We start from the raw sequence: 288,358 nt of genomic DNA, 5'->3' as shown, positions 1-288,358 counted from the left end.
AGCTCATGAGGTACAATCCGAAGCATTGTATTGCCGCAAAAAAAGAGATCCTTTTTGTGTGCCTGAACTGTGCAATTTTCAAAGCTTTGGATTCTATCAAAATCGGTCAGCTCAAGGATCATTTGGAAACATTCCTTTCCGTTCAACCATGTACATTACAGATAGTCGACAGCGATTGTCATTTTGGTTGATACTGTTAACTCCTTTCATTTCCTCTCATTTCAGGCAGCATAATTATGTATGGTGCACTTCTGCTTTTTGAGTCTGAATTTGTCCACATTGTGGCAATTTCCTTCACATCCTTGATACTCACTGAACTGCTGATGGTGGCACTGACCATCCAGACGTGGCATTGGCTCATGATAGTGGCAGAATTACTCAGTCTGTCGTGCTACATTGCCTCACTGGTCTTCTTACATGAATTTATCGGTAACTATCTTTTGTGTTGTCTTTCTTCAAACTTTCTCAATTATTTGCAAAATGGAAAGAACTCCAATATTCTACTAAATAATGAAGCTGGAAATTGATGATCATTTATCTGTTACATTTTTATTGAAATTATAAAGTATAGGCAGGTAAAGGTAAAGGTTTCCCTTGCACATATGTGCTAGTCATTCCCAACTCTAGAGGGCAGTGCTCATCTCCGTTTCAAAGCCAAAGAGCCAGCGCTGTCCAAAGACATCTCCGTGGTCATGTGGCCGGTATGATTAAACACCGAAGGTACACGGAACGCTGTTACCTTCCCATCAAAGGTGGTTCCTATTTTTCTACTTGCATTTTTTAGAACTGTTATGTTGGCAGAAGCTGGGACAAATAACAGGAGCTCACTCCATTACGTAGCGCTACGGATTCAAACCGCCGAATTGCTGGCCTGTCTGATCAACAAGCTCAGCCTCTTAGCCACCGAGCCACTGCGTCCCTAAGGCACTTAGGTATGAGTTATTTTGCAAGGTACACAAACTGAAATGGTTTTTGATCAAGCTTTATATAAATATCAGGAAAGATTATCTCTCATGAATTCAAGATTAACAGTAAGAAGCAGATCTTGGTTTCAAACCACCGTGTGTCTAGGCTGCTTGCTTAGGGACTAGAAATTGGAGGGGGGGGGTTATAAAAGCTGGATTGAGAAGCCTTCTAGAAAATAAAAGCTTCACAGCTGTATTGAAATTACAGAGTTGGAAAATCACTCAACTATCCCCCACAGTTTCCCTAATTGATACTCTTTTTGGCAAGTAATATGTGTTTATTAGGAGCTTATTTTCCATCTGTTGTTAGTCGGGTCATGTAGTGAAAATGGAACAAATCAGATAATTGAAGGGTTTGATAATAGAGAAAAACATTTAGAAAATTACAGCTCCTTTGCAAAGCAGTCTTGAACTTAGAGCGAGACAATATGGCGTCCTTGATTGACAGTTGGAATGGTCCCAAATCTGAAACTGTCAATGCCGAATTTTAAGTTAAATTTCCCAAAATTTCTATTTTTATCCTCCACATCTGTGCAGCTTGATAAGCAGGCTTATTAAAAAATATTCCGCAGCCTAAAACATTCCACTGGATGCCAACTTTCATGTGCAAGTTTGTACTTCAAAGTATAACTCTTTTATTTTAAAGTCAGAGATTTATTTTACAGTTATAATTTAAAATCAGTCTCACCTGTTCTACCTTTTAAAATGTCCAGAAATTGTTTACCAAGATAGTATTTTATGGACTAACCCTGTGCAAAAAGAAAAAAAAAGATTTGGGAAATGGTTAAGTCATCTTTCAATCATCACACCTTCCCCTAGAATTGCCACTTGGGGAGGAAGGAAAAGGGGAATGGGGAGGGGAGAAAGAGCAGTGACTCAGCAGTTAAAGATGCTGAGCTTCTCAATTGGAGAGCTGACAGCCCAGGTTCGAGACCCGAGTGCCATGTGATGGGGTGAGTTCCCGTTACCATCTCCTGCCCACCTAGCAGTTTGAAAGCAGGCAAATGTGAGTAGGTAAATAGGTACCACTTTAGTGGGAATGTGTTCCGTTGTGCCTTGGTGTATATTGACCACATGACCATGGAAAAGTCTTCAGACAATGCTGATTCCCTCAGCTAAGAAACAGAGATGAGCACAGGCCCCTAGAGTTGGACATGACTGGACGGTAGAAACCTTTACCTTTTAATGTAAAAAAAAAAAAAAACCCACCCACTGCCCCTGAAAGTTTGCTGGCAGATTTCTAATAACATTGATACAGGGCTATCAGAACAGTGCTATAAAAATCCAGGAAGCTGCTACAATGCAACAAAGAGAAAATGCTTTGCTTTGCTTTGCTTTGCTTTGCTTATTTTGCTTACTTTACTTATTTTACTTTTACTTTAACTTAAACTTTACATTTAATTTAACTTTACTTTATCCTTTACTTTACTTTTTCTGTTCTTTTCTTTTCGCCATCTAATCATAATCTGGATTTTTGTAGCTCAGAACTGGTAGCCTTCATTGAGGATTAATACGAGGCCTGTTGGAAATATGTGAACTGCTATGCTTAATTTTTTTCCCCTCTGCACTCAGCAGGCAGGGAGTAGGAAAACAAATCGGCCCCAAAGGTAAAATTAAAACTCATTGCTATGAGATTGCCACGAACCAGCAGGAGTTTTGCTAAGCAACAAACTGGGGTATCATTAACAGTTTCCTGTTAACATTTCTGATTCTGAGTTCATAATTCTATTATAGTTGCTACTGAAATAGAGGAACTGCAATTGGATTCTTAATCTGTATTTTTATTGAAAACGAACAAAATTAGCCGTGAAAACATGTCCTTTTATTTACAGTCAGTGACAGAGAAATGTCTTTTTTCTTGCAGATGTTTACTTCATAGCAACTTTATCGTTCTTATGGAAGGTGACTGTGATCACCTTAGTCAGCTGTCTTCCTCTCTATGTCCTAAAGTACCTGAGACGAAGGTTTTCTCCCCCAAGTTATTCAAAACTCACCTCGTAGGGGCGAGGACTCGCTTTTCTTCTTTGCACAGTGCTTACAGACTCAATAAATGTGTATTCATCATCGAACGATGTCCGACAGTTGGATAAACAATCTGCAGTGGCTGGGGAACATTGCTGGAAGACTGAATAATTCAGTTAAAACAAAACAAAAAAACCCTCACAGTCAAACGAAGCAGAGAAAACTTATATCCGCGATTCAGTTTTGTCACTTTATATTTATCAAACTGAAAACAAATGCATGTAACTGGGAAGGAAAAAAAAAAGTCTGCCTGGGATGGGTCTACTTACCTGGAAAGTGCTGAGTCAGCTGTTGAGATGACAAATGTTTTCAAATGTCTTTTCCTTTTTCTGGGGGGGGGGTCGACTTATTTAATTTCCTGATTTTTATTGCTACTTATCTTTTGAGTTCAGGTCCTCATTGTGAACATTTTCTGTGCCTTGGGAAACGCTTTCAACTGAGCAACGCAACAGTGTAGTTTAACAGGCCACTATAACATACCTCATGCCGGGCTGACCTCTTTGATGTGGTCCAATGCAAATCACAATTTCTGATTTTTGGCTATGATTTTCTTGAATTTTCTGCAAAAAAAAGGAATTCAGAGATGAGTCTTTCCAGCTAAAACATCTTGCGGTGGTTTTCTAAAGGAAATGTGTCTTTTTTCCTAAAGAGAAAATTATTGAACAGTTTTTTGCGGGCGGAGAAGAAAATTGTAACCCCATATCCTGGTTCTGCAAGGACAAACTGCCCATTTATTAACACGAAGGTAAGAGTGGATGATCATTTCCGGGAAAAGGAGAACAGTTAGAAGCTTAGGTTTCACCCTACAAGTTACCAACTATGTTCCCCTCTGCAACCTCCAGCTCTCTTTTCTGAGGTTTTCTGCAAAACAGCTAAAAACAAGCTTGGCTGCCAGAACCAAAGAGAATAAAGGGAATGAGATAACTGACAGGTAAGAAAAAGGATCAGAAGTTAGGGATAGGCAAGGCCTATCCTTGGGAGTTATTGAAGAAACGTTTGTGCAAACCGCAACTCTGAAGCTACTTCACAAAAGCAACAGACCTTTAGTCACGTTGTCATTTTGGAAAACACTGTACACTACAAGGATGCAGTATCGTTTTCTGGCCAATGAAAACTCCTAGATATGGACTGATGCACAAAACTTGAGGGAGGTGTTACCTGTATGGCTTGATCTGTTCTGTCTAGGCATAAATCCCCCTATCCCTGCCTTTTGGGATATTTATTAAGAATAAATTCTTAATGCTAATTCTCCCATGCACATTCCCCAATTCACATGACATTATTTTCTCCCAGAATGCAGGTTTTATTAGACTTTTCCCCAGGCATTTTGTGATGGTTATAAATGTGCAGTTGTGTCCTCACTCTGGAGAAGAAAAAGTGATAAAAACACTCCCACCAACATTGACATGGCAAGCGAATAAAAATGAGAGCAAACTCTACTCCTTACTAGCACTGATGATGTTACCTAGTTTGGATAATGAAACGTCTGCAAGAAAACAATCTAGCTCAGGGAGCACCAAGGACCCCTCATCTTTCTTTCCATTTTCTTCACTTTCCTGTAACAAAGGGAAAAAATCATGCTGTAGAGCACATGGCACTAAGACTTGAACATTGAAGCATTCAGAGTTTAGATTTAAGGTGGAAAGAAATGTGATCTAGAATATTACATTCAGCTAAAATGTTGTACTCGGTTGAGTTGAGCAAAACTTTTGCACTCTAGTGCTTCCTATTAGACAGAGTATTTCTAGTGGGGTACAGTCAGGTAAAATAGAATGGAAAAGATACTATCATGATCTGGACTCTATATTCAGGTTAATGTGCCCCAAGATAAGATTTGCCTTTGTAGCAGCTGCATCACACAGTTGTCTCATGTTTAATTTCTGATCAATAAGGGCATACACATTCACTGCTGTCTAGCCAGGTCTTCCCCATCCTGTATACGCACCTTTCACTTAATTTTTCCAAATGCAGAATTTAAATCTGTGTTAAATCCATCCTCTTCACATCAGTTCATTGCTTAAAACCTGATTAGATATTTTGAAGCTTATTTCGTTCCTGAAGAGTACTAGCTGATAAAAATATTGAACAGCACAGGGCGTTGTGATAGCACACCATTTGAAACTTTCCTTCAAGCTGAAATGAGCCCGTATTGAGCATGGTCATTGACCCAATTTTGAGTCCAATAGCAATATTTTGTGCCGGATGGCAGGCACAAAATAGAAATTAAGAATTTCTGCTTTCTCATCATCAACAACAGTTTCTCACTTTCTTGCGGTACTCTGCTCTTTTTCACTTCTGAATCTTCAGTGTATTCCCAGATAGAGTTGAAATTCTGGGTACACTTGGGAGTAACTCTTTTTAAACTTGTGTGTAAAAATACTGTATGCATTAGAGTGGGCTGTGAAGGACACTTTATATGACTGAAGGATCCAAGAGTAGAATGCTATTATCCTAATGCTGTATAATGAAAGAGACTGCAAACGGATGGTTAATTGATTGATACAAGTGAGATAGCTTCTCTTTCTTTTATTTTTTCACCTACTAGAGATGGGTATAGACATGGATATATTTGGGGAAAGGGTACAAAACTTGCGTTTCTTTTACCTTCTGTAACCACTTCCTTACAGTAACGTTTATTTTTTATATGTATAAGACTTTGGTACTTGTGTACAACAATTTCCTATAATTAAGCTATCTTTCATTTCGGTAGGAAATCTAATCAGCTTGGAATAGCTAGAGTTGAAATTTGGCATCTCTGGAGAAAACAGAATTGGGGAAAGTTGGTGTAATGAATGATGGTGTTAATTCTGAGTTATAACAGCGATTATCCATTGGATGGTTAGATAGCCCCACTGCACAAAGGACCTCCAAGAATAGAAATTAAGATAACAAGGAAGCAAGACTTCTACTATAACTGTTTAAACACTTGGACATTTTGATAACTTCATACATTCTATAATGGTGTTGATTTCACATTGGGAATAAAGATTATGTGGCTGTTATGTTGATCCAGAACAATTGGGGATAAACCTATGATGGAATGCATCATGTTGAGTTAACTGTTCTCCCTTCAGACATGATTGAATTATAGTTTTCAGTAGTCCCAGATGCCATGGCCATTCTATAGGTTGCCCTAGTGGTGCAGTGGTTAGAATGCCGTATTGCAGGCTAACTCTGCCCACAGTCCGGAGTTCAATCCTGATGGGGTCAAGGTTGACTCAGCCTTCCATCCTCTGAGGACCCAGATTGTTGGGGGCAATATGCTCTTCTGTAAACCGCTTGAGACTGTTGTAAAGCATTATGGAGTGGCATATAAATCTAAAAGCTATTGCTATTGCCAATCATAATCATTTGTTCATGACTTGAGGATCCATAGCTTCCCCCTCTGGATTATATCAGCCCTCAGCTTTCAGATCATGTTTTTTTCAGGCTGGGCCTGGTTAGAAGACTATTGGATGATATGAAGACAGAAGCATTCTCTGGGCACTCAAGGTATGGAAGGCTTTTTGTTTGTAGGTCATTCTTTCATTTGGGCCTTTGTGGGGACTGCTTTTTTCCACTTGCTTTGTCCTTGTGACAAATGATGCCATGATCTCCAGTGCCAAATGTCCTTTGGACTCAGATACATAAATGTGGTGGCTCAGTGGCTAAGACGCTGAGCTTGTCGATCAGAAAGTTTGGCAGTTTGAGTCCCTAGCCCCGCATAATGGAGTGAGCTCCCATTACTTGTCCCAGCTTCTGCCAACCTAGCAGTTCAAAAGCATGTGAAAATGCAAGTAGAAAAACAGGGACCACCTTTGGTGGGAAGGTAACAGAGTTCCGTGCGCCTTCGGCATTTAGTCATGCTGGTCACATTACCACGGAGATGTCTTTGGACAGCACTGGCTCTTCAGCTTTGAAACAGACATGAGTACCGCCCCCTAGAGTCAGGAACGACTAGCACATACAGTATGTGCAAGGGGAACCTTTACCTTCCCTTTTTTATATAACCTCTGCCTGAGAGCCACACAGTGCTTTATGCAATGTGTCAAGGGCTGTGCTCCCAAATATGAAAATAAAATCCATTTAAACACTTCCCTACTCCAAAAAGTAAATAAAATACCAAAAATCCTGGGTTGGGCTCTGCGTCCACAGATGGGAATGCCACATACAGTCTCCCAGTCAATTTTTATACTTCTGCTTTGCAATGTGCATATCATGCATGAGTAATACAATAAGGAAATATCCTGGAGGTAGATGCTTACACAGGTGGTCCTCCTTTAGTGACCATTCGCAGTTACAACAATGATGAAAAAGTAACTTTACAAGCAATCCTCACATTTAAGATTTTCACAGGTCTGTAAAGCATAAGGAAAGATCTTATACTGAAGTAATTATGATCTTATATGCACAGTAGCAGTTACACTTAGTAACTGCTTCACTTAACAACTGAGTTCCCATGTGTAGTTACTAAATGAGGACCACCTATATATTAGATACTAAAGCAAATAATGACTTACTAATGTAAATCCAAGGGGAGAAAATTGTCTGCCCAATAATTCCATTTCTGGGGCAGATTAGGAAGGGTATTAAATAAGCCTCCAAAGACTATATCAGATCAGAATACAGCAAGAGTAACACATCCGGCATAGCCTAATTAGGTACAGAAAACTAAGACTGAGGATTAGAGTTTGATTAAAACTCATGCCTCAGCATTTAAAATGGAACAGTCCAAGGAGGATTGTGCTTCATTTTCCTTGGAACATTTAAACTTGTGTTTGAGAGTATTCCAAAACTTTCTGTTAATTGTGATCAGGTTGGTTGCCATCACCTAATTAAATATGTATTTCTAAGCTTTTCAAATGTAGAGCAGAAAACCCTTCCCCTCTTTCCTGTGTTGGAGGTATGAATCCCCATGTCAAATTATTTGTGATGCTAATGTTTTGTACTTGTCCTCTTGTCAATTGAGATGTGCATATTCTTGATCAAAGAGAAATATACATGCAAATTGAGTAATTGTCATGTGCAGTTCCATGTTGCAGATGTGTAAGAACTTTTAAAAAGGGAATGGTTGAAAACAAGTTAACAATAAATTTTATGGAACTTCATACCTATCTGGCAGTGTGAATTTGATATTGTCTTGGTCAAATGTTGAAACTTCTTTACCTCTGTCTCTGTTGCTGCATTCAGAAGTGAACATGAATTTAGTACAGCCATCATACTAGTGGATCATAAGAAGAATGTCCTCCTAAAAGATTTACAATCAGTATTAGATAAGTTACACATGTAGAATGGATAAAATAACAATAGGCAGGTAATAGTAAGGCTGGAAGAGGCTCAAAGCTTTAATCAGGCAGAAACAAGTGTAGTTAGGTGAAATTCACTTAGGGAAATGTGTCCTAAGAGAAGAGTTGAATGAAGCTAGGAAATTGGAAAATGATCCAATTCTTCCACTCTGTAGTCCTCTAGGCACAGCCATGTTTAATCGGGAATTTTCAACCTATTTTAAAATTTGTATGAAATCATTTTTAAATTTATTCCATATAGTTGCTTTAGAAAAGCATTTTAAAAGAATGTAAAAATATCAACCTGTATAGTAGGGGGGAAATCCCATTCAATTATATCCCATTCTCAAGACTGCCTGATCAAATTCATGCAGTTTTCTTGGTAAGGTTTTTCAGAAGGGGTTTGCCATTGTTTCCTTCCTAGGGTTGAGAGAAAGTGGCTGGCTTTGTGCCTAAAGTGGGACTAGAGCTCACAATCTCCTGGTTTCTATCCCATTGCCTTAACCACTACAGCAAACTGGCTCTCACTAGAAAACTACTGGTAACTCAGGTGTAGCTAATCAAGCCAATGACTGAATTTGAAAAAAAAACTAAGCAAGATCAGATCTAGTTAATACCTGGATGAGGGACAACCAGGAATTACCAGGGATGTAAATAAGACTGGGATATAACTTGTTCCCAGCAAAACAACATGAAATCATCAGTTTGATGTGAAAAAGACTTGACTTTAAAATGGCAAAGGAACAACTGATATTTTCTTCATCATTTTTGACTAGCACCATCATCATGTACAATTATTTAACTCCTTTTGCATCGTTTTAAATACCAGAGCCTAAGTATTTGGCCCCAAACCAAAGTGCTTGTCATCATTTTATGACGATAAAATGAAGCCTTCGAAATAGGTTGATAAATAATATGTTAAAATGGCAATAGAGGTCAAGGAAAGCGAGCAACATGTGTCAAGTCCGTTTCTTGGGGGAAAAGGAAGCCTAATACTAAATGTTAAATCATAGAAAAGAGAGAATCTGCAGAACTGAACTAGAAAGAAGAAGTGGGTGAGAAACCTTAGCTTGGACAGTACCTCTCTCCACATGAAAGCAATCCCAACGCACTCTTAGCTGTATTCATGTTTATGCATCACAAAGAGGGAGGGAGAGGGGGGGAGGCATGCATGCATTCACGGAGGCAGGCTGGCACACAATAATGTGGGCCAGAATATTTTGTGTGAAATAAAATGCAAACATTCTCATCATAGAGTCTGCATTGAATCTATGCACAGATGCACTTTTTAAACCAAAACATGTAAAACACCTTTTTAAAAACAAAGGTTTTTTTTTTAAACTAAAACTCTTCATTCCATGCTTTTCTGTTTAAAAGGAATGAAAACAGTTGTAAGTATAAAGGTCACAATTGAAGATGATGGAAACCTATAGACAGCAGCAATTACAAAAAAAAGAAAAACAGTTGACTTGGAATTATGTCCCAGAGCCATCCATTATCATTTCCATACAGGTGTCTATCGATCTTAATGTCAGCGTGCTGCTTGCTCCCTAAATTTCTCTAGAGTGCAAAGCTTGCACAATTTGCCCACTAGGTGGAACCTGAGTATTATGGGAATCTTCTCAAATGTATGTTTTCTAGAACCAGTTAGTCCCAGAGTACCTAACTGTCCTTCAGTCAAAATTATAAATGCAGCTATATTTAGTTCAAGGGCTGCTACAATGCTTTGCATCTAGCACAGACATGTTTTTCCAAATTTAATATCTTTTTTTTTCAGAATAGGCAGTCCACAACCTAAAACCATTTGCCTAGTGACTGCTCAAAGCTACAGCAGCATTGAAAAAGTTACTTACAACCAGTTTTCACCCTTAACAACCAATGCAGCATCCCCACAGTCCCATAATCAAAATTTGGGTACTTGGCAACAAGCTTACATTTGCCACAGTTGCAACATCCTAGCCAGCTTCCAAAAACCAAAGTCAATGGGGGGAAAGCTGGATTTGCTTAACTATCGTACGTTTCACTTAAAACTGCAATGATTAACTTAACAATTATGGCAGACGAGGTCATAAAATCGGGCACAATTCACTTAAAAACTCTCTTGCTTAGCAGTGGAAATGCTAGTCCCATTTGTGGGCATAAATCAATGGCTACCTGTAGTGAAAAGGTCTATGTTAGCAAAATTGAAACACTTCCATCAAACTGGGAAAAGCTGTTCCCAAAGAAAACTGGGAATTCTGGGAGTTGAAGTTGTACGCACCTCTTAAAGTTGCTGAGGTCAAGATCTATACTAATACGTCCGGCATCATATTACATGTGAAAACCTGCTGTATTTTAGCTTGATATGTGAATGTAGCCTACTTCTCAATGTCATCTACTTCACAAGGTGCTAGTAAAAAAAAAAAAAGAAGAATGACATATATCCTACCAGGAGCTATTTGAAGAAAAAAAATGAATTATAAGTATAAGCAGCTTGGTATAGTTATTGGAGCTGGGCTCTAAAGAGATTTGGCAGAGGTGGAGCATCGTAGCTTTGAGTGGTTGCTAAGCGACTGTATACAAAACTGGCACTCAAAATCTAGGTATGTGATGGAAAAAGGGATCTAGACTTGGGATACCTGATAAAAATGTTTTTAAAGAGGCAAGAGAGTTATAATTCTCCGCGATAATAAAAGGATTTTCACAAGTACTAAAACTTGGCAATTAGCGCAATAGATAAGCATTTATTTTGGTTTTGCTACTCTTTACAATGAACCTCATTCATTCAAAGGTTTAGTTATTAAAGTCATATCTGTTGTATTAGTCATCAATAAAATTAGTTTTGTTCTGTTATCTTCAGGAGTGGTTCTGTTTTTTGTTTTCAAGAGGGAAAGATGGATGTCCCAGGTGTGGTAGCCAAGGTTGAAATGATTCCCCACAACATTCAGGACACCAAGGTGCTGTTTATTCAGACATTTTTGTTGCAGAATTAGAGAGAAACGGCAGCACTATCCTCTAAAACAATATTTTTTTAAAAGTCTCAGCAACTTTTTAGGATGCATGGACTTCAACTCCCAGAATTCCCTAACTTCCTGGGGGATTCTGGGAACTGAAGTCTACACATCTTAAAGTTGTTGATGTTGAGAAACACGGACCTAAAGGCTGCAGGATTCTAGGAGTTGACATCAGCATTTCTTAAAGTTGCTGCGGTTGAGATATAACTGCTTGAAAATCCTATTTAAACTCCCTCCTCTAAAAGCAAAAACAAAAAAAACCACACATATGAGCAAAACTCTAGAACATTCTGGGAAAATAAAATGGCTGCCAGACTGTAATAAACTGGGTCGATTACAAAAAATGAAACGTCCCATTCGACACAATAAGAGAGAAATGAGCAACAACGAGCAAGGAGGAAAAACCAGCACGAAATGTCCATCTCCCATGCTATTTGTTTCAGAATAAACGGGACCAAATTTAGTTTTTTGTTCGTTCCAAAGCAAGGGGAAACCTTCAGAGCGAATGTTAGAAATCAATCTGTCTGCATATAGGTCTATCCAATCAGCACTGTCTGCTCTGGCAGCGAGACAGAGAGCTCTTTAGCCAAAGCCCTGAATGTGTCACAGGCTGAACATGAAACCCTTTTCATGTAATCCATATGTTGTGCCACTGAGCAGCCGTCCCTTCCTTATAACAAATGTTTGCAGTTTTTCGATATTTCATCCATCCTTCCAGTGCAGGATCATTTCCCAAATTAATTCTCATTGCTTATCCCCAGACCCCACCACCAAATACCTGCAAACTATTGTCTGAGGAGAAGATTGGAGAATTGAATGTGTTGAGAGCAAAGGCGTACATTTCATAATTACAGTAAGTCCTTTTCCTCCAAATGTTCTTAATTTCCCATTTGTAAATGAGTTACATAAGTTTTGTGCATTGAGCCACTATTATAAAAAGCTGTCCCGGATTAATGGTGAAATGTAATTAAAAGCTAGAAATAGTTTTGGAGAGACATAGGGAATTTCTACAATAGTTTTTCACACAAACATTGCATAATGTTAAAAATGTCATAGATTTCCGTTGGATTGCAGTTCATTTTTCATGTGGCTGTGGGTTGTAGAAAACTTTAAAAAAAAAAAAAGCTTTGCAGAGTTGTCAGTGTTTTTGGAGCTCACCCATGGTGGGCCAAGATTCCAGATTTTAATTTTAATTTGAATTACACCTTCAAACTTTAATTCTCCTCATAATAAATTAAGGCTGTTCTGCGGGAAACACCATATTTGAATGATTGCGAGTGGAGTTGCAGAAACACATAAGGGTAAAAAACATCTTAACAGAACTACTGGACGACTATAATAAAGAAGCTGATATACGAATTTCTTTCCATGTATAGAAGTTGACAAGGCTGACATCTGAAACTAATTTCACTAAGGGCTCATCCACAGGCCCTGCTTGCTGTGTCACAAAGACATTCTTCTAACCCTTTATAGATGTTGTGTCTTTGTGACCTTATTTCCATCTCATTGTAACCCAACATGAGGTCTTCTATGAGGACAGTCTAACATGCATGGAGACAGAGAAGCCTTATGACGATGTACTCTGGCTTGGTGGCCTGTTCATCTCTAATTCACCTAGTAGTTGTGCATGTTAGCTGCCGGCCCCTCCAGAAGCTGAATCAAAAGAGGAGGAAGTGTGTTAGTCAGGATCTGCATCAAGGCAACCTGAAAGCTCTGAGGGGGGAGAGAGAATGGAGCTGGCAGAGAGATAGAGGCAGAGCCTGGGCCATTCATCAGCCCTCAGATGGAGAGTCAACAGCCCCCAGGCCTGGAGGTGGCTGATGAGGAAGAAGAGGAACAGCTGGGGCATGTGCACACTGGGAACAGACTCCATCTGTTCTTCTGCCTCACTGCTGTCTAACTCCCTCTCTGCCTCCGACGCAGAGCCCTCGTCTGAGTTTTCATCAACCCCTAAGACTGGCCCATGTTCCTCCCCAACCTCCTCACTGTCTGACTCTGCTGCCAGCTCCTCTGGCTGCCGGTAGGCCACAACAATTTTTAATGCATCTAAAGGACTGGAAACAACACAGCTTATGTGATTTCCTTCTGCCTGTAGGATGGGAGGTAAGTCCAGGAAAGCACTTCTATGGATGAACCCATAGAGTATTCTTTGGCAGCAGCAGAAAGTGCTGTTATGAATGGTCCTAACTGGATACCAACTGTGAACCTGATGGCTAATTTTTCTTTATCTCATACTCATTCCAGTGCTACTTCAACATTAAACCTCTTGTACAATGTGAGGACAACGGAGATGCACTACTTAATACTGTTGTACAAGATGATGACAGTCTCATAGACATCCTATAGAAATGTTTCTCAACCTTGTGAATTTTAAGATGTGTAAACTTCAACTCCCAGAGTTCCCCAGTCAGCGATACCAGCAACTCTGAGAGTTGAAGCCCACACATCTTAAAGTTCACAAAGTTGAGAAATACTATGTCAAGGCTCCGACTAACAAACCCAAGCAAATCAGAACTCTGAGACTTGGCTCTTTCTCAAAGGTCTTCTTTAATGAGTACATGGTATCGGCACAGCTTCAATGGAAAACCAAATCTAAATCTTTCCTGTGGTTTCAGTATAATTAAACTAGGAAATAACCCCGTCCCCAAGTGTCACATGTCACATTAGCCAATTGCGTTAATTGGCAGACTCTTCAGACACTCCTTCCTGAACCTTATCTATTGCTAGTAGAGACGACCTTGGTTCTCATGAGAAAAGTCCTTTGTTATGTCTAGTAATGTATTCCAACCAGCTTGTATGGCGGAACAAGCAACATGGGCATGATGGGAGGTTCGGTAATTACGTCCCCAATCTGCCATCATGTGATCATCATTGTATAATGGATCTACTACGAAAACAGATCATATCTTTATTTTCACTTATTCATTTACTATGCTACTGTGTGCCTCCTGCATCAAAGCTTCCAGGCAGTTTAAACCCAAGCAATAAAACCATTAAACCATAAAAACAAGTCAAACCAGAACTTCCAAGCATTACGTTCTAAGACTAATCATATCTACTATGTGTAACTGCCTTCAGTAAAGTAACTTTCTTTATTTTTTACACAAGGTCTTCTTGGAAAAAACAGCAATCTTGGTTGCCAATATTTGTAGTTCAGGGCTGAAATAATCAGACTAATGATGTTACGTAGTTCAGGTAATGATACGTCTTCAAGAAAATAGCCAAGCTCAAAATAGTCAAACTCAGAGAGCACCAAGGACCCAAAAGCACATGCGCAGAAGGCTGTGTGCATGCTCGGAGGTTGGCGCATGCTCACATTTGTGAACCAGTAGGGAAAATAAGTCAATACCACCCCTGGTCCAAACAGCAGTAAGGATCAGAACTATAAAGGTTTTATAAATGAAAACCAGAACTTTGAATTGAACCTGGAAGCCAACTGGTATGCAGTCCAATTCCTGAAAAGTGATTTTATTCTACTACTTGCCAACAGTAAGCAAACACTAGGAGTGGTTAAGGCTTCCAACTGCTTTCAAGGGCAGTCCCACACAGAGCAAACAGGTGTAGTCAAGATGTAAGTGCAAGATCATAACTATTGCCGTTGCCTCCTGGTCCAGAAAATATATTCAAATGCATTGATATATTTATTTATATTAATATTTATTTCAGAAAGGATTCTAAAAGCCAATCATTCTAAAAGCACCCAACCCTGAAGAAGATTGAACATGGATAATGCCCCTCTTTGGAGCATGACAGTTTCCAAGTACTCAGAATATTCCAATTAAAAATTAAACCAGTATGATTTCCAGAAGTGGCAATAAACATTTGAATTTACGTGATATCTGATTTACCTGATATATCCTAACCATTGGGCAATACAGAAAATGAGGGAGGAAACAGATCTATCTAATTGTGGGCCAGCTACAGTCTCGAGGAGGCAGTAATGTTTTTTCAATATTAAAAGAATATTCAAATAGACTTGGCAATTTTGGATATACAAGGCTAATTAGGATGCAAAACGAATATGGTTTTGTGGAAGTGTGTTTTATCTGAAGCCAAAAGGACACTGTTCAATCTCAAAGCTGAGTATCACTTCTATAACCTTCCTAAATTTATATGTGGTGGGGACAGGGATTAGTAAATATATGATGACTAATTATGAATGCTATTTAAATAATTTTACTTTCAATGTAAGTGAAGTTTTCCTTTATAGACACTGTTACAGGGGAGCAAGACAGAGGTGGTATTCATCCAGTTTGGACAGGTTCTGGAGAACCGGTAGCAGAAATTTTGAGTAGTTTGGAGAACCGGCAAATAGAGTAGTTCGGAGAACCGGCAAACCGGCTCCGCCCCCACTGCCTCTCAGCTTCCCAGGCGATCTACTTTTGTTGCCCTGAACAGCAGAACGGAGCTGGAAAGCAGGTTAGTGGGGTGGGGAGGGAATGGGGATTTTGCAATAACCTTCCCCTGCCACACCCACAAAGCCACGCCCACAAAGCCACGCCCACAGAACCGGTAGTAAAAAAAAATGAATCTCACCACTGGAGCAAGAAATAGGTGAACCAAAATCTGTTGCCATTGCAACAATCATGTTGCAGGTTTAAATTAAAATATTAGTTAACATTAGCCTTTCCTTCTCCATTGATCTAGGTTTACGGATTTATAGGGGATTTTGTTATTAGGGCCCACAAAACCTCAGTGGGCATGACAACCATATGATTAAATGGGGTAGGTAGAAGAATTTTCCTGGAATTGAATTATACATCCAAATTGTTCCTCAATTCTCTCATTTTTTAAAAAAAGTTTGTGTATGGCACATATGTACAAAAAGGAGTTTTATCCTGTGTAGATATTTTCAAAGCAGTAGTAACAAGAACAATCTGTGCATAGGAATTTAGTGCATTAAAGATGATGGTAACAGCCATTCTCATTTGTCCTTCTATGTGAAACAGATTTTTGATTTAAATATGTTCTCGAAATAGGTTGAACTATATCCAGAAAATTTATTTGCCACGAAGAAAGCAAAATTATCTATGCTATAAATTAAATTGTGGTAACAAAGAAGATGACCGACCCACAAAATGCTTTTCTATTCATTTATGCATTAGATATGAACGACCACAATCTAAAAGACTCTTGGCTCTTCATCGACACCAATAAAATACAGTAAGACATCCATGGTAAAAGAATATAAATAATCACACAATAACCAGACAGTCTGATGGCATCAACTCATCCCTAAAGGTCTTCCAAAATAATTTAGTTTTTTTAATAGCTTGCAGAAAGCCAAAAGAATGGGGGCATATCAAATGTCTGGTTTCCCCCACACAAACACACTAAAGGCAGGCCTACAAGCCCCCTTCATGAAAGTAGGGGATTGTGAGGGGTTCTCCCAGGATGTCCAAGTCAGGCAGGCAGAAATTCGAACAGAATAGAATCATAGCGTTTAAAGAGACCCTAGAATCTTCTAGTCCAGTGAGGCGAACCTATGGCACGTGGAGCCATTTGTCAGGGCACGCGAGGCGCTGCCCTGTCAGTTGGCCAGTGTGCATGCATATGCTGGTCAGCTGAGTTCACCCTTTTTTAAAGCCGTTTTTTGCCCTCCCCAGGCTCCAGAACCTTTATAGGAGCCTGGGGAGGGCAAAAAGAGCCTCCGCCGCCCCCCGGGTAAACAGGCCCTACGGGTAAAGCGGAAGTTCAGGAACGGAGTTCCGGTTTGCTTGGAGGGTCGTTTTGACTGCTCCGGAGGCTTCAGGGAAGCATCCTGAAGCTCCCTCAAGCCTTCGGAGCGCTCAAAACAACCCTCCGAACAAACGAAGTCACTTCCGGTTTGCTCGGAGGTTCGTTTTGACTGCTCTGGAGGCTTCAGGAAAGCGTCCTGAAGAGATCTTCTTCCTGAAAGGACCTCAAGCCTTCGGAGCGCTCAAAACGACCATCCAAGCAAACCGGAAGTCACTTCCGGTTTGCTCGGAGGTCTGCTTTGACTGCTCTGGAGGCTTCAGGGAGCATCCTGAAGGTCCCACAAGCCACAGGAGGTGAAAACAGCCTCCCCCATCCCCGGAAGCCCTCCGGAGGCTTCAGGGACTTTCATCATGCTTCCCTCAAGCCTTTGGAGTGCTCAAAACGACCTTCCGAGCAAACAGGAAGCCACTTCCGGTTTGCTCGGAGGTTCGTTTTGACTGCTCTGGAGGCTTCAGGGAAGCGTGATGAAAGTCCCTGAAGCCTCCGGAGGGCTTCCGGGTGGTGGGGGAGGCTGTTTTCGCCCTCCTCAGGCTCCTATAAAGCCTCTGGAGCCTGGGGAGGGCAAAAAAAGCATGCAAAAAATGGGGTGGAGCGCCTGTAGTGCGCGCATGCACTCTGAGGGGGTCGTGCATTGCATTATGGGTGTGGCACACCTGCACACTACCTCCCTGCACTCCCCCCACTTATGGCACGCGAGCCAAAAAGGTTCGCCATCGCTGTTCTAGTCCAACCCCCTGCTCAAGCAGGAGAGCTTATACCATTTTAGACAAATGGTTGTCCAAACTCTTCTGCAAAACCTTGAGTGATGCCTTTCTGAAGGCAACCTATTCCATCGATTACTTGTTCTCACTGTCAGGAAATTTCTCCTTATTTCCATGTTAGATCTCTCCTTCATAAGTTTCCACCCATTGCTCCTTGCCCTTGTCCTTCCTTCAGGTGCTTTGTAGTATATTTGACCCCCTATTCTTTGTGGCAGCCCCGCAAATATTGGGACTCTGCTATAATGTTCTTCTCTTCATTGGACTAGACATACCCCTTTCATCTTATGCTTTATCCTAATAATCTTTGTTGCTCTTCTCAGAAGTCTTTCTAGTAGCCTCGACATCTGAAGTTAACCTTGGAATTAATCTATGCTGATCTGAGTGCAATTACTGGTGGAGAGGTGCTGGGATCTTTTTCTCTTTTGGACTCATTGATTATCTCTTTTTGCAGTCTATAGAAGTTGCTAATGTCTAGACCAAAGAATCTGTAAGACCACCCTCATCCACACAGACAGGCAAGACGGGATGAGTTCCTGTCACTGGCCTCAGTTTCTGTCCACATAGCAGTTCGACAGTATGCTACTTGTAACTAGATAAATAGATACCACTTTGGACAGTTGGAGCCTTGCTAGTGCTAGATCTGTCCAGATGCAATGCCTGATTGCAAAGCAACATCGGTGGTGAGAGAAGGCCCCAAATGACTCCACAGCACTCATCTTTCTGGGGCAGATCTAGATAGTGCATCAATATGAATTAAATGGACTAGCACACTTTGGCAGCCAAATAACTACTTTGTACTAACACTGTAGTCTCCTGGCTAATTGTACCATCACCATACACCAAACAATAACCTGCACGTTGGGACAAAAATCCTTTATTAAGAATACTGAGGGGAAAAAGTGCTGGTATGTGAGGACTAGTTTTTCCCCACATTATTTGCCTATATACCTTTTATTTTAGTTGCTTCTGGACAACTTCTGAAGCTATTCCATTGGTTGACAGTGATAACAATCAACCCATGGAACAGCTTGCCTTTGAAAGTTGTGGGAGCTTGATCACTTGAGACTTTCAAGAAGAGATTGGCCATTTGTCAGAATGGTAGGGTCTCCTGCTTGGGTGGGGGGGGGTTGGACTAAATGACCCATAAAGTCCCTTCCAACTCTGTTCATCTGTAAAACACCAGAATGACAGCAAACAGTATTCCTTGCTACTGTAACACTGATGATGTTACCTAGTTAAGGTAATGAGATGTCTGCAAGAAAACAAGGAAGCTCAGAGAGCACCAAGGACCCCTCATTTCAACCCTGAGCTACAAATATTCTCCTTTATTGATCAGAATAATCTTCAGTTGAAAAGCATGTTACAACCTGAAGTCATTGCCAGGTTTCTGGTTTCCCTACAGACTTGTGCGCAGCACTGAACTCCTCAAATATAACCATCTTGCTTTTGTTTCTTTTAAAGTTCACTATCAATGAGATGAAAAGAAATTAAATTTTCAGCTCTCTGTTTCCTAAAACCAGCTTCTTTCTTCACTTTTTACTAAACGTACAACTATGTAGATGTTGTAAATTTATATAACATCCCACAATTTGGTTCTCTCCTGATGCGATAGGATGACAATGCCCAGAATTCTATCCCACATGGCCAAAAGGAAATATGGCAGTTGCCGTGTCAATAGAGAACCTTTTGCATTCCGAAGACCACAAACACACTGCCTTTTAATTGGATTTTAGGTCACACTAGTACATATCAAATGATTACCCAGCCCCCTCCCTCCAAATACTCCAGCCCAGTGTCCAATCTGCAACTCCCTAAGGTGTCACGTGGGGTACATCTTCAAAAGGCCTCATCAGGTTGGTATACGACAAGATTAACTCCCTTCTACATACTCCTCTAGTACCATATAATTTCCTTCCCAAATACCATGACCCCACCCTCCCCGTTTCTATGGCAGCCGATAGCAAGCAAGCGAAGCAGAGGCTGACAGCTTCTCTCTTATCATAGGCATCAGAGGTTTCAGAAGGCAAAAGATCTGCCTTAGTTGACGATATTTGGAAAATTAACTGTGTTTAAAAAATTATAAACATCACATTTTAATTAATAATTAAGAAATAAAATTAAATAAAAGAAGAGGGAGTCAAACTATTTTCCAAGGCACCTGAGGGTAGAACAAGAAGCAATAGGTGGAAACTAATCAAGGAGAGAAGAAACTTAGAACTGAGGAGAAATTTCCTGACAGTTAGAACAAATAATCAGTGGAACAGCTTGCCTCCAGAAGTTGTGAATGCCCCAACACTGGAAGTCTTTAAGAAGATATTGGATAGCCATTTGTCTGAAACGGTATAGGGTTTCCTGCCTAGGCAGGGGGTTGGACTAGAAGGCCTCCAAGGTCCCTTCCAACTCTACTATTGTATTGTATTGTATTGTAAAATAAAAACAAAAACCTCCAAGTGTAGGTCTTTTTCTGCCATCAGTTTTCTATGTTTCTCTATTTCTGAGTTCAGCAGTAATGATATGCTATCTAGGTAGGGAAAATGTCAATTTATAAGATGCTCCAATTCCATAAACTGTTCAGTCACTTAGCAGCATTTCTGCATCATCCCCCATCATATAGGTTGTGAATAGCATTACCTCAAGGTGGACAAGCCAAAATATCATCTTCTCCTCCTCTGCCCACTCTTTCCTTTTCTTCTTCCTTTTCATTATCCAACATACAGAAAGCATCATACAACTTTTTCCTTTTTTTCCATGTTTTATTTATTTATTTTATTTATACCGGCATTACTTTCCATTTCCACCAAACAGTGTGAGATCTGGGTACAGTTATTTAAACAGTCATAACCCACATATTTGGTATTAAATTTGTCACAATAATATTAATAGTATAACTATATATCCATATAATTACAATAATGCATAACATCTTCATCATCAAATTCCCTCCACATTAACATTTTCTCTTTTTTATATCTCCTCCTTTCTAACTTCTGTTTCTATTGTCTAACCATTGATAAAATACATCCCACGTCAGAAAAGATTCAGTTTCTTCTTTATCCTTAATAATGGGTGTTAATCTGTCCATTTCTGTGCATTCTAATATTTTCTTAATTACACCCCCATCTGACAGTATCTCATCATTTTCCATTGTTTGCGCAAATACAATTCTAGCTGCAATTAATATATGTAAAACCAGATATATAGTCTTTTTATCATATTTTCTGGTGAAATGCCCAAGAAAAAATATCAGGTTTCAAATCAATATGCTGCTTTGTAATTTTTTCCAACCAAGTATGTGTTTTTGTCCAATATTTTTTAGCTTTTAGGCAGATTCACCACATATGATAGTATGAACCTAGTGGTTAATTATCCTTCCAACATTTGGCAGATCTATTTTTATACATTTTAGCCAATCTTGCCAGTGCAAAGTGCCATCTATAAAACATTTTGTACAGATCTTCTTTATATGCAATTGACATACAGCTCTTTTTCATCCATTTGGGTTAGGCAATTCTCATCTGCCCGAGCCCAACTAGCTGATGGTCATGGGTTTTCTGCCTACCCATGAATTAACCATTCGTGCTTTCTGTCTGTCCTCACCATCATTCATTCTCATGTTCTTTCCTGTTCATCTCACGGGTGATGTGGTTTATGTCTCCAAGGCCTTCCTTACAGGTTGCTTCAAATAACCTTTAAGATTTTAGATGTTTTATAATTGCTTGACCTTCTGAATCCTTCTTTTCCTTCCCACTTGGCTGCTGCTGATGGCATGGAAGCTAAAGATGCATAAATTAGACCAGTGTTCTGCCTGTTTTATACACAGGGAAAAGCTACCCACTTTAATTTAGCATGCAGTATTAATACTCTATTAACCATTTCCACTTATTTTTTTGAGAAAGGTAATATCTTATATTTCCCACCCAAAAAAACGGAGACGTAACTCTCAAATGCCGAAAGCTGAAGCAAATCTTCCATGAATTACTGGTGATATTATTCCCCAAATATGCTACCTTTTCTCCAGTTGAATAATGTCACTGAAATGCTGTCATCCAAGGCTCAGTTCCATTATGAAGCAAAGTATTTCATGCACAGAGCAGTTCAATTTTTTACATCATCGGTAAACTTGAAACTTGTGGATGAAAAGGCCACTTTTAGAAGGACCTCTGTTCTCCTCAACAACACTTCCTTTCTGACCGAGAGGAGCCTAAAGAATTGCCGCATTCTGAAGCTGTGCTAGCTGGATGACTAACACTTTTGGATCTTTTTACATACTGGGACATCCATGGAATCCTTGACACAGCGAACATGAATCAGCTTCCCTGTGTTGCACTTGGATTTTAAAGCATTAAAGGGTCACTAACATTCACAACACAGTAGGTTGAAGCTATAGATCTCTGTGTCACAAAGTCAAACCAGACTAAGGCACAAAGGAAAACAAAACAGGATTTTTGTACCTTGAAGAGTTTTAAGGGCATTTTAACACCTTGTTTCTCCCCAAAGTAGGCAGGTCTTATTTTCTTTTGACACCCCCCCCCCCCCGCTGAAAAAACGGCTAGAACTTCTTTTTGGAGGATTCTAATTATTGATTCCTAACTCCTTAACTATCTTGCCTCATCCCATACATAGTGTCTGTATGGGAGTTTCACTTCCCAATTAGGTCCAACGTATAACAGCCATATAAAGGAGCATGAAAGAGGAAAGACGTAAAAGCTACATGGATAAAGGGTCATTTCCCCAAGTGAAACTTGATTTCTGATAACTACTTCCATGCAGTTTCCTTGGCAGTATTACAGAAGTGGTTCCTATTGCCTTTTCCAGAGTATTTTTTTTCTACTTCTCAATCTAGCCAATAGATCTGGAACTTTTTTCTATCCAATATGAAGCAGGGGGTGACCTACCTTAGCTTCCAAGATCAGTTAAGATCAGCGAGAAAACTATTGTCTCATTCACCTCATTATATGGATGTAGACAACTATTTAAAAGAACTATTAAAAAGAAATACAGGTAGTTCTTGACTTACAGCTATTTTTTTAGCAACCATTCCAAATGACAACGACACTGAAAGAAAATGACTTACAACTGGTCCTTGCACTTACAAAATTCTTTGTTCCCTAATTGAATGTTGACCTATCATTGGAAATACAGATGAAAACACCACTTGTGCTCCTAATTCCTTAACTTTCTTACCTCATCCCATATAGCAATAGCACTTAGACTTATATACCGCTTTACAGCCCTCTCTAAGCGGTTTACAGTGTCAGCATATTGCCCCCAATATAGTTTCTGTATGGGAGTTTCACTTCCCAATTGAGACTCTTAACCATATTGACTATCACTAATTTATTTAAAAGACTTATAGTTTACGATAGTTTTAAAACCATTGTAAAACTATTATAGCATCCCCAGGATCATGTGACCAAATTTGGGCACTTGAGATTCCAGCATGCAACTAACAATGGTTGCAGTATTCATTGTTGTTGTTTGCAACCTTCCTAGAGGGCTTTCGACAAGTAAAGTGAATAATCCGATTCGCTTAAGGACTGTGATTTATGTAACTGCAATATTTGCTTAATGAACATGGCAAAAAGGTCATAAAATCAAGCACAACTCACCTAACAACTATCTTGCTTAGCAATGGAAATTCTGCTCCCAGTTGTGGTTGCAAGTCAAAGAACTACTTGTAGTTTGGTGGAGAAAGACTGTGGTTTAGAATTAGATCCAGTGGTGGGATTCAACATTTTTACTACTGGTTCTGTGGGTTGGGGTGGCTTGGTGGGCATTGCTTGGTGGGTGTGGCAGTGGAAGGATACTGTAAAATCCCCATTCCCTCCCCACCCCACTAACCTGCTTTCCAGCTCCGTTCTCCTTTGTAGGGCAACAGAAGAAGACCCAGCTGATCATCTGGGACTCCTATCATCTGGGACTTGGGAGGCAGTGAATAGATGGGACGGAGCCAGCAAGAAGTGGTATTTGCTGGTTCTCCAAACTACTCAAAATTTCTGCTACAGGTTCGCCAGAACCGGTCAGAACTGGCTAAATACCACCTCTGATTAGAACATACACTTTGCATCTAAACCCTATTTTTCCTTAAAAAAAAATAAGACTGAGGAAAACCCCTATCTGAGACATGGGACAGAAACTACTAGCCCACCTGTTCATCATTTACAGCAACCAGGTGCCTTCCAGGTGAGTTTGACTATAGCTTCTAAAACTGTAGGAACAGGAGCAGGGGGTCAAAACTGTAGCCAATACTTCTTGAATAGCGTCAAACTGGAAAAAAGGTGATTGGAAAAGAAGTTAAACATTCATTAAACTCATTGGCTTGGTTCATATTATCCTACTAAACCACACTGTTTAAATTTCTTGGTTGGCTTTGGGTCCTTTGTTTTGAGGATGGCTTAGTATGAGGTGTTCTGGCTACTTAAGAAACCATGACAAGCTAACCCTGGCTTAATATAGAAGGGAAATCAAACAATTTTAATTTTCCTACCTCTCTCCAGAAAGGATGGTCTATAGTAGCCATACTATAGCTAACCTGTAAACATCCAAGATGGTAGTAAGGAAATGCAGAAACGTTTAGCTATCGGGAGGTTCTTGAAGCCCAGTTGTGATATACAGTATGCCCAATTAGTAGTTTAGGACTCTATAGAAGACTTCTTCTCCCTTTTCACAGGCAAAGTTGTAGCCAGAACAAAATCTGACTTAAAAATCTAAAGTTGGTAGAATGAAGTCATTACGTTGTGATGGACCATAGTTCTTTCATCACATTAGCTTTTTCTTCATATGCAACAATGCTGTTCATTGGGACAATGCTGTTCATTAGGAGTTCTTCTAGTTGGTCAACAATAAGGACTCTGTGTCTTTTTTAATTATGTTGTACCAGGGCTGTTGCCACAGGCAGATACAACAGTTTACTGTTGTATTCGCCCTTTGTGCTATTCACTAAGTGATTTATGCTCTTCTGGGTTTCAAGATACCTCCTGCTGATGATTTTGCAACACAGGTCCCTCCCTCCCCTTCCTTTCTTCCTTTCTTCCTTCCTTCCTTCCTTCCTTCCTTCCTTCCTTCCTTCCTTCCTTCTTCCCTCCCTCCCTCCCCCTCCCCCTATCTCTCTCTATTTCTTTATCTTTCTTTCTTTCTTTCTTTCTTTCTTTCTTTCTTTCTTTTTCTATGGAAATTCTAATCATCCAGGTCATGGTTGTCCCAAAGATGCTTTTTTTCAAGAGACAACTTGACTTTCTGATTTTCTTTGAAGACGTTTCGCTTCTCATCCAAGAGCTGAAGAAGCTTCTTGGATGAAAAGCGAAACATCTTCAAGGAAAAACCAGAAAGTCCAGCTGCCTTTTGAAAAAAAAAACACCTTTGGGATTCCTTCCTTCCTTCCTTCCTTCCTTCCTTCCTTCCTTCCTTCCTTCCTTCCTTTCTTTTCCAGAACTTTTTCAGTAGTTCCAAAGATTGAAGGGAACATCACGTGTTCATATCTAATAAGAGCTCAACATGCCTGAATCCAAGGTCATTGCAAGGTACCTCTTAAAGAGGCTGGATAAAATTTGGCCTGGTGTTGAGGTAGTTGGGTTTTGTTATTTTTAAACAGCAAAGAAGAACATACTCAAATTAGAATCTGGGCTGCATCATGAACTGACTTGTCAAGTTAACTTAGCATCCCAAGGATCAATAATTACACCGTGAAGTCTTTTCCATCCTTAACTAACTTAGCATGTTTGGCCATTGAGAATGCAGCTAAATCTGAAGTGCTGAAAGAAATATAGCACCAGAGAGAATGTTCCCATTAATAAAGGTGGGCATGTTTTTTTTAAATGTTCAGACTATTAAAAGGCTCAGGTTGTGTAGGTCTTGAGTGGTTGTTATTGTATTTAAATACTCGTTTAAATAAATATTTATTTTCCAACATTTTCTTTTATAACCACAGGTAATTCTAATGGTGTAAACAAGAATTTACAGATCACATGGGTTGGTTGGCTACTTTCTCCCAAGTAAGGAGTTCATTAAATGTGTAAAATTGAACATTAGTGGCAGGGCGCGGCCACTGACCGCAGTAATGAATAACAAATTGTGCTGAGATTTAAAGTTGGGTGCTCTTTCCCTGCGCTACATTTTTGCAATAGCAGCTCCTTTGTTTAAATAAACAAACACAATTAATTTTCCATTCTCTTCTCAAAAGTTGGATTTTTTTAAAGGTCTGAACAAGTAAAAAAAAACACGAAAAGATTTTTAAAAATGCAGGATTGCAGCTTCAGGCTTCCTGCCAAAAAATAGATAAATGAAATGAACAATTCTATATGGAAAACAGTAAATGTGCATTTATCCTCATTTTATTCCACCTGGGGCCATGGGTTAATTTCTTTAGATAATTTTCACAAAAGCAGCTAGTTGATTTGTTACAGATAATCCACAGCAAAAAAAAAAAAAACTTTCTGTGCGTGTTTGTGTGTAATTTTAGATTTTACACACACACACACACACACACACATGCACGAACGCGCACACACACAAATACCTTTTAGTGCAGGAGTGTCAAACTCAAGGCGCATGGATCGGATCCGGCCTGCAGGGTGCCTAAAACTGGCCTGGGGGGCCAGCCTGGAAATAGCAAAGGATCAGCCTGCAGTGTCTCCGGCAGCCAAAACAGGGCACGGGGGTGCATGCACGCACACCCGTGCCCCCGTTTTCAGCCTGGAAAGCCTCCTGCAGCACTCCGCTGGCCAAAACAGGACTCAGAGCAAAATTACAATGCTGATCTGGCCCTTGAAGAAATCCAGTTTGACACCCCTGCTTTAGTGCATCTGTTAAAGTGGGCTGAAGTTCATGAAAACTTATGCCCTAATAATTGAGCCAATTAAGGTACTGTAAGATTTGCATAATATGGACCATCAGGTCTGCTACCTTCTAATGATTTTGGATATTTTTATAAGGACTAGCATTGTGCTCTATTGCCTGTGATTTGCAATTCGAAATATCTGGAGAAGCTAATGGTCTTATAAAGTCTTTCCTCAATAGAAAACTAGAAATGCAGTCAATAGTTTAAATGATATTCAGGAAGAAAATTTCATTAAAAAAATATACATGAAATACTGGCTGGGGAATTCTGTGAATTGAAGGCCACGCAACTTAAGTATGCTAAAGTTGAAAAACATTTCTCTAGATGCTTTCACAGCAATGAAGGAAGACACCATATAACATCTGGAGAGTAGAAAATTGCCTGCCCTTGGAACACAGAATACTAGGCTAAATAAATCAGGGGTCATTTTATTCATAATAACGTGTACATTTTTAACTTACAATATTTTTAAGATAAATATCTTCCAAAAATATGTGGTGGTGGCGGCGGTGGTGGTGGTGGTGGTGGTGGTGGTGGTGGTGGTGGTGGTGGTGATGATGATGATGATGATAGGTACATTTGAACTCTGACCTTCTTGACAAATCCTCTAGCTGAATGAGCCAGAATACATAGTTGGAATCAAACCACCAATATGATAATCTACATAAAACCTGCTTATTTTTTTAGGAAAGGCAATTCCCTAAAGTATTTAAGCATGGAGGGAGTAGATGGGAATATAGTGATACGGGATGAAATAAGAAGGGCTCAAATAACAAAAAAAAAAACAACCCTCCTTCTTATCTGTCCCTATTCAATGTGGAGTTGGACTGGATTGAGCTAAACATTTACTGGGCGGATGCCCTTCCCAACACCTATGCAGAGTTTGCAACAGATTTTTTTTTCTTTGCACCTTAGGAGAGAAACATCTGCCCCTACATTTGATATGTAAAAAACCAAGCTGGCATTCACTGTAAATATACTGGTTTATATAAAATGAGCTGAGTATATCAACTTAGAACCAAATCAGTTACCTTCATTTGTTCTATCTCCAAAGCAAAATGGCTGTTTCTTGTTGCCACATGGCATGGCAGGAGACAGTTAATATTTGCTCCTCCAAATATTAACTATCCCTTCCCAAATAATCCTCATGACACTGGTAGATAATTCTGGAGTGATGGAGCCTTGTCCATAGTTTAAAAAAAAATCCTATGGTGCTATGTAGTTAGAAACATGAACATTATTTCCACTAAGCCATAATCAGGAAATATATTGGATTCAATATTCCTTGTTTTTCTTGCACTGTTTTTCCCCTCCACCAAAATCCAGGCAACTGTCTTAAATCTGTAGGAGAGCAAGTGGACTATTAAAAAAAAATCAGAAAATCCAGCTGAAATAGCTCCATGTCTAATAAAGATGTAGATAATAAGGGACTAATCACATCTGTTCAAGATATTCTCTTTATCAAATAAGATTTATTATATACATTTTGCTTGGTGCTTCCACTCTGGTGAATCTGGTTCAAGATCTGCTTTCAGCGGCAGAGTCTGTCTATTTATTTTGGAAGGACCACAGTCTTTTGTCAAAACTAAGTATTGTTGCCGTGAGACTGGAATGCTTTTGCAAGTAAAAAACGGAGTTGGCTGTTATGATAAGCTCAAAAGAGCTGCGGTGGAACTTTGGGGCACATCCTCAGGAAACCTTAAAGGTTGATCTTCTCAAGAGCTTACAGACCAAGGTGGCCATTTGGAGCCTTTGTTCTGCTTCCCTAAACATCTCTTTGCATCCTGCCACCGAGCCAATACATTAGATCACGAACGGTCAGCTAGCACCCATGATCTTAAACCATGTACTCATGCAACTGGATTTGGCTCCTATTGGAGAGGAACTCTAGCTCAGGGGGAGAAAGTAAGTTTTGCATATAGCAGGTTTCTGGTTCAAGCCCTGCTCTTTCCAATTAGAAGGACCGTGTAGTAGAGAAGATGGAAAAGTCAACTCTGCTTTACAGTTCGGAAAACTGCTGTTAATCGGAGAGTTAGTGATACTGAGTGGCAAATAATCTGATTTGGTATCTTTCCTATGAAACAGCCACAAGCATTTCAAATCATGCCGATCAAAGTTTACTGCAATTTAGCTCAAAAGAAGGCTTAAAAATATAGGTCCATGATAGCGAACCTATGGCATGCATGCCACAGGTGGCACACAGAGCTCTCTCTGTGGCACTCCAGCCATTGCCCCAGCCCAGTTCCACCACGCATGAGTGTGCACCTCCTGCCAGCCAGCTGGTCTTCGGGTCTCTGCCATGCATGTGCAGGGGGATGGGCCACATGTGCTGGGGTGCTCGCATCTCATTGCATTTTGGGGGTTCCCATGCATGGTGCCCCTCCACCCGTTTTGGGGCTGGAAAGCCTCCTGCAGCAATCTGGAAGCCAAAAATGGGTCAGGGTGTGCGGGAGACACACATGAATGCCGAAGCAGGACTAGAACTCACTATCTCCTGGTTTCTAGCCTGATGCCTTAACCACTGTAGGAAACTGGCTATCTGTTTATTAATTACAATTATATATTAAAAAAAGAACGAGTTCTTATAGGGCTGCAAAACTGTAGACAAACCTTAGATGGCAGCAAAGGAACAATGAAAATCATTCCTGCCATCTAGTGGTCATTTGATTTTTTGCATTCCAGATCTGGGAGCATTTACAAAATTATTTACAGTAATAGTAATATTCTAGTTGAGTACAGGATTACTATAAGTCAGTGTTGGGGAACCTTTTTGGCACTGAGTGCCAAAACGGGAACACATGCGGAAACCAGAAGAGCAGCCACCTAGTGTGCATGCGCACGCTAGGAAGATGATCTTCCGGTTTCCGGTGCGCACATGCCACCTGGTCTTCCAGTTTCCCGTGCTCCCACGTACATGAAGACCAGATGGCTGGCATGCCGGAATCCAGAAGAGCAACAGGCGATGGCTCATGTGCCCAGAGAGATGGCTCTGTGTGCCACTTCTGGCACGTGTGCCATAGGTTCACCATCACGGCTATAAGTAATACTATTACAATTGTTAAAACTTGGCTTTCAGAATACTGTAAAATGACATGCAGGCGGTGCTTTATTACTAAGATAACAGGCAGGTTAATTTTATAATGATAACTCTCAAGTCTTCCTAAACTCTTGCTTTATCATTTGACGCACAAGGAGAAAAGTTATGAATCCTGCCATTCCTGCAAGGTTTTTCTTTTTACTCTCAGGGACTTCATGTTACAAATGTAGCAAATGCAAGTAGAAGAAGCATCCTATTTTGTTCAGAATTTGGGAAGGAATGGCTTCCAGATTAATTTGGCAGGAGAGTTTGGCATATTTAGCCTCCTCTGGTATAATTGATTTGACTTTTTTTTCCTCCTGAATGATGTCTTTAGATTAATTTGCTTGCCCGTATAATTTCATGCAATGCCCTCTGCAACCATAATTTGGAGACTGCATGGTGAGGAAGATGGGCGGTCTCCAAAATTTGATAAATAAATAAATAATTTTTGAAGTGTACTGTACCCACATTCTGCAATGTCTCATACATTTGAATGAATACTTTCTGTGTGTGTGTATTTTATGGATGGAAAATGATCCGGCATTTAAGAATTAGCTCATTTAGATGCCTTCCAGAGTTCTAGCCACAATGCAAAAAATATTTTTTATATATTCATGAAAAGTATAGAACTGCTGTTACACAACTCCCATTTTGTCAAATCTGGACGGCAGATCTTCCTGTGAGACCTTGCCCTTCATCATTTGGATGAGGAGGAGAGGAGAAAAAAAAGGTTATTTTCTGATTTTAATATCACCAAATGAAGATCTGGAGGCTAAATTGTATGACGAACAGTTAAGGGAACTATGTACGTATAGCCTAACAAAGAGAAGATTTAGGGGGTGACATGACAGCTGTCTTGTGGTACTTAAGGGCTGTCACAAAGAACAGGGGATTGACCTATTCTACAAGCACCTGAGTGTAGGAAGCAATGGATGGAAGAAAGATCCAGCCTAGAATCAAGAAGAAATTTCCTGATAGTGAGAACAATTACCGTATTTTTCGGAGTATAAGACGCACCAAGGTTTTGAAGAGGCAAATTTAAAAAAAAACTTTTTGCACTCTGCAAACCTCCCAAAAATGGCCCGTTTTTCATGAAAATGGGCCTGGTTTTTTTCTTCAAAAAAGGCATGGATAGCCCTTAGGAGGCTTGTAGGGTGTTCCTGGAGGGGGAGCAAAAACAAGCAAAAAATGGCCAATTTTTTGTGAAGATGGGTCCATTTTGTGTCACAAAAGGGCCCATTTTTTGTCGAAAAAGGGCATTAGGAAGCTGATAGAGTGCTCCTGGGGGCTGGAGGAGACAGAATTGAGCAAAAAACGGTCAATGTTTTGCTCATTTCTGCCCTACCCAGCCCCCAGGGCTCTTTGAAAGCCTTCTATGGGCTCTGCATGGCCATTTGGGTGAAGGGGTGGGGTTTCAGGAGGCAAAAAAATGCTGTATTCAGTGTATAAGACACACCCAGATTTTCAGTCTCTTTTTTGAGGGAAAAAGGTGCATCTTATACTCCGAAAAATACTGTACGCAATGGAACAGCTTGCCTCCTAATATTGTGGGTGCTCCGTCACTGAAGGTTTTGAAAAAAAGATTGGACATCCATTTGTCCAGGATAGTATAAGGACTTCTGCCTTGGGCAGGAGTTTGGACTAGAAAACTTCTTAAGATCCTTTCTACCCTCATGATTCTGCTCTGCTCTGCCTTGTCCTGTCCTGTTCTGTCCTGTCCTGTCCTGTCCCGTCCCCTAGGGAGAGAACATCTGACTCAGTGAGTTTCCCTTAACAAGCCTAACCCTACTGAGGAACATATGACCAGAAGAAGCAATCTTATCTCAACCCCTGTTTATTGAGTGGGAAGAGGAACAAAAGAATGAAACCCAGATGGAAGTCAAGAGAATTCAACAACTGGGAGAAATGGTGTCAAGGAGAACATTGGAAGGAATTAGGAATAAGGAGACTTCTCTCCTTACTAAATGAAATAAAAGCCACGTTCCTGTTACTAAATAAAGAAAGGAACAAAATTGGGGGAGGCATCTGGTCTTCCCCTGAAAGGAACTGAAATATATAACTATATAGAAAACTCTTCTGGTTTCTAGGGAAACTCCTTCTCCTTGGGAATTCCAGGAAGTTATATAACACATGAACTCGCTTCCTCCCCAATCCATGGTCACTCTCGGGTCTCCTGTAGCAAAGCCAGGTCCAGGAATGGTCCCACCAGGAAAATATAAGTCAGCCGTTGAGGAGCAGATGGGGTTGGCTGTCCTTCTCTCCAAGCCTTCGACAAGCAGCTGGGTTTGGGGAAGGTTAGATCATTCAGAAGGCAGCCTTTGTGGCTGACTGTCCCTTCTGGACTTGGATGGGAATAGTAGGAGTAAGAGGATTCAGCATTTTTCGAACTTGGAAAAAAATGCTGGTGGAAAAGAGATATTTTAGGAAAATTCTCTCATGTGTAGCAGTAGGAGCAGATGGATTTGGGGGCTATTTAAAGAAAAGACAATGTATTTTTAGAACCAGACTGGCTGAGGAGGGCCAAATGAAGTGTCCTAACCATGGAAAAAGGATTCTCCCTGTTGTAATGCAGGAATGCGGGGGAGGCTCGTTCCACCTGCAGAGCTCAAATTCTCCTTTCCTTTGGAGGAATGTGTTGATTTAGGAAACCCTCTGCCTCTCAAGAGAAGCAGGAGTTCCTATACTCTCCTGGTCAAGTCTTGCCTTGAGTATCTACTACCATACATTATGTACCCTGGCAGGTAACTCTATCCACTCAACTACTTTTTTTAAAAAATATATTGATTTACAGATGCAAAAATGCCACTTCTTAGGGACTGAATTGAATGTGTCAGTCCTTCTATTTTAGCATTCCTCACATTCCTGAACATTTAATATACAGTATTTTTCGGACTCTAACACACACCGGTGTATAAGATGCACCAAGATTTCAAAGATGTAAGTAAGAAAAAAAATGTCCTGCCTGGCCCCCAGGAGCACTTTGCAAGCTTCCGCAGGGCTGGGGGAAGGCAAAAATGCCCCCGGTTTTGCAAAAAACGGGCAGAAAATGCGTCATTTTTTAACCTGTTTTTCACAAAAATGGGCATTTTTTCCTTTCCTCAGCCCTGCTGAAGCCTGCAGAGTGCTCCTGGGGGCTGGGGAAAGGCAAAAACGCCTACATTTTTGCAAAAAAACCCGCCCCATTTTTGGGAGACCAAAAATGGCTGTATTCGGTCTTTAAGACGCACCAACATTTCCACGCTCTTTTGCGGGAGGGGAAGGTGTGTCTTATACTCCAAAAATACTTGAGCAACATTTACCATATTTTTGGGAGCATAAGACACTCTGGAGTATAAGACGAATCTTAGTTTTTGAGGAGGAAAATAAGAAAAAACAACTCTGCCTCTGCCTACCAGCATCCATCAGTATTCATCTGGCTAGAATCCTTAGCAAACAGCCTGGTCAGCTTTAGCACATTGGCGCAGCCTGAGTCAGCATGAGCAGCTGATTGGTGGGTGGATCGGTCTCCCGCAATACCCCCAATCAGCTATTCCAGAGGTGAATATTAAAAACCTGTTCCGACCGGTTAACACACGGCCCTCCCGAGCTCCATTTTCGCTGGCAGAGCGCTCAGGTCTCCACAGGAACCACTGACACGACTGATGTTGAGCTGGCCATGCCCACCCCATCCCCCTAAGGTCAAAAACAACCCTGATGCGGCTCTCAATGAAATCGAATTTGACATTCCTGACCTAGGACGAGGCCTTGAGAAGTGAAGCAACCATCACCAGGAGAATCATATGTCTTCTGTAGTCCAGCTGAGGTGAAGCACAGCTGTCTAGACCAAGTATAAAAATTTGCCAATATCTTTATGGGGCCAAGTGAAGTCACAAAAATTGGTACAAGCCAAATTCTATTTTAGACTGGCCACGACATGGCTGAAAGCTCGTCTAACTATGCAGAATTTTTATTTATTTTGTTCTTGCTTCTTTGTAATTCCCTAATTTGTGTAACAGCCAAACCACATTGTGGCTTAACGTGATATGCTGTGTAAATCAGCTTCAGCTGTACCTTTAATGTTGCTTTATTATACACTTCAGTTTCAAAGGTACATTTTAAACCAGGTCGGTATGATCATAAAAGGCTAGTTCAGATATCCCGAGAAATATAACCCTTTTGTTTTATTTTATGTAACTCAAGCACTTCGGAGCATTCTTGAATCACGATCATTTATCATATAATAGTGTCACATCTCAATTACCAATGAAGAAATCAGATTGATTACTTCAGGAAATCTGAAGATAAACAAATGACAGTTTACTTCTGATACAATTTCCAAGAAATTTGGATAAGTAACATAATGTTACCATTTTATCTGCAGAAATCTACATATACTACTAATAAAGCTATCATATCTGTAACCTTTAACTTGGTGAAACTTGGTGCATTGTAGGTCAAAATGTTTTGAATGAAAGTACCTCAAATGGGACAACCTACAGACTGCATCCATGATTCCTATGGAATTGAAATTCAACAATTTTTATTAAAAACTACCCGATAACCCGGCGTTGCCCAGGTATTTATTTATTTATTTATAGGGGAAAAATGTTTGGACCAGTGGGGGTTCCAGATCCCGTCACAACCGGTATGCTGCGATGGAGCCGGGCATCTACCACGGGCATGCGCGCTGCACACACATGTGCATCCACCACCCTGCGATACTCCAGCTACTCAGTAGAGGTTGCGCAGAAGCCATATGCTGTGCGCACATGCGCAAATGGCCCAGTTAGCTCAAATAGAGAAAGAACAAGGGCGGGTGGGTGGGCCCACCAAAGTACCATTCTGGTATGGTGGCTGCTGCTCCCAGTACCTGGGCATACCAGCTGGAACCCACCACTGGTTCGGACCAAACGTAATTTCTAATGTTGGACTTTCCCCCTTACCAAAGGGAGCCCCTTATGAAGTACTGTGAAGCTGTTACCATGGCAACTGCACTGTGCTGTACATTAGAAGCCGTTTTATGGCAGTACAATAGAAGCCATTTTAAGGCACAACAGGCTGTATCTTAATAGAACACACACCCTGGGTTTTAGGGGTGTCTTACCCCCCACACAGAGAGTAAGTCATCTGTGTACTAACCTTGGTTGAAATTGTTTGAGGAGCTCCAGTTATGCTGGAACATACATACACAAACACATACACTTGTTTTTATATATAAAGATTTCATGACATTTTATGATATAATATAAGATGTCTTAAAACATTTCCTTTGGTCGATTTCTGAAGTTTGATAGTGCTATGTAGTTCAACGTGGGTTACTTTCAAGGCAAATATATCTCTATGAATTTTGAAGAACTTTTCAAGTACATTAGAAGCTCGGTGATTGGTTGAAGGCACTGAGGAATATGGTAAGGAAATACCTCTGCAACAATGAGTAAGAAATATGGGCTTGTCTGGTAATAGATAACATCTTCCATCACACGGAAATCAATAGGATTCCGTATATATTTTCCATTCACTTCAGTAGAATTTCAGGATTTCCTTTCTATATCTTCACTCACATCTCTAATTAGCATCCATCCTCATGAGAATAGTTCTTTTTTAAAAAAATGACTTCTTCAATAGGGACAAAGGAGATGCTTTTATAAAAACGATGTATATGCATATATATTTTTTTGACAAAACGTCAGAATGAGATCTGCAAAAATCTTGCTTTATATTGTTTTGATATTTTTCTAATTGCTTTGGATGAGAATACTGACAAATGCTGGCCCATATCTTTCTGAAAGAAGTAAAAAAGGAAGGCCTATGCTCTGAATTCAGTATATTGTGCTTGTCATTACATTTAATGGTGCACATAAACGTGGGGTTGAATTATACCTATTGTTTCTAGTGCTCCTTGATTTATTTCTCCAGAGCTTTTCTCCAAAAGCAGTGGTTTCCATTGTGAATTCTGAACAGGTCTGGGATTAAATTAGTCAGTGTACCTGACCTGGAACTTACATTCAGTTACTCTCCTGCTTTCACATAAATCTAATTCATAAATTAAATTCACAAACTAGACCAGAGAAATCCCAACTGACTTTTGTGCTGAAATATGAACATGAGATCAACTGTTTTTGCAAGCCGGTTGGGTGGGCTAGTCACTCTCCACCCAACTCACCTCATAGGTGTGGGAAATAGGCGGCGGAAGGAGTATTATGTCTGTTGGCCACCTTCAGTTATTTTTAAAGTCATAAAGGTGGGATAAAAATTAAATAAGTAAGCCCTATTTCTTCAAATGTGAATTAGATCTTTTGGCATTGGTATTTTTAGGGAATCAAGATAGTGGTCATGACTTTAACTTGGGAAATGGCCAAATAAACTTTGAGAAGAGGTGTAGATAAACCAATGTGGAAGTGTGCAGGTAGGATCCACCTCTCATTCCTTCTCTAGTGACATCTCTGATGGATCTTGAAAGCCAAAGCAGAAAATACATTTGTCTATAACAAGTGGGACACTCACAAATCAGAACAATGCCTTTGGACAATTACTCAGAACAGATACTATAGAGCACTCTTGGTGAACCTTTTCGGCACCAAGTGCCGAAATGGGAGTGCATGGGGGCAAGCACCAGAAACTGGAAGAGCAGTTCCCCGGCTTGCGTGCGCATGCATGAAGCTGAGCTTCCGGTTTCCAGCATGCCCATGCACGCCAGTCACCTGGTCTTCCAGTTTCTGGTGCACATGTGTGCGCGAAGACCAGCTGGCTGGCACGTACACATGCGCCAGAAACCAGAAGAGCAATCGGGGACGGCTGTCATGCCCAGAGAGATGGCTCTGCGTGCCACTTCCAGCACATGTGCCATAGGTTCGCTATCACGGCTATAGGGATAAGGGCAGGGTGTGGCAATGTGATGGCACATCTTATGTTGGCATTGTTTTGAGCTATGTCAAGGATATATATCTACTACTTTAGTTCAGTTGTGAGGAACAATCTACCATGTAAAAAAAAAAGATATAACTAAGTAATCTACAATATTCATATTTTAGGAAGCAACAGCTGTAATGTCAAAAGGAGATGAGGGCAGGTTCAAAAGACAGCTGTTATTTCTCCCTTTGGGACAGAAGTCTTTCTGTCTTTCACACCTTGTTCATTGAAAGTTCATGTCCCCCTGTCTCTTCCAGTTGAGCACACACTGGCTGCTTGGAGCAGGTTCGAAAGAAATTGTGTTGTGTAACATATGCCCCTAGGCACCAATATATTTTCTCCTAAGTGTTTCCAAGAGTGATAGGAGAGAAGGGGGTGGGGGAATGTGTTTCCCTCTCTTGCTCTCAGTTGCTACTACACAAACCTTACCATAACAAATCCAGGAACAGAAATTCCAGAGATGCAATTCAAAAACGGAGGAGAGGCAAGATGGAAAGGCCTTGTTTTATGCCAGCCAGCTGTATTGTTGAACTGGAGTCCAAGTTCATGAACAGAAGATGACTCAGCCTCTGCTTATTCCCATGGCCACCTCTGACCCTGACAGCAGTTTGTGTATTGAATGGCAGTTTTGAGATGGCCCAGAGCATCCACAGTTAACCCTCGTCCTGGTGGTAATTCAGACAGAGGCCAGCAGTTCCAAGGTATTGCAAAGGGCCAGGTTCAAAGTTGAGTCCAAAAATCTAGTTTTATTTAACCTAAATCATCTCTTACTCTGACAGCAGACAGTAGTGTAACAAATTCTCTTTCCAAACTTATCATTACAACAAGTCTGTAAAATAGCTTAAGGCTGTGTGTGGTCCAAAGTCACCAGGAACAAGGTTATCTCAATAGGACCCTTCCAGCTCTCTCTAAAACTCTAAATATTGCACTATCTTCATGTGTATTACAAGTGGTTACAAGCTATCGCTTTCTTCTACATAATATTATTTAAACACAGCAGCTAAACTCGGTTTAATGATTTCTACCCATCCTGATTTTTTTTAAATTTAAAATTAATTGTTTGGAGATGGCCATAAGTCTCTCATTCCATTCTTATATCAGATCCCATAAGCAACCCGTATGATTCACTGAGTCAATTCATCAACATCAAGTAATCTTGGGCATAAATTGTCAATAAATGTAGCAAAAGAACTGTGTGCATTCACACAATTATATTAACACATTATATAGAAATTCTCTTAATATCAATGTCCTGCTATATCTGTTTGGGAGTCTCATTCTTCCAGGGACACAGAAAATTCAGGCTGTCTTTGAATTGTAAGTGTTATTCCCAGATGTGTTCGCAAAATGCACATGGGATCAGGGTGAAGAAATTAGAATCAGGCAAAAGCAACATTTGATTTTCATTTAATGAAATGTACATACAATGCCATAAAGGCAACTGATAGAGGCTGTGTAGACTTGGCTGAGAAAGTTCTGACTCCAACTCAAACCTACCAAGACTGAGAGGACCAACTATACACTTGGATGGGGTAGCAGTTCCCAGTTCAAGAGTGGTGTCAGCAGTAGGGCTTCTCTTGGACTCATAACTCCTGCTTGATGATTAGATGACAACTGTAGCCAAGGAGCATCTGTTACTGAATCAAAAGGTTCTTCTGAAGACGCCCCTTCAGACTGTCATCATGTTCTTGTCATGTCAAGTCTTGACTCCAAAACTGGTGTCTAATGTAGAGCAAATCTGAGTAAATTAATCACTAGATTTATATCCTGGTTTTATATTATTCTACTCCATTGGGTGCAGTAAATTGTTGGAATGGGTCATCCAAAACAGGGCTGCTGGATGCAGTAAGGGTGAAGAAACAACCATGTTTTACCATCCCTTACAGCTACAAGGTAAGCTTTAATAGAGGTTCTAGGGATGATCTTCCCCGGTAGTACTATGGGATTTCTTAGCCCACTTCAGCTTCCTCAACCCTCCATATATCATGGAGACCATATGGACATGATCTGATCCAAGGTCATGGCTGCTCCCCCATTCCATGTGGCCAACCAAGTTTCTCAGGACAACCCTAGGCTCTCTCTGAAACCCAATTGGGTCCATTAGTTGCCGGAGGCAAGTCAAGCTCATAGGTTCAGCCTCCCCGTAGGGGGGAGTGTCACCCAAGAATTGGAGGCTACCCAGAGTCTTACCAATATCTCTCCCAATTCCTCAGCACTCGGCCATTGCTTTGACAGAAAACCATATCATGTACATCACTAGAGTCCATTATGTGTTGGACTCTGGATGATTTATGCAGGACCATCTTGATATGAATTCCAAGGCTACCTCAGAACTCATGCTTAGGTTTGGCAAGTTGAAATCTCTCAACACCATAAGCCTGGAGAACTCTACTGCCAGCCCAGCCAGGGAGTCAAGGAACTCAGGCAGGGATGTTGATATATAGCAGGTAAGCTGGTACATAATTACAGTCCCAACTGATCCCTCTTAGTGCCTATTTAATAAATAGAGTCTGGTACCTGGTAAATATAGTAGTGTCCTTAGATGCCTCCCAAATAAATTGAATGATACCCACCCACACACACACACACACCCTACCTTGGGCTTATAAGAACCGAGGTGGCATAGTGGTTAGAGTATAGTACTGGAAGTTACTTCAGCTGACTGCTAGTTGCAGTTCAGCAGTTCTATTCTCACGGGCTCAAGGTTGATTCAGCCTTCCATCCTTCCAAGGTGGGTAAAATGAGGACCCAGATTGTTGTGGGCAATAGGCTGACTCTGTAAACCGCTTAGAGGGGTTCTGTAGAGCACTGTGAAGCAGTATATAAGTCTAGGCGCTATTGCTATTCTGTTTGTCCCATTGATAGATATTGGCTGAATATCTGACATAAATGCCCTTTAGATCGCAAAAATTAACATCTCAGCTACTGTCCTCTACCATCCTCTGGAGTCCATTTAAGCTCACGCCAACTGCACCTGTCTCCCCCCTCTTCTTTTGCCCTCAATCATTCCCAGCTTTAGGCTCTTCTCCAGTGAGTCCTTCCTTCTCATTAGGTGGCCAAAGTATTTCTAAAGAGCAGTCAGGGTTGATCTCCTCTAGGACTGGCCAGTTTGGTCAGGGACCCACAGGAATCTTCTTCAGCACCATAGTTCAGAGGTCATTGGGGAATATTTCTCTGGATCAATTGGTCCTCCTTCTTCCAATTCAGCCTCCCTTGCAAGGTTGCTCTGAGGATAAGACAGGTTGGTGGGGGGGATTGAGAAAAATTGAAGGCCACCAGAGACACAAATTATAAGATATTCAGCCATGAAAAGGAACTTTGGCTAAATTTCAGCTCTGGTTATTTGGTCTCCTGGCGTGTGGGTGGGTGGGTGTAGGTGTTGTTTGTTTGTTTGTTTTTGTTTTTTTGTTTTGCTATTGTTATAAAGGTAAGCTGCAGGGGTTATCTAATTAAAACCGTTATCCTCAATCTGTCCGTCCATGCGTCCATCATCTTCTCCAGGAGGTTTTTTTCCCTGCTTTTAGTCCTGGCGTCCCTTGCTTCCCCCCCCCTCCCCCCCGCTTTCTTGGCATAACTCAACAATCGGCTGCTTGTATCCCGACCCAGAGAAAGCGGAGAGCGAGAGAGAGAGGGAGGGAAGCCACAGGGCCGCCTTTTGGCTCCGGTGCAAGGAGACGTCATGGATTCCGGAGTGTGGAAGTTTGCAGGAAAGCCCTCCGTTCAGGCGATGGAGGCGATCCAGGGGTTTCCATGGCACTGGGCATAAACAGGAGGAAACAGTGAGGGAATCCCGTTATTTTACAGCATTCAAGACTATAAACACTCCGAGCAGGGAAGGAAGTGGCTTTTCCCTCTCGGGTGACCCACCTCTCGCAGCACGCAAAGCCAGCAGCGCCCTCCGGGCCGCAGGACCCACGCGCGGCGCGGATCCTTTCACGCGGTGCGAGAGGCGGCGGCTGGGCGCGGGACGACCTTGGTCTGAATGAAGAAGACCTCCGTCGGCTCGCTTCTTCGCCCGTCCTCGGCGTGTTGTTCTCTCTCCGAGTAGCTTTCCTTTTCCCAAGTCCAAATGCAGAGAGAAACCGCGTGCCGGCTGGTACACTATCACCACATCATGAGGTCTGTGGATCAAGGTAGAGTCCTCGCATTTCTCCTTCTTCTTTTTTCTCCCCCATTAATTTTCCCGAGCCCTTCTTCCGCGCGACCCCCTGTAGTCCGCTTTCGCTGTGCCGGAGTAAATTGGGAACACGGGTGGGTGAGCTCTACTCCTCCCTCCCTGCTCTTCGGCGCTCTCCTTTTCTCTCTCTCTCTCAACCCACTGGCAACAGTCCGCGCGCGCCTCCGCATTGGAAGAAGGCACGAAAGCCCACGAGGGACCCGCGGGACTCCGGCAGGCCGGAGTTGATTGGCAAGCATCCCCGTTTTAAGAGCGGCATCCCCTACCAGCCGCCTTTCTCGATTCTGTAGCTGAGGTTGGTCGTGGAGAGGGTTGGGGAATGATAGGAAGGGATTCCGTGGAAAGGCTGGGAAGCGGGAATAAAAGAAGTATTTTCACGCGTGTGAGGAGGCGCCCACGCACGGACGCCTTTGCAACGGGGGAGAGTGGTTGGAGGGGATCCCTGGCGTGGGTTCGCCTGTTGCTCCCTTCTGTTCGGGATCCTTTCCATCTTCAATTCCTCCGAAGGGACGATTTTCCTCCGGGACAAACCCCTTCCTGGAACCGCAGACCTTCGGGGTTGATTAAACCACTCGTGTAGTTTGCACTGAATGCTTGATTCAAAGAAGCGACTTCAGAGAAGTCGGGGCTTTTTAAGGCAAGGGGGGATCAGTGTGGGAAGAATCCATGAAATCCCGAAAGCAACGGCTCTCGAATATAACGTCAGGGCTGCACTTTGGACTCCATTGGACTCCATTCTCGGAGCGCCCCATTTGAGCCAAGGTTGCTGAGGAATGTTAACTATGATTTATGATCTATGACCTATCACTTTGTTCTTTTTATGTTTGTACACCGAGAGCTTATACACCGGAGACAAATTCCTTGTGTGTCTAATCACACTTGGCCAATAAAGAATTTCTTTTCTTTTCTTTTCTTTTCTTTTCTTTTCTTTTCTTTTCTTTTCTATTCTATTCTATTCTACTCTACTCTACTCTACTCTACTCACCTCTATACTATACTATTCTATTCTATTCAATGCTATGCCATGCCATGCCATGCCACGCCATTCTACTCTACTCTAATTTTACTCTACTCTAATTATATTATATTCTACTCTATTCTATTCTAATTCTACTCTACTCTGATTATATTATATTCTACTCTACTCTATTCTAATTCTACTCTACTCTAATTATATTATATTTTACTCTATTCTAATTCTACTCTATTCTAATTCTATTCTATTCTATTCTATTCTATTCTACTCTACTCTACTCTACTCTACTCTACTCTACTCTACTCTACTCTACTCTACTCTACTCTAATTCTACTCTATTTTACCCTACTGTACTCTACTGTACTCTACCCTACTCTACTCTATTTTAAATAAATCGCGCAATTTTAGCGCGCTAACTTGTACCAAACTTATCCGTCCGAGCGCGAAGTTCCTCAGAAGCCCACCCCCCCTCCCCTCCACGTTTTCCGGGCTTTATTTCCAAGTATGCCTACAGCAGAGCTCTCCGCCTTTAGGTTGCTTCTCAGCCATCCACTCACCAATATTTTTTAAGTTCCTGCCTAGTCCTGCCAGGTATCTTCAGCAGCGCACACCAAGGGCGCTTTGGTAAGATTCTCAGAACGGCAGAAGAGCCGTTCTTTTTTAACGGCGGTCTTATAACTGACATATTCCCAGTTTCTTTAATTGGGATCGAGCGGTTGGATTTCCCATCCGATCCGAGCTGGGGATTATTGAGGTAGAGCAGCAACGCCAAGGATTCAAATCAGGGCTCGTCGAGGGTGGAGGGGGAGGGAGGATTGGGAATTCCAGCGGGAATGGGTGAAAATGGGAGCAATTACCCCAAGAGCCAGATACTGGAGGGGGGGGGGGCATCCAAAATGTGCTTCAGCATTTGACATCGGATAGATCGCTACCTTTCCTTAAAGGCGACAAAGGCAAATGTTATGAAAGTATTAGTGAAAGGAATACATGTATTGAAGGTATGGATGTATTAAATACGATCTCTGAATATCATATTTCATTATTGTGGTTTTCCCCCAAAATAGGACTTCAGTGGAATTTAGCCCTGGAGCACAAATCTTACTCGGACCAAGAGAGAAGCGGGTGGGGCCAAGTAAATATTCTCTCCCCTCTCACCACCCCCAACCTTTCCCTCCAGGTTTGGTGCCCTGAGCCCCCTCCCTACGCGTCCCGCGGTCCTCGAAGTGAAGGAAGGGTTAAGAAAGGCGAAGGGGAGGAGTTTTTCAATCGAGATCAACGTGGAGGGTTCCTCGGTCCAGCCCGGGCCTTCCAGCGGAGGCGTTCGTCGCTTTCCTTGAATTGGGCGCTCGAGGCTGCGCGTTGAGATAATTAGGTAGCTTCAGGTGCCCGGCTCAGAATCATTGTGTAGGGGAGGGGAAGGCTTCTCCCTCCTCCTCCTCCTCCACCTCCTCCTCCTCCTCCTCCTCCTCCTCCTCCTCCTCCTCCTCCTCCTCCTCCTCCTTCTTCTTCTTTTCTTTTTCTCCTCCTCCTCCTCCTCCTCCTCCTCCTCCTCCTCCTCCTCCTCCTTCTCCTCCTCCTCCTCCTCCTCCTCCTCCTCCTTCCCCCCTCCTCCTCCTCCTCCTCCTCCTCCTCCTCCTCCTCCTCCTCCTCCTCCTCCTCCTCCTTCTCTCTCTCTCTCTCTCTCTCTCTCTCTCTCTCTCTCTCTCTCTCTCTCTCTCTCTCTCTCTCTCTCTCTCTCTCTCTCTCTCTCTCTCTCTCTCTCTCTCTCTCTCTCTCTCCCTCCCCCCCCGCCCCCATTTCGGGGAGTTAAGAGCCCGGCTGCAGCTGAACCAACCGCAGTTTTCCTATCTGGAGAGATTCTAGAGGAATTTCCTGGAGCGCGATCGGTAGCAAATGATTTAAAGCTGCCCTTGGCTTGCCCAACCACCCCGCGGTTTGCCCCCAACATGCTGGTGGGCTAAGATGTGGTTGGCAGGGTCTTCACTCGAGGCCTTAAGTCTGCATTGGCACTGGTTGGCATTCGTCTTGCGAAGGGGAATGGGGATGGGGGTTAACTTGGTAAGAGCCCCTTTCCATTGTTACAGGCGCCCTTCAAAGCCAGATAGTGGGCTGATTCAAGAATAATAAGAGTTGGAAGGGAGCTTGGAGGTCTTCTAGACCAACCCCTGCTCAAGCAGCAAACCCTACACCGTTTCAGACAAACAGTTGTCCAGTCTCTTCTTAAAACTTCCCAGTATTGGAGCATCTGCAACTTTTGGAGGCAAGTGGTTCCAAGCCACTGGTGGGAAAGGCGGCGTTCAACGAGGACCTTCCGGGGCGCCGCCTTCCTCCTGAACGCCATCGACTCTTCCCGGGAGTCGGACGGTTCGCTAACAGCGTAACGCCTCCCTCGGCTCTCCCGTTCGGGCCCGGGACCCCGGGGCCCGCATCACATGACTTAGCGTCCTCTGCCGAGAGGCGGTCGAGTCCAGCGCGTCCGGGGCAAGAGCTCCGGAGATGAGAAACTACGGAGGAGGAGCGCGAAGAGTGCAGTTAAGGTGAAGCTGGTTGGGAGTGGCGGAGAAAGGATTGCAGGCGCGCGTGTTTGCTTTGGGTGTGCGAGGGAGCGAGCGAGCGAGCGGGATTTTCTGATCGCGTTGGAGAAAAGGCTCCAGGGAAGTGCTCCAACGCTCCGCCGGCTGGTAACAGATAACAGATTAACAGAGTTGGAAGGGACTTTATAGGTTATTTAGTCCAACCCCCGCCCAAGCAGGAGACCCTACACCATTTCTGACAAATGGCAGTCCAATCTCTTCTTGAAAGTCTCAAGTGATGAAGCGCCCACAACTTCCGAAGGCAACTTCTGTTCCATTGGTTGATTGGTCTCTGTGTCAAAAAGTTCCTCCTTATTTCCAGGTTGAATCTCTCCTTAGTCAGTTTCTATCCATTATTCCTTGTCTGGCCTTCGGGTGCCTTGGAAAATAGCTTGACCCCCCCCCCCCCTCCTCTCTGTGGCAACTCCACAAATATTGGAACACTGCTGTCATGTCTCCCCTGGTCCTTCTCTTCACTAGACTAGACTAGACTAGTTCCTGCAATCCTTCTTCATATGTTTTAGTCTCCAGTCTCTTAATCATCCTGGTTGCTCTCCTCTGCATTGGATAGGTGCACTATCTGGACACTATCTGGATAGTGTCTCTCAGGATTTCACACCTGCCCCCTTCCCACATCCACTCTCCCTGCTAGAGGGGACGACCCCCCCTCTCAGCAATAGCTTGTCCTGTGTTCTCTCTTCCCCACAAGCTGGCAAGAGAAGCTGGCGGGTGATAGGATGGGTGGTGGAAGCACCGAGATGTTTGAGAAGGGTCTGGTAAGTGAAATAGGAGAGTTCACCACCCCCAGTGACCGAATGGACCTCAGACCTTCCTGGGTTGGGAAATAAGGGTTGATCGATCCTCAAAGTGAACTAACAAGAATAATAGCACTTAGACTTAAATACCCCCTCCCCAAACCACTGTCTGGGTGGTTTACAGTAACAGCATACTATAATACAATACAATAGTAAAGTTGGAAGGGACCTTGGAGGTCTTCTAGTCCAACCCCCTGCCTAGGCAGGAAACCCTGCACCACTTCAGACAAATGGCTATCCAACATCTTCTTAAAGACTTCCAGTGTTGGGGCATTCACAACTTCTGGAGGCAAGCTGTTCCACTGATTAATTGTTCTAACTGTCAGGAAGTTTCTCCTCAGTTCTAAGTTGCTTCTCTCCTTGATTAGTTTCCACCCATTGCTTCTTGTTCTGTCCACAGGTGCCTTGGAGAATAGCTTGACTCCCTCTTCTTTGTGGCAACCCCTGAGATATTGGAACACTGCTATCATGTCTCCCCTAGTCCTTCTTTCTCTTAAGCTAGACATACCTAGTTCCTGCAACCGTTCTTCATATGTTTTAGTCTCCAGTCCCCTAATCATCTTTGTTGCTCTTCTCTGCACTCTTTCTAGAGTCTCCACATCTTTTTTACATCGTGGCGACCAGAACTGAATGCAGTATTCCAAGTGTGGCCTTACCAAGGCATTATAAAGTGGTATTAACACTTCACGTGATCTTGATTGTATCCCTCTGTTGATGCAGCCTAGAACTGTGTTGGCTTTTTTGGCAGCTGCTGCACACTGCTGGCTCATATTTAAATGGTTGTCCACTAGAACTCCAAGATCCCTCTCACAGTTACTACTATTGAGCACGGTACCACCTATACTGTACCTGTGCATTCCGTTTTTGTTGCCTAAATGTAGAACCTTACTCTTTTCACCATTGAATTTCATTTTATTAGATAGTGCCCAATGTTCAAGTTTGTCAAGATCCTTCTGTATCTTAAGCCTATCTTCTGGAGTGTTGGCTATTCCTGCCAGCTTGGTGTCATCTGCAAATTTGATGAGTTCCCCATTTATTCCCTCCTCCAAATCATTGATGAAGATGTTGAAGAGTACTGGGCCTAAAACAGAGCCTTGGGGTACTCCACTGCATACTTCCCTCCATGTAGATGCAGTTCCATTGAGGACTACACGTTGAGTGCGGTTGGTCAGCCAGTTACGAATCCATCTGGTGGTGATGCTGTCTAACCCACATTCTTCTACTTTATCTAGTAGTAGGTTATGGTCTACCTTATCAAAAGCCTTACTGAAGTCCAAGTAAACTATATCAACGGCATTCTTCTGGTCCACTAATTTTGTCACATTATCAAAGAATGCAATAAGATTAGTCTGGCATGATCTGTTTTTGACCAATCCATGTTGACTTTTGGCTATTACTTTGTTTGCTTCTAGGTGTTCGCAAATTCGTTGCTTGATTATTTTTTCCAGAATCTTTCCTGGTATTGAGGTCAGGCTGATAGGTCTGTAGTTTCCTGGATCTATTTTTTTCCCTTTTTTGAAGATGGGAACCACATCAGCTCTTTTCCAGTCCTCTGGTAGTTCCCCGGTGTTCCAGGATCTCTGAAAGATATAATTCAGTGGTTCTGAGATCTCGTCTGCTAGTTCCTTCAGAACCCTGGGGTGTAATCCATCCAGTCCTGGTGATTTGAACTCATCTAGGGTAGACAGGTGCTCACTTACCATTTTCTTCCCTATTTCAATTTGTGTTCCTAATCTGATTTTTGTGGTACTGCTTTTGACAGGTTGGACTGTTTTATCCCTTTGTGTAAAGACAGATGCAAAACATGAGTTAAATAGTTCTGCTTTCTCCCTGTTGCTTGTCACCTTCTTGCCACTTTCTCCTAGCAATGGACCAATTGTTTCCTTAACTTTTTTCTTGTTTTTAACATGTTGGAAGAAGCTTTTTTTGTTAATTTTTACTTTTGTGGCAAGCCTGTCTTCATTGTGAGCCTTAGCTTTCCTAACTTCATCTTTACATGCTCGGGCATACTGTCCCCAACCATCTGGGTCCTCATTAAACCGACCACTGAAGGACAGGAGGCTGAGTCAACCTTGAGCCCTTCAGGATCAAACTCCAGACTGAGGGCAGAGTGAAGTAATCTCATCACTCATCACAGCTCTTCTTTAAACCTGAAGCAGGGATGGGAAGATTTGCTTGAGTGGAAGGGCAAATGGATTCATGGAAAACAGGGTTTTCATATTAATGGCCAATACTGGTTAACATTGCTGGGGTCAGGCTGTCCTGAGACTTTTCAATGGGGGGGGGGTGCAGACTGCATTTTGCTCCTTCACATGTTCCCCCCTCCCTCAGTCTTCTTGCAGGAGTATTTTAGGATTCACTAATATTGATTCTCTTATGCAGGTTGCAGTTGAGTTAAATACCAGTGTCCCTTTGAGGCCCAGGAAATGGAATTGGGACTGATTTTTTCTTTGAAATTTACTCATGTTGACAGTTAAAGAATAATTTCAGTAGGGTAGTGGTCTGTATATCATTAAACAGTCCCATATCCATTGAATACTACTCCAAGATTATCTTGTGAATCATCAAGGACACAATTGTACTTCTGATTATTTTAGCCATTGCAACTGTTCTTGTAACTCTCTTACTCTCTGAACCATCAGCCGAGAATACATCAAAACCTGAATTGCTGGTTTTACATAGCATTTTAATTGGAGTAGCAACTTCTAGTGTTACAGGGGTTGTAGTACTCCAGATTGCAGAGTGTAGTACTTGATTGTGTTCTATTTAAGCAGCAAAACTGATTGCTGTTGCTAAGCTGTAATGATTGGATTTTCATATCACCGCAAACTAAAATGAGATCAACCATATTACCGGTATTGTTGCTTGCCCAGTACACTAATTAAACCCAGCTGGCACAACACACGGAGCCACTAACATTTTAGTCTAATGTGTGTGAACTAAGCCTAGAGTTTAGCAGTGTGTTGAAGTTGGCTGGGTTCACACACAATTCTAAATTATTAACTGTGAGTCCCAATGGCTGGATTTGGGCGATTGCACAAGCAGATTGTTTCTTATGCTCATTTTTCATAATGGGCTTAGTGAAATGATTTTGAAGGCAGAGGTGATAATAGCCCAGGATTAATGGACATGGAGCAGAGAGCAAGGGTAATCCTGCTTCTTTGGCCATAATTATTTGCATAGTTGGAGCCCAGGGATATCTGTTCATGACTAGGCCCACCTTATTTTACATTTCAGAAACGGTTTTCATTTCAGAGCAGATAATTTGAAAAGGAAACTACAGCAGAGAATTTTGTGGCTTATTTCAACAGTCGAATAAGCTTCAAAGATTCCTGCTATATACCCTGTTTCCCTGAAAATAAGACCTCCCTGGATTATAAACACAGTTGGGCTTTTGAGCGCATGCTCTAAAATAAGCCCTCTTCCGAAAATAAGCCCTCCCTGAAAATATTGCAACACAGCAGCAGCCATGAGGTGACCACGCTCGCCACCTCCTGCACCTCAAAAATAATAAGACCTCCCCAAAAATAAGGCCAAGCGCTTATTTCAGGAGTCAAAAGAAAATAAGATCTTATTTTCAGGGAAACACGATAGCTGATGGGGAGGAAAATCATTCTATAATTAATCAGAACAGCTCTGCTTTCTCCTTTCTACCTCATTATATCAGCATCCCATGAATACCTACATTGGCCAAATCAGCTGTGCATTATTGCTGCCAAGATCCTTTCAGTAAGGAGGCTGGCAAGGTGGAATCTCCCAGCTTGGTTTCTCCTCTAAGATCCATCCGTCAGTGAACAAAGCAGTTACCACTCATTCTTCTCCAGGTGTGATGGGACCTATGTTGAAAAGTGATTGTACCATAATGGTGATCTAAGCAATTCGTCAAATTCTTTAACTAAAGGGTTGTAGGTTATGTGGAGCATTTGGGGTATTCTGTACAACTTCTGAATAGCAAGATGGGTATCATATAAATTTAATAAATATGCTTCATCTGTTAGGATCATAAATAGGACTGGATATCTAATCTTGAATGAGCACAATCCTTGGAGATGCAAACATTATGGTTAGGCGGCCAATACAGGCAGCAAGACACATGGCTTGTAACCAGAAATAGCCTACGAAATTGGTCAAATGTAGATGTAGTTTCCCCAATCTTAGCTACTGCCTGGGGTATTCTTGGAGTTGAAGTCCACATATCTTGGGAAGATTGGGAAAGGTTGTGTAGACAAAATGGCACCTCTGTCCCATTTACTGGTGACCAAACTTGCAATGTGGCTGGGGGAAACTATCTGTCCTCTGTGTAGCACAGGACTAAAGCTCTATCAAAGTTTGCCAGTCCTAGTTTTTAAATAAGTCTACCACTTTTTCAATAGTATCCAACCTCCGTTTATATGGTGCCCATGCATGCGGTCAACAGTCAGCTGGCCGGTGGGAGGATTGCGTGCATGCGCGGTGGAGCTGAGCTGGATCTGTGTGCCACCTGTAACCCAGGACACACACACACACACACACACTGAGGGGTATTAGGGGTGTCTTCTTACCCCCACAGTGTTTGTCTCCAGAGGGTAAGTCATCTGTATACCAAGTTTGGTTGAAAGGAGGAGGAGGAGGAGGAGGAGGAGGAGGAGGAGGAGGAGGAGGAGGAGGAGGAGGAGGAGGAGGAGGAGGAGGAGGAGAAGGAGGAGGAGGAGGAGGAGGAAGAGGAGGAAGAGGAGGAGGAGGAGGAGGAGGAGGAGGAGGAGAAGAAGAAGAAAAAGAAGAAGAAGAAGAAGAAGAAGAAGAAGAAGAAGAAGAAGAAGAAGAAGAAGAAGAAGAAGAAGAAGAAGAAAGAGAGAGAGAGAGAGAGAGAGAGAACAGCTGACCTCTTGGATTAAGCTTTCAAAAAACTGCTTCAAGCATTTTTATCCCTGGAAGGAAGAAGATAGATCATTAAACAATGGCAAGGAAAAAAAACCCTGGTCTCTTAAAGCAGCGTTTCTTAATCTTAGCAACTTTAAGACATGTGGACTTCAATTGAAGTCCACATATCTTAAGATGGTTAAGATTGAGAATTGCTAAAATTGATGTAAAAGCACCTCCACAGGAGTTTTAGTCACAAGGAATATATTTTAGGGTCATCCCAAGAGGACTCTCTGTCTAAGCAGAGAGACGGAGCTAATCAGTCTCATGCAGACTCAGTTCTGGACAAGCCTTGTCGGTTGCTCATCTTCGTAGCATGTAGCTCCCTCATGTGCCTCACTGGGTAAGAGAATGGGTGGGGCACTTTCTTGGAGCAATGGGCCACTACATACATTGATGCAGCCGGACAGGGGTGGAAACCACTTTGGAGAAGTGGGGTTGAGCATACATTGAGGTTTCATCCAGTTCACCGCATGGTTTGGTTCGGTATCCAAAAGGACTATTAATGATAGGCAGGCCCTGAGAACCTGGTCACTCTTGGATGGGAGACCAACAGGCATTCCCAGGGTGGTTAGATGGGAAATTGGAAAACACTGTGGAAGCAGGCAGTGGGAAGCCACCTGTGAATTGGTGCCAACAAAAACTGTGGAGAAGTGTCAAAATATCAGCAGGAGCTTGGAAAGAGACTTTTATCTTAATTTAGAGGAGTTGATCATTATAGCAGTATCAATCATGGAATCTTGACACTTAAATATTAAGATGATATTATTACAGTTGGGAAGAGCTGGCTCTTCACCCAGGTCTCTGCAAGGGGGAGTGGGACCCCTCATTTCATTGCTCTTGCCAACTTTTATCTTTATCTTTAGTCTTTTATTGGTTTTATGGTATTTTCTTTTGATGCAAGCCACCCAGGGTTGTGGAGAGTTGGGCAGCAGACAAGTTTAACAAATGACCACTATTAGTGATTTACATATATAATTCATATATTTGAAGAATGCAGTATTGCAGGCTAACTCTGCCGACTGCCAGCAGTTCGATCATGACTGGCTCAAGGTTGACTCAGCCTTCCATCCTTCTGAGGCCGATAACATGAGGACCCAGATTGTTGGGGGCAATATGCAGACTCTGTAAACCGTTTAGGGAGGACTGTGTCAAGCACTATGAAGCAGTATATAAATCTAAGGGCTATTGCTATATATTATGTTAAATTTAACCAATTAGATTTATTCCAATAATTCAGGGACAATGATTATGACATTGCTTTTTTCATGACATGCTCATATTCAGTGGCAATTATTTTATTTTATTTTTTTCAGGTCAAATATATAATCGTAACCATTATTTTCTAGAAATCAATCTATCCAAACAACCATACTACACTGCTGTGGCCACTGTAAAGTGTCCTAATTTGGGGACTTGATTTGTATGATATGATTGGAGGATGTTCACATACCGTATTTTTCAGAATATTTTTCAGAGCACCTTTTTCCCTCAAAAAAGAGGCTGAAAAACTGGGTGCGACTTATACACTGAATGCAGCATTTTTGGCCTCCCGAAACCCCACCCCCTTCACCAAAATGGCCACATATGGCCTTATGGAGGCTTTCAGAGAGCTCCTGGGGGCTGGGGAAGGCAGAAATGAGTGAAAAACAGGTCCTTTTTTGCTCAATTTTGCCCCTCCCCCAGCCCCCAGGAGCACTCTAACAAGCCTCCTAAGGGCTATTCATGCCCTTGTTTGAAAAAAATGTGCCTGTTTTGTCAAAAAATGGGCTATTTTTGGGAGGTCTGCCGAGTGCAAAACCTTTTTTAAAAAATTTGCCTCTTCAAAACCTTTGTGCATCTTATACTCTGGTGCGTCTTATACTCCAAAAATACAGTAGTTTATAACAGGCAGTAGGATTAATTAGGTCAGATTATCTGAGAGTTCTTACACTGTAGACTGGGATATCACAGGGTTATTGCAGGGGGTGTTTGCTCATTTTAAAATCCTCAGTGGGCAGTTGTAGTTCCAGAATTTTAACACAGACAGACACACAGACATACACACATGCATACAGAAATTACATGTTTATTATTAAAAGTGGTAAATGTACTTCTTGGCTAATCCTAACCCCAGTGAAATTGTTAAATTTGTTTGTATCTGAGGATCTCCCAAATTCAATTTTCAATTTACTGGATGGCTGCACTGCCAAACTTAAGACAGTGGGTTGTTGATGTCCTAGAAGTTGCTCCAGAAAAACAAAATATATGAAAATATTTCCATGAAAACTAGTCAATTTATGACATTTTACTCCTGATGCTTGAAATCTGGGTATTAAAGATCATAGTACAGGAAGGCATAATTAAGACAAAAATCTGGTAAGAATAATTTCAGAAAGCAGTTCAGCACATTAGAGAGCATCTTTTTCTGACTATTTTGAAGTTGTGTCTTTGTTCTTGATAATATTGTTTAAACTCTGGAATGCCCAATGAAATTGAATAATAGATTGAGTTTCCTTGATTGTGGCTGGGATTTTTTAAAAAAATCAATGGAAGTGACCTTTGAGAGAATAATAAACTCATGTTTAAGGTCTGTGTTATTATAATTTAGCAAATTAATTTGCCATTCTGCTAGCACTAAAACACTAGACAGATAGAAATGATTTTCTAATAAATGGACATATTTTACACAGTGAGATTTCATGTAAAATATTATCAGTTAGTATGTAGAGCATTATGCTATTGTATATGTATGTATGTATGTACCTACGTACCTACGTACGTATGTACATATGTACGTATGCACGTATGTATGTATGTACATAAGTACTGTATGTACTGTATGTATGTAGGTACGTATGTGTTAGATTGGGCACACACAGGCTTAACGGTAATAACAGCTCTTTATTAAGTACAACAAGTGAGAACAATCCAGCCAAGGTTGAGTCTGACAGCAGCCCTTTTATAGGGAGCTGTCAGACCCTTTGACCAATAGGATTAAACCTCTGTTCTGTCCGGAACAGAGGTCCTTGGTGGAAACCACTGTAGTTAGAACAAGTATCTATCATCCTTCTCCTCTTGGATGGAACAATCCTACTTGTTACATATCACGCAGGTAGGCAGGCTTTTGGGTAGTTCTGCCTGACCTGCGCAGTTCAGTAGGAGGGGTTTCCTTGGACAGGTTGGATGGACCTGTTTGCTCCGCAGCTCCATTTGGTGGAAGCTCCTGGAACCTTTCACAGGCCGTGGCTGGAGTTTCTAGAACCGGTTCGCTCGGAATTCGCTGCGGGCCTGCAACAAAACCAGATAGGTTTCCCGGTACCCTCGGGATTGAGTTGGCCATAGAAGGAGTGAGTGTTTGCTCCATTTGGGTAGGGCTTTGGCTAACTCATGCAGGAGTTACCTCTGGTTGTCTAAGAGTGGAGTTGGAGAGGCGGCCATGGAGTTGGTCAATATGCCTTCTCCAATTCCTACCATCCTCAAGCTCTAGGAGGTAAGAGCGAGGGCCGGTGATGCCTATCACTGTGGCAGGAATCCACAGAGTTCCCCCAGCATAGTTGTGGGTGTATATTGAATCCCCTACGCTAAATGTCTGAATCTTGCTTGTGGAGTCTTGGGGCAATGAGGCAGAATAATTGGGGTGTAGCCGGTCTAAGTGGGACCTTAGCCGGTGACCCATGAGAAGCTCAGAGGGGCTTCTCCCTGTAGTGGCACTGGGTGTGATGTGCTGAATTAGCAAAGTGTTCAACCCGTGTTTGCCAATCTCCCGGGCCCATCCTAGAGAGGGCCTCTTTTGCAGATCTCACCATTCTCTCTGCCTGACCATTGGAGACTGGATGGAATGGCGCGACTAGGGCATGCCTGATTCCCTGAGCTGCTAGGAACGTCTCAAATTGCATGGCCGTGAATTGGGGCCCGTTGTCAGAGACCAAGACGTTGGGCAGGCTGTGTGTGGAGAAAAGTCTCCATAGCACCTTGATGACCACTTCTGCCATGGTGGAGGTCATCATGACTACCTCTAACCATTTCGAGTAGGTGTCCACAACTATGAGAAATGTCTGGCCATGAACTGGGCCAGCAAAGTCAATGTGCACCCTAGACCATGGTGCTTGAGGTCGCTCCCACTCCTTAGCGGGTGCCTCTGGGGGAGCTGGTCTGGAGTCCTGGCACGGTGTGCAGGACTCATTCTTCGATCTCCCTGTCCATGTTAGGCCACCACACGTAACTCCTAACCAAATTCTTCGATCTCCCTGTCCATGTTAGGCCACCACACATAACTCCTAACCAAAGACTTCATCATGACAATTCCAGGATGCCCTACATGTAAAGCCTCTAATACTGCAATGTTGCAATGCACAGTTTGGGTGGAACAACAACTCATCGCGTTTGGCAAAATGCATTTTGAAATCAGCCCCAACAGGCCCCTTGGACCACCCCCTCCAGACCCAGTTCAAAATTTGCTTGATGGTGGAGTCCTTTGCAGAGTGACAGGCAAGGTCACTGGACGAGAGAGGCCCAGTCTCAAGGCAGTCAATGAGGAGGACTGGCGTCTCAGGGTCAGCGAGAAGTTCAGGCAGTGGGCAGCATCTGAGAGTGTCAGCATGCCCCAAAGTGGAGCCTGGTTGGTGGATGAGACGGTAGGAGTAGGCAGCTAGGAGGATGGTCCATCTGGTCATGCAGGGTGATAATGACACTGGGGTAGGTTGGTCCCCAGCCAGTAAGCCCAACAACGGCTTGTGGTCCATAACCAGTTCGAAGTCCCGGTCATAAAGATACCCATGGAACCACTTTACTCCAGCCACTGCAGCCAAAGCCTCACGATCCAGCTGGCTGTAGTTCTGCTCTGCAACGGACAAGGTCCTGGAGTAAAATGCAATAGGGGCTTCAGTTCCATTGGGCATGAGGTAGCTGAGGATAGCGTCAACGCCGAACAGGGAAGCGTTGCAGGTCAACACCAATGGCAAGGTCTGGCTGTACTGTACCAGGAAGGAATCCACCGACAGGAGTCGTTTTACCATGGCAAATGCGGCAGCCTCGGCTTTGCCCCAGGACCACTTCGCGTTCTTAGCCAGGAGATGGTGTAAGGGCTCAGCAACGGTGGCTTTCTGTTTCAGAAAAACGCTATAAAAATTAAGGAGCCCAAGGAACGCCTGCAGCTTGGTTTGATTGCGAGGTGTGGAAGCATCCTGAATTGGTTTGATTTTTTGTGTGGTCGGGTGAATCCCAGAGCCATCGATTAGGTACCCTAAGAATTCAACCATTGGCATGTTAATTTGGCATTTCTCCTTTTTGAGAGGGAGGCCTTTGTCTCTAATTCGAGCCAAAACTGTTCGTATACGTTTTAAAAGTTGTGCCTCGTTTGCAGCCAATACCAAGATGTCGTCAAAATAGGGGACAACTCCTGGAATCCCCTGCAAAAGCCGTTCCATGATGCTTTGGAATACTCCAGGGGTGGTACTAACGCCAAATTGCAGATGGTGACATTTGAATGCACCCCTGTGCATCACAATGGTTTGGGCCTCCGCCGTAGTGCCATCTACAGGCAATTATTGATATGCCTACGCCATGTCCAATTTAGTGAAAAATTTTCTGGGGCCTAAAGAATGAAGGAGGTGCTGTACAATGGGTACAGGGTAGGCTCTTTGTTGTAGCGCTTTATTTATTGTGCACTTGTAGTCCACACAGATGCTGACAGACCTGTCAGATTTGACAGGTGTCACTATAGGGGTTTCCCAGCATGCGTGATCAACCCGCTCTAGGATTCCCTGGTCTACAAGCTTGTCAATTTCCCTGTCAATTTTGGGGCGGAGAGCAAAAGGTACTCTCCTGGGGTTTAGCCTTATTGGGGCTATATTGGGGTCCAAACTAAAGGAAATTGGAGTCCCCACATCGATGCCAAAGACATCCTCGAACTCCGTAAAGATGGCTTCAGAGCCATCGTCTTTCAAGGCATTGATACCGGTCACCTCTAGGCCCAGGGCTTGGAACCAATCTAGCCCTAGGAGGCTCTGCAGGTTGCCACTGACCAGTGTCACTGGGAGCTTCCCGTTGAATTGCTTGAACTTCACTTGGAAGGTCCCTTGGCCCATGATTGGGACCCAGTTTCCCTGGTAATCGCGTAGGCGGATGTCAGGAGTGTGAAGATGCTGCTTCTTTAGGCTAGGGATAGCCTGCTTGAGGGTAGACCATGGTATGATGGTCAGAGATGACCCAATGTCGATCTCCATCTCCCATGGAGAGTCCTCGATGAGGACTGTGTCCTACTGCTCTTTTGGCCACCTGGTGCAGACTTGGCCGAGTGACATGTGGTGGGTGACTCTACTGTCGCCCCCTGAGCACCGTGGTGGCTCCTGCCAGGCCCGTTGACTGGGCCTCTGTTGGCGGTTTGGTGCGTTTCTAGGCTGCCAGGCAGTGGCAGGGAATTCGCTCCAGCACACCTTTGTGATGTTCCCCTTTCACTTGCAGCGTTGCAGGTTGCGTCGCAGAAATGGCAAGCCGATCTGGCATGGTCTACTCTGCAGCTAGCGCAAGGCAGGAGATGTGGTTTGAATTTGCGTGCCGTCTGGGCGCGGCTACTGCGCATGCACCAGCTGTCATTTTCTTTGTGTACTCTTCCACGCATCTTGTGGAGCGCTTTGGCACTTCAGAGTCTCAGTAGATTTGACAGCTGATTCGGATGCCCTGGCTTCATCCAAGGTGATCTGTAGAGTGAGGTTAGATTTAGCGAGTAACCTCCTCTGTAGGTTAATGTCCCGTACGCCGCAAATTATGTGGTCCAGAATCAGCTCATCCAGGACTCGGAATTTGCAGTACGCTGCAGCCTTGCGGAGTGCAGCAATGTACTCGTTAATTGACTCGACCTCCTTCTGGTTTCTAATGTTAAATTCATGCTGGCAAACGTGCTTGGATGGCTTGGGCGCATAGTGAGTCCTTAGCGTCTACTGAAGCACGGACCAGGTGACTGATTGTAGTGGTGTCAGCTCAGAGAGGTCTTTCACCGTCTCGAACATTTCCCGGCTACAGTATCCGAGGAACATGTTCTTTTTGCCACTCAAAAATGGCTGCTCGAAGCCGCGCTGAGCTCCGGGCTGGATGTACTTGCTGGATTGCTACGTTCTTTCGGTTCGCCTAGTTGCCTTCCAATCCCACCTTCGTCGCCAGTGTTAGATTGGGTAATGGATAGGCACACATAGGCTTAGCAGTAACAACAGCTCTTTATTAAGTACAACAAGTGAGAACAATCCAGCGAAGGTTGAGTCTGACAGCAGCCCTTTTATAGAGAGCTGTCAGACCCTTCAACCAATAGGATTAAACCTCTGTTCCCGCTGGAACAGAGAACCTTGGTGGAAACCACTGTAGTTAGAGCAAGTATCTAATAGTATTCTGACCCCCCTTCTTCCCTCGCCCACACAGAACAATACTACTTTAACAGGGTTTATTGCACAGACAGACAGACAGATCCTTGGCAGTAAACCACCACAACAAGGCTCACAGACATGAGACGCAAAAGCAGCTATCTAGCATGCTACTTTTCCAAGACCGAACTTCTTGAAGAATTCCTTTGTTGACTTCTGCAAAGGGCGTATGCTCAGTCAATCCTTTTATAGCCTGAAGGGGAGTCTACTTATCAGCAGCTGAGAGCCCTTACCACCGATAACTGCGCCCTTGCTCCCTGCGTCTGTGGGCGTGGTGGTAACGAGCATCTAAGAACTCCCTGCTGTTGTCTGAGTCACTGTCCTGTGACTCCTCCCCACTGCTCCAAGGCATGGCATCAGGAGCCCCCCTCCTTTGGCTCTCACCACTGCTCCATGCCTCAGGTGCCTCCTGGTGGCCGACCAGACTCTCCGATCCCTGCTCAGAGTCAGAACCCTGCCCAAGGTCCTCCTCATTCTCCAGAGCCGACTCATAGGGACCCTCACTCTCGGAGTCTGGTGGCAGCTCCAACAGCTCCTGCTGGGCCACAACAAATAGTATGTATGTATATGCATACTTAGCCTTTATCTTTAAAATGGATTATTCTTGTTAATATATTGTTGAGGAAAAAAGCCATGAATATTATTGATAAAGTAAACTTTGGATCACAGAACTTATTGGTAATACAACTACAAGCAAGTTTAAAGCTGAATCCAATTAATTGTTTCTTAAATTAAGACTGCTTGTTTTCAGTGAAAATTGATTCATGACTCCCCCCCCCTCACCATTTCAGTAGTTTTTAAATTAACCCAAGTTTATAATAGATTTAATTTGTAGTTTTTAATATGCTACGGTATCAGACTTGGCTGTTACTTTTTCCGTTCCCAAACAACTAAAGAGATACATGCTTAATAGAAAAAGATTCATAGGAATAACAATGACAAAATATGTAATTTACTTAGCTCAAGAGAACCTTACCATCAGATCCCTTTCTGGCATATCTAACAGCAAATTCTGTGCTTACGTTCAAGCAAAAATTCCTATTCAAAAGCTACTAGATGTGAACTTCTCTTATGTTGAGCAAACTCCACTAAAATAATGTCATCATTCACCTCCGTGGAGAAAAAAACCCCTAGGATAATAATATCTTAGGAAGCCTTTTCCAATATTTGGCTTCCTATACACTTTTTGTTATGATATGTACATTCCATTGGTTTTCAAGGCTGCCTTCAGCAGTTTTAATGGAACATGGAGATTATGAGCAATTTTTCCATTGGTTTTTCTTACCGAAACCACATTATACTTCAAACTGGGAGCAATATCTCTGACTCAGACTGACCCTAAAATTAAATATGTTTTAAAGGGATCTGTATTCATATTTTATTCTTACTTTTTATAAAATATTTACTTTTAGTGGGAAACTCTTGCTACTGGTATACAACAATGGCAATGTTAATTAATCTTTGTTCTCCTTGACCTGTTCCTATAGCCTGCCCTAACTTGAAGGATTCTGGATTTCCCAGAATTCCTTGAGAGGTCCTAGAATTCCCAACTAGCACTAATGGAGGACATTATGAAAAGAAATAATATCTAATTATTTGGTTCCAAAGCTAGTTCTGTGGAGAGTACCTTGAATACAATATTTTGCATACAATTTCTCGGCAGTATGGATTCAACTGAAAAATGGATTGGAAATAGCAATATTCCTCACATGAAGTTGTTTGGGCAAAGGGGAATCTTTTCTCAGACATTCACACGGTTCATTTGTGCGTGCAAACTGGTCCTAGCGGCTACATGTTCCTGCTCTGTGTGTCAGCTCAAGTGTGAAAGGGACACCTATTTACAGCAAAGTGCTGTTGGAAGAAATGTCCATCTGGGTTCAGTTCCAAGTGGGGGGAAAGACCCTGGTTTCATGGAAGTTGCTTGGAAAGAAGATTTATTGATGAACAGGATCACATGCCTTGAAGATCTTGGGCAAAGAAAAAGGGGCGAGATGCTGAAAGTGCCTGGGTTTTATGCCCTCTCTGGGCTTTTGAATTTGAGTTTGCATTCTGATTGGTGGTCAGACTCCCATGGGGCCATGCAGGAGTAACTTTGTAGGTTGTCTGTGTCCCAGGCTTGGTTGAGCCTTGCTGGCTGATGATGTAATGAAAGGGCAAGGGGCAATTCCTACTATGGCTCTGCTTGAAGGAGGCAGATCTTTGTTGTGTAGAATAGACTGACCCAGGCCTTAATGGCCCATTGACAAATGGGGTGTGTGTGAGTTTCTGCCTCCCTTTTAGGGGAAATATTCTGCCCTTTTCATATTTCCTAAAATATCTCATTTTCCTAGGAGAGGGGTAGGTGCTAACTTCCTACAGCGCAAGCAGACATATTTCCAAGGAGATCTAAGCCTGACTGTGAATCCAATTGTATCTCATACATAAACCCTTTTTCATCAGCCTTCCCTGAATTAGCAGAATCTACATTCTCCAACTGTATCTCAACCAGTGAGGTTGACTGTCACTAACCAGGGAGTGTGGGTAAGGGAAGTCACTTCACAAGTAAATAAAAGTATGCTTGATTCTAACTCTTAATAAGGGCTCGTATCAGTGGTGGGTGGCAGGTGGTACATCCCAGTTCCTGTCTTTAAGCTCTTTGGCGCTTCCGTGCACATGCCTGGTGCGTACAGAGCCTGCACGATGCTCCGGCAAGCAGCTGGAGCATCGCAGAGGCCCACGGAGGCGTCACTGGATGGTAAGACGCATGCACGTGCTGCGAACATTCATGTGGAGGACGCCGGGGCCCGTTGCAACGGGATCTGGAACCCACCACTGTCTCGTATGTAGTTATAGATCTAGCAATAAGCTAGGATGATGATTTTTAAATCCTGCATGGAATGTTGACTTCAGTTGCATAGCAAAACTGGGTTGCAAATTTCCAGGAAACCACTAGGTGGCAGAAAGCCTTTCTTGCATCTCTTTCTTGCCCTCTTGTGGCCTTCAAGACTTGCAGCTCTAATCCTCGATAAATTGTCTTTTAGTAACCATTTGAAGTTTTGATGAATCCCCCCACTTGTCAACCAGCTCGCTTTTATGTTTCATTACAGCACTCCACAGCTACACGACCATGGTTTATGCTGCTGGGAGTGACGGGTGGGTTTTTTTTTTTTTTGCACGTTTTTGGCTTTTTCAGACTGTTTTCATCAAAACAATACCCATAGGAATGAATACACACCGTTTATGACTGCAGCATTCGCTTTATGACCGTTGCATTGCTTAATCACAAGCACACACAAAAAATGTAAAATCAGAAACTTTAAGATCACCTGGGAACTTCAACTTAGAATTGTCATGACTTATGACAGACATTCCAAGCTCCATTACAGTCCCAAGTCAAGGACTACTTGTACAGTTGCCTGTAGCATGCAGTTAATCAGTGTGCAGATGGGTCCAATAAACATGTGGTGGGTCGCAGTCGTCCACGCATTCTGTCCAAATCCTCGATGGCAACCAAGTCAAACTCCTCCCAGGTCGATTCCTCAAGACTCGCCACGGACGTCTCCATTGGACCACTGACAGGGACCCAATCCTTCCGGATTTGAGCGATTTTATCCTGCAGATATCCTGCAGGTATAATTGGGGATATTGACCGTTAGATAATGGCCACTTATAAAGCAGATGTTGGTATGACTGGCATAGTCTATTAATTTTCAGTGGGTCAATTGTGTTAATTCATTGCAATCCAAATTGATGATGATGCAAAAAGGCTGATTTTGCATTTTTGGAGAAGCTTCCTAACAGTGAGGGCAATTAACCAGTGGAACGTCTTGCCTTCAGAAGTTGTGGGTGCTTGGATTAACTTGGATTAACTTTGAAGGTGCAATTAATGATACTGTAGATGTATTAAAAAGGAAATAAGGGTAAAATGGAAAATGTGGAAAGAGAACAATAGAGCTGAAATTGGAACGGAATTATGATGCAAAATGGATCATGTACATGGGAAGATGTAAAAAGGAAAAACGTCGGACAACACTTTGTTCATAAGTATGCATGTGTAACAAAAAATAAAATAAAAATTTGATTAAAAAGAAGAAGAAGTGGGTGCTCCATCACTGGAGGCTTTTAAAAAGAGGCTGGAGAGCCACTTGTCTGGAATGACATAGGCTTCCCTGCTTGAGGTTGGACTAGAAGGCCTCCGAGGTCCCTCTTATTTGGTTAAGACATTAAAAAAAAAAGAGGCTGGGAAAGAAAAGTAAACAGAAGAAAAGGCAACTAAAGATGGGTGATTAAAAGCCTGTGTCTGGTTTGCTGCTGAAGCACTGCTTGGCTGGATGACATCCAGATCCCTTCTGTAATGCTTGTTTTGGCAGTGCTGAGGATATGCAACTAGCTGATCTAGAGGGGTAGACATCTTAGTCTGGGCTGTTAAAGTGCATGTGTGTGTGTAAAACAATAAGCCCAGAAGTGTATCACTGGCGTTTTATGTAAGTACTGGGAAGCATCATAAATGTTGGCTTGGCTTGCTCTACTTTGTTCCATGTCATTTTTATGATCCTGATGCTTGAGAAGTCATCTGCAAATGTGATTCCAATTATAGGGCTGGGTTACTGTTCCCTGCAGCTTTGGGACCAAATAATGCTTTGAGAAGCAAGGAAAGACACACTTCTATCGATATAAATGACGTAGGTCTTGAATGCCTTTTTACTTTCAACGTTATACCGATAGTGTCAACCCTGAAGCTGACCTGACCGAAGCCATTTTTGACAGGGAGGGGGGATTTGAGATAGTTGGGATTCTGTAGCCCCCCCCCAAAAAAGGAACGCCGTGGCTCAGTGGCTAAGACGTTGAGCTTGTCGATCAGAAATATTGGCAGTTTGGCGGTTTGAATCCCTAGCACCATGTAATGGGGGGAGCTCCTGTTACTTGTCCCAGCTTCTGCCAACCTAGCAGTTCGAAAGCATGTAAAAAATGCAAGTAGACAAATAGGAACCACCTTTGGCGGGAAGGTAACAGCATTCTGTGCGCCTTTGGTGTTTAGTCATGCCGGCTGCCCAACCATGGAGACGTCTTAGGACAGCGTTGGCTCTTAGGATTTGAGACGGAGATGAGCACCACCCTCTAGAGTCAGGAACGACTAGCACATATGTGCGAGGCGAACCTTTGCCTTTTTACCTAGCCAAAACAAAATATTTCCTCTTGGGAACCAAGGACATTCTCACACCTGGTCGGAGGAAGGTGGAGTGATGTTGCCTGGCAGCCAGACCGCACCGTGATTGGATCATATGACTGATTGTTTTGGGAAAGTGGGGAAACTTTTACTTTTAATTAGATGAAAACTGTGGATGTCTTCAGAGTCGGTTTTCACCAGATCTGTGCCAACACAATATGCTTGATATGGCTCTATTACCTGGAACCCTGACAAATAGACTGCCTTGGCCTCATTTGAGATGGACAGCTGTCTGTCCAAAATATTCTATAGTTAGTTTGAATTTGGATACAGGTAGTCCTTGACTTACAACCATTCATTTCATGACCATTCAAAATTACAACAGCAGAAAAGTGACTTCTCACACTTATTGCTGTCAGTTACAGCATCATCCCCGTGGTCATGAAATCAAAATTCAGGTGCTTGGCATCCAGCATGTTTTTACAACAGTTGCAGCTTCCTGGGATCTTGGGATCACCTTTTATGCTCTTTCCAGGTGGCTTCTAACAAGCAAAGCCAATAAAGGAAGCTAGGTTCAATTAACCACTGCAGCAAAGAAAGCTTGAAATTGCATTAGGTACAAGCTCACTTAATGACTGATTTGCTTAGCAATACAAATTCCAATCCCGGTGGCAGTCATAAGTCGAGGACTTTCCATAGAGCCATCTTTTTGCAACCAGTTGGGACTGCAATTCTGCGGTGGCATGTTAGTATCTAAAACAAGTTTGGAAGTTGCCAATTTGGGAACGGGGCATGTAGCACATGCCTTTGTATGCAAGATCTGGTTTAATAATCTGAATTTAGCTTTTGCAAATGATACTGATTATCTGAGGACTCTGAGGAATATAATATATATAACCTATCAGATGAAGATTTAGAAAATTGCATATATCAGATGGGATGGGATGGAGATAAAGGTAGGACATTAATTTTATACTAACATCGTCTGATTTACAGGTAGTTCTTAACTTCAAATTATAATGGAATTATTATGGTCCTAAATTGTGATGCTTGTAAAGTGAGTCACCCACAATGACTGATCCAATTTGGTGACCTTTTTTGTGGTGGTCATTAAGCAAATATCACAGCCATTAAGCAAACATAATCATTAAACGAGTCAATTGTTCACTATGGGATGGTTTTCCTGAAAGCTGGAAATAAATGTAAAACGTGGTTACATGTTCAAAATTTTGCAATGTACTGACAAAACACCTCTGCAACAAGGAAGTCGCCCCCCCCCCACTTTCTGGTTTTTTTCACTAGCACTTCTTTGCCTGTTTTCAGGTACATGCTGTTAACTTTGCATACAAAGCTTTGTGTAAATTTTACTGGCTTACGTTAGTGAAAGGCAATAGTTCAATGCTCTTATGCAGATGTGCTGCACTTGTTTTTCCTGTATTTAATAGTTAGTACATCAGTAGCTACATCTTATTGAGAAGCAAAAGGTGGTGTCCCATCTTAGGTGGGACACTTGAGGATAGATCTTTTTTTTTAAAAAAAGGCTTGATCAGGATGAAAAACTGATTAATATTTCATTTCATCTAAGTTTACCTCATGTGCATTTTGTATGTTTTCCCACAGGGTAGTATATACTAAATCACCAATATTTGAACAATTAAAATACACAAAACACCTTAATGAAATAATAAACGGTGCAGGGGGCAGTGATGGCACTTATTGCAACCCATCATACATTTATAGTTGACACGTAGGCATCTGGAAAGGTCTGAGAGATATCAAATCAGTAACTGACCCCCCTTGCTTTTAACAAAGTTCTCCTTTTTTTATATCAACATCCAAATCCTTCGGGAATGCCGTTTATACAGCGTCATATCCCTCGCAAAATCAATCTCTAAGATCTCCTGTTTCTTCCCGCTTCCCTTGACCCATTGACGGGAGCGCACGTGTGTTTATTTACATGTATCTATGTCTGCATGGTTTAAGCATCGGGTTTTCCCAGTCCGACTCTTCCATGCTTCTTTTGACAGTAGGAAGAAACGCATCCGGCGAAAGTTTACTTTCTTCCCTCCGCTTTTCCCCACGTGGTGAATTTCTGCAACGAAGTGAAAAGGATCGTGGGATCCCCACCTTCCTCTCTCTTTCCAAGGAAAAACGAGGTTCGGCATTGGTTCAGCATGTCGGGCGCCCGCAAACAACCTACGGGAGGCAACTGGACTTTCCTGGGTTTTTTTTTTTTCTTCGAAGGCGTTTTGCTTTTCAGAAATGGCAGGATTTATATTCCTTGCACTGGTCATCTGCATCCTTAATCTGGGTAGAAGCGCTACTCAGATGACCGTGAGGACAGAGCTAAACCGCCAAGTTCTTCAACGACTCTCTAAAAGGATGCAGACGGTGCAAGGAATAAAGCACTAGCAATAGGACTTAGACTTATATACCGCTTCACAGTGCCTTCACAGCCCTCTCTAAGCGGTGTACAGAGGCAGCCTATTGCCCCCAGCAATCTGGGTCCTCATTTTACCCACCTCGAAAGGATGGAAGACTGAGTCAACCTTGAGTCTCCTTCCATTCTCCACTATCCCGTCAGAGTTGAAGAAGCGTCTTGGATGAGAAGCGAAACGTCTTCAAAGAAAAAAAACCGCAAGAAAGTCCAGTTGCCTCTTGGAAAAAATAAAAAAACACCTTTGAGACAACCATGACCTGGATGCCTGAGCATCTCTACAGAACCTTAAGGTTAGCAACCCAGCGTAACCTGCGAAGACACGCAACCGCATTCCCACGTTCTCGAAGGCCGCGCGTGTGCTCGCTAAAAAATCCGCCACCTTTACAACTCTCCGTCTGGTCCCCCGCAGCTTCCACTTTCTCCCCCTTTGAAGAGACGGGACCGGGCCAGCGATGAGGCTGCGGGGACCGACGCGGTAGCAGAACCGCCGCCGCCGCCGCTCCTCCCCCCCTCCCCTCCCGGAGGCAGCGCCGCCTCTCTCGCCCCAGGTGGCTTCCCGCGAACAGGAAGTCGCCGCGCCGCGCCTCGAACGGGCTTCACGCTCTGGGAGCGAAGCTGCAGCCGTGCAGGGCCAAAAAGGTGGGGGGGGGAGAGAGAGCTGTAGAAGTGGCGAGCGCTCCCACTGTCGCGCGTGCAGGCGCCTTTTCTTGACACGCAAGGTGGCTGAGGGAGATTCAAGAGATTCTCGGGGCAAACGACCTCCCAGGACCTAGGGGATTCCCCCTCCTCCCTCCCTCCCCCAGAAGTTGAAAGGAAGCGTGCATTTTGCTTGCGAAGCGGAGGGCAGAATTGCCTCTCCCGTGTTTTTTCTGCCTCTCTTCCCCATTTAAAATTGTAAAGAGATCGCCTTTAGACCTTAAGAGATGGCTTCCAGTCCAAACGATTCGGATCCGAACTCCCAGCAAGGGGACGATGATCCGAATCCTCGTATCAGTCCTCAAGAAGAGCTGGACTTCTCGATTTTATTTGATTATGACTATTCGCAGCCAGTAGCAGGTTTGTGACTTTGGATTTTATTCCTATAATTAGTCGTGCGACTTTATGACTATTGACCCCTTCAAGCTTCAGAGATGCTTTTCAAGAAAACTTGGGAGGGCTGGGTTTGGAATGGAGGGGGGATTTCTGAAGCAATGGTCACCAGCCAGTGGTCTGCGATAAAATTTTGGTGGTCTGCAGGAAAATTATTTGCATTTTTTTATATTGCACTAAAATACTATTTATCTTTTTTTAAAAAAATTCTTATTAGTGGTCTGCTGGATTTCAAATTATGAATTTAGTGGTCCCTGAGATCCGAAAGGTTGGTGACCCCTGTTCTGAAGGATGCGTGGTCCCAAGGGCCAAGGAATAGTCATTGGGTGGCCGGGATCAGATCATGTTTCTTTAGCACTTGAGTTGGAAACTCTAGCTGATCAAGAGTTGGACTGGCCTGGCCTTGTGGCCTGTACAGGAAAAAGTGGTTTTCTGCAATTAACCCTAAAGAGGGCAGTAGGGAAACTTTACAATGTTTGCTGAGGTTAATTAGGATCATTTGCAGTTAGGAAAGTTTACCTTTCTTCCATCAGATTGGGTTGAAATTCTGCCTACATCTTTCTGTTTATCTCTAGAGGGATGGATAATTAGAAGCTCTGATTGCTGATTTTTTTAATAGGATGGGCAAATCTAACAAGCAAAAGCAGAAAGGGAACTGTCAAGAAAATAAAAATTATTGTACCAATAGATATCTTAGTGCACCAAAGATTCCTCTTTGTCATTCCTGGGTCATGTAGATAACAGCTTTTTTTCTTTTCATGACTTTCTGTTTTATCAGACAGCATCAATACTTCATTGCACTCATAATTGTTTGTTTGTCCTAATGCAAAGCACAGATCCAGAGGGTAGGGCCAGAAACGACTCTGAAATTAATATTGGACAATGGCTTTGGTCAAGCTTGCTAAAATCAGTAGGTTGAGTAACGGAAGACAAACAAGTCTTTGAAAGCCTTGAGTGAAAGCCAGAATACAACCATTGTAATTTCATGTGGTGTTTGTAAGGTGCCATAGAATGTCACACTGTTTCTACTAGCCTCAGAGCGGTGATTGCGTTGCTCATGTTTTCAAAGCGTGTGTCTTTGGGTGTGATAAAAGATATATTTTTGATGTCCCGTAAAATGTCATACCTATTTGTTCATGCATCACACACCTTTGTCACACGTTGGGAATATCTAAAAGTCAGGATACCAGGGTGTTTCCTTATTTCATAGCACATAGATATTTGGCAAATACGATGTGTGAAAAATCCTGGGGCCACGTTTTAATATGCGTCAGAAATTGCAGATGGTGTGGGAAACAAAAGCACACTTCCTGATGTGAGTTTGCCTCTTAATTAGTCATCAAAATGGACAGTATGGTTTCTCGGTCATCTTTTGAGTGTGGTCAGTTTTCTTTTGGCAGAGTTTTCTGTAACATGTTAACATAACAAATTCTATAGCAAATTGTTTTGAAGTCTCTACTGCCGTCCAACACTAACCACATCTACCAAGAAATGAAGCAAGAGCTGGATGTCTCAGTTAAAAAAAAAAACACCAAAACCATCACTCAGACTCAATAATCTTTGATTTTTAGAGGGGGATTCACTCCTTAGGTTCTGCTATTAATATTTTAAAAAGAATTTAAGAACTGTTTGCTACTGTTGCTAATACTAAATATCGTAGGTCAGCCTGTAACTCAGGATTTGGCCCAGCCTGCTTGTTATATATGCAACAGTGAAGCTACAAGGAGGCTCTCCCCCCCTCCCCAAATCAGAGATGGCAGATTCATAAAGAAAGAGTGGGCAAAAGTATAATTGCAAATGGAAAGGTGTGCAGGGTATTCCTCGCTCTTTTCAGTCAATTGAAGGGCTGTTTTGACCTAGAAAAAGAGAGCAATAGACTTGGATCCCGGGAGTTTTGAATTGTAAGCCATGATACTGTTTGAAAAAGAGCAACTGTTTGCAATTCAGATATAATCAAAAACAGACATGCGGAAACCTGCAAAGCATTCCCTTCTGCATGCTTCTCGGCCATTTATAAATGCAAATTAAACCTTTTTTCTTTTGCTATTGTGGCCTCTAATATTGGTGACGTTGTTGTGATCACATAGTTTTAAACAGTTTGCATACTGCTTTTTTTTTTGCCCCGCTGGTATGGAATAGAATCAATAGCTGTATGTAATCTCTCCATCCCAACCCGTTTTCTTTAATCTGATTGCAAAAGAACAGCGACGATCAAAATTCTCAGCAATCATGACCAAATAGCTCAAAAGCACCAGGCTGAGCCTGTCATACTTTTTTGAATGATTTTACTGCTGGGGACAGACTTTGTAAATGAGACTGGCATTACATGAAAGTCTCCATTTCGATGGTATATATCCATAGAACGTTTAGTACACAAATGCACTGAAGGCAGTCAAATATTGTCAAACATCAAAAGAAAAAATACAATAAAGTCCAGTTGCCTCCTGAAAAAACACCTTTGGGACAACCATTATCTGGATGACTGAGAATCTTTACAGACTTTTAGCAGTCAAACATTCTTGTGAATGAATATATTATTATTATAGAATGAACAAAGGTTTACTGAATTTTTTTTTCTGAATTTGGACAAGAAGGAACATAGCCTTCTTGGAGTGATAGATTATATTTCATGGTAGATCGACTACAGTTGCTTTTATGTCACACCTTTTGAACAAATGACAACTGTGAACATAACTGAGAATGTGTAAAGTAATACAATCTTACAGTGCCAAAACCATGACTGAGAATATCTTTTCCTGTGAAATAATTCAACAGTAGTTGCTAATTTACATTTCCGGTGGTGGGTCTAGAGAAATGAATACAGGCAATATTTTTACAGCTTTAATGCATAAGGATTCAGTTAAGCCAGGGGTGTCCAAACTTGGGAACTTTAAGACTTGTGGACTTCAACTCCCAGAATTCCCCAGCCAGCAGAGCAGAGCTGGCTGGGGAATTCTGGGAGTTGAAGTCCACAAGCCTTAAAGTTGCCAAGTTTGGACACCCCTGAGTTAAGCAATAAACCCAGCCTACTGGTTTATTACCAAACTTTGGGAAATCTGGTTTTATCTTTAATTCCTAGGCATACAGAGGGGGAGAAAAAAGTCAGTGATATTCTTATTTATTTATTTATTTATTTATTTATTTATTTATTTATTTATTTATTTAAATTTGTCAACAAGTACAAGGAAACAAGTAGGAAAAACACATGAAAAAAATGGCACGAATAAATGGATAAAAATAAGCAAAACATAGCCATAAACACATAAAAAGAGTGCATATAAATGTGACAGTAGGACAGGGACGGTAGGCACGCTGGTGCGCTTATGCACGCCCCCTTAGGGACCTCTTAAGAAATGTGTAAGGTCCACGGTAGACAGCTTAAGCTTTAATTCTTATTAAACCCACTTGTATTTTAGTGATTGTTTGAAACCAAAATCAAAAGTAGGGCTGCTAACTTAAATACCCTTAATAGAAATAATCTTAACTGAATCAGTGAAACTTAAAATGCATGCAATGAATCATGACGCCTGTCTTTATGGAGGCATCTAATTCTTCATATGATATGATCCACAGAATCATACTAAGTTATAATACTTTTCAGTTAAATTAGGTGACAGCCATAAAACAGTAGAACAGTGTTAGCTTGTCAGCCCCACTAAGTATATCAAACCAGGAAATCAAATCCACAGGAAGGCTAAAACTACTTTTACTGAGATTGGCTATATTAGCTGAATCTTGCAAGTCTGGTTGTGTTTTAACCTCTTCCTCCTCCTTGTATTTCAGTGACTCTGAGCCACTTCTGAATGTTATCTCATAATTTAGGAATAAAAAAATCCTCCAGCCCCTTTTGCCTAGGTAACAAGTCCTGCATATCTCCACATTTCTTACTCTCTACAAAGCAGGATTTCTTAAATCTTTTTCTAGTATTGATCCTTTTGAATGTGGTGACCCCTTCTTTATGAAATTTCGGTGAAAATGAAATTGTATTTTTCCCCCATCCAAGTTCCTAGATTCTCTGAAACCTATCATGGACATTGGGTTAAAAATTCCTGGGTTAGAATTTTCTCTATCTTTGAGACATACAATGGTTATCGAGATTTTTGCTCGACATGGAAGAGGGAATGTGGGAATCTAAATGCTGGCTTTTCCAGCATCTTATAGTTAAAAGAAGTCTTGAAGAGTGTTGTATTGAAAAAAAAAATCATGGCCAGTTAAGGTGCTTTTACTATCTCAAGCTGATCACAGAGAGTAAAAGTTTTAAGTGTCATGATTAGGGTGATTACACTTGTTTCAATGTTTTGATATTATACTGCGTTATGAAACACATTGGATGGATATGGCACACATTGTGCTTAACCTATTACATGAATTTATAAAGATACACTTTGGGCTTTTTGTAGCTCCATAAGCCATTCGAGAAAAGGTGATATGTATGTGTGCGTGCTTATAGAACCCAACACAGCAGCATTTGGCTTGTTTGCCATTGGAAATCAAAACTGAATGAGATTATTGATGTTATCACAATACTTTCATTGTTGGACAAAGGACTGACTGGTACCTTATAGGTCCATTTGAAGCTGTGGCCTTGGAGTTGGCCATTGGCTCTCTGCAGCAGATTTTATTGAAGGTAAAAATATACATTCCTTGGAGAAGAACTGCATTGGGAAACATGCCTATCACCTGCAATGTTATGCATGAAACCCATTGTGTGAGTCCTAGTAAGGGAATAAAATTGCTACTAAGGCAAGTCTGCTTAGTATAATATTTTTAAAATTTTTAATTTTTTAATTTTATATTTAAAATGTGTAATACTATTTTTAATGCTCAAGCTCACTTCAACAATCAAAGCATAGATGGAAAGTTTGTGTACAGAAAGGTGTTTGCTTAAACTCTCTTCTTTCACAAACTGATTGGCTGGTCTGCCTTCCCTAGTGTCTATCTTAGATTGCAATCAGAACCATTGTTCTTTTACTGCAAGCCCCCTCTCCCCAGTAGATGCCATTTTTGAGAAAACATGCAAAGGGTTTAGAAAACCTCCGTTGCTGATGTTGATTCATTCTTAAAGAATATTGTCCCAAATTAGTTCGTTCACATCAGCAAGATGCATAGGGCACTATGTGGCATCATGCAAGCATTTTGGGCTCTGACCAGAAAATCTTAGTTCAAACTTCTGCTTAAATCACCAAGGTTATAGAGTGCTTTCTTTATCACTTTTCTTTATCCCAACTGAGATTTTGAGGTTGATATGAGGATAAAGTGGGAGAGGAATGCATCTTGGCTTCAGCTTGGAGGAAGGATGAAATTATCATTATAACTTTTCATCCTGTGTGAATGGAGAGTAAAGGATGCCACTGAACAGATTTGGAAAGCACTTCCAGAGACTGTTTTCCTTATTCTGAGTGCCTGAATGCCGTGATTATTAATTTTTGGTATTTTTTAGATGGAAATCATTAGTGTAAGAGAGATCACAACAAAACATATAATCTGGAGGGCATTCCTTGCTTTCAGAAGACACCATTATGAGTCTGTAAGTAATCCTTTGTACATCAGTGATCTTTAATGTTCCAAGATTAAAGCATGTTTACAAAGAGATGGATTTAACAAAAACAAAAATCTTTAGTCCACATGTTGAAGTGTGCCTGGAAATTGTGGAAGATGACTGTTTTCTCAATTATGTTAGCTTCATTGGAACTGAAATTAGTTTTGGATGTTCACCAGAAATGCAATTTTAGCCATGGGTCAGGATCCCAAACTTTCTCTTATTTCCTGTAAACATTCTCAAAAATGTGTCCCAAAGAAATTCCAAAACCAAGAGGAAGCCGTAAATTTGTGTCGAGCCAATAGAATTAGTTTATATATTCACATATTTAAGCCCGAAACAATTAAACATGGATTGGGCTTCTTGCTGATCTGGCTTTGTCAAAATTTTCTGTTATCCGATATTACCAAAACATCCTCTGGATTTTCATTGGCGTAGTTTAATACATTCAAAAGCCCACCAGGAAATATATGTTTGTTATATTTATTTTTATATTGGCCAGCTTTTAAGACTCAGAGTGGCCTACAACTCAAGATCATAACATTGTCATAAGAAATCCTTTGTTGCCATACAAAATTGACATTACTTAAACATCAAGAAACCATAAAAGCAAAACTGTTGCCCAATCTCATTAAAAAAACAACAATCCGAACTTCACATGTTACAATTAAAAACTCCATTTAAACAAAAGAGGCTTGACAGCTTTGGAGAAAGCCAAAAGAGATGGTGTCAGGATGACCTTTGAGGGCAGTTAATTAAACAACATCATGGCCATGAGAAGAACTATCTCTAGCTCCACAATTTATCTCTAGTATAGTTAGGACTTTCAGCATCTGTTCCTTGATGCTTATACAATATGGGCAGAAAACATTTGGAGGAAACACAGATGGTCCTTGACTTGTGACTATTTGTTTAGCTATTGTTCAAAGTTGGAATGGTGCTGAAAATGATCCAGTCCTTGCACTTATGACCGTTGCAGAGTCCCCACAGCCACGTGGTCCAATTTTGGGCCTTTGGCAACCATTGTGTATTTACGACGGGTCCTAGGATTACATGTAATCGTCATTTGTAATCTTCCGATCTAGCTACCAACAAGCAAAGTCAGTTTTCCAAATTTGCTTAACGGCTGTGTGATTTACTCAGCATGCAATCCTAGGATGTTGCAACCATCATAATACACACTGGTTGCCAAGAGCCCAAAATTGGACCACGTGGCTGTGGGGACTCTGCAACGGTCATAAGTGCAAGGACTGGATCATTTTCAGCACCATTGTAACTTTGATTTGCTTAATGACCACAGCAAAAAAATAATAATAATCATAAAATCTGGCACAACCCACTTAACAACCATCTTGCTCAGCAACAAAAGTTCCAGTCTCAATTCTGGTTGTAAATCAAGGACTACCTATAGTTCCCTGAATAACCAAACCATGCAGAGCTTTGAAAGCAGGACTTTGAATTGGATTAAAACCCGAATGCAGGAAAGTCAGTGTTATATTACAGTAGGAGATCTCTACAGTGTTGTGCCAACTGTATTTAAGGCCACACTTGGAAAACTGCATTCAGTTCTGGTCGCCACGATGTAAAAAAGATGTGGAGACTCTAGAAAGAGTGCAGAGAAGAGCAACAAAGATGATTAGGGGACTGGAGACTAAAACATATGAGGAACGGTTGCAGGAACTGGGTATGTTTAGTTTAAGAGAAAGAAGGACTAGGGGAGACATGATAGCAGTGTTCCAATATCTCAGGGGTTGCCACAAAGAAGAGGGAGTCAAAGTATTCTCCAAGGCACCTGAGGACAGAACAAGAAGCAATGGGTGGAAACTAATCAAGGAGAGAAGCAACTTAGAACTGAGGAGAAATTTCCTGACAGTTAGAACAATTAATCAGTGGAACAGCTTGCCTCCAGAAGTTGTGAATGCCCCAACACTGGAAGTCTTTAAGAAGATGTTGCATAGCCATCTGTCTGAAACGGTATAGGGTTTCCTGCCTAGGCAGAGGGTTGTACTAGAAGACCTCCAAGGTCCCTTCCAACTCTACTATTGTATTGTATTGTATTGTATTGTATTGTATTGTATTGTATTGTATTGTATTGTATTTTTTGGGCAGTCTTTAAGGCAGGCATGTCAAAGGCTTTGCAGTAGTCTAAACCTGTCAATTATTATTGTTAAGACTTCTCACTCCAGGAAGGTCCGCAATTGGTTACCAGCTTAGTTGAGCAAATTCTACCCTGGCCTGGATTCCTAATCACTGTTCTAGCAAGAGCCATACATCAAGGAGAATTCCCAAGTTCTCATTCCCAGAAATGTTCTCTGTTCCAGAACTATTACTGGATCTGGAACAAAGCTCCCCACCCGACACTGCAGAGTTTTAATTTGAGCTTGTTTATTAACCCCTTCAGTCCAACATAACCTCTTGGCACTATGTCAGGATTTCATTGCTCAGTTCAGCCTGGTGTAGGGCTGAGTGTCATTAGCATGTTAATCAGACCTTAGTTGACTTCTCCCAGTGGCTTCCTATAGGGAAGGAGTTAGCTATGGATCACATGCTTGAGTATGGAACACACAGTTCTCAGATGGACATGCTCTGTTGCGTTTACTCTCAAGCCCAAGGAACTGGCATTTGTAACTATTCCCAAGGTAGTAAGAAAACTGTGTACCAGAGGAAGGCACTGCCTTCTTGGTTTGTTTCAGCTCCCTCTTCCTTTGCTTCTCAAGACTTTCTTGACTTTTGTTAGGAAAGATCTGGGATGAGAGGGAAGGGGAATTGCAAGGAGACGATATCAAAGTGGAAGGAAAGTTTGATTCCTGCTGTTGTCAATCAGATTTTTTTCTGAGAGTTCTTCCAGTTTCCAAAGAGATGTGAAGACTTTAGAAAAAGTGCAGAGAAGAGCAACTAAGATGATTAAAGGCCTGGAGACTGAAACATATGAAGAACAGTTGCAGGAATTGGGTATAGCTAGTTTAGAGAAAAGAAGGACTAGGGGGGACATGATAGCAGTGTTCCAATATCTCAGGGGTTGCCACAAAGAACAGGGAGTCCATCTGTTCTCCAAAGCACCTGAAGGCAGGACATGAAACAATGGAAGGAAACTAACCAATCTAGAACTAAGGAGAAATTTCCTGACAGATAGAACAATTAATCAAGTGGAACAACTTGCCTCCAGAATGCTCCGACAGAGGACGTTTTAAAGAAGAGATTGGACAACCATTGTCTGAAATGGTACGGGGTTTCCTGCCTGAGCAAGGTCCTTCCAACTCTTGTTATTCCTTTGATTCTGTTAAGTATTATTGTGATATATTTCTGAATTCTCCATCAATATAAGTCGGCTGGGCAATTTGTGAACATCTATTAAAAGTGCATTGTAAAAGGAAAATGTATAAACAAGAAAAAAGTAGCAATCAGCAGAGAGAAACAGCTAATAACAGCAACTAGTGAAATTTCAGGAAATAATGTTCAATCAATTAATAGTATTTGTTAGGTTTAAGAAAACTTTGTAGAAATGAGTTTTCTAAAAGGTTCTTAACCTGATGTTAGAAAGTCTAGTGTTGGTGCTGGGAAAATGTGTATTAGGAAGATTACAAAGCCGGTGGAAGAGAGTATTTGTAGCTCAAAGTTGAACAGTGGAGTCCTCGGTGATGACTGAAATTAGTCCATTTTCTGGGGAATACACTGAATATATGTGGCCCTACCCACACAGCTGCTATAAACAATATTTTCATATCGCAAGGGGTAAAGGAAATTTTCTTCATGAAGTAATTTCTCAGCATAATGCAGGTCCATGTTTGTTTGCGGAAAAGGAGAATTACACAATTCCAGCACTTTCCAGTGTTGTAGTTCAGTTTCTGATCTTAACATATTTTTTTTAAAAATGGGACCATATGGGGGATCCTTTGCAGCTTTGTGTGATTTTATTTTCAAGTATGCAAAGCAGACTCCTGTTTAATGCTTTTCTTTAAGAAATGTGAAATGTCTATGGAGAGTCTCAGTCATCCAGGTCATGGTTCTCCCAAAAGTGCTTTTTTCCAAGAGGCAACTAGACTTTCTGCTTTTTCTTTGAAGACGTTTCACTTCTCATCCAAGAAACTTCCTTAGCTCTTAGAAGCTTCTTGGATGTGGAGCTAAATGTCTTCAAAGAAAAACCAGAAAGTTCAGTTGCCTCTTGAAAAAAAGCACCTTTGGAACAATGTGAAACCTTTTGCCTCAAAATAAAAGTCACAGTCATAAATATAGAGAGATAATGAGAGTTATGCAGGAGCATGGAGGTATGTTGAGTTGGATCAAAACTGCATGCTCCAAATTAATGTTTTCTGTGTCTGTTTCTCTCTCTGTGTCTCTTTCTCTCTCTGTCTCTCTGTCTCTCTGTCTGTCTCTCTCTTTCTCTCTCTCTCTCTCTCTCTCTCTCTATTTCTGTCTCTCACTCTCTCTGTCTCTCTGTCTCTCTCTCTGTCTCTCTCTCTGTATGTATGTATGTATGTATGTATGTATGTATGTATATATATATACACACACATACATACATACATACATACATACATACATACATACATACATAGAGACAGAGTGAGCTCCCTCCCATATTTGGGCATACCAGGGGTTGTAACACAAACACACACACACACACACACACACACACACACACACATATGTTGTATTTGTAGTGATAAATAAATAAAGGGAGTCTCCCTTTATTTATTTTTCAGTACAAATACAACACAAATATAAAAAGGCAACATTAAAAATAAAAATATGGTTTTCTGCCTGCATGGTCTTCTGTGATAAGCCGAAGGACAGAAAGAGGGAGTAGTGACCTTCCTCCCATATTTAGGCATACCAGGGGTTGTAACACACACACACACACACACACACACACACACACACACACACAGAGTATATGCAAAAAACACTCACTTAAAATCACAAAATCCCCAGAACTGTAAAGCCTACAAACTTTAAATTTGGCATGTATGTTCCTCTTGGCTTCTAGGTGCTTGCTAAGAAAGGATTTTTTTTTTCAAAATGAGCATCAGCTCATTAGTATTTCTTATATTATTATTATTAACATGCTCTAATGCTAATTAGTTAGACGTTCTACTCCCCCTCCCAACTTGAAAATAATTCTGAAGAGAATGGGGTAGGATAGGAGAGTTTTCTGTGGGGCAAGACTGAGAGAGAGAGAGAATAGGGGCTATAAAGCCTGAGGGAGAGAAGGGGATAGGATAGGGGAGGATTCTGTGGAGCAAGCCTGAAGGAGAGAACGGGAGAAGAGAGACCAATCGTAGCTACTCATTAATTTTCAAGCTGTAAGTGTCATAGTTTCATAGCGGAGCACCTGTATTCAGCTAGTATCTATATTTATATCTATCTATCTCTATCTCTATCTATTTATATAGTGGTTCTTAATGTTTGGCAGTTTGGCTTTAGAGTACAACTCATCCTTGACTTATAACCATTTATTTAGTGACCGTTCAAAGTTACAGCGGCACTGAAAAAAGTGGCTTATTACCGTTTTTCACACTTATGACTGTTGCAGCATCCCCAGGATCACATGATCAAAATTCAGATGCTTGGCAACTGACACATATTTATGACGATTGCAGTGTCCCAGAGTGATGTGATCCCCCTTTTGCAAGCTTCTGAGAAGCAAAGTCAACGGGGTAGCCTGATTCACTTAACAACCTTGCTACAAGCTGTATCACTGCAGTGGCAGGAAAGGTTGTAAAATGGGGCAAAACAAATGTCTCGCTTATCCACAGAAATGTGGGCAACTCAGTTGCGGACGTAAGTTGAGGACAACCAGTAGTAGAATCAGAATGTGCCTTAGGCTTATATTAAACCCATATTATATTAAATATTTCAAAAAATAATTTGAAGTCTGGATTGTTAAGAGAATAGAAGTGTTAGCAGTGAGCTTTCTTTAGAGGTTTGCAATGGGGACTGCTTTCAATTAGTCCTGTAAAGTACCTACATGATGAATTAGACAAAACCATTGCTGAAGTGCGTCCAGCTGCACACTAATTCATTGCATGCTAACTGGCACAATCCGACATGGCCATTTTAGTCAGGATGAAATAAACAACAACACCTCCCCCCACTTTATTCCTCTGTGTTCAATAAGTTGTTGGCCGGCCTTCCTGTCTTCTCAGCGGAGGCATTCCAGCAGAACAACGGTAGTCTGCATGAAGCTATGTCTAAGCTGGCACGATTAGCAGCTGGGTTTATTAATTGCAGGCTCCAGGTTTTGGTGGCCATGGAGTCTGGATTGGAAGATTTATATTAGACCCAACTGGATTACTTAATATTGAAAGCAGGAACTGCAGATTTTGTACTAGCTTCATGCTTTGTCTATTCAATAACTGGGCAAGCAATATACCATCACGGTAGAGGTGGTTTCCTACCGGTTTGGCCCGGTTCGGCCAAGTAAGTAGTAACTCGGCTGGCCACGCCCCTGAACCGGCTCTATCGGCACTGCCGTAGGTGGCGCTATCTTGTTTTTTGCTTCTACGCATGTCAGAAGCAATTTTTTTACTACTGCGCACATGTGCACGTGCCCGAAGCACATCCCTGAGCGAACCGGCAGTAACAGAAGCCGGAACCCACCCCTGCATCATGGATGTTTCCATGACTACAAACTAGGACAAGGGTGTAAAACCCAAGACCTGGGGGCCAGATCTGGCCTGCGGGGTGCTTAGATCTGGCCCGCAAGACCTGCCTGGAAATAGCAAAGAGCTGCCCACAGTGCTTCTGCCAACAAAAATGGGCTCCTGAGCTCCGTTGAGGGAGGGAGCTCTGGAGAGCTGCACACTCTGTTTTCGCTAGCAGAGGGTAGCAGAAGGCTGTCGCAGCCAAAAATGGAGCTCAGGAGCCGGTTTTCAGTGGGAGAACGCTCTGACCACCACAGGCGCCCCCCAACACAAGTGACGTCGAACTGGCCACACCCACACTAGCCACACCCACCCCAGTGCCCCAAGGTCAAGCACAACCCTAATGGGGCCGTCATTGAAATCGAGTTTGATACCCCTAGCCAATGATGTCACAAAACACATGGGTTCGGCATACCAGCTTAGACAGTGGCAAGTCTTTGGGGATGTATCTCCGTCCCCCCCACAAAAAAACCCCATCCCTAAGAGCTGGAAGATGTGGTGACTCAGTGAATATCACCTCCTTCTCACTCTAAGCTGAGCCAATATAACCCAGTGGAATCCAAGGTGTTTACAGTGTTCTTTTGTAGGCTAAATTCAGCATTTCAGACAGATGCATTTGTATCCCTTATAGGGCGTCAAGTTCATGCAAAAATTGGTGGCATTTATATTTTGCATCTATGCATATTTTTCCTGGAGTTATAAAGATCGGATTCTGTTCTTACTACACTGTACAATATGAAAAAAAGGGTGTGATGATTTCACTCGGTTGTCCATTAAAATTATTTTTCCTGCGCAAACTTTTATTTGCAGGAAAAGGAGCAAGTAGGGTGTCGCAATAATAATTGGCGAAGCATCAAGTGGGCGCAACCTGAGCCGCAGATCATCACCCTCAGCTCCAAGCAATCAAAAGTTGTTATCATTTTTTTTTACTATAATAGAAAGGAGAAAACATAATCTGACTGAGAAACAATTATATACATTCCACATAACTATATTTTAATTACATTAAATTCTAAAATGCTATTACATTTTATTTCTTATCTGGTTTTGATAGCGCAGCTCTGCAAATCTGCATTCTTCCTGTACTGTATATAGATGACAGTAATAGAGCATAAGCATAGTTAGAAGTATCAGGATACAATGAGACAAAGCCAGTGGTGGGTTGCAGGCGATACACCCCATTAGGGGCATACCAGAGCCTGCCCGGAGAACCAGATACCATTCTGGTACGATGCTTCGGAGGGCCCACCCGCCTGCCTGAGCTCCTTACCGGACTTTTAAGTCTTCTGCGCTTCATGCACGCGCATGGCACTTACAGCGCCTGTGTGACGCTCCACTGAGCAGCTGGAGCGTCGCGGAGGCGCTAAAACGCATACGCCATGTGGACGCTGCCAGGCCCGTTGCAACCATACGGGTTGGAACGGTATCCAGAACCCACCACTGGAGAAAGCGCTATACACATAGTCCTTGACTTACATCAGTTTAATGGTGATTCAAAGTTACAGTTGTTTCAGAAAAGGTTATGGATGACCTGGTCCCCAAACTGATGACCATTGCACCATCCCCAAAGTCACGAGATTGAAATTTGAATGCTTGGCAGCCGGCAGGCATTTATGATGGTTGCGGTGTCTTGGGATCGTGGGATCGCCATTTGCGGGCTTCTTGGAAGCAAAGTCAATGCGGAAGCCAGGTTCACTTAGCAACCGTGCTCCTAGCTTAACAGCTGCAATGATTCACTTAGCGACTGTGGCAAGAATTGTTGTAAAAGGGGGGGGGACTCAGCAACTGTGTTGCTTAGCAACAGAAATTTTGGGCTCAATTTTGGTCATAGGTTTGTACAGTTCTTTTAATTGCATTTTAACCTCCTCCATGCCAACTGTACATATTTAACTTTTTTATTGTATTTTGTATTTTGTTATATTCTGTATGGACTGTACACCACCCCGAGTCCCTTTTGGGAGAGGGGGCGGTCTAGAAGCATCAAATATAAATAAAATATAAATAAATAAATAAATAAATAGGTTAAGAACTACCTGTACTTTAGCCTAATGGACCATGGGAGAGTCTAGGGCCATGATGGCGAACCCGAAGTGGCAAGTGGAGCCTTGGTGCCTGGCACACATGGCATTGCTTGTTCCTCTTCCAGGTTTCTGGCATGTGGTGCATGTGCGACGATCAACTGACCTTCATGCATGAGACAGTGCCAGAAACTGGGAGAGATGGTCTTTCATGTTCCAGCGTGAGCATGTGCACCGGCCAGCTGATTGTCGCATGCCATGAATGCCAGTGACAAGAAAATTAGCTTGCCAGTGTGCATGTGCGTGCTGGAAACCGGAAGTTCATTTTCCAGTACGCACATGCCCCCTGGGCAGCTCCTCTTCTGGGTTGTGGCCCCAATGAATGTGTGCGCTCCCATTTTGGCACTTGGTGCCAAAAAGGTTTGCCATCACTGGTCTAGGGAGTGGTTCTCCTACATCTTTTCCTCCATGGTGTAGCTCTGGACTGTCTTGTCTCCTGTCTCGTACCCCTCCTTGGAATGCCTTCCTTCCTTCCTTCCTTCCTTCCTTCCTTCCTTCCTTCCTTCCTTCCTTCCTTCCTTCCTTCCTTCCTTCCTTCCTTGTGTTACTGTTGTTTATCACAAGAATAAATAATACAAATTGATCACACTAGTACAAGAATATAACCATTGCAGTCCTGGATTCATGGCTTGAATCCTTTGGAATATGTGTATACTAGGGATTGAAGCCATGCACAGTCAAAGTAGACTAAGCTGTCAAACCATGGCGACCTCCACTTAATCCCAATTCAAAGTGTGTGTGAGAGTGAGACCAATCACTCCTCAGCTAAATTGTAAAATGGATTATTCGTGGTGGCTTATAGATTTTTTCATGTCTAAATTGCTGTGATCTTGAGCATGTTTTGCTACAAGCCAGAAAATCAATGAAAACAGGACAAGCATGAGTTCGTGTGACATATGACTTTAAAAATAGGATTGATTTAAAATATGAATATATTTGGACTTTTTGGTATGACTTCTCACAAGAATTTTGATCTTTGATTTTATGACTTTTTTATCATGATTGTTAAAGCGAATCATTGCATTGTTAAGTATTAAGCAAATCCAATCTCCCTCCTCCATTGATTTCGCATTTCAGAAGACAATTGGAAAGGTTGCAAATGGCTATCATAACCGATATTTGGATTATTTGAATGTGGGACACTGCAGTGATCATAAGTGCAAGTACTGGTTTGTTTTAACTTCTGTGTCAAGGTTCCAAGTGACACCCTCAATGAAAGAAGACTCCGAGGCTTGAAGTTCCTCAAAATTCCCATTTTATTAGAGATGTCACATTGGCACATCTGGGAAAACCCAAATTTGAAAGCTTCCAGGTTTTCTCCACCCAAATGAAAGTCCAAGTTCCTGCCCAGCACCCACATGTCCATCACATTGCCCAATCAGGCACCGTCCCAACTGGAGATGCCTCCTAGTCATACCCGCTCCAGGTACAGGGCAAGATGTTCTTAATTCTTAAAGAAAGGAATGTTATTTTGACTATATTTCTCCCATACTGCATATAATCCCCCCTTCCATTTTCCCACAGCATTGAATGTGGCAGGCCTGAAGGCCCAGTGCAAAAGATGGCTTGCAGTCCTGACACACTGTTCATTGAATAGGCCATAGTGCCTGTATCCTATGGAGATCTAAAGTCAAAAAAGCAACCATATGTCAGCATGACGTATGAAGTCAGCCAGTGTCTCTTAATTTGGTTCTCTCTATGGGACCACAAGGATTAAAAACATATAGATCTCTTAGGAATTCTAACCCTCCAGCCAGTGATGAAAGATGCTTAGAGACTGAGGTAATCAGTATGCTGACACTAATTTGAAAGGAGTACCGTATTTTTCGGAGTACAAGATGGACCTTCCCCACCCCCAAAAAAGAGGGTGAAAATCTGGATGTGTCTTATAGACTGAACACAGCATTTTTGGCCTCCCACGCATCCCATGTTTCTCAAAAATGGACACACAGAGGGTTTGGGAGGCCTGCAAAGTGCAAAATTTTTTTGTTTTTAAATTACCTCTTCAAAATCTTGGTGCATCTTATAGTCCAAAAAATATGGTATTTAATAAGGTCTTAAGAATGTCATTGTGACATTTCATCAGTTTTCTGACACCACATTCTGACAGCCTTTTCCTGCTGTCGTATGAAGAATGTAATTGGAAATATATAAGATCTAAGAGATATTTTTAAAAATTGCATGGATGCATTCTATTATCAGGGCCTGGTTTGATAAATTCTCCTGCTGCTGCCCAGTTGAAAGAAACCATCCATTGCTTAAAATTATACATGGAACTGTGCAAATTGTGAGAGTTATTGCATATACCCGTTCTTTTTTGGGGGCTGCTATGTATCTGCCAAAGGTTTTATTTTCAGCTGAGTATTTCAGATATCTAAAGGCAAACATTGCCATCATTTTTAAAGGAGTACATTTTGCATGAAAAATAGTTCTCCTAGATTTTTCATTTTTCAGTAGAAAATTCTTTAAATGTTCCTTTGGTTTGGGAAAGATAAAGCCCCTTACTTTTTATAAATTCTCAGTTTTAAAAATCTAATCTGAATTCTAATAACATTAAAAATTACAATAGAAACACGATAGACAATATAGACATGATTTTGTTACAAAGGGTCATTTTGGAACAGTCATTCTGATTAGCGGGTTTTTTTTTTAAATGGGCAAAAACAAAATTAGCTGTATTGGTCTGCAAGAAAAAAAAAATCAACATCTATAGTAGAACAATAAGTTGAAAATCCCTAGGGATTGAGGCAGCTGTAAAATTTTAGCGAAGAAAACAAAGGAGGTGCTAAATTACAGTGTTTTATTCTTGTGTTCTTTTGAATAATAATCCTTCATTAGGGAATACTCTTAAAAATAGTAGGTAGTTCAAAAATAAATGTAGACTTTAATGTAACCCTATTTGAGATTTTTTAATCCATTTTATTTATTAGCTTTATATACCATGTTTCCTTTGGGAGTTCAAGGTGGCATCTCCCTCCTCTAAATTTGTTTCTCACAAATACAATCTGGTAGGCAGAGGTGGTATTCAGCCAGTTCTCTCCGGTTTGGGTGAACCGGTAGCGAAGTGAATCCCACCGCTGTTGGTAGGGTAGGTTGGGCTAAGATCAAATAGCAAATCTCAGTACAGGTAGTCCTCGAGTTACGACCACAATTGAGCCCCAAATTTACGTTGCTAAGTAAAAGATTTGCTAAATGAGTTGGTCCTGTTTTACAAGTCATAACCATCATAAATGTGAATCAGTTGTCAAGCATCCAAATGCAAATCACGTGACCATGGGGATGCTACAACTGTTGTAAGTGTGAAAAAAGGCCATGTGTCACTTTTTCAGTGCTGTTGTAACTCCAAACTGTCACTAAATGAAGTGTTGTAAGTCTAGGACTACCTTTACCTTTGTAAAAGGACCGCTGAAAATGAATGGAGAAATTTTGAGAGGTGCAAATGCTAGTAGAAAGATAATGGGTAGCACGTGGACTATTGCAATAAATTAATGGCTGCCAAAAGAAGCAAAAAATGGCCAGGTGTTTGTTTGCTCACTTTTTCATATGGAAGTTAAAGTTTAGTATGTCAGAAGAAATGTGGTAAGTTGAATGTGGAATGAACTTAAGAAGGGTGCATGGTCAAACAAGAGACAAGGACAAGAATGTGTGGAATAAATGCCTATGGCGATTCTCAATCATCCCGGTCATGATTGTCTCAAAGGTGTTTTTCAAAAGGCAACTGGACCTTCCTTGTTTTTTTTTTGTTTTTTTTTGAAAATGTTTCACTTCTCATCCATGAAGCTTCTTCAGTTCTCACTGAAAGGGGCGGGGGGAGAGAATGGAAGGATGTACATTCTTTGCAGTCATCTGATGGTTAGTACTCTGAAGATTGCTCTTAGCTCTCTGAGAGACAGGAGATAGTGTAGTACCCTACCTTCTATCATTCATACCACCTACCTTTTGGTGACAACCAAGAAATCCAGTTGCCTTTGGAGAAGCAGCTTTGGGCTGAGTGTTGAATTACTGGGAAGTGGACAGAAAGAGATTCACCAGTACGAAAGAAATCTGTTAAAGCGGCTTGGTCATATAGGCAGAACAACTGAAGGTTGAATACATGCATGAAGGAAGAGTGGATGGCTTGAGAGGAAGAGGAAGGCTGAGAAAGTTGTGGCTAAAATTGCTGAACAGACAGGTAAGAAATGTAAAGAACACAATATATGGTTATGTGGGAAGCTATAACCATTGGCAAGAATATGGAGAGGAACAGTGAACAATGCAGAGGATAAGTTAGATTGTTAGCCTGCCAACTATTCCTTACACTAAAAGGGGACAATATAATGGGCATATATGTATGTGATTACAGTAATAAATTAGCAATATTAAGTTGCCAATGAGTGGCAAATAACTAAAGGTTGTCTTTCATATTATGAATTGTCCAGTCAAGATTGGAAGAGCAAGCCCTCCTATAGATATGCTTGGTAGCTTTGTTCTTGACACCTCTGTCTGACACATAGCAAAGTGACTTCTCTTGTATTGCTCTCACATGACGGAAAGCATTACTGTATGAGTTGAGTTTGTTCCTTCTTTCACATTTAGAAATCATGTACATGTAGCATTTGTCGTAAGCACCTAAAGCTAGATGTGACTGAGTGCTGGTCTACTGCTTATAGCGTTGACCTACTGATTTTCTAATGCAATACAACAAGCAGAATGTTAGAAAATGATGAAGTAAGCACGTATATTTATCCATAGGTATATCATACCATTTCCCTTTTTAAAAAAAGAAATTAAGTAGGAGGGACATTTTAACATTGTGTGATTGTGCACACAATGATTGTGAAAATTCTGGTAGATTTGCAGCTAGGATCTGATCGTGCCTAGATAGACAACAATCAGATGAGTCAGAGAGGGAAAAAAATGATTGCCAAAGGGCTGAAGGTTGAAGACGGGTACCCAATTAAACAATGGTCGGTGGCATACTGAGACTGGAGACAGGCTGTAATGGATGCGTTTTCTGAAAAGGCTATCTGGAGGGTGGGCATTGAGTGTGGAGTTGCATCGTTGCTGCCAGTGCACCAATTGGCTGTTTCCTGCAGCTACTGCTTGCTCCCTGATCCACACCAAGTGTGCCATTGCCAGTAGTCATAGCAAAGGGTGATCAGAAGGCAGCTGGCGGTGAAATACTGGATTGGGTGGACGGAATATTTCGAGGCTAGTGCAATACGCTGGTTGCAGTGGGGGCACATTTCTTTTCCTCCTCTGGCTCTTACTCGGAGTGTGCCCGGAGGGCTTCCCCTCTGAGAAGGCTGACCTGCTGCCTTATGCATGCAATCGATGTCTGTGTATAATGTAACCTTTTCCTAAAAGCGCTATTGCTAATGCCTTCTTGTTAACCCAGGATTGCTCAGCTTCTGCAGTGGTATGTCTAGTCTTAAAAGCGACCCTTCTTTTTCCAGAAGAACCGACTCCTTCACATAAAATCATCAGCCCACCCACTGGAGTTACTTACCCTCATGATGATGTCTCGGATTATGGCCTCAAGCCATACCCCTTCGCTGTGTCTAGCCTTTCGGCAGATCACCTGGGCAGATATGGACAGCCAGATAGCATAGGGTCAAAATGCTACTTGGACCCTCACAAGGCTGCAGGTCCCCCTACTTTGAGCCCTAGGATTGAGATAACACCATCTTATGAACTGATTCACTCAGGGGGGCCCTTCAGCAGCAGAGACACAGATCTATTGGTAGAACATCAGTCCAGCTCAGCTACCGCTAGCCCAAGGTTTACCCTGCCGGTCCCTGGCTTTGAGAGCTACCGAGAACCGCTGTGCCTGAGCCCGCCTAGCAGCGGCTCCTCTGCAAGCTTCATTTCAGAGACAAATTTCTCTCCTTATACTTCGCCATGCGTTTCACCAAATAATGGCCCTAGTGATGACCTGTGTCCACAGTTTCAAAACACCCATGCTCATTATTCCCCTAGAACCTCGCCAATAATGTCCCCACAAGCATCTGTCGTGGAGGATACCTGCTTGGGGCCACGTTCACCATCACCACGTCCCAACTCAAGGTCGTCATCACCAGGGGCCAAACGGAGGTACTCTTGCACTGAGCTCTACGGGAGTCAGCACCCCCACTCTTCTCCACGGCAATCGAGGACCCCTTCTCCACAGGCCTCTCCCCACGTCTCCCTGAGAGAAGACGGAGCGACAGTCACTTACACCCAGTTGTCCACCTCATCTAGTCTCATGGATGCCATGAACAATCTCACCACGGATCCTTCCTGCGGAGTTCCCACAAAAATATGGAGGACCACTCCGGATCCTTCGCCATTGGTTTCCCACAAAGCCAGTATGCCATGCCATGTGCTTCAGCCCATCGAATACATTGGATCCTGTGAGCAGGAGAATCGAAGGAACCCACCCCCAGATTCAATCCTCTTAGTGCCGCCATCTTGGCCGAAGCAGTTGATGCCTGCGATACCAATCTGCAGGTAAGTAGCAAGTCTTGCACATTTATTTATGAGCCATGGTGGTGCAGTGGTTATGGTGCAGTACTGCAGGCTACTTCTGCTGACTGCCGGCTGCCTGCAATTTGGCAGTTCGAATCTCACCAGGTTCAAGGTTGACTCAGGCTTCCATCCTTCCGAGGTGGGTAAAATTGAGGACCCAGATTGTTGGGGGCAATAGGCTGACTCTGTAAACCACTTAGAGAGGGTTTTAAAAGCACTGTAAAGGGGTATATAAGTCTAAATGCTATTGCTATTTATGGAGTCCTATATAATTTCTCTCATAGATATGTGTATATCTGTGAGACAGATTGCGTATAATAGAGGAGAATTTCTTTTAATGTGGGAAGAACTCTCCTGTTCTTCTTTTTCTCCTACGCTGCCCTGGATATTCTTCTGTTGGATATAACAGCAAATGTATGTTCCCCTAGCAAATCAAAATGCATAATATTTGAGGAGAGCAAATCATTGCAGGGTAGAAACCAGCATAATTTGCTCTTCTTCCTTGACAAGGAGAAAGATAAACATTTTCTACTTTTCCTTACATTCCAAATATCTGAATCACCAGTATTTGCACACAATGATGATCGAATGGCTACTGAAAATGCTCTTGTAAGTTCCTTCAGGACCTTGTGAATAGCTAGCAGGGTTTGGGTCAATCTGTTCATTATCATTGGTCCTTCTTGAATTAATTGCCATGGGTTCTTATTTGGCTCCTAGTTTGTGATCGTTGGTAAATTGTGAGGCAAAGATTCCATCCCACTGATATGAGTTAACCAAAGGTATTTTTAATTGTTCTCCATCTCCTGCCACTCAGTGGTCAATCCAGCCCTCTTGCATTTTGAAAACAAAAACATGATTACCCATTGTTTGAGTCATTATTGTTCAGCCTGTTCTTGTTATCTATATGTTGAACTAAACTTCTTCTCTTTCCTAACTTAAACCCAAACTTTCTTCTCCCCAGCATTCCTGTTCAGTCTCTTCCACCTCTTGAGTGGCCTCTTTCCAGCCATTCAGGTGCCTACGAATTACAGATTGAGGTGCAGCCCAAACCCCACCATCGCGCTCATTACGAGACAGAAGGGAGCCGAGGGGCAGTCAAAGCACAAACAGGGGGACATCCTGTGATTCAGGTACATTGTGTCTTGTGTGTTTGTGTGTGTGTGTGTGTGTGGGTATTTTACAGTGCTGTAAACTCCCATGCTGGCTGGGGAATTCTGGGAGTTGAAGTCCTTCCATCTTAAAGTTGGTATATCTTTATCCTGTATTTATTATTTTCTCATAAACAGTTCAAGGTGGTGAACATACCTAATATTCTTTCCTCTTCCTATTGTTACCACAATAACAACAACCCTGTGAGATGGGTTGGACTGAGAGATTCTCCCAAGGCTTTCATGCCTAAGATGGAACTAGAACTCACGGTCTCCTGGTTTCTAGCCTTAACCACTAGACCAGTGACCCCAAACCTTTTGGGTACAAAGGACCGGTTCCATGGAGAAAGTTTTTCCATGGACCAAACAGGTCATGGCTTCGTGTGCTGCCTGCATCCTGCTGATGGGGCTTTACTAGTTTCTGACATGTTTTGGCCCAGTGCCGGCCAATGAGTTGGGGACCCCTGTGCTAGACCAAACTGGCTCTCCAAAAATGTTGCCAAGGTTGAAAAACACTGCTGTATCAGATCTGGAAAAACAGAGAACTATTCTTTGAAAACTTACTCAAGCCAACAGATTTCCTTTTCTGCTGTCCTCTCATGCTAAAAAGATTGAATTGCATTTTTCCTCTTCTGGAAGCGAAAGAGGAGCAAAAATACATCTACTGGTAAATTGTTCTCTTCTGCCTGCTTATACAGCTTTAAAGCTCAGTTCTAAAAGATGCCATCTTGTACACAGATAAATAAGGCTTTTGTTCTTATGTAAAGGACATTTTGTAGTTGGGAGGGAAGACAAAAAGGGGACATTTCCTAGGGCTAGAGAAAAGAGCGGGCTGTAAATGTATCAGCTGAATCAACTTTTAATTGATAAGGCTAAAGAGATACTACCTAACATCCTAAGTTGGCCCTTAACACTAACATTTGAACCATTTTGAAATTTGGTATAGAAAGTTTTGCAAAAAAAGATAACTTTGGTTCTGGTATAGTTGAGTATGGAAGTAAATTTGGAGGAATTTCCTTTTCCATGATGGTTTGTACTGTATGTAAATATTCTAAATATAGTGTATCATGTGAATTATCATGTCAATCAGAGGTGGGCTGCCAATTTTTTAACTACTGGTTTGGGCGCGCTCCTGCACACACGCAATGATTCTGCACATGCGCAGAAGCATCCAGTCAGGTGGGCGGAGCCTCCCACCACCGCTACGACTGGTTCGGCCAATTTGGGCCGAACTAGGAGCAACCCACCTCTGATGTGAATGTATAAAACCTTAGTAAGACCACACCTAGAATACTGTATCCGGTTTCTGTCACCACATTACAAAAAAGATGTGGAGATTTTGAAAGAAGCACAGAAAAGAGCAACTAAGATGATTAAAGGCTTAGAGACTAAAACACGGGAAGAATGGTTGCAGGAATTGGGTTTGGCTAGTCTAGAGAAAAGAAGGCGTGGGGGGACATGATAGCAGTGTTCCAATATTTGAGAGGCTGCCACAAAGAGGAGTGGGTCAACCCATTCGCCAACGCACCAAAGACAACAAACAATAGGCGGAAAGGAATCAAGGAGACAACCAACCTGGAAATAAGGAGAAACTTCCTAACAGTGAAAACAATTAGCCAGTGGAACAACTTGCCTTCAGAGGTTGTGGGGGCTTCATCACTGGAGGTTTTTAAAAGGAGACTGGATAGCCACTTGTCTGAAATGGTATAGGGTCTCCTGCCTCAGCAGGTGGTTGGAGTAGAAGACCTCCAAAGTCTCTTCCAGCTCTAGTCTGATTAAATATTGTGTAGGAGACAAGTGGACTAAAGCACCTTCTTGCCTTTTCTACAGTGAGTGCCATAAATCAAGCAGCCATTTTGATGTTTATTGGCTATATTGCTTCTTTCTTCAGCAATATCTTTGTTGTGTGACGCAATGTGAAGATCTCTTCATTGACATGGTTACAATTGCAATAAAGAGAGAAAGGAGGGTCAATTGAGGCTTGCCACAGTTGGCACTTGGTTTAACGAGGTGTTTGATGGCATATTGTAAACTTTATGCTGTTATAAAGATACAGCGGCCTAGGCTAAATGAGTTCATGAATTCATAAGAGAAAGTTGAATGAGTTGGAAGAGTTTTTGCTGATTTAGACTAAGGTCACTGATACCATGGGGCATTTTTAACACAAGGGTAGAAAGCGTCTTCCTTCCCCACTTATTAAATTTGTATCCCTCTTTTCCACCCAAGTGAGCAAAGGAGGCTGCTATCAATGATAGAACATAATTATAAAAAGAAAAGTCGAATTAAACCTTGAAAACAGGCAAATAAAACCTCCATCAATCAAAAAAGAAATAAACCATACACACCAATTAAAAATTGTGTCAATAGGCACATCAAATTGTGTGCCCAAAAGTGTGCCTGGATATACTAAGACTCTAGAGATTACTTAGACTTTGCTATATCTGATCAGTATGAACGGTAGGTGGGGATGATGGAGATTGTAGTCAGATGATAATTGGATATCACCCTGTTTTTAAAATATGCTCTTGCCTTTATTACAGTTGGGTAAAATGAAGGTCAACCTTGCAGGATAAGTCAAATTTAGTCTAAGTGATAGATGGAATTAAAATTTGAGGTCTCTGCATGAAATAATGTGTTATTGCAGAGATTCAAAGCAGAAACATTAAATCCAGGGGTGAAATTCAGCAGGTTCTGACAGGTTCTGGAGAACCGGTGGTGGAAATTTTGAGTAGTTTGGAGAACCAGCAAATACCACCTCTGGCTGGCCCTAGAGTGGGGTGGGAATGGAGATTTTGCAGTATCCTTCCCCTGCTACGCCCACCAAGCCACACCCACAGAATCGGTAGTAAAAAAAATTGAATTTCACCACTGATTAAATCTGTTGATTTCTCCAAGCCTTGTTTTTTTAGTGATGAAGAGACAAATGTACTTTATAGAGATGAAACTTTAGACTTCCTTTTGAGAAAGGAAGGGAGTTCTGGTTCTTTTGGTTTTACCTTCTGATATTCTGGTATATATATCTGGTTGATACATATTAAAGTCTATCATACTGTTATAAAATGGAAGAGAACTTAAGAGATCATCTCGTCTCACCCTCTATCCAGTGCATGGATGCTTTACTGCAAGCAAGAATTTCTTCTTTGATGGAGGAGCGTATAGAGCAGTGTTTCTCAACCTTGGCAACTTTAAGTCCTGTTGGACTTCAACTCCAAGAATACTACGCTGGCTGGGGGATTCTGGGAGTTGAAGTCCACAGGACTTAAAGTTGCCAAGGTTGAGAAACACTGATATAGAGTATTCTGGTTCTACGGGTAGTCCTCCACTTAACAACGGTTTCATTTAGTGACCATTGAAAGCTACAATGGCACGAAGAAAGGGAAAGATGACTGTTTCTAGCACTTGGGACCATTGCAGCATCCTTATGGTCATATGATCAAAATCCAGAGGTTTGGCAATTGACTCATATTTATGACTGTTGCAATGTCCCAGGGTCATGTAATTCCCCTTTTGCGACCTTCTGATAAGCAGAGTCAATGGGTAAGCCAGATTTAGGTAATCAAATTACTAAATTAACAACGACATTGATTTACTTAAGAACAATGGCAAGAAAGGTCATACGGTGGGGCAAAATTCACTTTTGGTTAACAACAGAAATTTTAGGCTCAATTGTGATCGTAAGTCAAGGACTACTTGTACAGCATTGTAAGAGCTGAAGCAATACAGACATTTTGATGCCAGCCCTAATCAAATAAGCTAAAAAATATCCAGAGAAGAGAAGATGAGTAAATTAGCTCTTTGTGGTCTAGTAAGAAAGTTTTAATTGGAAGGGAGGTGTTATTTTCTACTGCTGGTTGGACAAAATGATTATGAGTGTGGTGTGTGTGGGCCAGTGTGCCTCAATGTGCCCTCTTAAGTACACACTGCTTCAGTTTGAACCACAAACCAAACCAGACTAAAATGCGATGCAGAAAATAGTAGGATCCCAGCTGCTAACTTTGTGTAAATCAGGCCATACTATTAAGCCATAATACAATGCAAACTAATGGCTGATGGTTCTGCAACATCTACATTCTAAAACTGGGTTAACTTGGTTTTGTTAACAAGGTTTTACAGGTTAGATTGTTGTAGGAATCCAGCCACCATCTCTACATTTAAAGCCTACGCCATTCCAACCTCCTCCTTAATTCTAAAAAAGAAAAAGGAAGAAGCTGTTGAGAAATGATAAGGAGGTCCTAAGTCTTCCACATATAACACCCCACGACTGATATGTCCCCTGCCTCAAATACGCTTCATATATTCTTGCTTTGGATTTTTCCAATCAGTGTTTAAAATGGGCAAGGCTGAAATAATCTGGATTAGGAAATATCCTGTCCTTCACCCCTACAAATCTGTTTTTCTAAAGGAGGGGGAACATAAATTATGGGTCAACAACATGGATTTATACCCAGTGTCTTGCCTTAAAAGTATTCTGTACTATGACATTGATCACCCAACTGTGAGTCTTTGAAGAAGGCAACTATTTGCATTCTCCATAGAGCTTCCTTCTTGTTCTGTAACTGATGGACGGTAAAACCAGTTGGTACTATCCAAGATCTCATATGGATAGATAATACATCAGGTCAGCCTCAATTTACAACCATTCTTTTAATGACTGTTCAAACGACATTGCAAATAGTGATTTATGACTGTTTTTCACACTTATGACTGCTCAAAACCTGAATGTTTGGCAACTGGTTCATATTATTATTTATTATTATTATTTATTAGCGTTTATATACCGCCCCCTCTCCCGAAAGGGACTCGGGGCGGTGTACAGTCCGTATCCAAATACAACAGATTAAAATATAGAAATAGTTACATAAATACCTGTATGAGAGGAGGATAAGATATACCAAACTGTACAGCTAAATAAATAAATCAATACAAAAGTTTAAAATATCAGGTTAAATTTAAAACATTATCCCTCTAAAAACCAGTACGAATGTGTATTTATGATGGTTTGCAGTGTCCCAGAGTTATGTGATCACCTTTTGCAATCTCTTGATGAGTAAAGTCCATGGTGCAGCCAGATTCACTTAACAGCTCTGTTACTAACTTAACAACTGCAGTGACTCACTTGACAATTGTGGCAAGAGAGGTTGTAAAAGGGGGCAAAACTCACTTAACCGTTGTCTCGCTTAGCAACAGGAATTTGAGAGTCAATTGCTGTTGTAAGTTGAGGACTATCCGTACAGTTGAATTGTCCAATGTCTTCCTACCCAAGTTGTGGAAGTATAAAGTGGACAACTTGCTCCCTGCATGAAATCCAGTGATTGTGACACATCTATAATAGAAACCTCAATGTCCCTTTTAAACTATGGCTTCCATGTTTCTTTAGAGCAGTGGTTCTCAAACTTTCCAATGCCGCGACCGTTTAATACATTTCCTCATGTTGTGGTGACCCGCAACCATAAAATTCGTCTCTCGGTTCTTAAGACCATCGAAAATATGTTTTTTCCGATGGTCTTAGGCGACCCCTGTGAAAGGGTCGTTCGACCCCGAAAGGGGTCCCGACCCACAGGTTGAGAACCACTGCTTTAGAGGAAGCTATTAGAATGGTGTATATATAGTACAATCCAGTTTTCCTTCAGCTCTTGGAGAAAGAGATGTACCAATGATATATCGTGCCCCTGTGTGAGAGGTTCTGACAGTTCAGCAGGTTCTGAAAATTTTGAGTAGTTCGGAGAACCAGCAAATGCCACCTCTGGCTGGCCCCGGGAGTGGGGAGGGAATGGGGGTTTTGCAGTATCCTTCCCTGGAGTGGGGTGGGAATGGAGATTTTGCAGTATTCTTCCCCTGCCACACCCACCAAGCCACACCCACAGAACCGGTAATGCATTTTTTTGAATTTCACCACTGCTCCAACCCTCTCCCTGGAGGAGGGAATTTTGCTATTTTTACAGTGTGTAATCTGTATGGTCAATATAACTTTGGAAAAAAGTGCAATACTTAAAGTTGCATATAAATCTGGCTTCCTGCATTGATATGCAAGAGCATCATTTCTCCTGTAGTAACTGATGCACAGTTAAGCTAACCATTTTCTTGCTGTAAATCTAGATGAGTGGTATTCAGTTCATTTGTGCAACTTGTATCTTGCCAAAAAAAGGACCCAGCCATTGTTTCTTTTAACGTTTTCTCTAGCTTTATTCTTAGATGATCCTTTGTATGCTTTAAAAACCGGCGGCTTTATTCACATCCATGATTACATCTGAAATATATGATGCACTTCTTGGTGATAATTTTCATATTTTGAAATTTGTTTTATTTTGCTCAAGTATATATCTGATTGGTTTTTTTCATTGCTCCTTGAAATTACTTTACTGTACATGAATGTAACTTTGGGCCTCCGATTGTGCTGGCTTTCCAGGAAACAGTTGCTGACACACTGAAAGATGTGATAAGTTTGCTCTTGTTTACTTGTCTTTCAGGCATCTGAGGTCACCTATTGCTTTTTCCAATATTCAGAACTACAAGGTGGAAATCCAGAGTAGCAATATCATGAGATAACAATGCGCGAAACTAGCTTGCTTGTACATCATTCTAAACTATGATTTCTCTAGTCAACATTTGCTAAATACGCAGTTAGCTAGTTTGATAATAGAATGGAATGGAATAGAAGAGAAGAGAACAGAAGAGTGGGAAGGGACCTTGGAAGTCTTCTAGTACAGCCTTCTGCTTAGGCAGGAAACCCTATACCATTTCAGACAAATGATTGTCCAACTTCTTCTTTAAAACGTCCAGTGTTGGCACATTTAAAACCTCTGGAGGCAAGTTGTTCCACTGATTAATTGTTCTGTCTGTCAGGAAATTTTTCCTTAATTCTAAGTTGCTTCTCTCCTTGATTAGCAAAGCCCTACTTTTTCTTGGGGACATGGTGGCTCAGTGGCTAAGATGCTGAGCTTGTCGATCAGAAAGTTTGGCAGTTTGACAGTTCAAATCCCTAGCGCCACATAATGGAATTAGCTCCTGTTACTTGTCCCAGCTTCTGCCAAACTAGCAGTTTGAAAGTATGTAAAAATGCAAGTAGAAAAATAGGAACCCCCTTTGGTAACAGTGTTCAGTGCACCTTCGGCGTTTAGTCATGCCAGCCACATGACCACAGAGATGCCTTTGGACAGTGCGGGCTCTTTGGCTTTGAAATGGAGATGAGTACCGACCCCTAGAGTCAGGAACAATTAGCACATAGGGGAACCTTTACCTTTACATTTTCATGAGAGATGGGCGGCTATACAAATATGATAAATAAATACATTTTTGAAAGCCTATGGTTTTCAGATTACTTGTGTGTGTGGTTGTATAACAAGTATGCAATGAGCCCAGCTATCTTGGTACATTTGCTTATTATCCCATATTTTCCTTAGCCAAGCAGATTGTATAGACATTCACCTTGACCTGAGGTGGTGGCAAGGTAGAGAATGTTAGGCGCAATATGAAATCCTTATTTGTTTTGAATATTCCTTAGCCTTGGAATCACATATTGGCTGAAGTCACACAGAGCACTACAGAGAGGTTAGAAATTTATTTGAAAAAAATCAGTGCAAAAGCAGGAATCCTGCTCATATTGAATTCCTGGTCCTGAGATTCTGCACTTGTCAAGTGACTGAAGTGAACATTTAGCAGCTGCAAGTTCTGCTTTTCGTTTAACCATTTAAAAAGAAAAAACTTTAGAAATTCTTTCTAATAATCCAAGACACCGTCATTGGTTCTAGAAATCTCCTAAATCCCTGCTACTTTTTTCTGCAACACTTGAGCTGAGGTAGCCACCAAAAACATGGGATGGTACTCCAAATTAAACAACCTGTTTCGGCTTCTAAATCCTAAACAAATAGAGAAGAATCTATTAATAAATTCTAGTTCAGAAATGTGATCTTCTCTGTGTTGAAGTACATGCCCCCATACTAACATTATTCAAGAAAGAGTTGGGAGACGGTGAAGACGGGTACAGCTGTGGGTACACTGAGTGAAGAGTTGAAAAATAATTCTTCATTTTTAAAAAATCTCTCTCGCTCTCTCTGTGTTCGAAAAGAGTGCTGTACTCCACTGGATCTGATATCCCCCAAAGTTTTATCTTGTGGTTATGCTAACTGATGCCACTTCCTCTTCATTGCATGTTGGTCTCAGGAGTTTGGCACTCTCCACTGAAGGCTGTGCATGTGTAAAGTACTTCTAGAACACCAGAACAATTGTCTGTCTGTTAAAATGAAGAGCCTTTGGCGGGATGAGAGGCATTCAGCAAGGACATGGGCTTTTGTATGTTTAACGTCTTGTTCAAGAGCTGAGGCTAGCAATAACTGCCTCTGTTTGGTGGGGTGGGGGCAAAGGCTGGTGTTGACATGAAAATTTGTTCCTTCGTGGTTGGCACAGATGCTCAATTCAGAGAGGATGTGATAAATATATCCCTGCCTCTTAGTAAAGTTGAATTTGACCAACTGTGGTTAAAAAAAATGCAAGGAGACTTGAGTGGGGATTCAAACTGCTCCTTGCTGATGGTAATTGATGATTGATTGTTTAAGAAATGATGACTCCCTGCTGATTTTTTGCTGTTCCATTGCTAAGTTGTATCTGATTCTTTGGAACTCCGTAGATCACAGTACCCCATCCCCCCCCACTCCCCGTCCTCCATTATCTCCCAGAGTTTACCCAATTTTTTGTTCATTGCATCAATGGCACCATCTAATCATCTCATTGTGAGCTGTCCCCTTCTCCTGTTGCCTTCTATTTTTTCCCAGCATTGGGGTCTTTTCCAGTGAGTCCTCTCTTCTCATTTGATGGCCAAAGTATTTGAGCTTCAGCTTCAGAATCTGTCCTTCCAAAGGACAATCAGGGTTGGTTTCCTTTAGGATTGACTGATTTGATCTCCTTGCAGTCCAGCACCACAATTGGAAAGCACCAATTCTTCAGTGCTCAGCCTTCCATACGGTCCAATTCCCACAGCCCTACATTTAGAACAATTAATCAGTGGAACAATTTGCCTCCAGAAGTTGTGAATACTCCAACACTGGACATTTTGAAGAAGATGTTGGATATCCATTTGTCCGAAGTGGTGTAGGGTTTCCTGCCTAAACAGGGGGTTGGACTAGAAGACCTTCAAGGTCCCTTCCAACTCTGTTATTCTAATTCTAATTCTAAATTACTACTGGGAAAGCATTATCTTTGACTATACAGAGCTTTGTCCACAAGGAGATTCTCTGCCTTTTTAATACATTGTCTAGATTTGCCATAGCTTCCATTCCCTACTAAGGAGCAAACGTCTTTTAATTTCATGAATACAGTCGCCATCTGCAGTGATATTGTAATCTGAGAAAATAAAAATCTGTCGCTGCTTCCATTTCTTGCTCTTATATTTGCCAGGAAGCGATGGCACCGGATGCCATGATCTTAGGTTTTTTTTTTTACTAATGTTGAATTCCTTGCTGATAATTGTATTCAGCTTGTGTATGTGATACTGGCTTTGCCATCATTGAATAGATAGGCTTTGAGCAATCAAACTGAGATCTGGATTTAGGTTCAGAGAAAAGAAAGACCATAATCAATGTAGTGATTCATGCTGTTCATGACCTTTTTTGAGGCAACAGCCCCATCCTCTGTGGGTGTGTCTTCTCAAAAAATGAGTAGAATTGAACAGTTGAAGAGTTGCTGTAAGATTGTACATAAGTACAGGAAATACACTGTGTATATAATTTGGGGAGTTTTTCACACATTTTGTTACTCATGATAGCTAAAAATAGAACTTATTTACTCGGTGCTGAAACTTAAAGAAATGAGAACCAGTTTTCTCTATCATATTCTGCTTGTCACTTTTCTTTGGGTATCAGACTATATCTGAGAGTTCTTTTGCATCTCATGATAAAATTGGGGTTTTACACTCTTAAACATTAACTATTAATGCCTTTATTGTAATAGAGGCACTATGTTTGAAAGTCCAAAGTTTCCACTGTTTAATGAGATTCTACCTCAGGAAACCAACTGTATCTACTGTCAGTTGCAACTGTATCTGATAATGCACTAGCAATGTTTTTAAGGAAGAAGTAGAGCTTTTGGTAATGGTGGTTTTTATTTTTTATTTTGAGCAAAATAGCCACAGCGGATGGGAAATGAAGAGAATGAAATGAAATGAAGTGATAGCCGCAACTTGCTAGCCACAATTGTTTTTCTGCAATTTTTTTAAAAGACATTTCAAGTCTACTTTTACTTAAAACTATTTTAGAATACTTCTCTAATGCTCTTCTTTGAGGTAATTACCAGACTTCTATATCATGCATTCACCCTGCAGATTTAGTAAAAAATAATAATATTTTAATAAAACTGGGGCGAGGGGAAATTTATATTACCTTTTTACTTGTAACGCTCTTGGCTTTCTTCCTTTGTTTTTCTTTTCCTTTAAAAAGCCACATAGCACAAAAGATAAACAGGTGCAGATTATCTTTTGACTGGAACTTCAGGGAACAGTTTGCATGGGAGACCTGCAGTTTGCAGCGACAAAAATGATACCACAACACGAATGTACAGGGAGCTGTTTTTAGCAGCAACACTTAAGATGCTGGATGTTGTTCTGACCTATCCTTCCCAAGAGCATGAAGCAAACTCCTTGTCCTGACAAAAAAACTCTTTTATTAATTCTGCTCATTCACATCCAGCAAAGTCTTTCAATGGAGGATGTGCAGTCATAGACTTTATGTGGCTTGGAGAGCTGCCAGGCTGATATCTGCAAAACTCAGCAAGGAGTCTCAGAGAGTCATGAGCCAATTAATCAAACTAATTGTCTGCTGCAAACTCCACTCCCCCTTTGCTCCTCTTATTTCCTGTGGGAGGGGCCATTCATCGTCCACCTGTGGCCTTACTGGCAAGTCGACCCCTATTCTTTAGCTATTCCCATCGTCTGGCAACTCTGCGCATGCGCACACTGGGAACAGGCTCCAGCTGTTCGTCTGCCTCACTGATGTCTGACTCTGAAGGCAGCTGATAACTGGCATAGGGCTCCGGCCCCATCTCTGCCTCCAACACAGAGCCCTCATCAGAGCCTTCCCCAGACTCCAGGACTGGCCCATGTTCTTCTCCACTGTCTGAATCTGCTGCCAGCTCTGCTGGCCACTGGCAGGCCATAATAGATGTCTGTAGAGATTCTCAGCCATCTAGGTCATAGTTGTCCCAAAAATGTTTTTTCAAGAGACAACTGGACTTTCTGGTTTTTCTTTGAGGACATTTCACTTCTCATCCAAGAAGCTTCTCCAGCTCTAAGATGCTGGAGGAACAAAGAGGCTCAGCTCGGTTCTCCACTGCTTTGGTGCAAAGTAACTGCTCTGAAAAAGGCATTCTTCAGCTGAGATGTTCTGCTCAAAGACTGAAGATGCAAAGGTTTTCCTTTGATAAAAGAGGAACCTTGAGGAAGAATCCTGGCAAATGACTGTAGAAAGTGGCTGGGTAAGGTCATGGAGGTAGTTTTACCCTTCAGGCCTGTAGAGGAAACCCCATGGAAAAGGGTTTGGCAGTCATCCATGAAATCCAAAGTTCATGGCATTGCCTGTTCCTGTAATAAAATCAGAAGAGGTTTGGGGTCCCCAAAATGGGGTTTTACATTTCTGCTCGACTTGGCATTGGCCAGGAGATTTCTTTCAGAAGCAGTGAGAGGTGATCTGTGTTTCAGACAAAAATCTCTTTCCTCCAAGATGTCTCTGCCACTTGGTCTTAAAATGCACATTTGTCCCTAAAATCTTGGTAGATGGCAACAGCTAGCTTGCCTTGCCTCGATCCCCACAAAAATAAACAGAATTGGATCATGTTAGCAGTGGAGGGGATGCTATTAAGAAATCCAAGGATTAAGATCTAGAAATTGGGGGGGGGGGAAATGGAAGAAATCTTTGGCAAATGAATGTCAGAGGAGTTGCCCGGAAGTGTTTGTTCATGGAGTCCATTTTGAATGGGGGTTTATTTTGCTTATCATTACAAATACCTATCTTAGGTATACCTAATAAGGGTCACCAAACTTGGAACAATAGACCAGGGGTGTCAAATTCAAGACCCGGGGCCTGGATTTGGCCCAAAGGGTGCTTAGGTCTGGCCTGCGGGGCTGCCTGGAAACAGCAAAGGGCCGGCCCACGGTGCCCCTGCCAGCAAAAACGGAGTTCTTGAGCTCCATTTTCGCTGGCAGAGGGTTGAAGGAAGCAGCTGAAAGCAGAGCTTGGGAGCCTGTTTTCGCTGGTAGAGCGCTTGGGCCACCACAGGCGCCCTGACATGAGTGATGCCGAGCTGGCCACGCCCACCCTGGTAACACCCACCCTAGTAACGCCCACCCTGGCCCACCAAGGTCAAACACAACCCTGATGCGGCCCTGAATGAAATCGAGTTTGACACCCTTGCAGCAGACCATTGGACAGTCTCACTAAATGATTCCCATGCTGAGGATAGCCACATTGTCATAGTTCCAAGCAATGAGCCAGAATTCAATCAAGACTCGGAAGTTCCATTCAGTCTTGAAAGGCCTTTTATTGGGTGCATCGTATCGGCACTTAGAAAGGTAAAGCTAGCTCTGAGTATTTCCCAGATTAGAAAAAAGAATAAGAAACTTTCTATCCCCCTCAAGTGTCCCAACTCATGTTAACCAATCAGTTCAGTATTATCAAGGACATTAATTAAGTTTAGACTAGTGCTTTCTCTCTCAACATGCTAGTTTCCCTGAAACTTTTCAATTAAAGGAATATTTAAAAAAGGAACCTGAGGCATGGAGCTTGCCAGATGTCACAGAATATATTAGCAGACATGCTGCCCTCCATTTATACTTTTTCTTATGTAAATTACCCAGGATGTAAAATATCATGTTGATTATCTAAGACAGTGATGGCTACCCTTTTTGTTGTTGGGTGCCAAAAATGTGAGGGTGTGCGCGTTTTTGTGCCCATGTGTGCCGGCACCCATAATGCACAGCACCCACCCCCCACATGCACATGCGCGCACAACCTCCCTCACGCTCCCCCCCCCACGAGTGCTGCACTACTTGCCTCCAAGCTTGGTATTTCCTCCGGGAGGCCAGGGGAGACGGTTTGCGCCCTCCCCAAGCTTCAGGAAATCCTCTGGAGCCTGGGGAGGGTAAAAAACAGGGTCAACGGGCGAACTGGAAGTTTGGAAAAGACCCATTTCCAGCTTCCAGATGGCTTCCGGGGGGGGGGCATGGGAGGCGGTTTTCGCCTTCCCAAGGTTCCAGAGGTTTTCCTGAAGCCCGGGGAGGGTGAAAACGGCCTCCTTCCAGAAAGCCAAAAATCAGCTGGCTGGCGCATGCATGCGCCCTGGAGCTGACGGCTCGCATGCCAGCAGAAATGGCTCTGCGTGCCACCTGTGGCATGTGTGCCATAGGTTTGCCATCATGGATCTAGGATATAAAATTTCATCTTAATTACCCAGGATCTGAAATTGTGCTGATACAGCAAAATGCACAGAATGCAGAGGAAAGATTTTCTGTTAAAAAAAAAATACTTCAAAGCATTTGTCTGGAAAAGTTAAAGTGATGTTTATATGCATGCCTACACTTGAAAACCATCCTCTCTTACCAAATTGCTGTTCCTTAACAGTTGCTGGGATAACATACACATGTCTGGCTGGTGGGTGTCTACCTACGTACCTACTATCATTCTTTGTAGATAGATCCTTGGCCAACTGAATCCATAGCACTTGAAAAATGCTGGCTTGACATGAAGCCAACAATTTTGCAGACTGTTTTCATACAATTTGCATAGACCTCGCTAGTCTGGTGCAGAGCAAAGTATAAGTGTATTAAAATAACAAGAGGAAGGAAGTGGTAAGAAGTAGAAAAGACACGCTTTCTCTCTCTTTCTCTCTCTCTCTTTGTCTTTTTCTGTTGCTTTCTCTCTGTTTTTGAAAATACATCACACCAAATTTTGTCCTTTTTTGCTTGGCACTAGTAACCTCTACCAACCTTGGTAGATTATGTTCAGGTGTAATTCCCATTGGTTTCAATAATTTGTCTTCTGAGTTTGGATTCACAGAAGAACGCTTATAAAACTTCACTTGCCCTTTTGACTTTTCTTCTCTGTAAGAAATCTGATTGTGGCCGATTGGTTTCAGGTCAGAATTGCTAACCAAATTAATGACAATTTTTTGTACTGGTGAAGATTCATGCAAGCCAAAGAGAGACTATCTGTTTCTTTCCCTTCCCCTGCTCAAAAAATCCATATTCCTTAAAAAGACAAAATAAATTAAGAATGCAGAGTGCGTTATGTTCAAATGTCTATGTATCCATGTGCGTTTCTGGCAGGTGTGGTGCCTAATATAAGTTATATAGCTACAATATTTTATGATGAGAAATTATAATTTCTCTGATATGTATGTTACATTGTTTTACTGCAGAAGAGTATTTTCCCATGCTGGTTTATGGTTTATACCTGGAGAATTAGGACAATCTAGACATATCTGGTGTAGAAATCACTGTAGAGCAGGGGTGTCAAACTGGCATCCCGCAGGCCAGATGCATTACATGCCTACCCGAGCTCCACGAAGGGAAAAACATCACAAAACGTTACGTGGTGGCAACATGATTTGGTGAGTTTGACACTCATGCTGTACAACAACAGATGAAGTGTTAGGACATGGCATGAAAAACACAAATCCTTTCTCTATCACAATAGTACATGCAAAAACAGCAATAGGACACAACACATCAAACATCACAATAGTTGAATAAAAGTTTTACTGATAGATAGGTCAATGCAGTGGTGAAATTCAATTTTTTGTACTACCGGTTCTGTGGGTGTGGCTTGGTGGACGTGGCAGGGGAAGGATACTGCAAAATCTCCATTCCCAGCCCTCTCTGGGGCCAGCCAGAGGTGGTATTTGCCAGTTCTCCGTACTACTTAAAATTTCCGCTATCTGTTCTCCAGAACCTGCCAGAACCTGCTGAATTTCACCCCTGGGTCAATGCCAAATGATGCAAGAGTAGTGGTAACGGAACTTGAAAATATTGTAAAATGTCAGGTCTGAAATACAAAGGTTATGGGGTGAAAGGGCAGAACTTTTCCTCTTAGTGTCACTCCTGCCCGAATTTAGGCTCCTAGGATAGAAAGACCCTCAACTCCATTTGTGCAAAAGGGATAGTTTTATTAAAGCCAAATGGTTACAATACAGCGAAAAGCCAGAACTGAAGTTTTGCACAAGGAGTTTCCCCAGTTAACTTCCCCTTTTACAACTTTCCCTGTTGTCTTCCTATTTTCCAGTTACATTGGAAGAAGTTTTGGTAACAGTCCCTGCAATGGCAGGCTGGATGGAGACCCATTCCATTCTATTCCCAGCCCCTGGCCTTGGGATGGTGAGCTGATGTCTAGAGATGGCACGATGACTGCTTTCTGCTTCCCCCTTCCCACAGCTCCCCCCCTCTTATAGTCTATGGCAGGCTGGCTTCTAGCAAACCAAGGCCAGAGCTCAGGATGTTAGTTCTGATACTTATTGCAGCATTAGGAGCTATAACAAGGGAATTGTCAATTTTTTTGACAAAATTAGGATTAGTCACCCACACAACATTCAGTTTACACACACACACACACACACACACACACACACACACACAGGAAATATTTCCATGGAACCACATAGACAAGGTATTATATAAAAATTCAAGCTCCATAAAGCAAACACAATATGCTTTATGGTAGCAGTATTCCAATATTTGAGGGACTGCCACAAAGAAGAGACAAATTATTCTCCAAAGCAGCAGAGGGCAGGACAAGAAACAATGGCTGGAAACTAATCAAGGAGAGAAGCAACCTGGAATTAAGGAGAAACTTCCTAACAGCGAGGACAATTAACCAGTGGAACAGCTTGCCTCCAGAAGATATGGGTGCTTCATCACTGGAGTTTTTTTTAAGAAGAGTCTAGATTCTAGACAGTCACTTATCTGAAATGATACAGGGTCTCCTGCCTAAGCAGGGGGCTAGACTAGAAGACCTCTAAGGTCCTATCCAGCTTCTGTTCCATTCCGTTCTACTCTACTCTACTCTACTCTACTCTACTCTACTCTACGCTATATTAATTTTGTTTCAGAGAAAAGTTTACTGTACTTAGGAATGTTCAGAAGTTATGCATCAAATGAGTATAAGGAAGTGTTTAGGAGAACAGGCAACCAATTCAGACTAATAAAGTGATTTATATAATAAATTGTCAGTGAGGCCTGACTTTATCTACAGGGGTTCATTTTGCAATATACCCTGTATATTACAGTGGTATTTGGGCAATTTTAGAATAAAACGTGACTTAAGCCTAAAGGTCTTGATTATTTTATTACTATTAGCCCCTGGCAGTTGTGACTTGAAAGTCTTAGGCATTTCTGGGGTTTTTTTGTACCAGGGAAGAAAAACTCTCTTTCAAGAGTTTTCTTATCTTAATTGTGCACAGCAGGAAAAGAGAAAAGGTTGGAGGAAGTTAGTTTTCACTTGGTTTGTATTTGTCTTTAATTAAGTGTAGGCAGCAGGGACCCGCTTTTCCTTTTTTTTAAAAAAACCTGAAAGTTGACAAATGCATTTCTGAATCAACCACACCATTTATGAAAAAAAAGCTGACAACAGGCACACATACTCTCACTGGATGTTAAAATTGCTTCCCTTAAAACTATAAAAGGATCCACCAGGAATTAATTTAGAAATGATGATCTCCCTCCTGAAATTTCCACCTATACAATCAAATCATTTTGCCTGCCAGTGTCTGTTTGGGGGATTTTCAATTGGATGCGCCTGGACACTTTTGTTCCTTCCCCTATTTGAAAAAGAGGCACTTTTAATTAAAAGGAGAACAGCAACAACAATGGGAAGCTGTCCGCCTTTAAATCAAAGTGACAGATTCCATTCTTCTGTTCCGATTTCCAAGAATAAAGGTAGCCATTTATCAGCATTCTTAGAAAGTGAAAGCAGAGCTATGAGTTCACAGTTGCGAAAATGGCAAAAGAAAGCAAAGATTTGTTGTTAGTTGCAAAGTCGTTTCTGACCCATCGCGACCCCATGGACAACATTCCTCCAGGCCTTCCTGTCCTCTACCATCCTCTGGAGGCTATTTTGTAATCCCAAATCACTGGAGCACCAGTTGAACACCATCGGTATTAACAAATCACCATCAGTCAATTGCAGAAGGCAGCTTACTTCTTGCAACAATACCTTAACAACATCAAACATCAACATCTGCCTATCCTGGGTCCTTGGGAAAGACTTGATAGGTGGACAAAACTGCCAAATCCAGTTTAAACATCTGGATGACACTGCAACAAACCAATAATAACAATAACAACAACAATAATAATGACATTGCAATACCTGGTGATGCACGAATTGAAGATAAACAGCAAGAAAAAATCACAAAATATCGGGAAAATTGCAAATTGAGGTTGAACGACTGTGGAAAAAGAAATCAAGTGTTGTCCCAATTGTAATTGGAGCCCTTGAAGCAATACCTATAGGGCTACCTTGCTATTTGGAAATTCTAAATTTACCTGACTTGAACATTCTGACTCTACAAAAAACCACCCTACTTGGAACAACTTATATCCTCCGACATTACTTTAATAGTTCCTAGGTCCTTGGTTAGGACTCGAGCTGTTGAGCTACCAACCAGCCCCAAAGGCTGTGAATCTCACCAAAGATTTAATAATAATAATAATAATAATAATAATAATAATAATAATAATGATGATGATGATGATGATGATGATGATGATGATGATGATGATGATGATGATGATAATGATGATGATGTTGGTAGGAACATAAGCCTGAAAAAGTCACCGAAAATCAGATGGTCAAGATCCTATGGGATTTTCGTATAGAAACGGACAAAATACTGGCGCATAACACACCAGACATCACACTGGTTGAGAAAAATAAGGTTACAATCATAGACATCGCAATACCAGGTGATAGCAGGGTCAACGAGAAGGAACATGAAAAAATCGCGAAATACCAGGACCTAAAAATTGAAATTCAACGATTATGGCACAAACCAGCAGTGGTAATTACACTGGGAGCTATTCCAAAAGCACTGGAATTACATTTAAACCAGTTAAAACTTGACAAAATCACCATCAGTCAAATGCAAAAAGCTGCACTGCTTGGATCCGCATGTATATTACGAAAATACGTTACGACGTCCTAGGCCCCTGGGTGGGGCCCGACTAGTAATCAATGCCAAATCCGGTGAAACAACTTTTTACCTACTGTGCATGTGTGATACAATTGTATAATAATAATAATAATAATAATAATAATAATAATAATAATAATAATAATAATAATAATAATAATAATAATAATAATAATAACAACAACAACAACAACAACAACAATAATAATAATAGCAGCAGCAACAACAATAAGGAGGAGGAGGAGGAGGAGGAGGAGGAGGAGGAGGAGGAGGAGGAGGAGGAGGAGAAGAAGAAGAAGAAGGAAGAAGAAGAAGAAGAAGAAGAAGAAGAAGAAGAAGAAGAAGAAGAAGAAGAAGAAGAAGAAGAAGAAGAAGAAGAAGAAGAAGAAGAAGAAGAAGAAGAAGAAGAAGAAGAAGAAGAAGAAGAAGAAGAAGAAGAAGAAATTGTACTTTTGGATTTTTACCGGCTTACAATTCTTGGAGGTAGGGCAAGTCGGCAACTGAAATTTAATCATGCACATATTTTAATAGACCAATTTCTGCAATACAAGTGTTCTTGTTTTCAGAATGATGTTATTTTTTTATTTATCTGCCTGAGTACCTAGCATTTCCTTGGGCCAGAGACCAAGTCTGGCCCTGTTAATATTCCAGTGGTAGGCAAAAGAAAAAAAAGAGTCCATTTCTACCAAAAGAAAGAAAGAAAACCCCAAAATAGAATATGGAAAGGTACACATCATGTCTGGTTGGTCTTTCCCTTTTTGGTAAAGGTGACTCAAATACATTGGTTTTTTTCTCCAGTCTACTCTCTCTATATATACACTTTTGGGGGAGGATTGTTTTGAATTGCTCACCTAAGATGAGAGACAAGATCCTCTTTGGGATTCTTATGTGTCTTTCTTGTTTCTTTTCTTTTCTTTGCCATTGCTGTCCTTAATTCTTTATTATGAATCCTTTTTGTGCCTAAGACCAAAATCAAGGACAAAATAAAACAAAAGTATTTTCAGTAAAAGTAGCTTGCCTTATCAGAATTATTATTATTATACGATTGTATCACAGCGGCCAGTTGATTTGCCGGGTTTGGCATTGATTACTAGTCGGGCCCCACCCAGGGGCCTAGGACGTCATAACGTATTTTCATAATATACGTGCAGATCCAAGCAGTGCAGCCTTTTGCATTTGACTGATGGTGATTTTGTCAATTTTTAACTGTTTTAAATGTAATTCCAGTGCTTTTGGAATAGCACCCAGTGTGCCGATTACCACTGGAATTACCACTGCTGGTTTGTGCCATAATCGTTGGATTTCGATTTTTAAGTCCTGGTATTTTGCGATTTTTTCATATTCCTTCTCGGCAACCCTGCTATCACCTGGTATTGCGATGTCTATGATTGTAACCTTATTTTTCTCAACCAGTGTGATGTCTGGTGTATTATGCACCAGTATTTTATCCGTCTGCATTTGGCATCATCAGAGGATTTTTCGATTTTGGCCTTAATGGCATTTGTTCGGATAGCTTGTTCTTGCGCAGCCAGGATTAGTGACTCTGTTTCTTTCTTTAATGTACCTGTTGTTAACCATAACCAAGTTTTTTTACTGTCCACTTTATCTTTTATTTTTTCCAGAAATTGACCATGTAATGCTTTGTTCTGCCAACTTTCCATTCTTGATTTTATCACATCTTTTCTGTATTCTTGTTTCGTCTGTTGGGCCTTCAATAGATTTTTGTTCTTTACTTCGATTAATAGATGTTCTTGACTTTCTTTTAAATAATCAGCCAGTGCATGTTTTTCTTCTTCAACTATTTGCTTCACTTATAATAATCCTCTGCCACCTGATTTTCGGGGCAGGTATAGTCTATCAGTGTCACCGCGTGGATGTAAACTGTAGTGCATTGTCATTAGTTTCCTGGTTTTTCGGTCCAAAATGTCCAAATCAGCTTGTGTCCAGTTAACTATACCAGCTGTATATCTTATAACTGGTATTGCCCAGGTATTTATGGCCTTGATTGTATTTCCACCATTTAATTTAGATTTCAAAATTTTCCTAACTCTGTTGGTGTACTCTCTCCTGACAATAGTTTTTACTTCTCCATGTTTGATGTTATCCAACTGCAAAATGCCTAAGTATTTGTAGGCTTCATTTTCGTTGCATTTAATTAGTTGGCCATTGGGCATTTCAATTCCCTCACATGTAGTGATTTTGCCTCTTTTTATGGATACAGTGGCGCATTTTTCCATGCCAAACTGCATTGAAATATCGGTGCTGAATACTCGGACTGTGTTTGTCAGTTGTTGTTGTTGTTGTTGTTGTTGTTGTTGTTGTTGTTATTATTATTATTATTATTATTATTATTATTATTATTATTATTATTATTTTGTAAACCTAAAATGTCTCAGACAATACACCACTCATTAAGCACATATGTATATTTAAGGAAAAAAATGTATAAATGAATTTTTTAAAAAAGTAGTTTTCCAATTTTCCAGGGTTATTCTCAAGTCTCAGTCTATTTTACAGCCTTCCTGTTTCTTAAATTTGTACTAATTGAATCTTGCCTGACATAACCCTTTCAGATTAGCAAAGACTGAACGGGCCGCTGTCACTTATCTGATCTTGCTATCTAGAAAAGCAAGCAAAATCTTCTTTCTATTTGCAATTGAGAAAAAATACCGAATTAACTTTGCTGGTTATTTTTAATTTGCAGAGAAGTATCTAAATTCACTATGTATTTCTGTGAACTCTATGTTAAGGATAACCTACGAACAAAGAGGAATCAATAACAATCAAATAGCAATCATAATCTGAGCTACTTTTTTACTACCCAGTTATTAAGTACAATAACATTCTTGGGAAAAGCAATGATCATAGAAAAAACAGTTGAAATATTGGAGGGCATCCCCCCCTCCCTGTGAAGCAAAAACAAAGATAAAATTTTAAATGATTATAGGCCATTCTATGACTTTTGTGCTTGCAGGTACTATAGCTGGAGGCAGGTAATCTTTGTTAGAAAACCTTAGTGGTAATTTTCAATTCAGAGTAGATAGTGCTTAATCAGAGGTAGGTTCCTAGTGGTTTGGACCAGTTCAGCCGAGTAGGTAGTAACTCAGCTGGCCACGCCCCCAAACCGGTTCTATTTGGGTGAGGGAAGAAGGAAAGCAGACATTTAAATCAGGACTGGGTTTAGGTGCCACCATCTTGTTTTTTGCTTCAGACATGCACAGAAGTATTTTTTACCTACTGTGCATGTATGTACATAGTACGCATCCACCCACCCACCCGGACGCTTCTGCACATGAACAGAAGCATCACACACGCATGCAGGCGCACCTGAACCAATATTAAAAAATTTGCAACCCACCACTGCTACCTAACTAGCTAGCTATCTAGCTAGTTATCTATCTACTTATCTCACTCAAATGTTACAGAGCCTTTTCCAGAAATACAGAATACTAGAAATACAGATATATCTTATTTTATTGCACTTTGCAGATACTGTGTTTTTTACAAGACCCTCCACCAAAAAAAAACCTGCTGGAGTTTCAGGTGATGATTAGTAATTTTTAACAATGACATATTTTTAAATCACGGTGCATATATACATTGATTTTAGATGTCATGTTATTGCACACTGAATAGACTACAGTGTAAGCATAACTTTTTTATTCACTGGCAAGTCCAAAAAATTGTGTGGCTTGGTTTATTGCAATCTTCACCTTATTATGGTGATCTGGAATTGAATCTGCAATATCTCCAAGGTATGTCGATAATTCTGTGAGCAATTAATTGTGAAAGTCCCAAAGATGAAGACAGGAAAGATTTGCCTAGGTTTTCAGGAATTTCTGAGCCATTTTGTTGCCAAAAACCCAGTCCTGATTTAAATGTCTGCTTTCCTTCTTCCCTCACCCAAATTTTGTTTTAGCAAAATCATGGGGTGGGGAGTTGGTTAACTCTTGCTATCTTGGCAAATGGCATCATTTGGCTGTTCTCAAAAAAGCAAAGGTGGGTTGGACTTAGATAGTACTTTGTTGAAAGACTACAAGAGAATTCCAAAGCTCTAACCTAGAATGAGAAGCCAAAAAGCCCTGGAAAAAGGCAATGACCAACCAGAATAACAAAGTTGGAAGAGACCCTGGAGGTCTTCTAGTCCAAGCCTAAATAGATGCCCTTCTTCTTAAAAGCCTCCAGTGATGGACTACCCACAACTTCTGAAGGCCAGCCATTCCACTGATTAATTATTGTCACTCTCAGGAAATTTCCACTTGTCCCCCCCCAAAAAATTATATGGACACTTCTCTTTGTAAGCTAACAATCAAAATCAATTCATGGCATTTGTCTCACAACCTTCTAGCTTAGTAGGTTTCTGCGAGTAGGTCTTAGTCCACCTTTATTTTTTATTTTTAAGGATTGCTTTAATTCATCAACATTCACCTGTTGTGAATGGATTATGCTGTCCTTGCATAATCTTTAATGTTTAGAGAATAGAACTGGAAGGGACCTTGGAGATCTTCTAGTCCAGCTCCCTGCTCAAGCAGGAGAACCTATACCATTTCAGATAAGTGACTGTCTAGTCTCTTCCTAAAAACCTCCAGTGATGAAGCATCCACGCAAGATGTTCCACTGGTTAATTGTCCTCATTGTTAGGAAGTTTCTTCTTAATTCCAGGTTGCCCTGTTCTCCTAAACTTCCTTATACTCATTTGATGCATAACTTCTGAACATTCCTAAGTACAGTAAACTTTTCTCTAAAACAAAATTAATAAAGAGTAGAGTAGAGTAGAGTAGAGTAGAGTAGAGTAGAGTAGAACGGAACGGAACAGAAGCTGGATAGGACCTTAGAGGTTTTCTAGTCTAGCCCCCTGCTTAGGCAGGAGACCCTGTATCATTTCAGATAAGTGACTGTCTAGAATCTAGACTCTTCTTTAAAAAAACTCCAGTGATGAAGCACCCATGTCTTCTGGAGGCAAGCTATTCCACTGGTTAATTGTCCTCACTGTTAGGAAGTTTCTTCTTAATTCCAGGTTGCCCTGTTCTCCTAAACTTCCTTATACTCATTTGATGCATAACTTCTGAACATTCCTAAGTACAGTAAACTTTTCTCTAAAACAAAATTAATAAAGAGTAGAGTAGAGTAGAACGGAATGGAACAGAAGCTGGATAGGACCTTAGAGGTTTTCTAGTCTAGCCCCCTGCTTAGGCAGAAGACCCTATATCATTTCAGATAAGTGACTGTCTAGAATCTAGACTCTTCTTAAAAAAACCTCCAGTGATGAAGCACCCACGTCTTCTGGAGGCAAGCTGTTCCACTGGTTAATTGTCCTCACTGTTAGGAAGTTTCTCCTTAATTCCAGGTTGCTTATCTCCTTGATTAGTTTCCATCCATTGTTTCTTGTCCTGCCCTCTGGTGCTTTGGAGAATAGGTTGACTCCCTCTTCTTTGTGGCAAATATTAGTAGTACTTGTCCTCAAATACTAAAATACTGCTATCATGTTGTGTACTGCTTTGAGATCCTTTTAATGACAGGCTTAGAAGTCAACTATGCAATCTGAAAATAATGATTTTAGGACAGCTCTTAGACATGGAGATCTTGAAGTCGTCATTTCACTCTCTGTCCCTTGAGGAGAATCCAAAGCTGGCTGTTCCCAGAGTTCCTCTTTGCACAAAGTATAGGAAGTTTTTTTAGTAGGAACGTCGTCAGTGATGGGTTTCACATTTTGTTACCACTGGTTCACTGGGTGCGTGTGTGCGCCTGCTTCGCGGGCACACAAACCCTTTCCATGCATGCGCCCAACCTTCCACGCATACACTTTGCTCAATCGTGCACCTTCTACGCATGCACCCGGCCTCAAAAACGTGCCTAAATAGGGCAGCATAGAGCCACGGCGGGCCCACCTGTCATTTCTGCTACCGGTTCAGGTGAACTGTTCCGAACCGGCTGAATACCACCTCTGAACGTCATATGTATTTTTTTTAAATCATTCAGAATTAAAAGACCTTTTTAAATGTTTTATAAAAGTTATTTATCATAAAAGAGAGCTTGGTCTGGGACAAGCCAAAAGAGATCTTATGAATCATAAACCACAAACTCTTATGCTGGTTTAATGACGAAATCCACATTTTTGTGGGTGAATCCAGTCTGTTAGCACATGTGTAGAGCTGTGTACCAAGTGAATAAAGTTATTTGCACAAATAAAACCTGCAGGCTTTATCCCTTTGTCTTTCTTAAATTCATACAAAGGATATGCAAGATTATTTTTCAGAGGGGGGGGGAGGCTTTTGAATGTTGAATGCTAGATTTGTGAAAGCAACGTGGGTTCAAAAGACTGTGTCTCTCCTGGGTTCTTCTTCATTAAGCAGACCGTGGAACGCTGCCAGCCAATCTAGAAATTGCATGTGGCCTTTTTTTCTGGGGGAAGGGGGTAGGTCGTGATGGTGGTGGTGGATTAATCTAGGCAGAGATGCCTCCTGTGGACCGTTAAAATAGAGAACAAAGAAAAAGAAACTTAAAAAAAAAAGCCATAGATGCTATTAGCTTAATGTTTCTCTTCTCTGATCTCCTTGCTCTGCTTACTTTGTACAGTTTAATCAAGATTTTCTTTTTTTAAAAAAATATGCGGACCAAGTAATTGAAAACAAATTTACCGTGTCTTAGACCATCAAGTTCCCTTTCAACTAGTTGCTTGGCTATGCGGTAGATTCATCTGCTTTCAATTTTCAGTGATGTGAGAAATATAAAAATGGCTTGATTTGTAATTGTGAGTGTTAATAATGAAAGAGATATTCTCTGGTCTGGAGTCTGCACAGGAATTCTGGCTCTGTTATGCTTCACGTAATGAAATCCAATTCAAAAGCTGCTGTTATTCTTTACTGAACTTTTTTTTAATGCTCAGCTCACTTTTTAAAATAAACCCAGGGCTCCTTTCACTTCCTCCAAACATACGCCGCATATAGGATACATAAATATTTGCGTAGAGAAAGATTGCCACGAACATTTTGAAAACCTGTTTGTTTAAATACATATTTCATTTGATAAAAGGTTTGTTTCGGCCTGTCACCATCAGTGTCAAAACAGTAGGAAACAATTTTGAATCCAAACAAGTATTTTATGGAGTGCTCCGCTTTATTTGGGGGAGGGGATTTGGGATATATGTTGTCAATTATTATTATTTTATTTCTGATGGTAGATAATCATTTGATGAAAAATTGAAGATCCAAAGCACCTTGGAGTTCCTTAAGTCAAGCTGTTAATAGTCTTTTTGGCAAATTAGGAAGTTCTAAACTACAGGCCGTTCCCAACCTCAAATCTACAATATATTGTTTTTAAACCTTCATTTTGGCCCATGTGATTTTAGGGTTTTCAAAAAAGGCAATGCCACATTATGGCTGTTAATGCATATGTGGCTTGAAAAAGATTTCAGAGAGTTTAAAGCAGGGGTGAAATCCAGCAGGTTCTGGAGAACCAGTAATAGAAATTTTGAGGAGTTCGGAGAACCGGTAGCGGAAATTTTGAGTAGTTTGGAGAACCAGCAAATGTCACCTCTGGCTAGCCCCAGAGTGGGTGGGAATGGAGATTTTGCAGTATCCTTCTCCTGGAATGGGATGGGAATGGAGATTTTGCAGTATCCTTCCTTTGGAATGGGGTGGGAGTGTAGATTTTGCAGTATCCTTCCCTTAGAATGGGGTGGGAATGGAGATTTTGCAGTATCCTTCCCTTGTAATGGTGTGGGAATGGAGATTTTGCAGTATCCTTCCCTTGGAATGGTGTGGGAATGGAGATTTTGCAGTATCCTTCCCTTGGAATGGTGTGGGAATGGAGATTTTGCAGTATCCTTCCCTTGGAATGGTGTGGGAATGGAGATTTTGCAGTATCCTTCCCCTGGAATGGGGTGGGAATGGAGATTTTGCAGTATCCTTCCCCTGGAATGGTGTGGGAATGGAGATTTTGCAGTATCCTTCCCCTGGAATGGGATGGGAATGGAGATTTTGCAGTATCCTTCCCCTGGAATGGGATGGGAATGGAGATTTTGCAGTATCATTCCCCTGCCACGCCCACCAAACCACACCCACCAAACCACACCATGCCCACCAAGTCACGCCCACAGCACCAATAGTAAAAAAAAAAAAAGAATTTCACCACTGGTTTAAAGGAAAAAAAGTATTTCAAGAAAGATGGAAAATGTACCAAAAGGCAGTCCCTATGTTTTAACTCCATCATAGCTGAGAATGCCTCTGTTCTTGGTCAGACAATGTTAAGTTTTGTATGGCCACTGTACTTCCAAGGCTAGGGTTAGGGCAAGTGGCTTTCTGACTTTTGATGTGTCTGCTAGCATAGCATTTTCCCATTTCCCACACACTTCTGTCATTCAGATCTTTGCGGAAAGGCTTTTTAAGAAATTCTGAGGTAGGCAGTTAGAAGGTTAGTAACATCAGCAAGAGGTGGGACTGAAAGTGCTATTCTGAATTCCTGAGAGAAAGGAGAGGTTAAATGTGATTTATACTACCTTAAGCATTCAATTAGTCAGGTAGATCAAAGATATGCATATATTTATTAGGGCTGTGTAAATCATTCCATAGAGATACTTTGCTCTACATCCGCTTCTGAAGTAGCCACAACTACTTGGTGTGACTGTGATCTTCTGGGAAAGGCTATGCACACACCAGGCACATCACTGCCTGGCTACAGGCCTAGAAATCTTGGGACAGTCTCTACACAACTATGCCTAGCTTTCAAGAAGTTATAGCTGTTTTGCAGCTTTAAGAATAGATTTCCACTCTGCTTCCCCAGGATTGGAGCTTCACATTAAAGAAAGGTTAAACTTCTTCCTAATGTTCTGTTGTATTGTATGTTTGTTTGGGTAGGTTTGGGTTTTTGTTTGTCACAGTGGCTTTCAAGGTTGCACATCTTGCAAATTTACTCAACGTGAAAGTGACATTTTAAATAAGAGACAGCACTCCTAGACAACCTTAGCTTCTCCCAAAGGGGATTGTACTTTTCCTGTACTGGGATTGTACTTGGAGAGAGACAATATTTAGGTCCATAATGGTGTACCTTTTTCTGTGATTGACCTGGGCTTCCTCTTCCTCTGTTTCTGAGCTTCACGCAAAGGATGGGTGCGAGCATTTCCTGCCATTTCTCAAAACCTGGGAGAGACAGGAAGCACAAGTTATTTGTGCATCCTCTCAGACCTTTTCTACAGAACATGCAAAGCGTGACTGCATTTCACAGTAGATCAACAGCAAAAGTCATCACACTCAACGTAAAATGACTTGACATCTCTATGTAATCTCCTTTTGCAGGACCGGCTTCATATTTTAATGGGAAGTCTTAGAAAAAGGTCTCCTGTCAGACTGTTGTAGGCTGTCAAGCCAACATAGCGTACTGAAAAGCAGCAGTGAGAGGCTGTTGAATAACAATGGTTGTGTTAGTCCACGAGATCAGCTGCACACTATTTCACACTAGTTTCATGTCAGGGCATTTGTGGAAAGTTGGCTTCTGCTAAGTATAGATCAAGGCTAAAGCTATCATTTGGGAATCTGGCACAGACATCAGGGTAGACTAGATCAAACTTTTTTGGTACCGACTTCCAAAAGCGCGTGTATCTGCATGTGACCCCCTGCACGTGCACCTCCCCCCCACATGCATGCACACACACCCTGTGTGCACCCTTCCCCCTTTGCATGCGCACACGAACCCCACACCAGCAGGTGTGGCTCCCCCTTGTACAACCCGCCCCCCCTGTGTATGCGCACACATCTCCCGCATGTACCCCGCAGCAGCCCATGCATGCACGGCAGAGACCTGAAAATCAGCTGGCTGGTCTGCATGCACAGCGGAAACTGACCTGGGATGGTGGCTCGCCTGCCTGAAGAGAGGGCTCTGTGTGCCATAGGTTTGCCATTATGGCACTGGACGGTACTGAGCATTGAGAACCAAATAGTTAGGCAAAGGGTTGCCTACTAAAGGTAAACATAAAGGTTCCTCTTTCCAGTCATGTCCAATTCTAGGTGAATGGTGCTCATCTCTATTTCTTAGTCAAGAGAGCTTGCATTGTCCGAAGACACTTCCGTGGTTATGTGTACAGCATGACTACATAAACTCCGAGGCGTACGGAGCGCTGTTACTATCCACCTATGTGGTACCTATTTTTCTACTTGCATGCTTACAAACTGCTAGATAGGCAGGAGCTGGGACAAGTAAGAGGAGCTCACTCCATCACGCGGTGCTCGGGTCTCGAATCCAGGATCAGCGTCTCTAACTGCTCAGCGTCTCTAACTGCTGAGCCATCACGCCTATTATTGTTGGACAAACATGTTCCTCAGAACAGCTGATTTATATAAAGTATTGGAACGCCATAGTGCTTGAAATATATTTTAGGTTTCATGCACCGGCTTGAGTTGCATTTGTGCGTATGTGTAGTTTTGAATGGAGAAAGAAAGCAAGAGGTATATTCTGTGCTTGGTTTCCATAACTTGACACCGCTAAATTGAATGCATTACCTACATTTAGAAATATGTACTGTTGGGTGCTTGGCACATCCATCGCCACTCCGAGTCTGTTTTTGAATTTTCTGGAAGGAAAAAGCAAGAGAAAAAACTATGATCAAATGGAGTATTATGGAGCCTGATTTGTGACTAGGTTTTGCAACTATAATGCTATGTTTAACTCCTTTTTACTTATTTTCTTGCAATCTGAACTGCAACTACTTTTTCTATGTACAAACTTTATTTACTTATTTATTTTATGTACTAATACGAGCATCTCTTCTCTGGACATAGGTATGGTTTGTGTGTGTTGTATTTATATTTTGTACATGATAAATGACACATACAAACTTCCTTGGTTTTGATCTAATCATCATTACAGATTATTTCTTTTTCTGCTAGATTATTTCCAGCTATTGAAAAGCAGGAAATGCTCTGTAAGCTGGAAATGTAAACTACCAAAACCTTTGGCTAAGGATTCAGTTGATGCCTTCCTTACCTTTTAAAAGTAAGCCTTCAGAGTTAGCTTTGAAGTTTTTCCTTGCATTATAAGAAAGATTCTAGACGTCCTGTCTTGAAAGTGTTTTGCTGTTGTTATTGTTTTGCCAGAGAGGAAAAATGAGCAATGATTTTCCTCAGAAAAACAACCGAGAGATTCAATATTTCAGGTGTCGGCCCAGCATTTGTTTATGAGAATTCAACTTCTGCTTCATCTAGTGCCCCTTTCCAATGTCTTAGTACAGAGCTTTTGGGAAATATTTTAATTCTGATTTAAGGATCTACTAATGGAATGGGACAATTTGCTGAAGTCAATTCAACATGGGACAATCCACATAGGATAACTGAACACAATAAATATTATATGCCACTATTTCTTCAGCATTATTTCCATTGACAAAAATGGAAATAATGTTGAACAAATAGTGGTGGATAACATTTATTGTGTTGAAGTATCCCACATGGATTGTCCCATGGTGGGGTTGTCCTGCACCACAGTGCAAAAAAGACTCTAGAGAGAGTGCAGAGAAGAGCAACAAAGATGATTAGAGGACTGAGGTTAAAACATATAAAGAACAATTGCTGGAATTGCATATGTCTAGTTTAATGAAAGAAGAACTAGGGGTGACATGATAGCAGTGTTCCAATATCTCAGGGATTGCCATAATGAAGAGGGGGTCAAACTATTCTCCAAAGCACCTGAAGGCAGGACAAGAAGCAATGGGTGGAAACTAATCAAGGAGAGAAGCAACCAAGAGCTAAGGAGAAATTTCTTGACAGTTAGAACAATTAATCAGTGGAACAACTTGCCTCCAGTAGTTGTGAATGTTCCAACACTGGAAGTTTTTAAGAAGAGATTTGACAACCATTTGTCTGAAGTGGTGCAGGGTTTCCTGCCTAAGCAGGGGGTTGGACTAGAAGACTTCCAAGGTCCCTTTCAACTGTTATTCTATTCTATTCTGTTCTGTTCTATTAAGAGTTGGCCTCAGCTAATTGTCCCACAGAGAGTTCACTGTGGCAAGATGTCTGTGGCAAGTTGCCCTGGAATATGTCGTCCGATGCAACTTTATCTCATCCCTAGACCTAGACAGCTTATGTACATGACTTGAACAGTTGAGTTTTAGGGTGTTTTGTCTTTTCTCTTGACTCAAGTTTTGTCATTTGTACATTTTGTGATGCCTCGCGTGGGTGATGGTGCAATCTGGCACTGCCTCTGCTTTCATTTGGCCATTTCACCATGCTGACCTCTTCTCTCTGGTCACTTCCTCCTGTGACCATTTTGGCTTGGACTGTAGGAGAGGTGGGGAATCTGGCTTTTGTAGGGGCCTTACCCAGAATCACTATATATCACATTAAGAAGTTCATTTTTATTGTGTGCCAGTACGTTCACAGAAAAAAAGTGACAATCAAGGTTATCTTATAATATAGGTATTCTTGGCAACTTTAAGATGTGTGAACTTCAACTCCCAGAATTCTGCAGCATGAAATAATATTATTCTGGAACCTGATCATGTTACTGATCAGCCCAGTTTATCTGATGGTTTTTTTATATATATATTGCATCTCATTGTATATGTTTTAATTCAAATTGTATTGTTAGCGTGCTTTACTGTAATCTACCCTGAAAGCTTCAGCTACTAGGTGGTTTTAAAATATACATTTTAAAAAAATGCTTTTCTGCTGACTTGAGTACTGGAGGAATATTCAATAATGTGGTTGTGACAAAGAGGCCACAATGAAGACTGGAAATGCTAATCAAGATCTATAATGGTTATAGTCTGATTTTGGTTTCGGTTTTAGATGAGCCAAATGTCTTTGCTTAATGAATTGTAGCCATTAACTGACTAATTATTGTAGTCCAAGCTTTTCTCTCTCTTTCTCAATTTCACTGATGCTTTCACTTTTACCAATGCCTAAAATCTTATTAACAGTCTTAATAATTTTGTGTACATGTGAGGTTTTTTTTCTCATAATAGGGAAGTTACAGCTACTTTCTTTTCCACTTTGATATAATGGCTTCTCCCCCCCCCCCCGCCCCCGCCTTCCAAATCATATACACTTTTAGTGCATAGGTGTCTACAGTAAGTGATTTTAGGGAATCTAGGCAAATAATTTTTATTCTGAACCACATTTTAAAAATGGTTGAGGATTCCGTGCCGTTCAATAAGTTACGTTCCAATTATGACAGTTCTGAAGATGCTAAGAGCAAACATTTTACCAAGTAACATAAGGTTGGAAACTTCAAAACAGCTCCTATTAGAACTATCACATATTTCATTTGTGGAAAATAATCGGGAATAGTCATATTTCCGTCTTGCAAAACGAAGCTGCAAGAGATAATAATATTATTGCTCAGTATTCTTCATTAGTTAATTTATCCATGTTCTTTTGTATGCAAAACTATTTTAGCCTGAAGGAAAGGAAAAGAATCATCTTTCTCATAGTTATAACGATTTCCTGCCTGTTTATCTTGAGGTGATTCTTACTCACCGCGGGGAATAAGATGAGCTATTATAAGCTTTTTCGTGTTCTTTATCTGATACTGCTATTTCAATTCTTGCTCTATTGGTTCTTGAGATAATCGTGTAAATGGTTTGTTCTCTTGCCAGCTTCATGGTTATGTGGACCACAAGCCCTTGGGCCTTCAGATCTTCATTGGAACAGCAGATGAGAGGATTCTTAAACCACATGCTTTTTACCAAGTCCATCGTATCACAGGGAAAACAGTCACTACCACCAGCTTTGAGAAAATCATTGGCAACACCAAAGTGCTGGAAATCCCTCTGGAGCCAAAAAACAACATGAAAGCAACGTAAGGTTCTATATTAGAAAATGTTGTAAGATAGCAATGTAGGAGAACTTAATACATTTAATGTAAGAGATGCCTGCATTTAATTTGTAGAGAAAACTCTCAAGCGTAAGCTCACTATGCTTTACCACGGCATATACTGTAGTTCAGTAGTAGAATAATTCAAGTGAGTGCAGAAAGAGTCCTCTTCAAACCCTTAACAGAGGTTGCCCATTAGAGGAAAGGTCATTTTCTACTTTGTTAGCAGAATAGACTCATAAGACACCAGTTTTGAAAAAAATTGTCAATTTCCCTGGAATCTCCTATTTCTCAGGGCCTGTAACTGGAGAGTCTTTTTAGTGCAAACCCCTGATCATTAAATGCTCTGATTTCTGCACCAAGAGAACTTTTTAATTTGCCAGTCCTTGGGAGAAGGGGACATTTCAATTCATCAGCCTCTTCCCAACATGAATTAGCATTTGAATTGACTTCTTTCCCTCTTAGGTTTTGAATTGAGATGAGCATCAAATGGTATAGGGCCGGGATGGCAAACCTATGGAGCCATTTGTCAGGGCACGCGAGGCATTGCCCTGTCATCTGGCCAGCGTGCATGTGCGCACTGGCCAGCTGTCTTTAGGTTTTTTTTGAGGCCATTTTCCGCCTTCCCAGGCTCCAGAGGCTTTATAGGAATCTGGGGAGGGCACAAACAGCTTCTCCTACCCCCCCAGAGGCCCTCCGGGGGCTTCAGGAGCTTCCCTGAAGCCTCTGGAGCACAAAAAATCAGCCCTATGGGCAAACCAGAAGTTCGGGAACGGACTTCCAGTTTACTTGTAGGGGTGGTTTAAGCCCTCCGGAGCCTTCCCTGAAGGCTTCCCTGAAGGCTACGGAGGATGAAAAACAGCCCAACGAGCAAACCGGAAGTCACTTCCAGTTTGCTGGTAGGGCTGATTTAAGCCCTCTGGAGCCTTCAGGGGCCTTCCGGAGGCTTCCCTGAAGTCTCCGGAGGTCTTAAACCGGCCCTATGAGCAAACGGGAAGTCCATTCCAGACTTCTGGTTTGCCCGTAGGGCCGGTTTTTTGTGCCCCGTAGGGCCTCCGGGGACACCAGGGAGACTGTTTTCGCCCTCCCCAGGCTCCTATAAAGCCTCTGGAGCCTGGGCAGGGCGAAAAAAGCATGCAAAAAATGGGGGGGGGTACCTATCATGCGTGCATGTGCGCTGGGGGTCGCACATTGCATTATAGGTGCGGCACGCCTGTGCACGACCCCCCAGCGCTCCCCCCACTTTTGGCAGGCGAGCTAAAGGTTCAACATTGCTGGTCTAGTGTCTTATACTGAGCATTCACATTTGGATGGATGGATGGATGGATGGATGGATGGATGGATGGATGGATGGATGGATGGATGGATGGATGGATGGATGGATGGATAAATAGATAGATGGATGGGTGGATGGATGGATGGATGGATGAATGGATGGATGGATGGATGGATGGAACAGTATAGCTATAGTTTAGCTTCTTGTTAAGTTGTTGCAAATGTGGAGTATATATATATATGTAGCTCAGGATTGAACTGTAGTTCTTGATGATCTAGAACAGGGCTGTCAAACCTCCGGCCCATGGGCCAGATGCATCACACACTGGCCACGCCCATGCCAAATTTAATGAAGGGGGAAAAAGTCCCGATACGTCACGTGATGCTGTCATGATGACGTGAGTTTGACATCCCTGGTGTAGAAACAAAAATGCCTATAGTAAGAAAACCAAATTCAGAAAATATCAAGACTCCAGTGAATCATTGTTCCAGGAGGGACAATAACATTGATAAGAAAAATATTGTCAGCTGCTTAAGACTGAAAACTCACTGCGATATATTCCCTAGAATAATGGAGAGTTGTAGATATAGGAATGTTTGTATCAACCAGCACTATTGAAGTGGTCCATTGATATCAGTTTATTTCCAGATTAGGAGTATGTAAAGAATTTCATGAATAAACCAGCTGGAATTACCTGCATTTACCGGCTTTGGAACTCTTGTTTGATTGGCAGGGTTGTAAGCTAAAGCGATGAGTTTGAATCCATATTCTTGCAGAGGTACAGTGGTCCATTTTCCCTCAGGGAAGATAGAGAATCAGCCAGCCCCTTGCTGAGATCCCATAGAAAGAAGCCAAGCATACCTGGACCATTAAATCTGTAGTCATAATCAGGGAAACAAAAACAGACATTAATTTCAGGAGTGGGGAGTGTTTGCAAATGTAATCGTGCGTAAAATATATATTGACGTCATTGGACAAGGATTGTATCCCGTTATTTGTTTGTTTCATAGCATTGACTGCGCAGGAATTCTCAAGCTGAGGAATGCAGACATTGAATTACGGAAAGGAGAAACCGATATTGGCCGAAAGAACACGCGTGTGCGACTGGTGTTCCGTGTGCACATCCCTGAATCTAGTGGCCGGATAGTTTCTTTGCAAGTTGCATCCAACCCCATTGAATGCTGTAAGTCATACTTTTCTGGCAATGTTATTATTTTCAGTAACATCGTTTCTGAAACCCATAACTTTACAACAGAGGTCCCCCAAATCCCGGACTGCAGACTGGCACTGGTCTGCAGCCCCAGGAATCGGGCCACGCAAGCCCCATCTGAATCCCCATCCAAATGGGATGCATGAGATCCAAGCAGAGGTGGTATTCAACAGGTTCTGACCAGTTCTGGAGAACCAGTAGTGGAAATTTTGAGTAGTTCGGAGAACTGGTAAATCACTACCTCTGACTGGCCCTGCCCCCATCTATTCTCTGTCTCTGGCTGATCTGGAGGGAATGGAGATTTTACAGTATCCTTCCCCTGCCATGCCCACCAAGCCACGCCCACAGAACCGGTAGTAAAAAAAAATTGCATCCCACCACTAGATCTAAGGCAGCATGTGAAACCATACCTCCTCCATGGAAAAATCACCCTTCACAGAATCGGCCCCTGGCGCCCAAAAGCTTGAGGGCCACTGTTTTACAGGACTGAAATACAGGAAGTCCAGGATTGAGACTGTCTGACTTAAGGACACCCGTAGATGCAAACAGGCCACCTATTATTAAAAATGGCAGATTGCTTTCTTCTTTCTCTAGTCAATGAAGCATTGAAGCCATACAATGTTTACAGCAGGGGTGTCCAAACTTGGGAACTTTAAGACTTGTGGACTTCAACTCCCAGAATTCCCCAGCCAGCAGCATGGCTGGCTGGGGAATTCTGGGAGTTGAAGTCCACAAGTCTTAAAGTTCCCAAGTTTGGACACCCCTGGTTTACAGGAATGGCTGATAAGACAGCCTGTAGGTTGAAAATGCGCAGTTTCAAGGGTTCCTGAAACCATTGCATGGCTTCAGCCCTTTGTCTGTTCGCGAAGGGAGAATACCATCTGCTATTTGGAGTAACAGGCAGTCCATTTGTAAGTGCAAGTTCTGACTTAAATGCAAAGTCGGATTAAAGACAGAGTTAGGGAACACAACTTGTTCTTCATTCAGGAACAGCCTTTAAATCTGGGAAACATGCTAAGCTCTTGCCAAAGGCAACCACCACTTTTTACTTCCTGTCTTTTAATCCTTAATGTAAGAGCTTGGGCTTTGATCCTGTGTGATGCATGCTTATTTATCTGGGACTGTCTTATGAACTTGAAGATAAAAATGGTGCATCGCACCATTAACAGAGAGATGTTGCAAACTCACTGACTTATAAAAGAATGCCCAAATGTAGCAGCATTCTTCCAGAATAAGTAGCTCAGTATGATTTTGTGCACATGCCTCTAAGATTGTCTGGTACTAAAAAAAATATGGGAGTTTTCTAATTCTCACTGTGAATTCATTTTATAATTCCAAGCAGTATATTTCCAAGCAATTTAGACTTTAGGATTAGACACAATTAAAGAGGGAAAAAAGGAGGTGGATGTTGAGAAGAGGGATTTCCATTAAAAATCGTATCTAAATCAGGGATCACCAACCTTTCACACCTCAGAGACCACTAAATTCATAATTTTAAATCCCACAGACCAGTAATATGAACTGCCTAATGACTGGCTGGGTGGGTGTGGCTAGGTGGTCATGTGACTGGATGGGCATGGCCAACTCGATGTCACTCACATCAAGGGGCACCTCGCCAGTCTCTACTCGCCCCTCCTCTCCCAGCCACTCCTCACCTCCCTACCTGGACTCCTTAGGGCCCCAACAGGAAGCAGTTGTTGGAGCTAAAGCAGCCACCACGAGAAAGAGTTGGCAAAACAGCTGGCTCAGTTCAAATTAGATATGACCGAGAAGGAGGCTCAATAGAAGCACCTCACTGAGGACAACGAGCATAAGCTTTCCAAGCAGAAGGAAGACCTGCGGGAGTGCAAGGCCAGGTACCTGGAGGCTCAGCAGGCTGAGATGGTCAGCCAGTTCCAGGCCATGATGCAGTCCCACTGGTACAAGGTCCTCCAGATTGTCGCCACCAGCGGCACTTCCCTCCAGCCTTCCCCCAAAGCTCCGCACCAGGACGCTGCAGCAGACCCCAAGTTGGAGTTTCTGCCCCCCTCCAACCCACATAAAAAGACACTGAAGGGGGAGACTCTCTGCAGCAACACAAATGTTCATTAGATGTATCCATCCCAGGAGGCATAGTTTGAGTACCCTTGATTTAGTGCAATATAAAAAATGCAAATATTTTTTCTGCGGACTACCAAAATTTTCTCACGGACCATCAGTTGGTGACCGCTGATCTAAACAATGCATAAAGTATAGTGTACTCTCCCGTCATGTTTTCCATGGGGATAATGTCCTGGGCTTTCTGGCAGGTGAGCCTCCTCTTAAATACGCCACTTTATCTTCCCTTGAGATAGGAGGATGTTAAAAATATTTATGGGTCCATTTGATGAGTTGAGACCTGTGGCATAGCCTCATTCTAAGCACCTCAAAGGAGGCTTAGTCATTTTTGGAGAACTTACCCTCGTGACCATCTTTTCTCATCCTGTATTGTATTTTTGTTAGTAACTTGAGCTTTCTCAGTGGTTTGGGGATTTCATAGTTTAACGAATCATTTTTACATCTTTTATCGTATGACTGATATTAGTGTACAATACACTACATATTAGTGTAACAATGAACCACCTGAGTAAGGAGGCTTTGAAAGGTCTGCTCTGTGGTTTTTTGATCACAGCAAAATGCTTTCCCTAAGACACATTTGTATTGGAGATGCACCCTGTTAAAATGGGGTTAGGTTTGCAATTGAATCATCTGTAAAAGTTTTATTATCAGTTGTTGGTGTTTGTTTTCTTGGATGAGGACAAGATCCATATACTTTTATGTTCTATTTCTGTTGTATCCTGATAAGTCAATCTATAAGTGTGTTGGTGGCAATGTGTTACTGCTTATGGTTTGCATGTGGTATCAAAATTGGATTGTCTCTTTCCGTGGAGATTTCCTTTAGTTAATCTGCCTGTTCATTGTAAATTGGATGAAGAATTTAACCATTTCTTAAAACATGCACATACAACATATACCCTCACTTACAAACTTGGACCCATTTGGGCAATTCTTGGACTCATAGTTTAATAGTATCAGTATGCATCTTGGTGCTTTGACTGACATTCTTTTTTAAAAAAATATTGATATTTAGTAAAAATTTTACATAAAGCAAAAGAAAAGCCCAAGGGAAAGAAAGAGGAAATGTTATGGTGACTTCCTACTTTCTCTTCAGCAGATAATTATCTTATAATCCCTCTTCTGAGATATTATACACATCCCTTCAGCCTATCACTGAAATCCACATTTTAAAACTGTTCACCAAATGTGCACATTTTCTCCTTATTCTTTGTATTGATGATATTTCTTAGTTACAGCATTGCTATAAGTATATTTGATGAACAGCAAGCTTTCAGGGACATGGTGGCTCAATGGCTAAGACACTGAGCTTGTCGATCAGAAAGATTGGCAGTTCAACGGTTCGAATCCTTAGCGCTGCGTAACGGAGTGAGTTCCTGTTATTTGTCCCACCTTCTGCCAACCTAGCAGTTTTAAAGCATGTAAAAATGCAAGTAGAAAAATAGGAACCACCTTTGGTGAGAAGGTAACAGTGTTGCCTTCAGTGTTGGCCACATGACCACAGAGATGTCTTCAGACAGCGCTGGCTCTTTGGCTTTGAAACGGAGATGAGCACCGCCCCCTAGAGTCGGGAATGACTAGCACATATGTTCAAGGGGAACCTTTACCTTATTACCTTTAAGCTGGCTAGAGATGAGTGGCCAAGCCCATTAAAATAGTTGATCAGAACTGTCATTCCTTATACTTGATGAATGGGGATGGGGGCCATGTGAGCATGATTGTAAGGTCAAAAGGCATTTATTATCTGTGGAATTGAAAAACAAGTAGAGCTCTCCAATTTCTCACATCAGTATGTTGTCAGCCCTGGAGGACATCTTTTTCTTGGATTCTTCAGGGCTGCCACATTTAGTGCTGTGGGAAACTGGGAGGGGGGATTGCATGGAGTCACAGGGATATCTAGCCTAAATAACATTCCTTTCTCAGAGAGCGAAGGACATTCGGCCTGCACCTGGAGTGGCGTGACTGGGACATACCTCCAATTGGGACAGTGCATTGATTGGACCATGTGATGGACATGTGGATGCAGGGGGAAGGGACTTGGACTTTCTTTTGGGTGGGAAAATGCTGGAATCTTTCAGATTCAGGTTTTCCCAGATGTCCAATATGGCATCTCTAATAAAATGGATCTTTGAGGAAGTGCTGGCCTTGGAGTCTTCTTTCGTTGGGGATGTTACTTGGAACTCTGACATATGTAAAGTTGTATCTTTACAAACAGGGATTCTCATTACTAGCAAACCACTCAGGGACTGGTGTTGTAGAAGTCAATCCCAGGAGAAAACTCACTGAAATAGTAGGGTTATTAGTTAGCTCATTCGTTGCTCCCACTAACTGTAGTCCCTTGAGTTGGTGGTTGCTAGCCACAAGGCATCTAAAAACTCCAAGGAGATCAGCAGCTGCAAAGAAATAAGAACCGACTTGAGTAGAGATGTCGTATTCCCCATCATGGGTCTTAAGGGATGTGCTCCTTCATAATTGAAAGGGTGAGGATTATAAACTCGGGGTGATTATAAAGTAATGTACTAAGAAGCTGCCTGTATGGGAAGCAAAAAGTAAACACTCTCTTGATCTGAGATTAATTCGTAACAATTACATGAAAATATCCATGTTCACCTCATAGTCTCAGTATGGAATTTGTTCATCCTTGCCATGTTCTGTGAGCTTTTTCCAACTTCCCACTCCAGTTTTACAACCTTGACCTATCAATCAAGTTTTGTCCAAATTAGATTTTGCTCAGCATTTTGCTTTTAAATCAGATGGTGCTGATTGAAGACAGATGGGGCAGGTCTACCTGCGGCTGGATATTTGTGATGAATGATGTCTCCAAAGGAATCTCTTTGTGTAGATTTTTCTCAGAAATCTGGCAGCAATATGGAGTGAAAGAAATCATTTTCCTTGAATAGCTGAAAGATAAGGTGCAATGTTTGAACAAGAACACATGATGTGTCGAGAGTAAAGATGATGACCCTTGATGAAAAGGGAGAAGATTTGTTGCCAAAGCAACAAAAAGGGAAACATTGCTTGAGTCAAACAATGAGGGAGGATTACAAAAACATCTCAAACACCCCTAAGGAAGTCTTTAGTTTGAAACCCCGAAAAGCTGCTATCAATTAGGGTAAATGAGAACTGCCTAATTTCTACTGAGGACCACACCTGAATCTTTGAATGACATGATGGGAGCACAGTATCTGGTAACCACAGTGGGAAGGGAATGGTGCATATCATAATCCTGTGGTCTGAACTAGCAGGACTTTTAGGTCTTATATTTTCCTTCTGCAGATATTCAGTACTATTATCGGAGCAAAGATACCTTTTTAAAAAAATTCCTCTCTCAAGATTTATGGGATTAATGTTGACATGTCTCTAATTTACTTTCAAAGGCATTTCTTAATTTGGATGAAATTGGATTAAGTCACTTCTTTTGAAACAACCCCCTTGGAAGTTTCCCCTTTTAAAATTTTTCTCCCCTCCTCTTTTCCAATAAAATTGAGATAGCCTGCATTTATGATATGTGGCATATTTGCAAGGGCGGTGGAAAGAATGTTTTCATCTTGGCAAACCTTCTGCAGCTTTCCTGCAACAAAGAAAGCCAACTGGGAGATTGGCAACAGAAGTCTAGTTAAAGAGCAACAACGAACTATTCTGAGGATTCTTAGAAGATTCATCAGCCTGCTGTTTTCAGGCAGGGCATTACAAGGGCTGTCCATTTTCAGTAACTTTTCTCAAGATCAATGCCCTTCCTTCCTTCCTTCCTTCCTTCCTTCCTTCCTTCCTTCCTTCCTTCCTTCCTTCCTTCCTTCCTTCCTTCCTTCCTTCCTCAAATTGCATTCATGCTACTTCAATAACTCTTCCATTAAGCCTCTCTCTCAAGCAAGCTTAGGTACATTGTTTACTATGAAAATCAATAGTATAGATGCAAATGGAAGTATTTTCCATAAATGAATGTTGTTTGCATAGGAGGAAAATTATTATAGCAGGAACAAAAATACATTGTTATTCTAGGGGTGGAGAGAGTTGAAGTCCACAAGTCTTAAAGTTCCCAAGTTTGGACACCCCTGCTGTAAACATTGTATGGCTTCAATGCTTCATTGACTAGAGAAAGAAGAAAGCAATCTGCCATTTTTAATAATAGGTCGCCTGTTTGCATCTACGGGTGTCCTTAAGTCAGACAGTCTCAGTCCTGGACTTCCTGTATTTCAGCCCTGTAAAACAGTGGCCCTCAAGCTTTTGGGCGCCAGGGGCCGATTCCGTGAAGGGTGATTTTTCCATGGAGGAGGTATGGTTTCACATGCTGCCTTAGATCTAGTGGTGGGATGCAAGTCTTAAAGTTGCCAAGTTTGGACACCCCTGTTGTAAGGTGTCCAATAGTCCCACAGCAAGCAAAACATCAAGGCGAGTTCACAAATCTGGTGAAAACCGACTCTGAAGGTTCCTGTGGTTTTCACCTAATTAAAAGAGAAAGTTTTCCCACAAGCCCAAGCAACCAGTCACGTGGTCCAATCAAGATGCTGTATGGTTGTCTGATGACCTCACTGCTCCTTCTATGGTCCAGGTGTGAGAATGTCTTTGATTGAAATAAAGTATTTTATTTTGGCTACACAACCCCCTCTATCTCTAATCCCCCCTCCCTTTTCCTTAGCTCCAGTGTGGCAACACTGAAGCTCCAATTTGGCTCCATTCAAGTCAGCTTCACCAGAGTTGACACCAGAGGTGAGTTCCTAATGGTTCGGACCAGTTCAGCCGAGTTGGTAGTAACTCAGCCTGCCACGCCCCTGAATCGGTTCTCTCAGCAGTGCCATAGGCACCACCATCTTGTTTTCTTGCATAAGCATTTTTTAGCATTGTGCATGTGCGCATAGTGCACATCAAGCATGCATGCACACTAACCACGGCCCTGAGCGAACTGGCAGTAGCAGCAGCTGGAACCCACCCCAGGTTGATACCTACATTCTGTCAGAGTTCTAATCAGCTTGGAGCTTTCATTGGGCTCCCGAATTCCTAACTCTCTTGAGTTCACACTTTAAACACAGTAGGAAAGAGAAGCCTAATATAGATTGCAAAGTTATCTTGAGCTTAATCCTAGAGTGATTGCCACCATGGGAGCCATGGCTCGTATTCAGTGGGCCATGTATCATCCACGGCCAACAACAACTGTCACGCCTATTGTTGGAATTTCTGCTTGAAATATGAAAGAGTCTAGTCTTGTCTATTCTGTTACTTTTAATGCTTGCCTGCAGTTCTGGGAGTTAAAGCCATGACTTGTGGGAAATGGCAGGTTATAAAAGTTGAGTCTTTGAATAATGGGTGCAGGTTGAGGGTGGGAAGAGGGTAGAAATAGCACAGGGAGGCCTGTTGCTTGTGTATTGTAGACTTCATAGAAGCATCTAGTTAACTATTGCTGGATATAAGATTGTAAGTTTTTTGGATGTTGTCCTGGTAGAGAAAAAAAATCTTCTTACATTCCTGTTAGAAATCCTAGCTGCACCCTAGTTTTAATTTCTGATACACCAGCAAACATTACTTTGACCATTAAAATCCCTTCTCCTTTTACCTCCCCTGCTTTTAGATTAGAAGATATCCCTTCTAATCTAAGATAAGCAGAGAAATAGAAGCCAGAATCCCCTTTGGAATCTGTTTTATATAGTATAGTTATTCCGTAGGAATGGCACTTCTATCTCTACTTTCAATAGTTGGAGTAGGCGCTGGTTTTGATAGTGCTGCTACGTAGCCAGTATGACTCATTCAAACAAATAGAGGCAGCTATGGACAAATAAGGACCACTTCATTGAAGCACTATAGGTCCTGAGAGCCTCATGACTGATTTATAATCCTCTTCCTCCCCTAACAACTGAACAGCCTACTGAAGAGAAGGCTCGGGGGAGACATGATAGCCGTCTTCCATTATTTCAAGGGCTGCCAATACTTCAATATTTGAAGAGCTGTGACAGGGAAGGGGAACAAAATGGTAATTTTGCTGACAGTGAGAATGATTAATAAATAAGACAGCTCCCCCCCCCCCGAGTTGTGGGTGTTCCATTGCTGGAGGTTTTCAAGAAAAGACTGGACACCCATTTGTCTGGGATGGTATAAGGCCGTGATGGCGAACCTATAACACGCGTGCCACAGGTGGTATGCAGATCCCTCTCTGCAAGCGCGCCAGCCGTCATCCCACCCCAGTTCCACCCCTCATGTTTGTGCACTTCCCACCGGCCAACTGGTCTTCAAGTCTCTGCTGTGCATGCGTGGGGACAGGGCCTTCCCCGATCTCTGCAGGTCCCCCCCCCAGTGCACCTCTGCCTCCCGTGCCATCCCTGATCTCAGCAGGTTCCACCCTCTGCAGGTGCCTCTCCATGGCAGAAATGGAGGAGAAAGCTAGGGTGCACTGGGGGGAGAAACTCCAGAGATCGGGGAAGGCATGGAAGGGAGGAATGCAGGAGAGGTGGCTGGGCGCATGCATAGGGAAAACGCATGCATGCGTGGGGGCAGGACGCATGCGCGGGGGGTGCTTGCATTGCATTTTGGGGATTGGGGCACGTGCATGTGTGCACTTTAAGCATTCAGCACCAAAAAGGTTAACCATCGCTGGTATAAGGACTTCTGACCTGGGAAAGGTATTGGACTAGAAGACCCCCAAGGTCCCTTCCAGTCCTATGATTCTATGGTTTCTATGAAAATCCATCTTTAGAGCCTAGATTCAAGAGGAAACTGAGTTCCAAGGATGAATCCAATACTTGTATATACTAGGGAAGAAGAGAGGTTTCTGCCTAGCCAATGGACAATGTAGTTCGCATTCAATACATTGTGGGGTAATTGTGTGATAGTTCCCATGCTAGAAGCTGTGACATGGAAGTTCACACAGATAGCATTGGTTTTATGTGAATGATTGATTAACTGTTACTTTATCTCATTTCAAGATGTGGAAGAACTTTACACTCATTCCTTTCTGGGAGAGAATTTGGGTTTTTCTCGCGCTAAGGATGTGTGGTGGGGCAACTGGTATTTGCCATCTAAAATTCAGTTAGTATTTGTCCTTCCTCAATGGGGGGGTGGGGGGGGGAAGACTGAAATAAAAATAAAAGAAACCAGGATGGCCCAAACTGTTGCTCTTCTTTTTTTTTTTTTTTCAAAAGAAAAAAAAATGCCCCGAAGCATTTTTCCATAGACATTGATTTTCTCCATAGACATTGATTTTCCTTGGTAGCGTTTCCTAAATTGACCATATAAATTTGCAATATTTCATAATCACATGCTCAGTCAAGAAGTGTTACATCAAATCATCAGCATTTGAGAAAAACCTTACACCGCTTTGATCTTCTTTGAGTAGGCTGCTGTGAGACGAAAGAAACGGGGAAACACTTAGTACCGCCTACCATTTCAAAAATTTGATAAAACCACCATTACTTTGAAACAGACATGCCAATTTGATGTTCCAATGTTTTGATTAAAACGTCTGGATTTAAATGTGCTGGAACAGATGTCTGCTCTTTGAAACAGGGAATGAAGGAGTCCATTCTATCTACCGGGATAGAACTCATGGATTTCCAAAAATAAAATAAATATATTCAGAAAAAAAGTTAGGGGTGGTGCCTAGAGATGGAGCTCTTATCTCACAATCAGGAGACTGTGAGTCAGAGGTGGGTTGCTAATTTTTTTACTACTGGTTCGGGAGCACTCACGCACATGCTTGCACGCATGCGTGATGCTTCTGTGCATGTGCGGGAGGGAGGAAACTCCCACTGCCGCTGCTACTGGTTCGGCTGATCCACGCCGAACCGGCAACAACCCACCTCTGCTGTGAGTTCGATCCTGGGTAGAGGCAGATATTTCTCTCTCTGGGCACAATGAGAATATATCTGCTGAACAAATCTCTGCATTGGCGACAAGAAGGGCATCCAGCCAGTAAACACTCAGCTCCATTCATTTGCCCAGACTCCACCCCGGAAGGGATTATGGGGTCAAAACGAAGATGATGATATTCAGAAGCAAACTTCTGCTTATGTCTCATCTACAGTAACTTTAACTATTCTCTAGAAATGATAAGTCATCCATCTAGCCTGTAAGATTATGAATTAGTTGTTTTTAGTCTGTAAAAAAGAGAAGGTTAGTAATCTATGGTAATGGTGAATGCTTCATTAGCAGAAATTACCTAGCATTATGTTGGTGGCTGTTGTTATTGAAAATAAACACCCCAACTAGATAACTCAATGGTGTTATGTACAGAGCTCTTAAACTGTAATAGTTATATGAAGTGCCAACCCCTGAGGGGAAGAGAAGGAGCATGTGAAATTGTAAGTCTAAATTTTACTGACTCCTAAGCCCTAGGAATAAGGATCAAGACAGCTTATCCATCCACCCTGAATCAGTCTATGCCAATATAATTATCTCATATAACCCCTTTTCAAATATACATTAGTCTCTTCTAGTCTGCCCAAACCTGCCCTACATTTTTTTTAATTGGTTAGAATGCAGAATATATCGCAAAACAGCAGCAGCCATGAGGTGACCACGCTCGCCGTCTCCTTCACCCCAAAAATAATAAGACCTCCCTGAAAATAAGGCCAAGTGCTTATTTCGGGAGGGGAGGAGGGTTCAAAATAAGACCCTGTCTTATTTTCGAGGAAACATGGTAAATCCTACAATGGCTGCATGATATAGGAGAAAATTGGCGCAAACAAGCCAAATATATATATATGAGGCTAGCCATTCTTTCTCTTAATACTTCCTTTCTTTCCACTTTCTTCCTATTTTGGACTCTCTTTTCTGTCTCCCAAGAAGCAGACTGCAGATAATGAACGGGGACATGTTACCAAGGTCTTAAGTTGTTGCTGTCTCATGGAAAATGTTTGGAATTAGGCTGAAAGTGGTGGCCATGGGCCATGGGAGTATTTGTGTCCTTGCTTAACCCTGATCTAAGGCAAATCTCTATGTTCCTAATAGTTTATCACTTCCTAATAAAGTTCAGTTTTTAACAAATTTTTAAAAAATATTTGTAGGTCAGCCACCAGGGTTGCAAATAAATTAAAATTATATTAAATTGAATTTCATTTTGTTCTGCCCTTACAGTATCTACTTCCTTGTCCTGTCTTTGCTATATTTGTATGTCTCCAAAATGTTGAGTTTGCGTATATGTAGCATGCTTGTATGGCTGTTCATGTTCCAGAGCATAGATTATTTGGAGTAAATCTTGCTAAGTATTTTTTTTTTCCTCCTGTGAGCTGAAAAATAGTGAAAGTTTGCTCTCTCCGGATTGGTAGGGGCAACTATGATTCACACAAGGCGTTTCTCTTTGCCTTGGCAGTGTAGAAAAGAAGAAATAAATAAATTTGTTGTCCAAAATGTGGTTAGGTGTAACAGGGCCAACAAGTCCTTTTTTCATGATTTTATTATTAGTATGTTTTATGCATTACAGACGTTTAAAGCTGGCTTTTTATGTTTTCATTTCTATTTGTATCTTGCACATTGATTGCTTTCCCTGCTGAGTGAGGGCTGATGGGCACAACAAATTAGTGACATTGGCTGACCATTAACTGCATCAGCCCATCCTCAGTCTTGCCTCCCGTGAACACTGACATACATGCAGAGCATAAATCCGTAGTTCTCAATCTTTTCTTCATCACGGACCCACTTTAAATACCTGTTGTGGCTGTGGACCATGGCCACAGACACCCAAGATTTAAGATTTAAACCATAACATTTCTTCAAGACCCCCTGTGACAACATTGTGGCTCCCAGGTTGAGAAGCCCTGGCCTAAATAATGACTTGGTATGAAGGAATTTTCCTGATGGATCAAATGTCTGCTTCTTTTCTAAAGATATTGATCCGTCTTCATGAAATAAGCATCTAGAAGCCATGGTGGTGCAGTGGTTAGAATGTGGTATTGCAAGCTAATTCTGCCAACTGCCAGCAGTTTGAATCTCTCTGGCTCAAAGTTGACTCAGCCTTCCATCCTTCCATCTTTCCGAGGTCGGTAAAATGAGGATCCAGATTGTTGGGGATACTATGCTGACTCTGTAAAACACTTACAGCACTGTGGAGCGGTATATAAGTCTAAGTGCTAATGTTGTTGCCTTGGTTTTCCTGAGAGTAGCACCTCTGAGAGATCTGCACTTTGAACATGGACCATAATTTGATGACAGAATGCATATTTGACTGTAGAAACTTCCAGGTTCAGTTCTTAGTGCCTGCACCGAAACAAACTTTAAGTAGAACGATGCTTGTTTGAATATGTGGAAAGCCATTCAAACTTGCAGATGAGGCTAAACTCCCAAAGTCCTTCAGATAGTATGGCCATTGCAGAGAATTCTGAGAGTGCACACAATCTGGAAGTTGCAAAGGTGGGGAAATGTTGAATGAGACCAATTATATTGCCTAGGCAGGGGGTTGGACTAGAAGACCTCCAAGGTCCCTTCCAACTCTACTATTGTATTGTATTGTATTGTATTGTATTGTATTGTATATAATTTGGTCAAAATAATCTAATTTTATTGATAAGACATCTGAGTATACATTGTGTGTGTTGTCATAAGGCTGCTTTCTGTATCTTGTGAATATTCTTATACAATATATCACAGAAGTAGATACACACCTTCACATTTTGTAAATATTTAAGTATAACTTTTGCCAGCAGTTTAGACATTAATGGTTGTGTGTAGCATTATTTTGAGGGGACAGCACATTTACACTGTTATACAAGCTGTATACTCACTACTTTTCATTGTAGACATGTGTCATTGTAGCTCTCAAAAGCCATAAGAATATTTTGATTTAGTTTATTAAATAATATTTTAATAACTTTCTTGGTATATCATACACAAACATACATACATAATGTATACATTTATTTGTATACTTTTGTTTATTTTGATCAAACAAGATGCATTTGAATGCACGTCAATATTGGATCAGCCAGGTTTTAAATTAATTTAAAATAGTTTTAAAAGCTTAGGGGGAAAGACATTTGCCTAATTCTGAAAGGATAACAATATAGGCATCTAGCAAGTCTTGCAGAAGGAATTCCACAGTGACAAATGTTCTTTCTCCAGTCATTACCCACCCAGTATCTGTCAGAAGACACACAAAGAAAAGCACTTGTAGGTTGATTGGCAGGTTGGCTTCTTTCAACTAGAGTGAGAATTATTATAAATAAATTATTGCAGCTTACTCTTGTAATTCTACATTTTTTATGTGTCTTTAGGAAAGGATTTCCCCCTTCAAGGGAAACCATAACTAAACCATCTAGCTTGAGCTAGTAAAAGATATCTCACTGAAATATTTCCGACAAGATACTGAGGCAAACCTGAATCTAAGAATAAGAATATTTGCAAGTTGAGAATCTTATTTTAAACCCTAAACATTTTCTGAAAACCATGGGTAGAACATAGAATATAGAATAATAGAGCTGGAACCAACCTTGGAGTCTAGTCCAACTTCCTGCTTAAGTAGGAGACCCTATAGCATTTCAGACAAATGGTTGTCCAGTGTCTTAATGGTCTTGGAAGGCACTCAGTTTCTGCTGGCTATAAGTTCCTCCTTTGCCAGTTACACTCCTTTTAACTCTCTCTTTCTTATTAGTGAAGTTAAACAAAAATATGAACATCTTAGTACAATGAAAGTGAAAGTGCATTACTGTGAATACAATCTTTGTTTCTTTAACCTTAAAACTTTGATCATGGCGTGGATAGATCGATGACTGGAACTACACTGAAATTTTCTCCAGAACTTTCTAAACTCAGAATTAGCTCTATAAAGATATTCTCAAGACACCATTTAAACTTTTGAATATTGTAGCTGGATTTATTTATTTATTTTTAGATATCGTTTAACCTTGTCTTTTCAGAACCATAAATCTTCTGTTTTGTGGTAAATCCAATTATTAACTCATCAGGACAGTTACTGTTTACAAAGAATGATTAATCATACATACCATGTGGAAGAAATAAGCAACTTCTGTGAAAGTAATCTCGGCATAAACTACTGGCAGCTTTGTGGGCCAGCTGTGTGAATAATAAAGAATGAAGCGCAATAAGTTAAAAAGAGAAGAAGAAACATGTCCCGCATTGACAAATTACTGTGATCACTTCTGAACTATAATTTGAGGTTAATTTTAATCACCCGGGGAATGGGTGCAGCCCACTGAATATTAATAGATATTCTGCTAGTTCTCTGAAATTTAATATATATGCATTTAGTAATAGAACTGTACTGAGTTTCATGTCTGCAATAAACCTTTGTTCCAAATTTAAGTTTGGAAATCCTTTTGTGATTGTTACAAGAAATTAAATTTAATAGGCTCAGAGCAAAAACTTTTTTCAGGCAGAAATTTAAGACATGATGTTCTCTAGATGTGTTGAGCAACTCATATCAACACAAACAAAATATTTATAGATTATTATTATCCAATATAACTGGATATCATCAGACTGCATCAAAGTACACATAACCAACAACAGACCTCTTCTCCCAGTGTAATCTTGCTGTCTGTTACCTAAAGGGTTAGCAGCAATGAGGCAAAAAACAACAATCCTGGTCAGAGATATTCAGAAAGATGGCCCTGTAGTCAAAAGGCAGTTCTGATCTAGCTTAATTCTGCTATTATTTTATGTTTTATGTATTCAAGCTTGAATATCAGCTTTTAGATTAAACATGGAAGCCATTCCCAAAACATAAAATCCAGTTTCTTTCTATGTCAGTTTTTAAAAAAGGTCTCTTTAAAGAGAATTCCTAATTAATAGCAATAGCAATAGCACTTAGACTTATATACCACTTCACAGTACTTTACAGCCCTCTTTAAGTAGTTTACAAAGTCAGCATATTGCCCCCAACAATCTGGGTCTTCCTTTTAACTGACCTTGGAAGGATGGAAGGCTGAGTCAACCTTGAGCCGGTCAGTAACAAACTGCCGGCAGTCGGCAGAATTAGCCTGCAATACTGGATTTTAATCACTGCATCACCACAGGTTTTTCAAAAGGCAAAATACGCTTGCCTTTTGACAAAAAAAGCACCTTTAGGACAACTATGACCTGGATGATTGAGAGTTTCCATATAGACTATCTAAATGAATGGCCCTCAGTGCTCTCTGAGTTTGGTTGTTTACTTGTAGACGTTTCATTACCCAAACTAGGTATCATCATTGGTGCTAGTAAAGAGTGCGGTTTGCTCTCAATTTATATTCTAGTGGGCAAGCCCACTAAATTGAGAGAACATCAAGGACCCCTCCAATATTCTCTCTTACTGGTACAATACTTAAAGAAATGTTTGAAAACAGTTAGTTATATTCCAACCCATAGTTTTATCTAGAAATTATACATTTCATTCATTAAAAATATCTAGACAGTATTTTACATTATCTCTACTCTCTAGTAGCCACTGTAAGTTGGGAGGTTAGCACATCTACTCTGCTCATAATGTAGTTCTCATTTCCTGCTCATCATTTAGAAAGCTACTGCTGTCACTTCCTTTAAAAACTGGGCATGATTAAACTTTCAAATGGAGAAATTGTGAAGAGTTTGTCATCAGTTTTATGCACCAGTGTACAAACTGTAGGCCAAGTGATGGTAGCTCTAATAAGAATGTTTGCCGGTGGCATATTTTGGAGACATTCTTTAGCTATTGTTCATTTCAAGCAGCAGTGATAGGAAATGGCCATCTTTAAGCAGAAGGGCTGCACAAATTAGTGTGCAATCCACAAATCAAGACAAGTAGATAGTTAAGGAGATTATTAAGATGTTGAACAAAATTCAGGAGTTTGAGAATTCAGATCTTGAACTTTCAGATCACTTAATCTAAACAACAGCTTGAGAGGTATTAGGAACAGCCCAAAGAAAATATTTGATTTTTTCCAGCTGTTTCAATGGTGAAAGAAAAAGAACCCAAAACAATCTGGTGAAATTCTGAAAATTTCATTATTACAAGGAATAGTCCAGCAAGGAAACTAGCTAGATCTTTATTATGCTGTGGATGGACTTTTCGTGAGCAAGATGTCTTTCCTTATGTCAAGAGTTTGGTCTAGATAAATTGTTAAGGGTCTTTGTTGGTTGTTCTGTGAATTTAAGTAAGAAGGGATTTGAAGCTCAAAGTTTGCCTGGCTAGTTTGAATCTGTGAATTCAGTCACACTCTCTCTACCTCTTTCCAATCCTTTCTTTCTCTTTGAAAGATTGTATTGCAAAGGCAGAGGGGTTAAATGCAAAAGTGCTATATAGAATGCTTCACACCTTTTAAATGTACATCAAAGTTGCCTTACAAGGAGAAGCCATTGGACTTTCTACAACACCTTTTCCTGCAATTTAGCTTCCTGTCTCAGATTCCTCTGCTTTCACTTATCCCAGTGAAATACGAGATAAAGTATGTTCTAGCTACTTAGCTGATTGAAAAGTTGTCCTGTTCCATCTCGGAATGGAACTGTAAAGCTCACTGTAAAGAATTTGGGCCTATGGATTGAAATTGAGTCTGCAGGTGGCAATTTTAAGTTTCATGATTGTAACATATGTACAATTGAATATTTGGCCATTGGCTTGGAATGAAACATGGGCTGATTCCAGTTCTGAGTTCTTGTTTGTTAGAGACAAGTAGTAAAGCCAGTAGAGCTGTAGTTCTGGAATCAGTTCCTAATTATTATTTCTGTACATATTTATATTTCCTCTTTTATTTTTAAGCCCTTAATTGAAAAAAACCCCAGATGAGTGGCAGGGTGGCCTAGTGGTGAAGATGCTTGCCTTCCACTTGGAAGGCTGAGAGTTCAGTCCTAGACAGCAATAGATATTTATCGGGATGCAAAGAGATAATATCTGCTGCAAACTCCATATAGGTGTCATGAAGGGCATCTGGCCAGTAAACTCTCAGCTCCATCCAATTGCCCTGACTCCACCCCAATAAAAGGGATCACAGGGTCATAAAAAGAAAAAAAAAGAGTCTTCCAGATAAGTTCTTTGACAGTGATAAAATGACAATATTGATAAAATATAACCTGTGGGTACTTCTGAAATTTCCCATTTTTTAAAAAAAGATTTAATTTAATTCCAGTCTGTATTTTGTCCATAGCCCAACGGTCGGCTCATGAACTTCCAATGGTTGAAAGACAAGATGTGGACACCTGCCTTGTATACGGTGGACAGCAAATGATTTTAACCGGCCAGAACTTTACAGCAGAATCCAAAGTCATCTTCACAGAGAAGACACCAGGTATGGCATCCTTTTCATTCTTTCTCTCATGTGGCTGATTAAGGAAAGCCATGCCTTGAAGGACCCGATCTTAAAAATAATGTTAAAATAGGGCCTGCAACTGTAGGTAAGGAAGCTCTTTTATTATAATTCTTTTCACTAAGGCAGTCAGAAAGAAACAGCAAGGCAGTATGGTAGCTTAGTATCCCATTTTTAGCACCAAGCAACCAAAGCTGAACAAAGAGATTGGAGATTTTCAACTGGAATCTGGATGATCATGAGTTAGTGTAGTGAATTCTGTGGTGGGCAGTGGGGGTGGATTTGACGATCTCATAGATCACTTCCAGCTCTATAATTCTAAGGGGTGGAAATTGTCCTTGGTGTCTTCTCTGCCTCTCACAATGTCTTATCAAAGTACAAGGTAAAGACTCCCCCAGGTTGAGTTCAATTACTAAAGATTACAGTATATGAACATATCCATAACTTCCATAACCAAATAGAAGTATGCAGTTTGCTATAGCGTTCAGTTTTTACTTTCTAGTGTAGCCTAGAGCCTTGCGATTTTCATAGTGGCGCCTGCCCCAAGTAATTTGGCCCAACCCACTGTATTTTAAGGTTTTTCAAGATATTCTAGATGCTACCACTTGCTAGCCTTTCCATCATGGCAAACCCTAGCTCCATGTCAAAGTCAGAAATAAATTCTACCAAAAGTTGCCTTGATTCCTTTCAGGTTTGTTTTTTCCTTTCTTCCAAATGCAAACATTCTACCTATAGCCTGAAGTTCTCCCTGGGAGGTAGGTTAGGCTATTGTTTCTCAATCTGGTGTCCACCAGTTTTGGAAATACTGCAATCCAACTAACGTTGTCAGCCATGTTGGCTAGTTCATTTGGAAACAGTAATTTCAACACCTCTCTGTTGTTGTGCACAAAGGGCGTTACATTAATCCAAGGCAGGGAATGTCTATTGAGGGAATTTCATTGTATGGAACTTGTGAAGATATTGGAATCACTTCCCCATTCTTCTGCAGGTTGCACAGCTCAGATAAGTAATTCTGAAAGAAACCATTGGGTTACTAGGAGTCTAATTTTACAGCATATGATATATGGCAGTCTTTGCAAAGGCTGAATGCATCAAATTGTTGTCACACTACCAGTGGTGGGCTTCAGCCAGTTCGCACCTATTTGGGAGAGCTGGTTGTTAACTTTCTAAGCAGTTCAGAGAACCAGTTGTTGGAAGAAATCTCATTTTGTTTTTTGTTTTTTTCCACTTTACAGGGCTAATCCTGTAAGGAAGGCAGGAAGAAAACATTCTGGTGTTGTTTCTAGCCTAATCTTTATTGCCCTGCCTCTCTGGTTAACCCTTATTACATTGTAACAGCTAAGGTGAAACGCCCATCAACATGAGTAACGTTGAGTTGGCCACCCCCCTCAGTCACATCACCACTGAGCCAGCTGGTCATTAGGGCAGAGAAACGGTAGTTAAATTATTTGAATCCCACCACTGCACATTACCAAAGGAAAGTGGTTATTGTAGTAACACATATAGAAGATGGCAATCTGAGGTGACTAGTGTTAAAATTATACATTCAGTAGTATGCTTACACGGTGATCCCTTACAGATGTCTGTGCAAGAATTTTCTCCCAAATGAACCTTTTACTCCCAAATGAGACTTTTGAGGTAGAAATATTTCAAGAATTTCAGTGGGCTATGCATGAGTCAGAAGAACGGATTGTTAGTCAGTAGAAACTGGGAAACGAAAACGAAGAAATGTAATTGTGACTAAGAACAATAGATTTGCTTTGATGATGGATCTCTGTAAATGAATTCTCACTGAGATATCTGTGTAAATGGGTCATGAGTTCTTGTTCCTGCAGTCTCCCTAAAGAGGTCAAAATCTGCAAGATGACTGGGGGCAGCATCAAGGGGTAGAAGGCCTTTCTCTTTTGTGGGCACCCGAGGCAGCACTTCAACTGAATGCCAAGTCTGCCATCTTGCAGGTCCTGACAAGCAATTGCTGTCATCACCATGATCATGGATTGATTGATTATGTGCCATCAAGTTGCTGCTGACTCTAAGTGACCACATAGCTGGATTTCCTGCAGGAGGATCAGAACAGCTGAACAATATTCAAATTGTTCAGCTTTTACCAGTACTGTAATACAAGGGGGGTGGGGATGGAGGATCTCTCTGTTGAACCTATGGCTTTGCATTGGGAAAAAACAAAACCAGAAGTATAGTGCAAATGCTGTACTTCAAGTGATAATTCAATGAATTAAGTATTTAGTTAGAGATTCATATGATCTTGTATGACAAAAATCATATTGGGCATTTAGGAAGAGTTAATCAGAGTTGATATTACTACCCTTAAGTAATGAACTAGATTTTTATTCGATGTACATTTCTGTTTTGGAAATGATATGGATCTTTGGCCCTGCTGGATCAGGCCAAGATCCATTTCTGGTCCTTAATATCTCACAGTGACCACTGATGCTTTTGGGGTCTTCAAAGCTGCGGATCCCAGCACAATGTAACAGAATAGCAGCTTATCATTTCTTGGAAGTGTCTTCTGCCCCAATTGCAGCCAAGTACAAGTTGAAAACACTGCTCCCAATTTGAAGAAATTCCCCAGTAACATTAATGGAGAGGGGAGTATATGGGAATAAGGGCATCCATGCTTAGAAAGCCAATATTAAATTTCCAGTAGATAAATAGAAGCTCCAGCTCTGACACTGGGACATATTTTTTCATAGTAAGGCATGGCACAAATTAAGATTGTCAAGACTACATTTGTTAAAGCAGAGGAAAGAAGGGAGGAAGTACAGAATGGAGGTCAAGAATGGAGCCCAGCCACTGCAGTTTGTGTGTCTGTATGTGTTTGTGCGTGTTCTCTCTCCCTCCCTCCCTCCCTCTCTCTCCAAATTTGTTGAGCCATTGACTGACTTCCCATATCACAGAGTTGTTCTCTTTCCTGCCTTTGTTCCTTTGCAACTGATAATTGCATATATTTATATATTTAATTTCATGTTGCATTTTTGCTGATAAATAGTGGGGCTGAAAGGCAAAAGGGAAGCAGTATTCTCCCTTCCATATTTGGGCATACCATATGCTTTGACTGCTAGCTGCAGTTTGGCAGTTTCAAATCCCACTGGTTCAAGGTTCTTCCATCCTTCCATCCTTCCATCCTTCCAAGATGGGTAAAATGAGGACCCAGATTGTTGGAGGCAATATGCTGACTTTGTAAACCACTTAGAGAAGACTGTAAAAGCACTATGAAGCGGTATATAAGTCTAAGTGCTATTGCTATTACTACCATTGCTCTTCCCTCCAAATCATAGTCTTCATGATAGCAACTGCAAATTTAGTCCTGGGGTTATGAGTTGCTGAATCCTTACGTATATTGATATACATGTCTTTTGGACTGTATCTTTACTATACCTTCCCTTTCTTTTATGTTGCTTGCTTTGAATAGTTGCTTTGATTTCTGATCTGAATCATATCTGACCTTTAAAAAAAATCTCTAGGAGGGACTCATTGTTTTTGTTAAATATGCAGTGCAACAGTTGAAACAATGGTAATCACAGAGGATAGGAATTTAGCATCCCCACCCCTAATGGATTACTGCAAAGGTTTTGTTACCTGGAAGGACCAGTTGACAGCAAGGTGCTACTTTTAGCTTTATAGTTTCTCAGGAAATAGTTCACATTCAGAAGTGTCCAAAGAGGATTCCTGTGCATTTCTGTTTTGAGTTTCAAAAGAAAAGAGAAGGAGGCCTAATATCTATGGAGATAAATATTAGCCATCCAGGTCATGGTTGTCTCAAAGGTGCTTTTTCAAAAGGCAACTGGACTTTCTTGGTTCTACCTTGAAGAGGTTTTAACTTCTCATCCAAGAAGTTCTTCTGAAGAACTGAAGAAGCTTCTTGGGTGAGAAGCAAAATGTCTTCAAGGAAAAACAAAGAAAGTCCAGTTGCCTTTTGAAAAAGGACCTTTGGGAAGAGGCCTAATGGTCCCTCCTCTTCCTTTGTATTCCAGGTTGAAACTTTACAATTTGTAGAAGTCAGTCCATGGTCTTTGAAGAAAAATGTGAAAGCCTCAGTGGTCATAACAGAGATTTCTGAAAGGAATCTTCAGCTCGACTTTCCAACTTTTCTTCAATTTATAAAAGTAGCTTATGTTTCCTCATGTCATGCAAAGAGATACAGGAAATATACCGTGTTTTTCGGAATATAAGACGCACCCTTTTCCCTCAAAAAAGAGGCTGATAATCTGGGTGCATCTTATACACTGAATACAGCATTTTTTGCCTCCCGAAACCCCGCCCCCTTCATCAAAATGGCCATGCATAGCTTGTAGGAGGCTTTCAGAGTGCTCCTGGGGGCTGGGGAGGGCAGAAATGAGTGAACAATGGGCCATTATTTGCTCAATTTTGCCCCCGCCCCAGTCCCCAGGAGCACTCTATAAGCCTCTTGAAGGCTATGCATGCAATTTTTTTGACAAAAAAAACCTGGCCATTTTTTACTCCTTTTGGGGGGGTACCCCCTGGAGCCTGTTTTCACGAAAAACGGGCCATTTTTGGGAGGTTTGCAGAGTGCAAAAACTTTTTTTTTTAATTTGCCTCTTCAAAACCTTGGTGCGTCTTATACTCCGGTGCGTCTTATACTCTGAAAAATACGGTACACGCTCATCAGAATATTAACTAGCTTGTCTGCCATAATACTGATGCCTTAAAGCAGTGATGGTGGACCGTTTAGGCACAGAGTGCCCAAACGGGAAGGTGTGCGCCCGCCCATGCACATGTCCGTACCCCAGAGCACCGGAAAACCGATGACCAGCTGGACGGTGCACATGCGCACCTCGAAAACCTGACGACCAGCTGGCTGAGCTAGGTTAATGGCACTCGTGCCCACAGAGAAGGCTCTGCGTGCGATAGGTTCGCCATCACAGCTTTAAAGGAAAAGTGGGGAAGGGACTAAGAGCTCTAATCAGAATTTCGAAAGGGAATTATTAGTTTTATTTTTCATAGCTAATCAGCCATGTGGATCTTAATGGACAGAAATTAAGGCAGTTGTAAGGCTGACCTAACCCTTTTATCAATTTGGTGCCTGGTTCTGGATTCTTATAGAGTCCATCACATCAAAGCATAATTGAAGATATAAATATAAATATGTGTACCTCGTTGTTTAGTTGTTTCTGGGGAGCAACAAGATGTTTATCTGTTTATCAACAGATGTTGATTTCCCCGCCATTGTATCTGTGAATTCCTTCAAATAGGAATACAAAATTAAATGTAATCACAAAAATACACCATTATAAAATCATAGAACTCAAATGTTATTAGATCATAAAATTGCAGTATCATAAATGTATAAAATCCCAACATTGTAAAGCAATTATTTTTTAAAAAATTAGAACAACGAGATAGAGCACCACAGACCGTTAAAAGCTTGGATGAACAGTGTTTGCAGCTGATACCAAAACCTTACAATTTTGATACTATTCATTTCTAAAGGGGGGGGGGGATTCCACAATCAGGTCTCTACATTAAGAATGTTATACCTTTGATAGTAATGCTGCAAATTCCTGGCAACTATGCCATCATTGTAAGCATTTGCCACCAAATCTTATAGACTGCTAAGCATTAGTCTATACTGCTTTGTATCTTTGGCCACCTAATGAGAAGGAAGGACTCACTGGAGAAGAGCCTAATGCTGGGAAAGATTGAGGGCAAAAGAAGAAGGGGATGACAGAGAATGAGGTGGCTGGATGGAGTCACTGAAGCAATAGGCATGAGCTTAAATGGACTCCAGAGGATGGTAGAGGACAGGAAGGCCTGGAGGAATGTTGTCCATGGGGTCACAATGGGTCAGACATGGCTTTGCAACTAACAACAACAACAACAACAAAGCAGTAAGGATTATGCCATCATGCCTGCTTTGTTGATTAATTATCTAGCAAGATTCTGAGGTCTCTGTGTGTATTTTAAAAACAATTTTGACTTCTTGGAACTGCTTGAACAAGTCCATGCATTTTTCTTGGCATTTTTTTCAGAAGTATCCCCCCCCCCCCCCGCAATTGTCTTCTTCCTAGAGCAAAGAGAGAATGATTGGCCCAAAGTCACAAGGGAACACCCAATTTCTAGTCCAGTGCCTTTAAACACTACACCAAGCTTTACTCACACTTCATAATGTTGCAGAAATTGACAGGCTTTAGACTTCTCAGGATACAGGAAAAGTTTATTTGGCAGCTAGGTTCAGAAAGGTTAGCCCATGGCTAACATTGCAAATTTCTGAACGACCTTCATTATCGAAGCACACATTCTTATACATTCTCAAAGACAGCGTAACATGGAAACACTTAACTCATTTCTTATTGGTTACCTTGAGGAAAAAGCCTTATAAGGAGATGGGGGTCTTACTTCTCCTTTTGTTACAGGTATGGACTATGTGCCATTAACAAACTTTAACTGAACCTTTTGGTTTTGGACTTCTGACATAGGGACATTTGCTGGAACATGTTGTGGTTGAAGGCTGATGACATTTCCCTGTCCCTTTAAGCAGGCTTCTAACTGTCCCTTTTATGCCATGTCTTCATTCTTATATTTTAATCCATATTTTATTCTACTTTAATAAGTTAGAGTGGTTTATTCATCATTGCTATGTCAGATAGTTTTCATTTTGTTGCAATTGTTTTTCTTTGCTAGCCTTAATTGCTGTAATCTAATTACAGTATCATGAAATGAACACCACTCAGAGTTGCATTTGGTTGCAGTAGCATATCAGCCTGACCAATAAACAAATACACAACTTCCTTTGTTTCGAAGACTGCTCTTTCAAGTGGAACTATTCAGATCTGAAGAGCAGTACTTCTGAATGTTGCATCCTTCCATTTATGCAATATTTTTAAAGTGGCCTGTTCATTTCTCTTTATTTTACTAGGTTCACATCTTATTGTAGCTTACGATGATTGCAGATTAACATTGGAATCCCAGACTTCCACTTTACTTTAGAGTTAAGGCTTTGGAGTTAATGCTTTAACAGCCTTTCCATCCATAGGCAGCAGCTGCAGACTTTGTCTGCATTCAAATACAGGAAAAGTACAGGGAAAAAATGTAGATTTATCTATGGGAACTTATGCATAAGTTTGTAATTGGGCTTCGACTCATATATTTTGTACATAATGTTAATGAATAGCTCAAAGGATAATAAAACTACCGTTAGATCTTGGAGCAACATAGCCTCTTTGGTGAGGCTGTCAATTATCTTCCTGATTGTTGATTCTAGGAAAAGACTTGCATTTTTATAAAAAGGAAATAGCAAAAAAGAAGAAGAAAAGCACACCAGCATCTGGAAAGGAAAGCATGCTTCCTTATCTCTCCAGTTCACTTGGATGACTCATGGGGAATGGAGGCAGCCAGAAGCAGCATCATGAGCCCTGCAAAAGATGTGGCTGCTTTAATAGTTTGGGGGAAAAAGATGCTTTATATAAGTTGTAGCACTTGGCAAGGCTCCTGTTTACAGTTCTAACTTATAACCACAAGTCACAGCACTGTTAAGTGTGTGCAGCTAAAAGGGGGAGAGAGGTACCCATAAATATGATGGAAATGGGAGAGTTAAGCTTCTTCTCAACTTCATGCAGTTAATCTACTCAACATCTTAGGCTCCCTGAGATTATTATTTTGAGTTAGAGGACTCAGCCAAGTTTTAATTTCCATAGCTGGCCACAAGACTATCCCTCTCCCCCAATCAAATACAGCTTCCAGACCCTTGAACAGAAAGGTAGGACAGATATCCCACTCTGATTTTGTACCCGTGTCTTCCAATTCAAAAACAGTTACAATTTAGGCCATCACTTCCAACTTTTCTTGTCTGATTAGAAAGTCAATCCACTGGTCTGCATCGTCTGGATCTCAACCTGAAAGTAATGTAGGTGTTAAATTGCAGTGCATTGAGGCTGGGCCATGAAAATAACTGACCTTCACTATGTTGGCTTGACTACACTACATATTAATGAGATCAGCATGCAGTTTATAAAAAGACCCAGTCATTCTAAACCTGGCACAGGAAATGGTGGAAGGAAGTGAACTCTGGGGGAATGGGAGTTTGCAAATTTGTGCTCTAGCAGCATCTGAATAAAGCTCTTGTGTTTAAAAAAACCCAATGTATGCAATACACATGTAATATGTGTGTGCTTTGCACCATCTGTGGATGATGCATAGTAAGTGGAATGTACATTGCACTCACTTAAATGAACCTTGTGGTGTTTGAGTTCCTTATGTCCCCCCACCGTCCTAAAGCAGTGATGGTGGTAGGACTAGCAATACTTTCTGGGTAAGAATTGTTAGTAATGTGCCAAGGTAGATGAGTAGAACTGGGAATATGTAAATTGAAGCTTAGCATGGAAGCATAAGTACTTTTGGGCAAATCATTCCTCTCAGCCCAGCATGCCTCATTGCGTGTCTGGTTTTTTTTTTTAATGGGGATAAAATAAAGGGAGGTTTCCACGTAAGTGATCTTCAGGGGGGGGGGGGTTAAGGAAAGACTAGATAATGCATCTAATAAATAGCTGAATTCTTAAGTTTCTACAACTCTTGAAGGCAGTGCAGTCTGGAATGATGCTTAAAGTTGGTTTAGGTTTTTACTATTCTTTTCATCTATGGAGCGTTTAGCTAGCAGTTAAAATATGCCATTGGAATCTTTGTTGCTCTTCCAGTTTTCTTGCAGACATTTCATTACCCAACTAGGTCATATCCTTAGTGCTAGTGAGTGTGGGGTTTACTTTCTGTTTATATGCAATAGCTCACCCTCTCAGCATTGTTGGGGTTGTTGTTTTATCCTTCATAGTTCCTTGGTTAAGACATTGTTTACTGCTTGATTATGTATCTGGTGTTTCTCTCTGTGTCTTTTAATACCAAACAGAATCAAGACTAAGTTGCCTTGAGTTTATTTCTCACCCTCTATTCCTTCCCAGGGTTAAGTTGATATTTACTTAAGGATTCCTGCATTTCCATACTCTTCAAGTGACTAACTGGGAACAGAGACTGTTGAAGCAGGATAGGGATTGGCAATAGGGAAAACGTGGTGGGATAGTTGTCTAGTGTCTTAAGACACAATAATAGCATCAGATTCTACATTATGCAACTCAGCAAAGCATAAAACTGCCAAGTTAGTTTCCATGAGCAAGGGAATTGGCCCCAAGATGAATCTTATTTGCAGATGTTTATCTGTTACTTCATTAATGCAAGCGAATCTCCTTTCAATTTAATATCTCCTCGTAGATTACTATTCCACCAAAAAACCTACGTTTTAATTTACTTTCCGAAGAGTTTCCATCTTCTCATGTCCCTTTTTTAGCTAATGGAATTGGGGCTGTATAAAGCTGTATTAGGACTAAAAAATAATCATGCATTGCAGTGGTGGGATTCAATTTTTTTTACTACCGGTTCTGTGGGCATGGCATGGCTTTGTGGGTGTGGCTTTGTGGGCAGGGCAGGGGAAGAATACTGCAAAATCCCCATTCCCTCCCCACTTCTAGGGGAAGGTTACTGCAAAACCCCTATTCCCTCCCCATACCACTAACCTGCTTTCCATCTCTGTTCTCCTGTTCAGGGCAACAAAAGAAGATCGGCTGGGAGGCTGTTGGGGCGGGGCCAGCCTATTTGCCGGTTCTCCAAACTACTCAAAATTTCCACTACTGGTTCTTCAGAACCTGTCAGAACTGGCTAAATACCACCTCTGATGCATTGATACAAAACCTCCACATTTCGTACATTTTCTACCTCACTTGATATCTTCCTAAAACTTATAAACAATGTTCTGTGATTATTGTCTGCTAAAGCATTTGATTGTTTTTAGTTTTGAAGTCCCCATCTCTCCTGCACGCCCCCAAAATAACACTTTCCCCACCTCCCAGATCATCTTTTTAAGGCTCTTCACCAAGAGAAAAATCTCTTGATAGTAAAGAAATGTGACATACCTTTTTTTTTACTTTATAATGTAATTCATAGAGCATGTTTTAATTTCTGCCAGTGGCAGAAATGAAAATAATGTAAGAAAGAAAATTGAGATGGTACCCACATAATTCCTAGCTGAGGGAAGGAGCATTCAGTTTTCTTTCTCCCAGGAAAGTATGCCTCTGCAGAATATCGGGTTCCAAAGCAATGTCAGGATTACTTGGTTTTCAACAACAGCACAATCTGAATTGCCTTACAGAAAAAAGTGTCAAAATCCATCCATTCAGTCACAGTAGCTCTGTCCTTCCTGACATGCCTCCAAGATTGTTTTGACCTAGTACAGTTTGACCTTGTGATGATTATCTAGCAACTGTGAATTTTCTGCCCTGGCTGGTATTGTTGCAAGTAGGACAATTGCACCCATGGCCCTGAATCCATAGAAACATATTGTTACTGTTATTTTCATCTATTTACCATTGTTCTATTTTATTGATATTATACTCCTAATATTGTACAGTATGGATAGACAACTTTAGAGGGCTGATAGGCTTCAGAGGCTTTGAAGAATAGGTTGACCCTTTCTTTTCTGTGACAGATCCTCAGCTTTTGAAAGAGTGCTATCATATCACCCTTAGCTATCATATCACCCTTAGTCCTTCTCTTTATTAGATTAGACATACCCAGTTCCTGCAGCTGTTCATTATATGCTTTAGCTTTCAATCCCCTAATCACCTTTGCTGCTCTTCTCTCCACTGTTTCTAGAGTCTCATCATACAATACAATATAATACAATAGCAGAGTTGGAAGGGACCTTGTAGGTCTTCTAGTCCAACCCCCTGCCTAGGCAGGAAACCCTATACTGTTTCAGACAGATGGCTATCCAACATCTTAAAGACCTCCAGTGATGGGGCATCCACAACTTCTGGAGGCAAGCTGTTCCACTGATTAATTGTTCTAACTGTCAGGAAGTTTCTCCTTACTTCTAAGTTGCTTCTCTCCTTGATTAGTTTCCACCCATTGCTTCTTGTCCTGCCCTCAGGTGCTTTGGAGAATAGCTTGACTCCCTCTTTTTTGTGGCAACCACTGAGATATTGGAACACTGCTGTCATGTCTCCCCTAGTCCTTCTTTCTATTAAACTATACACACCCAGTTCCTGCAACCATTCTTCATATGTTTTAGCCTCCAGTCCCCTAATCATCTTTGTTGCTCTTCTCTGCACTCTTTCTAGAGTCTCCACATCTTTTCTACATTGTGGTGACCAAAACTGAATACAGTATTCCAAGGGGGGTCTTACCAAGGCATTATAAAGTGGTATTAACACTTCACGTGATCTTGATTCTACCCCTCTGTTTATGCAGCCTGGAACTGTGTTGGCTTTTTTGGCAGCCAAGTCATCATCTTTTTGTTTTATTGTGGTAACCAAAACTGGATGCAGTATTCTAAATGTGGTGTTACCAGCAGAATATGAAGTGGTTCTAGTACTTCATGTGATCTTGATACTATCTCTCTGTTGATGCAGCCTGTGCTTACTTTGGCTTTTTTCACAGCTGCAGCAGATTTCTGGCTCCTATGTAAGTGATGGCTGACCTATATCCCTTTGTTACTGCTGTTGAGCCAGGTATCAGCTATTCTACACCTGTGCATTTTTTTTTTTTGCCTACGTATAATAAGACCTTACTTTTCTGGTCACTGAATTTCATTTTGTTGGATAGGATCCAGTATTCAAGCCTGTCAACATATTTCTGAATCTTGAATCTATCTTCTAATGTGTTGGCTATCCCCTCCCCCAGCCTGGTGTCATCGGCAAATTTGATGAGTTTCCTTTTTATCCCTTCATCTAAATCATTTATGAAGAACTTGAAGGGGAATGGGCATTTTTTGAGGTACCCCACTGCATGCTTCCCTCATGTAGATGTAGTTCCATTGAAGACTACATGTTGAGTATGGTTGGTCAGCTAATTACAAATCCATCTGGTGGTGATGCTGTCAATCCCATATTTTTCTATTTTACCCAAAAAGCTGTGGTCTACTTCATCAAATGCCTTACTGAAGTCTAAGTAAAGTGTGCCCACAGTATTTCACTGGTCCACCAATTTAATTACTTTTTCAAAGCATGCAATACTTGCAGATTTGCCAGTTAATATTGCCTTACAATAAAGTTAAATCTAGTACTTCTGGGTGTACTTCTTGTCTGGACTACCTGACAAAAAGCTGACCTGTATGGAGGAGAGCCTAACAGAAGTACAAAGCTGTGGCATATTTGGCAAGGAGAATTAACATGAACGTTGATGAATGTAGCTTTGTGAATGTTCTGTGAGAATTTCTACCTTTTTTATTGTAGCTCTTCATGTCTTTGGCTGCTTGTACAAGCATTTCTATAATACAGTCAGCAAATGTCAGATGGAAGTTAGGGGAATCCCAAACGAATCTTGTGAAATTAGGGTGGAGGTGGAGGGGGGGAGATAATCCTGAAAATAAACACTCAAGAGAAAATAAGAGAGTGGCCGTAGAAACTCAGTTGCCATAACTGAAAAAGAATTAGTGACAGCGTGGAATCCAGTGTTTTGGAAAATCTCTCTGCATGACACACGGTTTTGGAATTTTGCAACTGGTAAGCACTCTGTTAACAAAGGCAACTACTTCTGGCTTCGATTCCCTGGCTTGCTACACACTATGGGGGCGCCTAGAAACCAGCCTGTCAGTGATTATCAAGCTTTGCAGGGTATTTGTTTAAAAGCAGCAACTGCCTTTTAATGCATTTGTCTTGGAACTGAGGAAAGGCAGCGGGAGGAAGAGAAAGAATCTTCTATCACCTGTTGAAAGCTAATTGATCCCATTAAAAAGCTGGCACACAGAGTGGAATTCCCTAGTCTCCCACTTAGTCATCGCATCCTGGTGTGACTCATTTCATTACACGGTGGTTCCCAGTGGTTTTATTTTGAGTGGAGCTTTTGTTTCCTTAAATGCATTTTTTTTTCTTCTATGTTGTTTCTTGGATCGCAGGCGATATTCGTGGAACTTAACCTAGAACCAGATCAGTCCTTGCTGTTTGACTGCTGAGCCACTGTAATATTCTGTTCAGATGAGCTAGAAAGGGGGATAAACTTATTCTCTGGGTGCAAAATGTCAATTTTGGGGTTGGGCTACAGCATGGATGACTAATAACCCTGGCCGTTTCCCAGCCAGACTTTGACATGTATGTTTGGCCTTGGTGAGTCATTCCTTGGGTGCTTTTTTGGTGAAATTAAAATACTGGCCTGTTCATCATCGGGCCTTAAATAACTATGGTCTCTTCACCCACTTGAACAAACACAGTGACCACAGAATGTAGCCCTTCTTGAAGAAAGAAAATGTTTTTTTTTTAACTTCTGGAAATCAAATTTTCTTAAGTTGCTATAACAGCTTTTCTAAAATCCTGGAGATGCCCTATGTCTGTGATAGCAAACCTATGGTACGTGTGCCCGAAGTGGCACATGGAGCCATGCTGCGGCGTCACCCATTCCTCTTCCAGGTTTCTGGCGTGCATGTGCATGTGACGATCAGCTGGCCTTCGTGCGTGCGGCAGTGCTGGGAACAAAAACGTTTTCCAGTGTGGGCATGCATGCCAGCCTGCTGATTGTCAAGCACGCATGCACGCCAGTACCCAGAAGTTCACTTCTTGGCACGAGCATGTGCATGCATGCCCCATTTGCAGCTCCTCTTCCAGGTTGCGCGGCTCATGAGTGCGCGAACATGCACCCTTTTTGGCACTTAGTGCCCAAAATGTTCGCCATCATTGCCCTATGTGATTAATCATGCACAATCTACAAGATCTACAATGGCAACTTAAAAGAACTTGATCTGGATGACCTTCTGTGAAGTCCACAACTTATATCACCAGACCATCAAGTCAGATAATTGTGGAAGATTATAAGAAGTCGGGTAGAACTGATATGTAATTAATTGTCTGTGGTTATGCTAACCTAGGTCTAATGGGGAGATGCTAACACACATCTTTGGAAGCTGAAACTCAGAGGTGACTGAATAGGAATTATGAAGGAGCATATATGCATAGCATCAGAATTAGCTATGCATTAAGTTCGAAAGCACTCAGGAAAACTGTTAAGTCAGGTCTTTGGTTATTGAGAGTCGAAATAATTTTTGCAGAGGATTGTGTTAGTTACAGTTGACTTTTCACAGGTAGTTGAAGATTTGCATACACTTTCTGGAGTAGCATATTGTTGCCTTGCCTTGCTAGTAATTCTACATAGGCCTTGATTGAGTGCAAATGATAGTTTATAACAAAGATCTTATACAATATTTTAGCCTAATGTCAATGATAGGGGCATATACATGCATAGTAAAAAATGGAGAGGCTTTCTGTCTTCAGAAGAAAAATATTGACTCAAGAAAAGGGTTAGGTAAATAATAACTGAGACTAGCCCTGATCACTATTTATTATTTATCAAATGTATTTATCAGATGTATTTCCTGCTCATCTCATGGTTTATCTAAGGCTTGGGGTTCAAATTCTACACCTACATTATTCTGTTACTATAATTCTTATTTTGCTAAGAAATTGACTTTGTTGTGCTTTTATTAAATTTAGATTTTATGAACAATGAACCATAAAATGGTTATAATGAGGTATAGACCCATTTGATTTTAATTAAGAGTTATTTAGGAACTAGTTTGAATGCTAGGCTTGGACATTAAATTTGGTTGTATTTGGATAGTGCTTGGGTGAGAGACTATTAGGAAATATGAAGGCAGTAGATTTGGAAATTTAAAAAAACACCCTGGAAGATGGTCAAGGCAAACCCAACCATTTTGTTGCTAAAAAACTATATATCTGTATTTGTCAGAGTATAAGATGCACCTGTTTCCCCTTTAAAAAGGATGAAAATTTGGGTGTGTCTTATACACCGAATGTAGCCCCGCCCACCCATCAGCCCCACCCTTTGGTCTCTGCCCCCCAGCAATTTACCACTTTGCAGCAAATGGAGAAAATGGGGCTTGCGGAGGCAGCAATAGGCTGTGGCAAACCCTGCAGCCTGAAACAGCTGATGATCGGGAGGCCCATTCTGAAATTGAAAGTGAAACTTACTGTTTGCTCCACTAGTCAAATTGCTGGGAGGCGGAGGCAGATTATAAATGACTATAGAATGTTCAAATTATTAGACTTGTTTTTTTAAAGACTGCTTTATTATTATTTATTATTATAGACAAATTAACAAAATGAAGAAGCTTTTAAAATAAATGCTTGATCTGAAGAGGCCCAGTTCTATTGTATCTTCTTTTAAATAGCAGAGAATAAGGTATACTTCCAGAAAGCCACATCAATTTTAACAGCATCTTTACAAGTATAGTCTGAAATGTAACACCACCAAAAGTGTATATCTTCTATACTGTTTGCTGTTTGCTGCAAGGAGGAAAATTGCTGGGAGGCAGAGGCAGATTCCCCCCCCCCCTTAAAAGCTAGGTGCATCTTATACTTTGGAACATCTTATACACTGAAAAATACGGTAGATATATCCATGAAGTCATTAGGAGTCCAGTTTGAAGAGACATTGTTGGTGCATTCACTCCTAACATTAAGCGACAACATCATTACATCTTCTGCTAAGTTGTTGAACAATTCCGTAGCTATCCCTCTCCTTGCAGTGTGTTCCCTCACTAGCCCTGGGGGCCTTTTGGAAAGCTAGCAAGACATGATTGGGAGATTGACCCTATGGTAGGTATCTAGCAGTAAACAATGCCCAGCAATAAACAATTGTTTCCCTGTAAAATTCCCACAATTTTATTTTTGTAAGTTGCGCAGAGCCTTTTTAGGAATTAGTCACCATATTAATTTCAGAAACAAAGGAATAGGAACCAGCATGGCACAATGACTTGGTTGGCATATAATAATAAGCCACAATAGATGAGTTCATGCATCAAGCAAACTCATAAAACCAAGCCAGCAAATTCATACATAAATCCAGATCCATGGCAAAGCTAGCCTAGATTGATTACTCATGCTGAATCCCACTTGTGTTGATTGGATCAGATGTACTATTGGAAGCTTTTTTCATCCACAATAATTTAAATAAATGTTACTTATTTTGGACACTTTATTTGACAGTCTGTCAAGTTGCTGCTCTAAAACCTCAGAGTAAGCTTGTGAGAAATGCAAAGAGAATTTCCCAAACCTCTTGGTTGGTCTCTTATGCCAGCTCAGCTAAGCTGTGGCGGAAAACACATTTTTGCCGCCATTTCACAAACCTCTATTCATGAATAAAGGATTGTGAGTAATGTGTGCAGATTTGGGGTGCCCTTTAATTGGTTAATTAAGCAAAACGATTCTGAGGGTACTGTAATAGATCAAATAAGATTTACCTAATGCAGGCTGACATCTTGACTTCTCCTAGAGTTTGGCACAAAGCTTGTGGTCCAATCACAGTGCGAGTTAAACAAGATAGAATTACATTTCCCTTAAAAATGCATTCAGTCCTGTAAAGAGTGCTGACACTATTAGATCTTCTGCTAGAGCTTAATTTCATATTATGCCTATGCAAAATCAGTACAAAACCCATCATTGTACTACAGAGTAGAAATATCACTCAAAGAAACACTTTGTGATATGTGTGTGCAGCCTTTTTTATAGGCATGGCTGGGATGGTTTCACTATTACAACCCTTAATCCAGAGGTGGGTTGCTCCCTGTTCAGCCCGGATTGGGCGAACCAGTAGTAGCCGCGGTGGGAGGCTCCACCCACCCAGCTGGACGCACAGAAGCGTAGTGAACACACGGGAGTATGTGTGGGAGTGTGCCCGAAATGATAGTAAAAAGGTTGGCAACCCACTATTTCCTTCATCCCTTGTATTAGGGTGGAGTCAAGGCAGCTGAATGGAGCTGAGCATTTACTGGCCAGATGCTCTTTCTGATGCCTCTGTGGGGTTCACAGCAGATAGTTTCTCTTTGTGCCCTGATGGAGAAACATCTGGCGCTGCCTAGAATTGAACTTCTAGCCTCCTGAGTGTATGGCAAACATCTTCACCTCTAGGCCACCACGCTATTCATTCAATGGCCTCACTATATTTAGTGCTAATAACATCCTGGTACATCTTTTAGTAAAACGTGTCTGAAGGAAAGAGATATGAGAATAATATGTGGAGTCCTTGGGGATCTCTGAGCTTGATTGTTTGTGAATATTTCATTAACCAACTATGTAACATCATCAGTGCTAGCACAATACCTATTAAATGCATTTATAGGTTCTTCGCACTCTCTGTATTCGTATGGTTAGCTGATGGTAAAGGACCCATGCGTCTCTGATGTTGCTTGAAAAAAGTGAAGTCAACAAGCAATTTTCACTTTAGATTAATGTTAATGTTATGTGAAACCGTGGGACTCTAGCTGTGGAACTGTGGAAGAAACCAGGGAATGAAACCACTGACCAATTAACAGATCATGTTTTTATTGACTCTGAAGCATGAATCAATAAAAACAAGGATGGGCAGAATCTATGCATGAGAGCCTCTTATAGTCCCTTGTTGTTCATAACATAGTCTGTTTCCAAAAGAAAGAAGGTGGAGATAAATAATCATTCCATATGAATCCGGTATGGTTTTGTAGAAGCACTATAAATATTTCCATATCCAGGTAATCAACCTTCAGTTTACCTCCCATTATAAATGCCTAGCCTGTTTTCCACTATTAAATTAATATCCATATTATCCATATTAAAATGATACCATCCATAATTAGCAACAGCAATTATGTTTCTGTATTTATATAAAATCCAGAGTAAGAAGAAGCATGATGGCTGAAATTATGGTAACCTGAGCAAAGTAGTAACTATAAGAATGATCCTGGAATGCTCATAAAAAAGGTCCATGCCTCATCAGTATGTATAATCTTTATTGTCATTGTACTTAAATCAGTGCTAGGTCAACTTCACTGCTACCCATACAAGCCCAGATAATAATTATTTTTTACTTCATTTGCCCTTGAGCAACTTGCCTTAAGTTGCACAACGCTCTTGAGATCAGAAATCTCAACTGAGGGCACACACAGAGGAAGGTCCTCGAAATAGTTTGAACTGCATAGCACATTCTTATCTTGGAATTGTTTCTTACATTGACTGGTTCCAATTGGGGAGTGCAAAAGATTCCACTGGAGACAGACCTGCCTTGTAGACATCCCCAGCCTGAATTCTGGAAGTTGAAGAACCCCAAGTTAGACCACTTACACATTCTGCTATTTGTAGGCATAGATGAAGAGGTATATTCTCAGATTGTGTGCCATATGCTCTTCTCTTTAACCACAGATTGATAAGTGGCTTATAACAAAATATAACAGCATAAAACCTGTCAGGTGGCCATTAAGAAACCAAGTATTTAAGAACTGCTATAAAACATCCCTTTCCCCTGTTAATTCCAAGCAGGAGCTCAGAAGTAGCCAAAAGATGAAATAAAACACTTCAACATAAAAAAAATAGCAGATACCTTTTGTCTATGTGCAAAATAATCCTGGAAAAATGCTCAATAATTATATTTCTCTCTCTCTTAAATTCAGTATTGTTGTGAAGTTCAGAATGAATTAATTCCATGGACATTACCCCTTGCTGGTTTATGAATCTCTTTAGGAGCTTTTATTGGCTGTTCTTTTGTATAAAGGCGAGATATAAATTTATCAGATTAATCTTTAATTAATCCATAAAGTTGATAGATAAGCCACCAATAAACTTTAACAGAGGCTAATTGAGCTTTAAAGTTAATTACAAGTAATTACATCTAATGCATGCTGTATATGAAACAGTTAAAACAGTCATTTAAAATTATTATTAATTTTTTAAACCCACACTAAAAATACAGATAACACCAAAGGTAAGAATTGCAAACAAAACATTAAATTTCATTTCATGTGTAACTACGAAAACTTTGTAACATAAAAAATTAAGGTTCAGAGAGATAAATAGATGTTAAAGATTTAAAAAATGTTGAGCTTCTCTGTATATGAATAGCTTGGGATATATTCTGCAGGCAGTTAGTAACAAGAGTTATGTTGTATTCTTGGAAAGATATATGTATATCAGAATTAGACTTTGAATTCTGATATACATATATCTTTCCAAGAATACAACATATTCTAAGTTTAGGATTTAGAGTGTTTGGTATTAGTTATATTGTATACCTATATAATCAGTAGCTCTCAATATGTGCAGGTTAGATTATTATCACTGTGGTTAATTACAACTGTCCAGCTGTTTCTAGGACTAGAGGACTCCCAAAATTTGAGACTCAGATAAAACTTTAAGAGAGGGGAAGCATGGGTGATGGCTGGAATGTTGGATTAGATTAGGGATTCCCAGTTGTGGCAACTTTTAGACACATGAACTTCAAGTTCCAGAATTCCCAGCATGGATGGCTGGGAAATTCTGGGAGTTTCTGGGAGTCCACATGTCATAAAGTTGCCAAGACTGAGAACCCCTGGACTAGATCTATGAAAATGTAGTATTGAATTAACCAAGGGACTGCAAAATGCATTAGCTAACCTTGATATATTTGGTATCTACCTATATGATGAATTACTGGGATGATAACTGGGAGGGGAGATAGAAGAATTTTGCATGCCAATTTGTGCTTGTTGAAGCTTGACTGAGATAAAGAAGCATAAATCATTTGAGAAATTAAATTAAATGCTCACGGAGAGCTTGGCAGTTAAGTGGATTCCTAATGGGCTTAAAATAATAGTCGAAGAATGCTCATCAATGGATTCTTCATCAGGTTGGAAAGAGGTAATAAGTGAGGTGCAGGAGGATCAGTCCTGGGTGTTCAGTGTTTTTGTTAATGAAGAGATAAATAGAATGCTTATTGAGATTAGCAATGGATAGAAAAAGGCTAAGGATAACTGTTGCATTACAAGACAGCAATAATGTTTAAAACCATTTTGATATGTTGTAATGAATGGGTTGAAAGAACAGATGCATGTATTCCAGATTTCAGGAACTATTAATTGCATTCTTTTCTGCATTGGTAGACTCAAGCATTACATTCAGTGCTTTCTTAAAGATAAGGGATTCAATGAAATCCTTTATTGGGAGGGAGGGAGGGAGGGAAGGAGGGAGAGAGAGAGAAAGAGAGAGAGAGAGAAAGAAAGAAAAAGAAAGAAAGAAAGAAAGAAAGAAAGAAAGAAAGAAAGTACATACATACATACATACATACATACATACATACATACATACATACATACATACATACATACATACCGGTAGTTACGTTTAGGGGACTACAAACTGAAAAAAACAATTAATGAAGCTGGATGTTTAATTTGGAGAAAAAAAATGACCAAGGAGAGTTATGGTAGTACATTTCGAATATAAGAATGGCTAACATGTGCCAGAAAATCAAGATCTGTTTGTCTCATCCTGAGTACAAGATCCAAAATAGTGAATTTAAGTAATAGGGAGGCAAGTGTTAAATGAATATTAGAAGAGTAAAAAAGAGTAAAATATTCAATTATTGGAATCAATTATTCAAAGTGGTATTATTAGACTCTCATTTAATGTGTTCAGGTGAAAGCTGGATCTCTGATCTGCGTGCTTTAAATTGTATTCCTGCATTGATCAGAAAGTTGGATTTGATGGCTTAAGCAACCTCTTTCATCTCTAAGACTCCAAACACTTCAAATCAAGAAGCATCAGCTACACGTTTGCTTCGCTTTCTGTAGAAAACCCAGCACAATGTTCATTCAAAGTAGGAAGTAATAGATTACAGGAAGACTCTTTTTCCCCCTCTCCCAAACAAAGCAAACCTGATTTCAGACAGCCTCCTGTTTTGCCATAGATTTAGAGCTAACATTCAGAAATGTTAAGATGAAACACAAATATTGACAAACTAAAATTAGGGCTTGTACACTCAAGATTATAACGTCATATTAGCAAGACAGATGGAACATGATATACAAACCAAAAGGTCAGTACAATTGCCATGAGATTATTGCTTTTTTATGTACAAGGCTACCATATTTAAAGAACCGGGCTTGTTTCAGCTATGCTAGGGAAACATTTATTTCCTGCAGACATGGGCCTATGCAGGTAAAATCATCTTCATTAGAACATTGTACAGTGAGTAAACAAAATGCTGATCAAACGGGGGAAAGCTATATTAATTTAATGTGCCTGTCTTCACCACCATCCCTAAACAGACACACAGTGTCTGTCTACAGTGCCATGACCTGTAGAATTTAGGGTCAGTCTAAAGTATTATAAGGGGACGAGGTGGCTCAGTGGCTAAGATGCCGAGCTTGTTGATCAGAAGATCAGCACTTCAGTGGTTCGAATCCCCAGTGCTGCATAGCGGAGTGAGCTCCAGTTACTTGTCCCAGCTTCTGCCAACCTAGCAGTTTGAAAGCACGTAAAAAGTGCAAGTAGAAAAATAGAGACCACTTTGGTGAGAAGGTAACAGTGCTCCATGCGCCTTCAGGTTTAGTTATGCTGGCCATATGACCACAGAGATATTTTCAGACAGCACTGGCTCTTTTTTCTTAGAAATGGAGATGAGCACCGCTCCCGAGAGTTGGGAACGACTAGCACACATGTGCGGGGAAAACTTTACCTTTATCTTAAAGTATTATCAGGTGGTCTGAATGAGTACTGAGATTGTCCCAAAGATGCTTTTTCCAAAGGCAACTGGACTTTGTTTTTAATAAAGTTCAGTTGCCTTTGGAAAAAAAAAGCATTTTTGGGACAGGTGATTTGAATACTTCAGGCTCATGAGATTTTCTAAGTATTGTTTGAGGGGTTTGGTCACCAAATAAAATCAAATGTGTCTGTTGCTTTAGTGGTGGAGTGTTCAGTATCATTTCATTTACAGTTCCTTGGTCTTTATATACAGCAGGCATCGAAAGGTCTCTGCTGCTTGAGGGAAGGAAATGATATGGTGAAGTGGTGTGTGTATACCATTTTAGACTACATGGGAGGAAAGGAAGAGTTTTCAGTGTTCTCATTTGCAAAATGCTGACACCTGTTATAGCAGCCAGACTCATTTGGAAATGTTCTCTTTATTGTGCAATTTATTTAAGAATTGCAGGAGGATTTAGTTGGCTTGGTTGCTTTACATAAAGAAGGGCTTTAAAATGGCACTTGTTATCCACAGCCAAAATAATCTTATGCATTCCTATCGATCCAAATTCCACCACATTGTTCTGTCTCATCTGTAATCCACGTGTTGTAACTCTTCCGGAATATCTGTGTTACTATCTTCTCTCTTTTCTTGTTCCAGTTAAAATGGATCTAAATATATGCAATATTCACTATTCATTCCACACTCACTTTTCCTTCTTCTCCAACTTCAACTGCTTCCTGTAAAGTTGGAACTGAGATTGTGAACCTCTTCAGATAAGAACATTCTGTTTCTTCTCCATATTTGTAGCCTACTTTTAATCTATGAAATGCCTGGCATAGAATAAGTAAAAAAATTACATCCCACAAAAACTGTGCAATTCAATGAGAAGAAATTAAAATATATTTAGATTTTTTAAAAAATTAACCTTCACGAACTCCTGGCAACCATGTGGATATATTTGTGTTGTTTTCTTATGAATAATACATAGAGATTGTTTGCCATTGCCTTATTCCGGGATGTGTTTATGACTCAATCCAGCCTACAATCTTGAGTTTTTCAGGTTGGATCTCATTCAAGTACCAACTAGGTCAAATCCTATTTAATTTTATTGAAATCACTCAAGGTTAGATAGATGCTGCCACCTGCTGTGGGCTTCTTGGCTGCTGAAGTCAGACCTTCAAGAATTTCATTCACATTTAGGAGACTAGAAGAGAAAATGAAATGATTTTCTTATTTGTGACTAGGTTGATGGAACAAAAGGAGATAAGTAGCATCTAATTCAGTAAACAATTTGGGACATGTCAGTGAATAATAAACTGTACAAGCTCTCTGCTAGCTTAAATGAATGTGTGACTTTACAAAAATGAATGAATGAATGAATGAATGAATGAATGAATGAATGAATGAATACCACATTTGAAGAGACAGAATAATGGATATGCCTGCTCCAGCCTGTTTTTCTTCCTTCGTAAGTAGAAAGTGATGTTTTGCGATGTGGCAAACTTCTATCCAAAGAAGTTCTCTAAAATATTTAAAATATTACATATACTGTAGATTTGCAAAATCACCAAGGGACAATAAATATTTAACAGTGGTAGCAGCTCTTTTCCAACCAGCATGCTTACCCATTGAGACAAATAGTGTTTGATAGTGCCCCAGTTCAATCCTTAGAGTAATTAAGAGAAAACTACTGAAACCAGTTGAGTAGGTGTGGCTTCTGGCATCTTTGTCCTTTTTTCATGACTAGCAGAAGGATGATAAATTGTATAAACTTGCTAACTGCAGAACTGACTTGAGGAGTTGCAAACTTGGATATAGTTGCCTGCAGCATGGAATTGAGCTGCTTGTTTGCTTACTGTAGGTTTAATCTTAGGCTTAAATATATTTCCAGCTGTGTTCAGTCTAATGTGTTTAGTTTTAGTCATTTGAGTTGGCTGATTGTGTGCTACAACACTGCAATTAACCTGCGTTGAAGGCTGCTTGTTCTCTTGAGCTGTGCAGCTTCCTGAGGGTGGTTTGGTAATGATGTTTCAGCACACCTGAAAAACTGAAACCCTTGTGTGTGTGTGAACTGAAGAACAATGAAGGACTTTGTGCCTGTATGAACTCCCCTTGAGCAAAACTTCCCTTGAGTAAAAGGCAGCCACCTTGGGGTAGTCCCAGAGATTCCTCTGACTCAGTAAATCTGACTCATAACTTCTCCTTTACTTTTACCTTCTCTCGTTCCACAGATTATGCTTTCATTCCCAGCTTCTAACAACACTGTCATTTTACTTTCATGTTATTTTTCACTGAGTGGTTGTCCAGGCATATCAAACAAACTCTTTCCTTGCCACCATCTAAAAAACATCTAGAGCTGGCTGAACTAAGAGGAACCTAATTGCCCATAATATGTTCAAGACCTACATTAGATGCAGCTTACTGTGCCTCATATTGAAGCTACAGGGAATGGAAAAATGTACCCACACAAGGCAACCATGAAAGGAACAGAAGTATCCATTAATAAGTCAGTCCCAACATAAATCTTGCTCAATTTAATCTTAGCTCCAAGTGTGAAGTGTGTTACTGCTTCCCCTCTTCTACTACTTCCCTTCTTCCTTCTCATCTCTTGTTTCCACGTCTTCAGGGCAAATTGTTTTATCTGTTCTTTGAAGCAGCCCATCTTTTCAGGTTGCAAATGGAGAATTTTTAACACAGGTCTGAATGCTCTTTGACAACAGAACATTTCCATGCACTTGGAGTCCTCATTGATACTCGGGTTCTTCTTATAGATCATGAGTGTCAAACTTATGGTGTCATGTTGCTGTCCTGTGATGTTTCACAATGTTTTTCCCCTTCGGGGAGCTGGGGTGGGTGTGGCCTGTTTGTGACACATCTGACCTGTGGTCCACCAGTTTGAAACCCCTGTTCTAGATGATATTTTCTTTTAGGACAATGTCAGTTCTATCTGGGATCTAAGATGATACAATCCAGGGACAAGCATACATTTTTCTGAAATGGTCCAGATTGAAACAAATTTCTCTCCTGGGAATAAAAGGGTACTTTTTTGGAGAAGGCGGTCTGTTTCAGAGGTGGTATTCAGCCATTTCTGACCAGTTCTGGAGAACCGGTAGCAGAAATTTTGAGTAGTTCAGATAACTGGCAAATACCACCTCTGGCTGGCCCTGCCCCTATCTATTTGCTGCCCTTGCACAGGAGAATGGAGCAGGAAAGCAGGTTAGTGGGGTGGGGTGGGAATGGGGATTTTGCAGTATCCTTCCCCTGCCATGCCCACTAAGCCACGCCCACAGAACCGGTAGTAAAAATTTTGGAATCCCACCACTGGTCTAGTTGTTATAGTTTAGAATTACAGATGAACAAATACTAACTGTATGCATTTACACATCCATTCTGGTCAGATTCCTTCTCAGAGTTTGAGTTCTTATTTAACCAGATAGGTTTAGTGCATTGTTTTTCAACATACCACTATTTGTTTCACATTATTCAAATATACATTATTTTTCAGTATGGGGGCAGTTTACACACTGGTATGCATTCAATTGATTGAGAAGTTGCTCAGTGGATTGCACTTGTCACCAGCATCAAAAAGCAAACGAAACACAATTGATGAAATGTGAGGTGATGGGGAAATTAGTTTGTGCACAATTAAATCTTGTTTTGCAGAGTCCTTGATGCTCTCTGAGCTTGATTGTTTGCTTACAGATGTTCCATTAACTATCTTGTTTGCTAGTGAGTGGGGTTTTCTCCCTGTTTATATACATTAACGTACCCTGCCATTGTTGGTGGGGGTATGGTTTTCTCAGTAGTTCCTTGATTGGGGTATTGCTTTCTGCATGATTGTTTGTCTCATATTAATCCCTGCTTATCTAAATGTAGTCTGCTGGAGAAGATGCGTTTCCTTCTTGGCTTTTGCATTGTCTCTTGTCCCCATTTTCATAAACACTGATGATGTGACCTAATCAAATAATGAAACATCTGCAAGCAAAGAACCAAGAACTCCACAGTTAAATCCTGAGCTGCATATATTCTCGTCTGTTTTTTAACTTTATTTTCTTCCAACGTTACCCTTATGAATATTTTCTATAGCTGCAGTTATTAGTTCTGAAATGGATGCCATAGACAGGACTAACAGCTACAGGGAGGAAAGTTATTTTGAATAGTACCACTGCTTTCTGCTCCAACACAACTATTTTATAATCTGTAACTTCTGTAATTTTATTTTTTTAAAAAAAACAGTAGCACTTCAAAACATACATTTAACATTCTAGCATCCTATGCATGTTCAGTCAGAAATAAGTTCTTTGAATAGGTTCTGTGAATGTAAATAAGTGCATTTTGCTAGCATCATTTTGTGAGAAAAATAACTTTAGAGTAAAGTATTTTTAGGTAAAGTCATTAATTTAATTTTAGACTGTTGCTAGAAAATATCCACCTCTTCAGTAAGGTTGCTAGTTTAAGTTTAAGCAGAATCTTGGTCTTTGCTAAGCTATTAAGTCTAATATTATGGCAAATATATTTGTTCTGTGTATGCTTATCAAATGCCATAAATGCTTGCAGTCTTCATTGTTTGCAGCCAAACAAAAAGCAGAGGGTCTTGCTAGTTTTTAAAGTGTTCCAAGAATGTTTGCTGTTTCAGATCCTGAATCTTATTGCTTTAATTTAATTTAAATTACTGTCCATAGAATATGATATTATCAGTCGTACTTCAGTGTGTAGTAAAGATACTCTAAAACAATTCCCCTTTGGTTGGTGGTTGAGAATAATGTTTACATTATCAACATAGGTTGGTTGATTATTTTGCCTAAGTTCAAATTACTTTGCAATCACCGCATCATAGTGGAGATTTTTTTCTATTTGAAATGCAAAACATTTGAAGGAAATCGCTAAATTATAGCCATCATTAAGAAAGACCCAGGATTAATGCCATAACAGAAATACGGTTATGCCATTAAAAGCATCAAATTTTGTTAGTAGCATTGGTAGAACCAATTGTGGAAGCAGCAGTTTCCCCCACCCCCAAAAAAACTCCCATTCAGCATCAAGGATGTGAAAGTGTGTTTCATGTACTAGTGAAAGATTTGTGTCATTTTTTTAACAATGCCTGTAATATGCTGACAAAGTAGAGAGGAAGGAAAGGAACTCATATAAGGTCTTTTGAGTTGCAAGGAAAGTTTGGAGGAACTAGGAAAGTTTTAGTTCGAGGAAGAAGCTAGCATTTGTGGGAACATCATAACAAGTTTTAACTTTGTTAATGGCTGCTTGGGGCAGAATACTTATCAGATTTTCCCCACCTCCTCTAGTGCCAACTATGACAGATCAAGATATGGTACAGGTCTCACACTGGGAAAGATTGTGTAGCCAACAACTGTTTGTCCTTAGATAGTACAGTAGAAGCATCTCCACCTGGAAACATTTTCAATACAGGGCAGAAATAATAAACATTGAAAGGCTTTTAGTTTTACTAAACTAAATGTAATGTAATAGAATTGCTTACGGTGAGAAATTAATAGCATTGGAATCATAAAAACAAAATTAGCCCTGTACTTTCTGATATCTTCTGTATGTATTTATATCCATATATACAGGGACACGGTGCCTCAGTGGCTAAGCTGTTGAGCTTATCAGTCAAAAAGGTCGGCAGTTCAGTGGTTTGAATCCCTAGCGCCGCATAACGGAGTGACCTCCCGTTATTTGTCCCAGCTTCTGCCAACCTAGCAGTTCGAAAGCACATAAAAAGTGCAAGTAGAAAAATAGGAACCACCTTTGGGGAGAAGGTAACAGCATTCCGTGCGCCTTCGGCGTTTAATCATGCTGGCCACATGACCACGGAGATGTCTTCAGACAGTGCTGGCTCGTTGTCTTAGAAATGGAGATGAGTCGGGAACAACTAGCACGCATATGCGAGGGAACCTTTACCTTTATATCCACATACACTCAGTTTTGCAACTGAATTTAAGTTCTACATTAGTGAATTTTAATGCGGTATGTTAGTTTAGACATTTGAAGAGTTTCCTTTTGCATGACTGACTGCAGTCAGATTCTTGATCTTTCTAATTTGAACTTCATCTCTACGATACACTTGTGAGCTGGTCCTTGGGTGGGGGGTGGGGGGAGAGAAAGCAATTCATTCAACCTTATCTTTCCATGTGCAACATGCAATAATAAACTGGAGCATCACTTAAACACCATCGGCATTGACAAATTTACCACCAGTCAATTGCAAAAGGAAGCTTTACTCAGAATAGCTTACATCCTGTGACAATACCTCCTACGTCATCAAACATCAACATGTGCCTATCCCAGGTTCTTAGGACGGACTCAGTAGGTAGATTAAAATGCCAAATCCATTCTGAACATCTGCATGACTGTGCAATGAACCATAATAATAAACACTATGTCTCTTTAAGAATGGTTTAGGACAACATGTGCAAAAAAAGTACTTTGAACACTATAATATAAAAAGGGGTGCATTCCTAATGACTTTATCTACATCTGCCTTCCATACATTCTGGAACAATTTTCATGGATGACTTAATTTGTTTTTCAGATGGGCAGCAGGTTTGGGAGATGGAGGCCACAGTGGACAAAGACAAGAGCCAATCTGTAAGTTCACTCTATTGTTAGCCACAGAAACACAATCTTCCTCTTTCTATGAAAAAAGAATGGTTAGTAAATTATGTTCTCCTGTAATGCCTAACATTGGCCACCGTGAACAGGAATCTATTATTGTCCTCGTGTTGTGGACGAGATTCTCATAAATAAAACAAATATTAAAACTAATAGTATAAATAATGTTAAAATTAATTTATCTAAGATTGAAACTTCAGATACTATATGTCAGGTCAACTATTTAAGGGGGGTTGCCTATACAGATAAACACATACGACTATTCATTTAATAACTATTCAAAGTTATGACAGGGCTGAAAAAAGTGACTTGCAATTGGTCCTTGCACTTTTGACCATCTCAGTGGTCATGTGATCCAAATTTGGGGGCATGGAAACCTACATGTTTTTATTATGGTTGTAATGTCCAAGGATCACATGATCACCATTTGCAACCTTTCAGGGGCAAGCAAGATATTAGGGGAGGCTGGATTTGCTTAACAGCTGGTCCCAGTTGTAGTCATAAGTCAAAGACTATTTACAAGATTATAGCCCAGTGATCTCTCACTGATTGTAAAAATTAGGCCTACCACATTTGATTTGCAAAATCTGGACAAGCAGAAAATAGATGCAGAAAACGCATTTCCTGCCATCTGTAGAACATCTGGATTTTTGCAGATTAGATGTGTATGTCTGTTAGTACTGAATTACTGACATTATTATACTATATTGTCCCCACAGTTAGTTATCGCTGTTGTTGTTGTTGTTTTCAGAACATGCTGTTTGTAGAGATTCCAGAGTATCGCAACAAGCACATTCGTGTCCCTGTTAAGGTGAATTTCTATGTTATCAATGGGAAACGGAAAAAAAGTCAGCCACAGCATTTTATCTACCATCCAGGTAATTTTCTTTTTATGGAAAGGGATTTGTAGCACAAACATTTGTGGGAACACAGCACTATGCTATGGTAACTGAATAGCAGTACAATATACCCAAGGGCAATACAATATACCACTTGGATGGAAAACCACAGGGAATATCATGGTTGTAGAACAGAAAAATTGAGAATGGTCTTGAAAGATGACAGGAGTGAACTACTTCCATTCTGAAAAAGAATAGGTGAGGTCATGGGGCATCAGGAGTTAAGTTCAACTCAAAAGAGGACATTACCTTCAAAACTAGGTGGAATCTTTTTAGATTAAGTTAAGTTGGATACTAAGAGAAAAACCTGGGATTTGTATTCAGAAACACTCTCTCAAGGATTGTTTGTAAGTTTTCCATTTTGAGGAACAATTTGTGCAATCATTTCCCTCTGGCTGATCATTAGTTTTTTATCTTTCTTTTCCACAAAGCATCTTTATTTATTTGTACATGCCATTTATATGGACATCATTAGCAAATTGTGACTCTGGGCAGTTAACAGGATTAAAAACAAAACAAAATAACCAATGAACATGATGTTCTTGGCCAGAGCTATCAGCTGCCCTTTAAATAGGAGCCACAAGTTCCAGATGCACACCTGTTATGTTTGAGGATGCTAAACCCATCCAGAATTTTAAAAAAATACAATCTCCATGTTTAGAGTCCCTAAAAACTACCGGTGCTGGACCTTTCTTGAGTTGAGCCTTATAAACTACTTCTTCCCCATCCAGGTAGCCGCGAGCTTCAGATGCTGGGAAAAAAACGCCACTTAATTAGCCTAGCATAGACCTCTAATCAGGATACACATTATTGATACATTAGTAATTTTTCTGGCAGTAGTCAGTTTGTTGCTTACATACACAAAGATCATTCACTTCCATAATATTAACATATTACATCACTTGATTCTGCCTTTACTAGATAGAACAATATTTTGTGTTGCTTGGCTTGGTGGAATTAAGTACCATGTTCAGCTGGCAGTCATTATGTGCATAATGAGGGTGATATAAGTTGTTATTGTTGTGAGAAGGAGGTTGGACTCTGGGTCCCTGAGATAGGACATTCTTCAGAGCTTGAGTTTCTCTTCTTTCTACTTTATCATTTACATGAAAATGCTAGGTGAGATCATTTGCCACCATAAGATGTGATATCATCATATGGCACCCATGGCCTGCCACAGGAACTATTATAGAGTCCGTGGCCTGCCACAGGAACTATTATAAAGCCCATGGCCTGCCACAGAGAACTATTATAGAGCCGAGGTGGCACATGATTGGAGTGCAGTACTGCAGGCTATTTCAGCTGACTGCTAGCTGCAATTCGGCAGTTCAAATCTCACCAGGCGCAAGGTTGACTCAGCCTTCCATTCTTCCGAGGTGGGTAAAATGAGGACCCAGATTGTTGGGGGCAATAGGCTGACTCTGTAAACCACTCAGAGAGCGCTGTAAAAGCACTATGAAGCGGTATATAAGTCTAAGTGCTATTGCTATTGCTATTATAGTGCAGACTTTGGATGAGAATAACCCACTTTAACTCAATCCTAGTATGATGGAGTAGCTTTCTGCTTTTCTAACTCCAGGGTCTAGTGCTATTAGCCCATTACCCTTTGTAGCTGAACACATAAACTGAGTCCACCAAAAAGTATTTGAGGACAAGGCAATAGAAGGTGAAATGAAAGTTCAAATTGTGGATGTACAGTAAGTCTTGAATCTGCCAGTAGATATATGAGTAGTATCTGAAAACTGAACAAGCTGAAAACTGGTGGTGGGGAATTACAGTGTCAGAGTCATCCCTCTCTTTGACTGTCCATTAACAGTTCTTTTAAAACTGATATCCTTTATGTGCTTTGTTCCAGTGCCTTCCATAAAAACAGAGCCCATTGATGACTATGATCCAAGTTTAATCTGCGATACAGTACACAGTGGTCTGAGAACAGTAACACAGCCTTATTATTCGCATCATACAATGGCCTCGGAGTCTCCTTCCTGTCTTGTGGCTACAATGGCTTCTTGCCAGCAATTGCATTCAAACCTCTCTTCTCCCGAATCTCAGTATCCTTCCCAAAACCCAGGAGCTATAATATATCAAAGAAGCAAGAGCCTCAGTCCAAGCCACTTGGGCTATCAGCAGTCACACCTGATGGGTGCCCAGGTGCCCATCCCAGATGTTCATAGGTCAGTGCTTGTGCACACAGGATCCCCTAGCCAAAGTTCAGCAATGCTCCATCATTCCCCAGTCAATCAGCCATCTTCTCCAGTGATTCATTGCTCTCCCACAGCCAATCATCAGATGAGATGTGAAAGCCATCAAGAGTTTCAGCATATAATGTGCAGTGAAAATTTCACATCCAGTGGAGTGAGGCCCCATCAGCCTCAAGTCAACCAAGCACAAAGGTTAAGCCCAAGTTCTTATCCTACTGTGATTCAACAGCAGAGAACGGCCAAAAATGGACCACCAGTAAATGATCAGAAGGAAGTGGTATCAGCTGGAGTCACTGTAAAACAGGAACAGAATCTTGACCAAGCTTATTTGGATGATGGTAAGCAATATATGTTTTGTAAAATGTTATTTTCTCTCCAGATTGGCCTTTGAAAGACGTTAAGAAAGAGAAAGGGCTTCCTCTTTCTTAAAGTGCAAATCTGTAGTTTGGAGAATACAAGTGGCTGCATTTGTACAAAACAATAACCTAGAATTATAGGGTATCTTGGCATGTTATTCATATATACAGCTCTGCTGGTTCATACTCCCTAATTCTCCAAATTGATTTCTTCTGCCAGTAAAAAAAGAGCTTCAATGTCTTTAAAATAATTAATGTGAAAAAGCATATTATCATGGAATTTAGCTCCACTACACAATAGCAGTAGCACTTAGACTTATATACCGCTTCACAGTGTTTTACGGCCTTCTCTAAGCAGTTTATAGAGTCAGCATATTGCCCCCAACTATTTGGGTCCTCATTTTACCCACCTTGGAAAGATGGAAGGTTGAGTCAACCTTGAGCTGGTGAGATTAGAACTGCCAAACTTCTGAGATCAGGATCAAGGGAACATTCAGACAAAGATTAATAAATTAAAACCTCCAAGATACTCCTTTATCACATTATTTATTTTGGGACAAAATCTTACATTGCATTTTGAAAGCAAAGACTTTGGCTTAAAACTATTTAAAAAGTCTGCCGTTTTTAAAATTCTCTAAATATGTTTGCCTTTGGATCAAATTCCTTGACTTAATAATAGTACAAACCTAATAAATTTTTATTTGTTTTAATGGAAAGCACAGCTTTACTGTTTAACTGCAATTTTCTACGCACATTTAAAATACATCAGGATATGACTTGTGCCACAAATTAATTTTAACACCACTCAAACCATTATTATAAAGTATTTGTATTAGATTTATTATACTATTTACTTTAGATATATTGGCATGATCTCTAAGTCTATTGTTTTACCCTCTTTTTGGAGTTTTTAATTTTTTTTTTTCATTTTTAGCTTTTTATATGATTTAATTTTGGGGAGATATTTTGGATTTTATTTTATTTTATTGTACCCCATTCTCCTTATGCTGGTCTTTGACTGTAATAAGGGTGACTTGATTGGCCAAGCAAATGAATAAATTGGATAAAATAAGATACTAATGTTCAAGTTTTTAAAAGCAATAGACCATAAGTATGGATTCTGTGTTTGTAAAATTCTTTTGAAGCATGCTGAATGACAAAAGAACTTTTTGTTGCCGACATTTTTACTGGGTTTTTTAAAAATTTTAATCGCCTTGAAGGTCATTGGGTTCTTGGACGTATAGGTGGCAATGTGATTTTACCACTGGAATGGCTAGAATTGAAATTATTTGCCTTAGAAGGATTTCAGCTCAAAATAGACATATTAAACCTAACATTCATAGTGGTATTATTACGTTCATGATGTCCTGTCCTACACCTCCGAAATTTAAAACTATTTAATTAAATATTCTATTAAGGATGCAATTGGCTTGTATTTTTTTAAAAAGAATATTTGTCGAGGCATATACAATCTTTTAAAAGCATCATATTTTTGCCAGGAATTCAGATATTTTCACTTAGGAGAAAAATAGGAAAATTGTAATGAAATGTCTACCTCTTACAATGCTAATTATGACGTTATTATAAGCAAATAGACTTCTATTTCAGGATTGTTTTAAAATTGTTTTTTTTTTTCTCCATATGAATAAATAGTGCTCTGAAGAAGATGATTACGAGTTTTTGCAACAAATTTATAAAGTTTATTGTGTCTCCTATACTTGGTCAGTATTTCACTTCAAAACTCAATAAAATTCTGAATTGAGCAAAACTGAATGAAAGCTATTATTTAGCACTTCAGGTTTAAAAAATGATATGTTCTTGGAAACATAAACCTTCTCTTGTTACTCATTCTTCTGGAGAAAACTTTCATGGATTAGAGTTTGAATGAAGTAATTTGCTGACCTTTGGTCACTGAAAGGAAGAGTTATTTCCTAATAAATTTGGATTGGTTCCCCTTTGTGATTTTGGATCTGCTTAAAAATGCTCATGAGAATTGACCCCTGGTGACTTTGGGAGCGTGGATTTCAGAACATGTTCACTATTATGTTCACATGTTCATCATTATGGATGCTTACAGATAGACAGGTTCCTAACACTCTTGGCTTAAAAAAATAATAAGTGCCACAATTCTGTGTGTGTGTGTGTGTGTGTGTGTGTGTGTGTGTGTGTGTGTGTGTGTGAGAGAGAGAGAGAGAGAGAGAGAGAATAGTAATGGAAAAGCTTCAGAAAATTGCAAGTAAGATCTGTAATTTATTGCATGCCTGTACATTATTTTGAATAAGGCAGGGGTTCATTGCAATAAACACTAAAAGAACTAGGTGCGAATAGCTTGCATGGCCATGAGGAGATACTCTTTTTTTAAGGGATACTGGGTCAATTAAATAAAGTTAGTGTGAAAGGATTTTCAGATGGGAAAGAACTGTGTTGGCACAGTGGTTAGAATTCAGTACTGCAGGCGACTTCTGCTGACTGCTGACTGGCAGATGCCTGAATGGGTAATGCTGCTCGGAGTTTATTCTTGATAAATACAATTTCTGTAATCTTCTCACTCAGTAAAATGGGCATAAATTAGATTTCTCCCATAGCAAATCTATCAGACTTTCTTTTGCAAATTTGTCTCTCTACATGGGCATTCAGCATGCTGGAATGGCAGATGCCAAGAGAAAAACTTCAAACCCCCCCCCCCCCTTTATTAAATGGATAACTGGTGGATTATGAAACATACGCATTGATTCTTATGGCTGCTTTCTTTGCACAATTTACACAGAAGAGTTTTAAACCACTTACAAAGGATTTTTTTTGAAAACAAAAATTCTCCACCCTATACAAAGCAACATAAAATTTATACCCACTTGATCTTCACTGAAAATTTACCACTGCCATGCGAAATCTGGCAGTGAAAACCAAGCAGGAAATTCATATGGCCTGTCTGACTCAGCACTATGATTGACAGCAGGCCTCCCAAGTCTCAGACATTTTTCTGGGCAGACTTTTAAACTGGAGACCTTCTCAACTTGCAAAATAGATTTTACATCTTTGAGTTTCAGTCTCTTCAAAAATCAGTCCTGCAATTATTATGAAATGGTTCAGGAGTACCCCTGGACTCTTTTAGAAAGAAAACAAAATGCTTGGAACTGATCCTTTCTAACCAATTTAGGTTAACAGAGGCCCAAGTACATTTGTCTTTCAAACAGGTGAATATTCAAAGGTAGATGGACATCTGCATTATGACGTTCATGCAAGTTTTCATTGAATCAGTATTGTCCAAGGTGATCCATCAAGCCAAATTAATTGAGGGGTCCTTGGTGATCTCTGAGCTTGCTTGTTTTCTTGCAGGCATTTCATCACCCAAACTAGGTAGCATTATCAGTGCTAGTAAGGAGTGCTGTCTACTGTCAGTTTGTACTCTAGTGGCTTGGCCTGTCGGTGTTGATCCGGGTGATCTTAGAGATGCTTTGATTGGGCTGTTTGCTGTTGGCTTCTTTGACAGATTTTTGATCGGGGTTTGGTTTACTTGATTGTTGGTCTGATGTTAAGCTTGGAGTTAATCTATGCTGATCTAGGTTCTGATAGCTGGTGGAGAGGTACTGGAGTCTTTTTGTTCCTTTTTTTGGCTGGGTGATACTCTCTTTTGCATGGTCGGTAGATGTTGTTAATATCTATACGTCTATTGATGGGAAATTAACAGAGATATTGCTTCTTCCCATGTGATTTAATAGGCTGTTGCCGGGTGTCTTTGCTCTTCTGTATTTTCCCACAGACTGTGCTATAGATAGTTACCTTGAAGAAGGAATTCTCAATCAGAGCACCACGATTATGGAATTGTGGTTGGCAGCAGCCTTATTGCGTATATCATAGATTTTATTTTATTTCATTTTATTTTCTTATTATTGTTTTAATCGTGCCTTCCCTCCAATGGTGTCTGGCAAGTAAAACTGTTACAGTTTTAGAAAGAGTCGGATAAATAGCATTTATTGTTCTATATTCAGTAATGAGTTGGGTTGCACTGTTTTGAGGCACAATAGTGCTTTGCCTACAATACTTTCATTGCTCATTATTGTCTAGGTATGGCTTCACCGTTGGCAACACTGTTGGCCACAGTTTCAGATCTTTTGATAGATAGAATAGAATAATAGAGTTGGAAGGGACCTTGGAGGTTTTAAAGCCCAACCTCCTGCTCAAGCAAGAGACCCTGTACCATTCCAGACAAGTAGCTGTCTAGTCTCTTCTTTAAAGCCTCCAATGATGGAGCACCCACAACCTCTGAAGGCAAACTACTCCATTGGTTGATTGTTCTCACTGTTAAGAAATTTCTCCTTAGTTTTAGGCCACTTTCTCCTCGATTAATTTCCATCCATTGTTTCTTGTCTTGCCTTCTGAGACTTTGGCAAGTCACAGAATTTCCAAAAATCTGTAAAATTTGCAGAAGCCTCACAGAAGTTTAAAAAGGTATTCCAAAGGAGTATGCAAAGTCCCTTGAATTGAAGGTACAATGCATACATGTGCATTGTAAGCCTTAAATAAGTATTAAAAAGTTTAAATATCCCAAAGTCTAACATTTTTTTTAAATGTTTCCTTCGGTACTATATTCATTTGCTTATCCAATCATATAATAACATATAAGCTACAAACATACACGCGCACACACACTCACATACACACTGCAAACTCCAAAATGATAAACCCCAATTCAGCATAGGAGGAAGGAAGAAAATAAATTGAGCTACTAAAAAAAAACCAGTTGCTCTACTGGTACTTCTTTGTTCTCGAATTCAGGAATCCTTTAATTGGTATAGTACAATGCCTGCAGGCAAGTTTTGCTATAAAGCGTTTCCTGTTCAGAAGAACATACAAAATCTATTAAGAGAGCAAGAGCACCACAAAAAACGGAACTTGAGCCTGGCTCAGAGTACACATTCACAATTTGTCCTTGCACTCCTCACGTAGAGGCTGTGTTTCAGAGTGAAAAATTCCTCCTATCTTTGCAAAATAATGTTGGGAAGCCAAAGCATAGCACTAGCGTTGTGATTTTTGTGGGAAAACAGGTGTTCAGTCCTTTCATGACAAATATTTCCATTCTGTTGTCTAGACTAATCTCACTATAGTGAATGGAAAGTAGATTTAAGGTTACAGTTACTTTCACTAGAGTAGAATAGCGTAGGATTACAATTAGAGTGGAAATTAAAAGTGTCTTGGAATTGGATGAAGAGTTCTAAGTGAGGACTCTCCAATAGACTAAGTATGATGAATGGATTTGTGGATGAAATAGAAGTGAGGGAATGCCGGAAGAAGTATTTAAGAGATTTGAAGGGGAATTATATATAGATATATAGATTTAAGGGTATCTCAGTGGCTAAGATGCTGAGATTGTCGGTCAGAAAGAACGACAGTTTGGCAGTTCGAATCCCTAGCGCCGTGTAACAGAATGAGCTCCCGTTACTTCTCCCAGCTTCTGCCAACCTAGCAGTTCAAAAGCATGTAAAAATGCAAGTAGAAAAAAAGGAACCACCTTTGGTTTCATGCAATTATAAGATATGAAGCCCTACATATTTCTAGCAGCTGTCAGGATTATGGTCTCAGACCTGATTTTGTCTAGCCTGCTTTGGTACAATTTTCATTTGCTCTAGTTTGGCTTCTCCATGTTCATGAAGTCTCTGTCCTGACTTATTGTTTAGACTCAGTTTAGAGCCATTGCAACATTGGAGATATCCTCCCTAATTTTCCAATCCTCTCAATAAAATGCACCTAATTTTAACTGTTAAAAGTAGCCAAAGTGGCAGGAATATAATCTATTTGTTTTACTTTACAGCCCTAAGAACTTAATCTTGTAAGAATTGGAATATGAATATACAGCAATAGTGACAACATGCTGGGGGAATCAAGCATAGACCAGACAGTAAAAAGTAAAGGATCCTTCAAGCATAGTTTGACTCTTAATGACTTCATGAATAACTCTGTGTGATTTTCTTGGCATCGCCTTCTGATATATATTTTTCCTACTTCCAAGCCTAGGCTACAGTTCTGCAGACACTCATCCAGAAGCCAGCCAGGTTTCAACCTGCCAACAGATTCAAACCAAATGGCTTATGCAGCTATGCTGAATTATATACATTTAGATTAATCTGTTTTACAAAATTGTTCACAAAGACAAAATAGTGTGTGGAATCCACAGAGACATTGCCAGCTTCCTCCAAAGAATTCAAGACGCGTTATTTCAACTTTAGGATTTGAGGGCTTCAACTCCCGGTATCCCTCAGCCAGCCAGCTGGGGAATTCTGGGAGTCGAAGTCCACAACTCTTAAAAGTTGCAGACCCCTGATCTAAGATAAGCTAGGTTGAAAGTAAGTGGTACAATAATTTACTCCTGTTTCATAGTAGCACGAATAACATTTTCTCCCCAAACCCACCAATACTTACAATTCTTTTAACTTCTGCCCCAACTATACAGGCAGTCCTTGCCTTAAAACAGTTCATTTAGTGACCCTTTGAAGTTACAACAGCAGTGAAAAAAGTGGCAACCATTTTTCACACTTTACAATTGTTGCAGCATCCCAATGGTAACCGGATCAAAATTCAGATGCTTGGCAACTGGTCCATATTTATGACGGTTGCAGTGTCCTGGGGTCATGGGCTCACTTTTTGCAATCTTCTGACAAGCAAAGTCAATGGGGAAGCCAGAGTCACTAAACACCCGTGTTACTAACTTAACAGCTACAGTGATTTATTTAACCACTGCGGCAAGACAGATTGTAAAATGGGGCAAAACTCACTTAACAAATGTTTCGCTTAGCAACAAAAGTTTTGGGCCCAATTGTGGTCATAAATTGAGGACTACCTGTAATTCTTAGCTGGACAGGGAAATTGGATTCATTTATTTCTGGGCTTTAAAGAGTAAGGGCTAGTGCCAGAAAATGTCTACCAAAACCTATGCTGATCTGACTAATCAAATCAACCCTTATTACAAAGACCAGCGTAACTCTAATTAAGGAAACAGTATTACTTGCCAAGGTTGGAATTCTATTATAACTGGGAACTTGAGCTTGAACTTGACACCAATGTTGGTGTCAAGGAGTAGTAAGTCTGGAGTCCATCTTTGCAAAATAAATTTGAAATAAAATTACAAACCATTTTACGTTCCATTTGCTGTTCATATTTAGGGGTGTCTTATAATATTTCAAGGCAGACTTCAAGTAACAGATATGTTGGAATGGTCTGGATCAAGAATGGTCTAGATAGAAAGCATAATATATACTTTCACAGAATGACTATCACAAACCATTTTGTGATTTGCGGCCAAGCACAATTCTGCTCTGCATCTCATCAAACTTACTAAGATGCCTTGTATTGTGCCTTTGTCTTTCTTACTTTCCTTCTTTCTAGTAAGGCCAATTCCTAAAGAAAGCATTGTATTTTCTAATGATACTTTTGGAGTCTATCTGGGGCTCATCATCATTGCTGAAAATATGGGTTAGGCTGAATCTGCACATATCCAACAGGACAGGGAACCTGATGGGCAACGAGGAAGGTGAACTCATAGCTCTGAACATCAGAATGGACTTGAATTATGGATAAATTTGTTTCAGTTTCATTAGTTTGGACCAGGTGTCTCCAACCTGCAGCTCCGGACCACATGCAGCTCTTTGGGCCCTCTGCTATGGCTCCCTGTCGGATGATCCCACCACTGGCTGGTCCTGCCCCTCACCCTTCCCTTCCAGTCACTCCTTGCCTGGCCTGAGAGGTTAAGGGCAACAGCGGGGGATGGAGGGGGGAGAGAGAGGGGAGGTCATATGACTGAGTGGGAGTGAGTGACGTTGAGTTAGCCATGCCAACACAGGTTTTGTGGCTCCCTGTGTTTTCTTTTCTGTGGGAAATGGCCCCAAATGGCTCCTTGAGTGTTTAAGGTTGCAGACCGCTGGTTTGGGCCATAAGCCTTAAAAGTAGTATTTGGAGGGAGTGAGCAGAGCAAAATGTTTGCTGATTGAGATTCTGTATGCAGGAGAGCAGAGTTCTGGACACGCCTCCTCAGAATCATCCTATTCCATCCAGTTTCTCCAGTTAAACCTACATAGGTTTGCAACCTAACCATGATGCGGGCATATAGATTTCTAATCAGATGTAAATTTCAGTATGAGTTACTGTCAGCTAAACGCATATGGATTATAATCTTTGAGGCAGATTTCTTTGTGAGCCCTTCTAGTGTAGAAGACATTAAAAAAAAGTGGCAGTGGATATCCCAAAGGTGCTTTTTCAGGGGGAAACTGGACTTCCTTGTTTTTTTCTTTGAAGACATTTTGCTTCTCATCCAGGAAGCTTCTTCAGCTCTGACTGGATGGTGGGGAATTGAAGGATTTATACTCCTTGCAGATTAGTCATTTGCATTCTTTTGGAGGGTCTTTGAAGCACTTGGAGGTTTATCTGTGTCCTCGGGGTCACCTGAATAGTGCAAATGGGTGTGGAGCCTTCTTGGCTGCAGGATGTTTTTCGGCCCTGTGTCCTTTCACTGTTGAAGACAGGCGCAGGCTGTTGGGAGTGAGTCCGTGTTGTCTGCATCTCTAACTGAAGTGCAAATCGTTCCCGTAGTCTGCACTTTTTCTAGATATCCATTCATACTCCTCCCACAGTCCCACACCATTTGAAGGATGTTCATCCCCAAGTGAAAAACACCTTTTGGGACAACCATGATCTGGATGACTGAGAATCTCCATAGACCAGGGTGTCCAAACTTGGGAACTTTAAGACTTGTGGACTTCAACTCCCAGAATTCCCCAGCCAGCATAGCTGGCTGGGGAATTCTGGGAGTTGAAGTCCACAAGTCTTAAAGTTCCCAAGTTTGGACACCCCTGCCATAGACTTTTAGCTAATCCCAGTGGATAGGTTCAAGGAGAGATTAGGCAACCATCAGTTAGGGATGCTTTAATTTGGATTCCTGCACCAGGTTAGATTTCATGGCTTTTAAATGGCCACTTCCAATTCTATTGATATGAGAAGTTGTGTCCACTAAATAGTTTTTACCCACATATATTATTCCCCAATAATTATAATGTGGTTGTTGGGGGGTGGGAATACTCCTTTCCCTAAAGGGAAGGTGGAGATAAGCTCTGGTAAATGCATATCTGCTCTGATTTTGGCTGCAGGTGGCTTATTATCAAGAATGAAAAGCCAGATGTCTTAATCAGTGAAGCTAATTTGAAAGATAAGTTGATGGGGCTTAATTGAATCTGCTCAAACAAGCAGATTTTGGCAGTCGGCAGATTTGAGTAATAAGCTAAAGGAATTGCTAAAAGCTGTAAATGCAGGATTTGTTTTTCCTATTAGTAAACACCTGCCTAGTTACAGGATTCTTTGCATGGTTCTTAGTTGGTTCTGCAAAGGCTTGAGATATGATGACTATGAAATGTAGTTGTGAAAGTCCTTTAGATACTACAGTATTTAAAAATGGAAGATACATTTCTAGATACTCCAAGTAATAGGCACCTTTCAGTTGCTATCTAATTCAGCAAAAGCAATAGCACTTAGACTTATATACCATTTTACAGTGCTTTACAGCCCTCTCTGGGTGGTTTACAGAGTCAACATATTTTCCCCAACAATCTGGGTCCTCATTTTACCCACCACGGAAGGATGGAAGGCTGAATCAACCTTAAAATTATTCTGATGGTTTTTCTGGTTACCAATGAAAAAAGAGAACAGATACTTGCATGCCAAAACGTGTTCAATATCAGACATTAAGTATGAATTAAAGTGGGTTTTTTTAGCAGTGAGTTGTTTTATAATTTATACCCAATAAGTTAATAGCATTTGCCAAGTTATACAGATACACAGAATGAGACTGATATTATCCAAAGAAAAAAGCACTCTTCTTAAAAAGAATCCAGTACAGTCAGAAGATTTACTATATTATGAGAAAATTAAGAGGCAGAAAACATATCAGAGTAATCCCTGAAAAATTTGATGGTGAAAGAGAGAATATAAATTCAAAACAGATTTAAATGTTCTCAAACCAAGTTTTAAAAATAAGAGGGTGGGAAACCTAGTGGTTATTTTTTCTTCAGAAGTGTAAAGAGATGTACAGCAACACTTTTGCTTCCTTTATTTTCACTGGGGCTTCCACCCTAAAAAGCAAGATTTAACATGATGGATGAGGAAGAAGGAACTTTCTTCACTGTAGTATCCATTCCAGTAAATAAACTTGAGTACAACTCAATGAGGTTGAAATCCCTACAGGATTTAATATTCTGTTGAAATTTTATTAATTGTTTAGAGTACAATAGATACAATAATACAATAGTAGAGTTGGAAGGGACATTGGAGGCCTTCTAGTCCAACCCCCTGCCTAGGCAAGAAACCCTATACCATTTTAGACAAATGGCTATCCAACATCTTCTTAAAGACTTCCAGTGTTGGGGCATTCACAACTTCTGGAGGCAAGCTGTTCCACTGATTAATTGTTCTAACTGTCAGGAAATTTCTCCTCAGTTCTAAGTTGCTTCTCTCCTTGAGTAGTTTCCACCCATTGCTTCTTGTTCTACCCTCAGGTGCCTTGGAGAATAGTTTGACTCCCTCTTCTCTGTGGCAATCCCTGAGATATTGGAACACTGCTATCATGTCTCCACTAGTCCTTCTTTCTCTTAAGATAGACATACCCAGTTCCTGCAACTGTTCTTCATATGTTTTAGTCTCCAGTCCCCCATTCATCTTTGTTGCTCTTCTCTGCACTCTTTCTAGAGTCTCCACATCTTTTTTACATCGTGGCGACCAGAACTGAATGCAGTATTCCAAGTGTGGCCTTACCAAGGCATTATAAAGTGGTATTAACACTTCACGTGATCTTGATTCTATCCCTCTGTTGATGCAGCCTAGAACTGTGTTGGCTTTTTTGGCAGCTGCTGCACACTGCTGGCTCATATTTAAATGGTTGTCCACTAGAACTCCAAGATCCTTCTCACAGATCTCTTTGATACGTTTATAGTTAATGTTACCTAGTTTTGAATTGGTAGCACCCTGATTCATTTTTACCCATTTTTTCTACCCATATTAAGGTGTGTACTTATATATGCATACTTATCTCACAGACTACTCTGAATGATTAATAAGTATATGTATAGCAATCTTCTCTTATATCATGTGACCATGATTTACTGATCTGGTTGAGTCTTGGTAGTTCAGAATTCAGACTGTATAGTATCTTAGTTTTCCAAGTTTAAATATTCAACAATCTGAATTGTAGGTCCTCTACATATTTTGCTTAGATATCCAGTCTGCATGACATTGCTGTCATTGCCAATAATAAAAAAGAAAGAAATCATCTATCAGTAAATCATACATTTTCCATCGATTCAGCCAATTCTTCTTGTAAAAAGAAAACAGTTTTATGTTAGGGGAAGCTTTCTATCTACCCACAGCTGTAATTAGCATGAACGTATGACTAACCTTATTCACCAAATGTAGAGTACACTCTTAAACAGAATACTGTTAAGTTTCTGGAGAAACTAGAATGAGAAAGGAATATATTACTAAGGAAACTTCTATTTGGATGAGAGAAAGACTAGATTGATATAGCATCCTTCTTCCATCTGTAATTAGAAGTTTTAATACTGCAACTTGTCTACAACTAATTCATCTAACTCAGTCATCTGCAGAAAGAATTGTGATCCCCAAGTTAATGCACATTCTAATGTTTACGTATTAGCCAACCTCTGCCTGGTTTAGATTATGTCTTCACAGTTTTGCAGGTTTCAAGGATGCAAGCTGCATGCTTTCATTTCTTCAAGCCAGGGAGAACGTTTCGTGATCTGTGCATCTTCTTATTGGCACTGCTGGATAGGAATCCATAGATATTGCCACTCAGCAGGAAGCCTGCAGAAAGCTGTGTATTTCCCGGGTCAATATAATTGGGTCAACATTTGATCTGCTGGGAAATATTTAATTTGTTGATTACGATAGATCCCTTCCAGCAAAGAGATTCTGAGCACATTCAGGACTTTGTCCAATTTCTGTTTGCTGAAGAAGAAATGCAAGGACCAGGCTTCACACCAAGCATAATTGTACTCCTTATTCAAGAATAGAACTCTCAAGCACGATTAGTGTAGACAGAAATGAAAACCATATATTTACAGAAATGTAATGCTATTAGTAATCTTTATCATTACATATTACATTTGTAAACTGCTAAGTGTGTTAGATTCACAGAGATTTGCGACAGCATAAAACTCAATGAAGACAATGACATAAATTTACCCCAAGCTACAAGGCAATATGTAACACCTATCAAACGAATTCCCAAATAAAATTAAAGCATTTGGTTCCTGATGGCACAGAGTCAATCTCCAAAAGCCTTCTAGAACACTATGGTTTTTACTACCATCTGGAATTCCATCACTGAGAATAGCTAGCTTCAAAGGGAAGGCTGCTCTACGGGCTGGATGCGTCACACGCTGCCCACGCCCAGTTTAGCGAAAGGGGGGGGGAAGTCCTGTTACATCATGCGACGCCACCATGACGACGTGAGTTTGACACCCCTGCTCTAGCATATAGGCACTCTCCAACATTTAGAGAACTTTTGTTGGAGAATTACAAGCACGCACACAAATACACACAACACTCATAACCCAAAATGATATCATCCAAACTTGTGACATCTAATTCCACATAGCTGTTGAATGAAACATCAAGAGTTGGTCTTCATACCCTGGAAGACCCTAGTGTTAGCCCACTAAAGGAAATACCGTAAGCCCCCAAATAATTAAATTTGGATCAAAAATGATTTAATGCTTTCATAATGAATAACTAGTGTTCATCGTTCCATCAGCATGGGATTAATGTTTCATTGAACAAATCGGGTCCAGACATACGCTTTTAATCCATATGCTGTGGGGAATCTTCTTTCTGATGTAAAAACTTTATAAGTAATTATTTTTATTTAAATCCAGCTTTAGCGGTGCCGTAGTGTTCTAATGTAAGAAGCATTTTTATATTCTATGGAATTGTGTAGTTGTAGAACATGGGGCAGCCCTTTGAAATCAAACTAAGAGACATTCCTTAAAATAAGGGACATGTGGTAATGCTAAATTAACATAGAGACTGCCACCAAGCACGAAATAATTTAAACTAGAAAGAAAAAAGCAAGCAAATACCTCCAGTATGAACTTATTTTCCCAATTTTCTATGCAAATTGAGTAGGGGCCAGTTAAATGTAGGCTGGTTAGGTTGCCTTTGGTTTGTCTGTGTGTTTAATATAAAATTACTTCATCATCTATGAATGGATCAAGTCAAACATAAACCAAGAAGAAGGAAATGTATGAATGACGCCTCTCACATGTTCAATGTCTCACTCGGTGCTCGTTTATTTGGGTGGTTTCAAACCTTGATGGAAAGAGTGAGGTTGATTTAATACTAGCTGTGACATGCAGTTGTGTGTGTCTTTCTTTTTTTTTAAAAAAAGAATTAACCAAATGTAGCTCAGAGAGGCTAAGGGTTTAACCAAAACCATCCAGGAGGAGCTGCTTAACTCTTAACAGTCTGTAATGCATTCCCAGATGTTCCTTCAGTTTATATTTCTTTTAACAAAAATTAGATTCAGAAAAAGGATAGGCTTTATCCTTTTCTCCCAGCCACTCTTGCTCAGTCTCTTTCTATCCTGGGACCTGGGATTTTTGGAGTAATCAGTCCTTCCCACAGTTGGGGATGGGGTGGGAGACTGTCCCAAAAAGTGAAGATATAGTGTAGAGGGTGAAAATGTTCAGTCTTTTTTTTTTTTTTTTTGGTTACAAGTAATATGAATAGAAGGATAACATGATCATAACCTCGTTCATGCAATGCAGTTAGCCATAATATGTTTTGCTTTATTGAGGCTTAAAGACTAGAGATTTTTTAAGCCTGACTTGGTTTAAGACTTAGCATGGTTCACGAATCCATTCAATATGTTACATCTGCTATGCATTAACCAAACCATAACGTTTTTAACCTCAGTAGTAGGAGGCCAGGTGAGCAATCTGGCAGGAATATCAATGCCTTTGGCTGGAAACTATAAATTGCACATGTAACAATTGTGTTGAATTATCACCTCCCAGCGTGAAATAAATCATTTAATATAGTGCCACAAAAGGAAGAAATATTCTTCATGTGCATCTAATCAACCTGTAGAACATGGTGCTACGTGTTCTGTTGTGAGCTGCTGTTTTAAATGGTTACAGAAGGGAGTTGTATGTTCCTAGAGGACACGCCTACTACTGGATACTAGTCTTAATCAGTGGGTGCTGCCTCCAGGCACAGAGGCAAACCACCTATACATGCTAGATGTACAGAAACAACAATGGAAAAGGAAGGATGCCTTGATCTCCCATTTGTGGCCTAAGATTGGCCTAACCCTGATCCAGCAGGGCTAGTCATGTGTTCACATGTTGAAACCAATGCAGAGAAATAGACATCGATGTTCAAAACTAGAATCACACTACACATAGTCCTTGTTTGCCAACTGTTCTTGGAGTGATCATTCAAAGTTACAAAGGCACTGGAAAAAGAGATTTACATCCTTGAACTTGCAGCCATCACAGTGTTACCTGTGGTCACGTGATCACCATTTCAAGCCGACCTTCAACGAGAAAAATCAATGGGGAAGCCAACGGGAAATTTCATGTGATGTCATTGCTGAATGACTGTGGGTAAATTGATTCACAATCTCACCCAGAACTGATGTAAGTCAATCACAGTCACATGATGACTTAAAACCGCATAGATTAGTGATGGAGTTGCCGGTCCCAATTGCAGTTGGAAGTGAGGACTACCAGTATGTCATTCCAGAAATCAGTTGGCTAGTAACAAAACTATATATTTTTTTACAATTGAAACATTCCTTCTTTCAGCTCACTGCAACATCATAGTGTTTGTGGCTTTGACTCCAGTATCTAAGGGGCTGCCACAAAGAAAGGGAGGTCAACCTATTTTCCAAAGCACCCGAGGGCAGGACAAGAAGCAATGGATGGAAATTAATCAAGGAGAGAACCATCCTAGAACTAAGGAGAAATTTCCTGACTGTTATAACAATTAACCAGTGGAAAAACTTGCCTCCAGAAGTTGTAAATGCTCCATCACTGGAGGTTTTGAAGAAGAGGTTGGATAACCATTTGCCTGAAATAGAGTTTCCTGCCTGAGCAGGGGGTTGGACTAGAAGACCCATAAGGTCCCTTCCAACTCTGTTATTCTGAATTGATATCCTGCTTTTCTTTCAGAAGTGCAAGTTAATGCACTTAGTCCTTTTGCAGTTGTTTTCCCCACTAACACTCCGTGGAAGACAAAGCCTAGGCCAAAGTCATCCTTTGCACTTGCCTGGTTGAGGATGGGCGAGTTAGTGAATGATTAAATGGTCACTATGAGAAATAAATTGCTAGATTATCCTGACCTTCTAGGTTTATCTTATAAAGCCACCTCCCCACCCCCACCCCCCATATATATCATCCAGCATTGTTCCGATGACTTGGACTTTTCCCTGAGCATGCATATCTCATTTTAAGTCCAACTGTGGTATCACTTGCTCAACACTCAAGAGAGGAAAATAGCTTGAGGAGCTAAAGCTGTGAGCCTATCCAAATGCATCTCAAAGTACAATGATTCCACTAGCTATCCACCCTTGCTGAAAAGAATGGGAACTCTTTGTTGCCTGAAAAGAGCCCATAATCCCCTGTCTTGCCTTTTGTTCATGTTGATTTGCCTCTGGGAGTGGCTAGCAAAGAGGATAAGAAGAATCTGCCGCCAACTCTTGGTCCTCTTTTCCTTCAACAGAGCAAACTCTGTTATTTTTTAGGCTTCAGCTCTTTTGAGTAGCCAATCATCTGTGTCCCATTCTTCTCCCTCTATTTAGCCCAGTGAAACATGTAATAATTCTTCCCCTCATCCGCTCCTTTCAAACAAGCACCTCTGTTTCAGACTCTATAAGAACACACTTATTCTCCAGTATAGCTGAGATGTACTTGAACATAATTTTTATATCCACTTCCCCTCTTTAAAAAAAAAACACAAAAAAAAGAATATAGGAAATGGGTGTGGGCTGGAGATTGCCCAAACCCCTTTCAATAGACAACCGATGCCTTCAATCAGTGAAGTCGGGGGTGGGATGGGGTGGGGGCAGGACAGCTGCACATGTTGTCAAGTTGTAATCTCCTCCAGCTCCATCCATTACGGACAAAACTGAAGAAAGTGGGAAATTGTAGTTCAGCAGTATATGGAGAGCGATGGTTTCCCTTCCCTACGAGATAAAGGAAGAACATTTGTTTTTCCAGGAGTGGAAATTTTTTTTTCAAAGAAATTATTGCTTACTTTGTCCTTCTTATTGGCTCTGTTTGATCAGATTTCACACATTTGAAAGCATTAAACACCCCTCCTCCCAAATTCTGCAAGTTTTATTGAGCAGAGCCAAAATTAAATGAATATTTCGGCTGGAAGGAAGGGTATTTTCTTAACCCATCAAAAGATAAAGGTTCCCTGTCCGGTTGTGTCCAGACAGCATTGTTTTTATGGTCATGGGGCCAGCATGGCTCTACACCAAAGAAGCACAAAATGCTGTTACCTTCCCACTGAGGTGGTACCAATTTATCTACTCGCATTTGCATTGCTTTTGAACTGCTAAGTGAGCAGGAGCTGCGGCAAGTAACAGGAGCTTACCCCATTGCGTGGAGTTCAAATCTCAAACCTGGGCTGTCAGTTCTGCAGCTGACAAGCTCAGCGTCTTTAACTGCTAAACTATTACTCTCCTCCTAGTCCATCAGGGGAATATTATTGCCTCAGGAGAAATTTCTTTGGAGTTTGCCCTAAGAAAAAGCATTCTGCTCATTCTACAAAGCATTTTGGGGGGGGGGGGGAAATCCATCGATTTTTTCCTCCTGATTTGTTTGCATCGAAAATATCCCCACCTACCCAACAGTTCAAATCTCTAACCAAACTACTAATGTTTCAACAATATTGTGGTGAATAGATCAAGACGTTCATTTCCTCTTTTGTATGTAGAAAGACAGCAGGCGATATACCTAGGGCACATCTGGTTTACGGCAGGAAACTTGCATGGCTACCCACAGATGCTTTGCACGCAAAACCCAATGAGGGTTCTAGTTGAAATGAATGGAAGGAAGAGGATTTGGGAAGAAAGATGGTTTCCCTCATGTTGGGCTTGTGTTGCCCAGGAAGCTCTGGAAAGAAACTAGAATGCTAGAATCTTAGAGCCAAAAAGGGAGCCATTTAGGGAACCAACTCCTTGCTTAGCAATCCATATGAATTCCCAGTCGATGCTTGTCTCTACCTTGGCTTCAACACGTTCCAGGAAGACAAATCTGAAGCAAACTTCCACTGTGGGCTGAATGAAATATACATGCTATGGTGATCCCCTAAACAGCTTTCGCTTCCAGAACCCATTTCAAAGAGTCAGGACAGTTATTTTTTTTATTTTATTCATATTTAGAGAACCCCCTGGGCAGTGATACACTGATAATCTTCCTGGTTTTTTAAAATTATTATTTATTATCCTGCCTTTATCACGTCATAAGTAATCCAGGGCGGTGAACATACATAATATTCCTTCCTCCTATTTTCCCCACAACCATCCTGTGAGGAGGGTTAGGCTGAGATAGGGAGGGCCTGGCCCACTATCCTCTTTTGCACCTAATGTGAGATTGGAATTTGTAGTCTCCTGGTTTTTAGGCCAGTGCCTTACACAAACTAATTTGCATATTCCCCCTACGGGCAGAATTGCCTGTCCTTGGAGAAATACCATGGCATACCATCAGTTCTTAAAGGTTGAAGTCCTGAGACCACTTCAAATGATAAAATAAATTTAATCAGATAAAGTGATTCCATTGGTGTTAGGGTTGAGCCAGGAATAAATGTATCCCATGTACTTACTTACTTACGTACGTACATACTTACTTACTTGTCAAATGTATTTGACACAGAGGTGGTATTCAGCAGGTTCTGACCAGTTCTGGAGAACCGGTAGCAGAAAATTTGAGTAGTTTGGAGAACCGGTAAATACCACCTCTGACTGGCCCCGCTCCCATCTATTCTCTGCCTCCCAAGTCCCAGCTGATTGGGAGGAAATTTTACAGTATTCTTCCCCTGCCATGTCCACCAAGCCATGTCCACAGAACCGGTAGTAAAAAAAAATTTGAATCCCACCACTGTTAATGACTGCTCATATGAAGAAACTCTGGTTGGTGTACAAAACATTTTAACGTTCTACAAAGCCAATTAAAACAAATTACAAAAATAAGACCCCGGGAATGTTACACATGATACAGCCAATGCACAGGCTCCCTATTGCCAGGTGATCCCTAGGTTTGCTAAAAGACCCAGTGTTTTAAGGACTTTTCCAAAGGCCAACGGGATTGGAGCTAACCTCAGTTCAGGAAGAGTGAGGGTCTTTTAGAGGGTGGGTCCCATTCCAAAAAAGGCCCACATTCTAGGTCCCATCAGATGGAACTCTTTTGCCGTACAGGACCTGCAAGTTACCTCTTCTGCAGGACCTGATGAGATTGGCAAAGGAAATTAGGAAGAGGCAATCCCTATAGTATAGTAATTCTTTATTGGCCAAGGGTGATTGGACACACAAGGAATTTGTCTTTGGTGCATATGCTCTCAGTGTACATAAAAAGACAAGATACATTCGTCAAGAATCATAAGGTACAACGCTTAATGATAGTCATAGGGTAATAAATAAGCAATCAGGAAACAATATCAATATCAATCGTAAGGATACAAGCAACAAATTACAGTCCTGCAGTCATAAGGGGGAGGAGATGGGTGACAGGAACGATGAGAAGACTAATACTAATAGTAAGGCAGCCTTAGTGAATAATTTGGCAGTGGTGAGGGAATTATTTGTTTAGCAGAGTGATGGCGTTCGGGGGAAAACTGTTCGTGTGTCTAGTTGTCTTGGTGTGCAGTGCTGTATAGCATCATTTTGAGGGTAGAAATTGAAACAATTTATGTCCAGGATGTGAGGGATCTGTAAATATTTTCACAGCCCTCTTTTTGACACGTGCTCAGTCAAAGTGCCTCAGTGGAAGGCAGGTTGGCAGTAATTGTTTTTTCTGCAGTTCTGATTATCCTAGATAACTGTACAACTAATTCTCGACGTAACGATCATTCCTTTAGTTACAAGGAATGGTCAAAGTTACAACAGCACTGCAAAAGGGACTTATGACCATTTTTCACCCTTACGACCATTGTAGCATCACAGGTCACATGATCAAAATTTGGACACTTGGCAATTGGCTCGTATTTATGATGGTTGCAGTATCCTGGCATCATGTGATCCCTTTTTGCAACCTTCTGGCAAGAAAAGTCAATGGGGAAATCAGATTCACTTAACAACCTTGTCACTAACTTAACAAATTCACTTTGATACGGCAAGAAAGGTTATAAATTGAACAAAAATCATTGAACAGCTCCCTTGCTTAACAACAGAAATGTTAGGCTCCATTGTGATCATAAGTCAAGGACTACCTGTATATCACGGCATTTCTTCACGGCTGCCCATTGCAAATTTGCTTGGGTAAAATAAGGAGCAAAGACCACAATGAGGGTCCACTCTACCTGTGCAATTATTGAATTTTTCTAAAGACCCTCTCTTAGGTTGCTTGTAGCTGTATGGGGAATCCTGACCTGCAGTTGGAGAATATTTTGAGAATATTTGCCTTAGCTCTTTCCCAAAAGGTAGTTTCTCAAACAGCACAAATTATTCTTCCAGTTATTCAGGGGAATGAGATGGTAAGCCTGCAGCAATGTTTTCACCAGGAAAAGGGGGGGAAAAAAGATAATGATGATTTTGGGACTGACTCCTAGTGCTTTGGAGAAATATCCTTCTGGGGTCATTTCCAAATATTTTGGGGGAAGTGTAGGTTTACTTGGCAGTAGTCTGCTACTATCTCATAAATTTATCATCATTTGGAGCCATGTGTTTTATTTACTTAGTACATTCCTGTTTTACCTTTCTTCTCAAAGTTCACTGCAATTTTCCCCTCCCCTTTTAGCTTCCTAAAACAATGGCCCTGCAAACTAAATTGAAGCAAGAGTTTCTGGATGGGAGGGTGGGGCGCATGAAAAGAGTGAACCAATTAGCAAACACATAGTAAGGTAAAAGGTAAAGGTTCCCCTCACACATATGTGCTAATTATTCCCGACTCTGGGGAACAACTCTAGCTCATCTCTGTTTCAAAGCCGAAGAGCCAGCGCTGTCTGAAGATGTCTCCATAATCATGTGGCCAGCATGATTAAATGCTGAAGGCGCACGGAACGCTGTTACCTTCCCACCAAAGGTGGTTCCTATTTTCCTACTTGCATTTTTACATGCTTTCGAACTGCTAGGTTGGCAGAAGCTGGGACCAGTAATGGAAGTTTACTCTGTTACACGGCAGTAGGGATTCAAACTGCTGAACTGCTGACCTTTCTGATTGACAAGCTCAGCGTATTAGCCACTGAGCCACCATGTCCCTTACAACAAATAGTGTTTGCCCCCAAATCTTCACACTTAAATGAAGATTGGTAGTTGGATCTCCCCAGTCGTAATTCAGACCAGGCTGGTATTGCACTTGTAATACTTTAGGAGATACAAATGCTTCTAACCCTTAGTCGTTTGCAAAGCATTTTAGGATGCCATAATGAGGCTGCTGTCATAATAGCACTTAAAACCCAAATCCAGGATATTAAAGTTAGCGCTTTGAGAACACAAAACCTGCCCTAGCAGCAGACTCGATCAAGCTTTCTTGTGATGGCAACACAAACTCTATGGAAACAATTGTGCAAGAAGACTCAGGATTGCTAGTGATAGTCTTGTGTTGATGTGTTTGGCGTTGTTTTGATGTGGGTTGAGATCTTTGGATGCTGGGGTGGGGAACGAGGGAATGCAGGATGAAGTTTTTTCCATACCCAAGATGAGGACCTGCCAAACTGAAGCCCTCCTCTTTCTTTCCAAACGGAGTGGTGCTGCCTCCTAAAGATAATCTTTACTGTGGCCAAGGATGGTGGAAAACATGAGGTCGGCATGGATTAGTACAGGAATTCATATGGACTGACAACTTGGGTTTCCCCCTACAGAAAGAGTGGTAGTGTTTTCTTCCTGTGGACTGAGCTACCTATTTCATTCCTTCCTTCTCTTCCGTCCCCCCTTAAAGGCTTCGCCGGAGTTCAAGCTCTGTTCCAAAACCTTCTTTCTATGGACGAAAAATAGCATGAAATCAAAGTGGCATATATTTTGTTTTACCCAGAAGCTGGCTTTTCAAAAAAATATTTTGATTTCTAGATGAAAGGACAAAAAAAAAAGTTTCCACTTTCGTCATTAACCATCTATGGCATGCTTTTTTTCTTTTTCTTTTTTTTGGTAATAAGTTTCCCTTTCACTAATTTCCTTGAAACTGTGCACAGATTCAAAGCTCATTCATAACATGAGACAGTTTAGATTAGCTATGGTAAAGGGCTTACAGGAGACATTTTTTGGGGGGGAGGATGAGCAGTTTAGCAGAAGATCATGATTATCTCTTTATAGACCAGGAGTATGAATGTAACTTTAAAATAGTTTTTACAGAACAAAACTTGGGAAGAACATATTACCAAATGCCGAGAGTGTGTTGCTAAACTAGCTAAGAAATATTCCCAGCCTTGATAGGTAGGCTGATTCAAGATACAGATGGAAAAGTAATGCCAGGAAAGAGTCATCAGTCAAACATTAGCCAGTGAAATTATAGGAATTTTGAAATTAGACTAGCTGGAATCTTTACCGCATAATTCTGAATTGATCCTTTCGGAATCGATATATACCAATCTGTCAAGATTACTTTGGTTCAGGTTTTTGTTTGCTACATAAAAGTCCTATTATTTTCACAACACAGTTATTGTTGTGAAGAAACTAACAGAATATGAGTTAGATAAATGATTTGGCAGGCAGGACAAGAAGTTCATTATATGGTCTGCCAAATCAATTTTGAAGTAACCATCAGCAGAAAGTTGAGAGTCACTTTAATTGATTTAAAACAGTAAAACGCTAAAAAAATGTCTCCATTCTTGAATTCTTTTTTTAAAAGCGCGCTAATTAATTTTTCTTACGTATTTTAATTTCTGTCTTATTGTGCCAAATACCGATGCACAAGGTCTTCGTTTGTGTAACTAAAATTACACTAAGAATTGGGGGTGGTTTCCGGCTGCTGCTGCTACTGTCGGTTTGCTCAGGGATGGGCGGCGCATGCATGCACAGTACTTAATAAAATGCTTCTGTGCATGTGCAGAAGCAAAAAACAAGATGGCTGAGAACCAGTTTGGGAGCATGGCTGGCCGAGTTACTACCTACTCGGCTGAACTAGTTAAGATATTATCTTTAATATCTCTCTCATTCATTTGACCTTTAAAATTGAACTCTTCCCAAGGCAAAAAAAGCAGAGCATACATTTCCTATATGTGGTTGAAGCTGCCTTAGAGGATGTTTCGAGGATACTACTTTAAAAGTGATGAATTTCTCGAGGTTGTGAATAATTTGAACAAGGATATAAAATAACCAGAGGAATATTTTGCACAATCTCTGATTCACATTCTGGCAAAAGAATAAATATATTTTCTCTTAGGCAAGAGTATAAGGCAGAGTTGTTGTCCATTCAAAGGAGCCCAATCTTGGTTGTACCCCTCTTCTCTAAAACCACATTCCTCCTGAATAACAGAGTTGGAAGGGACCTTTGAGGTCTTCTAATCCAACACCCTGTTCAAGCAGGAGACCCTATACCATTTCAGACAAATGGTTGTCCAATCTCATTTTAAAAACCTCCAGTGTTGGAGCACCCACAACTTCTGGAGGAAAGTCATTCCACAAATAATTGTTCTAGCTGTCAGGAAATTTCTCCTTAGTTCTAGGTTGCTTCTCTCCTTGATTAGTTTCCACCCATTGTTTCTTGTTCTACCCTCAGGTGCCTTGGAGAATAGTTTGACTCCCTCCTCTTTGTGGCAACCCCCTGAGATATTGGAACACTGCTATCATGTCTCCCCTAGTCCTTCTTTTCATTAAATTAGACATACCCAGTTCCTGCAAACGTTCTTTGTATGTTTTATCCTCCAGCCCCCTAATCATCTTTATTGCTCTTCTATTGTACTTTTTCTAAAATCTCAACATCTTTTTTTATATCATGGCAACCAAAAGTTGATTAATATTTGAAGTGTGGTCTTACCAAGGCATTATAAAGTGGTATTAACACTTCACATGATCTTAATTCTATCTCTATTAGTGCCTCCTAGGACTGCATTGGCTGTTTCGGCAGCTGCAGCACATCGCTGGCTTACACTGAGACTGGAGTGACTCCCTTTCTTAGTTGTTTTCAGGAAACCATTACAACCTGCTGTTGGGAGTAGACATGTAATGAGGCAGGGACCCTCCTGCTACGGATTTGAAGGCTGTTCAGCACCTCTGTTTTGCTTTTCATGTCTTCATTTTTATTTTTAAATTATTTTGTAAGATGCTTAGAGATAGCACTTCAGTTGTAGTAAATAAATTCATCCTTTACTTAATACAAAATTTTAATACAAATTTCAACTTCTTTGTTGAAAATAAAATGCTCCCAGAGTTTGAGTGGTGAGCCAAATGGTGATTGGCTTGTGGGCTGCCAGCTGTCGACTCTTCAGGTTGATTTATGACATCAAACAACTTTTGTATAATGCAGTTTTCATCAGGTAGTCTAGCAAAATCATATTTTCTATCCTTTTTAATATGTCTTTCTAATTCACGAAATGTCATAAGCAAGCAATAAAAAAAGCAGCGGATATTAACCGCTTTAAGAACTGCCTTTAGATAAATCAACTTTTCTACTTGTGAATAGATGCCACTTTCTAACTGTTCCAATTTGTGTGATGTGTGCAACATAGGGACTGAGCTCTGAATTACAAGAAGTAAAAGGCAGGCAGGCAGGCAGGCAGGCAGGCAGGCAGGCAGGCAGGCAGGCAGGCAGGCAGGCAGGCAGGCAGGAAGGAAGGAAGGAAGGAAGGAAGGAAGGAAGGAAGGAAGGAAGGAAGGAAGGAAGGAAATATGTGAAGGAGGGCATTGTCTGTGAGGCTCATATCCAAATTAATACTCAATAACTAGGTCAGAAATTAACAGGAATATTAATAAACTGACAACTGACAAGCCTAAAAAAGGATTGATAATTACATACCTCTAGCAGAGGTAATAGCAGCTGTGTCTCATTTGGCTCATCACATACAGCGTGCAAAGATGTGATTGAGCCCTGAAGCAAACACGTTGGTGCAGCACAAAATATTTTCATTATTTAATACTGTGTTTTTCCCCAGGAGAATTTATACTTTGCTTTTCTGTCAAATCTATCAGTTTACAATCATCTATATTAAGTAGGCTAAAACATTTTTTTTAAAAAAAACAAGAAGTATAAAATAAACTGAACAGCTGTGGTCTGCAAACGCTCACTGATGTTTCTTTTTTTTAAAAGAGACAGCAATCAGAACAGCCTGATCTCTTTGAAAAGGCTATTCCCACAGCTGACATGCCTTTGTTGGAAGATTGCTTGTGTATTATTGAAGGCTGAGATTAAAAACAGCATCCCAAAGAAAGAATAAATTCCTTTGGTGCAGTAGGATGAAAACAGATCACTGGCAAACAAAAAATAATAATAATCCCTAAACCCCATTCCCTAAGATGCAGCCGAAGAAATTTAAAAGAAAGGGGAAAATATGTAAAGGAATGAAAGAATGGGGCATATATCAAACCAGTAGCTCCTCTGGTCAAGTAGAATTCTTAATTAATTCACTCAACCACAAATTGTAGAGTTCATGATGCTAAATGCTTAATTCTTTTTTTTTTTTTAAAAAGCAAGAATCTTATCCTTGCCAAATAAGCAAAAGAGGAGCCAGCTAGCAGGATTGTGCAGAAATGTCTGGATGAACAGTGCCACGCAGAACCTTCCTGGAAATTGCAAATATGCCATAAATTACCTTCGTTATTAGTAGCTACGTTTTCACATCACCTTGCCCAATTTCCCAGCACGGTTTAAAATGCAACTTTTGTTAATGCAGAATCTTGACATTTAAACGCAGGGTGTTACAGAGGCCTTGCCTGTGTCTCATAAACAGAGGTTTTAATGTCGTCGTCCCCCCCCCCCCACCTCAGTGGACTTGCTTGGTTGCAAAGGACTTTCCAGCCACATTTTTGGACTTCAGTTTTGGCATGGCCAGGCAATCAGGGAAGGTAATCCAAGTCTGGAAGATAGTTGACTACTGTTGGCTACAAATAGGTGACTGGAGAGCACATTGTACTAGGGAAATACCATCCCAGCCTGCATCCAGCTGTTAATAAATTCCTAGTGTGTGCAGCATTTTTTGGCCAAGTTTTTACAGCCCTGTGAATTTCAGGGCAGTCTTCTTTTGAGTTTGTAGCTCATCTGGAATTCTTTCTCATCGTGATTTGTATTGAAATCCTTTCTTTTTCTTTTCAACCAGAATGCTTCTGAATTGATCACCTCTGTAACAGTGGTGGGATGACTACATTCTCAAACATACCTGTAAACATTGGATTTGTCATTAAGATTTTTAATCTCCAGTCCCTCCCTCCCTTCCCGGTCCTCCTTCCTGTTATAGCATCAAAAGCCAGCAATCGGTGTGTGTGTGTAGGGGGAGAAACACACAGACATACACACAAGCTGTTCTACAAATCAAAAATGCATTTTAAAACCGACACACTAGTATCTCAGGAAAGTTTGTCACTGAGCTGAAAATGTGTTGAAAAAGGCTCAGCTGCCTTCACAGGTTTTTCTGGTGTTCTTTTGATGTGTATTTGGACTGTGCTTTTATACGTTAGCTGACTAGATGTGCTAAGGCAACACGGGAAGCCATATAAGTCAAACAAAATAAAATAAAATCTATTACGCTTGTTGTACCTGACATGCTACTGGCATCTAGCTGACCTTTTGATCTTGAAATAGCGAAGCAGAATTGGACTCTGTTAGATCTCCAGAAATCTCAAGGCTGAAGGTTTGGCAAAAACAACTGGGAAGACAACAGTAGCAAACCACTTCTGTGTTATCGCCAAGAAAACTATATGGAGTCAATTTTAGCTTCATGGGGAGTCTTTCTTTTGTACATCTGTCCAAGCACACTATTGTGGGTTGAAACAGGTTAGCCCAGGGATGAAAGTGAGATGCTACTGTAGGCCTCATTTCACATTGTCTTGAGCTTTCCGAAAAAGCTACTTCAATTCTTCCCCAAAGTAGTATCTGTCACCAGTCAGTTATGTTCTAAATTAAATAATAAACCACATTTAATAAGAGTCCATTCCTCCCTAATGCTAAAGTTCTGTTTTAAATCAGCCGTAGGCTTTCAATATACTGTGTTTGCTTCTGAGATAAGGGTTTTCATCAGATAGCAAATCTGTTAAGTTTCAAGGACTCGAGTCCACATTATCACATTTATTTATTGGATGTATATCCTGCCTTTCCTCCAGATGTTCACGGGTGAGATACATAATGCTTGATCCTCAGTTTTCCTTTCACAGCAAGCCCGTGAGATAGATTGAGAGTGAGTCACAACAGTGCTTTTTCAAAAAGCAACTGGCCTTCCTTTGTTTTTGCTTGAAGGCATTTATCTTCTCATCCAAGAAGCTTCTTTAGTTTTGAACGTTGGATGGATAGCAAAAAGTCTTCAAGCAAAAACAAAGAAAGTTCAGATATTTTTTTTAAAAAGCACCTTTGGGACAACCGTGACTTGGATGACTGAGAATCTCCATAGATGTTGTGAAGGAGTAATTAACCCAAAACCATCTTGTAAGCTTCTGGGGCTGAGCCTAGTTCGAATTGAACATTTTATCTACCATACCACACTGACTCTCATGCAAACTCTTATCCTAATTAGATAGATAGATGATAGATAGATAGATAGATGATAGATAGATAGATAGATAGATAGATAGATAGATAGATGATAGATGATAGATAGATAGATGATAGATAGATAGATAGATAGATAGATAGATAGATAGATAGATAGATGATAGATAGATGATACATAGATAGATAGATAGATGATAGATAGATAGATAGATAGATAGATAGATAGATAGATAGATAGATGATAGATGATAGATAGATAGATAGATAGATAGATAGATAGATAGATAGATGATAGATAGATAGATAGATAGATAGATAGATAGATAGATAGATAGATAGATGATAGATAGATGATAGATAGATGATAGATAGATAAAGTTCATAAATTGTTGGATTAGGTAGAAATATACATGGAAATGTAACATTAAATCTCAGATAGATGTAGTGTTTATTCATACTTCTTAACGCATAAGGTGCTATTTTCCTTTAATATCATCACACAAACATTCTTTTAACTATTACAAACCATATTTTGGAGCATTGGGAGTAGCAAAGCAGGGGACTGAATTTTTTTAAATTAAATTAAAAGAAAATTTCATTGAACATAGTAGGATACACTTCTTAGTTAGCATGCGTGTATAGGTAAAGAATACATAATGCAACTGAGCTTCTGTGGCTGTAGGTAAACTTGAATCTTATCTTCCTGAGGTCAATCCAGCACTTTAATCAGTACACCTTAGTGACTCTTAGACATGCAAAGATCTGAGGAGAATTTAGAAGCCTAGCGTAGGTCTTGAGGGCAAAACCAATCTCATTCCAGGGGCAAAGAATGGGAGTTGTTTATGTGGAAGTTGGATTTCCTGTCGCATTGGATGAGAGGACTAGACTACCAGAAGAAAAGTATATGATCTTGGCAAATTTGGCAAGATGGCCTTATCTTCCATTCCCAGCATTTTTAGTTATCTACCTAAGTTGGATGTTAGTCTTACCTCAACTTGAACCTTTAAGCAAGAATGATCCTTGGCTCCATTTATTGAGAAAGGTATAGTTTACTAAAGATCAAGTGAAATAAAGTAGAGCAAAGCCAGAACTGAAATTCGTGTGCCAAAATCCCCAAATAACTTTCCCTCTCTTAGGCACTATCCATTGCTTTTGTCCCGTCCCGTCCCCCCCAATCATCCAATCAGTTTTAAAGAAAATGTTTGTGAAATGGTCACTCTGGGTGTAGCTGCATTCTTCTCATGATGGAGCGACCTTGAAATGCTGTCTCAGAGAGGCGCACTTACTTCCATTACTTTCACTATCCCCTCAAGCATTCACCCTCCCTTCCATCCCCACCCCCACCTCCGGGTCCATAGCAGACTTGCGCCAAAGGATAGCAGAGGGCAGGCATCAGGAGGCAGTCATGACACTTGGTTAAGCACATTTCAGAATTTGGGGCCCTAACATAGCCTCCTGGCATTCTGGAGAGGCTCAAAAAGACATAAGATGACATTGTGATATCAACAAAAGAAGCCAGTATGGAGGTTTTACGCTCATTTGTGGCTGGATTTAAAATCAATGGCAGAAGGATCAATTTCCACACTTAAAACTGCACCCATAAAACCTTGAAAACCGGCCCTAATTGCATTCAGTATAAGTATAATCTTTATTGTCATTGTACTTAAACACAATGAAATTGGTTAATTTATTAATTTAATTAATTTAATTTTGTCACTTTGTTTGAGGGTACAGGCATGATACAAATAATCTACTCCTAGTGTAAACAATTTGAAAGCAAACAGCTTCCATTAAAACAACCTTATCTAGTGGGACCAAGTGGAAATACCTTCTTTGTTGTGTCCCCTTGCTTATGTAACAGCATCTCCTGAAATGAAAGACCAGAATTCCAGAAGCCTTTTCAAGCCTAATTTTTCCCCAGGTTTTCGGAGTGGGATGTTAGGGAGCCCAATATATCTGTGTCAGTTGTGATTATTTGTTTATGTTTATATTTATATTTGCATATGTTTGTCGGTTGTTCTTAAGACAGTGGCCATATTAATTTTCTCATGAATTAAAACAAGTCTCTCATTCCACCCACCGTGGAATGGCACCGTTCATCAGTACAGTACAGAAGGCACCGTTCATCAGTACAGTATTGTTTCTTCCTTCAAGCCTGTTTCTTCCTTCAAATCCTACTATAATCTCAGGGTGACTTTTTTTGCACCTATATTACAAGGCTTAGTTACAGGCAATCAAAAAGAGTTGTAATATGACATCCACACAATGTTGTAATAATTTGCAGAGTAGCTCACAGGATTATGCAAGTAATGCTTATGTACCTAAGAATATTAATTTGTATTTCCATGAACTGATTGTTACTTGGGAAGGTGGTTGGCTATGCCAAGGCTCAGGCTTGGAGTTCATCTGTGATATAGTGACTAACTTCAAAGTGAAGGTAGATAAGATGAATCTTTGGCTTTCAAAAAATGAGTGTAACCTCAGAGAATAGATCCTGACAATTAGAACAATCACTCCATGGAAGGACTTGCCTCCAGATCTTGTGGCTGCTCCAACACTGGTTTTTTTAACAAGAGATTGGAGAAACATTTGTCTGAAATGATATAGAGTTTTCTGCTTTACCAGGGAATTGGTCTAGAAGATCTCCAAGGTTTCTTCCATCTCTGTTATTCTGTTCAGACTACAAATTTCAGTACAAGAATGGTGGTGTGAAGACTACTTAGCACTTTTCTTTTCTAGTGATGGTACTGAGTTTTTAATTAAGAGTTATACCCTTCCTTTCATCCAGGGCAATGTACGTAGCATTTCTCTCCGTTTATCTATCACACAACAGAGTTAAGCTGCAGAGAACACATCTAGGCCAGGGGTGTCAAACTCGATTTTAATGAGAGCTGCATCATGGTTGTGTTTGACCTCAGGGGGGGGAGGGACTGGGGGGGGGGGTTAAAGCCAGCTCAACATCGCTCATCAAGCCTCCATTTTTGGCTGTGATGGCCTCCTGGAGCCCCTGCCAGCAAAAACAGAGCTCCATTTTCACTGGCAGATGCACTGCAGGCTGGTCCTTCACTGTTTCCAGGGTGGGCCCACGGGCCTTGAGTTTGACACCCCTGATCTAGGCCACACTTATCCAATGGGTTCCAGGACAAAGGGTGAGTGTCAAAGTGCGGGTCCCCGGAATTAAGATAACACTACACCATAGTGCTCTAAAAATCCCCCCTCATCCCCCTCATTGATGCATGCTTTTCGTCCTATAAGGGGAACCTCCCCAATTACCAAATACAGTCCCCATGTATTTTATTTTATGATAATTAACTCAACGTATATAGCTGTCCCCTCAGCAAGCGACACTGGGCCTAATTGACAAGGGTTAAAAGCACTCAAACAATGTAGAAATTAGGGGGAGGAATAAGAAAATAATAAGATACTCCACCCTAAAAACAAAGCATGGACTTCACATAGAGAGATTATATGCCCGTGATGGCGAACCTATGGCATGCGTGACACACAGAGCCATATTTGCTGGCACACCAGCCGTCAGCTCTGGCGCACATGTGTGTGCTGGCCAGCTGATTTCTCACCCTTCCGAAGGGCTGGGGCAGGCCATTCTTGCCCTCCTGAGGGTTGAGGAAAGCTGAGAAAGGCTAGAGGACGAAAATCGGCCCCAACGGCCCAACCGGAAGTTCAGGAACAAACTTCCGGTTGGCCCGTTGGGCCTTTTTTTCACCCTCCACAGCCTCTGAAGGCTTTCCTCAAGCCTGCGGAGAGCGAAAACGGCCTTCCCTGGAGGCCCTCTGGAAGCTGGAAATGGATTGTTTCCAAACCTCTGGGTGGGCCCATTTTTCACCCTCCCCAACCTTCAGAGGTTTTCCTGAAGTCTGGCGAGGATGAAAAAGGGTCCCAATGTGCCGAAACATTCAATTTCCGGCTTCTGGGGGTCCGGGGGAGGCCGTTTTCGCCCTCCCCAGGCTTGAGGAAAGCCTCTGGAGCCTGGGGAGGTGTTATGCATGCATGCATGCATGGGGGGGTCATGCGTGCATGCGCAGGTGGCCAGGGAGGAATGAAGTAGTGTGGGCACACACACATGCATGATAGCACACGTGTGCAATTTTGGCATGCCATAAGAAAAAGACATGCTTTTTTTTTAACCTTTTGGCAATACGGATCTGATGCAGAGGAGACGTCAGAGTAGGACAGAGTTTTGATTAGGCCAGAGAAGACCCAGTGTGGGGGCTCCAACACTGGAAGTTTTTAAGACGAGACTGGACAGCCATTTGTCTGAAATGGTATAAGGTAGGGGTGTCAAACTCAAGGCCTGTGGATCGAATTTGGTCCGCTAAGCCAACCTGAAAATAGCAAAGGCTGTGATGCCTCTGGCAGCCAAAACAGGGAACGGGAGGGGCTGTGCGCTCCCCCCCTCATGCAGGCGGCCTCCTGCAACACGCTGCCAGCCAAAACAGGGTGCAAGGGGCTGCATGTGGCTGACAAATTGCTGCAAGAGGACATCCAGGACAAAATAGAGCATGGGGGACAGGGCACATTCCCGCCGTGCGCCGTTTTGGCTGGCAGAATGCTGCAAGAGGCCGTCGGTTCCATTCCTCCCCCCCCCCCCTGCTCAGCTGGCCCGCAGAGGAGAAGTACAATGCTGATTCAGCCCTCAAAAAAATCCAGTTTGATTGCTTGAGCCAGGGGTTGGACTAAAGACTTCCAAAGTCCCTTCCAGCTCTGTTATTCTGTTACTCTGTTATTCACCTGTGAAAAATCATTGGGCATGTCTCACAGCTCAATCTCCATCACAGGTTTTTGCTGTGGAACGAATACTTCCTTGAGCTATAATTCTTAACAGCTAACAAAAAGTGGGGGCACTGCCAAGTCCCACTGCATTTCCTTGGAATCACTTTTAGTACTGAAAGAGTATTCAAGAACTCTCTGACAAGCATCTTAGGACTTGGGAAGAACAATAGGTAGCCATTTCTGTCCCTCAAAATTCATGATTGTATTCCTTAAGACAACAAATTGTCAAGAATCAGTAATTATTTTTCTCTCTTGCTGAACCAGCTGGGTTGGAAAAATTATTTTAAAAGCCCCCAGCTCTGGCTGGGGAATTCTGGGAATTGAAGTCCACAGTTGTGAGAAACACTGTTCTGGAACATTTGTCTCAGCATCACTAGAAATGTGTTGTTGTTGTTTTGCAATAGGCATGCTTGGTTCTAAGCATGGGACACTCGAAATACTGATTTTAATCTCAAAACATTTTTCACTCAGAATGTCTTATACACCTCAACCATATAGTTTCAACATGTATGTACTGTATAGATTGACTTCAGCTTCTCTTCCTTTGTTATTTACCACTTCTATTGACCTTCATATTGTCGGGTTCTTAGAACAGAGACTTTGTCCTATGTTTTTTTAATTGCTCTGTAAAGTGCCATGTTTCTTATGTCTTCCATTTCGAAAATAAGGCTGAATTAGTTCAATGCCCAACATCTCTCACTATTGATTTACAACAGCCTGCATCTTTCCTTTCTTACAATAAAGAAACAAGGCGACTAACAGCAAAACAAGATAAAATATGTGGTGTGTAACAGTAAATAGTAATTAACAAAATCCTAAAAACCAGAAACGCAAAAAAGAAAGCAGTGGAAGCAACACTTGTGAAGATTTTACCAAAAGTATTGGGAAACAAATAAAAAATTGCATTTTTGTGTCCGTTTAAAAGTAAGCAGTGTGGGGATCAGACATTTTTCTAATATTTTGGACGCCATCCCATAATCTGCTCAGGAAAAGCCATCTACCTTATTCCCATATCACTAATAGAACAGTAAGAAGGGTTTGAAAAGCTGAGCTAAGTTTCTTTCCGGCATGTCTGTAGAAAGCTGAATTCTCCAATTTAGAAGAATTCTCTCTGTTCTGTTCCATAAGAAGTCCAGCCCATGAGTAAGTTCACCATACTTGGAACTAGTTCTCTTGATTTCCATCATATGTAAACTAATATTAAATACACATTTAATATCTTCCCTGTAATTTACCAGCAATCAACCTGGGAGAGCCAAATGCTTGACTCACTCACACATGGTCTTTCTTGCCCCCGCCTTCCTCCCCTTGTTCTTCCAACCTAAACCATCTGGCAATCAGCATTTGCAAAACGCAAATATTACAATAGAAAATGTTCACTCAAAATAAAAAAGTGAGCATTTTAGAAAAAGAAATAAGGTTGGGGAAAGCTAGATGAACTTAGCAGGGTTGAATTCTAAGGCCCAAAGATGCATCAGAGCCTGCAGTGCTTTAAACTTGAACTTAAAGCTGCTTTCCACAGCTGCAGCTCAATCCTGAGGAAAGATAGCTTTAGTTTAAAGATTTGGAGACTGCTATCTGTACATCCCTGGACACTCTGAAATACCCCTAGGCTTTTGAATCTGAAATACCGCAGAGCCCTAATCTACTGCATGCTAATATTCCACAGTATTAAGAGTACTTAGGATCCTTTCATTTCTCTTTTCATCCTCACCGAAACAGATTTTCAAGTTGACCCTAAATAATGAATAAATCCATAAAGGCTTTGACAACACAAATTATAGCTACAGCTTTATTGAGGCAACTTGTGGAATATTTCGGAGTGGCTCAGAATTGTTTTCGGTTGAACGAAAAATGGCTATTCTCGGGTTCCGAATCTTTTCCATTATTGGATTGCTGGAATTTCAGGATAACGGGGCCAATTCAGATCAATCAAATCAAACCTTATGGAAATCATAAGACCAGCAGTTAAATATAGATAAAACAAATAAAAATTAATGAACATATATGTTTGGGTTTGCCTGGGTGTGACACAATGAGAGACAGATGGTGCATATTGGACCATCGGAGACAACATCACTGAATAATGATCAGAGAGGAGAAGCAACTAATAGAAGTCATGTCCTCTGCAGACGAATTTCTTCAGGATGAAATGAATAAAATTGTATATGACTCCCTATAGAGGACATGTAAAAGAACATGTGGCTCAAGGACCATACTAAGTTGTTTCCACGAAGACTAAATTCCCAAATATTAGTGTTGGGAAATATTTTTGAAACTCCCCAGTAGACAACCAGAATAACAGAATGAAAATGTTAGAAGGGATCTTGGAGGTCTTCTAGTCCAGCGGTCACCAACTGCTGATCTGTGAGAAAATGTTGGTGGTCCCCAGAAAAATTATTTGCATTTTTTATATTGCACTAAATCAGGGGTCCTCAAACTATGCCCCCTGGGCCTGATACATGCAATGAGTGTTTGTGTTGCTGCAGAGAGTCTCCCCTTCTGGGTCTTTTTGTGCAGGTCAGAGGGGGGCAGAAATTCAGACTTGGGGTCTGCTTCAGCCTTCTGGGTGTGGGGTCTTGGGTGAAAGCTGGAGGGAAGCGTCGCTGGGGGCGAAGAGGCCTTGTTCTAGTACTGCATCATGGTCTGGAACTGGCTGACCATCTCAGCCTGAGCCTCCAGGCGTTGACATCTGACCTTGCACTCCTGAAGGTCTTCCCTTTGCTTGGAAAGCTTATGCTTGTAGTCCTCGGTGAGGTGCTTCTGCTGAGCCTCCTTCCCGGTCAGATCCAATTTGAACTGAGCCAGCTATTTTGCCAACTCTTTCTCATGGTGGCTGCTTAGCTCCAGCAACTACTTCCTGTTGGAGCCCTAAGGAGCTCAGGCGGGGAGACGAGGAGTTGCGAGTAGAGGCTGTGCGAGTAGAGGCTGGCAAGGTGCCCCTCAAGGTGAATGACATTGAGTTGGCCACACCCACCCAGTCACATGACCATCTTGCCACGCCCACCCAGTCACATGACCATCTTGCCACGCCCACCCAGCCGGTATTAGGCAGATCATAATAGTGGTCCCCGGGATTTAAAATTATGAATTTAGTGGTCCCTGAGGTCCAAACACCCTACTCAAGCAGGAGGCCCTATTCCATTTCAGACAAGTTGTTATCCAATCTCTTCTTTAAAATCTCCAGTGATGGAGCACCCACAACTTCTGAAGGCAAGTCGCTCCACTGATTAATCATTCTGTTAGGAAACACAGAAGTGGAGAGCAAAAAGCAATGGATTCAGACTAGCCAAAACAAAGACCCAGTGAAATTTCATAACTCTGATATAACAGGAAGCTGTCATGTGCCCATTTGAAAAAACTGCACATACTGTCGGGCTGGGAATCAGTGCCTCCGATACACTGCTTAAGAATACTTTTGGCATTTTGGAAGCCTATTGGGAAGACGCTGCGGCAGGAATCCTATGGAGTGAAGCTTGCCAATAACTTTTTTTTTACCAAGTTGAATTAAGGCAGTCTCTAAGAACCAGTGGGGCAGGACCTGCTGGGAAGAAAGTTAACTTTAGCCAGATATTTAAAAAGCAGTACTATGCTTTAGTGTTCATGGAAACCAAGCCCATCTCTAAATGTAGAGCAGCATGCCTAATATATCTTGGAACTGCATAGATACTTCTAGTAAATTAGAATGAATGGCTTCAGGAATGTCAGACTTGGACAGTATAGAAATGTTGAGAGTTGATCTTTGTTATGAAGACCATTTAATAATATCCTTATTAGTTCACAATTATGAATAATTTGGCAGTTTCATGCAAATACTAAGATGTATTTTTCTGATACTGGTTACTAGTTTTTCCTCTGGGGAGAGAAAGTGGTCAAAGCCCCCAGTTCCCTTCCCAATAGATGGACATGATTACAACATTGTGTACATAGAAAAGAGCTGGAACAACTTTATTCACTAATAGAGGAGGAGTGTGTGTGATTACCAAATTAATATATAAATTAAAAAGTAGAGAAACTAAAACACCTCTACATCTCACCTCTTTCTGAGAGGTTATAACTCCAAGGAACTGCCACTGTGAGGAACATCTGATCATCGTTCTGGTATGGAATTAAGGGGCTTAATGAGAAGAAGTCACTTTTTTCTACTGAGGATCCCCTTAGTTTGTACCACAATATCTCCCTTGGGATTAAACCAAAAGGTGACTCCAAATCAACGAAGGATCTGAGTGAAGAATCTCCAAGCTAGGAAAAGTATTTCATGATTAAATTGTTAAAGGGCCAGCCAGTAGTTAAGAATACAGTAGATTGATCCACTGAAATTGTCTACTCCTCAGTACTTTGACTTTCAATCTTGTCAAATGGATGTAAGCAAAGATATTTAGCATATAGGGACGCGGTGATTCAGTGGCTAAGATGCTGAGCTTGTCGATCAGAAAGGTTGGCAGTTCGGCAGTTCGAATCCCTAGTGCTGCGTAACGGAGTGAGCTCTCGTTACTTGTCCCAGCTTCTGCCAACATAGCAGTTCGTAAGCATGTAAAAATGCAAGTAGAAAAATAGGGACCACCTTGGTGGGAAGATAACCAGCGTTCCCTGCTCCTTCGGCATTTAGTCATGGCAGCCATGTGACCACGGCTCATCTTCAGACAGCGCTGGCTCTTTGGCTTTGAAATGGAGATGAGCACCACCCCCTAGAGTCGAGAACGACTAGCACATATGTGTAAGGGGAACCCTTACCTTTTTTAGCATATATCCTGCTGGCTATTAGGCAAACGAATGGGTCGGTAATTGGCAGGATCCACTTGATATCCTTGTGGAATGGGATGACTTTTTCACTTAATCTCTTACAAATTCATGTATGGCATTAATGATTGATAATGTGTTTGCCATTTCAATGTCAAACTAAAATGGGGCATTGAAAATTAGAAAAGCAGCTGACTAGCTGAAGGCAAGTGTATCTTCAGAAGACCTCTTTTCATCAGCAATTATTTCCATTCCTGTTTCTGTTCCATCTGCTTAAAAGCATTGAGGAAGGAACTATAGCTAATAGGTACTAAAGAAGGTCTCCATTTAGTGCAAAGGGCATAGAGAATGGCCTTGCAGGACAGCAGGAAGATCCATTAGTAAGGCAGTGATCAGACAAGAAAGTCTTAAGCCCATTCCAAGAAACTAATTTAAGAAAATGCCGCAGACAGCCTCTCCCTAGTTCACATGAAGATATAAATGAGGAAGGGAACAGTCTTCCTACTATTCCTATAACTGTATAATAATAGTAATTTTAACCTTCATGACTTTGGTTCCTTGCCTGGTCTATTCTATAGACTGACATCTGGATTCTTGATGTCTCCATTTAAGGGCTCAGAAGATAATAGATGATGTACATGTTTTTGCCTGTGGCAAGAGCTGCTGCCAGACAGAGTAGGAATTATTAAGCTGAATAGAGTAGAGTAGAGTAGAGTAGAGTAGTGTAGAGTAGAGTAGAGCAGGGTATGGTACGGTACTGTACGGTACGGTACGGTGCAGTACAGTAGAATACGGTGGAGTACAATAGAACAGAACAGAACAGAACAGAGTAGAATAACAGAGTTGGAAGGGACCTTGGAGATCTTCTAATAAAGAAAGGGTCTGGATTCAAAATCCTTATCCCTGCCAAAGAAAGAGGACGTGAACAGGGACAGGGATGTATAGATTCTACAGAGCTTTTTATTAGTGCAGGATCCAATCTGGGTTGGTCACTGGGACCAGAGGTTTAGTCTTCTGAGCTTTCGGACTTAAGCAGGAGCCCATCCTCAGGGAACACAGAAATGTACGGAATACCAGCAGTGTCTACCATCCTACTGTACAGTCATTTAATTCTCAGGATGTATGTTGGAAACACTCCCCAAATTTCACGAAATGACTGGACTGGTCCAGCACCAGTCGGAACCCTTATAATATTGCATTTTACATTGCAAAGACCAAAAGAAAAACTTTTAAAATCCAGCTCTCCTACAAAAAGCAGTCCTGTACACAAGTTGTCACAGCAGGTGGCAGTGCCTTGTCAACCTTGGCTGATCTCAAAAAAGAAGAAAAAAACATGAAAGGCTCAGATCCAGCTAGTAGTTGGGTGGGAAACTATAAAGAAATTCCAGTGCTTTAGCTAGTCGGGAAAATTGAAAAAACACCTTGCAAATGTTTTTGTTAAGAAAACTGCAAAGAGCTGTCCACATAATTACTACAAGTCAAGTCCAACTCCATCCAAATGAGTTGTATATTGCAAATTTCCCTCTTGTTTTTTGGAAACATTTATTCAACAAAGAGAGCATACAGTGTATTTTTATTTTCATTCCAATAATACAAAAGCAGACACTGGAGTGATGCCTAAAAGAAGGAATAGTTGAGTGAAATAGTCTGGAACTGAAAGGTCCATAACCTCTTGCCATTTTGAGTGATCATATTTCTTGAAATATACAGTGCTCCCCCAAATTTATTTAAAAAATGGAAGATTTGCAGGGCTGTCAGGCAAGGCTTTTACTATGCAATCCTCCTTACTAAAGTTTCAAATTTTACAAGACCATTCAGACAATAGTTTTTCTTTATAGTGCTGCAATATTTCCTGGCACTGGCATTTTAGATAGGAAAAGTAGAATAACTGTGCAAGGATGTATATGAAGCATACAGCCATACATTGTTTAATTTTTCATTGCTAACCTTAGGATTAAAAGTAATAAATATCTTTAAAATCACGTGAATGAAACCAGCAGAACATTCACCAATTACTTGGAATTATTCGGGAATTATGGATAGTATTGGACTGCAAGGAGAATCATTTTTGGTGGAAATTTTTGCAGTTTCAGCCCCAGTACATTTCCAGAGAGCTGAGATGTTAGTTTAGTGGTCGTGCAAAAAAAAAAAAAAAAAAGATTGAGGGATCAAAACATCCTGTGCCCAGAAAGTGGCATTAATTTTTTTAAAAAAAGAACTTGAAGATGCACTCTTTACTTTAAAAGAAAATTTGAATGCATGATGCAATTACTTACCAGGGAGGAAAAAGCCCTCTGCAAATACATCCTATTTGAGATAAGCAACTATTGAGATACGTTAAGGACCTATGATTTGAATAACCGTATTGTATGCACCAAAGATCCAGAGGTGAATTCAATATTTGGCTTTACTGTATGTGATTATGGCATTGCAGTATCTACATCCAGGGTCCTTTTTTTCATTCTTCCTTATCCGAATTCTTCCCTCCCTCATAGATACCCTCAGTCTACTTTTATGAATATTTCAGACATTAAAAGAATGCAGAGTGGGCTGCAGGGAAGGAAGATAATCTGTTCTCTTGCCAGATGCTGCTCATTGGTGGATGGATACCATTCAGTATAAGGCCCAGTCTTCAAGGCACTGTTCTGACCCTTCCCGAGAACATGAAGTAAACTCCTTGTCCTGACAAAAACCCCTTTGCTGAATTTACTGTGAATTCTGCTCATTGACATCCAGCCAAGTCTTTCAAGGGAGGATTTACAGTCACAGACCTTATCAGGCTTAGAGAGCTGCCAGGCCAATATCTTCAAAACTTGGCAGAGAGTCTCAGATAGTCATGAACCAATTAAGCGAACTAATTGTCTCCTGCAAACTCCACTCCCCTTTCGCTCCTCTTTTATTTCCTCTGGGAGGGGGCATTCATCATCCACCTGTGACCTTACTCCCAAGTCGACCCCTGTTCTTATGCTGTTCCCTTCATCTGGCAACTCTGCATGCACACACTGGAAACAGGCTCCAGCTGTTCGTCTGCCTCACTGATGTCTGACTCTGAAGGCAGCTGATAACTGGCATACGGCTCTGGCCCCCTCTCTGCCTCTGACACAGAGCCCTCATCAGAGCCTTCCCCAGACTCCAGGACTGGCCCATGCTCCTCCCCAACCTCCTCACTGTCTGAATCTGCTGCCTGCTCTGCTGGCCACTGGCGGGCCACAACAGGCACTACATAACTTCTGAAAACTGTATTGTTTTCCAGGCTAGGCATTCATATCAGTATCATTGGTAGAAGATACCTATTATCAAACTAAATAATTCTTGTGTTTTAATCACACACATTTTCCACACCAATGCATGGTGAAAACCACGTTGCATTGTTACAGGAGTTGACAACCTTTTAAGACACCAGGGACCATGATCTGATGGTGCAGGTGCCATCCAAACAAATTGAAACACAAGCAAAAAAGAAGTCAAACTAGCTGTTTAAAAAAAATACCTTACATGAGATTCCCCCCACCCCCTAGAATTACTAGACTTAAGGTGAGAATATTTGAAATCCCAGAAATGTTGCAATCTTTCAAGAGTTCATCTGTTGATTGATCTTCAGTCTGTTGGAAGTTTTCCAAGGGTCAACGGGTTAGAGGCCCCTTTTGAGAGCCATGTTTCCATCAGAGCACTATTTGCATTCTAGTAACTTCAAATTAGTATCTTTGTACTGTAACTCCATCCTGCTGCAATAGTATACTAGGAGCAGGTACTATATCCCTGCTTGCACAAGCAATTTGTGATAATGGTGGTCCAGGTTAGTCCAGACATGTGCAGAAAAATAGCATGTGATGTGAAACAGAAAGCAAGCTTGTAACATTTGACCTTATCACTGGGTCAAAAGTTACACTTTCTCAAAAATGGTTTTGCAAATCTTTTTCAGAGCTGATAGATACACACCTTAGCTGGATACAAAACATTATATGAAACAGAAAGGCTGTGCTTTTTTGATCCAAGCAAACAAAGTCCCAGGTAATTTACTTTTTTTTTTCTCCTGACTTTTGTCTAGCTTCAGTTCTTCTTAAGCTTTCTTTGACTTGGCTGGTCTTCTGCAAATGTCTTTTGGGTTGCTTGCTCGGTTGAAAACTGAATTGCAGAAACATCTAATATTTGGTGGGAAAGGAAAATGCATTTGGGGTAGGGTTGAATGGTGGCTATATGTTTTCTTTCAAAATGGTTGAAGTGTTTTTTTTTTAAAGAAATGTGGTGTTTTTAAATGAGTAGGAAATGAATGGAGATTCTCAGTCATCCAGGTAATGTCTGTCCTGAAGGTGGTTTTTCTTTTCAGTTAAAAGATCATTATGATCCAATGAACAATGTCGGTAGGAACACTCAACTGATTTTTTTTTTGAGCTCTAATCATTCCGTATTTGACAGTCAGCCTGATCCAATTAAATCATTCACTTAACCATGAAGCAAGAACTTAATGGGGTGTAATCTGGACTAGATGTGCTCAACAGCTTCCTTGATAGCTGAGCAAACTGTTGTTCAACCCAATTTCATCAACTAGGGTTGAACTGAGGGGATCATTTACCCAATCAGTTATTATTGCTATAGTCTAGCTTAATGAAAAGAAGGACTAGGGGAGACATGATAGCACTGTTCCAATATCTCAGGGGTTGCCACAAAGAAAAAGGAGTCAAACTATTCTCCAAGGCACCTAAGGGTAGAACAAGAAGCAATGGGTGGAAACTAATCAAGGAGAGAAGCAACTTAGAACTGAGGAGAAATTTCCCGACAGTTAGAACAATTAATCAGTGGAACAGCTTGCCTCCAGAAGTTGTAAATGCTCCAACACTGGAAGTTTTTAAGAAGATGTTGGATAACCATTTGTCTGAAGTGGTGTAGGGTTTCCTGCCTAAGCAGAGGGTTGGACTAGAAGACCTCCAAGGTCCCTTCCAACTCTGTTATTCTATCTGGAGACTGACTGCAAACCCTTTTTACTGAAAATGGGGAAAAATGAATTGCTGATTAAAAAGATTTGTTGGGAAGAAGAGAATGATGGGAGGGTGAAGATGGTAACTACAATGTTTGCCACAAAGTAGATGGTTAGTTAATTTTCTTTTTCTTGCTTTTTTGTTATTCACATGTTCTTTTATCCTTTTATCATCTTTTTCTATTCCTTCTATGTTTATGTAGTTTTCTAAATCTCTTTTTTAATAAAAATTATTCATAAAATAATAAATTTATATTGCTGCCCAACTCACAAACAGTAAGAAACCTAAGCTGGCCATTCTCTTTTATTTTTATTTTTTAAAATAATTTTATTGGTTTTTAAAAAAAATTGGGGGAAAGGGTAGGTGGATATACAAAAAAAAAAATTTTTTTGCAGCTCCATCGTGCTAGAGGTAGGAATCTCCCCAATTCTCACAACTTTTTACAAAAAAACAAAAACAAAATATAAAAGATAAGCAGAAACAGCATCTTATTATACATTGTATCAACCATGTGTTTATCTCTTTTGCCACTGTCTAATATATCAACAATTAAAATGATATTCCAGATATATTTATTTTTGTGACCTGAGTCTTTCCATTATTGTTCCCTCCCCCTTGTCCCCAGGCGGAGCCGCAGCCCCTCCCTCCTTCATGTCTTGTGTTTTGTCGCCTTTTTCACTACTTCTTATATTTCCGTCCTCTAGGAGGGCACTATGTTTTTTAATGAAGCTGGCCATTCTCTTTCAGCCCAACCAACTTTGTGTAATTGTTTTAGGGAATGAAGATCTCTGATGTGGACAAAAGTTGGGATATATATTTCTAATAAATAAAAAGACAGTTTTATGTCTTTTTTTTTAATTTTAAATGGACAAAAGTCCATTTAATCAGATGCATAGAGTGTCCCAAAGGTGCTTTTTAAAGAGGGAACTGGACTTTCTGGTTTTTCTTTAAAGACATTTTACTTCTCATCCAAGAAGCATCTTCAGCTCTGGCTGGATGGTGGGGAATAGGAGCATTTATATTTCTTGCAGACAGCTGCACATTTCCATTCTTTTGGAGAGTCGTTGAGGCCACCTGGAGGTTTTTCTGTGTCATCGGGGTCAACTGAGTAATCCAAATAGGAATGGAGCCTTCTTGGAACTGTTGAAAGGACTGTGTTGTAGATTGGAGATAGATGATGCTGTACCTCCCCCCCCCCCCCCAATCTATTCAATTTTGGCACAGATCGTCTCTTTGACCCCTCTTTCAAACTAGTGGTCCTCTTTATGCAAAATGTGGACTTTACTGTCTCCAAAAGAGTGGCCCTTGTCTTTTAAATGCAGATGAACTGCTGAATCTACTTCTGATGGATTTGTTCTCCTATGTTATGCCATGCATTTATGAATGAGAAGCAAAACGTCTTCAAAGAAAAACCATAAAATCCAGTTGTCTCTTTTAAAAGCACCTTTGGGATATTAGAAAGTGAAGTTTGCCTAATATTTGACCTATATATTGTTGCAAAAATGAACATAGTCTTCTCTTGCAACGCCTAAGCACACCTCTCTTCTGCACTGGACACTTTCCCTATCTACACTAAAATAATTTTTACACAAGCCAGTAATGTTCTGTAATAGTCTGTACTTAGAGCAAGAATTTGCTTTTGTACGTTTCTTATCTGCATTTCTCTTGCACAGATCAGAGAGAAGAATGTCTTTTTAAAATACTATTAGCTTCTTTTTTTGTCAAAGATTAGAGACTTGATCTTGCTATAGAAATTTGACTTTTCCCCAGGTGGTCTATAAATCAATAATTCTTAGTAATTATTGATTAATCAACACTAACATTATGCCCATTCCATAACATTATTGCCCATATAATCTTTGATTTATTTGGAAATCGTATCCACAATTTCTTATATCAATAGATTTATATCTTCACATGCTTTAGCCCTCTCTAAGCAGTTTACAATATCAGCATATTGCCCCCAACAATCTGGATTCTCATTTTTTAAAAAATTATTAATATTTTTATTGTACAGTTTTTTTCATTTTACATCACTATTTCATCTTTGCAACAACTCTATACCGGTTTATATCCACAGTTTTGTCGTATATACCATTATATATACATTATATAGTTATCATTCTAGATATATTTTTTCATTTTGTACTACCTTTATCATTATATATTATTATATATAATTAAATATTCTTCATCTTTCATTATATTTACACTTATTTCTAATTTCTAATTCATTAATAGTCTTTCATTATTAGTTTTCTAATCTTTGCATCTACTATCAAGCCAATTATACCATATAGATAGTGTAATATGGATCCTCATTTTACCAACCTCAGAAGGATGGAAGGCTGAGTCAACCTTATAATTCATGGTCATGCACTATAGTCCCCAAGTCAAGTGTTAAAGATCCCAAAACAACAATAAATAACATCAAATCTTAGGGGGAAGTAAAAGCACAGCCTTAATAAATCCATGAGCCCAAACATTTGACTCAACCCAGTGTTAGCCATATTATTCTTCCAATAACTTTTCAGAAGAGCAGCCAAAACTTAAAATAAACATTGACTATGTCGCTGCATTTTAAGCATTTCAAATATGTCCCCCTTCTAATCTCTTTTGATAAAAGGATTTATGTAATATCCACTCTGTTAGAGAAGATTCTTGAGAGTCCCTTGGACTGTAAGGGGATCACATCAGTCAATCCTAAAGAAACTCCACCCTAACTATTCTTTGGAGGGACAGATACTCAAGCTGCAGCTCAAATACATGCACCAAATGAGAAGAGAGGACACTGATGTTGGGAAAGATTAAAGGCAACAGGAGAAAAACACAGTAGAGCATGAGATGGTTAGGTACTATCATTGAAGTTGTTCTGACCTAGGCTTCCCAAGAGCATGAAGCAAACTTCTTGTCCCAACAAAAAATCCTTTTATTAATTTACTGTGAATTCTATTCATTCACATCCAGCCAAGTCTTTCAAGGGAGGATTTACAGTCACAGACCTTATCTGACTTGGAGAGCTGCCAGGCCGAAATCTGCAAAACTTGGCAAGGAGTCTCGGAGAGTCACGAACCAATTAAGCGAACTAATTGTCTCCTGCAAACTCCACTCCCCTTTCACTCCTCTTTTATTTCCCCTGGGAGGGGCCATTCATCATCTACCTGTGGCCTTACTCCCAAGTCGATCCCTGTTCTTTAGCTGTTCCCTTCATCTGGTAACTCTGCACATGTGCCCACTGGGAACAGGCTCCAGCTGTTCGTCTGCCTCACTGATGTCTGACTCTGAAGGCAGCTGATAACTGGCATACGGCTCTGCCCCCATCTCTGCCTCCAACACAAAACACTCGTCAGAGCCTTCCCCAGACTCCAGGACTGGCCCATGTTCCTCCCCAACCTCCTCACTGTCCGAATCTGCTGCCAACTCTGCACAACAGAAGCAATGAACATTAATTTGGACAAACTATGGAAGCCAGTGAAGGACAGCGGAGGAAGGGAACTGGTATGTTATTGTCTGTGGGGGTACAAAGAATCAAACATGACTTAGCGAGTGAACAACAATAAATATATCCTCTTCCATGTATGATAGATACATAGTTGGCTGCCATTACTGTATGTCTCTCAGACTCTTCCTAAAGCATCTGGATTTATCATAGTTTACTTCAGGGTGCATGATAAAGTAAAACCTGATTGCTAATACTAACAAAGGAAAGGAGAAATTGTTCTGGATTGGGAAGGACAGTGCATATTATCTAATTTGGCACCCGCTTAGCAACCCAAGTCATCTTTTGACTTTCTGTTTTTATTGAAGGTTTAGAGAGCAGGAGATCCACATTTGCATAACTTGTAGTGAAACACCTTTGAATATCTGTTGTAAGGTGGGAGATAACTAAACCGCAGGAAGATGTTATGGGAATGACAGTATTTGACTAGCGATGGTGAGAAAAAGAGCCCAGAGTCAGAGAGACCCTTAGCTCTTGTGTTCCATCTCTGCAGTAATAATTATTGCGGAGGTTATTGCGGAGCTGACAGTGGAGTCAGACAGTGAGGAGATTGGGAAGCAACATAGGCCAGTCCTGGTGGCTGAGGGCAGCTCAGGCCAGGGCTCTGCATCAGAGTCAGAAAGGGAGCTAGGCAGCAGTGAGACAGAAGAACAGCTAGAACCTGTTCCCAGTATGTGTATGCGCAGAGCTGCCAGAAAACAAGAACAGCTAAGAAAACAGGGTCGACTTGGGAGTAAAGCCACATCTTGGAGGTGATTGGCCTCTGCCATAGGAAACAAAAGAGGAACAAACAGGGAGTGGGCTTTTGCAGGAAACAATTCGTTCCTTTGGTCATTTCAAGAGAGGAAAATTATGTTTGTGATTATAAGAGACCCTGTGCCAAGTGTTGCCTTGCCCTGCATTTGGAAAGTAGTTATCTGGCAGCTCGCCAAGCGAGATAAGGTTCATGTTGATAAATATTCCTCTGAAAGACTGTTTGCCAAGCCTTGCTGACTGTGAATGAAAGGAATTCACAGTTGTATAAATAAAAGAGGTTTTGCCGGGACCCAGACTCTGCTTCATGCTTGTTAAGGAAGCCTAGGTCAGAACAATAATTGACTAGGATGAAATCTACCAATTTAAACCTTGCAGTGTTCTCTTTCTCAACCTTAAAGCCATTGACTTCATTTCCCAGAATTCTATGCAATGGGTATCTGGCTGTAGAATTCTAGGAACTGAGCTCAAGGTACCTGGAAGTCAGCCAGGTTAGAACAAGAGAAACTCTTTGTCAGGGTTCCAAATAGCATCCAAAAGTAAATCAGAGTCCAAGGCAAAGTATTGCTCAAAGTTCCAATTTATTAAGACAGCCATGTTGGCACATCTGGGGAAACCCAAATCTGAAAACTTCCCGGTTTTCCCTACTCAGTTGGAAGTTCAAGATCTTGCCCCCACACCCACAAGTCCATCACATGGTCCAATCTCCCACTGCCATACTGGTTCCACCCATCCAATTCCAGTCAGGTGCAGAGGTGCAGAGACAAAGGATGACCTTGGCTTTCTAGAAAGAATTTTGTTGTGACTACATAGTATGTTACTCCTTACAATCCCCCCTCCCCTTTTCCCACAATAGAAAATCCATAGCATAATAATAGAAAGTGTGGCAGATCAAAGACCCAAGAGAACAGATGGCTGCAGGCCTGACACTCTTATTATCACAATCAGGTAATATAGGTACTTCCCAACTTACATCGGTTCATTTAGTGACCATCTGAAGTTACAATATCACTGAAAAAAGTGACTTATGACCGTTTTTCATATTTACAACTACATTTACAATCCTATGGTCATGTGATCAAAATTTAGGCACTAGGAAATTGACTCATGGGCATGATGGTGGCAGTGCTATGGGGTCATGTGATCACCTTCTGCAACCTCTGGCAAGCAAAGTCAATGGGAAAGCCCAATTCACTTAACCGTGTTACTAATAATGCAGTGATTCACTTAACATCTGTAGCAAGAAAGGTCGTCCAATGGGGCAAAGCTCACTTAACAAATGTCTCACTTAGCAACAGAAATGTTGGGCCATCAATTGTGGCCATAGGTCAAGGACTACCTGCAATATATAAACTCCCAGTATCTTGTGTTGAAGAGATTAAGGTTATTCTCCAAGGTTGTGGTTGAAGCTACATTGGTTATTCCATCAAAAAGTATTCCATCTACAAGTAAATGCAGCTGTACTTCAAATGCCAAAACAAATGCAGGGCACAGGGATTGACTTGTGGGCTGCATTCTACTACACAGGCTGTTCTTGAGTACACCTCCGCTTTCAGAATCTGTTAATTGTTACATAACTAATTAAGAATATAGAAATAAAGAAATGAACGTATATCGTTAATGGTAGAAAAAAATTGAAAGAAATGCTCTCTATGCTTAAATTGAATTAGAGGATGTAAGCTATTTATAGCAAAATATACCGATGGAGAAAACAAGAAATGAAAATTTGGCGTAACTTTGAAAGGACAGTTGAAGATATTGTTTATATATTAAGAAAAAATAACAATAAAGATGGAAAATAATGGAAAAGAATAATTTGGCTGAAAATGAAAACAAAACTATGATGTAAAAAGGACTATGTAATTGAGAGGATGTAAAAGAAAAGACCCGGACAACTCTTTGTTCCTATAATATATATATAATTTGTATTAAAAAATAAAAAACCTTGGAGAAAAAATAACCAGTGAGATGAATCTTAATAGTGGGACACAGAAGCATTATGCAATTGATAACAAGAGTTACAGCAATATATGCCTAATGCTATTCTCTTACATATTATTATATGCCATTAGTTCAATGTTCATGTAGTGAATACTGTTTTTAAAACTCATGTGATCAAAGTAAACTTATACCAATTAAAAATAATATGCTGCCCACAACAGTGTAATTCTATGTACACAAGCACTCCCCATTATCTAAACCTCTGATTATCTTAATCTTTTGAATGTCTTCCCAGCCATTTGGCTACAAGAGGGCACATTTTTATTAGATATTTACAAGAATCAAAGCGCAGTATTCAGGCCTCAGGAATTTTTGGACTATTTACCACCATCTCCCCATTCCCCTCTCTTGCAAAAGCAGAATGAGTCATAATAAGCTCTAGATATCAGCTGTGCAATCATCAAAAGTACAAAGAAATATGAACGGATTTGGAAAAAGTGAGTCTGGAGCAGTTGTTTATCTGATATTAAGACCACTGAGACAAGAGAGACTGACATGAATGTGCAGCAGGTTAAAAAGCATCAAGATTTCTCACACACACCCCGAAAAACCACACAAGTAGTAATATAGTTGACTTAGAGGTGCCATTCACAATTAGTGCTAAAGCGAAATAGGAGCCAGCATTGTGCTGCAGCTGCCAAAAAAAAAAGCCAACACGGTTCTAGGCTGCATAAACAGAGGGATAGAATCAGTGGTAGGTTTCAAATCCCGTGCCAACTGGTACGGTTGGAACGGGGCCAGCAGCATCCTCATGGATACGAGCTGCGTGCGCACGTGTCTTAGCACCTCCGGGATGCTCCGCAACGCTCCAGCTGCTTCACGGAACATCGCGCAAGCGCTGTATGCACCTGCGTGGAAGTGCAGAAGCCTTTAAGCACCAGTAAGGAGCTCGGGCAGTCAGGTGGGCCCTCCGGAGCACCGTACCGGAACGGTATCGAGTGTTCCTGGCTGGCTCCGGTACGCACGTACCGGGTCGTACCGCCTGCAACCCACCACTGGATAGACTCAAGATCATGTAAAGTGTTAATACCACTTTATAATGCCTTGGTAAGACCACACTTGGAATACTGCATTCAGTTTTGGTCACCACGATGTAGAAAAGATGTGGAGACTCTAGAAAGAGTGCAGAGAAGAGCAAAAAAGATGATTAGGGGACTGGAGACTAAAACATATGAAGAACGGTTGCAGGAACTGGGTATGTCTAGCTTAAGAGAAAGAAGGACTAGGGGAGACATGATAGCAGTGTTCCAATATCTCAAGGGTTGCCACAAAGAAGAGGGAGTCAAGCTATTCTCCAAGGCACCTGAAGGCAGGACAAGAAGCAATGATAAACAGTCTGATTAATCAGATTTCAGAAAGTCCTAAATTGCGTCAGTCGTAGATAATATTTGCTCAAGAGACCACCAAGAAGCCCCACTGGGAAATCTAAAAAATACAGTACAGTATTGAGAGGAGGAAATGAAAAATCTTGTTTCTATATTATGGCCAAGAAAACTACATGAAGCTCATGTGGTCACCAAATAAATACAAGCTTCCCTTGAGGAAAGTTTTTACTTAAAGAAAGTCAAAAAACAAAACAAACTTTTGTTTGTAGCCTGAGATAATCTGCATTTCTAGGACTGGATTCTGAGTTTATAACAGCACCAACATTAATTACACCAGCATTGGCTTCCTTAATGAATTATCTAGTGTCTGTCTGTCTGTCTGCCCATCCATTATCCTATTATCTATTGTCTTTCTGAATGTCTGTCTTACATAGCCATCCAGTGAGACTTTTCCAATGCAATTTGCCAATCTGTAGAAAAGTATATATTAAAGAATTTATTTTGAAATAAACTATCCATATCGAAAAAAAATTACAGGAAATTTGTGGAAACCCAAGTGCATCAGACAACATTGCAAACACAAATGCAGACAGGGACCTGTTTTCCAAGCTGCAATCTTTAAAGCAAACTTTTTTTAAAAAAACACACACACACATTCTCACGTTCAGTAAACGGAAGTTGAGGGCTTGACAAAAATGATTGATGGAAATCTTGCCTCTTGAAATGAACATGTTTGCCCATTCTGATTCTCTGCCCTACTGTGGAAATGCATGCCACCAGCCTCTTTAAAGACCATCATGTTCTGATGCTCTAGTTTTTGCAGGCTAATAACTTTTCAAGGCTCATAGGATAAGGTAAAAAATAAATAAAAGAAAATCAAAAGGCTGCCGACTTAGATGCAATTGAAATTCTGCCCCCCTTTTTCATACGCCACGCATATTTTTTAAAAAAATCAGGCAGAGTTTATATAGCACATTATATATAGCATCTAGAGTGGTGCCATTTTGACTTAATTTAGCTGTGCTTGGTAAGTAACCACATAAATATTATTACTTTTGAATGTTTTGTTTGTTTCATTTCCCATTGAGTTTGGGATCACTTATGACCCTGGGACACTGCAACTGCCATAAATTGCCAACTGTTGCCAAGCGTCTGAATTTTGTTCATGGAATCGATGGGAATACTGCAGTGGTGGGATTCAAAAAAACTTTTTTAATACCGGTTCTGTGGCCATGGCAGGGGAAGGATACTGCAAAATCCCCATTCCCTCCCAATCAGCTGGGACTCAGGAGGCAGAGAATAGATGGGGGCAGGGCCCGTCAGAGGTGGTATTTACCGGTTCTCCAAACTGCTCAAAATTTCCACTACCGGTTCTCCAGAACTGGTCAGAACCTGCTGAATACCACCTCTGGAATACTGCCATAACAGTCATAAGGGTGAAAAACGGTCATTTTTCAGTGCCATTGTAACTAGGAACGAAGTTACTTACTGTTGCGAGTCGGGGACTGCCTGTACCATGAGATTTTTGGCTCATTAAGCTCAGTACAATTAATTCAGAGAGCTTTTACTCCTTCAGATCATGATCTATTTTGCATCTGCTGCTTCTCAATACATATAAATGAACACTTCCCTCAGTGCCAGCCAGTCCCGTTTTGGCTGTCCCGCTGCTTTCGAACAGGAAAAATGTCTCATTTCCAAACAGGTTGATGTCTTTAAATAAAAAGGAAATGTCCTTACCATGCATAGGGCTTTTTTTTTTTTTCATTCTCAGGATTTAACCCTGCGAACACAAATGTGCTGATAAATAAAACAGCTTGTAATGTCATCCTACTTGTTTACACGAAGGAAATGATCCACCATTCCCTCCTTAAGGTTGCTGCTCACCTTTTTTGTTTTTTACCTAAATCCTATTTTTAGCATTTCAAAAGACCAAAAACTTTCCATTGAAGATCTGCTCTTCTCATTTCCTGGGTAAAGAAAACAGGAAGCCTATTTAAAAAGAGAAGAAAAAAAAAGGTATATAGTCTTCAGTCAGGGTTTCTTCTGAAACTAGATCCATATCACCCCCTGCTGGCAATTCCAAGACATTGCCAGACTTTAGAAGCCAGCAATTTCAATTAAGGCCTAGCCTTGTTTTAAAAACCAACAATTAATTAGATGTCACACATCCTGCATATTGATTAAATGCTTTGAGCACTTAGCAACATAACCCCAACAGGATAAGATGCATTGACGATGTTTGAGGAACAAGATTGTATATTAATTACACAATCTCATCAACAAGTATGGATAAGAACAATGTCTAAAATGCCCCCCCCCCCAAGATAGTTGTAAGAGAAAAGCTTAGAATATTTTTGAGTTCATTGGTTTTTTTAAAAAAATATTTTCAACCATGGTTAAAATCTTTAAAAGTGCATTGTTGTGTTAGATCTGTAGTTTTCAGAGTTGTTGTTTTTAATTGAGAAAGCTCAATCCCAGTTTGCATCCTCTATGTGTTTCCCTCTTTCTATTTACAGTACAACAGGTCATACGTAATGTACTGAACAATTACAAAATCTATAGAACAAGCAATGTTCTTAATAACCATTACAACTTGAAAATGTGTGTTATGACCTGCCCAGATTGAGTCCAGGTAATCCTCAAAATACAACCAGTTGCTTAGCAATTGTTTGGAGTTACGGTTGACCTCCTCAGGGTTATGTGTGATCCAGATTCAAAGTTCTGACCCTCCCCTGGGTTCACACGATCACATTTTGGGCAGCTGATCCGCATTTGCAGTCGTTTGCACTGTCCAGCAGTCACGTGACCACAATTTACATAATTTTTTTTTGCTATAAACTAGCACTTATTTCCTATTTCTGCAAAAGAAACAACCATTACAGGCAATAGATTCATTTAACAACTGTTATATTTGCTTAACATCCCCAGTGATTCACTTAACAACTGCCGCAGAAAGGTTGCAAAACCTCATAGGGCCATAATGGTGAACCTATGGCAGGTGTGGCACAGGTGGTATGCGGAGCCATATTTGGTGGCATGCCAGCCGTCAGGCTTTGCTGAAGCCCAGGGAGGGCGAGAAATGGCCCCAACAGCCCAACCGGAAGTTTGGGAACAATCCATTTCTGGCTTCCAGAGAGCCAGGGAAAGCCGTTTTCGCCATCCCCAGACTTCAGGAAAGCCTCCGGAGCCTGGGGAGGGGTCGCACGTGCATATGCGAGAGGGGAGGGTTGCATGCACATACACAGGTGGGCGGGGAGACAATTTTAACACACCGTAAGAAAAAGGTTCGCCATCACTGTCATAGGTAACACACTTAATGACGAGCATGAATTGTAACCATAATTTTGAGCTTAGTTACTGTCGTAAGTCAAGGAATACCTGTGTTTGAAGCAAGCAGAGCTTTTGAGTCACCAGACTGGCCCAAATGTGGTCATGCTATTATAGGGAGAATTTTGCGTGGCCATTATTCCTTCAGATGATTGCATCAAATTCCACCACAGAGATATCCAAGTTTGGGGTGGGCAACTATGGCAACGTTATGACTTGTGGACTTAAATACTGAGAATTCCCAACCAGCCAACTTTATGACTAGTGGACTTCAACTCCCAGAATTCCTGAGGCAGCTGACTTAGGAGTTCTGGGAATTGAAGTCCATAGGCCGTAAAGCCAGAGTTGCCCATCTCTGATCTAAGGCCATCTTGAAGTACCAATGATCCTTTCAGTTCATTTTCATGCTTGCTGAGGCCAGAATGTACAGTATACAACCTCAGAGTCTGATTCCAGAACATTCCAGTCTCCACTGTGACGTTCCCAAAATTTGCCAGAATGTCCTTGCCCCTTACAGAGTCAATGTATTGTATTCTGGAATTTATTATTCTGGAATAGATAGTGGTACAGAGTGTTCTGGATATGGGGAAAAGGCCAGAGAAAGCTGGGGATGAGGTAAAGAGAATTAGGAGACCAGCAACAACACAACGATTTCATTTTTCTCTTAGAAACAAAGGAGCTGTGTTGCTTGGCGAAACAGTTTTGGAAGGTGCTTCATCTGAATCTTTGTCAAAGTAACAAAGCAGTCCCTTGCAATTTTCACAGCCCAACAAATACCGTATTTTTGGCATATAAGTCGCACCGTTTTCCTCCCTAAAAGAGCGTGGAAATGTTGGTGCGTCTTATACATCGAATACAGCCATTTTTGGCCTCCCAAAGCCCTGTCCCTGCATGCCATTTTTGCCAAAAATGGGCGAAAAACAGGCCATTTTTCACAAAAACAGGCATTTTTCCCTTCCTCCAGCCCCCAACATCACTCTACAGGCTTCAGCAGGGCTGGGGGAAGGGGAAAATGCCTCCATTTTTGCGAAAAACAGGACATTTTCCACAAAACCCGGGGCATTTTTGCCTTCCCCCAGCTCTGCTGAAGCCTGCAGAGTGCTCCTGGGGGCCGGGGAGGACAAAAACTTTTTTTTTCTTATTTACCTTTTTGAAATCTTGTGTGTCTTATACACCGGTGTGTCTTATAGTCCGAAAAATATGGTATCTCTTTCATTCTTTTTTTCTCAACAACCGGCATTCAGAAACACACTGCAGGTCTAGTGTATAATCATAATAACTAACAGCCATTAAAACTTTATTTTCTATGAACATATCTAATCACTTTTCTAGAGCTATCCCAATCATCAGCAATCACAGTACCTTCTGGAAGTAGCTCCAGGGCCCTGGGAAAATACAGCTGCTACCTTTGAACAATCCCGATTTATAGTACTGTATTTTTCGGAGTATAAGACGCTCTGGAGTATAAGATGCACCTTAGTTTTTGGGGAGGAAAATAATAATAAGAAAAATTCTGCTTCTGTCTACCAGCATCCATGGTATTCAGGTGACACATGGTAACAAGGTCAGCCAATGAATAGGCATAGCAACTAAGTCAGCCGATGAGGGCTTTTGGACTCTGAAATTTGCTGTGTGAGCAACAAGGAGACAGGAAGGAGCCTGGCTTAGACGAGAAATGAAAGTGAAACTGCTTGTGTTTTGCTTGTATTTACTGCTCCCTTCGAAAACCTGCTTTACTACTGGTTTGGGCATGCGCAGAAGTGTCCAGGTGGGTGAACGGAGCCTCCCGACGCCGCTACTACTGGTTTGCCCGATCTGGGCCGAACTGGCAGCAACCCACCACTGATGTGGGGCACATGGGACATGTTCTCCCCTTTCCCTGCCAGGAAATGGTGGGGACTGGCTACACATGCATTTAAATATTTTAGGAGAGGGCTTATTTTTGGAGGAGGGCTTATTTTAGCTCATGCTCTCAAAAGCACAATTGGGTTTATTATCCGGGGAGGTCTTATTTTTGGGAAAACAAGGTAGTAACGATAACAACAGTAATTATGGGTCATCTCTATCGGCTCTTAATGATGATATAAATAGATCTTCTCCAGGATGGCCTTTTGCCAACCTGGTTCTTCAAGTCTCCCATCACCTCTCTCATTAAATCCATCCACTTTTCTGCCGGTCATGGTTTCTTTTTCCTTCCCCCTTTCCCAGCATTTTTGAGTCATCAGGGGAACTGGATCTAAACAAGTGCCCAGAATATAATAATTTGAACCTGGACATTTTGCCTTAAATAAAATCTCAGGATTGATTCATTTATGATTCAGTTGTTTGTCTTCTTGGTTATCCGTGGTATTCCTAGGCGCTTTCTCCAACACCAGAGTTCAAAAGCTTCAATACAGTACTCCTTTGATCTGCTTCTTCAAAGTCCAACTTCTGCTTTCATACAATGTCGGAGAGAATATCACTGCATTCTGACCTTTGTAGATATAAATGCATATCCTTTCTAAGGCTTTCGCTGCAAACCTACCATTCTATATGATGCATTTCTCGTTCCTTTATTGTTGTCAATCGATCCTAAAAAGCAAATCTATTTCCCACTTCAGGGTATCTGGGTGATTGTTGTATATGATGTCATTAGTCTGGTTTTCTATTTAAGTGTTAACCAATTTTTTTATTGTGCGCCTTGACTTTCATTACTAGAATTTCCCAAACCTTTGTATTTTCAATTATAAGAGTAAGGCCATCAGGATAATGCATGTTTCTCTAATTTTGAACCCTTGATGATTTTATACCAAAGCAGCCCCTCTCAATATATATTTGGTTGGACACACAAGGGAAGAATAGAAGCAAAAGACTAGACTAGACTAGACTAGACTAGACTAGACTAGACTAGACTAGAAGAATAGAATAGAATAGAATAGAATAGAATAGAATAGAATAGAATAGAATAGAATAGAATAGAATAGAATAGAATAGAATAGAATAGAATAGAATAGAATAGAATAGAATGCAAAACCTGAAGGCAGGACAAGAAGCAATGGATGAAAACTAATTAGAGAACCAACCTTAGAACTAAGGAGAAAATTCCTTACAATAAGAACAATTAATCTGTGGGCTAGCTTGCCTTCAGAAATTGTGGGTGATCCAATACTGGAGGCATTTAAGAAGAGACCACACAGCCATTTGTCTAAAATGTTACAGTCTCCTGCTTGAGCAGGAGGTTGGATTAGAAGACCTCCATGGTCTATTCCAACTCTGTTATTCCCTTCTCTCACTCCTTTGCTAACCTGGAGCCAGTATTATATTCTGACTAGACTTTTGCTTTCTGTGCTACGTGTGTAGGTTTTACATGGACATCAATAGTAACAATACCATATTCTACAGGTGATTGCACAATATGGTGCTTTGTATCCAATATATAGCAAAATGGGTTGTTTAGTCACTTCCAAAGATTTTCAACCTCGTAGACATTTTGCCAAGACTGTCTGCCAGAAACTGCTTCATTGAGTTTTTGCAGTTAATGTCAGCTTAGCGAAGAAAATTTGAGCAATATATAGGCACGTGGAATATACACTAGCAAGCAGAGTTTTACTGTGAGAAATCACCAATATGTTCATTAAACAGTGGAGAATATAAATGTATTGAGGGTATTTTGTACACTGCCTGGAACTCTTCTCACCTAAATGAGCTATGAAGTTAACAGGACCATAGTTTACCAAGTCATAATCTGACTGGCACTGCAGAATATGATTTGAATGATCCATAGTTGGTACAAAACATGAAAAATGAGAATGAGCTTGCAAGAGTTTCTGGACAGGATTCAGTCATCAAAGTTCATTACATCTGTGTCAGTCCTGTATTTATAAAAGTCAGTGAAGTGTTGCATTATTATATTACATTACTTTAAATAAACCAGAAATGAAAACTCCCATTCCTTCCAGGAATCCAGGAAAGTATATTTTCCACCCTTTCTTTCCATCTTCTTTACAGTTTGCAAGCTACTTGAGGCTGAACGATAATGATGGACTGAAGACCATCTAGCAGGCTTTATGGCTGCACTCCAGCAGTTGGGACTTGTCATTGCCAGATTGTCCTAGTCTTAACGGATTATTGAATGCCAGCTTTTCAACAGCAACCACACAGGTGGCTTGATGTTAGATTCCTTCGCATTTTCTGCACAGTAACGTTTCTGCTTTTGTGTTTCTTTTTCTCTCTTTTTTTCTCTCTCTCTCTTTCCCTTCCCAGTTAATGAAATTATCAGGAAAGAGTTTTCTGGACTCCCTGCCAGAAGTCAGACATAGAAGATGAGATTTATGAGACAACTTTTGCAGAATCCATCCGTATCTGACTTCTAAGATTCTTCTCTTGTCCTGCCTGCCTTTTGTTTCCTCAACTGATCATCTCAAGGCACCAGTTCAACACCAGGAACAATGCACTGGCATCCAGCTGACAAATTTTGTGTAAGCCACTCAGCACCTCTCATTGTAAACATCAAAGAAAACTCTCTTCCTTTTCTCCAAAGATCATGCAGTTCTCAATGTAACCTTGCAAGTGCCTGACGTAGATTACTGAAGTGTCTAAAGATGCGTACATGGACTAGAAATGACAATTGGGGGGAAAATGTCCAGGAACTTCTATTGAACTAAAGTGTGGTTGTGTACATGAATGCATGTTATGGACGCTGGATGAATTTTATAATTGCCAACTCAACCAAAAAAAAAAATGAATTAGGTTTCACAATGCATAGCCAGAAACAAACTTTAAAACTTGCAAAACTCAAGCATTGAACCTCCCTCCCTTAAATGAACTGGAACAGATCCACGTATGCAACATTATGTTTATTCTTTTTTTCAAACAGAAGCATGACCGTCGCTCTGCACAGATTCACAGGTGTTGTTTTTTTAAAAAAATTAAAAACCCATCAAAGTGCAACAAGGAAGCTGCTGCAATGGAAAATGGATGAAAATCATCTGCTGTGGGCACAGCTTCTAGTGAGAATGTAAAGTAGCTTTTTAGTTGTAGCTTTGTCATATTTTTGCTCTATTTTTAGATGGACCAAAGCCATATTTTCATTGGACTAGAAAGTATGTAAACTCAAAATGCAATGCAGTCAACAATTAAGCCTTTTTTAAAAAAAAAACCAAACAACGTCTACAGAAGAGAGCTGAACCTGTATTTCAAACTCTGAAATGAATGTTAAAGCTAAAATATTTAACTTTAGCTGGAGTGTGGTTTCTATTCCACACTGTTCTATGCTAATATGTTCTATTTTGCTGTACGGTGTACAGATTTGAAACTGATTTATTTTAGATTCTGTCCCTTCGACACAAATAACAAAAGTTTTTTTTAACGTAAATCAATCATCTCAATTTGATTTGGAAACTGCTTTTATGGTTTAACAGTGGAACTTTTGCAGATCTATCCAATTGTTCAACTCATGGTGAAAATCACAAGATGGCATATTTATATTCATAGGGAATGTGAGATCCTAGTAACTTAATTGGTTAAGCATAGAAATGTTTGATGAATAGTAATTTAATTGGTTCAAGCGAGTAGGACTTACTGATTTATTCTAGCAGCTATCAAATTATCCAAAACTCTCAGAGCCTCTTTTCATTTGTGGTACAATAAGGTTTTTCCCGCCAAACTGTATATTTTTTTTCTATTGAGGATTAGTGTATTCTGCATTTAGATGTTATTTCTCTAAATCAGGGATGTCAAACTTGCATCATCACAGCACCATCATGCAATGTATCGGGACTTTTCCCCCCCTTCGCTAAACTGGGCGGGGCATGGCCAGCGCGTGATGCATCCAGCCTGTGAGTCGCGAGTTTGACAGCCCTGCTCTAAATTTTTTGCTGCCAGAAGAAGCCACAACATATTTTTTACTCTTCTGCCCAATATATGTTGTAGTTTCTTTTCTTCATTCCTTGCAAAATTAAAACTATAGATCAGTCTACGTAACTCACATGGTACAAATTGTTTAGAAATGCCTACTTTTTAGGCATACGTAGACTTATCCACATTCCATCAATAAGGTTCTTAAAGAACTGATAAAAACTAATAAAACTATTGTAATTGTCACTTTAAAATGTGATGTTGGTTTCTTGAGGATTGGTTCCAATGTTCAAATTTATAAATGGGCATGGAAAGTAGGACTGATAAAAGTTCATTTGCAATATATGTATCTACACAATACAAGAAAGCATAGCTACATTCAAGGAGTTATGATGGAAACTTTTTGTCAATATATTCCTAAGCTTGATTCAGAGAAATAAAGAAAATGATGAAAAGCAGCTGAATTGGGTAGTAGTAGAGATAAGTACAAAAATAATTTTCTAGTTGCAGCTAACCTAACTCCTCAAAGTTAAGTAAAAACTTTTATTATATGAATCAGTTTTAAGTTTCACTTCAAATTATCCTTTAATGTCCATCCTTGAATTCATTTCACAATTGTTTTCATCACTAATCCTTAAATGTTTGTCTAGATACCTGGATTTCAGACCACAACTTGGAGTCATTTTTGTGCCAAGTATAAAATACCAAAGAAACTTCCTATTTGAATTTCCTTACTGGGTTATTGTTGAATACCATCATTTTATGCAACTTGTTTATCTTGATCTGCCTAATCTATAGAGAGTTTTAAGGATGTGAGGCAACCTTGCTTTGGCTTTTAAGCTCTAAAACACCAACTCTAGGAAATAAATTATTGACAAATGTAATAGCATTTTTGGATAAAAAGTAAAAAGTCTTTTGAGTTGAGCTTAATTCCTTTGACTCCATGGCCACCTATATTGTAATTTATTTGGCAACAATATGCAAATGATTTGCAATTGCCTTCTGTAAGGACATTGGCATCCCTGGTTTATATGCAATAGTAAATCCTTGTGGCCATTTGTTTCTACCTAAGTTTGGTGTGAAATTTACCCTTTCTGACTTATAACTACTGTTTCTTATTAAAGCTGGGTATGTATATCTGTCACTAAGAGAAAACCCAACCAGCCACCTAATGGCTTAATATTATTTGTGAACCAGGAATATTCATGCTATGCCAGTGAATTACTGCAAAGGATGAAAAATATCAATAACTATTGATATCAAATACCAATACCAACAATCTAGAGTTGTTGTTAGATACAGAGCTGCGATTCTTGCTGATCCAACTACTTGATCAAATGTTCTTACAAGCTCTTGTAAAGTATACGTAAACATGAAACGTAGCCATAAGGTGTTTAGTTCTCTTTCATTTCCTATGGATTAAAACCATAAGGAATGACAACAGGACAGTCATATTGCTTCTTTGTTTGCTTCCCTGCAATATCTAAAAAAAAAAACAGATGCAGCATTGTATTCTTATCTTAAGCATCTTCCTTTGCTGCATTATACATTCATTTATGTGTAGTATAGACTACATGTATGTTTTCGTAGATTTTCACGGGTGTAGGTATGCTGGTCTTGTTGTATTCGGGTCTTTTCTCATGTAATTATATATAAATAATGGCTACTTGTTGGCAAGCTGTCCTACTGTGTCTGATTTAGAATATTTAGCAAGCAACCATTTGCTCATACTAAAGCCTTAACCAAATATATATTTCTCAAGCAAAGGCATTCCGCTACAGATGTTTGTCTTAAAAAAAAATAACTGGATACATTTAAGATAGTACAGGTAATTCTGAAACATTCAATGAATGAAATTATTTATTTTGGTTTTGCAATAGTTCTACAGTGTTAACATTTGTAAACTTCATGTAAACTTTTTATTATTATTATTATTATTACTTTGGTCTAAAGAAACGTAAGGTTTGCCTTGGACAATTAACTGCCTTGTGTGAGTAATTTGTTCTCAGTTTATCTGGAAGACAGCCATAGCTGCATATGAGGAAATTATTTTTTTCCCCTTCAGTTATCTGAAAGCTTCATGACAAGTGCCTTCCTGTCATTGTATCAAAAGGCCTCACAAAGGATTGTCTACCAAGTGAACAACCGTAATGCATTTTCCATTAGTGTTTTATTATGCTAAAGTCAAAGCAGTTTATTGTAACTCAATGGCATTTTTTTTCAACATTATTATTTCTTAACCACAGCTTAGGCCTACATATTATAGGATGAGCGTCTATAAACTTTTGCACTAAATATTTTAAATTGTCCATCTTTAAATGTAAACAGTCAGATGGTGTTGGAGAGACAACTCATGCTAGTAAGAGCTTTTCATTACTTTGGAATGCATTTGGCATTAAAGAATACCAAAGAAAAACTGCACATGAGGATGTTTTGTGATTTGAATGGATTTTTTTTCCATTGTGAGGAAATCTTCTTCCCTTTTCATTTCCTCTAGTTTTTGATCTGTGTGTTTGGAGGAGAAATGTAGGCTTATTTGAATAATAGCGATCCTGAGATGGAAAGAATACCAAAATACTTATGCCTTGCATTTGGTTAGTATTGGTTGTGGGTTCAATCCAGACAAATTGAAGCACTTTTCCATGTCTCTTTTGCTAGACAGTAGTTTAATATAATAATTTGTTATTCCCTTTATTCTGTTCAATATCCGGTCTTCTCGTGTAATAGATATCTAACAGAGGTCAGTTTCTGCCAGTTCGCCCCGGATCGGGCGAACCAGTAGTGGCGGGAGCGGGAGACTCCGCCCACCCACCTGGACACTTCTGCGCATGCGCAGAAGCGTCGCACAAGCGCACGAGAGAACCAGTAGTAAAATAAATAGAAACCCACCACTGATACCTAATATAGAAAACATAATTCCATTGAATTTAGAGAGAACATTTCTGTAACATGTGTTTTTACTCGGTCGTTCTCAAATGTTCTGATTCTACACCTCCCCAAAATAATCAGTGAATTTGAATAACTAAATAAATAATTCAAATCCATTTTTAGGAGTTAGAGTTCGGCAAGAAAAAAATACCCCAGTTACTAAAAGATATGTCATGATCATCATAAATGTTTGACTTAAATCTTAATTGGATGAGCACTGGGGTTATAGTGATCATTTTAAACGCTTATCTTCCCACCCATCAAAAATTTCCATTTTGAAAGTCTAGAAATTGAACATAATGTATAAAAATATTGAGATTTACTTCTATAGTCACACCCAGATTACAGATATTCTATTACATGCCATGTGGGAAGTCACCACTTGGCAAGAATTTGTCAGCTGGCATCAATCACAGTGCTGGTTTGATTGGCAAATGCTGCTGACGGTTGGCTAGATCCACATGTTTAGCTGTCCTGGGCTTTTCTCTCAGGCAAATCATAAATTAGCATTGACAGCCCTCCTGCTTTGTCTAGGCAAGTATGATCAACTAAAAATGCTGTAAACCCCCCCCCCGCCCACTTCCCCCACTCCAGAGGTTCATAATCCACCCTTTGAGAATCTCTGTTTTTCCTCACACATTAGCGGTCCTAGGATTTGAGAAGATGCATATGTCTTTGGCTTGATTGGACTCTGCCTATCTACACATCTTACTTGGAATGCATCACGTTAGAAACATCTGCAAAGAGAGCATTTGATTATATAGAAAAGCTGCTTCTTGATTGTTGGTTTCAACCCATTGTCGGAATTAACTAGCCTGTTGTATTTGGGGGGGGGGGGGATGTTATATATATTGTACTATAAGATTTGTTTTTTAAAGGAGAAATGATCTATGATATTTTCTGGTTTCTACAAAAAATGAGACACCTCCATGGTGGTGTTTCTAAACAGAAGGCTGAAGCCTTCTGAAATGTTATTCTACGGAGGCAAGTACTGTTGAACTCACTGAGTAAACTCTTGTGCTTATGGAGAGCAGTATGTGAGGAAGCTCCCTCAGGGTTTCTTAAATAAATTCTTTCCTTAACCAGCTGCTTCCCCTTATGCTCTCCCAGAGAATCAAGCAAGGACAAAAGACTTAACACCGCTTCCTCTAATGCTGTGATTTTTGGACACCCCAAAAACCAGTCCTATAGACTCATAATATACGTGACCTTCACAGATGCCTTCGTGCCTATTTGATGTGATCCATGAATCATCCTTTATCTTGCTACATTGGATGATTAAGGAACATGAGTACACAAGCAAAGAAACTGCATTTCCCCCTCTAATTTCAGTTGTGCTAACTTGCAAATATCTGTTGTCTGCTTCATTGGCCAATCAGTAATCCTGCTTGTAAACATTTTGTTTATTTTTGAATGCCTGTATCTAACAAATTTAATAAGTTGGTCTGTTGCATCTCTCTGGATTTCCAGGGCATTGTGCATATTGTTGAAGGAAGGTGCTGAGAGCAATTGTATAGATTCATTTAGGCCAAAATTGTATTATGCCAAGGGAAACCTACGGTCCTCTTGCATAGGGCCTATGAGAGGCTGAGAATTTTGACATTTCCCCATGTTGGGTTGCTTCTTAGGACAGTTTATTTTAAAAGTTAGTTTGGAATTCCTGCTTGTGAAACATGTTGATGACTTGGAAGCAGAAGCAAATAATTATTTTAAGCCAAATGTACCATTTGGAGGGGTGATTCTTTTAATTCGGATGTATAGAGTTCATTAATTTGGTCTACGGATTTGGAAACTTAGAAATCTTTGGTGTCACTTGAGAAGAGCTCCATCTGATCAGATAAAGTCCAGCCTCCTGTTCACACAGTGGTCAGCCAGATATTTCTCGGAAGCCCACAAGGAGGACAGGATCTTCTCATACTAGACAAGTAGCAGCTGTAATTCAATGGCATAATGTTAAGGGGTCACACACAAAACCTCAAACATGAATACTGAGACAGTGTTCTTAATTTCGTCTTTGGGGTGTTACCTGATGCTAATCCTCATTTTTCAATAGCAATTCCAAGTGGCGCTTGGTGATTCACTGAAATCCTTCAAAGCTGCTGAATTAATTAAGAGACAGTGAGATTTTGGGAGGGGGATGGAGAGAAGCTCAATAACAGTAGACTGGGTTTTGATATATTTTACATTCCACGTTCTTTGTCAACATTTGATGACAACTGATATCAGGAAAGAACAGAAATGATGATACATACAACACAAGCTGAATAATTATAAGCATAACGTAACTTGCATTTCATTTTCTCCAACACAAAAAGTACCGGTCTATTGATAGGGTATATAATGACCACATTCCTGAGACTCCAGTTATCTGATTTTTTTAAAAAAAAAATTACTATGGATTGCAATTTATTGTGCTTATTATTTATAGCAGTGTTTCTCAAGCTTGGCAGCTTAAAGATATGTGGACTTCAACACCCAGAATTCTGGGAGTTGAAGTCCATACATCTTCAAGTTGCCAAGGTTGAGAAACACTGATTTAGAGTATACTAATTAGGAAAGTCCTTTTCTTCATGAAGAGTTTTAGGATACATTTATGCACCCTTTTTATTGCATCTTCCTTTCTGAACATTTTTTTGTCAACACATTTTCAGGTACCCATCTTCAAAATTGTGAGGACTAGTTTTGTTTTTTTGTTTAAAGAAAAACTGGGATTAAGGTTTCTTTGGATGGCAAGGAAGTCAGAATGAACATGTATTTCCAAGGGAGGCATGGTAAACATTCAGCCTGGGTTGCAGGTAGTCATGCCTGCTTGATTCAGTCACAGAGTCATAGACCTAAACGGAAAGCAGCTTTACTGCTCATATTTTAACACATGACTAAACTGCTCGCTCACCTATTTGTAACTAAAAACCAAAAATAAAAAATAAAACCCCACAGGAGTGGTGGGTTGTATCTGTTCTATTGCCCCCTTGTTATGTTTTAATCTCAAGTTTCATTGTGATTTTGCTTTCTGTAAAATATTTTTATACAGCTTGTATTATTAAAGTTCAGCAATAAATTGAAGGACAAACAGCTACTTCCGTTGTTCTTGTGCTTTGTACTTCATTGCAGTTAAAAGAAAGATCATTATGATCCAATGAACAATGTCGGTAGGAACACTCAACTGATATATTTTTTGGAGCTCTAATCATACCGTGTTTGACAGTCAGCCTGATCCAATTAAACCATTCACTTAACCATGAAGCAAGAACTTAATGGGGTGTGATCTGGACTAGATGTGCTCAACAGCTCCCTTGATAGCCGAGCTATTAAATCTTCCCCTTAAAGCAAACTATTGTACAGCTCTATTTCATCAAGTCCTGCACCTATAGGAAATGGCAAAACCATTTCTGCATTGTAGCCAGTTACTTGAATGGAAGCATCCCTACACTTACAGGAATTCCATCTGACAGAATGAGGACTGTACCTTCCTTATGCATTGTGCATTGTCCCTTGTAAGACCATTCTCCCTGCAGTACCAAATATGGTACCCAATATACACAGGTAGCAAAATGTGCTCTCCTCCCATCATTCAGGCAGTGGCATCTACAGGCATTTTTCATTGTGCCAAGCCTTTTGCATTGCTCAGGGATGCTACCAGTGGGTTGGGAGAAGGCTCCTTTCCTCATGCATGCCGAAAGTGCTGGGTTTTTACTTCCCCTCATATAGGTACTGTAATCCTCAACTTCTCACGGTTCATTTAGTGACCATTCAAAGTTAGAAGGGCATTGTAAAAAATGACTTATGAGTCTCATTGTTTTTCACGCAACCATTGCAGCATCCCCATGGTCACATGTTCAAAATTCAAATGATTGGCAACTGACTTATATTTATGACAGCTGCAAAGTCCTGGAGTTATTTGATGACCTTTTAGGACTTTCTGATAAGCAAAGTCAATGGGGAAGCCAGATTTTACTAACAACCATCTAACTAACTTAACAACTGCAGTGATTCACTTAGCAACTGTGGCAATAAAGGTTGTAAAGAGCCACAGTGGTGCACTGGTTAGAGCACTGTATTGTAGGCTACTTCTGCTGACTGCCGGCTGACTGCAATTTGGCAGTTCAAATCTCACCAGGCTAAAGTTTGACTCAACCTTCCATCCTTCCGAGGTGGGTAAAATGAGGACCAAGATTGTTGCGCGCAATAGTGGCACGTGGAGCCATTTGTCAGGGCACGCGACTCTATAAACATCTTAGAGAGGGTTGTAAAGCAGTGCAAAGTGGTATATAAGTCTAAGTAGTGCCATTGCTATTGCTAAAATGGGGCAAAAGTCACCTTGCTTAGCAACATAAATTTTGGGCTCAATTGTCATAAGTCAAGAACTATCTGTGTTGTTTCTCCTTCTACTTCTCCCCACTCCCAACAACAGTGTCTATATATGATATGCAATGTTCCTCTCAAGTTCATACGGCATGCATTTGGTAATGTTAGCTGCGATTCTCAAAACCTTATACTACAATAAATGGATAAATCTTCCATGCATAAAGGAAGAATGTTACATACTGACAATCAGTATAGTAGTTTCCACCAAGGCCCTCTGTTCCGGTGGGAACAGTATTCAAATCTGATTGGTCGAAGGGTCTGACAGCTCCCTATAAAAGGGCTGCTGCCAGACAGAGTCTTTGCTGGATTGTATATAGTTGTCACTGAATAATGAGCTGTTTGTTACTGAGGCCTGAGTCTGCCTCATCCTTTCACCCGATCTAACAAAGAAGAATTTGGAATTAACAGCTTCGCTCATTTAAGAAAGAATCATCTGAAGAGGAAATTCTGCACAATCTTGCCTTCTTGTGCAAAGCCACTGATATGTGAGGCTCTGATCTGACAACCCCAAATAAATTCATGTTAACATGCCACACACACTGAGTAAAGTTTTCTCACTTCGATGAAGACACAGATGGTCATATTTCATATCAACTGGTACACATCATTAACAAGGAAAGAAAAGGAAGAAACCTCTAAGAAAGATCTGGCAAATGTTAAAGCAGAGTGAGAGAGTGGGGGGGAATAATGAACTACAAATTTAGTCGTCCTTCCATTTCCTTGAAAAATATCCAAATTAGTAACATATTCTTTTGGGAACAAGCTTGATACATAGTTAATAAGCAAAGATGGGTTGCATATGAAGCCAGTGATTTTTTTAAAATAATAATTTATTTTCAAGGCACCATCAACATGCACAGCAAGCAAATAGGCTAATGACCCCAAAATGCTTAACAAAGTCAACAACAGACGCAAGGGGGAAACAAATGAAGATAGAGGAAACAAAAGAAGGAATACATCACTGTTTCAAGGCTCATGATACAATTTGCCACAGAGAATGCTGGTTTTTCCCATTCTATTGATATCCAGAAATACTGGAACTACAGTTCCCAGAATTCATAGCATTGATGTTAGGGACTGGGAATTCTAGCAGTTGAGGTAGTAATCCATGTGGAGGCTGAGTTTAGGAATCCCTGTAGCTTGTTTCAAATACTTTCTGGCAAAAATGGATGTTGGGAGGAATTTTAGAAGCAGTAACAACATGTAGATGTTTAGAGATGGTCCTTAAAAAAATGGAGCACTCCCCCAAACACACCTCCAATCGTATCTATTAAAATTCCCTAATTTTACCCTTCAGAGTAATGGGTGGCTAAAGTGTCACAAATGTTACACATCTTGAGGCTGACCTTGGATAGTATGGTAATGGTAGAGGAAGAAGTACTGCTGTAGATCAGGACATCTAATTTTGACTTGTATGGTTGTCTCACTGATGGCCTGGGGAACCCAAAGGTGCTTTTTTTCAAGAGGCCACTGGACTTCCTTGTTTTTCTTTGAAGAAGTTTCACTTCTCATCCAAGAAGCTTCTTCAGCTCTAAATGAGATGAGATTCTCAGATGAGAAGCGAAACGTCTTCAAAGAAAAAAAAAAGTCCAGTTGCCTCTTGAAAAAACACCTTGGGGACAACCATGACCAGGATGGCTGAGAATCTCCACAGCCATGGCCTAGGGAAGAGATAAACCAATGTCATGGAGCTAAGGGGAAAATTTGGGACTACAGATAATCCTAGACTTATGACCACACTTCAGCCCAACATTTCTGTTGATAAGCAAGGCCAGTTGTTAAGTGGATTTTGTCTAATTTTAAGACCTTTCTTGACAATGTTGTTAAGTGAATTGCTGCAGTTGTTAAGTTAGCAACCCAGTTGTTAAGTGAATCTGGCTTCCCCATTGACTCTGTTTTTGTTAGAACATCGCAAAAGGGGATCACATGACCCTAGAACACTGCAGCATCCACTAAATGAACTGTTGTAAATCAAGGACTACCTGTATTAAAATAATCCCATGGTTAAATGCGACTATGAACATGTCTTCTTTTTCATTCCAGGTCCATCGACACCAGACCTCTTCCATTTTTGGGAAACTCTTGGTATCACAGTCTCAACAAGTTTGGGAGATTATTAGGGGAAATGACTCCACATTATTGAACAAAACCCACAAGGATTGTTGTCTGCCTAAGGCCCATGTTTATTTCACACTTTTCCCTGTGAACTGCAGTCTTTGTCATTTCTACACTCCACTCCATCCTAAAGATTTGTGAGTGTGCATAGATAATTAATCAATATTCCTTGGAGTTGCCCAGAAACCTCCAACTTCAGTTTGTTGGAGGATGTGGGAGGATTAGTATTGTTTATGAAGAAGAAAGTCATTGTTATGGCAGAAAACATGAGTCAGCTCAGCTTTTAAAAGGGTACAGCTGGGGAAAGTCAGTGGCTAGAAATGCCTTGCCATGCGTTTTGCTCCTTTTGGAAGGGAAAGGGGAAAAGAGGGAGAACAAGGAGTGTGTAGGAAACAAAGGGGGTTCTCGGTTGCCTAGTGACTGATTGTTATAGCAACAGTCTCTAATGTGTAGACAAGAACAAGATTTGTGAATGAGATCTGCAGTGAGGCTCCCTCAATTGATATCAGTCCCAACGCAACTCACTTAGTCATGCGTGAGTCAAGCAGACCCTTTAAAAAAGCAAATGGAGAGTTGCCCAACATATGTATGCACAGCTGCTTCAAGGTTCAAAGGAACCCAATTAAGAATTCCCATCAGGATTTGCTGGTTAAGCAAAACCAAGAGTCAAGGATCAAGCTAGGAGGAGGAAAAATCTTGTCAAGTAATCTAATGGGTAGGCCTGAAGCTCGCTGCTTTTCTGAAAAATCCTGAAAAATAAATAAATAAATAAATGGCTGGGTTAATGGGCCTTTTCCCTCAGAGGGTGAGGCAGCTCAAAAGTCTGCCATCCTATTTTATGTTGGCCTCAATGCAAGTGGTGGGATTCAAAAATTTTACTACTGGTTCTGTGGGTGTGGCTCGGTGGGCATGGCAGGTGAAGGATACTGTAAAATCTCCTTTCACTCCCTACTCCAGGGGGAAGGTTATTGCAAATTTCCCATTTCCTTCTGATCAGCTGGGACTCAGGAGGCAGAGAATAGATGGGGGTGGGGCCAGCCAGAGGTGGTATTTACCGGTTCTCCAAACTACTCAAAAGTTCCGCCACGGGTTCTCCAGAACTTGTAAGAACCCGCTGAATACCCCCTATGTTCAGTGCCAAGATTAACTCTTTTCTTTCTTTATCAGGAAATGCCCACTCGCCTCCCAGATATTATGTCTAAACATAATTAATAGGAAGAAGGACAGTGTGCTGGGTGCTGAGGGGGCACTTCCTCCCAAATTCCTTTGGCATACAGTAGCTGCCCAGTTATTTGTCATTTATTTTTAGAGCTATTTTTTTAAACATGGGTTTAGTCCTGTTGTGGAACACTAGAAGATCCATAGTTAATAACAGCCTCCCATCTCTCTCTTCTGACCTGCTTTTCAGGCTGGCAGGAGGAGAGGCAAAAGCTCATTTTAAACACAGACGTTATGCTCTTCAAGAACACTGAACACTCTGGCTCAACATAGCCAGAGAAAGGGCTTGACTGGGGTTGGCTGTGGGTGGAATACAGACTTTTCATTTGGCTGCTGTAATGAACATGTATGTATGCATGTATGTACTGTATGAAAGAGAGATAAAAACTCCTTCAGAAGAAAAGGATTGGGGGGGAGGCAGAGTTTATGTTGATTAATATAATATCTTTGTTAATCTGTGTCCACCTCTCACTATTCAAATTAAGGTGAGGAAACTTAGTTTTATCAATCCAAGTTTGCTTCACATTAAAATATTCTGTATATCTCACATTTTTCTTCAGTAAAGCTTTCCACCCCTCTTTCATTTGCTATTTTTCTAGATTATGTGTATAACCGCTGCTTGTGTGGCCCTTTGGGGTTTAGTAGAAATAAAAATACAGTGTATTGCAAAGATTGAAGGGGAATGCAAGTTACTTTAGTTGGAACCACAATCCTACAGAACAATACAATTACCCACATAGAACCAAATGCATAAATAATCCGATTAACATGAACAATGAAATTGTTAGTCCTTAAGGGTTCATAAAGAAAATTAGATTATTTTTGCTTGCAGACTTTTTAATCAGCCAGCAAAAATATTGCTATATTCCACCAAGGATCAGGATGTTCAGAATGTATTCTCTGCACAGTTTTTCCACCAGCCATGGCATATGGCAATTTTATATACTATGGCTAAAGCTGTCTAATTTTGCAACACCACCCCAAAATATTAGAAATAGAAAAAAGAGTTTCCAATTCCCTTACTAGACAAAACAAGCTGTCCCAATTTGGTTATAACACCAAGTCCAAAACAAAATAGCTGAAATCATTTGGCTTCAGCTAGGAAGTCCAGAGAAGCGACATCCTGACCCTGTCCTTCAAACTGGAAAGACTGGGAATAAACAATCTCTAGAACAGTGATGGCGAACCTTTTTTGGCTCACGTGCCACAAGTGGGGGGAGCGCAGGGGGGTCGTGTGCGGGCGTGCCGCACCCATAATGCAACACGCAACCCCCCCAGTGCACATGCGCGCACAACGCGCGACCCCCCCATTTTTACATGCTTTTTTCGCCCTCCCCAGGGTCCAGAGGCTTTATAGGAGCCCGGGGAGGGCAAAAAGAGCCTCCCCCGCCCCTCCGGAGGCTTCAGGGACCATCCGGAGGCTTCCCTGAAGCCTTCGGAGCGCTTAAAACCACCCTCCGAGCAAACAGGATATGACTTCTGGGTTGCTCGGAGGGTCGTTTTAAGCGTTCCGAAGGCTTCAGGGATTGTCCGGAGGCTTCCCTGACGCCTTTGGAGTGCTTAAAACGACCTTCCGACCCTCTGACAGGGCAGCGCCTCGCGTGCCCTGACAAATGGCTCCACGTGCCACTTGTGGCACGCGTGCCATAGGTTCGCCATCACTGCTCTAGAAGAATGTAAATTAAGTTAAGGCAGCTGTCAGGTCTGCAAGCCAACATGGCTCTTTTAATAAATTGGAACTTTGAGGAATCCTTTGCCTCGGATTCTGATTTAATTTTGGATGCTACCATATTTTTTGGAGTATAAGACACACCAAGGTTTTGAAGAGGCAAACTTTTTAAAAAGTTTTTGCACTCTGCAGACCTCCCCAAAATGGCCTGTTTTTTGTGAAAATAGGCTTTTTTTTTTCAAAACAAAGAGCATGAATACCCATTTAGGAGGCTTGTAGAGTGCTTCTGGGGGGTAGCCCCCCCCAAAATAAACAAGCAAAAAAGTGGCCTGTTTTTCACAAAAACAGGCCCGTTTTTTGTCAAAAAAAGGGCATGGAGAGCCTTTAGGAAGCTTATAGAGTGCTCCTAGGGCAGGGGTGTCCAAACTTGGCAACTTTAAGACTTGTGGACTTCAACTTCCAGAATTCCCCAGCCAGCTCTGCTTAAAGTCTTAAAGTTGCCAAGTTTGAACACCCCTGTCCTAGGGGGTAGGGTGGGGACAAAATTGAGCAAAAAACGGGCCGTTTATGCCCTGCCCAGCCCCCAGGAGCACTCTGAAATCCTCCTAAAAGCAATGCACGGCCATTTTGGTGAAGGGGCGGGGGTTCAGGAGGCAAAAAATGATGTATTCAGTGTATAAGACGCACCCCGATTTTCAGCCTCTTTTTTGAGGGAAAAAGGTGCGTCTTATACTCTGAAAAATACGGTATTTGGAACCCTGACAGCAGGGGTTTTCATTGAGGGCCACATCAGGGCTGTATTTAATCTTGGGGGACAGGGATGAGTTTGGCCAGGTGGGCTTGGCCAGCTCGATGTCACCCGTGTTGGGGGTGTCTGTAGTGGCCCAAGCGCTCTGTCAGTGAAAACGGGTTCCAAGCTCCATTTTCAGCTATGATGGCCTCCTGGAACTCTGGGCCTTGAGTTTGACACCCTCTCCTGAGTTAAAGCATATGTATCCAATACAAGCCATGCTGAGGACATTCACATCATGACATCCTTGCACAGATTATGCAAATTCTGTAAAGTATATAATTTTCATCATTTCCATGATGAGGCATCTGATGTCACTTGCCCACTTATGCAGTTGAAGTGCATAGATCAGGGGTGTCAAACTGACGTCATCATGGGAGTGTCATGTGATGTATCAGGACTTTCTTTCCCTTTGCTAAACTGGGTGTGGACGTGGCCAGCGGGTGATGCATCCGCCGAGGGCGATAAATTTGACAGCCCTGGCATAGATGATCTTACAAGGCTTGATATCTTGATAGATTCATACAGAGCTAGAAAACGTCTCAAGAAGATGGGCTCTAAACCGTTTGTAGTTTTAAAGGTGATGCCAACAATTGTTTCTGAAAAATAATTGATGGGTCACACCTTCCAGCAAGAAGATACTACAATATTATTCGGATTTTCTGAAGTAGCAATTTAGCTCTTACATTTAATAACAAATCTAGCTTCCAGACTTTGTCAAGGAAAGCTTCACATATATAATCCATTTCAGCAAATACAGCTGGGTTATAATTTATGTTTCCATCACCTACTGCATTAACTCTCCACTCTCCAAAATGCTTCTTTTGTGAGGAAGCCGATTTTCTCGAGATAACAAGAATCAGGTCACAATGGAAAGATGAGTTTGCATTATAAGTAGATCCTTGTGTCAAATATTTTAGTTTGGTTCGCCTTTCAACATTTCCCCCAACTTGCTCAGATGGAACATATGGTACACATGGCACATGTTGAGCAATGAACCACCCAAGAAAAGTGGAAGACACTATGGAGCATCCCTAATGGGAACAAAGGCCTACAAAGCTTCTCCCTATTTAATTGAGACCCCGCGATGGAGTTGCATTCCAGAAATTCCCCATGACTTTGAACCATGAAATGAATACCCATCTTTTAAATAAAACAATACGTTTCCAACAATAAATTCTTCCAGATGCTCTATGCTTCATGTATGCTGTGCCAGATTTTAACCACCAAGTCTCAAGGTTCTCACAGTTGGATAATGCAGTTACAAGGATCAACGCAAACTGCCCACCTCATTTGTATCCCAAAGGTGATTTTTCAAGAGGCAACTGGACTTTCTGGCTTTTCTTTGAAGGTGTTTCATTTCTCATCCAAGCAGCTTCTTCAGCGGAAGAAGCTACTTAGATGAGAAGCGAAAGGTCTTCAAATTTAAAAAAAATACAGAAAGTCCAGTTGCCTCTTGAAAAAACACATCTGGGACAACCATGACTTGGATGACTCAGAATCTCCGTAGACCTCATTTGGCTCAAAATGTGTTATTGGACAAAGCAAACACAGATAGTCCACAATGTAACAGAGGTGGTATTCAGCCAGTTCTGACAGGTTCTGGAGAACCGGTAGCAGAAATGTTGAATAGTTTGGAGAACTGTCAAATAGGCTGGCCCCGCCCCCACTGCCTCCCAGCTGATCTTCTTTTGTTGCCCTGAACAGGAGAACGGAGCTGGAAAGCAGGTTAGTGGGGAGGGGAGAGAATGGGGATTTTGCAGTATCCTTCCCCTGCCACGCTCACAAAGCCATGCCCATAAAGCCACGCCCACAGAACCGGTAGTAAAAAAAAATGAATCCCACCACTGATTGTACATCCATTCAATTAGTGACTGTTTGAAATTATAACAGTAATGAAAACAGTGACATACTTACTGTTTCCACACTTACAAACATTTCAGCATCCCCATGGTCACAGAACAAAATTCAGGTGTTTGGCAACTGGCATGTATTTATGACAGTTGCACTGTCCTGGGGTCATGTGATCACCATTTGTAAGCTTCTCAGTTGGCTTCCGATAAACAAAGTCAATGGAGTTGGGGAGTAAGATTTGTTTAACAATCACATGACTCACTTAACAACTGTGGGAAAAAAGGTCATAAAATGGGGCAAAACTCACTGTAAGTATCTTGCTTAACAATGGAATATCCTCGATACTATACTATAGCATAGACTGGATAATCAGACATAATCATCCTGAAGATGAAACGCAAATACTTTGGCCACCTGATGAGAAGGAAGGACTCACTGGAGAAGAGCCTAATGCTGGGAAAGATTGAGTGCAAAAGAAGAAAGGGGCGACAGAGAATGAGGTGGCTGGATAAAGTCACTGAAACAGTCAGCATGAGCTTAAATGGACTCTGGGGGAAGATAGAGGACAGGAAGGCCTGGAGGAACATTGTCCATGGGGTCGCGATGGGTCAGACACGACTTCTCAACTAAGAACAAATCAGACACCTCAACAGGTTCAGAGACTTTTATCCAAATTACAAAACCATTATTATGCCATCACAATCCAAGTTCCACTCCCTTTTTGTAAAGGAGAGTTTGTCTTGCGACAGTCATCATTTTGCTTGTATGTACACACCCACAGATATCCTCACAAATGCCTTGGTTTATAACATTGCATGCTAGCAAACAATGGAGAAACATTCTTTCTCTTCTGTGGGTAAGGGGCACTCTTTCTGGGGTCTAATTTTTTTTTAGATTATAATTATTCTTTACCATTAGCATCTTCTTTAACATTGTTCACAAAGGGGGAAAATATAAAATGCAATTCTATTACTTGTTAGTGATCTCAGTCAGTGAAACATAGGCTTTACATGAAGAAATTGCCAATCAATCTATTGCTAGAGAGCCAGTATCAAATTAGATAATTTTGGATTAAGGAAACAAAAACATTCTGTGTAGTATATGTGTCCAGTCCTTTTAAGAGATATCCCTGGTTTATAATGACCATTTGCTTGCTTCTTTATATTGAATAGAAGAATATATTATGATCTAGCTACTCTAGAATTGTTTGCCAGTACAAGCCTAAATTATTTTATTGCATTATTGGGATCCATTGCTACTGTCCTTTAACTTATTTATGCAATCATGTGGCTTTCCAGGCAATCTGGAAGATTATTTCATACTGTGGTTTGTATATTTTTGGCTTAGCAGAGTGCACAAACCAGGCCACTACAGCTCAGTCAACAATTCGTGTTCCAAAATATTGTTGGGGCATTATTTATTTATAATTTAATTACTGAGTACATTCTATTAAATCCAGAGATTTAAAGAAGGAAATAACTGTCCAGTTTGGAATAAAACAATGCCCTATGTACATACACCCTTTGTATATCTATAAACATTATTGCTGATTTCCACATGTTCAAACAATGCTCTAAAGCAAGTCCGTCTTTTGCAGGAGCCTCAATTTACACACAAAAACCCCCAATGTGCATAATATAGTTTGTATATGGTGGCTGATTCTTAAAGCCTCAACAAAATGACGCACAACAAATTTTAGACTGTGTGCCTAGTTAATTAAAGGCATCGGAATATTATAAATGAATAGCTTCTCTGGCTGTAGAACTTTTACCATCTTGATTTTCTTATATACAGTTCCACATAAGAAAAGTTCATACTACGTAGAAAAAGACTAACCTGGTACTTCACAAAAATGCTGACTTCCAATTTCAAGAAGTTTTAAACAGATTTTTCTCCTTTTCAAGTCATACTTGATTATTGTCAATTATAGGGACAGATCCTTGCAGTTTTCTCGGCAATATTTCTGGAAGTGCTTTGCTGAGAGAGAGTGGCTGGCCCAAAGTCACCCAGCTGGACTGGGTCTTAAAGCAGGACAAGAACTTGGGTTTCCCCATTTCTGGTCTAGTATTTTAACCACTAGACCAGACTGGCTCTCATTCCATTTCTAACTACTGTAGCAAAGCTGTTGTCTAAGCATTCTGTCAGCTGTAACTGCTGGGACTAAAGTGATAACAGAATTACAGATTTGAAAGGGACTTGGGAGGTCTCCTAATCCAACACCTGGTCAGGCAGGAAAGCTTATATTATTTCAGACAAATGGTTGTCAAATCTCTTCTTAAAAACCTCCAGTGTTGGAGCATTCACAACTTCTGAAGGCAAACATTTTCACTGATTAATTGTTCTGTCAGGAAATTTCTCCTCATTTCTAGGTTGCTTCTCTCCTGGATTGGTTTCCTTCCATTGCTTCTTCATCTTGCCTTCAGCTGCTGTGGAGAATAGCATGACTCCCTCGTCTTTGTGGCAACCCCTGAGATATTGGAACACCGCTATCATGTCACCCCTAGTCCTTCCTTTCATTAAAACAATTAACCTCTGGTATTCATGACCAGAAGAAGTAATGATGACACTTGAATGGTTTTAAAAGAAGATGAGATGGAATACTATACAGCAGATCTGTTGGTTTTGATGATTCAGTGATATCTCCAGATTGCAGAGCATGTCTCCAAATGTCCAGTGTGGGGGTCTGTGTGTTTGTGTGTCACACAATTGAAGCCTATCCTTCCAGCAAGAATTCGGTTGCACATTTGACTTTTTGACACGCAATCCCCCTGCTCTTTTCTCACCAACTCTAATGGCAAACCTGGTGCCCTATTCTTGTTTTTGGATAAGTATTTCTTGAAATACTGGGAAAGATAGTCTTTAAAAAGCCAGAAAGACACAAATTGGAGAAGTCTGATCTATATAGCTTTTGTGAAAGTTGAAACTTTATGTATCTTTACCCCCGCCCCCCCCAAATGCTATGCAAAGTATAAATAAAACAATTTCAGTTTGTAATTTCATAAATCTGACTTACCAGATCTGATTGAGTTTTCGAGCTTTTATTCTAATGGAAATATTGCAACTTATTTATTTATTACACTTCTAGACCGCCCCCTCTCCCCGAAGGGTGTCTGTGGTTACCTTTCTGCACAACATAAACTACTTAGTCTTAAATATTCTTTCATAAATGGGACACGGTGGCTCAGTGGCTAAGACACTGAGCTTGTTGATCAGAAAGGTCGGTAGTTTGGCAGTTCGAAAACCGAGCGCCACATAATGGAGTGAGCTCCCGTTACTTGTCCCAGCTTCTGCCAACCTAGCAATTCGAAAGCATGTAAAAATGCAAGTAGAAAAATAGGAACCACCTTTGGTGGGAAGGTAACAGCATTCCGTGCACCTTCGGCATTTAGTCATGCCGGCCACATGACCACAGAGACATCTTCAGACAGCACTGGCTCTTTGGCTTTGAAACAGAGATGAGCACCACCCCCTAGAGTCAGAAATGACTAGCACATATGTGTGAGGGGAACCTTTACCTTTTATCTTTCAAATCACAATTGCTTTCTTCCATCTGTCCAACAGCTACCTGACTAATAGGGAGATATTTCTGTATGTTTGTAACCTATATGATATGTATTTCAAGATACTCCTGATGAGTATCGCTCACCTGCTAGTTAACTTTCTATTTGCATCTGTTTCTTCTTTCATGGGGAGCCGGAAGATCTGAATGAAACTTGTTTCTGCCAACCAGTGTGAGGCTTTGATGAATTATTTTATTATCCATGCATGCCACAGTGAGTTTGATTTAAAGATGGTTGTCCTTTCCAAATACTTAAAAGGGGGCAGAGTGCTCTCCTTCTGCCTTTTAAACTGGATGCTTTCCCAGATACAGAAATCTTAGAGCCCAGCAAGTATGTATCTGTCTACTTAGAAGTAAATCCCATGGTATTCATGTCTATAAGATTGAACTGAATGTGTTTTAATCAGTCCAGGGATGAACCAATTATATAGTTCGCCAATTATATAGTTACCCACTTCCATATGAATAAAACAATAGTGCTTAATATGAGTGAAAAAGAGGAATGCTTCTTCAAAGACAGCATATTTTGCAGTGATTTTTATTAAACATAATTGTGAGAAGATTAAAATCAGTTAACAATTTAAATAAACACTGCCCATTTGAGCAATGCAAAACTCAAAGGTATGCCCAACACATTGCCTCATTTCTCACTTCCTATGCTGCGAGCAAACATGGTTGCAAGATGTTGACACGCATATCTTTGCTTTTTCACTTTCCTGCCAAGGACAGTTTATTGAACAAACTTGGTTAAGTTATAGCTCACTCTGGTGTATGAACTTAGTCTCTGTGTGGCCCCAGAGGGGTAACAATCACAATGCAGTGTTACTTCACTTAGAAAATAACTCAGTGGTTAAAGATGCTGAGCTTGTCAGCTGGAAAACTGAGAGCTCAGGTTCAAGACTGGTGCGCTGTGTGACAGGTGAGCTCTCTTTACTTGCCCCAACCAGGGGTGGGTTCCGGATTCTGTTACTGCGGGTTTGCTTGGGGACGTGCATGCGCAGAAGCCAAAAACGATAGAACCAGTTCAGGGGCGTGGCAGGCAGAGTTACTACCTACTCGGCTGAACAGATCCGAACTGGTAGGAACCCACCTCTGCCCCTACCCCTTCCAACCTAGTAGTTCAAAAGCATGCAAATGAGAGTAGATAAATAGGTACCACTTCAGTGGGAAAGTAATAGCGTTCTGTACACTTCGCTATATAGTCATGCTGGTCACATGACCACGGAAGTGTCTTCAGACAACTCTGGCTCCCTCAGCTAAGAGACAGAGATGAGCATTGTCTTCTAGTGTCAGACACAACTGGATAGGGTAAACTTTTACCTTTAAGTAGTGGCATGGTCATAAAGGAAACCTGGCCTACAACTTACAACTGGCAGCGTTAACCCAGCACTGATGCTGTCGCCTGCCTCAGATACAAAATGATCTCTGATTGCCATTCAAACATTTGCACATCACAACATTGGTACAAATATGTGTGATTGGCTTAATGACAAAGCTGTACAAAGCTCCAGCATGCTGGAAAAGCAAATAAATAACAAGTAGCTTGATAAATCAAGGCTAGTGTGATGTGTGATAGTGTGAATATAAAATCCTGGACTTCAGCTATCTAGAAAAAAAATTAGGGAATGAAGCTATTAAGAAATATGCAACATTCATTGCTAGGGCAGTCTTATGGTTTCACATGAAGTTTCTGTTTACACAGCACAAATCAGCTTATTCTGTTTGAGCCTAGCCTTTTGTACAAACTTAATAAGTATGATTAATTTGTGGTTCAGTGTATTAGAAAAGTCCAGAAAACTAAGTTGAATACATAATGGTTAAGCATGCAATGCAAATCATGGAGAATGGAATGCCGTACATGAAATGGTCCAATGTTTACTTAATATCAGCTGTCAATTGTAAGTTATGGATTATCCATAGGTCTCTTATTTTGGTCTTGGTGGATTCTTGTCAATAGTAGCCGATTTAGGCCCATTTGCAGCAGTGAATTTAAAACTGAGATCATAAGACAAAGTCTCTCCTTGAGAGAAATGAGCAGTCTAAAAACACGAAGTATAAATAAGTAGACGTAGCTTAATTTTGCCTTAGTGAAGTAATGGTTTAATGTAATGTGTGAACTTAGTCACTGTGATTTATAAACCATGGTTTATTGCTCAGCACATTGTGCAAAGTCTACCAATTGTGCTATAGTCAACAATCCACAATTAACCAAATGGCGGTTAGCAAGATAAATAAGCAAATGATTGATTCCATCCAAGATTTACTTTTATGAAAGTTTAGGTGAACTTAGCATAAATATGCATAGAATTGCAATGTTAACCAAAGACTTTTCTCTGGCTGCGTGTGATACATCTTATTAAAATGACTAAGACTCCTGTGGGTGTAGCCTCCATAATGCTTAGTTCCAATTTGTGTGTGGATTTCTTTTGGCAATGGGATTTTTTTCAGGGCAGGCGGTATCAGATGATAACATTATTTATGATTGCCAGGGACAAGACATGACTAATGAGTGATTTCATACGCACAACTGCTTAAATGTATCAGAATAGTGCAACCTGACACTTCCAAGGAAAGTGGGGGGGGGTCCATTTGACATATTTGGGAGTCATCAGAGATTCAAGCAGATTTTTAAAATATGTATAATTGTTTTCTTTTGGAAATGCTACATCTTATAAGAGTGAAGGCAATGCAAAGAAGAAAGTGTGCAAACCAAATGCTTCTCTCTGACACATTACAACAACTTGCATCTTCCACACAACATGCACACCAGTACCAAAGGCTTTCCAGAGTTGTTTGAATGCCTGGATTCAAGGGGGCCACTAACGAATCAGGAGGGGCTGTGCAGGTGGCGCAGTGGTTAGAGTGCAGTACTGCAGGCTACTTCTGCTGACTGCCGGCTGCCTGCAATTTGGCAGCTCAAATCTGACCAGGTTCATGGTTGACTCAGCCTTCCATCCTTCTGAGTTGGGTAAAATGAGCCAGTGACTAGAAGGGAGGGGACATTTGGCAGCCAAAAATGATACAAAAATGGTATCATCAAGAACCTCACTGAAGAAGTGTCATGGATCATGTTCACAAGAACTGTATCAAGAGAAAAGGGAAAATGCTACTTTAAAAAATGGAACCACTATGGGTAACTTTAAGCTGATTTGCTGTGAACTGGAGGCCAGATGAAGCCACAACATGAGAACCAAGTCTGAAATGTAGCTGAGGGGGCATCTTCCTGCTAGAATGATAAGGAAATGGGGAATGAATCCTTTGAGCTGCAGTGGTGCAGTGGTTAGAGGGCAGTACTGCAGGCTACTTCTGCTGACTGCCGGCTGCCTGCAATTTGGCAGTTCAAATCTCACCAGACTCAAGGCTGACTTAGTCTTTCATCCTCTTGAGGTGGGTAAAATGAGGAACCAGTTTGGGAGCAATAGGCTGACTCTGTAAATCGCTTAGAGAGGATTGTAAAGCACTGGGAAGCGGTATATAAGTCTAAGGGCTATTGCTACACACGTGTTCGGGAAACCCTGAAACATCTTTGAAGTGCATGCGCGTGCACGTTTGTGTGTGTGTGTGTGTGCCTTTCCAAAAGCATGACTTGCACCAAGGCTTCTAGAGGATGTGACCGTTTGAAAGACTCTGAGGCAAGCTTTATTTATTGGTTTATTTTATATAGCATTAATATATTGCTTTCGTTGCAAGATTATGTGCAGCTAACAAGAATGAAACCCAACCTTAAAATCATAAAAGCATCACAAACTTTCCAATCATAAAAGTGAATCATCATTGCAGATAACCATAAAATGGAGCTATCTGCTAATGGACTATAATCAGCCTGCAAGCATGCTTTGTACAAAGTGTTCTTCCAGCTGCTTTGGGTAGTCTCAGTGTCACTTTGGACAGCCCTTTCACAAATCAAATTGGTCAACTGAGGCTGGATACAGACAGAACCTCCAACGAAAAACGGATCCACCAATTGCATTAAATTCTAGCATGGCTTGATTGTTTAGTACATGACCTAGCCATTAAACGAGGTCTGTAAATTATGATTTCATATGATACATAAACCAAATCACTGTAGCTTGTTCAGTGAAACTTTGCACACACTGTGATGCATGAAGAAGCTCTTCAAAAGCTGTGCTTTTCCAGCCCATAAACCTGAGGGGTCTCTCCACTGTAATTCAACTCACTGCCCAAGGAAGGGAGTTGTTGTGAGTCAGCCTGTATTTCTCCTGGTGCCATTCAAGGAGCAACTGGCACATCCTTGACTGATAGAACCAGAGATTTCCGACCTGTGCAATAAAGACTGTCTGTATTATGCCTACGGACCTCAAAAGAAAACATGCAGATATTAGTCCAATGAAGCGTAAGGAGAGGCAGGATGGACCTCAGGTTACAAACCGTCCTATGTTGACATCATCCCCAGGCAAACATTCAAATTACCATCTGTGGTTAGCTGGAAACGGAGGAAAAAAGAAAAGCCACCAATTTCTCCATTTTCTGGATCCAGTTACCAGTAATTACTTATCCACATATAGGCGAGTTGAGCAGCGAACGGCTGCCAAAAAATCTCCTATGCAAGAGCCAGAGTTCTTGGGAGCCTGAGCTCAGTTTGTTGATGCAAAAAATTGGCTTCTTTTGCTAGAAGCGATTGTGGAGCATTTTGTCAGTCTGTGTAGAAATAATTAATTGTTGTGTTGGGGCATAGGGTTTTTAAAGGAGCTGAAAAAAATCAACAGCCTATTGTTTTCTGCAGCAGGTTATCTAAGTTACAGGGGCATCTGTGGAGAAGAAGGGTCAAAAAAGTCACTGACCATTACCAAGATTTACTTACATTATCAAGTAAATTAACCAGGGAAGTTTACTTGATAATTAGAAACTGCTCATCACTCATTAAGAGGAAAGACTACATTATGTAGTTCTAAGAGGTTGCCTTGCTTTCAAAGATCACACTGGCATTTTTCAGAATGTGGTTGAAGCCGCTGGTCCTATTTGCCTCATATCTAAAAGGAAAGGGATGCAAAAAAAGACATACATTAAAGCCCTCAAAGAATTTCTTTTTTCTTTCTTTCTTTCTTTCTTTCTTTCTTTCTTTCTTTCTTTCTTTCTTTCTTTCTTTCTCTCTCTCTCTTTCCTTCCTCTCTCCCTTGCTTCCTTCCTTCCTTTCTTTTTATTTATGTATTTATTTTCTTTCTTTCTTCCTATCTTTCTTTCCTTCCTTCCTTCTTTCCTTTACTCCCTTCCTCCCTTCCTTAACCTTTCTTTCTTTTTTTCCCCCTTCCTTCTATCCTTTCCTTTCCCTCCTTCCCTCTTTCTTTCTTTCTTTCTTTCTTTCCTTCCTTCCTTCTTTCTGTTATTAATTAGCCATGATCTTCAAAGGAGGGACAGAATTCCTTGGATGAGTTAATTTTCTCTGTTTATGCTAAAGAAACTTTCTTGATCCTTCCCTGCTGTTTTATTTCTTTATTATAACACCACGCTGAGTTTCTGGAAGATTTTACCGATGTTTTATGAACCTTCATTTCTATTGTCCATGATATTATGAGACATTTACGAGCATAGCAAATAAAAATTCCCTGCCCAATTTTTGTTGTTTGAAAAATGTATCGGTGTCTAGTTAGGAATAAGACTTTTTTCAAAAAAAATTCACTGCATCATAAACATAATGTGGGTTTATATTTTTATCTTTTCCAGGATGTTTTAAAAAATCAGTGTGTAGCTCAGAAGATGGGAACTAGTCCCCCAAAAAATTGACTAATCAAAACAAAAATAAATTTGGGGTGCTATTCCTTCACATAGTTGGCAAGTACAACCCATAGCAAGGGTTGTACTGGAAAGAAAAAGAGATGCCAACTGTTGAAGAATGGATTTTGAAATTGACTGAATTAACAGGAACGACAAAATTGACTGCTTTGAATAGAAATAATGGAGTAGACAGCTTTATAAGAGACTGGAAACCATTTGTGGACTTTCTACGTGTTTAATGGAATAACAGGGGAGGAGAATTTATTGCTTTTTCTTTTCTTTCAGCACCCACTCAGGGTGGATCCTACATGTTAAATGTTAAATTTAATTGAGCACTTTTTCTTCTTCTTTTTTTGTACCTCTTTTTTGTTGTTGGAATTGAATGTATGCTTTTGTTTTGTTTTATTTTGTTTGCTTGTTTTACTGTTTTGTATTTTATGTTTTATGATAAAATAAGTAATATTCAATAAAAATCACACTGGATGCAATGTGTGTATGTGTGTTTGTGTATATGTGTATGTGTATGTGTGTGTATGCATATCTATCTATCTATCTATCTATCTATCTATCTCTATCTATCTATCTATCTATCTATCTACCTACCTACCTACCTACCTACCTACCTACCTACCTACCTGGATTGGCATATGACCAGGTGCTTTTCTAATAGAAGGCATATTTATTAAAAAATTACATATAAAATGCATATATAAGAGAACAGTACGTATGAAAATAACCTTGATTTTTTACTTTTTTATTTGAAATAGATTATTGGTTCAGACAATTAATAAAATAGTAACACAATTAACATAAGAATGTTTATAATTTGATTCATTCCTGTCTATTCAACATATCAATTATGTAATGTATGTATGTAATGCCCTCACTTTTTCTATGAATGGAGGAGGACGCTTTGGTAAGTAATTTTCCATGAGTTTTGGACTACATACTGCAGTTTCTTAGTTTGACCATGGTATCTGGGGATGATGAAATCCAAATGTTTGGATGGCACCAAATTGTCCAGCACACTTCAGATCGATTCATGAAATGAAGACAACAAGATAAGTAGCACGAGCCTCCTCCAAGTATGAGAGTCAAAACTGAAAGAGGTGGTGAAACTTATCAGCAGGCCCCCCTGTAAATATCAGAGACCCCATTACACCACTCATTTCCTTTAACTTTGTGTATGGAAGTGTTGGAAGAAATGTCCTTCTGGGTTCAGTTCCAAGTGGGGAAAAAGACACTGGAAACATGGAGGCTGCTTGGAAAGATGGTTTAATGGTGGACAGGATCACATGGCTTGAGTTCCTGAGCAGAAAAGGGGGATCACATGCTTCCAGATGTTGGGTGAAGAAGAAAAAAAGGGCAGAGATGCTGAAAGTCCCTGGTTTTATGCCCTCTCTGTCCTTTGATCTTGAGCTTGTATTCTGATTGGTTGTTATACTCCGATGGGGCCATGCAGGGGCAACTCTGTAGGCTGTGCCTTGAGTCCAAGTTTGGTTGAGCATTGCTTCTTCCCAGTTACCTTGTGGTGGGATGGGTAAAGGGCTAATACTATCATGCCTTAATCCCATCACCCTGGAGCTGAAGGGGGGAATTCTGTGTTATGTAGAATAAACTGGCTGAGGCCTTTTAATGGCCCATTGACAAAGGTGGTGGCTATTAAGAGTGAGTCTGTTTCCTTCCTAAAAAACATGTTTCTCCATTTCCTATCCAGGGAAATATAACATTCTGCCTTTTCAATATTTCCCAAGATATTTCATTTTTCTAGGAGAGGGATAGGTGCTAACTTCCTACGGAAGGAAAACCTTAATGACAGCCTTTGAATCAGAGATGGTACTCTATTTTCTTCACTACTGGTTCGATAGAGGGAGCGACACCCCCTCCCTCTGCCTGCGAAAATGGAGGCATTGTGGGCGGGTCCTTCATTGTTTCCAGGGCAGCCTCACAGGTCAGATCTAAGCAACCGACAGGCCAGATCTGACCCCCGGGCCTTGAGTTTGACACCCATGCATTAGAGTATATCCAACCCTTTCGATTAGTTTGTGGTTCGACACATTGTATAAGAAATCTAAGTAATGTATTTGGTGTGAATGAAGTCAATGGGTGGCTGCAGTCTGCTCCTTTGTGCGGAAATGTATCTGCTTATCCAGGAAAAAGAACCCTGGCATGGTAAACCTTGGAAAATCATAAGTTAGAGCAAGGCATTTTGCAGGAACGCTTCCAAATATAACACTGACATTTGATTCAAGTCCTTTCATATTACTAGATCAGCTTGATAGACAATTTAATCAATTTGTCAGGCATTTGGAAACTGCCCCCCCCCCTCATCTTCATTTTAGGCAAAATAATTTCATTTCATGGCCACATGAGGGCAGCATTTTCTTTCTTCTCTTCCGTCTCTTCCTCCCCCCCCCCCAAATAGAGAACAAACTATGAGGCATTGATAAACTATTGCTTCTTTTAAGATTAAATGTCAAGTATGTAAAATACCGTACACATTCAACATTCATGTTTTTAGAGAGAGAGAGAGAGAGCATTTACAGAATATAGAATATCAGAGTTGGGGAAGACCTTGGAGGTCATCTAGTCCAACCCTTTGCTCAAGCAGGAAAATCCAACCTCGTCTTAAAAACTTCCAGTGATGGAGCCACACAACCTCTGAAGGGAAATTGTTCCACTGATTAATTGTTCTCACTGACAGGAAATTTATTCCTTAATTCTAGCTTGGATCTTTCTTTGTTAAGCTTCCATCCATTACTTCTTTGCCTTGCCCTCAGATGCTTTGAAAAAGAGGTTGACTTTCCCTCCTCTCTGTGCCAGTCTTTCACATATTGGAGGACTACTATTGTGTTGTAGGAAGTTAAAACCCACCCCTCTCCTAGAAAAATGAAATATTCTAGGAAATATTAAAAAGGCAGAATATTCTATTTCCCCAAATGAGAAATGGAGAAATGTGTTTTTAGGCAAGAGACAGAATCACTCTTAATATCCCCCACCCTCTTCAATAGCCCACAGCAGATGTCCGCACTTAAGAGATAAAGAGATAGCCAGGACTATTCATAAGCAATTGCGCTCACCAGAGGTGGGTTCCTACCGGTACGGAATGGCCAAATAGGTAGTAATTCCGGTGGACCCATGACCGGTTCTATCCTCGTTGGTGCCATCTTGATTTTCTGTTATGCACATGTGCAGAACAAGCTTCATTGAAAAAATGTTATTTCCCCCCTTTTTAATGTTGTGCGCATGCAGAGACTATTTTAGTGAAAATGCGCGTGTACGTGGAGCATGCATGCAAACTTTTTCAGGCGCCGAACCGGTAGTAATGGCGGCAGGAACCCACTCCTGGCCCTCACCCAAGATCCAACAAAGGTAGGATTAGCCATCTCACCACATGGCACCTGGGAAGATTGCATCACCCAGCAAGGCTCAACCCAGCCTGGGACTCCGGGCAGCCTACAGAGTTGCCCTTGCCCGGCCCCATGGGAGTCTGACAACCAATCAGAATACAAACTCAAGTTCGAAAGCCCAGAGAGGGCATAAGACTCAGGCACTCTCAGCATCTCTTCCCTTTTTTTCTTCACCCATCACCTTCAAGGCATGTGACCCTGTTCATCAATAAACTTTTTTTCCAAACAGCCACCATGTTTCCAGTGTCTTTGTCCCCACTTGGAACTGAACCCAGAAGGACATCTCTTCCAACAATGTCTAAACTTCTTCTTTATACTCCTTATCTCAAGCTTGATTTGACCTGCTTCATAGACTCATTCACACATTCATGAAGCTGACCACCAACTCAGGATAGTCACTACCACTTCCAAATTCATGAGCAGCTAAAGCTTGCTGAAGAACACATGAGTGCCACCAGTGGTGGGATTCAAAATTTTTACTACCGGTTCTGTAGCCGTGGCTTGGTGGGTGTGGCCGGGGAAGGTTACTGCAAAATCTCCATTCCCTCCTGATCAGCTGGGACTCGGAAGGCAGAGAATAGATGGGGGCGGGCCAGTCGGAGATTATATTTACCGGTTCTCCAAACTACTCAAACTTTCCACTACCGGTTCTCCAGAACCGGTCAGAACCTGCTGAATACCACCTCTGAGTGCCACCCTTTTGTTCCCTTTCATCTGTCTACCTGGCTTGGAGGAATTCTGCCTTCTCTTGCAAACAGGTGAGCTATTAACATATTTTTGTGCAGTCTGCATGAGACCCAGCTTGGGCTAGTCCTGTCACATCATCACTGTTCATTCACTTCCTGCTGAGCAGAAGGATGGGTTAGGAAAGATGGGCAGAGTCATGCCAGTGCCCCTTCTGCGGGGCCTGGGTAAGGTGAAACTGTAAAATCTATTCTGGAAGCCTATATATTTTATGATATTTGCAGGGTTGGGCTTCAGAAATTGCAGCAACAGGTTCGCTGCCCCACTGCTGAGTGGGCGTGGCCATAGTGGGTGTGGCCTAGTCAGCCTCCTGCACAATGAATTGTGTGTGTGTGTGTGTGTGTGTGTGTGTTTCCCCAGGCTCCTGAGGCTTTTCTCGGGCCAATGGCAGGGCAAAAACTGCTTCCCTTGGGCTCCGGAGCCTGGAAACATTTCCAGACTTTCGGGATTTCCAGTAGTCCCATTTTTTGCCCTCCCCAGACTCCATAAGCTTTCCTCAAGCCTCGGGGGGGGGGCATGAAAACTGCTCAGAGGCTGGAAAGAGGCCCATTTCTGGACTTCCAGAACCTCTGATAGGCCCTTCCCCCTCCCTCTTCCCGAGCCTCCAAGCGGGCCCTGCACTTACCTGCCATGATGAATGGGCCGCGTGGAGACTCCTGGAAGGGAAGGAGTGGGAGGGGCAGGGCAATGTGGGCGTGGTCAGCCAGGAGTGGCATTTGAGGGTTCGCCAAACTGGGCGGAATCCTAGCTAGAGGATCACCTGATCCCGTGTGAACCCCCAGCAGTCCACCCCTTGGGATGTGGCTGGATTTGGGGTTTACAGCTGCCCTGAATGCTTAGAATGGGCTCTCTCAGCCTTGGCAGCTTTCAGATTGGTGGTCTTCAACTCTCAGAATTCCCCCGAGAGCAGGAAGGAAGCAGAGGACTACCTGTAGTTGCAGTGGGCTAAGCATTTCCCAGCAGTGGAGCTGTTAGGCAACTGAGTTTGCATATCTGCATGTGCAAATGCAGCATATGGAACCAACCCTCCTAGACATCTGTTCCTTTTTCTTCCTCTTGCCAGATTTCATATTGTGTTTTTTTTCCCCAGCTCAGCCAATTCCCACTCCCTGTGTAATGAAACTCCATAACACTTGTAGCAATATTAATATCAGTGCAATTAGTAAGTCTATTTATACCTCCCAGGACAGCTCTAATGGAACAGAAAAATTTATACTTAGGCCCGGCTAGCTTAGCCTCCTCTCTGTAGGATACCATTTGGATGCTTGTTTTCACCTCAGGATTTGCATTAAAGGCCATGCAGAGATGAATTGCTATTGGGAAGCAAGAGAGGGTGAGAGGAAGAGAGAAGAATGCAAAGAAGCCCTTGTTATATCAATGCCAGAGTGGCGTCTGGATGGGCTTCCACCACCTGTGAACAGAGCAGGTTAGCAAGCTGGGAGTCCTAGCTAAGCAGCAGGTGGAAGCCATGGCTGGAAGGGATTTTGGCTTACCTGGTGCGGGAAGACTTGGCAACAGCAACACAAGCCTCATTACCACTTAGTCATTCTGCAACACCTCCTCTCCATGGGGCTGCTAACTTGGAAGCGACAGCTAATCCAAAATTCAGCAGCCTGTTCGTTACATTGAGAACCTATCATATCAATATTGGCTGGTGGTGGCCTATCAAACCTTGTATGGCTTTTGGCCAGTGGGGGGATTCAAATTTTTGTACTACCGGTTCTGTGGGCGTAACTTTGTGTGGGCGTGGCATGGCTTTGTGGGCGTGGCAGGGGGAGGATACTGCAAAATCTCCATTCCCTCCCCACCCCCAGCTCCGTTCTCCTGATCAGGGCAACAAAGGAAGATCAGCTAGGAGGCTGGGAGGCAGCAAGGGCGGGGCAGCCTATTTGCTGGTTCTCTGAACTGCTCAAAATTTCTCCTACTGATTCTCCAGAACTGGCTGAATACCATCTCTGGCTTGTGCCCTGGATGCCTACCGAAGTGCTTGCCCCAACTTGAATCAACTCAACCTATTAGATCATCTAGGGCAGGAGTGTCAAACTCGCAACCCGTGGACTAGACGCATCATGTGCAGGCCACGCCCACTCCTGGTTTAGCGATGGGGGGGGAAGTTGCAATACGTCATGTGACGATACTGTGACACCGCGAGTTTGACACCCCTAATCTAGGGCACTCTTCTCAATTTTGACAGCTTGAAACTGTATGGATTTCAACTCTGATATGCCTGGGAAGTCCAAGGGCGCTGGTCTAGGAAGAAGCTCCTGAAGCTCCCATGTTTCTGGGAGATGAAGGCTGAGTACATCAGTGCTATCTGGGAGCAGTTAATCAATGGTTCTGGGAGATGAAGGGAACGGAGGCCCTGCTTTTTAGTGCCAACATCCTTGAACAGTTTCTGGAGAGAGGTCAACTGGGCACTATCTGTTGAATTTTACATGACAAGAGCTATTTCAGAGAGTGTTCCCCTCAAGTTCATGATTCAACCATCTTCTATTCTTTCGTATATCTTTTTTCCCCTCCCCTGCTTTCTTTTTTTCTTCTTGTGACTGTTAGGAATGATTCACTGGTTAGGATTTTATATTGTAGATTTAATATCTTTTCCGCTGAATCTTTTATCTGAATGTTTGAATTGCTTTTCGGTGGCAGCACTGACACTGTAAAGCGGCCCCTCCTGTTGGGATCAGGCCTTCTTTATTGATATTTTGTAAGCTTTTAAAGACAGCACTGTTTCACGAAGCCTTCCCTTGAGCTGACCGTGCCATCTTTAACTATTATTTTTGTTGTTTGTATCTTTAGGTTGCGTGGGTGTCTGTATGTGTTATTTTTCTGGAATTTTATATCAAGGATATTTTATCAGTTTGATATTCTATCAAGAGCCTTTTGATTGCACTGTGATGGAAATGTGATTAAATCAATAACATATTTTTATATCATGGAAGTTGCCAGGAGTCTTTGGTTTGCAGTCAAGGACAAAGGCCTTGTGTGAATCTCTCTCTCTCTCTCTCTCTCTCTCTCTCTCTCTCTCTCTCACACACACACACACACACACACACACACACACACACACACAAACAATCTTAGCCAAAAGGCCAAGAAGCAAATCACAACATCCTTAGATAGACCCCAGACAGAGCCTGTCAAAAGAAACAGAACATTGTTTGAAGGGAAGTGGTACAAAGCAGATATGGGGAGTGCTAAGCCATGGGGCTATTACACTATTCCCCAAGACTTGCATGCCTTGAGGAATGGCGCCAGATGACCAATCATCTTAAATATGACTGGTTTGGTCACTATATTATTAAAAAAAGTATGTAGAGACTGAATCTAGTAGCCACCATGCTTTTTTCTCTCCCTCTTCTGACTATCCACATTTTTACCAGGGTTCAAATTCTATTTATCTATTTTTCCCATATCTTATTTCTTATAATAAACCTATTCATTACCTTGTCGTTCATTCGTTGCATTCTTTTACAATGCATTTATATCAGAGGTGGTATTCAGCCAGTTCTGACGGGTCCTGGAGAACCAGTAGCGGAAATTTGAGTAGTTCGGCAAATAGCCTGGCCCCGCCCCCACTGCCTCCCTGCCTCCCAGCTGATCCTCTTTTGTTGCCCTAAACAGGAGAACGGAGCTGGAAAGCAGGAGTGGGGAGGGAAGGGGGATTTTGCAGTGTCCTTCCCCTGCCATGCCCACCAAGCCACGCCCACAAAACTGGTAGTAATTTTTTTTGAATTCCACCACTGATTTCTATCCCAACTTTTTTGAAGCTCAAGGTACTTCCCTTTTCCTCCTGTTCACCCTGTGTGATAGGTTGAGCTGAGGGACAGCAACTGACTCAAAATCTTCTGACAAGAAACCAGATCCCAAATCCTAACCAAACCCCTAATCACGATACCCAGGGGTGGATTCCGGCTGCTGCTACTGGTGGTTTGCTCAGGGACGCGCTGCACAGAAGCACATGCAGAAGTAAAAAACAAGATGGTGGCACTTACAGAGCCCCCAAGAGAAACAGTTTGGAGATGTGGCAGGCTGAGTTACTACCTACTCGGCTGAATCGGTCCGAATTGGTAGGAACCCACAACTAACTATACCCTATTAATGTTCCTTTTGCTTCATTCTGGTATATATGTCTATGGAGATTCTCAGTCATCCAGGTCATGGTTGTCCCAAAAGTGTTTTTTCTGGTTTTTCTTTGAAGATATTTCACTTCTCATCCAAGAAGCTTGTTCAGCTCTGACTAGATGGTGAGGAATGAATGGTGAGGAATGAATGGTGAGGAAAGAATGGTGAGGAACAGATGGTGAGGAACGGATGGTGAGGAACGGATGGTGAGGAATGAATGGTGAGGAATGAATGGTGAGGAAAGAATGGTGAGGAACAGATGGTGAGGAACGGATGGTGAGGAACGGATGGTGAGGAATGAATGGTGAGGAATGAATGGTGAGGAATGAATGGTGAGGAATGGATGGTGAGGAATGAATGGTGAGGAATGGATGGTGAGGAACGGGTTGTGAGGAACGGATGGTGAGGAATGGATGGTGAGGAACGGATGATGAGAAATGAATGGTGAGGAATGAATGGTGAGGAATGGGTGGTGAGGAATGAATAGTGAGGAATGAATGGTGAGGAACGGGTGGTGAGGAATGAATGGTGAGGAATGAACGGTGAGGAACGGATGGTCTGACAGGATAGTTTCCCCACCATCCAGTCCAGGAGAAGTTTCTGGCTACACATGCTTGATGCACACTACACACGCATGTGCAATAGTCAAAAAATTGCTTCTGCACATGCACAGAAGCAAAAAACAAGATGGCGGCTTTTATGCCGCCGCCAATAGAACCGGTTCAGATACATGGGCAGCCGAGTTACTACCTATTCAGCCAAACCAGAAGGAACCCACCTCTGATCCAGTCAGAGCTGAAGAAGCTTCAGAAAAAAACCCAGAAAATTCAGTTGCCTCTTGTGGAATGTTTCTGGTATGTAGTTCAGAGCCTTTGGTAAAATAGTCCTTGACTTATGATCAGTTGCTTAGCCACCATTTTATAATGAATGCCCCTCCTCCAAAGTTTCTTACAACCTGGCTTTCGAAGTTCCAATGATGGATTCCCACCCCCCTGATGGTCACATGACTGCATTTTGAGTGCCATTCAAAGCTGTTTGGACACGTGATCACGATTTGTACTTCTGGTTCCACCAAACAAGTAGTGAGCAATGAGTTTGCTTAACATCCACAATGTTCACTTAACAAACATTAAAAAGATTGTAAAATTGGGCCTTGCTGGTGGCTTGCTTTGTGACCATCGCAACTCAGTTGTAACTTGAGGGCTATCTGTAGTTCCATATATCTCCATTACTGATGTCCCAGCCCAAAAAGTAAAAACAGAACTGGACATCCCCTGTATTTCTTCCAGATTCATAGATTTAAAAAGAAGAGAAGATCTGCCAGGAGAAGGAGAAAAATGTTTTTGAAAATGCTGAAGCAGAAGGGCTCAGTGGCAAAGATGCTGAGCTTGTTGATCAGAATGTTGGCAATTTGGCAATTGGTGGTTCGAATCCTTAGCATGGTGTAGCAGAGTGAGTTCCCGCTACTTGTCCCAGCTTCTTTCAACCTAGCAGTTTGAAAGCATGTAAAAATGCAAGCATAAAAAATAGGTGGGAAGGTAACAGCCTTACGTGCACCTTCGCCATTTAGTCATGCCACCCACATGACGACAGAGATGTCTTTGGACAGCGCTGGCTCTTTGGCTTTGAAATGGAGATGAGCACCGCCCCTTAGAGTCGGGAATGACTAGCACTTATGTGAGAGGGGAATCTTTACCTTTTTTTAAAGCAGAAGACCAAGTTTGACATGTCACTATTCATGCAATAAACACTTTTTTCTTGGGATTTATGTTTTAAAGTGTATAACTGTTAGAGTGACTATCATAAACACAAAGTACTTTTTTTTTACCCTGTGATATATCCATAATGAACTATTTGCCATTTTCTCAATAACGACTTTGACAACAAATCATAAGCTAACTGCACAGAAAGCTCTTCTCCATTTCGGCCACAAGGGGGTAGACTTGCTTAACTAGTCTCTGCTCTAGAAATGGTCCTTGCAGATCGAGAAGCAATTGGACCTGCAGTATTTAAAATAATTGCTACTGACTGGGCATCTGAGGACACAGCTACAACACTCTTTTAGTGAATGTTGAACTTTGGTACAGATCCACTCAGCATACGTTTACAACCCCAGTGCAATGAGCCATGGTTTGTTTTGCTCATTTATACCTGAATGAGTCTCCCTACGCAAAGCCAATCTTCCTAAGATAGCATCCTTCTGTTGCACTGGCATTGACAGAATGCTCAGAGAGTTTTCTGTCCATGTTCAATAACAATTCTGTATTGGAATTCTTAAACCAGAAGCCAGGATTGGGAGGCAGTTCAAATACCACTCCCAAGGATCTCTTTTCTCTCTCTTTGACAGCAAAGTTGCTCTAGGCTACCGATTTTTTTTCTGGGCAAGAATCTTACTACCCAATTTTATTTCTTAATGATATAATTAACTGTGGCAGCTCTGCAGCAATGGAAATCTGCAGTAGGAACCTGCAGTGTGCAGTTTTTCTGCAGTTTGAGACAGAACGGTGATTGCTACTGTAGGAAGTTATCACCCAGCCCTCTCCCAGAAAAATGAAATATCCTAGGAATGTTGAAAAGGCAGAATATTATATTTTCCTGGATGTGAAAAAGGGAGAAACACATTTTAAAAACAAAGTAAATTCCTGCAGCTTCCTGCCCATCCCCACTTTGTCAATGGGCCATTAGGAAGGCCAAGCTAGTCCACTTTACATAATAAAGAGTTCTCCTCTTCAACTCCAGAGTGATGGGATTAAGGCAGGATAATATAAGCCTTTATTCAACTGACCACATGGCATCTGAGAACTCAACCAAACCTGGATTCAAAACTCAGCCTAGAGGGTTGCCCTTGCACTGGCCCATGGGAGTCTGGCAACCAATGAGAATACATTTCTTACACAGGAACAGGAAACAGATAGGTGGGGCAGAACAGATTATAAAAAGCCCTGCAAGCTCTTCTCTTCCCTTCTCTTCTTCTCCACTAACATTGAAGCATGTGATCACCTTTTCAGTTCAGGACTCAAGCCATGCGGTCCTGTCCACCATTAAAACCACCTTTCCAAGCAGCCTCCATGTCTCCAGTGTCTTTTTCCCCACTTGGAGCCGAACCCAGAAGGACATTTCTTTCAACACTACAAAGGCGGCTACCGAGCAATCTTTACGCTTTGCGGACAGATGTGGGGGGGGAGGGAAATGGGCTGTTTCTGCATGGGTGGCATGTGAGCGCACATGCATGCACTTGCCCACTGCTCAAGCAAGTGGAGATGTACCTGCACTTGCGCTTGGCTGCCGTTTCTGTGATCCAGTTCTGAACATGCAGAAGCCCAGCGGCTGAGGACCCATAATATAGGATAACTGTGTGAGGATAATTTTATTTTATAAGAGTGTTCCCTAACCTGGTGTTAAAATATTCATGACTGGGAGAGACATGGGAACAAGGTCAGCCAACGAATAGACATGGCAACTATCTGTGAGCTCTGAGTCTGCTGCTCTGAGAAGTAAACTAGCAGTCTGTCTGGGCTTGTCTGCTGACATGAAATTAACAGCTTGTGTTTGCCTGTAACTCTCCTCTCTTGTGTTTACTTGGAAGAAGCACCTGTTGGTATTGTACATTTATTCATCTATTTGTATGTATATAAAGAAGTTAATGAATCCTGCTGCATCAATTATCCCTGTGTCCTTCTGGACTTGAATTTATGCAACAAACTCTGACAGTAAGCTGAGAGGAGGGCCAATGTGATTTTATTTTTCTTGTGTGGAAAATTGTCACCCAGCCCTCTTCCAGAAAAATGAAATATCCTAGGAAATATTGAAAAGGCAGAATATTATATTTCCTTGGATGTGAGAAGGAAGAAACATGTTTTAAATTGAGAGTAGCTCCCTGTAGCTTCCTGCCTCCACCCACTTTATCAATGGGCCATTAAGAAGGCCAAGTCAGTCCCTTTACATAATAAAGAGTTCTCCCCTTCAGCTCCAGGGGGATTGGATTAAGGCATGATAATATAAGCCTTTACTCAACTCACCACATGGCATCTGAGAACTCAACCAAACCAACACAGCCTAGAGAGTTGCCCCTGCATGGCCCCATGGGAGTCTGACAACCAATCAGAAGACAAGATCAAGATCAAAGGCCAGAGAGAGCATAAAACCAGGGACTCAGCATCTCAGTCCTTCCTTCTCTTCTTCTCCCCAACATTGAAGCATGTGATCACCTTTTCTGTTCAGGGCTCAAGCCATGTGGTCCTGTTCACCATTAAAACCATCTTTCCAAGCAGCCTCCATGTCTCCAGTGTCTTTTTCCTCACTTGGAGCCGAACCCAGAAGGACATTTCTTTCAACACATGCTTTCATACATTTAATGTGTCTCCCACCCCAGGGGTGGTTTGGAGACTTCTTTTTATTAACTTAGAAACCGTGTGGGTTTTTTTTTTTATTCTTGAGGAAAAGTACATATAAACAAGTGAAATTGTTAAAAAACAAAAACTTTTCTTGCATGTGTAACACACCAGATTTCCTCTAAAGTGCTTGCCTTGCGCACGGAACTGCTGCCTTAAAAATTGGAAGTTTTTGATTTGCTAAAGTCATTTGAGTAAAGTGAAACCATTCAATAGCGAGGGAAATAATTACTGGGATGTGCAATGATTCAGAGGAGGTGCTTCAGAATATGCAGGAGTAGGAATATAAATAGGAAACTGCTTTAAAGCAGATGCTTCTTTTTCAAATAGGACAGAAGTCTGAAAAGTGACATGGTTTATTCATTATGTTTATATAGCCATCCAGGACACAAAACATGGTGCTGTGTGGCATACAATAAACATTTTTTTTAAAAGTATAACAAAATTATTGCCTATTGGGCTATGAAGGATTCTCAGTCACCCAGGTCATGGTTGTCTCAAAAGTGTGTTTTCAAGAGGCAACTAGATTTTCTGGTTTTTATTTGAAGACGTTTTGCTTCTCATCTGAGAAGCTTCTTCAGCTTCTTCTTCTTCTTTTGCAAGAGGATGTAGGTATACACACATTTCTGATGGATGAGCTGACACTGGATACAATTGTTTGGTATGTATAGCAAAGTTCCAACAAAGACACTTTGGCATTTTTGTGATAAATTGCAATTGCAGTTTATGTCCTGCAATTTAATCCATAAAATTAGTTTGTTTGACTAAATGGTTATCCAATGCAGTGAAATATTGCATGTGATAATATTTATATGTGCTTATAATATAATAATAGCAATAATAAGATCATGCAGACTGACTGCAAACGATGGCTTGACAAAATGGTGCATTGAAATATCTGCAAGAAATACCACTTGCCTGCAAATAAAATTTGTGGTGGAGTCACAAATCAGACAAAGTAATAGAAAACAAAGAAGCTAAAGTACCCTGGGAATTTAGAATTCAAACAAACGCTTGTCACATAACACCCCAAACTTAACAAGTACCAATAAAAAAAGAGAACTGTCAATAAAAAAACCCAAAAGGTTTGGAGTTTCAACATCTGGAGGCAGAAGAATAGAAGAGAAAGAACTGGGGGAAATGACAAAATACAAAAAAACTGCAAATAGTAGTAGAATGCCTACGACAGGGGTGTCCAAACTTGGGAACTTTAAGACTTGTGGACTTCAACTCCCAGAATTCTGGGAGTTGAAGTCCACAAGTCTTAAAGTTCCCAAGTTTGGACACCCCTGGCCTACGACAAAAGAAAGTAAAAAACATGTCCCCTTTTTGTGTGATTTTTGGAGTTTTGGAAACTGTGAGGAGGTTGTTGACTGTTGGTGAACAGTGGTGTGTCACCTAAAACGATTGTGGTTTGTCATCTCGCATGTCACCCATTCAATCAGAATAGAGTTGGAAGAGACCTTGGAGGCCTTCTAGTCCAACCCCCTACTCAAGCAGGAGACTCTATACCATTTCAGCCAAGTGGCTGTCCAATCTTTTCTTAAAAACCTGTGATGAAGCCCCTATAACTTCTGGTGGCAAGCTGTTCTACTGGTTACTTATCCTCACTGTTAGGAAGTTTCTCATTAATTCCAAGTTGCTTCTCACCTGGATTCGTTTCCATCCATTGTTTCTTGTCTTGCCTTTTGGTGACACATTGTGGTGTGTCACCTTTCACATGTGTGTCACAGGTTTGCTATCACTGCTCTAAAGCCCTTTTATTACTTGTTCTTTAAGCTACGTTCAGATTTCTGTGTGGTGATTTTTTTTTCCTGTGTATAAATTGCTGTTTTTCAGTCTACTGTATTAGTTTTGAGTTGTTCTCCTCCCTCCCCCCAGTTTTCCTTAACAACCATATGGATCCAACCGAATTAGATAGATCCTTTATTTTATGTCTTCATTTAAGTCATTGCCCAAGTGAGCAGATCCAGCCAATACCATTATATCAAGACTTACAGAAAATCAATAGCTCTGAAACTCTGGAGCAGATTACATTAAACCCGAATGGCTCTTTTGGCCTTTCCAAATACCCTTAACAAACAGACATTTGTATCTGGAAAAGCAGAAAATTCTTAACCTAATGGTTATATTTTTCTCCCTCAGTGACTCTGCCCCAATTCTGTTTACCCTTGCAGGGATCAAGGTTAATTTAAGATCAGTCTAAATCTGGAACAAGGGACCCAGTGGCTCATTGGCTAAGACACTGAGCTTGTTGATCAGAAAGTTCAGCAGTTTGGCGGTTCGAATCCCTAGCATCGCATAATGGAGTGAGCTCCCATTACTTGTCCCAGCTTCTGCCAACCTAGCAGTTCGAAAGGATGTCAAAATGCAAATAGAAAAATAGGAACCACCTTTGGTGGGAAAGTAACAGCGTTTCATGTGCCTGCGGCATTTAGTCATGCTGGCCACATGACCATGGAGATGTCTTCGACAGAGCTGGCTCTTTGGCTTTGAAACGGAGATGAGCACCGCCCCCTAGAGTTGGGGATGACTAGCACATATGTACGAGTGGATCCTTTACCTTTTAAGTCTGGAACAGTGGCTGAAACAAAAAACATACCTTGGTAGGTAGAGTTTCAGGGGGGAAAGAAATGGGTTTTTTTGTGTGTCTCCAAAGCAACTCATTTCAAACTGGAGATAATGGGGAAACAAATTCATGTGGCTTAAGTGCATGATATTTCATGTCATGTACATTTGATGTTGCATGCCACAAATGTTGCTATTCAGGGTGAAAAAAGACTGCATGCATTTAACAGTCCCTTTTCATAATATTCAGTGAAACTTTAAGACTTATGGTTATAAGCCATACAGTTTACGGCTTAATTAATATATTTCATTCATTTATGTCATGCTTGTTCAGGATCCAGATTCTTGAGCCCTCTGGCTATATTTACTGGCTGTTAGAACAAAATAGGTTTTCAAAATTTAAGATGTCTTTAAATCAAGTTTAGTTGCTGTTGATGGCATCCGTGCCAATTTCTATCATTTACTAACAATTCTATTGTATACACCAATAAATCTTGGAAGACGACAACTTGAAAAGCACGTAAATATTCCACCAAACTCGAATACCGAAGAGATTTGGCTTGGTATTAGCTTCAGTGGTTACTCGCCAAAGCACCTGAAGGCAGGACGAGAAGCAATTGATGGAAACTTGCTAAAGAAGGATCCAACCTAGAACTAAGGAGAAATTTCCTGACAGCAAGGACAATTAATCAGTGGAATGACTTGCTTCCAGAAGTTGTAGGTGCTTCATCACTGGAAGTTTTTAAGAAGACATTGGACAGCCATTTACCCAGTATGGCATACTCCTATTGAGTAGAGGTGGATCTAGAAAACCTCCAATGTCCCTTCCTATTCTGTTATTATATCACCAACTAGGATATTCTGCAAAGAAGCAAACTGCACGAACTACAGAATAGTGTATTAGAGGGCGGGGTGTATTTTTTTTTTTTTTGGTCATGTTCAGTGCTTGCCTAATGGATGCCCCCCCCCCCAAGTCAGCTATCTACTGGAAGGAAGAGAATGAGAGGCAAAACATTGTGCAAAACATTGACAAACATTGTGCAAAACATTGACAAAAGATCTGTAAATCCTGAGAATGATGTGCAAAGAAGAAGAAATTGTCTCAGCTGATTGTTGGAGGGCATTGTTGCCCATGGTGCTATATGCAGGGGTGGTATTCAGCCAGTTCGGACCCGTTTGGACAAACTGGTAGTGGAGACCTGTGGATGAGCCCGTCCACCCACCCCAGTGCTGTGCCATCCTATTTAGCCATGTTTTCTAAGCAGAATGCATGCTTGAAAGCCGCACGCGTGAGCAAAGCACATGCACAGAAGGCACATGTGTGTGCTCAGATTTTTGGTGCACGGCAAAACGGTGGTAAAATTATGTGAAACCCACCTCTGGCAGATCTAAACCTAAGTCAAATATATTTGTTGATGGTAGAGAGCTGCCGGGATCATGAAATTAAGAGGACGGCCTACCTTTCTTCCATGTGATGACTGCCGGGTTTCCGAAAGATGCCCTAATTAATTCATGAGCCTCAAGCCAAGTTTCAGAAGAAAACCAGTCATTTATTAGGAACATCATTTCGGTAATACCCCATTGCAGTCAGATCTAACCTCATTTAAATTATGGCTGAACTTTTCCCCTGTTTCTTCCCTCCCCTCAGTCTGTGTCATAAATCACATTCTCCAATGAGGTGCACACCTCACAAGCTTGCTGTAGGAATCTGAGATCTGACTCTAGCCAAAGGTATGTGTAGAATGTGCTCCCCCCGCCTTTCCTCACCATGGCAACTTGATAACAGACATGCCAATGCTTTATGAGTTGACAACGACCTTTTTCCAACACTTGAGTGTTTCTCTCAAAGTGATTCATCTATGAGAGTGAAGGTTCGTTCTCCGAGCTTGTTGGTTGGTTTCTGAACATTTCGTTACCATGCTAGGTAACATCTTCAGCGGAGTTTCAGTGGGAAAATACTCTGCTGAAGATTTACCTAGCTTGGTAACAAAACATTCGGAAACCAACCCACAAACTCAGAGAATGAACCTTCATCCTCATCCTACACCCGAGTTACAGATATTCGCCACTATTGATTCATCTGTATTATGATTCATTTACTCTGGGCACATGCAGATGGAGCAGCTGTTGTTTGAAAAACGCATCGGTGTCTAGTAAGGAATAAGACTTTTTTCAAAAAAAATTCACTGCATCATAAACATAATGTGGGTTTATATTTTTATCTTTTTCAGGATTTTTTAAAAAATCATTGTTACAGGGTTGTAGCTCAGAAGATGGGAACTAGTCCCCCCTGAGTGAGTGCTGAAAGAAAAGAAAAAGCAATAAATTCTCCTCCCCTGTTATTCCATTAAACACGTAGAAAGTCCACAAACGGTTTCCAGTCTCTTATAAAGCTGTCTACTCCATTATTTCTATTCAAAGCAGTCAATTTTGCCGTCCCTGTTAATTCAGTCAATTTCAAAATCCATTCTCCAACAGTTGGCATCTCTTCTTCTTTCCAGTACAACCCTTACTATGGGTTGTACTTGCCAACTATGCGAAGGAATAGCACCCCAAATTTATTTTTGTTTTGATTAGTCTTTATTGCTCCTATCCTGAATACGAAGGATAGACTGGAGTAGTATGGTCCAAATCAGCACCAGTCATTCTTTTCCTGACTTTGATTGGTTAATGACAGAAGCTGATGAGGCCATTTAGTTTAAAGTTCTGTCAGATGAACGCAAACCCCTGTGAGTCATATGTTTTAACAGTACTTAAGCAAACAAATGTCTTTTAAAAAACATGGGCATAGAATCACGACTTGCAGGAACCCAGGTAGAAAGAGCCTTTTTTCCCCCTTTCCATTGACATTATTTAAACTATTTGCATTTTAAATAACGCTCCTTTTGAAGAAGCTGAAATTCATGAAATGTTAGTGAACAAGACACTAATGAAGGCCTTAATTATACCTCCCCGTGCTAGAAATTAATTTGTTGACTTTAGCACTGTCAATCTCTTTTATTTTATTTCCCCATATTAGCATAATAATGCAGAAGAAGACAATAGCTTTGCCAAATTGCTATCTTTTAACTTTTTTTTTAATAATGCAGGCATTTTTTTCAACTTACGACCATTCATTTAGAGAGCGGCTGAAGTTACAACGGCATTGAAAAAGTGACATGACTGGTTTTCATACTTACGGCCATTACAGCATCCTGATAGTCGCATCTTGGTAACCAGCATATATTTACAACAGTTGCAATGTCCTGGGAGTCACGTGATCCCCATCTGTGACTTTTCCAGATAGCTTCTGACTAGCAAAGTCAAAGCGGGAAGTCAGATTTGTTTAACAACCATGGCAAAAGAAATTATAAAATCAGTGTCACGTCCCCGTTGGAGCCTGAATCTGTGGAGAAAAACGAGCCAGAACTGGAGCCAAGAGGGATCGAGGGGGCGGCTTCGTTGGCTTCAGAGGAATGTGGGGAGGAATGTGCCGAGTCAGGCCAGGGCCTTTCAGGATTGGGGTGGCTTATAGGCAGGGAGGAACAGGGGCAGGATGACCAAGAGAGGCTAAGCAGTGAACATCAGAGACAGAGCTCAGGAGATGAGCAAGGACCACCTCCTCCTGATCCTTAAGCATGGAGAGTGGAGAGAAGATGACAACAGCACAGACTGAGCTGACTACTTGGGATGAGAGTGCACCACCTCTCTTCACAAGGCACACCTGGGGACTGAGACTTAAGGAGATGCTGTGGGGAGGAGAATTTGAGTGTTGAGTGCTGTTGCCGATGTAATTGCCTTGTTCCTTTTGTTTCCTGGACTCATTGACTTGCCCTGCTGGATTTCTTGCAGCCATTGTACTCACAGTGTTGTGCTGGACTACTTGCAGTCAGAGGCTGCTGGAGGGGTGTGTGTGTGTGTGAGAGAGAGAGAGACACACACACACACACAGGAGTGGGTTCCTGCCAGTTCTAACCTCTTCTATAGAAGAGGTTCCACAAATCTACAGTGCCGTTTAGAACCGGTTCCAGCTCCCTCCTCCCGCCCTTCCACACATCATCAAGATGAAGAACGAGAGGAGGAATTCTGGGAGTTGAAGTCTACAAGTCTTAAAGCTGTCAAGTTTGAACACCCCTGGGTTTTTTTTTTTCCTAAAAGGTTAGGGGGGCAAGGGTCATGTAACTTGACAGATTTAAGACTTGGGTGCTTCAATGCCAGAGTTCCTGAGCCAACATTTTGTTTGCTAAGCAAGAGCGTTGTTAAGTGAGTTTCACCACATTTTACAAGTGTGCCATGCCAACCCAGTCACATGACTGGCAAGCCACTCCCACAAAGCAGGCCACACTTACAGAAGAGGTACTAAAAAATTTTGAAACCCACCACTGGTGTGTGATCATTTTGCTCTGGGATGTACCAGAAATGTGGGAACGTTTGGGGAAATTTGGAGCAATAAATGGGCTGTTTGAACTATCAGCTGACTGTGCTGCCTCTATGCCATGCCCCAGATCATTGCAATCAAGTGCAACTCACTTAGTAACCACTTTGCTTGCCAATAGAAATTACTGTCCCAATTCTGGTTGCAAGTCAAGGACAATTGGCAAAAGTCTTGTTTTCATATTCATAGAGCAAAGGAGGGGAGAGAAAACGAAAGAGAAATAAAGATTATTTTAATTTATGACTCATCCCACCAAAAAGTTGATGCACCTCCTGGTTTTACAGAACAGAAAGCAAGTGGTGTACGATTATACGAACACTGCACCATCAATTTCCCTTCCGTTGTGTAGGATTAAATACAGTGCTTTCTGTTTTAGAAACCAATCATTATCCACAAAGAGGAAGGCAAAATTGGAGGATTATAATCACCGTTGGGCTTACCTCAACATAAGATGCAGCAGAGTTTTCTCAGTTCAGAAAATACCCAATGAAAGGAAGTCTTCGGCTATTGCAGCTGGTGCCCATTTACATGTGGGTATAATAGTCATGCTTTGCACATTTATGCCATGAACAAATATGGTCGGGAACATTCTGGGGTGCTTCTCCAGCATCGTTTTGCCCAGCAAACAGGGTTGTTCCATCTGGAAGAGAAAGCAGCACAATATTGTAATGCTTATATCGCTGCTGCAGAAACAGTCAAAATAGCAACTTTGGGATTTGGAGTAAATTGATTTTTTAATGTGAGCAACTGCTCTTAAAAGTACTTCTGCTACTAGTCTAGACACACAACTACACCCAAATGCATCCACTGGAGCTTTGCAATGGAAACATGCCTTATGGAAAATATACCAGTTCTATCTATACCTTTACTTACTTATGAACTGAATTTTCATTCTGCTTTTCAGGCAATTATTTGGCCTCCAATACATCTCTCTCTCTCATTCATTCTCTCTCTCTCTCTCTCTCTCTCTCTCTCTCTCTCTCTCTCTCTCTCTCTCTCTCTCTCTCTCTCTCTCTCTCTCTCTCTCTCACACACACACACACACACACACACACACACTCACAGCTCTCTCTGTGGGTGCGTGTCTGTCTGTGTGTGTGTGTGTCACTCTCTCTCTATGTCACTCTTTCTGTCTCTGTCTGTGTGTGTGTGTGTGTGTGTGTCAATGTCTCTGTTTCTCTGTGTGTCTCTCTGTATCTCTGTCGCTCTCTCTGTCTCTCTCTGTCACTGTCCCTGTTTCTATCTGTCTCTGTCTATCTCTCTCTGTTCTGTCTCTCATTCTCTCTCTATCTCTGCCTCTCTCTCTCTGTCTTTGTCTATCTGTCTCTCTCTGTGTATATCTGTCTGTCTGTCTCCCTCTCTGTCTCTCTCTCTCTCTCACTCACTCATGCTCTCTCTCGCTCACTGTCTCTCTCTGTGTGTGTATCTGTCTCTGTCTGTCATTCTCTCTCTGTCTCTCTGTCTCTGTCTTTATCTCTCTGTGTCTCTCATTCTCTCTGTGTGTCTGTCTCTATCTGTCTCTGTCTCTCTTTCTCTCACTCTGTCTCCCTCTCTGTCTCTCTGTCTCTCTGTCTCTCTGTCTCTGTCTCTCTCTGTCTCTCTTTGTCTCTGTCTCTCTCTGTTTCTCTGTCTCTGTCTATCTCTACCTCTCTCTGTCTCTCTTTCTCTCTCTGTCACTCTCTCTGTGTCTCTCCTTCTCTATCTCAGTCTATGTATCTCTGTCTCTGTCTCTGTCTCTCATTCTCTCTGTGTCTCTCTTTCTCTCACTGTCTTTCTTTTTCTCTCTCTTTTCCAGCACCTTAAAGCTATAGGACATGAAATTAATTTTGAAGGAACGAGGTTAATCTCCAAAACTGAACACTTCAACAAGATAATAATTATGGAAACTATCGAAATAGAGAAACACCCCCACAACATGAATAAACGTGACGATACCTTCCGCCTACCAGACATCTGGAAACCAGCCTTAGTCAACAAACGAACCCCACCCACCAACCAGGCCGTTACAACACGAAACAACAATAGACACACAGCCAGCACCAATCAGCACCAATCTACTAATCATGATACAACCACACAACCAATCATTCCACTTACTGAAACAAAGCCAGTATTCCACACAACCCCCACCAAGATTTATAGAAAGATGGCAGCTCCGACCATGCTTTAAGCCCAAAACCTAGCCTGAAGATGGCGAGTGAGACCTCGCCGAAACATTGCCAAGACAATCTCAATCTTACATGGGAAAAGACCCGAATACAACAAAACCAGCATACCTACACCCGTGAAAATCTACGAACACAAACACAAACACACACACACACACACATAGATATAGATATGTGTGTGTGTCATTCTCTCTGGGTGTTTCTTTCTCTCTCTGTCTCCCTCTCTGTCTCTGCCTATAAGTATATATCACTCTATCTCTCATTTTCTCTGTGTGTCTCTTTTTCTCTCTCTCTGCCTCTCTCCCTCCCTCTGCCTCTCTCTCTCTCTCTCTCTCTGTGTGTGTTTGTGTGTGTGTAGACCATGAAGAAGATGATAGAGTTGAAGTCTTCAAAGTGACATTTATAAGATAGCACGTGCACCCAGTTTGGGCCTAGCTGTTTTTTCTTTGCTTGTACTTTTCCTTCACTAGCAATTGGCAGTTGGTCAGCAAAATAGTCTTATGGCCAGAAAAACTGTCAAGGAGAGCTGAATGTTTGATTTGGCAGACCAAAGCAAGTAAACACCCAGAAGCTGCTGCGTGTCTGCTGCTAAATTTGAGTGCAGGTCGAGTTTCCCCTGCCAAAAATGGACTGCAGCCTCTTTGTGTCTTAGACCTTTGATTGATGAATAAAGCCAAATGATCCTGTCCTTCAACTCTTCAGGTGTAAAATAAATTGCCAAGAGTCTGGAATTGCAGGGGCAGAAGGAAAGAAGGGAGGGAGGGAAGGAGGGAGGGAAGGAGGGAAAAAGGGAGGGAGGGGGAAGGGAAGGAAGGAGGGAGGGAATTTTATTGATCAAACATTTTATGACCTTTTTTCTAACATGCATATGTTGTTATCTCTGGTAACCCTTTATGAACTTCTGCTATCATCAGGACTGAAATGACAACACTTTATGGATTTGTTTATAGATAAGAGATGGAATATGGGAGGGGGGAGAGACACCATATCTTGTATTTTAAGAGAAGGTGATAAGTTACTAAAATCGTTTATACTTGTGATAAAGGGGGAAGTCATGCCTTTATATATTTCTTTTTCTTTATTCTTATTTTCCTGTTTTATTTCTATTTTTCTTTTTTTTCCCTGCACTTACTATTTCTCTTCTTTTAGTTTGCATTAGTTCTTATTGTTGTAACTTGTAATTTTCAATAAAATTGCTATGTTAAAAATGTGAACAGAATAGGTTTTGGTTCTCAAGGATACAAATTTACATCAGGATTTTTTTTCTACTCAGCCCAAGGACTGATGGATTGCACTTGAATGTAGATGTCTGGATGTGACAATAGATGGACAGACAGACAGATAGCTCGGCAGGCAGACAAATAGGAATGCATATATAACAATGAAAAACACAGCACTTTAAAAGTTCATATTCACTCTTGCTTTCCAGATTCTCCTTTGTACAAAGATAACTCAATAGGAACAATTCTTTTAATATAGCCATAAACGGTATCCAGATTTTGAAAAAAAAGGAATCTTTGTAAAGATTTCCCAGAGCTCTTGTTGTTGTTAATTTTTCAGCCAGAGAAATTGCCTATATTTTGAGCCACCACTAGTCCAATGAAATATGTATTTTAGTTTTCTAATGTTTTGCAATAACAAACCTGGCAGCTATCAGGAGGAATTGCAGTAAATTCATATGTCAGGGCAATTTATGTGGAAATATGGACATTCAGCCAAGAGCAGACTTCTGTATGAAACATTGTTGGGTAGATTTTCCTTTTTCCCCAAAAAAAAGATTTCACCTAAAATGACTGATCAGGGATTGCCACCAAAAATGAAACCTGTACCAGTCTGTTTATGGACTCAAACCAATGCCTAAAGTTCACACATTCCAATTTTACTGGAATGTATTACACTAAGGATGATTATCATAATCAAGTCATTATGACTCGCTGAATGCATTTTAATGGATTTTATGTCACAAAGACTTCCAAGCAGATGCATCATTCAAATTCCAAATAATTCTCCTAGAACTTGTAAAACCTTTAAGAGTCTGTTATGTGTAATGTAAGAGCTTTGTATAATATTAATGAGAATTCCTTGCTTTTAAATTAAGTAAATTCTACCTATTCATCAAAATGTCCTTTATGGTCTTGAGGAGATCTAGATAGTTTATGAAAAATGACTGCATTTGAAATCAATACCTAACCCAACCTATTTGGGGAAAATATTTTTGCAAAATATAATCAGCAACTTCAATGGGAACAAAAGTTTCCTGTAGCTCATCTAACCTACTGACTTAAGGTGATGTCAAAAAGCTAAACAAGGTTAGATATAGCTAATCCTTTGACGGCATGTATGGGCTTAGATTGGAAGTTGAAAAGATATCCCAGAAGAAGACAGTGGCAAACCGACTGCCTGATTGCCTTCAAGGAATCAAAACAAGCTTAAGCTAGGCATATCGAGTCCCACTTCCTATATCTGCAACCAAACAAAACCTGGCCAATGACATTTTACTAGGTGCCCAAGGAGAATCAGCAGTGAGGTGCCAGAAAGTACATGTAGTATCACATATCAAAAGTGACTGCATCACTTGGTCTGGATGATGATGTTACTAGAAGTGAGATACCATTACTCTCACTGTCAACCACTTAGCAAAAGCTAGCATTGCATTAAATAAAAGTGCTGTTTTTCTGCAAAAAACTAACATGTATCCTATGACTATCATTAAGTGTTGTATCTTATGATTCTTGACGAATGTATCTTTTCTTTTTATGTACACAGAGACCATATGCACCAAAGACAAATTCCTTGTGTGTCCAATCACATTTAGCCAACAAAGAATTCTATTCTATTCTATTCTATTCTATTCTATTCTATCCTATCCTATCCTATCCTATCCTATCCTATCCTATCCTATCCTATCCTACTCTACTCTACTCTACTCTACTCTATTCTATTCTATTCTATTCTATTCTAATCATGACAATATTAACCCCCCATTCAAGCAGAATACCCTATCTACCATTCAGACAAATGGCTGTCCAATCTCTTCTTAAAAGCAACCAGTAATGGAGTACCCATAACTTCTGATTTCACAATTGTGAATTTCTGAATTCACAATTTCTGATTTCAGACTGATGTTGGGCACATACTCCTCCCTCTGACTTTTAGTTAGCCAGGTCTGATTGCTGGGAGCCAGAAGCAAAGAGATTTAGGAGCCCAGAGTATCCTTGAATATTACAGCTTAATTATATGTGCTGGGAAACTACTTTTAAAACAGTGTTTATTCATTTTTAAAGTTATGACTTTAGAAAAACATCCAGATGCAAGTCAAAGGTTGTTAGTCTAGACAGGGTAAAAAAAAGTTTGCTTACAGTTTAAAAAAGTTTGAACTATGTCAAGCAGTTTCTCTGTCTATCTATATCTATAGACAACTAGCATTGTGACTCAATCTCTATCATATATTCTCAACCTATCTTTAGCCACAAATTGTTTAGCAATCTTCTTTTTCCCCTGTACTTAAACACATATAAAAAGTCTGCAGAAATTGTTTTCCAGTTGGACATTTCTATATAAGGAAACCACAGAATATTTTCTTCTCCTTGACACTGCTTGCCTGGCTAATCACAATGGCCAGCAGTGTATATTCTTGTTGAATTGCTGTGAGCTGAAATAATGTGCAAAAGAGTGTTCTGAGCATCCTGCTTAGCTTCAGAAATGCATTTCCATGCCTGGGTAGACACTGCATGGAACTTTGAAAATGGAAAATGTACATTCGTTGATGCAAATTCCATTTTGTGATCTCGCAATTGAAGAGAGAAAGAGAAAGAGAGGGAGGGAGAGAGGGAGGGAGAGAGGGAGGGAGAGAGGGAGTGCAGTACATTCTTCAACAACTAAACCATGAGACATTTTCTTTAAAATGTGATGGTAGTAGAATGTGTAGCTGAGAAAAAGGAGACAAGTTGAAGCAATAAGAAGAGGAACAACATACAGAATTTCATCTTCTAAAATTTGTTAATAGTACATTACAGTACAAAGGGAGGTTGATTGTACACATGTAGGAGACGACCAAGCTGAGCCTGAGGGAGGAGTCAAATGCATCATAAGTCATGAGTCTCTGTGCATCCACAAGAGATGTAAGTCCAGCCCACCTTGGATGCCTTCTTAATTCCTACTCATTTTCCTTGGTCGTTAGTAGCTCAGATTTTTGAAGAGAACTTAAGCTTACAATAAATCTTTATATTCATTTGAACTGTCTGGATCTCCTGATTTCCCCGGCACTAGTTTGTATATGAATTTCAAGATTGCGTTTTATGGTGAGGTTCATATGGCAACAAATCCACAAGCAGAAGCTGATAAAATGGGAAATGAATAAGTGAATTGTAGGGCACTGACATTATGTCAATTTGTTTCTTTCAGGATTTTCTTTCTGATCTTCCTGGGGAATTGAATGAGGCCTTCTACATAGAAAAAGGAGTTGTTCTTCTACTCAGCTACAACTTTTCTAGAAACTCCTGGGTTTTTCTCCATCCTCACAGCCTTCTTTCCATATACAATATATAGCTAATTTAAAATGCATAAGGGCCTTGGATGGCATATTTCAGCAGCCAAATTAAATCTGACCTCAAATTCAAACCACAAAAATAATTTGTACTTGTTAATAAATTAGCTCTGAATTATAATGCTGTTTCAGTTAGCAGGCATCGGTGTAAAAAAGAAAAAGAGCAGGTGAAAACGAATGTTTTTTGGTCTTATTCACAAAGAAAGACAGAAGACAGAGAAAATCGACTTCATGAGAAATCTGAAAGAAGTGGTGAGATAAATAAGCATCCTTTTTCAAAATGATTCAGAAAGGGGCTGAATGAACAAGGTGAACTTGGTCTATGAAGTTTGGCTAATTTGTACAATAGTTAGCATTCAGAGTTGTCTCAGCTAGTGCAGGAGCTCAGAAGCTAAACAATCTTGGGCCTGATTAGTATGAGGAAGGAAGCATCCAGAGCATGCTGGCTGGGGAATTCTGATAGCTGAAATCCACAGATCTTAAAATTGCTGAGGATGAAAAACACTGATCCAGAGAATAGTAGGGCTGAAGTTAATAGAGTGCAGAAGGAGGCAAAGGCAAGCTATTTCCATATTGCTTCCAGGAACCTGGATGAACATGTCAGTGGAATTAGGATAACCTTGACTGTGACATGATTGGGATTTATTTTTGTTCTCTCTCTAAGATGACTGAATACAATATGTTGAAGAACTTTCCCATTCTTTCAAAGCTACGATCATTTACAGTGAAAATTGGTATGGATTGAACCCCACTTGTAGGTATTGAGGGGGCATTTCAAAATCTGCGAGATGGCAGGCATGGCCTTGCAAGAGAAGACTTGCCCTTTTGCATATGGCTATAGAATAGAATAGAATCCTTCATTGGCCAAGTGTGATTGGACACACAAGGAATTTGTCTTTGGTGCATATGCTCTCCGTGTACAGGAGAATAAAAATACATTCATCAAGAATAAAAAGATATAACAGTGATAGTCAAGGTTACTAATAAGCTATCAAATCATACTAGGAAACAATATAAACAATATAAATTGAAAGATACAAGCAACACGGTTATAGTCATAAGTGGGAAGAGATGGATACTAGGAAGGAAGAGAAGAATAATAGTAATACAGTCTTAGTAAATTATTTGGCAATACAAAAGAAGCATGACTTGGACTGCATGCTGTGTCTGCCAGCTTGTAGAATTTGAGCAACCCCCAAACACCCATATGCATGGACACCAACCACAATACCCAAATCTCTAATACACCCACAGATTCCAGTTCACAAGGACTGTCCTAAAGAGTATGGCCTTTAGAGATTTCAGCTTTGACCCATTTATGTGCAGCAGAAAAACAGAGATGGAAAGTAGGACACCAGGTGTTCTTAAATAAAGAATGGTAGATAGGTAGGCATGTAGAACCTCTCTCATTCTCCTTTTTGTCTCTTCAGTTCCTTCTCCAGTTCTCCATCATTGCTCTTCTGGAACCATAAACTTTGAAAGGCAAGTGCTATTTATGCCAAATGGGTACTTTCCTCCAAATCCTTATGGACATCTGGGCAATTTGTGAGAGAAAGTGATCCAGGAGTGGGTTCCTGCCAGTTCTAATCTCTTCTATAGAAGAGGTTCCACAAATCTACAGTGCCCTTTAGAACCAGTTCCAGCTCCCTTCCCCACCCACCCATCCACACATCATCAAGATGAAGAGCCAGAGGAAGAATTCTGGGAGTTGAAGTCCACAAGTCTTAAAGCTGTCAAGTTTGAACATCTCTGGGGTTTTTTTTCCTAAAGGGTTAGGGGTGCAAACGTCTTGTAACTTGACAGCTTTAAGACTTGTGTGCTTCAAATGCCAGTTTCTGAGCCAACATTTTGGTTGCTAAGCAAGAGCGTTGTTAAGTAAGTTTCACCACATTTTACAAGTTGGCCACACCCACCCAGTCACATGACTGCCAAGCCACTCCGACTCAGTCACATGACCGACAAGCCACTCCCACCCAGTCACGTGGCTGGCAAGCCACTCCCACAAAGCAGGCCACACCTTCAGAAGTGGTTCTAAAAAATTTTGAAACCCACCACTGAAGTGATATGTTTGTATTGGTACTGTGCTTGCACGCGTGCATGAAAAGGACATTTCCCTCCTGCTGCAATTATTCTCAAAACAACAACAGCAACAACCTTTCCCCTCGCACCCCAATGTGATTCCTTTCACAACTTTACTGATGGGTGAGGAGGGAGGAAAGAGAAGTTGAAGCACTGTTAACATTACATTAGATTGCAACTGCAAAATGAGATATATATATATATCAATCTGACAGAAGAGAAATGTGCAATTATTTAATGATAGTGATGAAAAAGAACTGAAAATGATATACATTCACAGGATTTGTTTGTGGCAATGATGTATTTCATTGCCACAAAATCAGATGAACCTTTGCAACATAGAATATAAAAGTGGTAATGTGATTCTAACCATTGAAAAATCCAATATTTTCCCATAAAACATTCCCAACCTAATGAGCCCAGGGATTTGGTCTGAGCATCAAACTCTGCCCATGCTCTTTATTATTGCTATAGTGCAGGGGTGTCCAAACGTGGGAACTTTAAAACTTGTGGACTTCAACTCCCAGAATTCCCCAGCCGGGGAATTCTGGGAGTTGAAGTCCACAAGTCTTAAAGTTCCCAAGTTTGGACACCCCTGCTATAGTGAGAGCTATAAAATGAAATGGCATGTTAGGATTTATATAGCAAATGCCTTGTTTGTTTTATAAACCACTTTTATTATTTTTACAAGTAACTCAAAGCGGCATCCATATCCAACACACCTTCCTCCTATTTTCCTCACAACAACAATCCCATGAGATGAATTGAGCTGAGAAAGAGTCACGGGTCCAAGGTCACAAGCTGGTTTTCGCAGCCAATGGGGGACCTGAACTCACAGTCTTTTGCTTTATAATCCGGTGCCTTAATCACTACACCAAACTTTCCTTGCAATGCAGAGCTTGTTTGGATAACGAGAGGGTGACTTATAAATTCATTCATTCTTTCATTCATTCTTTCATTCATTCATTCATTCTTTCATTCATTCTTTCATTCACTCTTTCATTCATTCATTCAATGCAATGCAGTGCAGTGCAGTGCAATGCAATGCAATGCGCGATTATCCAGAACTAAATCTCACTTTCTTCAGCAAATGTTTTTAGAATGTCTGTCAACAGAGATTATACCAATATTACATTATGTTCCCACATCAATCCTAGCCTTAGACTTTGAGATTTTATACTAGAGGGAATAAGATGCAGCCTTCACATTATTGTGTGAAGCATGATTTGAATCAGTTTGCTGATTCAGCCAGTAAGGGGAGAAAACGGGATGGAACAGTGATATTACCTTTACACCCACAAATGCTGCCGATACTTAGCATAGAACAATGTTCAAGCATTAAAACTGTTCATGGCAGCATGAAAAGAGCTGAACATTTTAGGGCAATGCTTGGCACTTGTAATAAAATAGGCAGTCTGCAATGCTGAAAATAATGCAAAGTTAAAATGAAAGCGGAGACAGGAGTAGATATTTTAGTTGCTAGGAAGTCTTTTCTCTTGAGCTTCTACTGTACCGAGATGCTAGAATTTAGAGGTTTGTTTAATAAGCTTCACATTCTATTGATGTTGAGGTTTTGTGTAGAAAGACAGGACCTCTGGGTATTTATTTTTTGGGAGCATTTTCAGGCAATATAGTCCAGATTATCCTTCGTTTAGTCATAATCTTTAGCCAAAGTTATATCATAGAAGTCAGATGTGTCCCTTCCAATACTCATTCAGACTTTCTTGCTAGCTAATCAATTGGATTTTCTTGCTAGCTAGCCAACTGGACTGTTTTTAAAGTTCCTTTTTGTTAGGTATGGAGTCGGGACAGAACAAGTATAGACTCTTGCTTATTGCATGAAGGCATAATGAATGTATTCAGGATTAACAGGCTTTTAATTCTTGCAATTCTTCGAAGTGTTCTTTTTAAGTGTTTTTAATATCTTTGGTTTCAATGCAGGTGTTACATATCATTATAAACCACAGTGAAGTAAATAAAAATAAAAATAGTTTACTCTTAATTGCCCCTTCATTTATGAAGAATGAAAGCAGAGAATCTGCAAAAAAAAAAAGTTTTAATGAAAGGCACAATAGTTCCCCTCCCTCCCCAAAAGCTCCTCTCACGGGCATCTAATCAATCAACACTGGCCATGGCATACTTATAAGTGACATTTATAATACTATGTTTCCCCAAAAATAAGACCCTGACTTGTTTTTTGTGTGACCAAAAAGGCACCAGGTCTTATTTTCATGATGGGGAATGTTTTCCACTGACTCACTTCACTTGGGCGGGTCACCCCCAGCCTATCTTTCGCTGTCAGAGACCTTCTGGAATTTCCTCTGTGGCCAGCAAGGCTTTTCTGAAGGCCTCTTTAGCCGATAATAGAGCTCTGGTCTATCCAGAGTTCTGTAATCAGCTGCAGAGGCTTTCAGGAAAGCCTTGCCGGCCTTCAGTTTTGATCAGCACGATGTAGAAACGTTGTTGAGACTCTAGAGAGAGTGCAGAGAAGAGCAACAAAGATGATTAGGGGACTTGAGACTAAAACATATGAGGAACAGTTGCAGGAACTGGGTATGTCTAGTTTAATGAAAAGAAGGACTAGGGGAGACATGATAGTAGTGTTCCAATATCTCAGGGGTTGCCACAAAGAAGAGGGAGTCAAACTATTCTCCAAGGCACCTGAGGGCAGAACAAGAAGCAATGGGTGGAAACTAATCAAGGAGAGAAGCAACTTAGAACTGAGGAGAAACTTCCTGACAGTTAGAACAATTAATCAGTGGAACAGCTTGCCTCCAGAAGTTGTGAATGCCCCAACACTGGAAGTCTTTAAGAAGATGTTGGATAGCCATTTGTCTGAAATGATATAGAGTTTCCTGCCTAGGCAGGGGGTTGAACTAGAAGACCTCCAAGGTCCCTTCCAACTCTTGTATTTGTATTGTATTTGTCAGCTGCAAAAGAAGTGGGCTGGCAAGGCAGGTGTTGGGATTCAATTTTTTTACTACCGGTTCTGTGGGCGTGACTTGGTGGCCATGGCTTGGCTTGGTGGGCATGACATGGTGGGCATGGCAGGTGCAGGATACTGTAAAATCTCCATTCCCTCCCCACTCCAGGGGAAGGTTACTATAAAATCCCCATTTCCTCCCGATCAGCTGGGACTTGGGAGGAAGAGAATAGATGGGGGTGGGGCCAGTCAGAGGTGGTATTTACCAGTTCTTCGAACTACTCAAAATTTCTGCTACTGGTTCTCCAGAACTGGTCAGAATCTACTGAGTACCACCTCTGATGTGCAAGGCCTGGCTACAACTGTCCGAAGGTAAGCAGTTGGGCAGCTCCACCACCCCCATCCCCCCCCAGCTTAATTTTTACTTGTACACCCTGGAGTGGGCGGGCCTTAATTAGGGCTTATTTTTTTGGGGGGTAGGGCTTGTATCTGGCAGATGTATAAAAATCAAGCTAGGACTTACTTTTCGGGTAGGTCTTATTTTTGGAGAAACACAGTATCTACAGATCAGGTCAATGGAAAGTAAATTGGAAGCCAATATACAAAAAACCCAATGTTTTAGCAGCTTCCTTTGATTCTCCATACATTGTCAATGAACACATGGACATGTCAGACTATATTACTATTGATGGGTGGGGGGTTACAGTGGCATAAAGCAAAAGGAAGAATCTTATTTTCCTTTTGAGATTCCTGCATGTGTTGGGTGTGGATTAAAATCCTGGGTGTAGCTGTTTCCAGTCAAGAACGATAATGATGCTAGAAACGGCTCCTGTTGACTTTCATTTTAGCCTTCAGCTGTTATAAGTCCCAACAGAAAAAATAAACCAGGATATGTGAGGCGGCTGCTGAAAAAGCAGCAACCTTTTCATTATTCTTGAAGCAGGGAGAGACAGATGAAGATTGAAGGAAAGGTTATAGAAGACGTGCCGCAGAAGGGACAAGAAGGGTCAAAAGTATGAGGGAAGATGGAGTCCGGTAACAATAAAGCCTCAGAGAGTTGATAGGAAGACGAAGAATCAGAAGGGCTGGACTGGACTGCGGGTCAAGAAGCTGATGGATTGAAGACTGTGAATCAAGATTGCCAAAAGAAAGCAGAAATATCCCTTCAGAAAGCAATCATGAAGAACAAATGCATAGAAAGAGAGTCGTGTTGTACTTTTGGTCCCAATCGCACATTGGTTTGGTTTGTGTGCACCAAGATACAACAGTTTATCATGGGTAAAGTATGGAAGAGGAGCAGAAGTAATCTGGTGCACCAATATTGAGAGGGAGGAGAGGGGGAGAGAGAGAAATTGTCACAGTTGAATCATGGAAGAAAAGCAAAAGTTATCTATATTCTTTGTGTACCAACATTGTTAGAGATGTGATAGATATGAGAGAGAGAGAGAGAGAGAGAGAGAGAGAGAGAGAGAGAGAGAGAGAGAGAGAGAGAGAGAGAGAGAGAGAGAGAGAGAGACGGACACACACACTCACTCACTCACACACACACACACACACAGAGGGAGGGAGAGTGGGAGGGGGAGAGAGAGAGAGAGAGAATTATTATATATAATGTATCTTATAATACACAAGGACAAAAAATGCACTCTTTTAACATTACAGATTTAAAAAAAAAAACTTTTCTTCCTGTAGCCTAACTTCTATCTATGTGCAGGTCACAAGTCATAATCCCTTCAGTTCTGGTGCAACAAAAAGTCCACAGGGGATTATTAGAAATATCAAACACGTAGTTTATCCCTGATTAAATAGTCTAACTTTATATTCATCTTTTTTTTTTCTTTTGCTCTTCATAGTCTTGACCTTTAAATTATTCCAATGGCATTGTAGAATTTGATCTTTCATCAATCTTGGGCATTCAAAAAGCATACAAAGCTTTCAACAACTTCTACATTCTAATTATAGATAATTGAGAAATCATATGACTCGAACATTTGGTTAAAAATCAACCATCCGAGGAGAAGAAGATAGTTTAGAGGTCATGTGTGGTTGGAAGCACAAAAAGTACGGTATAAAACAAAATTAAATACAGGTTACAACCATTTGTTAAGTGTTCAAAGTTACAACAGCATTGAAAAAAGTGACGTACAACCGGTCTTCACATTTACAACCGTTGCATCATCCTCATAGTTGGGGGTTCAAAAAGTACATGACAAAATTAAATAAAGGCATTCTTCGAGTTACAACCATTTGTTAAGTGACTGTTCAAAGTTACAACAGCATTGAAAAAAGTGACGTACAACCGGTCTACACATTTACAACCATTGCAGCAGCCTCACAGTCCTGGGATCAAAATGTGGGTGCTTGGCAACCAGCATGTGTTTACAACTGCTGCAACATCACAAGGTTATGCGATTGCCATTGGTGATCTTCCCAGCTAGTTTCCAACAAGAAAAGTCAATGAATGAAAGTGGATTAGCTCAGGAATAGCACAATTCCCTCAATAACTGCAGTGATTTGCTTAACATCCATTGGGGGGAGGGGTTGTAAAATTGGGCACAATTCACTTAACAACCACATTGTTTAACAATTGGGGTCTCAATTGTAAGTCAAAGATTACCTGTAAATACTCAAAGTACATTGTGACATTGCCAGGAAGAAATCTGTCAAGTGAGGTTGCTCTGAAGGCTTCAAAATAGTAGGAACAAATAAAGAATATTAAACAGAGAAAACATTTAAAATATTGAAAAATGTAAAAAGCAGTAAAGAGCAACATATACTTCTGGCTAGAAGAGTTGTGTCTTCTATTAGGTTTTTGAAAGAAAATAATAGGACATTTAACAATCAATGTTTAGAACTTCGTAAGAGAAAGGCAGAGGTAAAGTACTTAACTGGGATAAAATGATGAAAAAGTTAAACTGAATCAGAATTGGTGAATTATTAGAAGGGAGATTGCTAGGAAATGGCAGGGGTAGAACTAGAATGGGAAATTGAAAACAAGCATCACAGAAGATGATACTTAATACAATACAATACAATAGCAGAGTTGGAAGGGACCTTGGAGGTCTTCTAGTCCAACCCCCTGCCTAGGCAGGAAACCCTATACCGTTTCAGACAAATGGCTATCCAACATCTTCTTAAAAACTTCCAGTGTTGGGGCATTCACAACTTCTGGAGGCAAGCTGATTAATTGTTCTAACTGTCAGGAAATTTCTCGTCAGTTCTAAGTTGCTTCTTTCCTTGATTAGTTTCCACCCATTGCTTCTTGTTCTACCCTCAGGTGCCTTGGAGAATAGTTTGACTCCCTCTTCTTTGTGACAACCCCTGAGATATTGGAATAGTGCTATCATGTCTCCCCTAGTCCTTCTTTTCATTAAACTAGACATCCCAGTTCC

The 288,358-nt window shown here is 40.8% G+C and overlaps 2 protein-coding genes and 1 long non-coding RNA gene across 7 annotated transcripts in view; 2 read left to right on the top strand and 1 right to left on the bottom strand.

Moving 5' to 3' along the window:
• Positions 1–8,072, top strand: part of ATP9A (ATPase phospholipid transporting 9A (putative)) — a 102,532-nt gene extending 94,460 nt beyond the window's left edge. For both annotated transcript variants that reach the window (XM_081946371.1, XM_081946370.1), the window contains exons 27-28: positions 226–429; positions 2,830–8,072. In XM_081946371.1, the coding sequence (XP_081802497.1) occupies positions 226–429; positions 2,830–2,966 (341 nt within the window). In that variant the 3' untranslated portion in view covers positions 2,967–8,072. The remainder of the gene's footprint in view (positions 1–225; positions 430–2,829) is intronic.
• A 57,726-nt stretch (positions 8,073–65,798) lies between these two features.
• Positions 65,799–239,461, top strand: NFATC2 (nuclear factor of activated T cells 2). 4 transcript variants are annotated; one of them, XM_081949663.1, is made up of 11 exons: positions 65,799–66,023; positions 85,753–86,785; positions 87,765–87,933; positions 119,702–119,904; positions 122,206–122,378; positions 139,535–139,675; positions 167,739–167,794; positions 168,570–168,696; positions 170,573–171,256; positions 211,577–211,665; positions 238,707–239,461. In XM_081949663.1, exons 1-10 carry the CDS (start codon positions 65,891–65,893, stop codon positions 211,618–211,620), a joined length of 2,763 nt encoding a protein of 920 aa, XP_081805789.1. In that variant the 5' UTR covers positions 65,799–65,890; the 3' UTR covers positions 211,621–211,665; positions 238,707–239,461. The 4 variants fall into 4 exon arrangements, with proteins under 4 accessions (XP_081805789.1, XP_081805788.1, XP_081805786.1 ...); XM_081949662.1 differs by lacking the exon at positions 238,707–239,461 and adding an exon at positions 227,778–235,367; XM_081949660.1 differs by lacking the exon at positions 211,577–211,665.
• A 31,586-nt stretch (positions 239,462–271,047) lies between these two features.
• LOC309390252 lies at positions 271,048–273,883 on the bottom strand. Its single transcript, XR_014175096.1, has 3 exons — positions 273,691–273,883; positions 272,016–272,129; positions 271,048–271,137 (listed from the first exon to the last, which is right to left on the bottom strand). It is a non-coding gene; the product is annotated as an uncharacterized lncRNA (long non-coding RNA).
• Between the last annotated feature and the right edge of the window lie 14,475 nt (positions 273,884–288,358).

This window comes from Natrix helvetica (genome assembly GCF_964273705.1).
Source record: "Natrix helvetica genome assembly, chromosome: 3".
Classification (NCBI taxonomy): domain Eukaryota; kingdom Metazoa; phylum Chordata; class Lepidosauria; order Squamata; family Natricidae; genus Natrix; species Natrix helvetica.
The sequence above is the reverse complement of the archived record's forward strand: the minus strand, read 5'-3'. Positions and strand labels throughout refer to the sequence as shown.

What these genes read in the sequence shown, in the direction of transcription:
- NFATC2 (XM_081949660.1), top strand. Translation starts at nt 65,891, where the DNA reads ATGGCTTCCAGTCCAAACGATTCGGATCCGAACTCCCAGCAAGGGGAC. An exon ending in CTTCACAGAGAAGACACCAG is followed by an intron (nt 139,676 to 167,738) that starts GTATGGCATCCT and finishes TTTGTTTTTCAG; the next exon opens with ATGGGCAGCAGGTTTGGGAG. An exon ending in GCATTTTATCTACCATCCAG is followed by an intron (nt 168,697 to 170,572) that starts GTAATTTTCTTT and finishes GCTTTGTTCCAG; the next exon opens with TGCCTTCCATAAAAACAGAG.